At 49.7% G+C, this 249,708-nt stretch overlaps 3 protein-coding genes across 4 annotated transcripts in view; 1 reads left to right on the top strand and 2 right to left on the bottom strand.

Annotated features, from left to right (window-relative positions):
• Positions 1-1,708, bottom strand: part of dgke (diacylglycerol kinase, epsilon) — a 27,978-nt gene extending 26,270 nt beyond the window's left edge. The window contains exon 1 of the mRNA XM_078225897.1: positions 973-1,708. Within this exon, the coding sequence (XP_078082023.1) occupies positions 973-1,604 (632 nt within the window). The 5' untranslated portion in view covers positions 1,605-1,708. The remainder of the gene's footprint in view (positions 1-972) is intronic.
• A 7,080-nt stretch (positions 1,709-8,788) lies between these two features.
• On the top strand, positions 8,789-13,989 carry c12h17orf67 (chromosome 12 C17orf67 homolog). 2 transcript variants are annotated; one of them, XM_078226015.1, is made up of 4 exons: positions 8,789-9,459; positions 11,160-11,260; positions 11,525-11,642; positions 13,118-13,989. In XM_078226015.1, the coding sequence occupies exons 1-3, from the start codon at positions 9,405-9,407 to the stop codon at positions 11,639-11,641; spliced, it is 273 nt and encodes a 90-aa protein (XP_078082141.1). In that variant the 5' UTR covers positions 8,789-9,404; the 3' UTR covers position 11,642; positions 13,118-13,989. The 2 variants fall into 2 exon arrangements, with proteins under 2 accessions (XP_078082141.1, XP_078082140.1); XM_078226014.1 differs by lacking the exon at positions 8,789-9,459 and having other exon boundaries at positions 10,586-11,260.
• A 14,546-nt stretch (positions 13,990-28,535) lies between these two features.
• On the bottom strand, positions 28,536-186,077 carry LOC144501850 (ankyrin repeat and fibronectin type-III domain-containing protein 1-like). Its single transcript, XM_078225896.1, has 19 exons — positions 186,014-186,077; positions 149,154-149,194; positions 100,065-100,266; positions 90,983-91,193; positions 88,678-88,872; positions 87,217-87,330; positions 85,536-85,633; positions 79,068-79,158; positions 78,517-78,624; positions 77,583-77,682; positions 76,287-76,419; positions 74,681-74,797; positions 72,618-72,833; positions 70,569-70,735; positions 65,577-65,724; positions 58,978-59,146; positions 52,094-52,260; positions 34,022-34,235; positions 28,536-29,266 (listed from the first exon to the last, which is right to left on the bottom strand). Exons 3-19 carry the CDS (start codon positions 100,248-100,250, stop codon positions 28,536-28,538), a joined length of 3,165 nt encoding a protein of 1,054 aa, XP_078082022.1. The 5' UTR covers positions 100,251-100,266; positions 149,154-149,194; positions 186,014-186,077.
• Positions 186,078-249,708: the final 63,631 nt, after the last annotated feature.

Genomic DNA, 249,708 nt, shown 5'->3' with positions numbered 1-249,708 from the left:
ATGATGGGGGGGGGTGGATGATGGGGGGGGGGTGGATGATGGGGGGGGGGTGGATGATGGGGGGGGGGGTGGATGATGGGGGGGGGGGGGGGTGGATGATGGGGGGGGGGGTGGATGATGGGGGGGGGGGGGGGTGGATGATGGGGGGGGGGGTGGGATGATGGGGGGGGGGGGTGGATGATGGGGGGGGGGGTGGATGATGGGGAGGGGGTGGATGATGGGGGGGGGTGGATGATGGGGGGGGTGGATGATGGGGGGGGGGGTGGATGATGGGGGGGGGGGTGGATGATGGGGGGGGGGGTGGATGATGGGGGGGGGGTGGGGGGATGATGGGGGGGGGGGTGGATGATGGGGGGGGGGGGTGGATGATGGGGGGGGGGGGGTGGATGATGGGGAGGGGGGTGGATGATGGGGGGGGGGGGTGGATGATGGGGGGGGGTGGATGATGGGGGGGGGGGGGGGGTGGATGATGGGGGGGGGGGTGGATGATGGGGAGGGGGGTGGATGATGGGGGGGGGGGGTGGATGATGGGGGGGGGGGGGAGGGGGGTGGATGATGGGGGGGGGGGTGGATGATGGGGGGGGGGTGGATGATGGGGGGGGGGGGTGGATGATGGGGGGGTGAGGGGGTGGATGATGGGGGGGGGGGTGGATGATGGGGGGGGGTGGATGATGGGGGGGGGGGTGGATGATGGGGGGGGGGGGTGGATGATGGGGGGGGGGGGTGGATGATGGGGGGGGGGGGTGGATGATGGGGGGGGGGGTGGATGATGGGGGGGGGGGGTGGATGATGGGGGGGGGGGGTGGATGATGGGGGGGGGGGGGGGTGGATGATGGGGGGGGGGGGGGTGGATGATGGGGGGGGGGGGTGGATGATGGGGGGGGGGTGGATGATGGGGGGGGGGGGGGGGGGTGGATGATGGGGGGGGTGGATGATGGGGGGGGGTGGATGATGGGGGGGGTGAGGGGGTGCTGTCCCCGGGGCGGTACCTGGCTGCTGTCGGTGTCGCTGCGCCGCCGGGTGACGGTGTGGAGGTAGCGCGGGGGGATGATTGCGCGCCGGGCCGGGCCCAGGTCGCAGGCGGCGGGCACTCGGGCCAGGCAGGCATCGTGAGCCACCCGCTGGCACCAGGCGCAGCGCTGGTCACAGAGGCGGGGCTGCCCGCCGCACTGCAGGCCGCACACCCAGCACGAGTTACAGATGGGCAGGTTGCCCCGCACCCAGTGATGGGGCGGCGGCTGCGGGCCCGGGGCCTGCAGGCTCTCCTTGCAGCGGAGCCGCCGCTCGGCCTGGGCCCGGGCCTGGCAGCTCTCGTGGACACACAGGCCGCAGCACTGGCAGTAGGAGCCGTGCAGGCAGGCCTGGCCGCACACGCTGCAGTAAGCGGGCCGGCTGAACAGGTCGGTGTAGAGCCAGCAGTGAGCGCCGCGGCCTGGGCCCGAAGCCGAGCCTGGGCCTCGCCTGGCCGCCTCCTGCCGCCGGCCCCGCCTCACGCTGCACCAACACGTCAGCAGCACCGGCAGCAGCACCGCCGCCACCGTCACCAGCAGCAGCCGGTACTCGGCCCAAAGCCAGGCCCCAGCCTCGCCCTGCGGCCCGCCCATCGCGGGGCCCCGGCCCGGGGGAAAGCGGCAGATCCGCCCGGGGCCGCGGGAACGCGCACCACACGGAAGCGCGCGGAACCAGTAGCGCGCATTGAACGGGGGCGCGCGCTTCTGAACGGCTGCTGGAGCGCGAGCAGAGGGGGCGGGGCTACATTGGCCGGGCGCTGTGTGGGCGGGACCGGACAGGGGCGGGGCTCTGTGTGGGCGGTGCCGGATTGAGGGTGGGGCTTTTGGATGGGGGCGGGGCTGTGTGCACGAGACCGGTTTGGGTGGGGGGGGGTGGCTCTGCGTTGGCGGGGCTCTGTGTGGGCGGAACCGGACAGGGGCGGGGCTCTGTGTGGGCGGGACCGGACAGGGGCGGGGCTCTGTGTGGGCGGGACCGGACAGGGGCGGGGCTCTGTGTGGGCGGGACCGGACAGGGGCGGGGCTCTGTGTGGGCGGGACCGTAAGAAGTTTAACAACACCAGGTTAAAGTCCAACAGGTTTATTTGGTAGCAAAAGCCACACAAGCTTTCGGAGCTGCAAGCCCCTTCTTCAGGTGAGTGGGAATTCTGTTCACAAACAGGGCATATAAAGACACAAACTCAATTTACATGAATAATGGTTGGAATGCGAATACTTACAACTAATCAAGTCTTTAAGAAACAAAACAATGTGAGTGGAGAGAGCATCAAGACAGGCTAAAAAGATGTGTATTGTCTCCAGACAAGACAGCCAGTGAAACTCTGCAGGTCCACGCAACTGTGGGAGTTACAAATAATGTGACATAAACCCAATATCCCGGTTGAGGCCGTCCTCGTGTGTGCGGAACTTGGCTATCAGTTTCTGCTCAGCGACTCTGCGCTGTCGTGTGTCGCGAAGACCGCCTTGGAGAACGCTTACCCGAATATCAGTGGCCGAATGCCCGTGACCGCTGAAGTGCTCCCCAACAGGAAGAGAACAGTCTTGCCTGGTGATTGTCGAGCGGTGTTCATTCATCCGTTGTCGCAGCGTCTGCATGGTTTCCCCAATGTACCACGCCTCGGGACATCCTTTCCTGCAGCGTATCAGGTAGACAACGTTGGCCGAATTGCAAGAGTATGTACCGTGTACCTGGTGGATGGTGTTCTCACGTGAGATGATGGCATCTGTGTCGATGATCCGGCACGTCTTGCAGAGGTTGCTGTGGCAGGGTTGTGTGGTGTCTTGGTCACTGTTCTCCTGAAGGCTGGGTAGTTTGCTGCGGACAATGGTCTGTTTGAGGTTGTGCGGTTGTTTGAAGGCAAGAAGTGGGGGTGTGGGGATGGCCTTGGCGAGATGTTCGTCTTCATCAATGACATGTTGAAGGCTCCGGAGGAGATGCCGTAGCTTCTCCGCTCCGGGGAAGTACTGGACAACGAAGGGTACTCTGTCCACTGTGTCCCGTGTTTGTCTTGTGAGGAGGTCGGTGCGGTTTTTCGCTGTGGCGCGTCGGAACTGTTGATCGATGAGTCGAGCGCCATATCCTGTTCTTATGAGGGCATCTTTCAGCGTCTGGAGGTGTCTGTTGCGATCCTCCTCATCCGAGCAGATCCTGTGTATTCGGAGGGCTTGTCCGTAGGGGATGGCTTCTTTAACGTGTTTAGGGTGGAAGCTGGAGAAGTGGAGCATCGTGAGGTTATCCGTGGGCTTGCGGTACAGTGAGGTGCTGAGGTGACCGTCCTTAATGGAGATGCGTGTGTCCAAGAATGCAACCGATTCCGGAGAGTAGTCTATGGTGAGCGGGACCGGACGGGACCGGACAGGGGCGGGGCTCTGTGTGGACGGGGCTCATAGGATCATAGAAACCCTACAGTACAGAAAGAGGCCATTCGGCCCATCGAGTCTGCACCGACCACAATCCCACCCAGGCCCTATCCCCATATCCCTACATATTTACCCACTAATCCCTCTAACCTACTTGTTCAAGGAACAGCTACTGCGCGTCCTTGATAAATATGTACCTGTCAGGCAGGGAGGAAGCAGACGTGCGAGGGAACCGTGGTTTACTAAGGAGGTTGAATCTCTTGTGAAGAGGAAGAAGGAGACTTGTGTTAAGATGAGATGTGAAGGCTCAGTTAGGGCGCTTGAGAGTTACAAGTTAGCCAGGAAGGACCTAAAGAAAGAGTTAAGAAGAGCCAGGAGGGGACATGAGAAGTCTTTGGCAGGTAGGATCAAGGAAAACCCTAAAGCTTTCTATAGGTATGTCAGGAATAAAAGAATGACTAGGGTAAGATTAGGGCCAGTCAAGACAGGAGTGGGAAGTTGTGCGTGGAGTCTGAAGAGATATTCACACAGGAGAGGGACAGTGTTGTTGAGGGGAGTACTGAGATGCAGGCTGTTGGACTGGATGGGATTGATGTTCATAAGGAGAAGGTGTTAGCAATTCTGGAAAGGGTAAAAATAGATAAGTCCCCTGGGCCGGATGGGATTTATCCTAGGATTCTCTGGGAGGCTAGAGAGGAGATTGCAGAGCCTTTGGCTTTGATCTTTGTGTTGTCATTGTCTACAGGAACAGTGCCAGAAGACTGGAGGATAGCAAATGTTGTCCCCTTGTTCAAGAAGGGGAGTAGGGACAACCCTGGTAATTATAGACCGGTGAGCGTTACTTCTGTTGTGGGCAAAGTATTGGAAAGGATTATAAGAGATAGGATTTATAATCACCTGGAAAGGAATAATTTGATTAGGGATAGTCAGCACGGTTTTGTGAAAGGTAGGTCGTGCCTCACAAACCTTATTGAGTTCTTTGAGAAGGTGAACAAAGAGGTGGATGAGGGTAAAGCGGTTGATGTGTATATGGATTTCAGCAAAGCGTTTGGTAAGGTTCCCCATGGTAAGCTTTTGCAGAAAATACGGACACATGGGATTGAGGGTGATTTAGTGGTTTGGATCAGGAATTGGCTAGCTGTAAGAAAACAAAGGGTGGTGGTTGATGGGAAATATTCATCCTGGAGTTCAGTTACTAGTGGTGTACCTCAAGGATCTGTTTTGGGGCCACTGCTGTTTGTCATTTTTATGAATGACCTGGATGAGGGCTTGGAAGGATGGAATTGTAAATTTGCGGATGACACTAAAGTTGGTGGAGTTGTAGACAGTGCGGAGGGAAGTGGCAGGTTACAGAGGGACATAGATAAGCTGCAGAGCTGGGCTGAGAGGTGGCAAATGGAGTTTAATGCGGAAAAGTGAGAGGTGATTCACTTTGGAAGGAGTAACAGGAATACAGAGTACTGGGCTAATGGTAAGATACTTGGTAGTGTGGATGAACAGAGGGATCTGGGTGTGCATAGATCCCTGAAAGTTGGCACCCAGGTTGATAGGGTTGTTAAGAAGGCGTACGGTGTATTAGCTTTTATTGGTAGAGGGATTGAGTTTCGGAGCCAGGAGGTCATGCTACAACTGTACAAAACTCTGGTGCGGCCGCATTTGGAGTATTGCGTACAGTTCTGGTCGCCGTATTATAGGAAAGATGTGGAAGTGTTGGAAAGGGTGCAGAGGAGATTTACCAGGATGTTGCCTGGTATGGTGGGAAAATCGTATGAGGAAAGGCTGAGGGGCTTGAGGTTGTTTTTGTTAGAGAGAAGAAGGTTAAGAGGTGACTTAATAGAGGCATACAAGATGATCAGAGGATTAGTGGATAGTGAGAGCCTTTTTCCTCGGATGGTGTTGGCTAGCACGAGGGGACATAGCTTTAAATTGAGGGGTGAGAGATATAGGACAGATGTTAGAGGTAGTAAGGGCGTGGAATGCCCTGCCTGCAGCAGTGGTGGACTCGTCAACGTTGAGAGCGTTCAAGTGGTTATTGGATAAACATATGGATGATATTGGAATAGTGTAGATTAGAGAGGCTTTAGATTGGTACCACTGGTTGGCGCAACATCGAGGGCCGAAAGGCCTGTACTGCGCTGTAATGTTCTATGTTCTATCTCAGGACACTAAGGGGCAATTTTAGCATGGCCAATCAACCTAACCCGCACGTCTTTGGACTGTGGGAGGAAACCGGAGCACCCGGAGGAAACCCACGCAGACACGAGGAGAATGTGCAAACTCCACACAGACAGTGACCCAAGCCGGGAATCGAACCCAGGTCCCTGGAGCTGTGAGGCAGCAGTGCTGACCACTGTGCCACCGTGCCGCCCGGATTTACCACTATTCCTGCGGCCTCTTGCTTGGCCTGGTGCAGGAGCAAATGGTTTTCCGCCAAATGGAATTCCGAGCATTTACTAGAAGCTTTTTTTCTCGGCTGATATCTCTCCCTGAGACAAACCACAAAGACCCCACAGTCTAAACTCTCTGTTATTTCAGAGCAAACAGAGCTCCATAAACACAACCTCCCAACAGAATTGCAGGATTTCTTGCTGGAGAGTTTAGAACTCCTGTGTTTATTCTCTGGCAGACACACACTGACTGAACTGCCCTTCTGTGTATCCATGGTCACTGGGCAACAGCGCATTTTCTCTACTTTGAGTTTGTTTTCTGAATTCACTAAACTACTAACCCCTTTGTTACCCATCGCCACCGGAACGGGTGTAAAACCTCATTCAAAATGCATGTCTACAAGCAGAACCTGAGTCTTCCAGGCACCCAGCTCACCCATAAACTCTCAATGGAACTCAGACCCTGTTTCCCTTTCTTGATCAACAAACATAAATTGAACTTAAAGTTATACATTGTTCCTAACAACTGTCCCCATCAAACACCCGCAGGACAGGTGCAGCACGGGGTTAGTTTCAGAGTAAAGTTCCCTCTACACTGTCCCCATCAAACACTCCCAGGACAGGTACAGCACGGGGTTAGATACAGAGTAAAGCTCCCTCTACACTGTCTCCCATCAAACACTCCCAGGACAGGGACAGCACGGGGTTAGATACAGAGTAAAGCACCCTCTACACTGTCCCCATCAAACACTCCCAGGACAGGTACAGCACGGGGTTAGATACAGAGTAAAGTTCCCTCCAAACTGTCCCCACCAAACACTCGCAGGACAGGTACAGCACGGGGTTAGATACAGAGTAAAGCTCCCTCTACACTGTTTCCCATCAAACACTCCCAGGACAGGCACAGCACGGGGTTAGATACAGAGTAAAGTTCTCTCTACACTGTCCCATCAAACACTCCCAGGACAGGTAAGCACGGGGTTAGATACAGTGTAAAGCTCCCTCTATACTGTCTCCATCAAACACTCCCAGGACAGGTAAGCACGGGGTTAGATACAGAGTAAAGTTCCCTCCAAACTGTCCCCACCAAACACTCGCAGGACAGGTACAGCACGGGGTTAGATACAGAATAAAGCTCCCTCGACACTGTCCCCATCAAACACTCCCAGGACAGGCACAGCACGGGGTTAGATACAGAGTAAAGCTCCCTCTACACTGTCCCCATCAAACAAAGAACAAAGAACAGTACAGCACAGGAAACAGGCCCTTCGGCCCTCCAAGCCTGTGCCGCTCATTGGTCCAACTGGACCAATCATTTGTATCCCTCCATTCCCAGGCTGCTCATGTGACTATCCAGGTAAGTCTTAAACGATGTCAGCGTGCCTGCCTCCACCACCCTACTTGGCAGCGCATTCCAGGCCCCCACCACCCTCTGTGTAAAAAACGTCTCTCTCATATCTGAATTATACTTCGCCCCTCTCACCTTGAGCCCGTGACCCCTCGTGATCGTCACTTCTGATCTGGGAAAAAGCTTCCCACCGTTCACCCTATCTATCCCCTTCATAATCTTGTACACCTCTATTAGGTCTCCCCTCATTCTCCGTCTTTCCAGGGAGAACAACCCCAGTTTACCCAATCTCTCCTCATAGCTAAGACCCTCCATACCAAGCAACATCCTGGTAAACCTTCTCTGCACCCTCTCTAACGCCTCCACGTCCTTCTGGTAGTGCGGCGACCAGAACTGGACGCAGTACTCCAAATGTGGCCTAACCAGCGTTCTATACAGCTGCATCATCAGACTCCAGCTTTTATACTCTATACCCCGTCCTATAAAGGCAAGCATACCATATGCCTTCTTCACCACCTTCTCCACCTGTGTTGCCACCTTCAAGGATTTGTGGACTTGCACACCTAGGTCCCTCTGTGTTTCTATACTCCTGATGACTCTGCCATTTATTGTATAACTCCTCCCTACATTATTTCTTCCAAAATGCATCACTTCGCATTTATCCGGATTAAACTCCATCTGCCACCTCTCCGCCCAATTTTCCAGCCTATCTATATCCTGCTGTATTGCCCGACAATGCTCTTCGCTATCCGCAATTCCAGCCATCTTCGTGTCATCCGCAAACTTGCTGATTACACCAGTTACACCTTCTTCCAAATCATTTATATATATCACAAATAGCAGAGGTCCCAGTACAGAGCCCTGCGGAACGCCACTGGTCACAGACCTCCAGCCGGAAAAAGACCCTTCGACCACTACCCTCTGTCTCCTATGGCCAAGCCAGTTCTCCACCCATCTAGCCACTTCTCCTTGTATCCCATGAGCCTTAACCTCCTTAACCAACCTGCCATGTGGGACTTTGTCAAATGCCTTACTGAAATCCATATAGACGACATCCACGGCCCTTCCTTCATCAACCGTTTTTGTCACTTCCTCAAAAAACTCCACCAAATTTGTAAGGCACGACCTCCCTCTTACAAAACCATGCTGTCTGTCACTAATGAGATTGTTCCATTCTAAATGCACAGACATCCTGTCTCTAAGAATCCTCTCCAACAACTTCCCTACCACGGACGTCAAGCTGACCGGCCTATAATTTCCTGGGTTATCCCTGCTACCCTTCTTAAACAACGGGACCACATTCGCTATCCTCCAATCCTCAGGGACCTCACCCGTGTCCAAAGAAGCGACAAAGATTTCCGTCAGGAAAACACTCCCAGGACAGGCACAGCACGGGGTTAGATACAGAGTAAAGCTCCCTCTACACTGTCTCCCATCAAACACTCCCAGGACAGGCACAGCACGGGGTTAGATACAGAGTAAAGCTCCCTCTACACTGTCTCCCATCAAACACTCACAGGACAGGTACAGCACGGGGTTAGATACAGAGTAAAGCTCCCTCTACACTGTCCCCATCAAACACTCCCAGGACAGGTACAGCACGGGGTTAGATACAGAGTAAAACTCCCTCTACACTGTCCCCATCAAACACTCCCAGGACAGGTACAGCACGGGGTTAGATACAGAGTAAAGCTCCCTCTACACTGTCCCCATCAAACACTCCCAGGACAGGTACAGCACGGGGTTAGATACAGAGTAAAGCTCCCTCTACACTGTCTCCCATCAAACACTCACAGGACAGGTACAGCATGGGGTTAGATATTGCTGATGAATATTTCACTCTCCCTCTCCCCTTCCCAGCCGCCTGGTGTTGTTACGTCTGGGAACAATCCACTGTCTAAAAGTTTTGGTCTGTGGTGTTGATGCTTGTGACTATTTGTAACTGAATTTCTGAAGGCTGGATTAGAATAGCAATTCGCGATTTCTATTACAAAAGGAACCAACTAGATTGTCATTGTGCTGAAGAATGGGTGAGATTGGGTTCTGTCTGTGGAGTGTTTCTCTGGAGTGAGATAGCTACTCCTGCAGCGAGGCAGTGGGTGAGGAGACTCAGTGATAGGCGAGTTTCTCTCACACATACTGGCTGACTCCCAGCAGGGTCCCTACATATCTGCCAAATAACCAGATGTTAAGAAAAAAGCACACAGGTGACGTGGAGACTTCTGGAGTGCTCCTTGTTGGACTGTCAGTGTGTGTCGAAAGGAGGGCAAACTGACACACCAAGCACGCCGTGTGGACAGGATGGGGAGGTTTGTGATCTTCTGCCTGTGCTTAGCCCTGCTGATACTCCAAACAGGTAAAAATTATTGCAGTTTCTGTCCCAAATAGAACTTTGAAATATTTCAACCAACTTTTATAAATATTGCAGAATGTAAATGATGTTTCTATGTTGCTGCATTCATTTGGGTGGATTCTGCTGATAGAATCTGAGAGTTTTTCAGGAAATGTTTGGGAATGTTCCCTTGTTGTAATTTTTGGATTCACAGAGCTATCCTGTGACTGAAATTCCTGAATAAAGATCTCTGTTCCAAACAGTAACTTCTCCTCTTCCCAAGACTGAACGGACCTTACAACGATCCTCTTCATCTGATGACCACATTATCCTTCTATTTCCTTTTCCCTCGTGTATTTATACAGCTTTCTGCTTAAATATATCAATACCCTTCACCTTGACCACTCCCTGTGGGAGCGAGACCCACATTCCCCCAGCTCCCCTGTGGGCACGAGTCCCATATTCTCCCCACTCTCTGTGGGAGTGAGTCCCATATTCTCCCCACTCTCTGTGGGAGTGAGTCCCACATTCTCCCCACTCCCTGTGGGAGTGAGTCCCACATTCTCCCCACTCCCTGTGGGAGTGAGTCCCACATTCTCCCCACTCCCTGTGGGAGCGAGTCCCACATTCTCCCCACTCCCTGTGGGAGTGAGTTCCACATTCTCCCCACTCCATGTGGGAGTGAGTTCCACATTCTCCCCATTCCCTGTGGGAGCAAGTCCCACATTCTCTCCACTCCCTGTGGGAGTGAGTCCCACATTCTCCCCACTCCCCCGTGGGAGCGAGTCCCACATTCTCCCCATTCCCCGGGGAAGTGAGTCCCACATTCTCCCCACTCCCTTGTGGGAGCGAGTCCCACATTCTCCCCATTCCCCAGGGAAGTGAGTCCCACATTCTCCCCACTCCCCCGTGGGAGCGAGTCCCACATTCTCCCCACTCCCCATGGGAGCGAGTCCCACATTCTCCCCACTCCCCATGGGAGCGAGTCCCACATTCTCCCCACTCCCTGTGTGAGTGAGTCCCACATTATTCTTGCTCACTGGGCAAAGATGTTTCTCCTGAATTCCCTGCAGGATTTATTGGTGACTTTCTGTCGCCTCCAGTTCTAAGTTTCCCCCAGAGTTGGAAACAGTTTCTCCCAGTCACCCCATCAAGCGTATTTAGAATGTTATCCCTTATCAATCCCTCCCAGTCTGTTTCCAAGAGCGAAGTCCAGTTTCTTCATCCTTCCTTGATGGCTGAACCTGTCAGTTCTGATAACTTTCTAGAAACACTTTTCTTTGCTGCGGTTCCAGTATCTCTCTGATGTTTTTATATTCTGGAGACCAGAGCGACCAATGACATCTAACTCCAAATGCAGTCTAACCGAGGTTCAAAACAAAACTTTGCATCACTTGTTTTCAATCCCAAACCTCTGGGAATTCAGCCAGTGTATTATTTGTGTTTTTATGGGTTTATTTAACCTGTCTCTCTCTCTGTATCTCCCCCCCTCGCCTCCATCTCCCTGCTACCCTGATTCCTGCTCTTATTCCCGGTTTCTCAATGGTTATCAATCCATTGCTGTCTGCTGTGCAACCCGAGATTCCAGCCTGGAATTGGCAGGAATGAAAGGACGCGTTGTGTATTACACCGCAGAATGAATTCCTTTATTGAGCACGGGCCGCATGGAGCCCAGGACAGAGCTCCACTCAGACCATTCACCAAACCATCGTTTCTTTTCTCAGACGCATCCCCAATTTTAACCGAGAAGGAGGCTAAACAGCTTCTGCGGACCAAGCGGAGTGACAGAGCACCGAAAGCAGGGTTCCCAGATGAACCAATGAGGGTAACTGGTTTATTCTGATAGACTGGGTGCTGCATTTAACCAGGTTACAGAGGATTCTTTAACCTGGTGAGGCTTGTGTTGGGTCACTTTGTGACTGAGGGAATGCTGTGGGGGTGGATTCATTGTCCTTTGGGGAGAGAGGTTTGCTCTCTCTGTCTGTCTCCAGAGGTGAAGCAGACAGCAGGCAGGGGTCAGAGTTGCAATGTAGTGTGAAAGTGGACCCCATTGATATCGCTAACTGTACCATTTATTTTATAAACACAGGAATACCTGATCTACCTTCAGACCCTGGAGAGACGCTCGGAGGAGCAGTTTTATGAGCACTGGCTGAATCCTCACTGTAAACCTCACTGTAACAGGAACTGGGTGCACCCAGTCTAAGGTGACCTGTTGCTGGAGTTAATACCGTAACCTGCACCCCGCTAATCTCTCTCTCTCTCTCATACACACATGAGATGAGAGAGTCTGACTCACTTTCTGTACTTGTCCTCTGTTTTCTCTATAAGGATATCATTGTTTGTCTCAGTAATAACGTTTCCCAATCTCTCACCATTTAAAACATTCTGCGTTTTTATTTTCCTTCCAAAATGGATAATTTGACATTTCCATATATTTACTCGCATTTGCCACATTCCTGTTTGTCATTTAACCTGTCCATAGCCTGTCAATAACCTGTCCATAACCTGGGAATAACCTGTCAATAACCTATCCATAGCCTGTCAATAACCTGCCCATAACCTGTCCATAGCCTGTCAATAACCTGTCCATAACCTGTCCATAACCTGTCAATAGCCTGTCCATAACCTGTCCATAGCCTGTCCATAGCCTGTCCATAGCCTGTCCATAACCTGTCCATAGCCTGTCCATAGCCTGTCCATAGCCTGTCCATAACCTGTCCATAACCTGTCAATAACCTATCCAGAACCTGTCAATAACCTGTCCATAGCCTGTCCATAGCCTGTCCATAGCCTGTCCATAGCCTGTCCATAACCTGTCCATAACCTGTCCATAACCTGTCCATAACCTGTCCATAACCTGTCCATAACCTGTCCATAACCTGTCCATAACCTGTCCATAACCTGTCCATAACCTGCCCATAACCTGCCCATAACCTGCCCATAACCTGCCCATAACCTGCCAATAACCTGCCAATAACCTGTCCATAACCTGTCCATAACCTGTCCATAACCTGTCCATAACCTGTCCATAACCTGCCCATAACCTGCCCACAACCTGTCCACGACCTGCCCATAACCTGTCAATAAGCTGTCCATAACCTGTCAAATTACTGCGGATGCTGGAATTTGAAACAAAAGCAGAAAATGCTGGAAAGTCTCAGCTGGTCTGACAGCCTCTGTGGAGAGAGAACAGACTGAGAGGTTTAACACCAGGTTAAAGTCCAACAGGTTTATTTGGTAGCAAAAGCCATTCGCTTTTGGAGCGCTGCCCCTTCGTCAGTTGGAGTGGAAATCTGCTCTCAAAAACTTTTTGAGCAGGTTTTTGAGAGCAGATTTCCACTCCATCTGACGAAGGAGCAGCGCTCCAAAAGCTAATGGCATTTGCTACCAAATAAACCTGTTGGACTTTAACCTGGTGTTGTTAAAACTCTTAGTGTGTTTACCCCAGTCCAACACCGGCATCTCCACATCGTGGAAGAGAACAGAGGCAACATTTCCAGTCTGAATGATCCAGAGCTCAGACAAAGGGCCACCCAGACTCGAAACGTTGGCTCTGTTCTCTCTCCACAGAAGCTGTCAGACCTGCTGAGATTTTCCAGCACTTTCTGTTTGATTGTGTAAGTAACGGATCTGAAACGTCCTATCAGCTTTGAATTCTAATAGATTGCTCTCTGTTTAGGTGTGTCTGGTTCTCCCTCAAGCAACGGATTGAGGCTGAATAAATCGGCATCAGCGACTGACTTTGAAAGCTTCTCTTTAGATCAACTATCGCTCGATAAGCTTTGCCCTGTAGCCACCTGTAAACAGTGTCTGCATTCCCTGAAGCGCCGGGGGTTGGGATGATGGAGGGGAGAGCGAGGGCAGAGTTGTGTAACATTGTGGAGAGCGGATAAAGGATTGTTTGTTATATTTGCACAGTAAGACGTCTCACAACACCAGGTTAAAGTCCAACAGGTTTATTTGGGAGCACCAGTTTGTGCTGTCAAATAAACCTGTTGGACTTTAACCTGGTGTTGTGAGACTTCTTACTGTGCTTACCCCAGTCCAACGCCGGCATCTCCACATCATGTTATATTTGCAGCAGGGTTTGACATTCGGACTGACTTTTGCCCAGGTCTAGCAGGTCCCCTGCCCCTACCCCTGTTTATATCCATTGCCCGATGCTTTGCTCGCCGACATTTAGAAGGCTTTTGCTTGCAGTTTGGGCTGTTTTAGTGCCTGTTCCCAAAGCCACATTCAGAGTTTTGGGCTCTCCGGTGGAGACTGGATCGGGGGACGAGCCTTTAACCAGCCCCTTCCTGCCTCATTCTCATTGGAGCATTAGCCCAGGAAAGTTAGGAATGGGGGAGGGAGGGAAACTGGAGCCCACCCCCTTCTCCTGACCTTTCCCCTCGGGTTAATATGCCAGGGGTAAAGTTGAGGGAAGTGAATGGAACTTTGGGAGGGTTGGAATAGGAAGAGGTTGGAGATTGTCACCAGCTCACTGCCCCGAATAATAACCTCCTGCAATAAGGACAGAGTGAATTTATTAAAGTGATTATTCATGTTGTCAAAATAGACTTTGTCATCTTTATGTTAAAATGATAAATTTACACAGCTGCTCAGAGCTACACAGGAAAGGTTCACATCCCTTACTGGAGAATCTCACACCCAGTGTGAAACTGGTCCCAAACACAGAGCACAGCAAGATCCCAGCAACCAACTCTGATCGCTGTTGAATGAAGCCTCCCCAAAGAGCTGCCTAGCAGGACACGGTACCGATAACTCCCCCCACCCCCCTGCTTTATAATGACACAGCGTTACAGGGTATAACCCACCCCTTTATAATTACAGTCTCACGGGGTATAACCCCCCTTTATAATTACACAGTCTCACAGGGTATAACCCCCCTTTATAGTTAGTGTCACGGGGTATAACCCCCCCTTTATAATCACAGTGTCACGGGGTATAACCCCCCCTTTATAATCACACAGTGTCACAGGGTATAACCCCCCCTTTATAATTACAGTGTCATGGGGTATAACCCCCCTTTTATAATGACAGTGTCACGGGGTATAACCCCCCCTTTATAATCACAGTGTCACAGGGTATAACCCCCCCCCCTCTTTGTAATTACACAATGTCGCAGGGTATAACCCCCCCTTTATAATTACACAGGGTATAATCCCCCCCTACTCTACTCACTAGTTAGAGGCACAGACAGGTGTTTCTGTGGCTGCAATCGAGACTCCAGGATGGTGTGTTGCCTCCCTGGTGCCAGGGTCAAGGACGTCTCTGAGCAATTGCAGGACATTCTTAAGGGGGAGGGTGAGCAGCCAGAGGTCGTTGTACATATTGGTACCAATGACATAGGTAGGAAAAGGGATGAGGTCCTGAAGTGTGAATATAGAGAGTTAGGCAGAAGGCTAAAGTGCAGGACCTCAAAGGTAGTAATTTCTGGACTACTGCCGCTGCCACATGCAAGTGAGAGTAGGAATAGGAAGATTAGGCAGATGAATGCCTGGCTTGAGAGCTGGTGCAGGGATTTAGATTTTTGGATCATTGGGATCTTTTCCGGGGAAGGGCTGACCTGTTCAAGAGGGACGGGTTACACCTGAACTGGAGGGGGACTAATATCATAGTGGGGAGATTGGCTAGAGCCACTCGGGAGGGTTTAAACTAGTTTAGCAGGGGGGTGGGACCCAAAGCAGTAGGAAGACAGAAGAGAAGGTTGAGGACAGCACTGAAGTTAAAGAGAGCACATTAAGTAGTAAAGGCAGTGTCAGTAATCCTAGTACCAGACAGATCAGGCAAAAGCAGGACAGAGAGCAAGGGAAGTCCTGGTTAAACTGCATTTATTTCAATGCAAGAGGCCTGACGGGCAAGGCAGATGAACTCAGGGCATGGATGGGTTCGTGGGACTGGGATATTATAGCAATTACTGAAACATGGCTAAGGGAGGGACAGGACTGGCAGCTCAATGTTCCAGGGTACAGATGCTATAGGAAAGATAGAACAGGAGGTAAGAGAGGAGGGGGAGTTGCACTTTGGATTAGGGAAAACATCACGGCCGTACTGAGAGGGGATATATCCGAGGGTTCGGCCACTGAGTCTATATGGGTAGAACTGAGAAATAAGGAGGGGGAAATCACTTTGATAGGGTTGTACTATAGGCCCCAAATAGTCAGCGGGAAATTGAGGAGCAAATATGTAAGGAGTTTACAGAAAGCTCCAAGAAAAGTAGTCGGAGATTTTAACTTTTCCAACATTGACTGGGACAGCCATAGTATTAGAGGGTTGGATGGAGAGAAATTTGTTGAGTGTATTCAGGAGGAATTTCTCATTCAGTATGTGGATGGCCCGACTAGAGAGGGGGCAAAACTTGACCTCCTCTTGGGAAATAAGGAAGGGCAGGTGACAGAAGTGTTAATGAGGGATCACTTTGGGACCAGTGACCATAATTCTATTAATTTTAAGATAACTATGGAGAATGATAGGTCTGGACCAAAAGTTAAAATTCTAAATTGGGGCAAGGCCAATTTTGATGGTATCAGGCAGGAACTTTCAAAAGTTAATTGGGGGAGTTTGTGGGAAGGCAAAGGGACGTCTGGTAAGTGGGAGGCTTTCAAAAGTGTGTTAACCAGGTTTCGGGGTAAACACATTCCTCTTAGAGTGAAGGGCAAGGCTGGCAGAAGTCGGAAACCCTGGATGACTCGGGATATTGAGGCCCTGGTCAAGAAGAAGAAAGAGGCACATGACATGCATAGGCAGCTGGGATCAAGTGAATCCCTGGAAGAGTATAGGGGATGTAGGAGCAGAGTTAAGAGGGAAATCAGGAGGGCAAAAAGGGGACACGAGATTCTTTTGGCAGATAAGGCAAAGGAGAATCCAAAGAACTTCTACAAATACATAAAGGGCAAAAGAGTAACGAGGGAGAGAGTAGGGTCTCTTAATGATCAACAAGATCATCTATGTGCGGATCCACAACTGATGGGTGAGATCCTAAATGAATATTTCTCATCAGTATTTACTGTTGAGAAATGCATGGATGTTAGGGAACTTGGGGAAATAAATAGTGATGTCTTGAGGAGTGTACATATTACAGAGAAGAAGGTGCTGGAAGTTTTAAAGCGCATCAAGGTAGAGAAATCCCCAGGACCTGATGAAGTGCATCCCAGGACGTTGTGGGAGGCTAGGGAGAAATTGCGGGTCCCCGAGCCGAGATATTTGAACCATCGATAGTCACGGGTGAGGTGCCAGAAGATTGGAGAGTGGCAAATGTTGTGCCTTTGTTTAAAAAGGCTGCAGGGAAAAGCCTGGGAACTACAGGCCAGTGAGCCTCACATCTGTGGTGGGTAAGTTGTTGGAAGGTATTTTGAGAGACAGGATCTACAGGTATTTAGAGACGCAAGTACTGATTAGGGACAGTCAACATGGCTTTGTGAGTGGAAAATCATGTCTCACAAATTTGATAGAGTTTTTTGAAGAGGTAACCAAGAAGGTAGATGAGGGCAGTGCAGTTGATGTTGTCTACATGGACTTTAGCAAGGCCTTTGACAAGGTACCACATGGTAGGTTGTTGCATAAGGTTAAATCTCACAGGATCCAAGGTGAGGTGTCTAAATGGATACAAAATTGGCTTCTTGACAGAAGCCAGAGGGTGGTTGTAGAGGGTTATTTTTCAAACTGGAGGCCTGTGATCAGCAGTGTGCCTCAGGAATCAGTGCTGGGTCCACTGTTATTTGTCATTTATATTAATGACTTGGATGAGAATATAGGAGGCATGGTTAGTAACTTTGCAGATGACACCAAGATTGGTGGCATGGTGGACAGTGAAGAATGTTATCTCCGATTGCAATGGGATCTTGATCAATTGGGCCAGTGGGCTGACGAATGGCAGATGGAGTTTAATTTAGACAAATGCGAGGTGATGCATTTTGGTAGATTGAACCAGGGCAGAACTTACTCAGTTAATGGTAGGGCATTGGGGAGAGTTACAGAACAAAGAGATCTAGGGGTACATGTTCATAGCTCCTTGAAAGTGGAGTCACAGGTGGACAGAATGGTGAAGAAGGCATTCGGCATGCTTGGTTTCATCGGTCAGAACATTGAAGACAGGAGTTGGAACGTCTTGTTGAAGTTGTACAAGACATTGGTAAGGCCACACTTGGAATACTGTGTGCAATTCTGGTCACCCCATTATAGAAAGGATATTATTAAACTAGAAAGAGTGCAGAAAAGATTTACTAGGATGCTACAGGGACTTGATGGATTGAGTTATAAGGAGAGGCTGGATAGACTGGAGCATAGGAGGCTTGGGGTGATCTTATAGAGGTCTATAAAATAATGAGGGGCACAGATCAGCTAGATAGTCAATATCTTTTCCCAAAGGTAGGGGAGTCTAAAACTAGAGGGCATAGGTTTAAGGTGAGGGGGGAGAGATACAAAAGTGTCCAGAGGGGCAATTTTTTCACACAGAGGGTGGTGAGTATCTGGAACAAGCTGCCAGAGGTAGTAGTGGAGGCGGGTACAATTTTGTCTTTTAAAAAGCATTTAGATAGTTACATGGGTAAGATGGGTATAGAGGGATATGGGCCAAATGCAGGCAATTGGGATTAGCTTAGGGGTTTTTAAAAAAAAGGCGGCATGGACAAGTTGGGCTGAAGGGCCTGTTTCCATGCTGTAAACCTCTATGACTCTATGACAGTCTCACAGGGTATAACCCCCTTTATAATTACACATTCTCACAGGGTATAACCCCCCTTTATAATTACACAGGGTATAACCCCCCTTTATAATCACGCAGTCTCCCAGGGTATAACCCCAGCACACCTTGAATAAGTAGAATATTTCTGGTTTGAGGGCCCAATGAATCTGTGTTTGAATATGTTACCCTGTATCCTCTGCAGAACCTTGAATTATACTGTTAATTTCTGGTTCCTTTGATTATTCATTGACTCTGTGTTACTATCAGAGGGTCCTGTAGGATTGGAATTGGCCACGTTTTCTGGCTGTGATATTTTCACTTCAGTCGGAACCCATAACATTTATTCCAGTCAGTACTGCAGACAATTCTAGAATGCGTCATGTTACAGCCGGTCCTTGAGCAAGGTCCCCAAATTTGTTATTATCTGTGTGCCCTGTGGGATCTGTCTTCGCCCTGGCCCAAATGTGTTAATTTCCAGGTGGGATATCCCCAAATTGTTCCACCCCGGATGAGGAGGATTGAACTGGATCTCTTTCCCTGCAGAGTCATTTACTCAGCCCTAACGTGTTTATATTTTAAAAGAGCCAATTTAACCAGGTTTTTATATTGAAGAAATAATAAATTTATTAGCTTATAATAAAACACATGCTGACAAATTTGCACTGATTAAGGATGAGGAGTCCAGAAGTAAGTTAAATAAGAGTCATACGAATCAGAGTTTGACTTATCTGTGAGGAGGAGGTGTTGAAACATTCTGATGCTTTGAGATTCGTAAAGCACTGACTTCAGCAGTTGAATAGTTGGTTCCGAGAATCCAGGGTCCTGCAGTTTAACTGGGAAGCTGTCCTGCTTCTTTTCAGCTGTGACATTGCTGACTTAGCTTTCTTCAGCAATCAGAGAGAGGCCAGACTTGTATTTCTACCTGCCACAGCAGATCTCTTTGTTTCTGTGTCACGCACTCTAACACACCCAGCACCAGTCCACACTAACCACACTGCAGCTGGATTTTTATCCCAGACTCTTGTGTATTGTTGGAAGGCAAACATTCACAAACTGGTCTGGGACACTACTTGCAATATATCATTCCTGCTGAGATGATACTCAGCTTCCATTATCTCAACAGGAGATGGCACTTAGTTTCTGTATGGCTTCCAGGCCTTTGACATGTCCCTGTCTGGAAATACGATGTGATATTCCATTGTCACTCTTAATATTGTCCACACCAGAGCAATTCGGACAGTGACTGAATTTACTTTCTCAGAATTTACACCCTCAGCCATCTTCGGTTAGTGTGTCCATTTTAAAAATGTACATCTTATTTAGAAGTCCAATATGTCTGTACATAATTCAGGGTTTTCTACATCATCATGCCAATGATTAGGAACATAATAACAGGGTTTGTGGAGAATTATGATTAGGCAGAGTCGATGTGGATTTATGAAGGGAAATCATGTTTGATAAATCAATTAAATATTTGAGATTGTAATTGTCAGGGTTGATAAGGGGGAACCAGTGGATGTAGTAAATCTGGATTTCCAAAAAGTATTTGATAAAGTGCCATACAAGGAGTTACAACACCAATTAGGACTTGTGAGATTGTGGGTAATATATTAGCGTGGATTAAGGATTAGTAAGTGGGCAGAAAACAGAGAGGAGGAATAAACTCTGCTGCGCAGAGGGACCTGGGTGTCCTTGTGCAAGAATCTCAAGGAGTTGGTTTGCAGGTGCAGCAGGTAATTAAGAAGGCAAATGGAATTTTGTCCTTCATTGCTAGAGGGATGGAGTTTAAAAACAGCGAGGTTATGTTGCAGCTGTATAAGGTGCTGGTGAGGCCACACCTGGAGTACTGTGTACAGTTTTGGTCTCCTTACTTGAGAAAGGATATACTTGCACTGGAGAGGGTGCAGATGAGATTTACGAGGTTGATTCCGGAGTTGAGAGGGTTGGCTTATGAGGAGAGACTGAGTAGACTGGGGATATACTCATTGGAATTCAGAAGAATGAGGGGAGATCTTATAGAAACATATAAGATTATGAAGGGAATAGATAAGATAGAAGCAGGGAAGTTATTTCCACTGGCGGGTGAAACTAGAACTAGGGGGCATAGCCTCAAAATAAGGGGAAGCAGATTTAGGACTGAGTTGAGGAGGAACTTCTTCACACAAAGGGTTGTGAATCTGTGGAATTCCCTGCCCAGTGAAGCAGTTGAGGCTGCCTCATTGAATGTTTTTAAGGCAAGGATAGATAAATTTTTGAACAATAAAGGAATTAAGGGTTATGGTGAGCGGGCGGGTAAGTGGAGCTGAGTCCAGGAAAAGATCAGCCATGATCTTATTGAATGGCAGAGCAGGCTCGAGGGGCCAAATGGCCTACTCCTGCTCCTAGTTCTTATGTTCTTATGTTCTAAACGGGACATATCTAGGCTGGTAGGCAGTAATCAGTAATCAGTGGGATATTGTAAAGATCAGCACTTGGGCCCCAGTTATTCACAATTCGATAAGAGGATTCAAACAACAGAGGTCCCAGCACAATCCTAGGTCTCTGGATCACTAATCCAATGACAATACCACAACACCACCAGCTCCCCTGAATATCTCTCTATTCCCTTAGTCCCCAAAAATCTATTGACTTATGTCTTGAAAATGGTCAACAAGTGAGTAGCCGGGTCCGGATGGGATGTACCCCAGGTTACTGTGGGAGGCGAGGGAAGAGATTGCAGAGCCTCTGGCAATGATCTTTGCGTCGTCGATGGAGACGGGAGAGGTGCCGGAGGATTGGAGGATTGCGGATGTGGTTCCTATTTTCAAGAAGGGGAATAGGGATAGCCCAGGTAATTACTGACCGGTGAGTCTAACCTCAGTGGTTGGTAAGCTGATGGGGAAGATCCTGAGGGACAGGATATATGAGCATTTAGAGAGGGTTAGTATGCTCAAGAATACTCAGCATGGCTTTGTCAAGGGCAGATCGTGCCTTACGAGCCTGGTGGAGTTCTTCGAAAATGTGACTAAACACATTGACGAAGGGAAGGCGGTAGATATGGTTTATATGGATTTTAGCAAGGCGTTCGATAAGGTCCCCCATGCAAGGCTTCTAGAAAAAGTGAGAGGGCATGGGATCCAAGGGGCTGCTGCCCTGTGGATCCAGAACTGGCTTGCCCAAAGGATATTAGCCCAAAGGATTTCCACTCCATCTGACGAAGGAGCAGCGCTCCGAAAGCTAATGGTATTTGCTACCAAATAAACCTGTTGGACTTTAACCTGGTGTTGTTAAAACTCTTACTGTGTTTGCCCAAAGGAGGCAGAGAGTGGGTATAGATGGGTCTTTTTCTAAATGGAGGTCGGTCACCAGTGGTGTGCCCCAGGGATCTGTTCTGGGACCCTTGCTGTTTGTCATTTTCATAAATGACCTGGATGAGGAAGTGGAGGGATGGGTTGGTAAGTTTGCTGATGACACGAAGGTTGGTGGGGTTGTGGATAGTCTGGAGGGATGTCAGAAGTTACAGAGGGACATAGATAGGATGCAAGAACATAAGAAATAGGAGCAGGAGTAGGCCATCTAGCCCCTCGAGCCTGCCCCGCCATTCAATAAGATCATGGCTGATCTGAAGTGGATCAGTTCCACTTACCCACCTGATCCCTATAACCCCTAATTCCCCTACCGATCAGGAATCCATCTATCCGTGACTTAAACATATTCAACGAGGTAGCCTCCACCACTTCAGTGGGCAGAGAATTCCAGAGATTCACCACCCTCTGAGAGAAGAAGTTCCTCCTCAACTCTGTCCTAAACCGACCCCCCTTTATTTTGAGGCTGTGCCCTCTAGTTCTGGTTTCCTTTCTAAGTGGAAAGAATCTCTCCACTTCTACCCGATCCAGCCCCTTCATTATCTTATATGTCTCTATAAGATCACCCCTCAGCCTTCTAAACTCCAACGAGTACAAACCTAATCTGCTCAATCTCTCATCATAATCTACACCCCTCATCTCCGGTATCAACCTGGTGAACCTTCTCCGCGCTCCCTCCAAGGCCAATATATCCTTTCACAAGTAAGGGGACCAAAACTGCACCAAGACTGGGCGGAGAAGTGGCAGGTGGACTTCAACCCAGATAAATGGTCCATTTTGGTAGGTCAAATGGGATGAAGGAGTACAATATAAAGGGAAAGACTCTTAGTACTGTAGAGGATCAGAAGGACCTTGGGGTCCGGGTCCATAGGACTCTAAAATCGGCCCCGCAGGTGGAGGAGGTGGTTAAGAAGGTGTATGGTGTGCTGGCCTTTATCAATCGAGGGATTGAGTTTAGGAGTCCGGGGATAATGATGCAGCTATATAAGACCCTCGTCAGACCCCACTTGGAGTACTGTGCTCAGTTCTGGTCACCTCATTACAGGAAAGATGTGGAAATGATTGAAAGGGTGCAGAGGAGATTTACAAGGATGTTGCCTGGATTGAGTGGCATGCCTTATAAGGATAGGCTGAGGGAGCTTGGTCTTTTCTCCTTGGAGAGACGTAGGATGAGAGGAGACCTAATAGAGGTGTACAAGATGTTGAGAAGCATAGATCGGGTGGACTCTGAGGCTTTTTCCCAGAGTGGAAATGGTTGCTACGAGAGGATGCAGGTTTGAGGTGCTAGGGGGTAGGTACAGGGGAAATGTTAGGGGGAAGTTTTCCACACAAAGGGTGGTGGGCGAGTGGAATCGGCTGCCGTCAGTGGTGGTGGAGGCAAACTCAATAGGGTCTTTTAAGAGACTCCTGGATGAGTACATGGGACTTAGTAGGATGGAGGGTTATAGATAGGCCTAAAAGGTAGGGATATGTTCGGCACAACTTGTGGGGCTGAAGGGCCTGTTTTGTGCTGTAGTTTTTCTATGTTTCTTCTATGTTTCTACAAGGGGTCACAAGTTCAAGGTAAGGGGAGTAGGTTCAGTACAGATATGCGGGGAACGTATTTTACACAGAGGGTGGTGGGGGCCTGGAATGCACTACCAAGCAAAGTGGTTGAGGCAGACACGCTAGGATCATTTAAGACTTATCTAGATAGCCACCGGAACAGACTGGGAATAGAGGGATACAAACGGATGGTCTAGTTAGGAACACATGTTCAGCGCAGGCTTGGAGGGCCGAAGGGCCTGTTCCTGTGCTGTATTGTTCTTTGTTCTTTTGTGGGTGAGCAAAGTGTGTCTGTATTGTCTGGAGCTGAGAAGAATGAGTTGATATCTTTGGAACCCATGACAGGGATTGACCCTGAGAGGATGTTTTCCTGGTTGGGGAATCTGGAACTGAAGGCGCAGTATCCGGATTGAGCCGGTCATTAAAGCATTATGAATCTTTGGAATTCGCTGCCCCAGAGGGTTGTGGATGATCCGTCATTGACTATATTCAAGGCTGTGTCCGATTGAATCGAAGGATCTGGGGAACAGCCGGGAGAATGGAACTGAGGTCAAGTATCAGCCACGATCATATTGAATACCAGAGCAGACTCGACAGACCACTCCAACCTCTGATGTCTGAAATATTTGTCAGATACTGAGTACTTTCTGACCTGCTACAACAAATGCGCTTCTACTTCTGCGAACCTTCCACAAAGCATCAAAAACTTACTTTTATCAGATGCCTTTCCAATCATAAATATTTCCACAATGTTTCAGAGGGAGTGCTGTATTGTCAGAGAGTCAGCAGTGAGGGAGTGCTGCACTGTCAGAGGGTCAGTGCTGAGGGAGTGCCGCACTGTCAGAGGGTCAGTGCTGAGGGAGTGCTGCACTGTCAGAAGGTCAGTGCTGAGGGAGTGCCGCACTGTCAGAGGATCAGTACTGAGGGAGTGCCGCACTGTCAGAGGGTCAGTGCTGAGGGAGTGCCGCACTGTCAGAGGGTCAGTGCTGAGGGAGCGCCGCACTGTCAGAAGGTCAACACCAAGTGAGTGCTGAACTGTCAGAGGGTCAGTATTGAGGGAGCGCCGCACTGTCAGAGGGTCAGTGCTGAGGGAGTGCCGCACTGTCAGAAGGTCAGTGCTGAGGGAGTGCCACACTGTCAGAGGATCAGTACTGAGGGAGCGCCGCACTGTCAGAGGGTCAGTGCTGAGGGAGTGCCGCACTGTCAGAAGGTCAGTGCTGAGGGAGTGCCACACTGTCAGAGGATCAGTACTGAGGGAGCGCCGCACTGTCAGAGGGTCAGTGCTGAGGGAGTGCCACACTGTCAGAGGATCAGTGCTGAGGGAGTGCTGCACTGTCAGAAGGTCAGTGCTGAGGGAGTGCCGCACTGTTAGAGGGTCAGTACTGAGGGAGTGCTGCCTGTCAGAGGGTCAGTACTGAGGGGGTGCCGCACTGTCAGAGGGTCAGCACTGAGGGAGCGCCGCACTGCCAGAGGGTCAAAACGGAGGGAGTGCTGCACTGTCAGAGGGTCAGTACTGAGGGAATGCTGCACTGTCAGAGGGTCAGTACTGAGGGAGTGCCGCCGTGTCAGAGGGTCAGTACTGAGGGAGTGCCGCACTGTCAGAGGGTCAGTACTGAGGGAGTGCCACACTGTCAGAGGATCAGTACTGAGGGAGTGCCGCACTGTCAGAGGGTCAGTACTGAGGGAGTGCCGCACTGTCAGAGGGTCAGTACTGAGGGAGTGCCGCACTGTCAGAGGATCAGTACTGAGGGAGTGCCGCACTGTCAGAGGGTCAGTACTGAGGGAGTGCTGCACTGTCAGAGGGTCAGTGCTGAGGGAGTGCTGCACTGTCAGAAGGTCAGGACTGAGGGAGTGCTGCACTGTCAGAAGGTCAACACCAAGTGAGTGCTGAACTGTCAGAGGGTCAGTATTGAGGGAGCGCCGCACTGTCAGAGGGTCAGTGCTGAGGGAGTGCCGCACTGTCAGAAGGTCAGTGCTGAGGGAGTGCCACACTGTCAGAGGATCAGTACTGAGGGAGCGCCGCACTGTCAGAGGGTCAGTGCTGAGGGAGTGCCACACTGTCAGAGGATCAGTGCTGAGGGAGTGCTGCACTGTCAGAAGGTCAGTGCTGGGGGAGTGCCGCACTGTTAGAGGGTCAGTACTGAGGGAGTCCCGCCGTGTCAGAGGGTCAGTACTGAGGGAGTGCCGCACTGTCAGAGGGTCAGTACTGAGGGAGTGCCACACTGTCAGAGGGTCAGTGCCGTGGGTGTACCGCCCTGTCAGAGGGTCAGTACTGAGGGAGTGCCGCACTGTCAGAGGGTCAGTACTGAGGGAGTGCCGCACTGTCAGATGGTCAGTACTGAGGGAGTGCCACACTGTCAGAGGGTCAGTACTGAGGGAGTGCCGCCCTGTCAGAGGGTCAGTCCTGAGGGAGTGCTGCACTGTCAGAGAGTCAGTGCTGAGGGAGTGCCGCACTGTCAGAGGGTCAGTACTGAGGGAGTGCCGCACTGTCAGAGGGTCAGTACTGAGGGAGTGCCGCACTGTCAGAGGGTCAGTACTGAGGGAGTGCCGCACTGTCAGAGGGTCAGTGCTGAGGGAGTGCCGCACTGTCAGAGGGTCAGTACTGAGGGAGAGCCGCACTGTCAGAGGGTCAGTGCTGAGGGAGTGCCGCACTGTCAGAGGGTCAGTACTGAGGGAGAGCCGCACTGTCAGAGGGTCAGTGCTGAGGGAGTGCCGCACTGTCAGAGGGTCAGTACTGAGGGAGTGCCGCACTGTCAGAGGGTCAGTACTGAGGGAGTGCCGCACTGTCAGATTGCCCCAATCCTCTCCCTCCGCTGATATCTGGCTGAGCAGGTGATGATTGATTAATCCTGGTGTTTTCTGGTGGCAATGAGTGACAGGAGTCTGGGTTTCTGATATTTTCTCTCTCCTTTTATTGAACATTTAAATACAGCTGCATTGCATGAAGTGACAGAACTGCACAGACCCGGAACACTGACTCGATAATCTTCTCTTTATTGTGTAAACTTTGTCAATCAGATGACACTTTGCAGCTTCTGGTAGGCCCGAGGCTGTCGCCAGCCACTGTTACCGGAAAATACCCGCTTGAGTTTTACATTCAACTCTTGCCTGCCAATGTCTTTCTGTCTACTCCAGTCCGTGGATTGTTCCAGAAGCATTTTCATCAAGAATCTGAATCGTTCAATTTCCCAAACACCACATTGCTTCACCGTGCCACATCCTTCATTTAGTGCAAATAATTCAACAACAAACACCGACTTGAAACTCTGCAACCTCGGAGTTTCCCAATCACATTGTCAATCTGGGAGAGCACTGGATGGAGGGGTTGTCTGCACTGCTTCCCCTGTGAGCACAGACAGTTAAGGGGGGATTAGTTCAAAGTGCTCAAAGCCTGAAGAGGTTTAGACAGAGAATCGTGAGGAATTGCTTCCAGTTGCAGGAGGGATGGGAAGCAGAGGGACAGACGTTTAGTGCAGTTAACAAAGAAACTAGAGGGGGAGATGAGGAGAGTTTTGATTTTAATGCAGTGAGTTGTTGTGATCTGGGAGGTGCTGCCTGAAAGGGCGCTGCAAGCAGATTAAAGTTTTGAAAGTTTATTTACTCGTGTCACAGGTAAGGCTTACATTAACACTGCAATGAAGTTACTGTGAAAATCCCCTAGCCGCCACACTCCGGCACCTGTTCGGGTACACTGAGGGAGAATTTAGCACGGCCAATGCACCTAACCAGCACGTCTTTCAGACTGTGGAAGGAAACCGGAGCACCCGGAGGAAACCCACGCAGACACGGGGAGAACGTGCAAACTCCACACAGACAGCGACCCAAGCCAGGAATTGAACCCAGGTCCCTGGCGCTGTGAGGCAGTAGTGCCACTGTGCCACCAATAGGAACTTTCAAAAGGGAGTTGGAGAAATATTTGGAAAAGGAGAGATATGCAGGGTTATGGGGCATAAGGGGGAATGGGACAAATACAATCATTCAGGCTGCTTTGTGCTGTATGATTCGATTGGGACAAAGAATAAGCCAGGTTATCATCCAAGGCCAGGCTAGCTAAGAGGAAGAGCAGGCTGGGGGAGGTCGAACTCATTGGGCCTGGAGGTCTGGAGTGCATCTGCTTCAATGCAAGGAGTATAACAGGTAAGACAGATGAACTTAGAGCCTTGAGTTATCCGCGGAACCTGGATGTGGTTGTGGTACCGGAGACTTGGTTAAAAGAGGGACAGGACTGGCAGCTAAATATTCCGGGATATAAGTGTTTTAGGTGAGACAGAGGGGAAGGTAGAAGAGGTGGGGGAGTTGTAATACTAGTTAGGGAACATATTACAGCTGTACAGAGGGAGAACACCTTGGAGGAATCATATAATGAGACACTGTGGGTAGAGCTCAGAAACGGGAAGGGGGCAGTCGCTATGTTGGGGGTGTACTACAGGCCTCCCAACAGCCCATGGGAAGTTGAGGAATGGATATGTAAGCAGATTCTGGACAGATGTAGAAACAATAGGGTTGTTGTAGTGGGAAACTTTAATTCTCCTCACATTGACTGGAAATCCCTTAGGGCTAAGGGTCCGGATGGTGGGGAATTTGTTAAGTGTGTCCAGGAAGGCTTTTTGGAACAATGTGTATTTATGCTCAGGCATATTTCTGGTGAAGTATAGGCAATTAGCTGATTGGAATATTCCCCCTCACCCTTCATCCAGTTCACCCACACAGGCATTGAAACAAATTGCAATTTCATAAACTCCAGGGCGATTCTGCCTCAAAGGCAGAGCCTTAAATAAAAATACAGCCTGAAAGACTTGTCGAAAATATGTTGTGGGCAGAAAAGAGCAGAGCAAGCGAGCGGAGGGAGAAAGCCGGAGACAAGGGTTGATGGAACAGCCAGTGCTGGGCGGACGTGAGCAGAACAACAATTTTTATTCACCTCAGAAAAGATGTTCCTTGATTCAGGCAGACGCACAGCGAAGCTCCGATTTCTGATGGATAGACAGCGACCGGCAGGGTGTGCAGTCCACACAAATAAGCAGCATTTGCAGGACACAAACTCGACAGTCACCCCGGCGACCACCAGTCGTTTAAACTATCAACATGTTGACCTGCAGCCTAGACTGTTAGTTGAGCAGTTATTTATTCCACTCTCGCTCATAATGCCTCCCTTGTGACACCAGCTCCCCCCCCCCCCCCCCCCCACCCCCATCCTGAAGGTGCTGATTCTCACTGGAATGTGAGGCCAGTTTGTGAGGCCTTGGGCCTGGTGACTTTGGAAGAGTCACAGTGAGGGCTGATCCTGTTCTTATCCAACGTCCCCACACAAGCTATCAGGAAGTGGGCACACTGCCTGCCTGCTTGCCTGACTGTCCCCCCACCCGCCCCCCACTGCCATCCCTCCCCTGCCATCACCAAGCCAATGCCCTGAGACCAATTCTAGAACTTCCCACAATGGGATCAGCTGATCCAACACAATCCAAGGAAAGATACTGGGCATATTGCTGTCAGTAGTACATCGGGGAAATTGCAGCAACTCTCTATAACACGCTGCTGTCAGAGGTGTGAATGTCACACAGCTCGTCACAGTCAGTCTCCAGAGCAATGCCTCTGGGGGACCCAGCCCCAACAGGCGAGGGCAGCGGGCTACAGATACTCAGGGACCAGGAAGCAGCCTCTTCCTGGGAGCTGCTCTTGTGGCACAGATCCAGAATGATTTTTCCAACAGCTGCCGTCGGGTCCCCAGCTCTGGGGATCTCGGTGAGGCTCACCTCATTGGAGACACATGGTATCAGCCCTGTGTCCTGCCCGTGTGTGTAAACCCCCTCGGAGAGGCTCAATGATTGGGCTTCTCGCTGAAAACAAAGACTTCTGTTCTGGTGGAAGTGGCGATATTTCTGATACCTGCGCGCTTTGGACTGGGACGATCCTTTCTTACTCAGGAAATGGCTGTTGTTTGGATCATTCGCTTGCCCCGGGATATTCTTGCTCATCGATCCCACCTTCAGGTTCCGGCTGCTCTCTGTCGCTGACTCACTCGCTGCTTGAAAGCTGGTCGACTGCTCACACTCCTTCAGCTGCAGTTCATGCACTTGGAGAACATCTGGAGCACTGCCACTCAAACAGTAACCAATCTGCTGCCTAAACTCGGGGCCTGGATAGTACAGGAGATCCTGGTCCCTGGGGCTCAGTGCCTCACTGGAATCATAGTCGCTGTCAGTGGGGAGAAAGACTTCAGAGCAGCAGTCATCATCAGAACAACACTGGGAATCTACAAGACAAATGGAAAAGCTCAAAGCAAACTCATCAGAGCACCATCCAATTACCACCCGCTGCATTACACCCACTGGATTACACCCACTGGATTGCACTCACTGGATTACACCCACTGGATTACACCCACTGGATTGCACTCACTGGATTACACCCACTGGATTAACACCCAGTGGATTACACCCACTGGATTGCACTCGCTGGATTGCACTCACTGGATTACACCCGCTGGATTACACCCACTGGATTACACCCACTGGATTACACCCGCTGGATTACACCCACTGGATTACACCCGCTGGATTACACCCACTGGATTACACCCGCTGGATTGCACTCACTTGATTACACCCGCTGGATTACACCCACTGGATTACACCCACTGGACTACACCCGCTGGATTACACCTGCTGGATTACACCCACTGGATTACACCCACTGGATTACACCCACTGGACTAACACCCACTGGATTACTACCCACTGGATGAACACCCACTGGATTACACCCACTGGATTACTACCCACTGGATTACACCCACTGGACTAACACCCACTGGATTACTACCCACTGGATGAACACCCACTGGATTACACCCACTGGATTAACACCCACTGGATTAACACCCACTGGATTACTACCCATTGGATGAACACCCACTGGATTGCACTCACTGGATTACACACACTGGATTAACACCCACTGGATTGCACTCACTGGATTACACCCACTGGATTACTACCCACTGGATGAACACCCACTGGATTGCACTCACTGGATTACACCCACTGGATTAACACCCACTGGATTGCACTCACTGGATTACACCCATTGGATTAACACCCACTGGATTGCACCCACTGGATTACACCCATTGGATTAACACCCACTGGATTACAGCCACTGGATTACAGCCACTGGATTAACACCCACTGGATTACCACCCACTGGATTAACACCCACTGGATTACCACCCACTGGATTAACACCCACTGGATTACCACCCACTGGATTAACACCCACTGGATTACCACCCACTGGATTAACACCCACTGGATTAACACCCACTGGATTAACACCCACTGATTAAAATCTGCCAGGTTAACACTGGCCTGGGAACAGAGAAAGTGGCGTCGATGTTTAGAGTCAGAGTGGTAATTTTACTGATGCACCTCCCTATTTAAAATTGGAGTCGATATAAACATTTTAAATGTTGATGTTGAGGTGGAAAGTGATTCTGGTTAAAAACAGAAAGTGCTGGAAGATGTCAGAGGGTCTGGCAGCAGAGAAACAGAGTTAAAGCTTTGAGTCCAATATGACTTCCTTAGAGGTAAAGAGGGATAGAAATGTGATGGGTTAGAGACAGCTGGATTAGAGAGGTGTGAGAGTCATAGAGGTTTACAGCATGGAAAGGGCGGCACGGTAGCACAGTGGTTAGCACTGCTGCTTCACAGCTCCAGAGTCCTGGGTTCGATTCCCGGCTCGGGTCACTGTCTGTGTGGAGTTTGCACATTCTCCTCGTGTCTGCGTGGGTTTCCTCCGGGTGCTCCGGTTTCCTCCCACAGTCCAAAGATGTGCGGGTTAGGTTGATTGGCCAGGTTAAAAAATTGCCCCTTAGAGTCCTGGGATGTGTAGGTTAGAGGGATTAGCGGGTAAATATGTGGGGGTAGGGCCTGGGTGGGATTGTGGTCGGTGCAGACTCGATGGGCCGAATGGCCTCCTTCTGCACTGTAGGGTTTCTATGTTTCTATGAAACAGGCCCTTCGGCCCAACTTGTCCATGCCGCCCTTTTTTTCAAACCCCTAAGCTAGTCCCAATTGCCCATGTTTGGCCCATATCCCTCTATACCCATCGTACCCATGTAACTATCTAAATGCTTTTTAAAAGACAAAATTGTACCCGCCTCTACTATCCCATCACATCTCCATCCTCTGCTCTTCACAAGAAGAGTCACAGGGACTCCAAACATTAACTCTGTTTCTCTCTCCACAGATGCTGCAGTATTTCCAGCAAGTTTTGTTTTTATTTCAGATTTAAAGTTTTAAAGTTTAAAGTTTATTTATTAGTGTCACAAGTAGGCTTACATTAACACTGCAATGAAGCTAGTGTGACAATCCCCCCCGGTTCCTGTTTGGGTAACACTGAGGGAGAATTTAGCATGGCTGATGCACCCTAACCAGCACGTCTTTCAGACTGTGGGAGGAAACCGGAGCACCCGGAGGAAACCCACGCAGACACGGGGAGAACGTGCAAACTCCACACAGACAGTGACCCGAGCCGGGAATTGAACCCGGCTCCCTGGCGCTGTGAGGGAGCAACGCTAACCACTGTGCCACTGTGCTGCCCCGGGTCCCTGGCACTGTGAGGCAGCAGCGCTAACCACTGTGTCACCGTGCTGCCCCGGGTCCCTGGCACTGTGAGGGAGCAGCGCTAACCACTGTGCCACCGTGCTGCCCCGGGTCCCTGGCACTGTGAGGGAGCAGCGCTAACCACTGTGCCACCGTGCTGCCCCGGGTCCCTGGCACTGTGAGGCAGCAGTGCTAACCACTGTGCCACCGTGCTGCCCCGGGTCCCTGGCACTGTGAGACAGCAGTGCTAACCACTGTGCCACCGTGCTGCCCCGGGTCCCTGGCACTGTGAGGGAGCAGCGCTAACCACTGTGTCACCGTGCTGCCCTGGGTCCCTGGCACTGTGAGGCAGCAGTGCTAACCACTGTGCCACCGTGCTGCCCCGGGTCCCTGGCACTGTGAGGGAGCAGCGCTAACCACTGTGCCACCGTGCTGCCCCGGGTCCCTGGCACTGTGAGGCAGCAGTGCTAACCACTGTGCCACCGTGCTGCCCCGGGTCCCTGGCGCTGTGAGGCAGCAGTGCTAACCGCTGTGCTACTGTGCTGCCCCGGGTCCCTGGCGCTGTGAGGCAGCAGCGCTAACCACTGTGCCACCGTGTTACCCGGGTCCCTGGCGCTGTGAGGCAGCAGTGCTAACCACTGTGCCACCGTGCTGCCCCGGGTCCCTGGCGCTGTGAGGCAGCAGCGCTAACCACTGTGTCACCGTGCTGCCCCGGGTCCCTGGCGCTGTGAGGGAGCAGTGCTAACCACTGTGTCACCGTGCTGCCCCGGGTCCCTGGCGCTGTGAGGCAGCAGCGCTAACCACTGTGCCACCGTGCTGCCCCGGGTCCCTGGCGCTGTGAGGGAGCAGCGCTAACCACTGTGTCACCGTGCTGCCCCGGGTCCCTGGCGCTGTGAGGCAGCAGTGCTAACCACTGTGCCCTGCCAGGTTCCAGCATCTGCAGGATTTTGCTTTGATTGTGGGGTTTATACCCTGGTGTTAAATTAGTTCAGCCCAGGCTGTTTTTTTAAATAATTGATGGGATGTGGCTGCCACTGGCTGGAGCAGCACTTACTGCCCTTCCCTGAGGGCAGTTAATTGCTGTGGCTCTGGAGTCACATGTAGGCCAGACTGGGTAAGGACGGCAGATTTCCTTCCCTAAAGGACATTAGTGAACCAGAAGGGTTTTTCCGACAATGGTTTCATGATCATCAGTAGATTCTTAATTCCAGATTTTTATTGAATTCATATTTCACCATCTGCTGTGATGGGATTCGAACCCGGGGCCCCAGAACATTCCCCTGGGTCTGGATTACTAGACGAGTGACGATACGATTACACCACTACTTCCTATTGGAGTGGGTGTTTTCCGCCCGGCTCATTATGGGAAGGATAGTCGATACAAACATGGGAGATAAAAGAAGGATTCACTAGAATCTCTTAAATTTAGAAAGGAAATTTTGTAAAATAGTTTTTCTTGTGGAATAAAGAAGGTTATTGGATATCAGATGGAGCATTTCAAGACTCTGAAGACTGTTGAGGGGGTGAAAAGTGAGAGGTTGTCCTCAGTCCTTGCTGAATCAGTGATGAGGCACAGCGCCGAGCTTCATCGCTGGCAGAGTGTGGGGGCAGGTTACACAGCGGGTGTTAGAAAAGGAGGTAGTTTGAGATGTCTCCACTGGAGGGGTTGCAGAGGAGATTCACCAGGATGCTGCCTGGGATGGAGCGTTTAAGTTATGAAGAGAGGTTGGGTAAGGCTTGGGTTGTTTTCATTGGAGCAGAGAAGACTGAGGGGCGACCTGATCGAGGTGTTCAAGATTATTCGGGGCATGGACAGAGTGGATCAGGAGCAGCTGTTCCCCTTAGTTGAAGGGTCAGTCACGAGGGGGCATAGGTTCAAGATGAGGGGCAGGAAGTTTAGGGTGGATGTGAGAAAAAACTTTTTAACCCAGAGGGTGGTGAGGGTCTGGAATGCGCTGCCTGGGAGGGTGGTGGGGGCGGGATGCCTCACATCCTTTAAAAAGTACCTGGATGAACACTTGGTGCATCATCACATTCAGGGCTATGGGCCAAGTGCTGGTAGATGGGATAAGGTGGGAGTTCAGGTGTTTCTCATGTGTTGGTGCAGACTCGATGGGCTGAAGGGCCTCTTCTGCTCTGTATGATTGATGATACTGCGATTAGGGAGAGCACAGGACATCAATTAAAAGGGAACAGAGTACAGATTGAAAATGAAAATATTAAAGGGGTTGGAGAAGGCCACGGAAAAGGGGTTAGAGTGGAGTGCTGGAGTTGAAGAGTTTGCTCTGGGGAAGGAGGTGAATGGCCTTTACCGTGCTGTCGTTACTCTGAGTCAGTCAGTTAACAATCCAAATACTCCCTCCTTGAGATGGAGACAGTCGATGAATGATTTCAATTTTCCTCACCACACACGGCACTCCCGCGAGGATTCTCTGGCGAGGGGAATGGGGAAAGCAGATAGTCCATGTGGGAGGAAGTGGAATTGTTCTTTTCCTGCAGAGGCTCCACAGAGGAACTGATTAACCAGACGATCGGGAGCCCCCCTGAGGGCTGTTTGTTACGGGCATACTGCAATGCATCCATAATCCACCGTGTCTTTCTCCAGATCACATCCAGTTGCTGCAGGAGAAACAACAGGAAAAGTCATAGATACCTGCACACTTGCCTGTACCGCACACTCGCCTGTATCACACACTCGCCTGTACCGCACACTCGCCTGTACCACACACTCGCCCGTACCGCACACTCGCCCGTACCGCACACTCGCCCATACCACACACTCGCCCGTACCACACACTCGCCTGTACCACACACTCGCCTGTACCGCACACTCGCCTGTATCACACACTCGCCTGTACCGCACACTCGCCTGTACCACACACTCGCCCGTACCGCACACTCGCCCGTACCGCACACTCGCCCATACCACACACTCGCCCGTACCGCACACTCGCCTGTACCGCACTCGCCCGTACCGCACACTCGCCTGTACCACACACTCGCCTGTACCGCACACTTGCCCGTACCGCACACTCGCCTGTACCACACACTCGCCTGTACCGCACACTCGCCCGTACCGCACACTCGCCTGTACCGCACACTCGCCTGTACCGCACTCGCCCATACCACACACTCGCCCGTACCGCACACTCGCCTGTACCACACACTCGCCTGTACCGCACTCGCCCATACCACACACTTGCCCGTACCACACACTCGCCCATACCGCACACTCGCCTGTACCACACACTCGCCTGTACCGCACTCGCCCATACCACACACTCGCCCGTACCGCACACTCGCCTGTACCACACACTCGCCTGTACCGCACTCGCCCGTACCACACACTTGCCCGTACCACACACTCGCCCATACCGCACACTCGCCTGTACCACACACTCGCCTGTACCGCACACTCGCCCGTACCGCACACTCGCCTGTACCGCACACTCGCCTGTACCACACTCGCCCATACCACACACTCGCCCGTACCACACACTCGCCCATACCGCACACTCGCCTGTACCACACACTCGCCTGTACCGCACACTCGCCCGTACCGCACACTCGCCCGTACCGCACACTCGCCTGTACCACACACTCGCCCATACCGCACACTCGCCCGTACCGCACACTCGCCTGTACCACACACTCGCCTGTACCACACACTCGCCCGTACCACACACTCGCCCGTACCGCACACTCGCCTGTACCACACACTCGCCTGTACCGCACTCACCCATACCACACACTCGCCTGTACCACACACTCGCCTGTACCGCACTCACCCATACCACACACTCGCCCGTACCACACACTCGCCTGTACCACACACTCGCCTGTACCGCACTCACCCATACCACACACTCGCCCGTACCACACACTCGCCTGTACTGCACACTCGCCTGTACCACACACTCGCCTGTACCACACACTCGCCCGTACCGCACACTCGCCTGTACCACACACTCGCCCGTACCGCACACTCGCCTGTACCACACACTCGCCTGTACCGCACTCACCCATACCACACACTCGCCTGTACCACACACTCGCCTGTACCGCACTCACCCATACCACACACTCGCCCATACCACACACTCGCCCGTACCGCACACTCGCCTGTACCGCACACTCGCCCGTACTGCACACTCGCCCGTACTGCACACTCGCCCGTACCGCACACTCGCCTGTACCACACACTCGCCTGTACCACACTCGCCCATACCACACACTCGCCCGTACCACACACTCGCCCGTACCACACACTCGCCTGTACCGCACACTCGCCCATACCGCACACTCGACTGTACCGCACACTCGCCTGTACCGCACACTCGCCTGTACCGCACACTCGCCCGTACCGCACACTCGCCTGTACCACACACTCGCCTGTACCGCACTCGCCCATACCACACACTCGCCCGTACCACACACTCGCCCGTACCACACACTTGCCCATACCGCACACTCGCCTGTACCGCACACTCGCCTGTATCACACACTCGCCTGTACCGCACACTCGCCCGTACCGCACACTCGCCCGTACCACACACTCGCCCATACCGCACACTCGCCTGTATCACACACTCGCCTGTACCGCACACTCGCCTGTACCACACACTCGCCCGTACCGCACACTCGCCCGTACCACACACTCGCCCGTACCGCACACTCGCCCATACCACACACTCGCCCGTACCGCACACTCGCCTGTACCGCACTCGCCCATACCACACACTCGCCCGTACCGCACACTCGCCTGTACCGCACACTCGCCCGTACCGCACACTCGCCTGTACCGCACTCGCCCATACCACACACTCGCCCGTACCGCACACTCGCCTGTACCACACACTCGCCCGTACCGCACACTCGCCCGTACCGCACACTCGCCCATACCACACACTCGCCCGTACCGCACACTCGCCTGTACCGCACTCGCCCATACCACACACTCGCCCGTACCGCACACTCGCCTGTACCGCACTCGCCCATACCACACACTCGCCCATACCGCACACTCGCCTGTACCACACACTCGCCTGTACCGCACACTCGCCCGTACCGCACACTCGCCTGTATCACACACTCGCCTGTACCGCACACTCGCCTGTACCGCACACTCGCCTGTACCGCACTCGCCCATACCACACACTCGCCCGTACCGCACACTCGCCTGTACCACACACTCGCCTGTACCGCACTCGCCCATACCACACACTTGCCCGTACCACACACTCGCCCATACCGCACACTCGCCTGTACCACACACTCGCCTGTACCGCACTCGCCCATACCACACACTCGCCCGTACCGCACACTCGCCTGTACCACACACTCGCCTGTACCGCACTCGCCCGTACCACACACTTGCCCGTACCACACACTCGCCCATACCGCACACTCGCCTGTACCACACACTCGCCTGTACCGCACACTCGCCCGTACCGCACACTCGCCTGTACCGCACACTCGCCTGTACCACACTCGCCCATACCACACACTCGCCCGTACCACACACTCGCCCATACCGCACACTCGCCTGTACCACACACTCGCCTGTACCGCACACTCGCCCGTACCGCACACTCGCCCGTACCGCACACTCGCCTGTACCACACACTCGCCCATACCGCACACTCGCCCGTACCGCACACTCGCCTGTACCACACACTCGCCTGTACCACACACTCGCCCGTACCACACACTCGCCCGTACCGCACACTCGCCTGTACCACACACTCGCCTGTACCGCACTCACCCATACCACACACTCGCCTGTACCACACACTCGCCTGTACCGCACTCACCCATACCACACACTCGCCCGTACCACACACTCGCCTGTACCACACACTCGCCTGTACCGCACTCACCCATACCACACACTCGCCCGTACCACACACTCGCCTGTACTGCACACTCGCCTGTACCGCACACTCGCCTGTACCACACACTCGCCCGTACCGCACACTCGCCTGTACCACACACTCGCCCGTACCGCACACTCGCCTGTACCACACACTCGCCTGTACCGCACTCACCCATACCACACACTCGCCTGTACCACACACTCGCCTGTACCGCACTCACCCATACCACACACTCGCCCATACCACACACTCGCCCGTACCGCACACTCGCCTGTACCGCACACTCGCCCGTACTGCACACTCGCCCGTACTGCACACTCGCCCGTACCGCACACTCGCCTGTACCACACACTCGCCTGTACCACACTCGCCCATACCACACACTCGCCCGTACCACACACTCGCCCGTACCACACACTCGCCTGTACCGCACACTCGCCCATACCGCACACTCGACTGTACCGCACACTCGCCTGTACCGCACACTCGACTGTACCGCACACTCGCCTGTACCGCACACTCGCCTGTACCGCACACTCGCCCGTACCACACACTTGCCCGTACCGCACACTCGCCTGTACCGCACACTCGCCTGTACCGCACTCGCCCATACCACACACTCGCCCGTACCACACACTCGCCCGTACCACACACTTGCCCATACCGCACACTCGCCTGTACCGCACACTCGCCTGTACCGCACACTCGCCTGTACCACACACTCGCCTGTACCGCACACTCGCCCGTACCGCACACTCGCCCGTACCGCACACTCACCTGTACCGCACACTCACCTATACCGCACTCGCCTGTACCGCACACTCGCCCGTACCACACACTCGCCTGTACCGCACACTCGCCTGTACCGCACATTCACCTGTACCACACACTCGCCCGTACCACACACTTGCCCGTACCACACACTTGCCCGTACCGCACACTCGCCTGTACCGCACACTCGCCTGTACCGCACACTCGCCTGTACCACACACTTGCCCGTACCGCATACTCGCCTGTACCGCACACTCGCCTGTACCGCACACTCGCCTGTACCGCACTCGCCCATACCACACACTCGCCCGTACCGCACACTCGCCTGTACCGCACACTCGCCTGTACCGCACACTCACCTGTACCACACACTTGCCCGTACCACACACTTGCCCGTACCGCACACTCGCCTGTACCGCACACTCACCTGTACCGCACACTCGCCTGTACCACACACTCGCCTGTACCGCACACTCACCTGTACCGCACACTCGCCTGTACCACACACTCGCCTGTACCGCACACTCACCTGTACCGCACACTCGCCTGTACCACACACTCGCCCGTACCGCACACTCACCTGTACCGCACACTCGCCTGTACCACACACTCGCCTGTACCACACACTCGCCTGTACCGCACACTCGCCCGTACCGCACACTCACCTGTCCCGCACACATACCTGTACCGCACACTCACCTGTACCGCACACATGCCCGTACCACACACTCGCCTGTATCGCACACTCGCCCGTACCGCACACTCGCCCGCACCACACACTCGCCTGTACCGCACACTCGCCTGTACCGCACACTCGCCCGTACCGCACACTCGCCTGTACCGCACACTCACCTGTACCGCACACTCGCCTGTACCGCACACTCGCCCGCACCACACACTCACCTGTACCGCACACTCGCCCGTACCGCACACTCGCCTGTACCGCACACTCACCTGTACCGCACACTCACCTGTCCCGCACACATACCTGTACCGCACACTCACCTGTACCGCACACATGCCCGTACCACACACTTGCCTGTATCGCACACTCGCCCGTACCGCACACTCGCCCGCACCACACACTCGCCTGTACCGCACACTCGCCTGTACCGCACACTCGCCCGTACCGCACACTCGCCTGTACCGCACACTCGCCCGTACCGCACACTCGCCCGTACCGCACACTCGCCTGTATCGCACACTCGCCCGTAACACACACTCGCCTGTACCGCACACTCGCCCATACCGCACACTCGCCTGTATCACACACTCGCCTGTACCGCACACTCGCCTGTATCGCACACTCGCCCATATCGCACACTCGCCTGTATCGCACACTCGCCCGTACCGCACACTCACCTGTACCGCACACTCGCCCTTACCACATGCTCGTCTGCACCGCAGACTCGCCTGTATCGCACACTCGCCCGTACCGCACACTCACCCGTACCGCACACTCGCCTGTACCGCACACTCGCCTGTACCGCACACTCGCCTGTACCGCACACTCGCCCGTACCACACTCACACCCGTACCGCACACTTGCCTGCACCGCACACTCGCCCGTACCACACATTCACCTGTACCACACACTCGCCTGTATCGCACACTCGCCCGTACCGCACACTCACCTGTACCGCACACTCGCCTGTACCGCACACTCGCCTGTATCGCACACTTGCCCGTACTGCACACTCACCTGTACCGCACACTCGCCTGTACCGCACACTCGCCCGCACCACACACTCGCCTGTACCGCACACTCGCCTGTACCGCACACTCGCCCGTACCGCACACTCGCCTGTACCGCACACTCACCTGTACCGCACACTCGCCTGTACCGCACACTCGCCCGCACCACACACTCACCTGTACCGCACACTCGCCCGTACCGCACACTCGCCTGTACCGCACACTCACCTGTACCGCACACTCACCTGTCCCGCACACATACCTGTACCGCACACTCACCTGTACCGCACACATGCCCGTACCACACACTTGCCTGTATCGCACACTCGCCCGTACCGCACACTCGCCCGCACCACACACTCGCCTGTACCGCACACTCGCCTGTACCGCACACTCGCCCGTACCGCACACTCGCCTGTACCGCACACTCGCCCGTACCGCACACTCGCCCGTACCGCACACTCGCCTGTATCGCACACTCGCCCGTAACACACACTCGCCTGTACCGCACACTCGCCCATACCGCACACTCGCCTGTATCACACACTCGCCTGTACCGCACACTCGCCTGTATCGCACACTCGCCCATATCGCACACTCGCCTGTATCGCACACTCGCCCGTACCGCACACTCACCTGTACCGCACACTCGCCCTTACCACATGCTCGTCTGCACCGCAGACTCGCCTGTATCGCACACTCGCCCGTACCGCACACTCACCCGTACCGCACACTCGCCTGTACCGCACACTCGCCTGTACCGCACACTCGCCTGTACCGCACACTCGCCCGTACCACACTCACACCCGTACCGCACACTTGCCTGCACCGCACACTCGCCCGTACCACACATTCACCTGTACCACACACTCGCCTGTATCGCACACTCGCCCGTACCGCACACTCACCTGTACCGCACACTCGCCTGTACCGCACACTCGCCTGTATCGCACACTTGCCCGTACTGCACACTCACCTGTACCGCACACTCGCCTGTACCGCACACTCGCCCGCACCACACACTCGCCTGTACCGCACACTCGCCTGTACCGCACACTCGCCCGTACCGCACACTCGCCTGTACCGCACACTCACCTGTACCGCACACTCGCCTGTACCGCACACTCGCCCGCACCACACACTCACCTGTACCGCACACTCGCCCGTACCGCACACTCGCCTGTACCGCACACTCACCTGTACCGCACACTCACCTGTCCCGCACACATACCTGTACCGCACACTCACCTGTACCGCACACATGCCCGTACCACACACTTGCCTGTATCGCACACTCGCCCGTACCGCACACTCGCCCGCACCACACACTCGCCTGTACCGCACACTCGCCTGTACCGCACACTCGCCCGTACCGCACACTCGCCTGTACCGCACACTCGCCCGTACCGCACACTCGCCCGTACCGCACACTCGCCTGTATCGCACACTCGCCCGTAACACACACTCGCCTGTACCGCACACTCGCCCATACCGCACACTCGCCTGTATCACACACTCGCCTGTACCGCACACTCGCCTGTATCGCACACTCGCCCATATCGCACACTCGCCTGTATCGCACACTCGCCCGTACCGCACACTCACCTGTACCGCACACTCGCCCTTACCACATGCTCGTCTGCACCGCAGACTCGCCTGTATCGCACACTCGCCCGTACCGCACACTCACCCGTACCACACACTCGCCTGTACCGCACACTCGCCTGTACCGCACACTCGCCTGTACCGCACACTCGCCTGTACCGCACACTCGCCCGTACCACACTCACACCCGTACCGCACACTTGCCTGCACCGCACACTCGCCCGTACCACACATTCACCTGTACCACACACTCGCCTGTATCGCACACTCGCCCGTACCGCACACTCACCTGTACCGCACACTCGCCTGTACCGCACACTCGCCTGTATCGCACACTTGCCCGTACTGCACACTCACCTGTACCGCACACTCGCCTGTACCGCACACTCGCCTGTACCGCACACTCGCCCGTACCACACTCACACCCGTACCGCACACTTGCCTGCACCGCACACTCGCCCGTACCACACATTCACCTGTACCACACACTCGCCTGTACCGCACACTCGCCTGTACCGCACACTCGCCTGTACCGCACACTCGCCTGTACCGCACACTCGCCCGTACCGCACACTCGCCCGTACCGCACACTCACCTGTACCGCACACTCGCCTGTACCGCACACTCGCCTGTACCGCACGCTCACCTGTACCGCACGCTCACCTGTACCGCACACTCGCCCGTACCACACACTCGCCTGTACCGCACACTCGCCTGTACCGCACACTCACCTGTACCGCACACTCGTCCGTGCCACACACATGCCCGTAATGCACACTCACCTGTACCGCACACTCACCTGTACCGCACACTCGCCCATAACGCACACTCGCCCGTACCGCACACTCGCCCGTACCACACACTCACCCGTACCGCACACTCGCCCGTAACGCACACTCGCCCGTACCACACACTCACCCGTACCGCACACTCGCCCGTAACGCACACTCGCCCATACCACACACTCACCCGTACCACACACTCGCCCGTAACGCACACTCGCCCGTACCGCACACTCACCCGTAACGCACACTCGCCTGTACCGCACACTCGCCTGTATCGCACACTTGCCCGTACTGCACACTCACCTGTACCGCACACTCGCCTGTACCGCACACTCGCCCGCACCACACACTCGCCTGTACCGCACACTCGCCTGTACCGCACACTCGCCCGTACCGCACACTCGCCTGTACCGCACACTCACCTGTACCGCACACTCGCCTGTACCGCACACTCGCCCGCACCACACACTCACCTGTACCGCACACTCGCCCGTACCGCACACTCGCCTGTACCGCACACTCACCTGTACCGCACACTCACCTGTCCCGCACACATACCTGTACCGCACACTCACCTGTACCGCACACATGCCCGTACCACACACTTGCCTGTATCGCACACTCGCCCGTACCGCACACTCGCCCGCACCACACACTCGCCTGTACCGCACACTCGCCTGTACCGCACACTCGCCCGTACCGCACACTCGCCTGTACCGCACACTCGCCCGTACCGCACACTCGCCCGTACCGCACACTCGCCTGTATCGCACACTCGCCCGTAACACACACTCGCCTGTACCGCACACTCGCCCATACCGCACACTCGCCTGTATCACACACTCGCCTGTACCGCACACTCGCCTGTATCGCACACTCGCCCATATCGCACACTCGCCTGTATCGCACACTCGCCCGTACCGCACACTCACCTGTACCGCACACTCGCCCTTACCACATGCTCGTCTGCACCGCACACTCGCCTGTACCGCACACTCGCCTGTACCACACACTCGCCTGTACCGCACACTCGCCTGTACCGCACACTTGCCTGCACCGCACACTCGCCCGTACCACACATTCACCTGTACCACACACTCGCCTGTACCGCACACTCGCCTGTACCGCACACTCGCCTGTACCGCACACTCGCCTGTACCGCACACTCGCCCGTACCACACTCACACCCGTACCGCACACTTGCCTGCACCGCACACTCGCCCGTACCACACATTCACCTGTACCACACACTCGCCTGTATCGCACACTCGCCCGTACCGCACACTCACCTGTACCGCACACTCGCCTGTACCGCACACTCGCCTGTATCGCACACTTGCCCGTACTGCACACTCACCTGTACCGCACACTCGCCCGTACCACACTCACCTGTACCACACACTCGCCTGTACCGCACACTCGCCTGTACCGCACACTCGCCTGTACCGCACACTCGCCCGTACCGCACACTCGCCTGTACCGCACACTCGCCCGTACCACACTCACCTGTACCACACACTCGCCTGTACCGCACACTCGCCTGTACCGCACACTCGCCTGTACCGCACACTCGCCCGTACCGCACACTCGCCCGTACCGCACACTCACCTGTACCGCACACTCGCCTGTACCGCACACTCGCCTGTACCGCACGCTCACCTGTACCGCACGCTCACCTGTACCGCACACTCGCCCGTACCACACACTCGCCTGTACCGCACACTCGCCTGTACCGCACACTCACCTGTACCGCACACTCGTCCGTGCCACACACATGCCCGTAATGCACACTCACCTGTACCGCACACTCACCTGTACCGCACACTCGCCCATAACGCACACTCGCCCGTACCGCACACTCGCCCGTACCACACACTCACCCGTACCGCACACTCGCCCGTAACGCACACTCGCCCGTACCACACACTCACCCGTAACGCACACTCGCCCGTAACGCACACTCGCCCATACCACACACTCACCCGTACCACACACTCGCCCGTAACGCACACTCGCCCGTACCGCACACTCACCCGTACCGCACACTCGCCTGTACCGCACACTCGCCTGTACCGCACACTCGCCTGTACCGCACACTCGCCCGTACCGCACTCACACCCGTACCGCACACTTGCCTGCACCGCACACTCGCCCGTACCACACATTCACCTGTACCACACACTCGCCTGTATCGCACACTCGCCCGTACCGCACACTCACCTGTACCGCACACTCGCCTGTACCGCACACTCGCCTGTATCGCACACTTGCCCGTACTGCACACTCACCTGTACCGCACACTCGCCTGTACCGCACACTCGCCCGCACCACACACTCGCCTGTACCGCACACTCGCCTGTACCGCACACTCGCCCGTACCGCACACTCGCCTGTACCGCACACTCACCTGTACCGCACACTCGCCTGTACCGCACACTCGCCCGCACCACACACTCACCTGTACCGCACACTCGCCCGTACCGCACACTCGCCTGTACCGCACACTCACCTGTACCGCACACTCACCTGTCCCGCACACATACCTGTACCGCACACTCACCTGTACCGCACACATGCCCGTACCACACACTTGCCTGTATCGCACACTCGCCCGTACCGCACACTCGCCCGCACCACACACTCGCCTGTACCGCACACTCGCCTGTACCGCACACTCGCCCGTACCGCACACTCGCCTGTACCGCACACTCGCCCGTACCGCACACTCGCCCGTACCGCACACTCGCCTGTATCGCACACTCGCCCGTAACACACACTCGCCTGTACCGCACACTCGCCCATACCGCACACTCGCCTGTATCACACACTCGCCTGTACCGCACACTCGCCTGTATCGCACACTCGCCCATATCGCACACTCGCCTGTATCGCACACTCGCCCGTACCGCACACTCACCTGTACCGCACACTCGCCCTTACCACATGCTCGTCTGCACCGCAGACTCGCCTGTATCGCACACTCGCCCGTACCGCACACTCACCCGTACCGCACACTCGCCTGTACCGCACACTCGCCTGTACCGCACACTCGCCTGTACCGCACACTCGCCCGTACCACACTCACACCCGTACCGCACACTTGCCTGCACCGCACACTCGCCCGTACCACACATTCACCTGTACCACACACTCGCCTGTATCGCACACTCGCCCGTACCGCACACTCACCTGTACCGCACACTCGCCTGTACCGCACACTCGCCTGTATCGCACACTTGCCCGTACTGCACACTCACCTGTACCGCACACTCGCCTGTACCGCACACTCGCCCGCACCACACACTCGCCTGTACCGCACACTCGCCTGTACCGCACACTCGCCCGTACCGCACACTCGCCTGTACCGCACACTCACCTGTACCGCACACTCGCCTGTACCGCACACTCGCCCGCACCACACACTCACCTGTACCGCACACTCGCCCGTACCGCACACTCGCCTGTACCGCACACTCACCTGTACCGCACACTCACCCGTACCACACACTCGCCTGTACCGCACACTCGCCTGTACCGCACACTCGCCTGTACCGCACACTCGCCTGTACCGCACACTCGCCCGTACCACACTCACACCCGTACCGCACACTTGCCTGCACCGCACACTCGCCCGTACCACACATTCACCTGTACCACACACTCGCCTGTATCGCACACTCGCCCGTACCGCACACTCACCTGTACCGCACACTCGCCTGTACCGCACACTCGCCTGTATCGCACACTTGCCCGTACTGCACACTCACCTGTACCGCACACTCGCCTGTACCGCACACTCGCCTGTACCGCACACTCGCCCGTACCACACTCACACCCGTACCGCACACTTGCCTGCACCGCACACTCGCCCGTACCACACATTCACCTGTACCACACACTCGCCTGTACCGCACACTCGCCTGTACCGCACACTCGCCTGTACCGCACACTCGCCTGTACCGCACACTCGCCCGTACCGCACACTCGCCTGTACCGCACACTCGCCTGTACCGCACACTCGCCTGTACCGCACACTCGCCTGTACCGCACACTCGCCCGTACCGCACACTCGCCCGTACCGCACACTCACCTGTACCGCACACTCGCCTGTACCGCACACTCGCCTGTACCGCACGCTCACCTGTACCGCACGCTCACCTGTACCGCACACTCGCCCGTACCACACACTCGCCTGTACCGCACACTCGCCTGTACCGCACACTCACCTGTACCGCACACTCGTCCGTGCCACACACATGCCCGTAATGCACACTCACCTGTACCGCACACTCACCTGTACCGCACACTCGCCCATAACGCACACTCGCCCGTACCACACACTCACCCGTACCGCACACTCGCCCGTAACGCACACTCGCCCGTACCACACACTCACCCGTACCGCACACTCGCCCGTAACGCACACTCGCCCATACCACACACTCACCCGTACCACACACTCGCCCGTAACGCACACTCGCCCGTACCGCACACTCACCCGTAACGCACACTCGCCTGTACCGCACACTCGCCTGTATCGCACACTTGCCCGTACTGCACACTCACCTGTACCGCACACTCGCCTGTACCGCACACTCGCCCGCACCACACACTCGCCTGTACCGCACACTCGCCTGTACCGCACACTCGCCCGTACCGCACACTCGCCTGTACCGCACACTCACCTGTACCGCACACTCGCCTGTACCGCACACTCGCCCGTACCGCACACTCGCCTGTACCGCACACTCACCTGTACCGCACACTCGCCTGTACCGCACACTCGCCCGTACCGCACACTCGCCTGTACCGCACACTCACCTGTACCGCACACTCACCTGTCCCGCACACATACCTGTACCGCACACTCACCTGTACCGCACACATGCCCGTACCACACACTTGCCTGTATCGCACACTCGCCCGTACCGCACACTCGCCCGCACCACACACTCGCCTGTACCGCACACTCGCCTGTACCGCACACTCGCCCGTACCGCACACTCGCCTGTACCGCACACTCGCCCGTACCGCACACTCGCCCGTACCGCACACTCGCCTGTATCGCACACTCGCCCGTAACACACACTCGCCTGTACCGCACACTCGCCCATACCGCACACTCGCCTGTATCACACACTCGCCTGTACCGCACACTCGCCTGTATCGCACACTCGCCCATATCGCACACTCGCCTGTATCGCACACTCGCCCGTACCGCACACTCACCTGTACCGCACACTCGCCCTTACCACATGCTCGTCTGCACCGCAGACTCGCCTGTATCGCACACTCGCCCGTACCGCACACTCACCCGTACCACACACTCGCCTGTACCGCACACTCGCCTGTACCGCACACTCGCCTGTACCGCACACTCGCCTGTACCGCACACTCGCCCGTACCACACTCACACCCGTACCGCACACTTGCCTGCACCGCACACTCGCCCGTACCACACATTCACCTGTACCACACACTCGCCTGTATCGCACACTCGCCCGTACCGCACACTCACCTGTACCGCACACTCGCCTGTACCGCACACTCGCCTGTATCGCACACTTGCCCGTACTGCACACTCACCTGTACCGCACACTCGCCTGTACCGCACACTCGCCTGTACCGCACACTCGCCCGTACCACACTCACACCCGTACCGCACACTTGCCTGCACCGCACACTCGCCCGTACCACACATTCACCTGTACCACACACTCGCCTGTACCGCACACTCGCCTGTACCGCACGCTCACCTGTACCGCACACTCGCCTGTACCGCACACTCGCCTGTACCGCACACTCGCCCGTACCGCACACTCGCCCGTACCGCACACTCACCTGTACCGCACACTCGCCTGTACCGCACACTCGCCTGTACCGCACGCTCACCTGTACCGCACGCTCACCTGTACCGCACACTCGCCCGTACCACACACTCGCCTGTACCGCACACTCGCCTGTACCGCACACTCGCCTGTACCGCACACTCGCCTGTACCGCACACTCGCCCGTACCGCACACTCGCCTGTACCGCACACTCGCCTGTACCGCACACTCGCCTGTACCGCACACTCGCCTGTACCGCACACTCGCCCGTACCGCACACTCGCCCGTACCGCACACTCACCTGTACCGCACACTCGCCTGTACCGCACACTCGCCTGTACCGCACGCTCACCTGTACCGCACGCTCACCTGTACCGCACACTCGCCCGTACCACACACTCGCCTGTACCGCACACTCGCCTGTACCGCACACTCACCTGTACCGCACACTCGTCCGTGCCACACACATGCCCGTAATGCACACTCACCTGTACCGCACACTCACCTGTACCGCACACTCGCCCATAACGCACACTCGCCCGTACCACACACTCACCCGTACCGCACACTCGCCCGTAACGCACACTCGCCCGTACCACACACTCACCCGTACCGCACACTCGCCCGTAACGCACACTCGCCCATACCACACACTCACCCGTACCACACACTCGCCCGTAACGCACACTCGCCCGTACCGCACACTCACCCGTAACGCACACTCGCCTGTACCGCACACTCGCCTGTATCGCACACTTGCCCGTACTGCACACTCACCTGTACCGCACACTCGCCTGTACCGCACACTCGCCCGCACCACACACTCGCCTGTACCGCACACTCGCCTGTACCGCACACTCGCCCGTACCGCACACTCGCCTGTACCGCACACTCACCTGTACCGCACACTCGCCTGTACCGCACACTCGCCCGTACCGCACACTCGCCTGTACCGCACACTCACCTGTACCGCACACTCGCCTGTACCGCACACTCGCCCGTACCGCACACTCGCCTGTACCGCACACTCACCTGTACCGCACACTCACCTGTCCCGCACACATACCTGTACCGCACACTCACCTGTACCGCACACATGCCCGTACCACACACTTGCCTGTATCGCACACTCGCCCGTACCGCACACTCGCCCGCACCACACACTCGCCTGTACCGCACACTCGCCTGTACCGCACACTCGCCCGTACCGCACACTCGCCTGTACCGCACACTCGCCCGTACCGCACACTCGCCCGTACCGCACACTCGCCTGTATCGCACACTCGCCCGTAACACACACTCGCCTGTACCGCACACTCGCCCATACCGCACACTCGCCTGTATCACACACTCGCCTGTACCGCACACTCGCCTGTATCGCACACTCGCCCATATCGCACACTCGCCTGTATCGCACACTCGCCCGTACCGCACACTCACCTGTACCGCACACTCGCCCTTACCACATGCTCGTCTGCACCGCAGACTCGCCTGTATCGCACACTCGCCCGTACCGCACACTCACCCGTACCACACACTCGCCTGTACCGCACACTCGCCTGTACCGCACACTCGCCTGTACCGCACACTCGCCTGTACCGCACACTCGCCCGTACCACACTCACACCCGTACCGCACACTTGCCTGCACCGCACACTCGCCCGTACCACACATTCACCTGTACCACACACTCGCCTGTATCGCACACTCGCCCGTACCGCACACTCACCTGTACCGCACACTCGCCTGTACCGCACACTCGCCTGTATCGCACACTTGCCCGTACTGCACACTCACCTGTACCGCACACTCGCCTGTACCGCACACTCGCCTGTACCGCACACTCGCCCGTACCACACTCACACCCGTACCGCACACTTGCCTGCACCGCACACTCGCCCGTACCACACATTCACCTGTACCACACACTCGCCTGTACCGCACACTCGCCTGTACCGCACGCTCACCTGTACCGCACACTCGCCTGTACCGCACACTCGCCTGTACCGCACACTCGCCCGTACCGCACACTCGCCCGTACCGCACACTCACCTGTACCGCACACTCGCCTGTACCGCACACTCGCCTGTACCGCACGCTCACCTGTACCGCACGCTCACCTGTACCGCACACTCGCCCGTACCACACACTCGCCTGTACCGCACACTCGCCTGTACCGCACACTCACCTGTACCGCACACTCGTCCGTGCCACACACATGCCCGTAATGCACACTCACCTGTACCGCACACTCACCTGTACCGCACACTCGCCCATAACGCACACTCGCCCGTACCGCACACTCGCCCGTACCACACACTCACCCGTAACGCACACTCACCCGTACCACACACTCGCCTGTACCACACACTCACCCGTAACGCACACTCGCCTGTACCACACACTCGCCTGTACCACACACTCACCCGTAACGCACACTCGCCTGTACCGCACACTCGCCCGTAACGCACACTCGCCCGTACCACACACTCACCCGTAACGCACACTCGCCCGTAACGCACACTCGCCCGTAACGCACACTCGCCCATACCACACACTCACCCGTACCACACACTCACCCGTAACGCACACTCGCCTGTACCGCACATGCGCCTGTCGAGGGGTTTATATATAGAATAACAAATACCCGGGAGTGAGTTACAGACTGGAATCTAATCAAGGGGTTTGGAGTGGTTTATATATAGAATAACAGCTCCCCGGGAGTGAGTTACAGACTGGAATCTAATCGAGGGGTTCGGGGTGGTTTATATATAGAATAACAAATACCCGGGAGTGAGTTACAGACTGGAATCTAATCAAGGGGTTTGGAGTGGTTTATATATAGAATAACAGCTCCCCGGGAGTGAGTTACAGACTGGAATCTAATCGAGGGGTTCGGGGTGGTTTATATATAGAATAACAGATACCCGGGAGTGAGTTACAGACTGGAATCTAATCGAGAGGTTCAGGATGGTTTATATATAGAATAACAGATACCTGAGAGTGAGTTACAGACTGGAATCTAATCGAGGGGTTCGGGGTGGTTTATATATAGAATAACAGATACTTGGGAGTGAGTTACAGACTGGAATCTAATCGAGAGGTTCAGGATGGTTTATATATAGAATAACAGATACCTGAGAGTGAGTTACAGACTGGAATCTAATCGAGGGGTTCGGGGTGGTTTATATATAGAATAACAGATACCTGGGAGTGAGTTACAGACTGGAATCTAATCGAGGGGTTCAGGGTGGTTTATATATAGAATCACAGATACCCGGGAGTGAGTTACAGACTGGAATCTAATCGAGGGGTTCGGGGTGGTTTATATATAGAATAACAGCAACCTGGGAGTGAGTTACAGACTGGAATCTAATCGAGGGGTTCGGGGTGGTTTATATATAGAATAACAGATACCTGGGAGTGAGTTACAGACTGGAATCTAATCGAGAGGTTCAGGATGGTTTATATATAGAATAACAGATACCTGAGAGTGAGTTACAGACTGGAATCTAATCGAGGGGTTCGGGGTGGTTTATATATAGAATAACAGATACCTGGGAGTGAGTTACAGACTGGAATCTAATCGAGGGGTTCAGGGTGGTTTATATATAGAATAACAGATATCCAGGAGTGAGTTACAGACTGGAATCTAATCGAGGGGTTCGGGGTGGTTTATATGTAGAATAACAGATACCCGGGAGTGAGTTACAGACTGGAATCTAATCGAGGGGTTCGGGGTGGTTTATATATAGAATAACTGATACCCGGGAGTGAGTTACAGACTGGAATCTAATCGAGGGGTTCGGGGTGGTTTATATATAGAATAACTGATACCCGGGAGTGAGTTACAGACTGGAATCTAATCGAGGGCTCTGGGCATTTCTGAATGGAATATGAAGTGCTGCGGTCCTACCTGCACTGACTCTGACACCATCTTTTGTCTCTGTTTTGCAGCGAGAAGCTCTTCATCTGAAATAGCCTCTCGCACGACTTGCTGGGAAATGAGTGAGTCTATCTCCAGTAGCGTGGACACAAGGCAGTACCGACTCATGAATCTTTCCCTGTAGCAGCAGAAGTGCACTGTTGGAGCGGAGAACAGGAGCAATGTGTCAGAATGTGATACTGTACTAACTGTTTGATGTTCCAGAGTGACATTCCTCACAACCCCTCACCAAGACTCCCAAACACCCAATTAATCAACATCTAAATCAAGTTCACATTTCATCTTCACACGTCTTCACAGAACTGCCATCATAGAAACATAGAAACTAGAAGCAGGAGGAGGCCATTCAGCCCTTCGAGTCTGCTCTGCCATTCATTTTGATCATGGCTGATCATCGAATTCAATATCCTGATTCCCCCCTTCCCCCCATATCCCTCGAACCCATTAGCCCCAAGAGCGAAGTTGAAATTCTTCTTGAAATTCGACAATGTTTTTGCCTCAACTACTTTCTGTGGGAGTGAATTCCACACATTCACCACTCTCTGGGTGAAGAAATTTCTCCTCACCTCAGTTCTAAAAGTTTATCCCTTATCCTCAAACTATGACCCCTAGTTCTGGACTCCCCCACCATTGGGAACATTCTTTCTGAATCTACCCTGTCTAACCCTGTTAGAATTTTATAAGTTTCTATGAGATCCCCTCTCACTCTTCTAAACTCCAGTGAATATAATCCGAACCCACCTAGTCTCTCCTCATATGACAGACCTGCCATCCCAGGAATCAGCCTGGTAAACCTTCGCTGTACTCCCTCTATAGCAAGGACATCCTTCCTCAGATAAGGTCACCAAAACTGTACACAATACTCCAGGTGTGGCCTCACCAACGCCCTATACAATTGCAGCAAAACATCCCAGCTCCTGTACTCAAATCCTCTCGCTATGAAGGACAACATACCATTTGCCTTCTTTACTGCCTGCGGTACCTGCGCGCTTACTTTCAGCGACTGATGCACGAGGGCTCCAAGGTCTCGCTGAGTATCCACCTCTCTCAATTTACACCCATTCAAATAATAATCTGTCTTGCTATTATTGCTACCAAAATATGGTTCAGGTTGAAATGAACTCTGTTCCGGTTTCCAATTCTCCCGTTCTGGAATTTGACCTCAAGATAAACAACAACAGCAGAATGAAAATTAGAAATTTGCACTCGCCACTCCTGTATCTTACACTCACGCTCCGGTATCTTCCACTCGCGCTCCGGTATCTTACACTCGCGCTCCGGTATCTTACACTCGCCGCTCCTGTATCTTACACTCACGCTCCGGTATCTTCCACTCGCGCTCCGGTATCTTACACTCGCCGCTCCTGTATCTTACACTCGCGCTCCGGTATCTTACACTCGCGCTCCGGTATCTTACACTCACGCTCCTGTATCTTACACTCGCTGCTCCGGTATCTTACACTCGCTGCTCCGGTATCTTACACTCGCGCTCCGGTATCTTACACTCGCTGCTCCGGTATCTTACACTCGCTGCTCCTGTATCTTACACTCGCTGCTCCGGTATCTTACACTCGCGCTCCGGTATCTTACACTCGCTGCTCCGGTATCTTACACTCGCGCTCCGGTATCTTACACTCGCTGCTCCGGTATCTTACACTCGCGCTCCGGTATCTTACACTCGCTGCTCCGGTATCTTACACTCGCTGCTCCTGTATCTTACACTCGCTGCTCCGGTATCTTACACTCGCGCTCCGGTATCTTACACTCGCTGCTCCGGTATCTTACACTCGCGCTCCGGTATCTTACACTCGCTGCTCCGGTATCTTACACTCGCTGCTCCGGTATCTTACACTCGCTGCTCCTGTATCTTACACTCGCTGCTCCGGTATCTTACACTCGCGCTCCGGTATCTTACACTCGCTGCTCCGGTATCTTACACTCGCGCTCCGGTATCTTACACTCGCTGCTCCGGTATCTTACACTCGCTGCTCCTGTATCTTACACTCGCGCTCCGGTATCTTACACTCGCTGCTCCGGTATCTTACACTCGCGCTCCGGTATCTTACACTCGCTGCTCCGGTATCTTACACTCGCTGCTCCGGTATCTTACACTCGCTGCTCCTGTATCTTACACTCGCTGCTCTGGTATCTTACACTCGCGCTCCGGTATCTTACACTCGCTGCTCCGGTATCTTACACTCGCGCTCCGGTATCTTACACTCGCGCTCCGGTATCTTACACTCGCCATTCCTGTATCTTACACTCGCCATTCCTGTATCTTACACTGGCCACTCTGGTATCTTACACTCGCGCTCCGGTATCGTACACTCGCTGCTCCTGTATCTTACACTCGCTGCTCCGATATCTTACACTCGCGCTCCTGTATCTGACACTCACCACTCCGGTATCTTACACTCGCGGCTCCGGTATCCCACACTCGTGCTCTGATATCTTACACTCGCCACTCCGGTATCTTACACTCACTGCTCCGGTATCTTACACTCGCTGCTCCAGTATCTTACACTCGCGCTCCTGTATCTTACACTCGCCACTCCTGTATCTTACACTCGCGCTCCTGTATCTTACACTCGCTGCTCCGGTATCTTATACTCGCGCTCCTGTATCTTACACTCGCGCTCCAGTATCTTACATTCGCCACTCCTGTATCTTACACTCGTGCTCCTGTATCTTACACTCACGCTCCGGTATCTTACACTCGTGCTCCTGTATCTTACACTCACGCTCCGGTATCTTACACTCACGCTCCGGTATCTTACACTCACGCTCCAGTATCTTACACTCGTGCTCCTGTATCTTACACTCGTGCTCCTGTATCTTACACTCACGCTCCGGTATCTTACACTCACGCTCCAGTATCTTACACTCGTGCTCCTGTATCTTACACTCGTGCTCCTGTATCTTACACTCACGCTCCGGTATCTTACACTCACGCTCCGGTATCTTACACCCGCATTTCTGTATCTTACACTCGCGCTCCTGTATCTTACACTTGCCACTCCTGTATCTTACACTCACGCTCCGGGATCTTACACTCGTGCTCCGGTATCTTACACTCGCATTCCTGTATCTTACACTCGCGCTCCTGTATCTTACACTTGCCACTCCTGTATCTTACACTCACGCTCCGGTATCTTACACTCGCGCTCCTGTATCTTACACTTGCCACTCCTGTATCTTACACTCGCCGCTCCGGTATCTTACACTCGCTGCTCCTGTATCTTACACTCGCGCTCCTGTATCTTACACTCGCTACTCCTGTATCTTACACTCGCTGCTCCTGTATCTTACACTCGCGCTCCTGTATCTTACACTCGCCACTCCTGTATCTTACACTCGCCGCTCCGGTATCTTCCACTCGCTGCTCCGGTATCTTATACTCGCGCTCCGGTATCTTACACTCGCCACTCCTGTATCTTACACTCGCTGCTCCTGTATCTTACACTCGCTGCTCCTGTATCTTACACTCGCTGCTCCTGTATCTTACACTCGCGCTCCTGTATCTTACACTCGCGCTCCTGTATCTTACACTCGCGCTCCTGTATCTTACACTCGCTGCTCCGGTATCTTATACTCGCCGCTCCGGTATCTTACACTCGCTGCTCCGGTATCTTACACTCGCGCTCTGGTATCTTACACTCGCTGCTCCGGTATCTTACACTCGCTGCTCCGGTATCTTACACTCGCTGCTCCTGTTTCTTACACTCGCGCTCCTGTATCTTACACTCGCGCTCCTGTATCTTACACTCGCGCTCCTGTATCTTACACTCGCCGCTCCGGTATCTTACACTCGCGCTCCTGTATCTTACACTCGCGCTCCTGTATCTTACACTTGCGCTCCGGTATCTTACACTCGCTGCTCCTGTATCTTACACTCGCTGCTCCGGTATCTTACACTCGCGCTCCTGTATCTTACACTCGCGCTCCGATATCTTACACTCACGCTTCTGTATCTTACACTCGCTGCTCCTGTATCTTACACTCGCTGCTCCGGTATCTTACACTCGCTGCTCCGGTATCTTACACTCGCTGCTCCTGTATCTTACACTCGCGCTCCTGTATCTTACACTCGCTGCTCCAGTATCGTACACTTGCGCTCCTGTATCTTCCACTCGCGCTCCTGTATCTTACACTCGCCGCTCCGGTATCTTACACTCGCGCTCCTGTATCTTACACTCGCGCTCCTGTATCTTACACTCGCGCTCCGGTATCTTACACTCGCTGCTCCTGTATCTTACACTCGCTGCTCCGGTATCTTACACTCGCGCTCCTGTATCTTACACTCGCGCTCCGATATCTTACACTCGCTGCTCCTGTATCTTACACTCGCTGCTCCGGTATCTTACACTCGCGCTCCTGTATCTTACACTCGCGCTCCTGTATCTTACACTTGCCACTCCTGTATCTTACACTCGCCGCTCCGGTATCTTACACTCGCTGCTCCTGTATCTTACACTCGCGCTCCTGTATCTTACACTCGCTACTCCTGTATCTTACACTCGCTGCTCCTGTATCTTACACTCGCGCTCCTGTATCTTACACTCGCCACTCCTGTATCTTACACTCGCCGCTCCGGTATCTTCCACTCGCTGCTCCGGTATCTTATACTCGCGCTCCGGTATCTTACACTCGCCACTCCTGTATCTTACACTCGCTGCTCCTGTATCTTACACTCGCTGCTCCTGTATCTTACACTCGCTGCTCCTGTATCTTACACTCGCGCTCCTGTATCTTACACTCGCGCTCCTGTATCTTACACTCGCGCTCCTGTATCTTACACTCGCTGCTCCGGTATCTTATACTCGCCGCTCCGGTATCTTACACTCGCTGCTCCGGTATCTTATACTCGCGCTCTGGTATCTTACACTCGCTGCTCCGGTATCTTACACTCGCTGCTCCGGTATCTTACACTCGCTGCTCCTGTTTCTTACACTCGCGCTCCTGTATCTTACACTCGCGCTCCTGTATCTTACACTCGCGCTCCTGTATCTTACACTCGCGCTCCGGTATCTTACACTCGCCGCTCCGGTATCTTACACTCGCGCTCCTGTATCTTACACTCGCGCTCCTGTATCTTACACTTGCGCTCCGGTATCTTACACTCGCTGCTCCTGTATCTTACACTCGCTGCTCCGGTATCTTACACTCGCGCTCCTGTATCTTACACTCGCGCTCCGATATCTTACACTCACGCTTCTGTATCTTACACTCGCTGCTCCTGTATCTTACACTCGCTGCTCCGGTATCTTACACTCGCTGCTCCGGTATCTTACACTCGCTGCTCCTGTATCTTACACTCGCGCTCCTGTATCTTACACTCGCTGCTCCAGTATCTTACACTTGCGCTCCTGTATCTTCCACTCGCGCTCCTGTATCTTACACTCGCCGCTCCGGTATCTTACACTCGCGCTCCTGTATCTTACACTCGCGCTCCTGTATCTTACACTCGCGCTCCGGTATCTTACACTCGCTGCTCCTGTATCTTACACTCGCTGCTCCGGTATCTTACACTCGCGCTCCTGTATCTTACACTCGCGCTCCGATATCTTACACTCGCTGCTCCTGTATCTTACACTCGCTGCTCCGGTATCTTACACTCGCGCTCCTGTATCTTACACTCGTTGCTCCTGTATCTTACACTCACGCTCCGGTATCTTACACTCGCTGCTCCTGTATCTTACACTCGCTGCTCCGGTATCTTACACTCGCGCTCCTGTATCTTACACTCGCGCTCCGGTATCTTACACTCGCGCTCCGATATCTTACACTCGCGCTCCTGTATCTTACACTCGCTGCTCCTGTATCTTACACTCGTTGCTCCTGTATCTTACACTCACGCTCCGGTATCTTACACTCGCTGCTCCTGTATCTTACACTCGCTGCTCCGGTATCTTACACTCGCGCTCCTGTATCTTACACTCGCGCTCCGATATCTTACACTCGCGCTCCTGTATCTTACACTCGCTGCTCCTGTATCTTACACTCGCTGCTCCTGTATCTTACACTCGCTGCTCCTGTATCTTACACTCGCGCTCCTGTATCTTACACTCGCTGCTCCGGTATCTTACACTCGCGCTCCTGTATCTTACACTCGCGCTCCGATATCTTACACTCGCGCTCCTGTATCTTACACTCGCTGCTCCTGTATCTTACACTCGCTGCTCCGGTATCTTACACTCGCTGCTCCGGTATCTTACACTCGCGCTCCGGTATCTTACACTCGCCGCTCCTGTATCTTACACTCGCGCTCCTGTATCTTACACTCGCCGCTCCTGTATCTTACACTCGCCGCTCCTGTATCTTACACTCGCGCTCCTGTATCTTACACTCGCGCTCCGATATCTTACACTCGCGCTCCTGTATCTTACACTCGCTGCTCCTGTATCTTACACTCGCTGCTCCGGTATCTTACACTCGCTGCTCCGGTATCTTACACTCGCGCTCCGGTATCTTACACTCGCGCTCTGGTATCTTACACTCGCTGCTCCGGTATCTTACACTCGCGCTCCAGTATCTTACACTCGCTGCTCCTGTATCTTACACTCGCACGCCAGTACAGTGTGAGTGTCTGTTCTCAGTACAGTCAGACTGACAGGGTGCAGGGTGAGTGCCTGGTTAAGCACAGTTGCTCCAATCATCTCAAGTGGAAGCAGCCAAAGTGGCAGGAATTTATCAGCACGGAAACATAATGCAGTCTGGGACACCGATCCAGGGGACTTGGAGTGAAACAATAAATAAAAAGGGTCACAAAAGCATTGCTTGCTGCCACCCCACTGTGTGACTCTGTGTGAAATGACCAGAGAAAGCACTGGCTGGAAACGGAGATTTCTACATACCCAATTCAAACATCTGTAGTGGGAGGTAGAGGAAGCCGGAGCGCTGGTTGTAGGGATTTCCCTGACCAGGGGCCGTGCAGACTGACTCCGCGGAGGGAAGCAGCAGGAGGAAGGAGACATTATGACCAAATTCCAGCACCTCCTGAGTGAAGACACGAAACTGCTTCGCCTGAAATCCACAAAGCATCAGACAACTGAGGAGCAGCACAGCCACACAGTAACCCACACACACACCCACACACGCACCCACACACGCACCCACACACGCACCCACACACACACCCACACACACACCCACACACGCACCCACACACGCACCCACACACACACCCACACACGCACCCACACACACACCCACACACGCACCCACACACGCACCCACACACACACCCACACACACACCCACACACGCACCCACACACACACCCACACACGCACCCACACACGCACCCACACACACACCCACACACACCCACCCAGACTCACACCCAGACTCACACAGACACACACTCAGCCACACATCCAGACACACACCCACACACACACCCAGACTCACCCCCACACCCCCACACACATCCACACACACACAGACACCCACACACACACCCACACACACCCAGACTCACACACAGACACACCCAGACACACACTCAAACACACATCCAGACACACACCCACACACACACACCCAGACTCACACCCAGACACACACACACCCAGACATGCACACACACAGACACACCCAGACACACACTCAGACACACATCCAGACACACACCCAGACACACACCCACACCCACACATACACCCAGACACCCACCCACACATACACCCAGACACACAAACACACATCCAGACACACACCCACACACACACACATCCAGACACACACCCAGGCACACACGCAGGCACCCAAACACACACACACTGACACACATCCAGACACACACCCACAAATACACCCAGACACACACACACTCACACACACACACACACTCACACACACACCCACACACATACTCACACACACACCCACACACATACTCACACACACACCCACACACATACTCACACACACACACATTCACACACACGCCCACTCACACACAGACTCACACACAAACACACTTACACTCAATCACCCACACACCCACACACACACACACACATGCAGGCACACGCACACACACACCGATCCACACACTTTATTATATTCATTTATGGGACATGGGTGTCGCTGGCTAGTCCAGCATTTATTGCCCATCCCTAGTTGCCCTTGAGAAGGTGGTGGTGAGCTGCCTTCTCGAATCGCTACAGTCCATGTGCTGTGGGTTGACCCACAATGCTGTTAGGGAGGGAATTCCAGGATTTTGACCCAGCGACTGCGAAGTAACGGCGATATATTTCCAAGTCAGGATGGTGAGTGACTTGGAGGGGAACTTTTATCTTATTATCGAAGGTGTTTATTATAAAAGGTGTTCCCTTTTATCTGCTGCCCTTGTCCTTCAACATGGAAGTGATCATGGGTTTGTCTAAGGATCTTTGGTGAATTGCTGCAGTGCATCTTGTAGATAGTACACACTGCTGCTACTGAGCGTCAGGGGTGGAGGGAATGGATAGAACAAAGAACAAAGAACAATACAGCACAGGAACAGGCCCTTCGGCCCTCCAAGCCCGCACCGCTCCCTGGTCCAAACTAGATCATTCATTTGTATCCCTCCATTCCCACTCCGTTCATGTGGCTATCTAGATAAGTCTTAAACGTTCCCAGTGTGTCCACCTCCACCACCTTGCCTGGCAGCGCATTCCAGGCCCCCACCACCCTCTGTGTAAAATATGTCCTTCTGATATCTGTGTTAAACCTCCCCCACCCCCCCCCCCCCTTCACCTTGAACCTATGACCCCTCGTGAACGTCACCACCGACCTGGGGAAAAGCTTCCCACCGTTCACCCTATCTATGCCTTTCATAATTTTATACACCTCTATTAAGTCTCCCCTCATCCTCCGTCATTCCAGGGAGAACAACCCCAGTTTACCCAATCTCTCCTCATAACTAAGCCCCTCCATACCAGGCAATATCCTGGTAAACCTCCTCTGTACTCTCTCCAAAGCCTCCATGTCCTTCTGGTAGTGTGGCGACCAGAACTGGGCGCAGTATTCCAAATGCAGCCGAACCAACGTTCTATACAACTGCAACATCAGACCCCAACTTTTATACTCTATGCCCCGTCCTATAAAGACAAGCATGCCATATGCCTTCTTCACTACCTTCTCCACCTGAGACGTCACCTTCAAGAATCTGTGGACTTGCACACCCAGGTCCCTCTGCGTATCTACACCCTTTATGGTTCTGCCATTTATCGTATAGCTCCCCCGTACGTTAGTTCTACCAAAATCACTTTGCATTTATCTGGATTGAACTCAATCTGCCATTTCTTTGCCCAAATTTCCAGCCAATCTATATCCTTCTGTCGCCTCTGACAATGTTCCTCACTATCTGCAAGTCCAGCCATTTTCATGTCGTCCGCAAACTTACTGATCACCCCAGTTACACCTTCTTCCAGATTGTTTCTATAAATCACAAACAGCAGAGGTCCCAATACAGAGCCCTGTGGAACACCACTAGTCACAGGCATCCAGCCGAAAAAAGACCCTTCCACTACCACCCTCTGTCTTCTGTGACCAAGCCAGTTCTCCGCCCATCTAGCCTCCCCCTTTATCCCATGAGATCCAACCTTTTTCACCAGCCTACCATGAGGGACTTTGTCAAACGCTTTACTAAAGTCCATATAGACGACATCCTTCCCTTGTCAACCATTCTAGTCACTTCTTCAAAAAACTCCACCAGGTTAGTGAGGCATGACCTCCCTCTTTGTAGATGTTTGTAGATGTGGTGCCAATCAAGCGGGGCTGCTTTGTCCTGGATGGTGTCGAGCTTCTTGAGTGTTGTTGGAGCTGCACCCATCCAGGCAAGTGGAGAGTATTCCATCACACTCCTGACTTGTGCCTTGCAGATGGTGGACAGGCTTTGGGGAGTCAGGAGGTGAGTTACTCACTGCAGTATTCCTAGCCTCTGACCTGCTCTTGTAGCCACTGTGTTTATGTGGTGAGTCCAGTTGAGTTCCTGGTCAATGGTAACCCCAAGGATGTTGACAGTGGGGGATTCAGTGCTGGTTACACCATTGAATGTCAAGGGGTGGTGATTAGATGGTCTCTTGTTGGTGATGGTCATTGCCTGGAATTTGTGTGGCGCGAATGTTATTTGCCACTTGTCAGCCCAAGCCTGGATATTGTCCAGATCTTGTTGTATTTGAACATGGACTGCTTCAGTATCTGAGGAGTCGCGAATGGTGCTGAACATTGTGCAATCATCAGTGAACATCCCCACTTCTGACCTTATGATGGAGGGAAGGTCATTGATGAAGCAGCTGAAGATGGTTGGGCCGAGGACACAACCCTGAGGAACTCCTACAGAGATGTTCTGGAGCTGAGATACCTGACCCTCCACAACCACAACCATCTCCCTTTGGGTAGGTATGACTCCAACCAGTGGAGAGTTTTCCCCCTGATACCCACTGATTCCAGTTTCGCTCGGGCTCCTTGATGCTACACTCGGTCGAATGCAGCCTTGTTGTCAAGGGCAGTCACTCTCACCTCACCTCTGGAATTCAGCTCTTTTGTCCATGTTTGAACCAAGGCTGTAATGAGGTCAGGAGCTGAGTGACCCTGGCAAAACCCAAACTGGGCATCACTGAGCAGGTTATTGCTGAGCAGGTGCTGCTTGATAGCGCTGTCGATGACCCCTTCCATCACTTTACTGATGATCGAGAGTAGACTGACGGGGCAGTAATTGGCCGGGTTGGGTTTGTCCTGCTTTTTGTGTACAGGACACACCTGGGCAATTTTCCACATTGTTGGGTAGATGGCAGTGTTGTAACTGTATTGGAAGAGCTTGGCCAGGGGAGCGGCACATTCTGGAGCACAAGTCTTCAGTACTATTGCCGGAATGTTATAAGGGCCCATTGCCTTTGCAGTATCCAGTGCCTCCAACCGTTTCTTGATATCACGTGGAGTGAATCAAATTGGCTGGAGACTGGCATCTGAAATGCTGGGGACCACTGGAGCCGGCTGAGATGGATCATCCACTCGGCACTTCTGCTGAAGATTGTTGCGAATGCTTCAGCCTTACAAACATACCCACACACATCGCCCCCCACCCCCCCCCCCACCCCACACACACACACACACACACACATTCACAGATATACCCACATCCACTCCAATAGAGAGAAAGACCCACATAGATAGACCTAAACACACTCTAAAAAGACGCCCCATGCAGTGTGTGGGGTATATCAGAGTGTTACAATGAGGGGTGTGGGGTATATCAGAGTGTTACAGTGAGGGGTTTGGGGTATATCAGAGTGTTACAGTGAGGGGTGTGGGGTATATCAGAGTGTTACAGTGAGGGGTGTGGGGTATATCAGAGTGTTACAGTGAGGGGTGTGGGGTACATCAGAGTGTTACAGTGAGGGGTGTGGGGTATATCAGAGTGTTACAGTGAGGGGTGTGGGGTATATCAGTGTGTTACAGTGAGGGGTGTGGGATATATCAGAGTGTTACAGTGAGGGGTGTGGGGTATATCAGAGTGTTACAGTGAGGGGTGTGGGCTATATCAGTGTGTTACAGTGAGGGGTGTGGGGTATATCAGAGTGTTACAGTGAGGGGTGTGGGGTATATCAGAGTGTTACAGTGAGGGGTGTGGGGTATATCAGTGTGTTGCAGTGAGGGGTGTGGGATATATCAGAGTGTTACAGTGAGGGGTGTGGGGTATATCAGTGTGTTGCAGTGAGGGGTGTGGGATATATCAGAGTGTTACAGTGAGGGGTGTGGGGTATATCAGTGTGTTACAGTGAGGGGTGTGGGGTATATCAGAGTGTTACAGTGAGGGGTGTGGAGTATATCAGAGTGTTACAGTGAGGGGTGTGGCGTATATCAGAGTGTTACAGTGAGGGGTGTGGGGTATATCAGAGTGTTACAGTGAGGGGTGTGGGATATATCAGAGTGTTACAGTGAGGGGTGTGGGGTATATCAGAGTGTTACAGTGAGGGGTGTGGGGTATATCAGAGTGTTACAGTGAGGGGTGTGGGGTATATCAGAGTGTTACAGTGAGGGGTGTGGGCTATATCAGAGTGTTACAGTGAGGGGTGTGGGTTATATCAGAGTGTTATAGTGAGGGGTGTGGGGTATATCAGAGTGTTACAGTGAGGGGTGTGGGGTATATCAGAGTGTTACAGTGAGGGGTGTGGGATATATCAGAGTGTTACAGTGAGGGGTGTGGGGTATATCAGTGTCACAGTGAGGGGTGTGGGATATATCAGAGTGTTACAGTGAGGGGTGTGGGGTATATCAGTGTGTTACAGTGAGGGGTGTGGGGTATATCAGAGTGTTACAGTGAGGGGTGTGGGGTATATCAGAGTGTTACAGTGAGGGGTGTGGCGTATATCAGAGTGTTACAGTGAGGGGTGTGGGGTATATCAGAGTGTTACAGTGAGGGGTGTGGGATATATCAGAGTGTTACAGTGAGGGGTGTGGGGTATATCAGAGTGTTACAGTGAGGGGTGTGGGGTATATCAGAGTGTTACAGTGAGGGGTGTGGGGTATATCAGAGTGTTACAGTGAGGGGTGTGGGCTATATCAGAGTGTTACAGTGAGGGGTGTGGGTTATATCAGAGTGTTACAGTGAGGGGTGTGGGGTATATCAGAGTGTTACAGTGAGGGGTGTGGGGTATATCAGTGTCACAGTGAGGGGTGTGGGGTATATCAGAGTGTTACAGTGAGGGGTGTGGGGTATATCAGAGTGTTACAGTGAGGGGTGTGGGGTATATCAGAGTGTTACAGTGAGGGGTGTGGGGTATATCAGAGTGTTACAGTGAGGGGTGTGGGGTATATCAGAGTGTTACAGTGAGGGGTGTGGGGTATATCAGAGTGTTACAGTGAGGGGTGTGGGGTATATCAGAGTGTTACAGTGAGGGGTGTGGGGTATATCAGAGTGTTACAGTGAGGGGTGTGGGGTATATCAGAGTGTTGCAGTGAGGGGTGTGGGGTATATCAGAGTGTTACAGTGAAGGGTGTGGGATATATCAGTGTTACAGTGAGGGGTGTGGGGTATATCAGAGTGTTACAGTGAGGGGTGTGGGATATATCAGAGTGTTACAGTGAGGGGTGTGGGGTATATCAGTGTCACAGTGAGGGGTGTGGGGTATATCAGAGTGTTACAGTGAGGGGTGTGGGGTATATCAGAGTGTTACAGTGAGGGGTGTGGGGTATATCAGAGTGTTACAGTGAGGGGTGTGGGGTATATCAGAGTGTTACAGTGAGGGGTGTGGGGTATATCAGAGTGTTACAGTGAGGGGTGTGGGGTATATCAGAGTGTTACAGTGAGGGGTGTGGGGTATATCAGAGTGTTGCAGTGAGAGGTTCCTATCTGTGATTTGATTAATGCCCCCCAAATATACTCAGCCCTAACCCGACCTTTGGGGTATGCATACACTGAGTGACTCAGAGATTGGACATTTGATAGTGCTGAGGATAGTACCTGCTGTATTGGTAGGTTAATGTATTTGAGCAAAGCTTTCGCAGCTGCTTGGAGATCGTAGTAAAGTGGGTTCCGTGCCTCAGTCACCTCTCCCTCAGCACTCAGTAACTGGTGTTCCGACAGCTTTTGCACCCACTCCCAGTCCTCTCTGTGGAGAAGAAATGTAGCCATGATGTGGAGATGCCGGCGTTGGACTGGGGTAAATACAGTAAGAAGTTTAACACCAGGTTAAAGTCCAACAGGTTTATTTGGTAGCAAAAGCCATTAGCTTTCAGAGCGCTGCCCCTTCGTCAGGTGGAGTGGAGTTCGGCTCACAAACAGGGCACAGAGACACAAACTCAATTTACAGAATAATGATTGGAATGCAGTCTTTACAGCTAATCAAGTCTTAAAGGTACAAACAATGTGAGTGGAGAGAGCATTAAGCACAGGTTAAAGAGATGTGTATTGTCTCCAGACAGGACAGCCAGTGAGATTCTGCAAGTCCAGGCAAGCTGTGGGGGTTACAGATAGTGTGACATGAACCCAAGATCCCGGTTGAGGCCGTCCTCATGTGTGCGGAACTTGGCTATCAGTTTCTGCTCAGCGACTCTGCGCTGTCGTGTGTCGTGAAGGCCGCCTTGGAGAACGCTTACGCGAAGATCAGAGGCTGAATGCCCATGACCGCTGAAGTGTTCCCCAACAGGAAGAGAACAGTCTTGCCTGGTGATTGTCGAGCGGTGTTCATTCATCCGTTGTCGCAGCGTCTGCATAGTTTCCCCAATGTACCATGCCTCGGGACATCCTTTCCTGCAGCATATCAGGTAGACAACGTTGGCCGAGTTGCAAGAGTATGTACCGTGTACCAGGTGGATGGTGTTCTCAGGTGAGATGATGGCATCCGTGTCGATGATCCGGCACATCTTGCAGAGGTTGCTGTGGCAGGGTTGAGTGGTGTCGTGGTCACTGTTCTCCTGAAGGCTGGGTAGTTTGCTGCGGACAATAGTCTGTTTGAGGTTGTGCGGTTGTTTGAAGGCAAGAAGTGGGGGTGTGAGAATGGCACAACCTCAAACAGACCATTGTCCGCAGCAAACTACCCAGCCTTCAGGAGAACAGTTTTACCATTTGTCAGCAGCAAGATCTTTTAGTTCTGCTGCCGTCAGTGAGATTTCCCATTGACTGCACCCCACATCAGAGGGAGAACCGTGGCGGGGGTGCACTATCAGCAGGACACCCATGGCGGGGGTGCACTATCAGCGGGACACCCATGGCGGGGGTGCATTATCAGCGGGACACCCATGGCGGGGGTGCACTATCAGCGGGACACCCATGGCGGGGGTGCACTATCAGCGGGTCCAGAAGATCCCGCTGCCGTCAACAGCCAGGAAATTTGGTCCTTGTGTCTTTCTCACAACTTACTCTCCGACCTATCTTTGTGCCATCAGCAAACTTCGCAACTATACCTTCAGTCCCTTCATTGATACAGATTGTTCAGACCCCATCACCGATCCCGGTGGCACTCCACTATTTACATCTTGCCAACCTGAAAATGTTGTCTCCGACACCATGAGCTCTTAGTTTAGGTTTTGACATGACACCTTGTCAAATATCTTCTGGACAAGAAGACCATAAGACCATAAGAAATAGGAACAGGAGTAGGCCATTCAGCCCTTCGAGCTTGTTCCACCATTTAAAAAGATCATGACTGATCTAACACTCACATTCCTAAATTCACTTTCCTGCCTTCTCCCTGTAACCCTTAACTCCCCCACTGATCAAAGCCTATTGATCTCAGCCCTGGGAATGTTCAGGGACTCCACAGCTTCCTGGGGCAAAGAATCCCAAAGACTCTCCACTCTTTGACAGAAGATATTCTTCGTCAATCTATCTGCAATGAGCACCGCCCCCCCCCCCCCCCCCCCCCCCCCCCGCAACCCGGTCTGACGCGCTCCCATGAGTGGAAACATCCTCCCAATGTTTATCCTACCGAACCTCTAAAAATCTTAAATGTTTCAATCATATCTCCTCATGCTTTTGAACGCCATGCTGCTTAATCGTTCCTCATATGGCAGTCCCTCCATACCCGGGATCATCCTAGTAAATCTCCCCCGGGCTGCCTCCAATAACAATATATCTTTCCTTAAATAAAGAGACCAAAACTGTACAATATTCGAAATGTGGCCTCACTCGTACCTCCTGCAGTTACAGCAACACCTCTTTACCGTTATACTCCAGCCCCCTTGAAATAAAAGCCAGTATTCCAATTGCTTCTCCATTACCTTCTGTCGCTGTGTGCTAGATTTCTGGGTTTCAGGAACAAGGATCCCCCAACTCTCTTTGTGCTCCAGCTTTCTGCCGTCTCTCTCCATTTAAATAATAATCCGCCTTCTCATTCTTTCCTTCAAAATGAACAATCTCACATTTTCCACATTGAATTCCATTTGCCAATTTTCTCCCACTCATTTAACCCGTCAATATCTCACTAGTTTATATTTATATCCTCCTTATAACTTTCCTTCCCTCCCATCTCTATCATCCACAAACGTGGACACAGTACACTCTGTTCCTTCCTCCAAATCATTAATATATATTGTGAAGAGCTGTGGTCCCAGCACTGATCTGTGGCACTCCACTGGTTACTGACCTCCAACCTGAGAAGGACCTCCTTATGGTTTCCAGTTGGTTTGCCAATCTTCTAATCTTGCCAGAATATTACCTCCAGCAGCATGAGCTCCTACTTTGCACACTGGCCTTGTGTGTGGCACCTCATCAAATGCCTTTTGAAAATCCCAATATACAACATTGCCTGTCTCCTCTACCTACTCTGGCTGATACCTCCTCAAATAACTCGAGTAAGTCTGTCAGACGTGCTTTCTCTTTATTGAAACCTTTGATTTTGATTTGATTTGTTGTTGTCATATATATTAGTATACAGTGAAAAGTATTGTTTCTTCCGCGCTACACAGACAAAGCATACCATTCATAGAGAAGGAAAGGAGAGAGTGCAGAATGTAGTGTTACAGTCATAACTAGGGTGTAGAGAAAGATCAACTTAATGCGAGGTGGGTCCATTCAAAAGTCTGACAGCAGCAGGGAAGAAGCTGTTATTGAGTCGGTTGGTACATAACCTCTGACTTTTGTATCTTTTTCCCGATGGAAAAAGGTGGAAGAGAGAATGTCCGAGGTGCATGAGGTCCTTGATTATGCTGGCTGCTTTGCCGAGGCAGCAGGAAGTGTAGACAGAGTCAATGGACGGGAAGCTGGTTTGCGTGATGGATTGGGCTACATCCATGACCTTTTGTAGTGCCTTGCGGTTTTGGCCGAGCAGGGGCCATACCAAGCTGTGATACAACCAGAAAGAATGCTTTCTATGGGGCATCTGTGAAAGTTGGTGAGAGTCGTAGCGGACATGCCAAATTTCCTTAGTCTTCTGAGAAAGTAGAGGCGTTGGTGTCTCTGTTTGGTCAGATTATGACTTTCCAAATGCACTGCTGCTCTCTCCTTAATCATCAATTCTAATATTCTTTCTATAACTGAAGCTAGGCTAACTGGCCTGTAGTTTCCTGCATATCGCCTCCTTTCCTTTTTGAATGAGGGTATAAGGGCATTTGCAGTTTTCCAATCCTTTGGCACAGTCCCAGAATCCAAGGAGTTTTGGAAAATGACGACCAATGCATTTGGAAACCATCAGGTCCAGGCGATTTGTCAGCCATTAACCCCATTAGTTTGCCTGTGGTAATAGTGACTGTATTTAATTCCTCCCCTGTATTTTATTTCCTGTTTCTGGGATGCTTGTAATATCCTCTACAATAAAGACTGATGCAAAATATGTATTTAACTACTCTCCATAGATGTGCAGGTTAGGTGAATTAGCCGTGCTAAATTGCTGCTTAGTGACTCCAGATGTGTAGGTTAGTGGGATCAGTGGAGTAAACACGTGGGATTACAGGAATAGGCTGGCCTGGATAAGATGCTCTGTCAAAGAATCAGTGCAGGCTTGATGGGCCAAATGACCTTGTTCTGCATTGTAGGGATTCTATGATTCTCTGTCATTTCTTTGTTTCCCATAATTCCTTCCCCAGTTTCATTCTCCTCGGGACTAATGCTTTCTTTTACTTTTATCTTCCTTTTAATGTACTTAAAAAAGCTCGTTGTTTGTTTTCTGCTTTCTGATTTTTTTCTAGTCCATCTTTGCTGCATTCTGAATCGATCCTACTCATGTGGCCTGATCCTAACCTTTACCATCTTATATGTTTCCACTTTCAACTTAATGCCCTCCTTAACTTCTTTGGTTATCCATGGTAGGTTCCTCCTCCCCTTAGAGTCACTTTCCTTTTCATTGGCATGTCTTTTTGCTGGGAATCATGAATTATCTCCCTAAATGTCTGCCACTGCCGATCTATTGTCTTATCTACTAGGGTGGCACAGTGGTTAACACTGCTGCCTCACAGCGCCAGGGACCTGGGTTCGATCCCGGCTTGGGTGACTGTCTGTGTGGAGTCTGCACATTCTCCCCATGTCTGCATGGGTTTCCTCCGGGTGCTCCGGTTTCCTCCAACAGCTCAAACATGTGCAGGTTAGGTGGATTGGTCATGGTAAATTGCCCCTTAGTGTCAGGGAATTATCAGGGTAGGGTCTGGGTGGGATTGTTGTCGGTGCAGGCACGATGGACAGAATGGCCTCTTGCTGCACTGTAGGGATTCTGTGATTGTATTAATCTATATGACCAGTCCACTTTGGACAATTCCATCCTCACGCCTTCGTAACTTCCCTTGTTTGAGTTTCACACCGATATTTCAGTCCGTTTCCTCATACTCAAGCTGAGTGTTAAATTCTATCACACAGTCATCACTGCGTCCGAGTGCACAAGTCACAGACACACATTGAAAGTAAACGTCCAGGATTCCAGATTCAGTTGGGCGACAGTTTGGAATGATTTCGGGGTAAAGGGGGTAATATTCCTGCTCTGATAGAGAAGTAGGCGATTGACGGGAGGTCAGGTGAGGGTCGTACCTGGAAACATTGCTGTTGTCGCGCACCTTGACGTGGCAAAGCATGTTGGGCATCCGGGATGGGACCAACACCTTGATCTGATCGACAGAGCTGCAGAGTTTCAAATAGCCTAAATACAGGCCAGGGTTCAATCTTTTCTGACTCCTCCTCTGATACGACAAGACATCCTGCAAGAGCAGGAGAGAAAATATCAGAGTTTAGGGATGGGTAAACAGGACTGACCACTCCCACAGCATGAACATACTCTGCAGAGAAACGGAGATGAGGGGCCCACGCTGAAATGTGACTCAGCACTGGTACAGGAATGTGAAGTGAGCACAAAATACAACAACACAGCTCTTCATCACATTATACCTTTGTGGGGACAATGAGATTCAGTTTACAGGGCAGCTGCAGCACAGGGTTAGAAACAGAGTAAAGATCCCTCTGCACTGTCCCCATCAAACACTCCCAGGACAGGTACTGCACAGGGTTAGAAACAGAGTAAAGATCCCTCTGCACTGTCCCCATCAAACACTCCCAGGACAGGTACAGCACGGGGTTAGATACAGAGTAAAGCTCCCTCTACACTGTCCCCCATCAAACACTCCCAGGACAGGTACAGCACGGGGTTAGATACAGAGTAAAGCTCCCTCGACACTGTCCCCATCAAAAACTCCCAGGACAGGTACAGCACGGGGTTAGATATAGAGTAAAGCTCCCTCTACACTGTCCCCATCAAACACTCCCTGGACAGGTACAGCACGGGGTTAGATACAGAATAAAGCTCCCTCTACACTGTCCCCATCAAACACTCCCAGGACAGGTACAGCACAGGGTTAGGTACAGAGTAAAGCTCCCTCTACACTGTCCCCCATCAAACACTCCCAGGACAGGTACAGCACGGGGTTAGATACAGAGTAAAGATCCCTCTGCACTGTCCCCATCAAACATTCCCAGGACAGGTACAGCACGGGGTTAGATACAGAGTAAAGCTCCCTCGACACTGTCCCCCATCAAACACACCCAGGACAGGGACAGCACGGGGTTAGATACAGAGTAAAGCTCCCTCGACACTGTCCCCCATCAAACACTCCCGGGACAGGTACAGCACGGGGTTAGATACAGAGTAAAGCTCCCTCGACACTGTCCCCCATCAAACACTCCCGGGACAGGTACAGCATGGGGTTAGATACAGAGTAAAGCTCCCTCTGCACTGTCCCCCATCAAACACACCCAGGACAGGTACAGCACGGGGTTAGATACAGAGTAAAGCTCCCTCTACACTGTCCCCCATCAAACACTCCCAGGACAGGTACAGCACGGGGTTAGATACAGAGTAAAGCTCCCTCGACACTGTCCCCATCAAAAACTCCCAGGACAGGTACAGCACGGGGTTAGATATAGAGTAAAGCTCCCTCTACACTGTCCCCATCAAACACTCCCTGGACAGGTACAGCACGGGGTTAGATACAGAATAAAGCTCCCTCTACACTGTCCCCATCAAACACTCCCAGGACAGGTACAGCACAGGGTTAGGTACAGAGTAAAGCTCCCTCTACACTGTCCCCCATCAAACACTCCCAGGACAGGTACAGCACGGGGTTAGATACAGAGTAAAGATCCCTCTGCACTGTCCCCATCAAACATTCCCAGGACAGGTACAGCACGGGGTTAGATACAGAGTAAAGCTCCCTCGACACTGTCCCCCATCAAACACACCCAGGACAGGGACAGCACGGGGTTAGATACAGAGTAAAGCTCCCTCGACACTGTCCCCCATCAAACACTCCCGGGACAGGTACAGCACGGGGTTAGATACAGAGTAAAGCTCCCTCGACACTGTCCCCCATCAAACACTCCCGGGACAGGTACAGCATGGGGTTAGATACAGAGTAAAGCTCCCTCTGCACTGTCCCCCATCAAACACACCCAGGACAGGTACAGCACAGGGTTAGAATCAGAGTAAAGCTCCCTCTACACTGTCCCCATCAAACACACCCAGGACAGGAACAGCACGGGGTTAGAATCAGAGTAAAGCTCCCTCTACACTGGAACTTTGGTACAAACCTGGATTGTTATGAGTAAGATATCAAGTGCTGTGGGCTCCTCCAGAGTGGACAATGACTTCCTCTGGCTTTGAAACTTGCAGATCTGGATCCACTTGCCATTGATGAATGAGAACTGACTCTCCAGCTCCCTCACCGTCACCAGCAACACATTTCCATGCCGATCCTTGATGGGCTCATAGTGAACTCTGCCCAGGTTCTGGGTGCCGAGTAATGTCTATAGAAGGACAATGTGGCACTGAGCAACCAGCAAATCACTGTCAGGATAGCAGCAACTCTCGAGCATCATCACAGCTGGAGAAACACCAAGCCTTTAAGGAGCAGGCACTGCACATGCCCTGGTTACACCTCCCTCCAACATCTTAGCATGGAGAAATGCTCCCTCTACACTGTCCCCATCAAACACTCCCAGGACAGGTACAGCACGGGGTTAGATACAGAGTAAAGCTCCCTCTACACTGTCCCCCATCAAACACTCCCAGGACAGGTACAGCACGGGGTTAGATACAGAGTAAAGCTCCCTCTACACTGTCTCCCATCAAACACTCCCAGGACAGGTACAGCACGGGGTTAGATACAGAGTAAAGCTCCCTCTACACTGTCCCCATCAAACACTCCCAGGACAGGTACAGCACGGGGTTAGGTACAGAGTAAAGCTCCCTCTACACTGTCCCCATCAAACACTCCCAGGACAGGTACAGCACGGGGTTAGGTACAGAGTAAAGCTCCCTCTACACTGTCCCCATCAAACACTCCCAGGACAGGTACAGCACGGGGTTAGGTACAGAGTAAAGCTCCCTCTACACTGTCCCCATCAAACACTCCCAGGACAGGTACAGCACGGTGTTAGATACAGAGTAAAGCTCCCTCTACACTGTCCCCCATCAAACACTCCCAGGACAGGTACAGCACGGGGTTAGATACAGAGTAAAGCTCCCTCTACACTGTCCCCCATCAAACACACCCAGGACAGGTACAGCACGGTGTTAGATACAGAGTAAAGCTCCCTCTACACTGTCCCCATCAAACACTCCCAGGACAGGTACAGCACGGGGTTAGATACAGAGTAAAGCTCCCTCTACACTGTCCCCATCAAACACTCCCAGGACAGGTACAGCACGGGGTTAGGTACAGAGTAAAGCTCCCTCTACACTGTCCCCATCAAACACTCCCAGGACAGGTACAGCACGGGGTTAGATACAGAGTAAAGCTCCCTCTAGACTGTCCCCCATCAAACACACCCAGGACAGGTACAGCACGGGGTTAGATACAGAGTAAAGCTCCCTCTACACTGTCCCCATCAAACACTCCCAGGACGGGTACAGCACGGGGTTAGATACAGAACGAAGCTCCCTCTACACTGTCCCCATCAAACACTCCCAGGACAGGTACAACACGGGGTTAGATATAGAGTAAAGCTCCCTCTACACTGTCCCCATCAAACACTCCCAGGACAGGTACAGCACGGGGTTAGATATAGAGTAAAGCTCCCTCTACACTGTCCCCATCAAACACTCCCAGGACAGGTACAGCACGGGGTTAGATATAGAGTAAAGCTCCCTCTACACTGTCCCCATCAAACACTCCCAGGACAGGTACAGCACGGGGTTAGATACAGAGTAAAGCTCCCTCTACACTGTCCCCATTGTGATGGTATGTGCCTGTCTGGATTGTAATGTTAGATACTTGGCAGACCAACGGTTAACATAGGACTGGAGTGTGGCCCGTATCCACACTTTAATGTAAGTAGTCTCCTGGTCAGTGAATAGTCCAGAGGATTCTGTGTATCCCTGTATTGCCTCTATTGTAACAACAACCTGCAAGGCAAATCTCAGAACCGCAAACAGTTAAAGATGACCAATAAAAGTTTGAACACAGGCCTGAAGATCCCATCAATCTGCCACCCTCAGTGCAGCAATAAACTCATGTTAAATACACAATGTGACATCTCGCTGACACTCGCAGACAGGAGTCTGTCCACCTGGGGGGAGGCTGTGGAACATTGTGTACAATATTGGCAGAGCCTGTGTGTGTGGGCATTGCTCTCTCCCTCACCTCACTCACCTGTAACTGAGTGACTGCATTCAGCATCTTGTGCCGTGACTGCAGGATGGAGGAGCAGGATGTGGAAATGGGCAGGTTCTGTCGCAACCACCTGACCTCATCCCATGTACAAGATAGCTGAAAGAAATTAAGAAGTTTAAAGTTGTGGAAGCTTCTGGAGATTTCTGGTGTTGCTCCCACAACAAACACACGGTAGTGACTGTAATTCATCCTGAACTCTCCCAGAATCCTGTATATTTCTTAATGAATAATCGAAATCCATTTTGAAATTTAAAATTGAATCTTTTGTCACTGGATTTGTGATTCACAACTCACTGTGTAAAAAATATTCCCCCTCAGCACTGACCCTCTGACAGTGCGGCACTCTCTCAGCACTGATCCTCTGACAGTGCGGCACTCCCTCAGTACTGACCCTCTGACAGTGCGGCACTCCCTCAGTACTGACCCCCTGACAGTGCGGCACTCCCTCAGTACTGACCCTCTGACAGTGCAGCACTCCCTCAGGACTGACCCTCTGACAATGCAGCACTCTCTCAGTACTGACCCTCTGACAGTGCAGCACTCCCTCAGTACTGACCCTCTGACAGTGCGGCACTCCCTCAGCACTGATCCTCTGACAGTGCGGCACTCCCTCAGTACTGACCCCCTGACAGTGCGGCACTCCCTCAGTACTGACCCTCTGACAGTGCAGCACTCTCTCAGTACTGACCCTCTGACAGTGCAGCACTCCCTCAGTACTGACCCTCTGACAGTGCAGCACTCCCTCAGCACTGATCCTCTGACAGTGCGGCACTCCCTCAGTACTGACCCCCTGACAGTGCGGCACTCCCTCAGTACTGACCCTCTGACAGTGCGGCACTCTCTCAGTACTGACCCTCTGACAGTGCAGCACTCCCTCAGTACTGACCCTCTGACAGTGCAGCACTCCCTCAGTACTGACCCTCTGACAGTGCAGCACTCCCTCAGCACTGACCCTCTGACAGTGCGGCACTCCCTCAGTACTGACCCTCTGACAGTGCGGTGCTCCCTCAGTACTGACCCTCTGACAGTGCAGCACACCCTCAGTACTGACCCTCTGACAGTGCAGCACTCCCTCAGTACTGACCCTCTGACAGTGCAGCACTCCCTCAGCACTGACCCTCTGACAGTGCGGCACTCCCTCAGTACTGACCCTCTGACAGTGCGGCACTCCCTCAGCACTGACCCTCTGACAGTGCGGCACTCCCTCAGTATTGACCCTCTGACAGTGTAGCACTCCCTCTGTACTGACCCTCTGACAGTGCGGCACTCCCTCAGCACTGACCCTCTGACAGTGCGGCACTCCCTCAGTACTGACCCTCTGACAGTGCGGCACTCCCTCAGTACTGACCCTCTGACAGTGCAGCACTCCCTCAGCACTGACCCTCTGACAGTGCGGCACTCCCTCAGTACTGACCCTCTGACAGTGCAGCACTCCCTCAGTATTGACCCTCTGACAGTGCAGCACTCCCTCAGTACTGACCCTCTGACAGTGCGGCACTCCCATATCTTTCTGGTTGGGAGGTGGGTGTTGAGATTATTGTCAATGATTCACAAGCAATTAAATGTCAGAAAAGACCGTGTGAACCTTTGTGAACCAATGAAAATCCTGCATTAGTGAGCTGGAGGAGGAATCATCGATCTCCATCATCGGGATCTGATCATCATTGGTCACCAGGACATCATCGTTATGGTAAAAAATGGCAGCAATGTAAAGTCCTCTGAGGAAGAAGGAGATTCGCAGTCAGTGAGCGGCACTCACATTAACACCACCCCCCCCCCACTCCCACTGCTCAGCGGCCAACCCCCCTCACACACCCCCACACTCACTTCCCCCCGATCGCACACCGCCCCCCCCCCCCCCCCCCCACTGCTCAGCGGCCAACCCCCCTCACACCCCCCCACACTCACTTCCCCCGATCGCACACCGCCGCCCCCCCCCCCCCTCACTGCTCAGCGGCCAACCCCCCTCACACACCCCCACACTCACTTCCCCCCCGATCGCACACCGCCCCCCCCCTCCCACTGCTCAGCGGCCAACCCCCCTCACACCCCCCCCACACTCACTTCCCCCGATCGCACACCGCCCCCCCCCTCACTGCTCAGCGGCCAACCCCCCTCACACACCCCCACACTCACTTCCCCCCGATCGCACACCGCCCCCCCCCCCCTCCCACTGCTCAGCGGCCAACCCCCCTCACACCCCCCCACACTCACTTCCCCCCGATCGCACACCGCCCCCCCCCCCCCTCCCACTGCTCAGCGGCCAACCCCCCTCACACACCCCCACACTCACTTCCCCCCAATCGCACACCGCCCCCCCCCCACTCAGCAGTTACACCCACCAACCCCCCCCCCCACTCTACCCCCACCACTGCTCGGTGCCTTTCCCCCTCACCCACTCAACGCCCCCCCACCCCGAGGTCCATGGTTTGCTGAGCTGGGAGCGAGGGGAGGGGTGCGAGGGGAGGGGTGCGATGGGACGGGCTGTGAGGTGGGGGGAGGCGGGGTTACTGTGGGGAATTTGGGTGGGAAACAGGAATGTTAGGATTGGGATGGGTATTGGGGATGGGCTTTGGAGTGAGGGGGAGGGGGTTTGGGGAGGGGGACGGGGTTTGGAGAGGGGGTTTGGGGTTGGGGGAGGGGCGGTTGGGGGAAGGGGATTGGGGTTGGGGGGAGGGGGGTTGGGAGAGGGGGAGTTGGGGGAGGGGGTTGGGGAGGCGGGGTTGCGGGGTTTGGGAGGGTTGGGGGGAGGGGGGATTGGGGAGGGGGTGTTGGGGGGTTCTGGAACATCCAGTATTTGGTTTCTGGTTTCCCGAGTTCAATGCTGAGCTCCCGTTTCATTTGAACTTTGCAGATTATGGCAAGATTCTTGGACAGAAACCTTTTCAATGTTTTCACAAACTTGCTGGAAGAATGAAAGAGATGTTTCAGACTCCGCGATACCGAGTGCTTCCGGCTGGTATTCTGCAGCTTCACACTCTCTAGAAAAGCAAACACATTTGTAACGCACAGAGCAACTACCTGGTTAACCAGAGACTGACCAGACTAACCAGAGACTGACCAGACTAACCAAAGTTTATTTATTTATTAGTGTCACAAGTAGGCTTCCATTAACACTGCAATGAAGTTACTGTGAGAATCCCCTAGTCACCACACTCCGGCACCCGTTCGGGTACACTGAGGGAGAATTTGGCACGGCCAATCCACTTAACCAGCATGTCTTTTGGACTGTTGGAGGAAACTGGAGCACCCGGAGGAAACCCATGCCGACACAGGGAAAAGGTGCAGACCCAAGCCAGGAATCGAACCCAGGTTCCTGGTGCTGGGAGGCAGCAGTGCTAACCACTGTGCCACCATGCCACCCAGAGATTAACCTGAGACTGACCAGACTATCCAGAGACTAACCAGACTAACCAGAGACGGAACATGTTAATAAGAGGCTAACCAGATTAACCAGAGACTTACCAGACTAACCAGAGACTAACCAGGCTAACCAGAGACTAACCAGGTTATGGGCTCCCATAACCCTCAGGATGAGGTGGGGTCACCAAACTCACCCTAACTCAAGGATTCATCTGAATTTTACCCCAAAATGCGAAGCCAGTGTTCATGTTCACCGCCTTGAACGATCTGGAGTGGGGTTTGAGTCCAGGATGTCCAGACTCAGAGACTGCAATGCAATTGCCAGACACAGCCTCAGGCCAACATCAATCCCCGAGAGTAATAGGAGATAAAGAAAATCACAGGCTGACCTGCTGGGTGTTCCAGACTGCAGCGGGACTGACGGTGTGAGCCTGCCACTGACACACACTCACCTTTGGCATTATAACTCTGGTGTTCTGTCCGAACCTGCTTCAAAAGGCATTCCAAAGCTTCAATCTGATCTCTGTACCTGGCCTCCCTTCCATCAAACTCTTTCCAATCTCAAAGACAAACAGAAAGATAATAAAGGGGAGCATGTAGCCTGTTTCCCACAAACAAAGAACACAGCCTACATCTGCTACTCCTCACCCCATCTGTCTCTCACTCATATATTCACAGATAGATTGGACAATTACAGCAGATCCTGCTTTTATTTCAGATTTGGAAAGTTACCCCTACCCTAGACAGCAAAATACTGTGAAAGATAGTCTGACTGAGATCATTACATCCCACATCCAATCCACAACACACATCACCAGGCCACTGCTTCCCTGAGCATGGGGAAGATGGGGAGGTAATTGTATTATTATTCATTAAAACAGATACTCAGCAGCGCAGTGATGTGAAGCAGCTTCTCAGTTTCTGACGGAAATATTTTAATGGTGTGTAATTTTTCAGAAAATGCGAAGAGAGTTTGCTCTTTATACGGAGGAGTTTCACTTACTGGATGGGATGGCCAATGCTGGGCAGGTAATCTGCGGGGGACTCCAACCCTTCATATTGGCTGCTGACACCCGCACAGAGTAAGGTCGACCCTGGCGTGAGATGAAAAGGATTTGGTTAAAACTTTACAGCCGTGTGCCCTCTCCTTTATCACTGATTCCATCGAACCAGGTAACCTCCTTCCAAGATGCCTTTCCAGCCCCTCATTCATAATCCACCCTGTAACGCCAGACTGTGTTGTTGTGGCAGTTTGAGAAGTTACAAGTAATTATAATGAGTTATATTAAGATGAGTTAAATTAAGTTATGAGTTTTATTAAGTTATAATTAGTTATATTAGGATAAGACCATGAGACTATAAGACATATGAGCAGAGGTAGGCCATTCAACCCATCCAGTCTGTTCCATCATTCAATGAGATCATGACTGACCTGATATGATAATCTTCAACTCCAATTTCCCGCCTTCTTTCCCAGTCCTGTTTTTCTGCTAATCTTTGTCACATTGCATATTTTTTCTTTCAGTTTAACTTCCTTGGTTAACCGTAATTGATTTATCTCCTTCCTAGAATTCTCCTTCCTCACTGGGATATATCTTTCTTGTGAGTCATGAACTATTTCCATAAACATTTACCACTGCTGATCAAGTGTCTTTTCTGCTAATCTCCTTTCCCAGACTACTCCTGCCAACTCTGTCCTCATCCCTTTATAATTACCCGTATTTAATCATAGAAATCATAGAAACCCTACAGTGCAGAAGGAGGCCATTCGGCCCATCGAGTCGGCACCGACCACAATCCCACCCAGGCCCTACCCCCACATATTTACCCGCTAATCCCTCTAACCTACGCATCTCAGGACTCTAAGGGGCAATTTTTAACCTGGCCAATCAACCTAACCCGCACATCTTTGGACTGTGGGAGGAAACCGGAGCACCCGGAGGAAACCCACGCAGACACGAGGAGAATGTGCAAACTCCACACAGACAGTGACCCGAGCTGGGAATCGAACCCGGGACCCTGGAGCTGTGAATCAGCAGTGCTAACCACTGTGCTATCGTGCCACCCTAAGTTTAGCAGTTATTTTTGACCCAAGTTTCTCACTCTTAAACTGCTAAATTCTATCATGTTACGATCACTGTTTCTTAGGGGATCTTTTACTCTGAGATTGTTCATTAAGCCTGCTTCATTACACATGACCAGATCCAAACTAGCCTGATGCCTGGCATATTGTGATGGAAACTGTTCCAAATACACGATGAATTTTTCCTCATGCCAACTCTGCCAACATGATTTTCTAAATCCAGATGAAGATTAAAGTCACCCATGATTAACATACTGCCTTTTGTATATGTCCTCATTATCTCCTGAGTTATTGTCCGTCATGCAGCATAGCTACTGTTAGGTAGACTATTCCCAGCAGTGTCTCCTTCCCCTTGTCATTTCCTCCCTTCACCCATATGGATTCCACATCTACTTATTTCATCTCGTACCAACAAAGTTGTCCCACCGCCCTTTTCCCCGTGCCTGTCCTTACGAAAAGTCACATACTCTTGAATATTTAGTTCCCAGCTTTGATCTCCATGTAACCACGTCTCTGTAACAGCTATTAAATCATGCCCATTAACCTGGATGGAATGGCGAATACTGGGCAGGCAATCTGTGGGGTAGGCGATGGCCTAGTGGTACTATCGCTAGACTACTGATCCAGAAACTCAGATAATGTTCTGGGGACCCGGGTTCGAATCCCGACACGGCAGATGGTGGAATTTGAATTCAATAAAAAAATATCTGGAATTAAGAATCTACTGATGACCATGAATTATCGATTGTCGGAAAAACCCGTCTATCTCTCCTCATACATCAGTCCCGTCATCCCCGGAATCAGCCTGGTAAACCTTCACTGCACTCCCTCGAGAGCAAGAACATCCTTCCTCAGAAAAGGAGACCAAAACTGCACACAATACTCTCGGTGTGGCCTCACCAAGGCCCTGTATAATTGCGACAACACATCCCTGCTCCTGTACTCGAAACCTCTCGCAGTGAAGGCCAACATACCATTTGCCTTCTTTACCGCCTGCTGCACCTGCATGCTTACCTTCAGCGACTGGGGCACAAGGACACCCAGGTCCCACTGCACACTCCCCTCTCCCAGAACATTGTTTGCAAGAACAGTGGTCCCAGCATGGTTAAGATTTAGGCTGTCCCAACGATACAGCCCCTACATTTCCCAGTACTCATACCAGTGTCTCACAAACCAAAACCCACTTCTCCTTGAGCCATGTATTCATCTCTCTAATTTTATGTACCCAATGCCAATTTGCATGTAACTCAAGTAAAAAAACCAGAGGTTATTCTCTGGTTCTCAGGTCAACCTCTGGAGAGATTGAACTCCTACCAGAGGAGGTCCTGTTCTTCAATTTAGGGCCCATCTCCTCACATTCTCGACGCAGAGCCTCTTTCCTCCTTATACCTATGTCACCGGTACCGACACAGACAACAACAATGGGATCCTCCCCCTCTCACTCCACATTCATCTCCAACCTGGAGCAGATGTCCTGAACCCGGGCACCGGGCAGGCAACACAGCTGTCTGGACTCTGGCTGTTTGCTGCAGAGAACAGTGTCAATTCCCCTCGCTATCCTGTCCCTCCATCCACTGCATTCTTCTGTGCTCCGCCCACTTGAATGGCTTCCTGTAGTGCATTGCCATTGGTCAGTCAGCTCAGCCACACTCTCACCCAACAAGCTGAAAGAACCTCACATCTCTTGGATAATTTCAGAGGCTGACACTCCTGTCCTCTGGGTCCCCTTATCTACCTCAGCTGCAGTCACACCCTCCTGTCCCTGACCACTTTCCAAACCAGAAGACCCTATTCCTAAAGGGTGTGACCGCCTCCTGAAACAAAGCATCACAGTGTCTGCAGCTCAGCCTCCAGCTCAGTGACTGGGAGCTGAAGTTCCTCAAGCCGCAGACACTTACTGCAGACGTGATTGCCCTGAGTCAAAATGTTATCCAGGAGCTCCCATATGCTGCAGCCATTTACACATCACCTGTCCTGCCATCCTTCATGTGTTTTAAATAATTACTTAAGTAAATGATTTACTTATTTAGGGTGTTTTGTACATATTTTATTAAATAGGGAGAGGCGATGGCCTAATGGTATTATCGCTAGACTATTGATCCAGAACCTCAGCTAATGTTCTGGGGACCCGCGTTCAAATCTCAGCACGGCAGCTGGTGGAATTTGAATTCGATAAAGAATATCTGGAATTAAGAATCTACTGATGGCCATGAAACCATTGTCGATTGTCGGAAAAAACCATCGGGTTCACTAATGTCCTTTAGGGAAGGAAATCTGCCGTCCTTACCTGGTCTGGCCTACATGTGACTCCAGAGCCACAGCAATGTGGTTGAATCTCAACTGCCCTCAGGCAACTAGGGATAAGAACATAAGAAATAGGAGCAGGAGTAGGCCATCTAGCCCCTCGAGCCTGCCCCGCCATTCAATAAGATCATGGCTGATCTGAAGTGAATCAGTTCCACTTACCCGCCTGATCCCTATAACCCCTAATTCCCTTACCGATCAGGAATCCATCTATCCGTGATTTAAACATATTCAACGAGGTAGCCTCCACCACTTCAGTGGGGAGAGAATTCCAGAGATTCACCACCCTCTGAGAGAAGAAGTTCCTCCTCAATTCTGTCCTAAACTGACCCCCCTTTATTTTGAGGCTGTGCCCTCTCGTTCTAGTTTCCTTTCTAAGTGGAAAGAATCTCTCCATCTCTACCCTATCCAGCCCCTTCATTATCTTATAGGTCTCGATAAGATCCCCCCTCAGCCTTCTAAATTCCAACGAATACAAACCCAATCTGCTCAGTCTCTCCTCATAATCAACAGCCCTCATCTCTGGTATCAACCTGGTGAACCTTCTCTGCACTCCCTCCAAGGCCAATATATCCTTCCGCAAATAAGGGGACCAATACTGCATACAGTATTCCAGCTGCGGCCTCACCAATGCCCTGTACAGATGCAGCAATGATGTGGAGATGCCGGCGTTGGACTGGGGTAAACACAGTAAGAAGTTTAACAACACCAGGTTAAAGTCCAACAGGTTTATTTGGTAGCAAAAGCCACACAAGCTTTCGAAGCTCTAAGCCCCTTCTTCAGGTGAGTGGGAATTCTGATGCAGCAAGACACCTCTGCTTTTATATTCTATCCCCCTTGCGATATAGGCCAACATCCCATTTGCCTTCTTGATCACCTGTTGCACCTGCAGACTGGGTTTTTGCGTCTCATGCACAAGGACCCCCAGGTCCCTCTGCACAGCAGCATGTTGTAATTTCTTTCCATTTAGATAATAATCCAATTTGCTATTATTTCTTCCAAAGTGAATAACCTCGCATTTGTTAACATTATACTCCATCTGCCAGATCCTCGCCCACTCACTCAGCCTGTCCAAATCTCTCTGCAGACCTTCTACGCCCTCCACACGATTCACTTTTCCACTTATCTTTGTGTCGTCTGCAAACTTTGTTACCCTACACTCAGTCCCCTCCTCCAGATCGTCTATATAAATGGTAAATAGCTGAGGCCGCAGTACCGATCCCTGTGGCACGCCACTAGTTACCATCTGCCAACCAGAAAAGCACCCATTTATTCCGACTCTCTGCTTCCTGTCGGATAGCCAATCCCCAATCCACGCTCACACCCTACCCCCAACTCCGTGTGACCCAATCGTCTTCAGCAACCTTTTGTGAGGCACCTTATCAAACGCCTTTTGGAAATCCAAAAACACCACATCTACCGGTTCCCCTCCGTCAACCGCACTAGTCACATCTTCATAAAAATCCAACAAGTTCGTCAAGCACGACTTTCCCCTCATGAATCCATGCTGCGTCTGCTTAATCGAACCATTCTTATCCAGATGGCCTGCTATTTCTCCTTTAATGATGGATTCCAGCATTTTCCCAACTACAGACGTTAAGCTAACCGGCCTGTAGTTACCCGCCTTTTGTCTATTTCCTTTTTTAAACAGTGGCGTAACATTAGCCGTTTTCCAATCCGCCGGCACTACCCCAGAATCCAACGAACTTTGATAAATAACCACTAACGCATCCGCCATTACCTCTGACATTTCTTTCAGTACCCTGGGATGCATTCCATCCGGGCCTGGGGACTTGTCCACCTTCAGTCCCGTTAGTCTACCAAGCACTGCCTCCCTGGTAACATTAATTGTATTGAGTACCTCTTCCCCCTACCAACCCTCCATTGTTAATATTCGGTAAACTATTTGTGTCTTCCACCGTGAAGACCGACACAAAAAACTTATTTAAAGTTTCAGCCATTTCCTCATTTCCCACTATTAAATCCCCCCTCTCAACCTCCAAGGGTCCAATGGACAATAAATGCTGGCCAGCCAGTGACGCCCATGTCCCACAAATTAATCGAAAAAAATATTAAATAACTACCAAGTTGTGCACTGTCTTAAACCCCAGAGAAACAGGAGGACTTACCTACTTACCAGATTCTCATCGAACAGCTAACTCCTTTCCCTGTTGTAGAGTAACAACCAATCCATTCTCTGAGCTTGCACTCAAATCCTTGAGCACTCCGGTTTCTTCCCCATGTTTACTCTATTCTATTTTGGACTAAAATCACTTTACTATATTTGGCCTTAACCTTTCCTTATTCCAGACATGGGGTTATGTTACGAGGATTTACATTACGAGGATTTACATTACGCGGATTTACATTACGAGGAGTTATATTACGAGGGGTTATATTATGAGGAGTTATATTATGAGGGGTTATACTATGAGGAGTTATACTATGAGGGTTTATATTGAGAGGATATATTACAAGGATTTACATTACAAGGAGTTATATTACGAGGAGTTATATTACGAGGGGTTATATTACGAGGAGTTATATTACGAGGGGTTATATTATGAGGAGTTATATTATGAGGGGTTATATTATGAGGAGTTATACTACGAGGGTTTATATTGAGAGGATATATTACAAGGATTTACATTACAAGGAGTTATATTACGAGGAGTTATATTATGAGGAGTTATATTACAAGGGGTTATATTACAAGGAGTTATATTATGAGGAGTTATATTACGTGGAGTTACATTACGAGGAGTTACATTATGAGGAGTTATATTACGAGGGGTTATATTACGAGGAGTTACATTACGAGGAGTTACATTATGAGGAGTTATATTACAAGGGGTTATATTACAAGGAGTTATATTATGAGGAGTTATATTACAAGGGGTTATATTACAAGGAGTTATATTACGAGGAGTTACATTACGAGGGGTTATATTACGAGGGGTTATATTACGAGGAGTTACATTATGAGGAGTTATATTACAAGGGGTTACATTATGCGGAGTTATATTACGGGGAATTATATCACAAGGAGTTACATTACGAGGAGTTATATGACTGTATAGTTACCGTGATGAGACCTGAGATTGTATATGTCAGGGAGTTGAGATCCTCCAGTTTGGTCTCCCAACATTCTGCTGAGAAATCCATCAAACTGCTCCATTCAACTAGGAAAGATTCGGAAAAGACAAAGTCATTCTTTTAATACATTAAAAAAAATATTTGATGATGATATCAGTTGCTGTGTCAGTATATCTGTTCCATAGCCCATAACCAAACCCTTCCATGGCATTCCCATTCTGATCTTTTTTGGAATATATCAATAATCTGGACTTGATTATTCAGGGAATCATTTCAAATGTTACAGACAATAGAAGACTTGGAAATGCCATGAGGAGTGAGGAGAATTGTAATGGTCTTCAACAAGAAATAACTCGTAAAGTGGGCAGACACACTGCGGCTGATGTTTAAATGTTGAGATGTGTTTTGGAAGAATATGAACTAAATGGAACAATTGTGGAGGAGGTTCAGGGGCAGAGAGGCAGGGGCATATGTACAGAAATCTGTGCCAGTAGCTGCACAAGTGAAGAAGCCCATTTATAAAGTACATCACATCCTGGGCTTTATCAGGAGTGACATAGGACACAAAAGCAAAGGAGGTTTTGCTGAATTTTTATAAAACAAACATCAGCTGGTAAAATGAGCTTTGTTGGTGCGAGAGTAAATGTATCAGTCAGATCTCGGCTGAAGTAATGGTGATCGTGCTGTGAGGTTCTGACAGAGCAGATTGAGAGAAGCTATACTGAGTGGTGTGGGGCATGAGCAGAGGACACAGATTGAAGATGATATCTGGACAAAGAACCAGAGCGGGAGATGAGGAGAATTCTTTTTTTTACTCAGCGAGTTGTTGTGCTCTGGAAGCAGATTCAATCAGGACTCTCAGAATGGAAGTGGGTAAACAGTTGGAAAGGAGAGAGCTGCAGGGCTCTGGGGAACAGTAGGGTACCTGGGGTTAATTGGATAGTTCTGACAAAGAGCTGACACAGCAATAGTAACTCTCTCTCTCTCACTGATCACTTCAACTCATTTCCCCTCAGCTGGAACCTCTTGCACAGGCAATGAGACAGACTTTTGAACATCAGAAAAGTAATTTGATTCTGTCTCAATCTTCAGATTTAATTTCAAATACATCTGGTCCCAATAATTTCAAAATGGTCATTGTTGTTTGGACAGGCAGGTGGTAGAGCATTACATTATCCGAGCGACACCGACTCTGAGAGCACCATCATCTCGGGGATTTCAACACAACCATACACCCTCCTGACTTCACCGCAAATGGTCAGAAACAGTGATAACATTCGCCAGTATCTCCAATCACAATTCTTCCTCAGGACTGGATGACTCTCTTTCTGCTGCGTCCAGTCAGACACAAGCAGGAGAAAATCTCTCCAACGGTTTCCCTCAAGTTGCCTGTGAGATGAATCCGAGTTGATGAATCCGAGAGATGAATCTGTAATTTAGGAAGATATCAAAGTGATTGTGCTCCATACCCCACTGTGAACTCCCACAACAATGAAATTGTCCAAAAGGAACTAAAACCAATCCAGGTAATCAGTGCCTCACCATCTCACCTGACAGATAATGAACAGCAGCTTGGTGTGGGAGTACTCAGGGATGACAACATTAGACCAGTTACTCGAGAAGGAAGAAAGCACCTCCCAGAGAGGAGGATGAGAAAAGAGAAAGCTACCTTTGTATTTGGTGACCAGACCAGAGTTCACACTCAGCGGCTCCTGAAAGGTGACCGTCAGTGAAGTACTGCTCGTTACAGCGAGAGAGACGTTAGTGGGAGACGATGGGATCACTGCAATCAAACAGAGCCATGAATTGTAACCCTCTCCCAGATACACAGAAACCTTCCCAAACCCCTCGATTAGATTCCAGTCTGTAATTCCCTCCCGGGTATCTGTTATTCTATATATAATCCACCCCGAACCCCTCGATTAGATTCCAGTCTGTGACTCACTCTGGGTCTCTGTTATTCTATATATAAACCCCTCCCGAACCCCTCGATTAGATTCCAATCTGTAACTCACTCCCGGGTATCTGTTATTCTATATATAAACCACCCCGAACCCCTCGATTAGATTCCAGTCTGTAACTCATTCCCAGGAACCTGTTATTTTATATATAAACCACCCCGAACCCCTCGATTAGATTACAGTCTGTAACTCACTCCCGGGTATCTGTTATTCTATATATAAACCACCCCAAACCCCTCGATTAGATTCCAGTCTGTGACTCACTCCTCGGTATCTGTTATTCTATATATAAACCACCCCAAACCCCTCGATTAGATTCCAGTCTATAACTCACTCTGGGTCTCTGTTATTCTATATATAAACCCCCCCCCGAACCCCTCGATTAGATTCCAATCTGTAACTCACTCCCGGGTATCTGTTATTCTATATATAAACCACCCCGAACCCCTCGATTAGATTCCAGTCTGTAACTCATTCCCAGGTACCTGTTATTTTATATATAAACCACCCCGAACCCCTCGATTAGATTACAGTCTGTAACTCACTCCCGGGTATCTGTTATTCTATATATAAACCACCCCAAACCCCTCGATTAGATTCCAGTCTGTAACTCACTCCCAGGTCTCTGTTATTCTATATATAAACCACCCCAAACCCCTCGATTAGATTCCAGTCTGTAACTCACTCCCGGGTCTCTGTTATTCTATATATAAACCACCCCAAACCCCTCGATTAGATTCCAGTCTGTAACTCACTCCCGGGTATCTGTTATTCTATATATAAACCACCCCGAACCCCTCGATTAGATTCCAGTCTGTAACTCACTCCCGGGTATCTGTTATTCTATATATAAACCACCTCGAACCCCTCGATTAGATTCCAGTCTGTAACTCACTCCCGGGTATCTGTTATTCTATATATAAACCACCCTGAACCCCTCGATTAGATTCCAGTCTGTAACTCACTCCCGGGTATCTGTTAATCTATATATAAACCACCCTGAACCCCTCGATTAGATTCCAGTCTGTAACTCACTCCCGGGTATCTGTTAATCTATATATAAACCACCCTGAACCCCTCGATTAGATTGTGACCTGGAGTTGTGTGGGTTTTATTCTCTCTGTGTTTGGGTGTTGTGTGGTAATAGTTTCCAGTGTGCAGTCGCTTACTTGCATGTTCAAACTCTGTTTTCATCTGTTTGTACAGCCTGTATCTCCACTCCCAGGCTCTCCTTTGTTTCTCCTTCTCTGTGCTGTTGTGGCCAAGCCTCTCACTCAGTCCCTCGGAGGACAGATCATTCATGTGCTCTTGTGCCTCCTGTATGAGATGGTTCAGCTGCTGAGCTCTGTTCTCCACATCAACAACTGGCAACGGAAAAAACACTGTGACATTAACCACAAGCAGAACTCAATTTCACCGACCATTCTCCCGCTCCGAGCCCAGTCTTTCTGTTCTTCACATTTCTTCCGGGGATGTGGGTGTCACTGACTAGCTTAGTTTTTTGTATACATCCCCAATTGCCCTTTAGAAGGTGGTGGTGAGCTGACTTCTTGAACCACTGCAGGCCATGTGATGTAGGTACACCCACAGTGCTGTTAGGGAGGGAGGTCCAGGATTGTGACCAGTGACAGTGAAGGAATGGTGATATATTTCCAAGTCAGAATGGTGAGTAACTTGGGAAGTGCTGCCGAAGGAGCTTTGGTGAGTTGCTATAATGCATCTTGTAGATCTGTGGCCAAATGGGCCACCTAAAATGGCAATTTGTAAAGCATTCTGGGACAATTGGGCAAGAACTACAACAGCAGGCTGCCGCCTAAAAGACTGAGATAAACAAGCTGCAACTCAGAAGACTGAATACACAGGATATGGGCCATCTCCAGGACAAAAGGGAGGTTCTGGTCAAACTGGGTCGTTTACCAGACATAGGGGCACCGTAACCCCTTATTTGTGAGGGAGGTGTGAACCCTACGTGCCCCCAGCACCCACAGGCATGGCCATTGGGGATACACCCAGAGATTGGTGTGGCAGCACCCAATTGGACTTTATCGATCAGGGCGATCAAGTCCTGATCGATTGATTGGCAATGGCCAAAAGGGGCGCGAAACCCAACGGGGTATAAAGGGTGCTGCGCAACCAGGAATCTCTCTCTCTCTCTGACCCCATGAACGAGCTACAACACCGGTGACCATCGCCAGCGACGACCAGCACGAGGAGAGCCACCACACCCGAGAAGGAAGGAAGACCAGAGCCAGAGTGCCAGACCAGACCAAAGGACCAGACTACACAGGGGACGACCGAGACCAGCGCACAGATAAAGGCCAATATCTGCTTGGGTTCTCGCCAGTCACGCAAAGTTAAGTCAAGGTCTTGTATTGGACTTGAACTTCAGTATTTCCTGTAAGAGAACTTATTGTTGGTTGGGTGGGTGATTATTGATCGTGTGTTTTAAATAAGTATTGGTTGTATGAACCAGAAGTCTACTCGCAGTTCTTTGTCCATCGTATAAGGGTTAAAAACAGACTGTGCGGTAGGCACAACAGATCGTAAGGGAGGTGGTTAGATCTTCTCTTGTTGGAGATGGTCATTGTGTGGCACGAATGTTACTTGCCGCCCCAAGCCTGGATATTGTCCAGGTCTTGTTGCATTTGGACATGGACTGCTTCAGTATCTGAGGAGTTGTGAATGGTGCAGAACATTGTGCAATCATCGGCGAACATCCCCACTTCTGACCTTATGATGGAGGGAAGATCATTGATGAAGAGCTGAAGATTGTTGGGACGAGTTGGCACTACCCTGAGGAACCTGATCGACTTATTTATTATTGTCACATGTATTAGCATACAGTGAAAAGTAATAATTTCTTGCGTGCTATACAGACAAAGCATACCGTTCATAGAGAAGGAAAGGAGAGAGTGCAGAATGTAGTGTTACAGTCACAGCTAGGGTGTAGAGAGAGACTTAATGTAAGGAAGGTCCTTATTGTGTCAGTTGGTACATGAACTTCTGCAGTAATGACCTGGATCTGAGATGATTGATCCACAACCATCATCCTTTGTGCCGAGTATGACTCCAACCAGCGGAGAGTTTTCCCCCTGATTCCCATTGACTCCAGCTTGGCGAGGCTCCTTGATGCCACACTCAGTTAAATGCAGCCTTGAAGTCAACAGGAGTCACGCTCACCACAAGAATTGGCGGTTAATGACTCCTGAATAGGATCTTGCACAAAAAGCCAAATTAAAATAATAAAGCAATAGGAACACTGTCCATCCTTTGAACTATTTTATAATTAGTCTCGAATTGTTTCATAAACTTTAGTCCAGTAATTTTACTGGAAAGGTTTATCGAGTCAGTAAGTGAAGCAGATTAAGTAAATGCTTTGGGTTAAGCTGCAAGGTATTCGAAAGAATGAAGTCTGACCTGTTTACAAAATAACGCATCAAGTGAAACAATGGAAGGCTCCATGGTGGCACTCACAGTGTGGGCTCTCCCTGGCTCCGGCCTTCATGAGGGTCCGAGCAACACCAATGTTATTGGTCATGATGGCGATGTCCAATGGTAGAAGCCCCATGAGATTGGGGGTGTTGAGCCCCAGTTCGTCCAAGCTGTACTGAGTGAGCAGTAAATGTACGGCATCGAGGTCCTGCTGCCCAATAGCTTCAAATAGAGCCTCGTTACACTGCAAATACTAGAACAAAGAACAAAGAAAATTACAGCACAGGAACAGACCCTTCAGCCCTCCAAACCTGCACTGACCCTGCTGCCCGACTTAACTAAAACCCCCTACCCTTCCAGGGACCATATCCTTCTATTTCCATCCTATTCATGTATTTGTCAAGACGCCCCTTAAAAGTCACTACCGTATCCGCTTCCACTACCTCCCCCGGCAGCGAGTTCCAGGCACCCACTACTCTCTGTGTAAAAAATCTGCCTCGTACATCTCCTTTAAACCTTGCCCCTCGCACCTTAAACCTGTGCCCCCTAGTAATTGACTCTTCCACCCTGGGAAAAAGCTTCTGACTATCCACTCTGTCCATGCCTCTCATAATCTTGTAGACTTCTGTCAGGTCTCCCCTCAACCTCCATCGTTCCAGTGAGAACAAACCAAGTTTCTCCAACCTCTCCTCATAGCTAATGCCCTCCATACCAGGCAACATCCTGGTAAATCTTTTCTGTACACTCTCCAAAGCCTCCACATCCTTCTGGTAGTGTGGCGACCAGAATTGAACACTATATTCCAATTGCGGCCTAACTAACGTTCTATAAAGCTGCAACATGACTTGCCAATTTTTAAACTCAATACCCCGGCCGATGAAGGCAAGCATGCCGTATGCCTTCTTGACTACCTTCTCCACCTGCGTTGCCACTTTCAGTGACCTGTGTACCTGTACACCCAGATCACTTTGCCTATCAATACTCCTAAGGGTTTTGCCATTTACTGAATATTTCCTATCTGTATTAGACCTTCCAAAATGCATTACCTCACATTTGTCTGGATTAAACTCCATCTGCCATCTCTCTGCCCAAGTCTCCAACTGATCTATATCCTGTTGTATCCTCTGATGGTCCTCATCGCTATCCGCAAATCCACCAACCTTTGTGTCGTCCGCAAACTTACTAATCAATCCAGTTACATTTTCCTCCAAATCATTTATATATAATACAAACAGCAAAGGTCCCAGCACTGATCCCTGAGGAACACCACTTGTCACAACCCTCCATTCAGAAACACACCCTTCCACTGCTACCCTCTGTCTTCTTTGACCGATGTGGAGATGCCGGCGTTGGACTGGGGTAAACACAGTAAGAAGTTTAACAACACCAGGTTAAAGTCCAACAGGTTTATTTGGTAGCAAAAGCCACACAAGCTTTCGGAGCTTTAGAGCTCCGAAAGCTTGTGTGGCTTTTGCTACCAAATAAACCTGTTGGACTTTAACCTGGTGTTGTTAAACTTCTTTCTTTGACCGAGCCAGTTTTGTATCCACCTTGCCAGCTCACCTCTGATCCCATGCAACTTCACCTTCTGCACCAGTCTGCTATGAGGGACCTTGTCAAAGGCCTTACTGAAGTCCATGTAGACAACATCCACTGCCCTACCCTCATCAATCATCTTCATCACTTCCTCGAAAAACTCGATCAAGTTCGTGAGACACGACCTCCCCTTCACAAAACCATGTTGCCTCTCACTAATACGTCCACTTATTTCCAAGTGAGAATAAATCCTGTCTTGAAGAATCCTCTCCAATAATTTCCCTACCACTGATGTAAGGCTCACCAGCCTGTAATTACCTGGATTATTCTTGCTACCCTTCTTAAACAAAGGAACAACATTGGCTATTCTCCAATCCTCTGGGACCTCCCCTGTAAGAAGTTTAGCAACACCAGGTTAAAGTCCAACAGGTTTATTTGGAAGCAAAAGCCGCTAGTGGCTTTTGGTGTTGTTAGACTTCTTACTGTGTTTACCCCAGTCCAACGCCGGCATCTCCACATCATGACCTCCCCTGTAGCCAGTGAGGATACAAAGATCTCTCTCAAGGCCCCAGCAATTTCCTCCCTTGCCTCTCTTAGTATTTTGGGGTATATCCCATCAGGCCCTGAGGACTTGTCTACCTTAATGTTTCTCAAGAACCTGAATATCTGCTCCTTTTTGACCTCAACATGACTCAAACTATCTACACATCCTTTCCCAGATTCATCATCCACCAAGTCCTTCTCTTTGGTGAATACTGACGCAAAGTACTTATTTAATACCTCGCCCATTTCCTCTGGCTCCACGCATAGATTCCCTCCCCTGTCCTTGAGTGGCCCAACCCTCTCCCTGGCTACCCTCTTGCTCTTTATATATGTATAAAAAGCCTTGGGATTTTCCTTAATCCTGCTGGCCAATGCTTTTTCATGACCCCTTTTAGCCCTTCTTACTCCTTGCTTAAGTTTCTTTCTACTTTCCTTGTATTCCACACTTGCTTCGTGTGTTCCCAGCCTCCTAGCTTACTGAATTGTGGTCACTGTTCCCGAACTGCTCCCCTACTGAAACATCGACCACCTGGCCGGGCTCATTCCCCAAAACCAGGTCCAGTATGGCCCCTTCCCGAGTTGGACTATCTACATACTGTTTCAGGAAGCCCTCCTGGATGTTCCTTACAAACTCTGCCCCATCCACGCCCCTAGCACTAAGTGAGTCACAGGCAATATAGGGGAAATTAAAATCTCCCACCACAACAACCCTGTTGCTTTTACACCTGAAAACAAACAGATCAAATCCGTCAGAGATCATCACTGGCCCCTCCCAGTGTGGCAAAAACAGCCTCACTGACACATCAATACCCTGATAGTGCGGCCCTGTCACTGACTGATCCTCGATAGTGCGGCCCTATCACTGACTGACCCCTCGATAGTGCGGCCCTGTCACTGTGTCACTGACTGGCCCCTCGATAGTGCGGCCCTGTCACTGTGTCACTGACTGACCCCTCGATAGTGCGGCCCTGTCACTGTGTCACTGACTGACCCCTCGATAGTGCGGCCCTGTCACATACTGACCCCTCGATAGTGCGGCCCTGTCACTGACTGACCCCTCGATAGTGCGGCCCTGTCACTGTGTCACTGACTGATCCTCGATAGTGCGGCCCTGTCACTGTGTCACTGACTGACCCCTCGATAGTGCGGCCCTGTCTCTGTGTCACTGACTGACCCCTCGATAGTGCGGCCCTGTCACTGTGTCACTGACTGACCCCTCGATAGTGCGGCCCTGTCACTGTGTCACTGACTGACCCCTCGATAGTGCGGCCCTGTCACTGTGTCACTGACTGAACCCTCGATAGTGCGGCCCTGTCACTGACTGACCCCTCGATAGTGCGGCCCTGTCACTGTGTCACTGACTGACCCCTCGATAGTGCGGCCCTGTCACTGTGTCACTGACTGACCCCTCGATAGTGCGGCCCTGTCACTGTGTCACTGACTGAACCCTCGATAGTGCGGCCCTGTCACTGACTGACCCCTCGATAGTGCGGCCCTGTCACTGTGTCACTGACTGACCCCTCGATAGTGCGACCCTGTCACTGTGTCACTGACTGACCCCTCGATAGTGCGGCCCTGTCACTGACTGACCCCTCGATAGTGCGACCCTGTCACTGTGTCACTGACTGATCCTCGATAGTGCGGCCCTGTCACTGTGTCACTGACTGACCCCTCGATAGTGCAGCCCTGTCACTGGCTGACCCCTCGATAGTGCGGCCCTGTCACTGACTGACTGACCCCTCGATAGTGCTGCCCTGTCACTGTGTCACTGACTGACCCTTCGATAGTGCGGCCCTGTCACTGTGTCACTGACTGACCCCTCGATAGTGCGGCCCTGTCACTGGCTGACCCCTCGATAGCGCGGCCCTGTCACTGACTGACCCCTCGATAGTGCGGCCCTGTCACTGTGTCACTGACTGATCCTCGATAGTGCGGCCCTATCACTGACTGACCCCTCGATAGTGCGGCCCTGTCACTGTGTCACTGACTGGCCCCTCGATAGCGCAGCCCTGTCACTGTGTCACTGACTGACCCCTCGATAGTGCGGCCCTGTCACATACTGACCCCTCGATAGTGCGGCCCTGTCACTGACTGACCCCTCGATAGTGCGGCCCTGTCACTGTGTCACTGACTGATCCTCGATAGTGCGGCCCTGTCACTGTGTCACTGACTGACCCCTTGATAGTGCGGCCCTGTCACTGTGTCACTGACTGACCCCTCGATAGTGCGGCCCTGTCACTGTGTCACTGACTGACCCCTCAATAGTGCAGCCCTGTCACTGTGTCACTGACTGACCCCTCGATAGTGCGGCCCTGTCACTGACTGACCCCTCGATAGTGCGGCCCTGTCACTGTGTCACTGACTGACCCCTCGATAGTGCGACCCTGTCACTGTGTCACTGACTGACCCCTCGATAGTGCGACCCTGTCACTGTGTCACTGACTGATCCTCGATAGTGCGGCCCTGTCACTGTGTCACTGACTGACCCCTCGATAGTGCAGCCCTGTCACTGGCTGACCCCTCGATAGTGCGGCCCTGTCACTGACTGACTGACCCCTCGATAGTGCTGCCCTGTCACTGTGTCACTGACTGACCCTTCGATAGTGCGGCCCTGTCACTGTGTCACTGACTGACCCCTCGATAGTGCGGCCCTGTCACTGGCTGACCCCTCGATAGTGCGGCCCTGTCACTGTGTCACTGACTGACCCCTCGATAGTGCGGCCCTGTCACTGTGTCACAGACTGACCCCTCGATAGTGCGGCCCTGTCACTGTGTCACTGACTGACCCCTCGATAGTGCGGCCCTGTCACTGTGTCACTGACTGACCCCTCGATAGTGCGGCCCTGTCACTGTGTCACTGACTGACCCCTCGATAGTGCGGCCCTGTCACTGTGTCACTGACTGACCCCTCGATAGTGCGGCCCTGTCACTGACTGACCCCTCGATAGTGCGGCCCTGTCACTGTGTCACTGGCTGACCCCTCGATAGTGCGGCCCTGTCACTGACTGACCCCTCGATAGCGCGGCCCTGTCACTGTGTCACTGACTGACCCCTCGATAGTGCGGCCCTGTCACTGTGTCACTGACTGACCCCTTGATAGTGCGGCCTTGTCACTGACTGACCCCTCGATAGTGCGGCCCTGTCACTGTGTCACTGACTGACCCCTCGATAGCGCGGCCCTGTCACTGTGTCACTGACTGACCCCTCGATAGCGCGGCCTTGTCACTGACTGACCCCTCGATAGTGCGGCCCTGTCACTGTGTCACTGACTGACCCCTCGATAGTGCGGCCCTGTCACTGTGTCACTGACTGACCCCTCGATAGTGCGGCCCTGTCACTGTGTCACTGACTGACCCCTCGATAGTGCAGACCTGTCACTGTGTCACTGACTGACCCCTCGATAGTGCAGCCCTGTCACTGACTGATCCTCGATAGTGCGGCCCTGTCACTGTGTCACTGACTGACCCCTCGATAGTGCGGCCATGTCACTGTGTCACTGACTGACCCCTCGATAGTGCGGCCCTGTCACTGTGTCACTGACTGACCCCTCGATAGTGCAGCCCTGTCACTGTGTCACTGACTGACCCCTCGATAGTGCGGCCCTGTCACTGACTGATCCTCGATAGTGCAGCCCTGTCACTGTGTCACTGACTGACCCCTTGATAGTGCGGCCCTGTCACTGACTGACCCCTCGATAGTGCGGCCCTGTCACTGTGTCACTGACTGACCCCTTGATAGTGCGGCCCTGTCACTGTGTCACTGACTGACCCCTCGATAGTGCGGCCCTGTCACTGACTGACCCCTCGATAGTGCGGCCCTGTCACTGTGTCACTGACTGACCCCTCGATAGTGCGGCTCTGTCACTGTGTCACTGACTGACCCCTCGATAGTGCGGCCCTGTCACTGACTGGCCCTCGATAGCGCAGCCCTGTCACTGTGTCACTGACTGACCCCTCGATAGTGCGGCCCTGTCACTGTGTCACTGACTGACCCCTCGATAGTGCGGCCCTGTCACTGTGTCACTGACTGACTGACCCCTCGATAGTGCGGCGCTGTCACTGTGTCACTGACTGACCCCTCGATAGTGCGGCCCTGTCACTGTGTCACTGACTGACCCCTCGATAGTGCGGCCCTGTCACTGTGTCACTGACTGACCCCTCGATAGTGCGGCTCTGTCACTGTGTCACTGACTGACCCCTCGATAGTGCGTCCCTGTCACTGACTGACCCCTCGATAGTGCGGCCCTGTCACTGTGTCACTGACTGACCCCTCGATAGCGCAGCCCTGTCACTGTGTCACTGACTGACCCCTCGATAGTGCGGCCCTGTCACTGTGTCACTGACTGACTGACCCCTCGATAGTGCGGCTCTGTCACTGTGTCACTGACTGGCCCCTCGATAGTGCGGCCCTGTCACTGTGTCACTGACTGGCCCTCGATAGCGCAGCCCTGTCACTGTGTCACTGACTGACCCCTCGATAGTGCGGCCCTGTCACTGTGTCACTGACTGACCCCTCGATAGTGCGGCCCTGTCACTGTGTCACTGACTGACCCCTCGATAGTGCGGCCCTGTCACTGTGTCACTGACTGACCCCTCGATAGTGCGGCCCTGTCACTGTGTCACTGACTGACCCCTCGATAGTGCGGCCCTGTCACTGTGTCACTGACTGACTGACCCCTCGATAGTGCGGCCCTGTCACTGTGTCACTGACTGGCCCCTCGATAGTGCGGCTCTGTCACTGTGTCACTGACTGACCCCTCGATAGTGCGGCCCTGTCACTGTGTCACTGACTGACCCCTCGATAGTGCGGCCCTGTCACTGTGTCACTGACTGACCCCTCGATAGTGCGGCCCTGTCACTGTGTCACTGACTGACTGACCCCTCGATAGTGCGGCCCTGTCACTGTGTCACTGACTGACCCCTCGATAGCGCAGCCCTGTCACTGTGTCACTGGCTGACCCTCGATAGTGCGGCCCTGTCACTGTGTCACTGACTGACCCCTCGATAGTGCGGCCCTGTCACTGTGTCACTGACTGACCCCTCGATAGTGCGGCCCTGTCATTGTGTCACTGACTGACCCCTCGATAGCGCAGCCCTGTCACTGTGTCACTGACTGACCCCTCGATAGTGCGGCCCTGTCACTGTGTCACTGACTGACCCCTCGATAGTGCGGCTCTGTCACTGTGTCACTGACTGACCCCTCGATAGTGCGGCCCTGTCACTGTGTCACTGACTGACCCCTCGATAGTGCGGCCCTGTCACTGTGTGGTAATCCCCACAATGCTGTTTGTTATCTTTAAAAATTGCTTGTTGTTTCTACTTTCTGGTATGAATATTTGGACTATCACTGAGGATGTTTAAGACTCCACGTCCACATTTACAGCTTCTCACCTTCCCTCTGATAGAATCCTGAAGTCGATAATATTGGGATAGAAACATAGAAACATAGAAAAACTACAGCACAAACAGGCCCTTTGGCCCACAAGTTGTGCCGAACATATCCCTACCTTCTAGACCTACCTATAACCCTCCACCCTATTAAGCTCCATGTACTCATCCAGGAGTCTCTTAAAAGACCCTATTGAGTTTGCCTCCACCACCACTGACGGGAGCCGATTCCACTCGCCCACCACCCTCTGTGTGAAAAACTTCCCCCTAACATCTCCCCTGTACCTACCCCCCAGCACCTTAAACCTGTGTCCTCTCGTTGCAGCCATTTCCACCCTGGGAAAAAGCCTCTGAGAGTCCACCCGATCTATGCCACTGAACATCTTATACACCTCTATTAGGTCTCCTCTCATCCTTCGTCTCTCCAAGGAGAAAAGACCGAGCTCCCTCAGCCTATCCTCATAAGGCATGCCACTCAATCCAGGCAACATCCTTGTAAATCTCCTCTGCACCCTTTCAATCTTTTCCACATCCTTCCTGTAATGAGGCGACCAGAACTGAGCACAGTAATTTTTTCTAAGTGTCCAGCTAGCCTGAAACTGCGAGAGTTCCAGATCCGTTTTCTGGGTGAGTTTTCACGGCCAATCTTTGCTCTCTGGCTCTGAAAAGTTGGGCTCGTCAGTTTCTAGCCACTAGAGGCTGTGGGCGGGGCTTAATTCACCCGACAGCCTGTAGAGGGCGATATTGCGCATGTGCAGACCTCTGATGCTGCCCATGCGCATTAACAGTAGCAGGGGTCTGACAGAGGGAGAGAGCTCAGGCCCCTGCTGCTGCAGGCAGCCTCAAACAGCAACCATCGCACCCCACCCCCCCCCAACAATCGCTGGGGCCCACGGCCCGAGATGCAGCCCCCGCCACCCAGACCGATCGCGCCCCCCCCTCCCCCCCCCCCCCCCCCACTGATTGCATGTGGAGTGCCAGCGGGTCCCCCTCCCCCCACTGACCCGTTCCACATTGGCCCCTCCTATGACTCACCACCATTTGCCCCATCCCTTGGCACTGCCCCCCCACAGGCCCCAGACCCAATGACCTCGCACCTTGGCACTGCCTGGTGGGCATTGCCAAGGTGCCAGGGTGGCACTGCCAGTCTGGCACTGCCCAAGGGACACCCCTGTCCTGCACTCGGCCTTCCCAGGGAGTCTCAATGTCCTCCAGTTCCACCGGGAAGGCTACCAGGACTGTTCCCTGTTCATGGGGAGTAGGTGTTTTGCTCTCCCAGCGAGGGTTTGCAGCAAGCTTGGACGATTGTGCGCTGGGCTTGCCAAGCACATTGAAATGAACATTTGAGTAAATTTCAATAAATTAATCAGCCTCTTGCCCATTTCTAGAGAGAAACTAACCGCTGCAGAAATCCGGGTGTCATAAAAATCGCGACAGGTGCAAAAACCGGCATCATTTGCACTCGCTGATTTCACAACATTTTCCGCCACAAAATGGGTGTAAAGAGGTCGTTAAAATTCCACCTTCTGTCTCTTTAGCTCTCTCACATTGTCTGTATCTTATTCCAATGTTCCCATCCTCTCTGCCCTGCACCGTGCGATGGGGACAGTAATTGTGTTATTGGAGCTGGCTAGTTTTACAGGGAGTGATTCACTTACCAGGGACGACCTCCTCCGTCTCTCCTTGTCACTCTTTGGTGTCAGGAAAGCTTCATCGAAGGATGATTGGCTCCCTTTAAACTTGTCGGAGAGGTTGCGATACAGACGCTTGGCGGCGTTGGGAGACGCTGGGCTGCAGGTTTTCCTGGGGTTCGACAGGTTCACGTTCTGCATCTGCTGTGTCATTCTGGAGCTCAAACACCTGTTAAAAACCACAACAAAACCATCTGTCACCGAGTTCAGCCCGGGCACCCCCCTCAGCCCGAGTCCCCCCTCAGCCCGAGTCCCCCCCTCAGCCCGAGTCCCCCCTCAGCCCGAGTCCCCCCTCAGCCCGAGTCCCCCCCTCAGCCTGAGTCCCCCCCTCAGCCCGAGTCCCCCCTCAGCCCGAGTCCCCCCTCAGCCCGAGTCCCCCCCTCAGCCTGAGTCCCCCCCTCAGCCCGAGTCCCCCCCTCAGCCCGAGTCCCCCCCTCAGCCTGAGTCCCCCCCTCAGCCCGAGTCCCCCCTCAGTCCGAGTCCCCCCCTCAGCCCGAGTCCCCCCCTCAGCCCGGGTACCCCCCTCAGCCCGAGTCCCCCCCTCAGCCCGAGTCCCCCCCCCTCAGCCCGGGCACCCCCCCTCAGCCCGGGCACCCCCCTCAGCCCGAGTCCCCCCCTCAGCCCGAGTCCCCCCCTCAGCCCGAGTCCCCCCCTCAGCCCGAGTCCCCCCTCAGCCCGAGTCCCCCCTCAGCCTGAGTCCCCCCCTCAGCCCGAGTCCCCCCTCAGCCCGAGTCCCCCCTCAGCCCGAGTCCCCCCTCAGCCCGAGTCCCCCCCTCAGCCCGAGTCCCCCCTCAGCCCGAGTCCCCCCTCAGCCCGAGTCCCCCCCTCAGCCTGAGTCCCCCCCTCAGCCCGAGTCCCCCCTCAGCCCGAGTCCCCCCTCAGCCCGAGTCCCCCCCTCAGCCTGAGTCCCCCCCTCAGCCCGAGTCCCCCCCTCAGCCCGAGTCCCCCCCTCAGCCTGAGTCCCCCCCTCAGCCCGAGTCCCCCCTCAGTCCGAGTCCCCCCCTCAGCCCGAGTCCCCCCCTCAGCCCGGGTACCCCCCTCAGCCCGAGTCCCCCCCTCAGCCCGAGTCCCCCCCCCTCAGCCCGGGCACCCCCCCTCAGCCCGGGCACCCCCCCTCAGCCCGGGCACCCCCCTCAGCCCGAGTCCCCCCCTCAGCCCGAGTCCCCCCCTCAGCCCGAGTCCCCCCCTCAGCCCGAGTCCCCCCTCAGCCCGAGTCCCCCCTCAGCCTGAGTCCCCCCCTCAGCCCGAGTCCCCCCTCAGCCCGAGTCCCCCCTCAGCCCGAGTCCCCCCTCAGCCCGAGTCCCCCCCTCAGCCCGAGTCCCCCCTCAGCCCGAGTCCCCCCTCAGCCCGAGTCCCCCCCTCAGCCTGAGTCCCCCCCTCAGCCCGAGTCCCCCCTCAGCCCGAGTCCCCCCTCAGCCCGAGTCCCCCCCTCAGCCTGAGTCCCCCCCTCAGCCCGAGTCCCCCCCTCAGCCCGAGTCCCCCCCTCAGCCTGAGTCCCCCCCTCAGCCCGAGTCCCCCCTCAGTCCGAGTCCCCCCCTCAGCCCGAGTCCCCCCCTCAGCCCGGGTACCCCCCTCAGCCCGAGTCCCCCCCTCAGCCCGAGTCCCCCCCCCTCAGCCCGGGCACCCCCCCTCAGCCCGGGCACCCCCCTCAGCCCGAGTCCCCCCCTCAGCCCGAGTCCCCCCCTCAGCCCGAGTCCCCCCCTCAGCCCGAGTCCCCCCCTCAGCCCGGGTCCCCCCCTCAGCCCGAGTCCCCCCCTCAGCCCGAGTCCCCCCCCTCAGCCCGGGCACCCCCCCTCAGCCCGGGCACCCCCCTCAGCCCGAGTCCCCCCCTCAGCCCGAGTCCCCCCCTCAGCCCGAGTCCCCCCCTCAGCCCGAGTCCCCCCCTCAGCCCGAGTCCTCCCCCCTCAGCCCGAGTCCCCCCCTCAGCCCGAGTCCCCCCCTCAGCCCGGGCACCCCCCTCAGCCCGAGTCCCCCCTCAGCCCGAGTACCCCCCTCAGCCCGAGTCCCCCCTCAGCCCGGGCACCCGCCTCAGCCCGAGTCCCCCCTCAGCCCGAGTCCCCCCCTCAGCCCGGGCACCCCCCTCAGCCCGAGTACCCCCCCTCAGCCCGAGTCCCCCCCTCAGCCCGAGTCCCCCCCTCAGCCCGAGTCCCCCCCTCAGCCCGGGTCCCCCCCTCAGCCTGGGACCCCCCCTCAGCCTGAGTCCCCCCCTCAGCCCGAGTCCCCCCCTCAGGATGTGGAGATGCCGGCGTTGGACTGGGGTAAACACAGTAAGAGTTTTAACAACACCAGGTTAAAGTCCAACAGGTTTATTTGGTAGCAAATGCCACACAAGCTTTCGGAGCTCCAAGCCCCTTCTTCAGGTGACTCTGACCTGAAGAAGGGGCTTGGAGCTCCGAAAGCTTGTGTGGCTTTTGCTACCAAATAAACCTGTTGGACTTTAACCTGGTGTTGTTAAAACTCTTACTGTGTCCCCTCCTCAGCCCTCGCACCCCCCCTCAGCCCAGGTCCCCCCCCTCAGCCCGGGTACCCCCCTCACCCCGGGTCCCCCCCTCACCCCAGGTCCCCCCCTCAGCCCGGGCACCACCCTCAGCCTGGTACCCCCACAACCTGGGTATCCCACAGCAGGGTTGCAGACACATTGCCCGAGTTACAGACACACTATTTGGCTGTATATGAGACAGCTTGTACTGTCCCAAATGGAAAGAGAGAAAGAGGCAATGGTGGAGGAAATAGAAAGAGAGAGAGCATTGGAACTTCAGAAACTGGATCTGAAAACATTGATATTAAAATGGTGGAGGTAAGAGTGGAACTTGAGGGGAGTGATGAGTAGGATTTAATCCATCTTCATCTGATGTTACTGTGTTATTTTGCTATATTCTATGTTAATGTGGAGTTTCTTTAAGAGGCCGTGTTTCATTCCAGGAGTCGATTTGTCTGTTAAACATACAGCAAATACTAATAACTCAGAATAATAACTGATTTTAGCGAGAGATATGTTACTTTGTCAAGTTTGATTTGATTTATTATTGTCACATGTATTAACATACAGTGAAAAGTATTGTTTCTTGCGTGCTTTACAGAAAAGCATATCGTTCATGGAGAAGGAAACGAGAGAGTGCAGAATGTAGTGTTACAGTCATAGCTAGGGTGTAGAGAAAGATCAACTTAATATAAGGTAAGTCCATTCAAAAGTCTGACAGCAGCAGGGAAGAAGCTGTTCTTGAGTCGGTTGGTACGTGACCTCAGACTTTTGTATCTTTTCCCTGACAGAAGAAGGTGGGAGAGAGAATGTCCGGGGTGCGTGGGGTCCTTAATTATGCTGCTGCTTTTCCGAGGCAGCGGGAAGTGTAGACAGAGTCAGTGGATGGGAGGCTGGTTTGAGTGATGGACTGAGTTTCATTCAATGACCCTTTGTAGTTTTTTTGCGGTCTTGGGCAGAGCAGGAGCCCATACCAAGCTGTGATATAACCAGAAAGAATGCTTTCTATGGTGCATCTGTAAAGGTTTGTGGGAGTGGTAGGGGACATGCCAAATTTCCTTTGCTTCCTGAGAAAGTAGAGTCTATAGCGTCAACTATAGTGTCAGCCTGAGGGACCAGGGCAGCTTGTTGGTGATCTGAACACCTAGAAAATTGAAGCTCTCGACCCTTTCTACTTCATCCCCAATGATGTCGGTGGGGTATGTTCTCCACTATGCTTCCTGAAGTCAGTGATAATCTCCTTTGTTTTACTGACATTGAGTTCATGGACTTTTTGTTCTTTAGGTTCTCCTGGGATTTTAGATGAGGGGCCCGATTTTCCCATTTTCATTCTAAGTGCTGAATCTGGGTGTAATGCGGATCCGACTTGGAAATCTGCTTTCAGGCGCTCCCATTCGCACCCAGCCTGAAAAAAAATCGTGGTTCCCATTCGCGCTGTGGGCGGGGCTTAGCGCGGCCGAAACGATCGGAGTTCTGAACTGCGCATGCGCAGTTAGAAAAAAATTTGAAAAAGCGCGCCCGTGTCAGATCGCTCCCGGGCCGCAGAGAGCAGAGAAAGCGGCCCGGGAGCGACAAGCGGGAGGGATGGTGCACACACACATCACTGTCCCCCTTATCCACCCCCCCACTACCCACACACATCACTGTCCCCCTTATCCACTCCCCCACTACCCACACACATCACTGTCCCTCTTATCCACCCCCCCGCTACCCACACACATCACTGTCCCCCTTATCCACCCCCCCACTACCCACACACATCACTGTGGCCCTTATCCACTCCCCCACTACCCACACACATCACTGTCCCCCTTATCCACCCCCCCGCTACCCACACACATCACTGTCCCCCTTATCCACTCCCCCACTACCCACACACATCACTGTCCCCCTTATCCACTCCCCCACTACCCACACACATCACTGTCCCCCTTATCCACCCCCCCCCCCCACTACCCACACACATCACTGTCCCCCTTATCCACCCTCCCCACTACCCACACACATTACTGTCCCCCTTATCCACCCCCCCACTACCCACACACATCACTGTCCCCCTTATCCACCCCCCACTACCCACACACATCACTGTCCCCCGTATCCACCCCCCACTACCCACACACATCACTGTCCACCTTATCCACCCCCCCACTACCCACACACATCACTGTCTCCCGTATCAACCCCCCCCACTACCCACACACATCACCGTCCCCCATATCCACCCCCCCCACTACCCACACACATCATTGTCCCCCTTTTCCACCCCCCCCCCACTACCCACACACATCACTGTCCCCCTTATCCACCCCCCCCACTACCCACACACATCACTGTCCCCCTTATGCACCCCCCCACTACCCACACACATCACTGTCCCCCTTATCCACCCCCCCACTACCCACACACATCACTGTCCCCCTTATCCACCCCCCCCACTACTCACACACATCACTGTCCCCCTTATCCACCCCCCCCCACTACTCACACACATCACTGTCCCCCTTATCCACCCCCCCCACTACTCACACACATCACTGTCCCCCTTATCCGCCCACCCCCCACTACCCACACACATTACTGTCCCCCTTATCCACCCCCCCCCACTACCCACACACATCACTGTCCCCCTTATCCACCCCCCCCACTACCCACACACATCACTGTCCCCCTTATCCACCCCCCCCCCACTACCCACACACATTACTGTCCCCCTTATCCACCCCCCCCACTACCCACACACATCACAAGATGATGAGGTATAGATCGGGTGGATTCTCGGAGGCTTTTTCCCAGGGCTGAAATGGCTGCTACGAGAGGACACAGGTTTCAGGTGCTGGGGAGTAGGTACAGAGGAGATGTCAGGGGTAAGGTTTTCACTCAGAGGGTGGTGGGCGAGTGGAATCAACTGCCGTCAGTGGTGGTGGAGGCAAACTCGATAGGGTCTTTTAAGAGACTTCTGGATGAGTACATGGGACTTGATAGGATTGAGGGTTATAGGTAAGTCTATATATAAGCCTAGGTAGGTAGGGGCATGACCGGCGCAACTTGTGGGCCGAAGGGCCTGTTTGTGCTGTATTTTTTCTATGTTCTATGTCCTATCACTGACCCCCTTATCGACCCCCCCCCACTACCCACACACATCACTGTCCCCCTTATCCACCCCCCCACTACCCACACACATCACTGTCTCCCTTATCCACCCTCCCACTACCCACACACATCATTGTCCCCCTTATCCACTCCCCCACTACCCACACACATCACTGTCCCTCTTATCCATGCCCCCCACTACCCAGACACATCACTGTCCTCCTTATTCGCCCCCCCACTACCCAGAATGATCGCCACCCCTGCCCCCCTCCCCTGCACCGATCGCCCACAGAGTGGCAGCGGACCCCCCTGCACCCCCCGGCCCCCCACCAGTGATCCAGCTGACCTTCCCCCTCCCCCCCCACCAGTGATCCACCTGCCCCCCCCCCAGCAGTGAGCAATCGGGCCCCCCCTCCTCCCGAGATACAACTTACCCGCCTCCCTCCTCCCTCCCCCAGACAACAATCTGGCCTCACTCCCCCCTCCCCCCCCCCAGAGAATGATCTGGCCTCATTCACCCCCTCCTCCCGCCCCCCAGACAACAATCTGGCCTCTCTCATTGATGGGGCAGACCTATTTTTGAGCTCTCTTCCTGAAAAGGTGATGGAAGCAGAGTCTTTGAATATTTTTAATGCAGAGTTAGATAGATGATGTGGAGATGCTGGCGTTGGACTGGCGTGGGCGCAGTAAGCAGTCTCACAACACCAGGTTAAAGTCCAACAGGGTTTATTGGGCATCACAAGCTTTTGGAGCGCTGCCCTTTCATCTGGTGAGTGGTAGTGAGGGTAGATGTGGGTAAGAGGTTTCCCCTGGCGGGAGTCTAGAACCAGGGGGCACAATCTCAAAATTAGGAAGAAGCTGCTTAGGAACCGAGATGTTGAGAAATTTCTTTACACGGAGAGTTGTGAATCTTCGGAATTCTCTACGTGAGACTGTGGGAAGCAGAGATTGACAGATTTCTAAATCCCAATGACAGAAAGGGATATGGGGATAGTGTGGGGGGAAAGACATTGAAGTGGATGATCAGCCATGTTTGTATTGAATAGCAGAGCAGGTTTGAGGGGCTGAATGGCCTTCTCCTGCTCCTTTGTTCCGATGTTTTCTCCCTCTCTTTGATTTACTTTTTCTGTCTCTGCACCCTTCTCCAATAATCTTTCTGTTTCTTTTCTCTCTTTCCACAACTTTCTTCCTCATTAACAACTCTGACGTTTTCAATGGTGCCAGCACCTTGTTCATACACTGACAGGAAGTTCTCCCACATTCCTCGACTCAAGGAGGAGGTTTGATGAGGACTTATCTGTTGAGGTAGTATGGGCGGAGATTAGAAATAGGAGAGGAGAGGTCACCCTGTTGGGAGTCTTTTATAGACCTCCTAAAAGTTCTAGAGAGGTTGAGGAAAGGATTGCGGAGTCAATCCTGCTTAGGAGTGAAAGTAATAGGGCAATTGTTATGGGGGATTTTAACTTGACTAATATTGACTGGAATTGTTATAGCTCTAGCTCGTTAGAGGGGTCAGTTTTTGTTCAAAGCGTGCAGGAAGGTTTTTTGACTCAGTATGTAGACAGGCCAACTAGAGGTGAGGCTATATTGGATCTGGTGCTGGGAAATGAGCCAGACCAGGTGCTAGACTTGGAAGTTGGTGTGCATTTTGGTGATAGTGACCACAATTCGGTTACGTTCACCTTAGTGATGGAAAGGGATAGGCATGAACCTCGGGCCAGTGGTTTTAGCTGGGGGAAGGGTAATTATGAGGCTATTAGGAGAGAATTAGGAAACATAGGTTGGACTAGGAGATTACAGGGACTGGGAACGTCCGACATGTGGAGTTTTTTCAAGGAGCAGCTACTGCGAGTCTGTGATAGGTATGTCCCTGTCAGGCAAGGAGGAATTGGTAGGGCTAGGGAACCGTGGTGCACCAAAAAAGTTTCTTTGTTGGTTAAAAAGAAAAAGGAGGCTTATGTTCGGATGAGACGTGAGCACTCGGGTAGTGCACTAGAAAGCTTTAGATTGGCTAAGAGGGAGTTGAAGAGCGAGCTTAGAAGGGCTAAAAGGGGACATGAGAAGACTTTGGCGGATAGGGTTAAAGTGAATCCTAAGGCGTTCTATAGGTATGTCAAGAACAGAAGGTTGGTTAGGGCAAGTTTAGGGCCAGTTATAGATGGCAGAGGGAAGTTATGTGTGGAACCGGAGGAGATTGGTGAAGCATTGAACCAATATTTCTCTTCGGTGTTCACGCAAGGGGACATGAATATAGCTGAGGAGGACACTGGGTTGCAAGGGAGTAGAATAGACAGTATTACAGTTGATAAGGAGGATGTGCAGGATATTCTGGAGGGTCTGAAAATAGATAAATCCCCTGGTCCGGATGGGATTTATCCAAGGATTCTCTGGGAGGCAAGAGAAGTGATTGCAGAGCCTCTGGCTCTGATCTTCAGGTCGTCGTTGGCCTCTGGTATAGTACCAGAAGATTGGAGGTTAGCGAATGTTGTCCCATTGTTTAAGAAGGGGAACAGAGACTTCCCCGGGAATTATAGACCGGTGAGTCTCACTTCTGTTGTCGGCAAGATGTTGGAAAAAATTATAAGGGATAGGATTTATAGTTATTTGGAGAGTAATGAATTGATAGGTGATAGTCAGCATGGTTTTGTGGCAGGTAGGTCGTGCCTTACTAACCTTATTGAGTTTTTTGAGAAAGTGACCAAGGAGGTGGATGGGGGCAAGGCAGTGGACGTGGTATATATGGATTTTAGTAAGGCGTTTGATAAGGTTCACCATGGTAGGCTTCTGCAGAAAATGCAGATGTATGGGATTGGGGGTGATCTAGGAAATTGGATCAGGAATTGGCTAGCGGATAGGAAACAGAGGGTGGTGGTTGATAGTAAATATTCATCATGGAGTGCGGTTACAAGTGGTGTACCTCAGGGATCTGTTTTGGGGCCACTGCTGTTTGTAATATTTATTAATGATCTGGATGAGGGTATAGTTGGGTGGATTAGCAAATTTGCTGATGACACCAAAGTCGGTGGTGTGGTAGACAGTGAGGAAGGGTGTCGTAGTTTGCAGGAAGACTTAGACAGGTTGCAAAGTTGGGCCGAGAGGTGGCGGATGGAGTTTAATGCGGAGAAGTGTGAGGTAATTCACTTTGGTAGGAATAACAGATGTGTTGAGTATAGGGCTAACGGGAGGACTTTGAATAGTGTGGAGGAGCAGAGGGATCTAGGTGTATGTGTGCATAGATCCCTGAAAGTTGGGAATCAAGTAGATAAGGTTGTTAAGAAGGCATATGGTGTCTTGGCGTTTATTGGTAGGGGGATTGAATTTAGGAGTCGTAGCGTTATGTTGCAACTGTACACAACTCTGGTGCGGCCGCACTTGGAGTACTGTGTGCAGTTCTGGTCCCCACATTACAGGAAGGATGTGGAGGCTTTGGAGAGGGTGCAGAGGAGGTTTACCAGGATGTTGCCTGGTATGGAGGGGAGATCCTATGAGGAGAGGCTGAGGGATTTGGGATTGTTTTCGCTGGAAAGGCGGCGGCTAAGAGGGGATCTTATTGAAACATATAAGATGATTAGAGGTTTAGATAGGGTGGATAGTGATAGCCTTTTTCCTCTGATGGAGAAATCCAGCACGAGGGGGCATGGCTTTAAATTGAGGGGGGGTAGTTATAGAACCGATGTCAGGGGTAGGTTCTTTACCCAGAGGGTGGTGAGGGATTGGAATGCCCTGCCAGCATCAGTTGTAAATGCGCCTAGTTTGGGGGCGTTTAAGAGATCCGTAGATAGGTTCATGGACGAAAAGAAATTGGTTTAGGTTGGAGGGTCACAGTTTTTTTTTTAACTGGTCGGTGCAACATCGTGGGCCGAAGGGCCTGTTCTGCGCTGTAATGTTCTATGTTCTATGTTCTATGTTCAAAGCCCCAGTAATGACTCCCAACACCAGAGCTGACAGAGTGAAGTTTCAGAATACTCACCGTTCGCTGATAATGTTTTCCTGTAGCTCTGGAAATGAATCCTGAAATGCATTAGCTTGGGAAATGGAGAGAGCGGTGGTGTTGGTGAGCTGTTTATGTTGTTCCTAACGCTTCCTAACCCTTCCCCTCACTTTAGTGCAGCTCTGCATCCAATGAGAAAAATATATGTGACTTAAAGCACTCTCATCCCCAGAGATTGCTGGGAAACTCGGCAAATCAGGCTAAGGGACATCAGCACATTGCGAGCCAGACTTTGACAAATTCCCTGCTGCATCCTGATCACAGAACAGCCCTGAAGCCACAGTCACAATTTCATTAAGATCCTTAAAATCAGATGCTGGTACATTAACAAACCAAGCACACTCATCCCAATGGCCCAGTAAACAGCACTGATAATCTGACTCAGCGCTGGGCGTCACATTCTCCAGGACATCCTGACTCAATAATTCCTGACCTGAGACCTCCTTGTGATATATGCAACTCTAGCATCCACCTTCAATATGACTGTAATCCAGGGAGTGAGACTGTAACCCCAGGAGTGAGACTGTAACACAGGGTGTGTGACTGCAACCCAGGGTGTGTGTCTGTAACCCAGGATGCGTGTCTGTAACTTGGGCAGTGTGACTGTAACACGGGGAGTGAGACTGTAGCCTAGAGTGTGCGTCTGTAACCTGGGCAGTGTGACTGTAACTCATGGAGTGTGACTGTAGCATAGGAGTGTGACTTGTGATGTCAGTGTCCCTTTAAGAAAGATTTTTTAAAAAAACGTGATTTCTACAGTTCACAGCACTGCTGCCTCACAGCGCCAGGGACCCGGGTTTGATTCCCGGCTTGGGTGACCCTCTGTGTGGCGTCTGCATGTTCTCCCTGTGTCTGCGTGGGTTTCCTCCGGGTGCTCCAGTTTCCTCCCACAGTCTGAAAGACGTGCTGGTTAGGTGCATTGACCCAAACAGGCGCTGGAGTGTGGCGACTAGGGGATTTTCACAGTAACTTCATTGCAGTGTTAATGTAAGCCTACTTGTGACTAATAAACTAAACTAAACTGAACAGTGATGCCATTGTTGCCGGGCTGACTACAATGAGTCCTTTTATTGCTACTGAAATGGTTTAAATGGGGCTGTTTGTGTTGACTCTGGGATTGGTTCTGTAATCCTGCATTGTGAGGACAGTGTTTTTGGACAGGTTTCTTCCCAGTGAGTTTAAGGTTTCATTTTCAGTCTGGAGCTGCAGGTTTGACATTTAGTTTTAGAAGGGACAGCAAGCTAAAAAGAAGTGTTTTCCCTCTCTCCCTATTTTATTTGGAAATTCTGCTAGTGATCGTAAAGCAAGGCTTTGCCTTAGAGTCGTAGAGTCATAGAGGTTTACAGCATGGAAACAGGCCCTTCGGCCCAACTTGTCCATGCCGCCCTTTTTTTTAAGCCCCTAAGCTAGTTCCAATTGCCCGCATTTGGCCCATATCCCTCGATACCCATCTTATCCATGTAACTGTCTAAATGCTTTTTAAAAGACAAAATTGTACCCGCCTCTACTACTACCTCTGGCAGCTTGTTCCAGACACTCACCACTCACTGTGTGAAAACATTGCCTTCATGAAGAAAAAATCTGCTGTTGTTGGGGGCTGGGCCAGAGTCTCTCTGGTGTTAAGGGAAGCTGCCTTGTCTTCAAACTGTTCTGAGTCTCAAGAGCATTGGACTGCAGAATTCAACGAACAGCATTGATCCCAGTATCAGGTGAGCATTAGTCTCTGCTGTGTTAAACCTATGAAAAGGGTCTTTTGTCTATGGGATTTATTTGATTGGAACATTGTAGATATCTTTGTTAAAGGTTATACATTATCAAGATTGTTTGTTTCTTGATTGTAATTGATAAAAGTTCTTGTTAATTTTTTAACTATGCATGTTAACTATATTCTAAATAAACTTTGTTTGAAAAAAGCTCCCCTATGGGTCATTTGAATCACATCTCATGCTTATCTAAGCCAAATTCAAGATGCAAAACTTATGATTCAGGCGGGCTTCATAAAACACTTTAGACTTTCTGACCAGAACCATGACAGACTGTAACACGGGGAATGAGACTGTAACCTGGGGAGTGAGACTGTAACCCAGGGAATGAGACTGCAACCTGGGGAATGAGACTGTAACATTGGGAGTGTGACTGTATCTCAGGGTGCGTGATTGTAACTCAGGGAGTGTGACTGTAACACGGGGAGTATGACTGTAACACAGGGAGTGTGACTGTATCTCAGGGTGCGTGATTGTAACTCAGGGAGTGTGACTGTAACATTGGGATTGTGACTGTATCTCAGGGAGTGTGACTGTAACACAGGGAGTGTGACTGTAACATGGGGAGTGTGACTGTAACACTGGGAGTGTGACTGTAACATGGGGAGTGTGACTGTAACACTGGGAGTGTGACTGTAACACAGGGAGTGTGACTGTAACACAGGGAGTGTGACTGTAACATGGGGAGTGTGACTGTAACACAGGGAGTGTGACTGTAACATGGGGAGTGTGACTGTAACACGGGGAGTATGACTGTAACATGGGGAGTGTGACTGTAACATGGGGACTGTGACTGTAACACAGGTAGTGTGATTGTAACATGGGGAGTGTGACTGTAACACAGGGAGTGTGACTGTAACACAGGGAGTGTGACTGTAACACAGGGGGTGTGACTGTAACAGGGGGAGTGTGACTGTAACATGGGGACTGTGACTGTAACATGGGGACTGTGACTGTAACACAGGTAGTGTGATTGTAACATGTGGAGTGTGACTGTAACAGGGGGAGTGTGACTGTAACACAGGGAGTGTGACTGTAACATGGGGAGTGTGACTGTAACACAGGGAGTGTGACTGTAACATGGGGAGTGTGACTGTAACATGGGGACTGTGACTGTAACACAGGTAGTGTGATTGTAACATGGGGAGTGTGACTGTAACACAGGGAGTGTGACTGTAACATGGGGAGTGTGACTGTAACACGGGGAGTATGACTGTAACATGGGGAGTGTGACTGTAACATGGGGACTGTGACTGTAACACAGGTAGTGTGATTGTAACATGGGGAGTGTGACTGTAACACAGGGAGTGTGACTGTAACACAGGGAGTGTGACTGTAACACAGGGGGTGTGACTGTAACAGGGGGAGTGTGACTGTAACATGGGGACTGTGACTGTAACATGGGGAGTGTGACTGTAACATGGGGAGTGTGACTGTAACACAGGGAGTGTGACTGTAACACAGGGAGTGTGACTGTAACACAGGGAGTGTGACTGTAACAGGGGGACTGTGACTGTAACACGGGGACTGTGACTGTAACACAGGGAGTATGACTGTAACACAGGGAGTGTGACTGTAACACAGGGAGTGTGACTGTAACACAGGGAGTGTGACTGTAACAGGGGGACTGTGACTGTAACACAGGGAGTGTGACTGTAACACAGGGAGTGTGACTGTAACACAGGGAGTGTGACTGTAACACAGGTAGTGTGATTGTAACATGGGGAGTGTGACTGTAACACAGGGAGTGTGACTGTAACACAGGGAGTGTGACTGTAACACAGGGAGTGTGACTGTAACACAGGGAGTGTGACTGTAACAGGGGGACTGTGACTGTAACACAGGGAGTGTGACTGTAACACAGGGAGTGTGACTGTAACATGGGGAGTGTGACTGTAACACGGGGAGTATGACTGTAACATGGGGAGTGTGACTGTAACATGGGGACTGTGACTGTAACAGGGGGACTGTGACTGTAACACAGGGAGTGTGACTGTAACAGGGGGAGTGTGACTGTAACACAGGGAGTGTGACTGTAACAGGGGGTGTGACTGTAACCTTAGCCTTTTCTGTTAATCCCTTACCAAAAACATTTTGTTCCAAATATTTTCCTTTTCTCTTTTAAGACCTATTCTGAAATCTGCTGTCCTTCCTGTTTCTGCTCTGACCCCATCAAACCTCGAGAGAAAAACATTTTCCTAACATCTCCCTCCTTGATTTTGATGCAAGTCCGACAGTTACTGAAAATAGTTTCCCCCCGATTTGCTTTCTTAAAGTTTCTTACAATTTTGAATGTTCCATCTGATTTGCTAGTTTGCTGATTAATTATGAAAGTGATGTCACAATGACAGCGCTCCAGCTTGTTTTAGCTTGTTCGCATTTTCATTCTGACATTTCAGAGTGAGAAATCCAGAATAAACACAAGGAAACTGAGCATCGAGTCTCACTCTGGGAGTTACGGTTACTGAGGGAATGTTCCGGATGTGAGATGGTCCCTGGGTGATTGATGCCGTTTTTAAAAATCAGTTGACAGGCTCTGACTAGCATTGTTTCCAATGTCTGATCTGGTAACAGAAAACAGGCAGTTTCTGCATCATAAAAATGATTAAAATCCACAGGGGTCACAACAGAATATTGAGAGGGAGAGAGGCAGACAGACAGGCAGGCAGACAGACAGGCAGGCAGACAGACAGACAAGCAGACAGACAGACAGGCAGGCAGGCAGACAGACAGGCAAACAGACAGGCAGACAGACAGACAAGCAGGCAGACAGACAGGCAGACAGGCAAACAGACAGGCAAACAGACAGACAGGCAGGCAGACAGACAGACAGGCAGGCAGGCAGACAGGCAGGCAGACAGACAGGCAAACAGACAGGCAGACAGACAGACAGACAGGCAGGCAGACAGACAGGCAGGCAGACAGACAGATAGGCAGACAGACAGACTGACAGGCAGGTAGATTGACAAATAGACAGGCAGACAGACAGACAGACAGACAGCTAGACAGACAAACAGACAGGCAGGCAGGTAGACAGACAGGCAGACAGATAGACAGACAGGTAGGCAGGCAGAGAGCAAATCGAATGGTGCCACAGTGGTGCATGTCGGTAAGTGTAGGTTATAGTGGATAAGAGTGAGTGAGAGCGGAAAATGTGGCTGGAATTTTCCACTCGGAAAGTCCGGTGTTGAGGGTGGGAAGCTGGAGGAATTCCCAATGCAGGGCATGATGGGTAAACTCACCAAACAGTGATATTCGGTTAATTCATTATGTAACTGCAAACTTCACTCGAATCTCACACCAGGCTGGGTGGGAAAGGTGACCTGTCATGAACCCGGCATGAACCCCCTGTGAACCCCCCCCCCCGCAGGGAACTCCCATGAATCTCCATGAACCCGCCATGAACCTGCCATGAACCCGCTGTGAACCCGTCATGAAAGAATTGAGGGGAAGATTGCAACTTATTTTCCCGCCGGCAAATTTTTGACTTCACTCCAAGTGTTTTGGTTTTGCCTGTCACACCCAACATTGGTGAGACTGGAAAATTCTGCCCCTCATCTCTTCAATTCAATTATGGGACATGGGCGTCGCTGGCTGGCCAGCATTTATTGCCCGTCCCTAATTACCCTTGAGAAGAAGCCGCCGTTTTGAATCGCTGCATTCCATCTGGTATGTAGGTACACCACAACGCCGTTAGGGAGGGAATTCCAGGATTTTGTCCCAGCGGCAGTGAAGGAATGGCGATATATTTCCAAGTCCGGATAGTGAATGACAGGTGGTGGCGTTCCCATGTATCTGCTGCTCTTGTCCTTCTAGATCAGTGGTTCCCAAACCTTTTTCACTGGGCCGCACTTTCGGAATAAAAATTTGCTGGCGCCACCCCAAATTTTTTATTGATAAGAAATACATTCAAAAACAAAAAAAAACAACTCCTAGCAGTGCTTGATTCATAACATAGAACACGACTACTTTATAATATGATCATGGGACATCCAGAAAGTATAAAACAATGCAGCTACATAAAAACATGATTCATTCCCAAAATATACTTATAGACGAGCCTCTTACATATGTAACCTTAAGTATACAAACTCAATGAGAGGTGTGAGCTTGTTTTTGTCGGGTAATCTCATTTATATTCGGTCTAATTTGAGACAAACAAACTCTCATCTCCTCATCAACACAAAGAAGCCTTTCTCTTTTCTGGTCTTTGATATTTGTCAGAGCTGAAAATCCCTGTTCACAACAATACGTCATGGAGAACTGTAGAAAAATAGCTAATGCTCTTGAAGAGATGCGTGGATACTGTTTCTGGTTGTATATCCAAAAAGAGTCCAGTGGCATACTCCCGTGTTTCATTTTCAAGGTGCGATCACTCGAAATGCAGGCCATTTCCCCCTCCTCATCCAATGTCAGACCTGATCAAGAAGGCAAATGGGATGTTGGCATTTATCACGAGGGGGATAGAATGTAAAAGCAGAGAAGTCTTGCTGCATCTGTACAAGGCATTGGTGAGGCTGCAGCTGGAATACTGTGGGCAGTTTTGGTCCCCTTACTTGTGAAAGGATATATTGGCCTTGGAGGGAATGCAGAGAAGGTTCACCAGGTTGATACCGGATATGAGGGGTGTAGATTATGAGGAGAGATTGAGCAGATTAGGTTTGTACTCGTTGGAGTTTAGAAGGCTGAGGGGTGATCTTAGAAACATAGAAACATAGAAAAACTACAGCACAAACAGGCCCTTCGGCCCACAATTGTGCCGAACCTATCCCTACCTTCTAGACCTACCTATAACCCTCCATCCTATTAAGCTCCATGTACTCATCCAGGAGTCTCTTAAAAGACCCTATTGAGTTCGCCTCCACCACCACTGACGGCAGCCGATTCCACTCGCCCACCACCCTCTGTGTGAAAAACTTACCCCTAACATCTCCCCTGTACCTACCCCCCAGCACACTAAACCTGTGTCCTCTCGTAGCAGACATTTCCACCCTGGAAAAAAGCCTCTGATAGTCCACCCGATCTATGCCTCTCAACATCTTATACACCTCTATTAGGTCTCCTCTCATCCTTCGTCTCTCCAAGGAGAAAAGACCGAGCTCCCTCAGCCTATCCTCATAAGGCATGCCACTCAATCCAGGCAACATCCTTGTAAATCTCCTCTGCACCCTTTCAATCTTTTCCACATCCTTCCTGTAATGAGGCGACCAGAACTGAGCACAGTACTCCAAGTGGGGTCTGACGAGGGTCTTATATAGCTGCATCATTATCCCCGGACTCCTAAACTCAATCCCTCGATTGATAAAGGCCAGCACACCATACGCCTTCTTAACCATCTCCTCCACCTGCGGGGCCGATTTTAGTGTCCTATGGACCCGGACCCCAAGGTCCTTCTGATCCTCTACAGTACTAAGAGTCTTTCCCTTTATATTGTACTCCTTCATCCCATTTGACCTACCAAAATGGAACACGACACATTTATCTGGGTCGAAGTCCATCTGCCATTTGTCCGCCCAGTCTTGCATCCTATCTATGTCCCTCTGTAACTTCTGACATCCCTCCAGACTATCCACAACCCCACCAACCTTCGTGTCGTCGGCAAACTTACCAACCCATCCCTCCGCTTCCTCACCTTATAGAGGCATATAAGATAATGAAGGGGCTGGATAGGGTAGAAGTGGAGAGATTCTTTCCACTTAGAAAGGAAACCAGAACTAGAGGGCACAGCCTCAAAATAAAGGGGGGGTCAGTTTAGGACAGAGTTGAGGAAGAACTTCTTCTCTCAGAGGGTGGTGAATCTCTGGAATTCTCTGCCCACTGAAGTGGTGGAGGCTACCTCGTTGAATATGTTTAAGTCACGAATAGATGGATTTCTGATCAGTAAGGGAATTAAGGGTTATGGGGATCAGGCGGGTAAGTGGAACTGATTCACTTCAGATCAGCCATGATCTTATTGAATGGCGGGGCAGGCTCGAGGGGCTAGATGGCCTACTCCTGCTCCTATTTCTTATGTTATTATGTTCTGAACAGCTGGAATTCGCAAAGGGGCCTCTAACCCAGTCAACTTTTTCTGTAGACAACGATGGGAAGTAATGATCAATCTTTTCTACCACTGTTGCAAGATGTTCCTGTATGAGGCCGTACAATTCATTGCTCGTTTTAAAACTTTTTACCAGTGGGAACATTTTGAGGTTATGTTGCATCGCTCCTCCAAGCCAGAGCTGAAGCTTTTTTTTGAATGCAGTTCGTTTGTCTGCCGTTGCGAGGATATTGTCATCGCGGCCTTGCATACTGGCATTGAGCACATTCAACCGGGAAAAGATATCGGCCAAATATGCCAGCTTTGCACACCAGTCATTGTCATCCAGTCGGTGGTACAATGGGTTCCCTTGTTCCAAAAGTTCTCTTAATTCGTTCTTCAGTTCCAACATCCGATTTAAAACTTTTCCGCGGGACATCCAGCGAACCTCCGAGTGCAGAATTAGGCATTGATGTTTCAATTCCATGTCTTTGCAGAGTTGAGCAAATAATCACGCCTTTAGTGGTTTTGCTTTGAAGAAGTTCACAATGCGCACAGTCTGATCGAGAACCAACTTCAAATCAGCTCCAAGGGTCTTGGTGATTAATGCCTCTCTGTGTAAAAAAGTGAGTTGATATGACATCTGGGTTTTTCTGTTTGATGAGTGCCGTCACGCCTCTCACATTCCCTATCATACATGGCGCTCCATCCGTACAAATTCCAATACAAGAATCCCATGAAATCTCAACTTTTTCCAAATACTCAGACAAGGTTTGGAAAATATCTTGTCCTCTGGTATGTTTTTCAAGTTCCTTGCAAAATAGAAACTGTGTGATTATTTCATCATTGTGAATGAATCTGATATAGGTAAGCAACTGTGCTTTTCCACTAACGTCGGTCGATTCATCAACTTGAATGGCAAATTTAGAATTCTTCATACTTTCGGAAACACGCTTCTCAATATTAACTGACATATCAACTATTCTTCTGCGAATTGTATTATTAGACAAAGGAATTTCCATAACTTCTCGCTCAGCATCATCACCAAACAAAGTTTTCACAATCAAGCTGCAGGCTGAATCAATTTTTCAGCTATTGTATGTGGTTTTGTCTGTTGAGCAATCAATTCAGCCACTTGGTAAGATACAATCTGCATCTTATCTGAGACTGTCAGTCATTTTTCGAAATATGATCGTTGGCATTTCTGCTGTTCCAAAAGCCTTTCAAACTATTGAACATCCTTGTTTGCCAGATTTCCATGTTTTGACAACAGATGTCTTTTCATCTTGCTTGGGACCATATTGGAATTGGAAAGCTTCTCACCACAGATCAAACACATAGGCCAAGGTATGTTTTCATCTCCAGTCCATGTGAAATTGAAACTCAGATAGCTATCCATAGATTGTCGACAAACTTTCTTTTTTGGAGGTTTGCTTGGGCCTGCTACTGGTGAAGAATTAAATGACTCTTCTTCAGTACTCTGTTCGAACGGCGATTCTGGATCACAACGTGGACTCGGATCGTCCTCAGCATCACTTGATGCTCTTGCTCTCACTTTGGAAAAATATCTATCCATGTTTAAATGTTTCTTTGATTGTCCTTGAATCTTCCCGCCACACTTGCCATCCTCTCTCGCCGCACCAGTGTGGCGCGCCGCACCCTTTGGGAACCACTGTTCTAGATGGTCAAGGCTGCTGACTTGGAAAGTGTTGTCAAAGGAGGCCTTGCGATGCATCTTGTAGATGGTATACACGGCTGTCATTGTGTGTCAGTGATGAGGGAGTGAATGTTTAAGGTGGTGGATGTGGTGCCAATCAAGCGGGGTTGCTTTGTCCTGGTTGGTGTTGAGCTTCTTGAGTGTTGTTGGAGCTGCACCCATCCAGACAAGTGGAGAGTATTTCATCACACTCCTGACTTGTGCCTTGTAGATGGTGGACAGGCTTTGGGGTGTCAGGAGGTGAATTACTCACCGCAGGATTCCCAGCCTCTGACGTGCTCTTGTAGCCACTGTATTTATATGGATGGTCCAGTTTGGGTTTTGGTCAATGGTAACCCCCCCGGATGTTGATAGTAGGGGATTCAGCAATGTTAATGTCATTGAATGGCAAAGGGCAATGGTTAAATCCTCTCTAGTTGGAGATGGTCATTACCTGGCACTTGTGTGGCGCGAATGTTACTTGTCACTTGTCAGCCCAAGCCTGGATATTGTCCAGGTCTTGCTGCATTTGGACATGGGCTGCTTCAACCTGTGTGGAATGGTGCTGGATATTGTACAGTCATCAGCGAACATCCCCACTTCTGACTTTATGTTGGAGGAACGGCGATGAATCAATGAAAACGGTTGGATTGAGGACACTATCCTGAGGAACACCTGGAGTGATGATCTAGGAATGAGCTGACTTGCTTCTTAGCTGATTTCCTCCTTACTTAAATCAGGAATGCAGAGCCCATAATGACCTTCATCGTGTTCTCAACTGGGATCAGTTAATCCTGCGAAACTGTCTTGGTCAGGTTAGTTTGGTGCTGTATCCATCAAGATCCGAACCCATGGAGCCATCGGCATGTTGACTGTTCCTCCCAGTAAGAACAACTTGGGATATTCCCTGAATCTCAGTAAAGGGAAGTATGATGATATGAGGCATGAATTGGCCATGATGGACTGGGAAACATTATTGAAAGGAAAGACAATGGACAGGCAATGGCAGGTAATAATAGGAAGACAGATTATTTGAATGGGTGTAAATTGAGAGACGTGGATACTCAGCGAGACCTTGGTGTCCTCGTGCATCAGTCGCTGAAAGTAAGCGTGCAGGTTCAGCAGGCAGTAAAGAAGGCAAATGGTATGTTGGCCTTGATAGCGAGAGGATTTGAGTATAGAGTAGATTCAGAAAGAATGTTCTCAAAGGTGGGAGGGTCCAGAACTAGGGGTCTTAGTTTGAGGATAAGGGGTAAGTAAACCTTTTGGAACCGAGGTGAGAGTGAATATGCCAATGTGCTCACTGCAAGTTTTGTACAAAATCACCAAGGTGCCTCGGAATGTGAAGATTCCCCAACCTGTCACCATTTTGAACAATTATTTCACTTTTCTGTTTCTTTCAAAGTGGAATACTTTTTAATTTGTCAGATTGGACCAGTGAGTCTGCACACCCCAGTGGGAGAGAGACTGCAGCCAGAGTGAGATGCAGCCGGAGTGAGATTCAGCCAGAGTGAGGGTATCGGGAATTTGGTGCTGGGGGAAAGTGGTGTTTATTTTCAGGAGGAGAGAGGTGGGATTGCGAGGGAGACTTGAGGGCGAGTGAGAGGTAGAATGAAATTGAACCATGCTATCACAGCCAGCAGGTAAGTGATTGGTTTATGACTGGTAAGTAGTTTTTCTTTTCTTTTTTCTCTTTTTTTCTCTTGGCATTAATGTTGTTGTTGTAAGTTAACTTCAGGGTGAAGTCATGGCAGGAGATCCCAGACCCATGTCATGCTCCTCTTGTGTGATGTGGGAATTCAGGGACCCTTTCGGTGCCCCTAGCTCCTTTACGTGCAAGAAGTGTGTCCAACTGCAGCTCCTGTGAGACCGCTTGACGGCTCTGGAGCTGTGAATGAATTCACTTTGGATCCTCGGCGGCACGGTGGCACAGCGGTTAGCGCTGCTGCCTCACATCGCCAGGGACCCGGGTTCAATTCCGGCCTTGGGTCACTGTCTGTGTGGAGTCTGCACATTCTCCCCGTGTCTGCGTGGGTTTCCTCCAGGTGCTCCAGTTTCCTTCCACAGTCCAAAGATATGCAGGTTAGGTTGATTGGCCGTGGTAAATTAACATTAGAGTCAGGGGGATTAGCAGGGTGAATACGAGGCGTTACGGGAATAGGGCCTGGGTGGGATTGTGGTCAGTGCAGGGTTGATGGGCCTTCTGCCCTGTAGATTCTATGATTCATCCACAATGCTCAGGAAGTCCGTGTATAGCACGGTGATAGTTCAGTGAGTTGGTCCCACCGCAGATAAAAATTACTGAGGGAGATAGGGAATGGGTGACCACCAGACAGTGGAAGAGTAGGAAGGCAGTGCAGGGGGTCCCCTGCGGTAATGTACTGCTGGGGGAGATGGCTCACCAGAGGAAGGTGGTAGCAGCCAGATTCATGGCACCGTGACTGGTTCTGCTGCACAGGAGGGCAGGAAAAAGAGTGGCAGAGCTATAGTGATAGGAGACTCAATTGTAAGGGGAACAGACAGGCGTTTCTGTGGACACAAACGAGACTCCAGGATGGTTTGTTGCATCCCTGGTGTCAGGGTCAAGGATGTCTCGGAGCAGCTGCAGGACATTCTGGAGGGGGAGGGTGAACAGCCAGCTGTTGTGGTGCATATAGGCACCAACCCTATAGGTACAAAACTGGATGAAGTTCTACAAGCTGAATTTAGGGAGTTAGGAGTTAAACTAAAAAGTAGAACCTCTGAGGTAGTAATCTCAGGATTGCTCCCAGTGCCACGTGCTAGTCAGAGTAGGAATGTCAGGATAGCTAAGATGAATACGTGGCTTGAGAAATGGTGCAAGAGGGAGGGATTCAAGTTCCTGCAACATTGGAACCAGTTCTGGGGGAGGTGGGACCAGTACAAATCGGACTGTCTGCACCTGGGCAGGACTGGAACCAATGTCCTAGGGGGAATGTTTGCTGGTGTTGTTGGGGAGGGTTTAAACTAACGTGGCAGGGGGATGGGAACCGATGCAGGAAGTCAGAGGGAAGTAAAGTGGGGACAGAAACAAAAGGCAGTAAGGGGAAAAGTGGAAGGCAGAGAAACCAAAGTCAAAAATCAAAAAGAGCCACAGTACAGAGTACAGAGGCTGTGGAGAACTCAGTGAATGGGTCCAGTAAGGCTCAGAGAAATAAAACACAGGGAGAGTGTACAAAACATGACAGGACTGATGGTCTGAGGTGTGTTTGCTTTAACGCAAGGAGTATGACAGGTAAGGCGGATGAATTTAAAGCTTGGATTACTACATGGAACTATGAGGTTGGGGCAATTATGGAGACTTGGATGAAAGAATGGCAGGACTGACAGCTTAGCATTCCAGGACTTAGATGCTTCAGTCGATATAGAGAGGGTGACAAAAGAGCTGGGGGTGTTGCTTTACTGATTAGGGAGAATGTCACAGCTATACAGAGGGACGATACCTTGGTGGGATCATGCAGTGAGGCCATAAGGGTAGAACTCAGGAACAGGAGCGATTCACTCACACTGTTAGGGTTGTACTACAGACCTCCCAACATCCAGCGCGAAGTGGAGGAACTGATATGTCAGCAGATTATGGGAAGATGTAGAAACAAAGGGTTGTTGTGATGGGTGATTTTAACTTCCCCAACAGGGAGTGGGCTTCCTTTAGTGCCAAGGGCTTGGACGGGGCAGAGTTTGTTCAGTGTGTCCACGAGTGCTTCTTGAGGCAATATGTAGATATTCCAACTTGGGAAAGGGCTATCTTAGACCTGGTTCTGGGAAACTTACAGCCTGTTTACCCGAGAAAGAGGAGACAGGACGGTACAGCCCCACGGTGGTGTCTCCCCTCACCCCGGGTGATGCACCGAGGCATTTAAATCTGCACTGAAAATTCCAGCCAGGATTAATCGTCTACTCGCTTTGTCATCAATGAATGCATTCACAATCCAAGCTCAAATCCCACAACTCCTAATTTTGTCTAATAACCAACTTGAGGCATCTCATCAAACAATTTTTCACGATCCAAATAAACTGCAACCACTAACAGCTCAAACAAATCCCTCAGTCCTGACCCTCTGACAGTGCAGAACTCCCTCAGTACGGATCCTCTGACAGTGCGGCACTCCCTCAGTACCGACTCTCTGACAGTGCGGCACTCCCTCAGTACTGACCCTCTGACAGTGCGGCACTCCCTCAGTACTGACCCTCTGACAATGCAGCACTCTCTCAGTGCTGACCTACTGACAGTGCGGCACTCCCTCAGTACTGACCCTCTGACAATGCAGCACTCCCTCAGTACTGACCCTCTGACAGTGCGGCACTCCCTCAGTACTGACCCTCTGACAATGCAGCACTCCCTCAGTACTGACTCTCTGACAGTGCGGCACTCCCTCAGTACTGACACTCTGACAGTGCAGCACTCCCTCAGTACTGACCCTCTGACAGTGCAGCACTCTCTCAGTACTGACCCTCTGACAGTGCAGCACTCCCTCAGCACTGACCCTCTGACAGTGCGGCACTCCCTCAGTACTGACTCTCTGACAGTGCGGCACTCCCTCAGTACTGACCTCTGACAGTGCAGCACTCTCTCAGTACTGACCCTCTGACAGTGCGGCACATCCTCAATGTTGACCCTCTGACAGTGCGGCACTCCCTCAGTACTGACCCTCTGACAGTGCAGCTCAACCTCAGTACTGACCCTCTGACAGTGCAGCACTCCCTCAGCACTGACCCTCTGACAGTGCGGCACTCCCTCAGTACTGACCCTCTGACAGTGCGGCACTCCCTCAGTACTGACCCTCTGACAGTGCGGCAATCCCTCAGCACTGACCCTCTGACAGTGCGGCACTCCCTCAGTACTGACCCTCTGACAGTGCGGCACTCCCTCAGTACTGACCCTCTGACAGTGCGGCACTCCCTCAGCACTGACCCTCTGACAGTGCAGCACTCCCTCAGTACTGACCCTCTGACAGTGTAGCACTCCCTCAGTACTGACCCTCTGACAGTGCAGCACTCCCTCAGTACTGACCCTCTGACAGTGCAGCACTCCCTCAGTACTGACCCTCTGACAGTGTAGCACTCCCTCAGTACTGACCCTCTGACAGTGCGGCACTCCCTCAGTACTGACCCTCTGACAGTGTAGCACTCCCTCAGTACTGACCCTCTGACAGTGCGGCACTCCCTCAGTACTGACCCTCTGACAGTGCAGCACTCCCTCAGTACTGACCCTCTGACAGTGCGGCACTCCCTCAGTACTGACCCTCTGACAGTGCGGCACACCCTCAGCACTGACCCTCTGACAGTGCGGCACTCCCTCAGTACTGACCCTCTGACAGTGCGGCACTCCCTCAGTACTGACCCTCTGACAGTGCGGCACTCCCTCAGTACTGACCCTCTGACAGTGCGGCACTCCCTCAGTACTGACCCTCTGACAGTGCGGCACTCCCTCAGTACTGACCCTCTGACAGTGCGGCACTCCCTCAGTACTGACCCTCTGACAGTGCGGCACTCCCTCAGTACTGACCCTCTGACAGTGCGGCACTCCCTCAGTACTGACCCTCTGACAGTGCGGCACTCCCTCAGTACTGACCCTCTGACAGTGCGGCACTCCCTCAGTACTGACCCTCTGACAGTGCGGCACTCCCTCAGCACTGACCCTCTGACAGTGCGGCACTCCCTCAGTACTGACCCTCTGACAGTGCGGCACTCCCTCAGTACTGACCCTCTGACAGTGCGGCACTCCCTCAGCACTGACCCTCTGACAGTGCGGCACTCCCTCAGTACTGACCCTCTGACAGTGCGGCACTCCCTCAGCACTGACCCTCTGACAGTGCGGCACTCCCTCAGTACTGACCCTCTGACAGTGCGGCACTCCCTCAGTACTGACCCTCTGACAGTGCGGCACTCCCTCAGTACTGACCCTCTGACAGTGCGGCACTCCCTCAGCACTGACCCTCTGACAGTGCGGCACTCCCTCAGTACTGACCCTCTGACAGTGCGGCACTCCCTCAGCACTGACCCTCTGACAGTGCGGCACTCCCTCAGTACTGACCCTCTGACAGTGCGGCACTCCCTCAGCACTGACCCTCTGACAGTGCGGCACTCCCTCAGTACTGACCCTCTGACAGTGCGGCACTCCCTCAGTACTGACCCTCTGACAGTGCGGCACTCCCTCAGCACTGACCCTCTGACAGTGCAGTACTCCCTCAGTACTGACCCTCTGACAGTGCGGCACTCCCTCAGTACTGACCCTCTGACAGTGCGGCACTCCCTCAGTACTGACCCTCTGACAGTGCGGCACTCCCTCAGTACTGACCCTCTGACAGTGCGGCACTCCCTCAGTACTGACCCTCTGACAGTGCGGCACTCCCTCAGTACTGACCCTCTGACAGTGCGGCACTCCCTCAGTACTGACCCTCTGACAGTGCGGCACTCCCTCAGCACTGACCCTCTGACAGTGCAGTACTCCCTTTCGCCACCAGGGCCACATCCAGTTCCGACTTGAACATATCTCCTCATCTCAGTCCTGAATGGCTTACCCCTTATTCTTCAACTGTGATCCCTAGTTCTGGACTTCCCCAACATCGGGAACATTCTTCCCGCATCTAGCCTGCCCAGTCCCATCAGGATTTTATATGTTTCTCTGTGATCCCCTCTCATTCTTCGAAATTCCAGTGAGTACAAGCCCAGTCGATCCAGTCTCTCTTCATATGTCAGTCCTGCCATTCCAGGAATCAGTCTGGTGAACCTTTGCTGGACTCCCTCAATAGCAAGAATGTCCTTCCTCAGGCTAGGAGACCAAAACTGCACACAATACTCAAAGTGTGGCCTCACCAAGGCCTTGTACAACTGCAGCAAGACATCCTTACTCCTATACTCAAATTCTCTTGCTATGAAGGCCAGCATGTCATTAGCTTTCCTCCCTGCCTGCTGTACCTGCATGCCAACCTTCAGCGACTGTTCCACCGTGACACCCAGGTCATGTTGCACTTCCACTTTTCCTAAACTGCCACCATTCAGATAATAACCTTCCTTCCTGTTTTTGCCACCAAAGTGGATAACCTCACATTTATCCACATTATGTTGCATTTGCCAAGTATTTGCCCATTCAGCCAGCCTGTCCCAGTCACCCTGCAGCCTCTTGTCATCCTCCTCACAGCACACACTGCCACCCAGCTTAGTGTCACCTGCAAATCTGGAGGTATTTCATTCAATTCCTTCATCCACATCATTAATGTATATTGTGAATAGCTGGGGTCTCAGCACTGAACCCTGTGGTACCCCACTCGTCACTGCCTGCCACTCCGAAAAGTACACGTTTATTCCCACATTAGCGCCCCTCCAATCTTTCAGCGTCTATAGCTTGCTGGAAAATGATCACCAATGCATCCACTATTTCTAGGGCCGCATCCCTGAGTACTCTGGGGTGCAGAGAATCAGGCCCTGGGGACTTATTGGGTTTTAATCCCAGCAATATCCCCAGTATAATTTCCTGACTGATAAGGCTTTCCTTCAGTTTCTCCTTCATGCTGGACCCTCTGTCCCCTAGTATTTCTGGGAGGTTATTTGTGTCCTCCTGAGTGAAGACAGATCTAAAGTATTTGTTCAGCTGGTCTGCCATCTCTTTGTTGCCCATTATGAATTCACCTGATTCTAAACGTAAGGGACCTCCATTTGTCTTCACCGGTCTTTTTCTCTTCACATATCGATAGAAGCTTTTGCGGTCAGCTTTTATGTTTTCTGCAAGCCTACTCTCGTATTCTATTTTCCGCTTCTGAATTAAACCCTTTGTCCTCCTCTGCTGGGTTTTAAATTTCTCCCAGTCCTCAGGTTTGCAGGACTCTTGTAGTAAGAGTGAGCCAGATACACATCAGTCTGATTGGCTATACATTTCGCTGGACTGGCCCATACAGAGCACAACCCAGATATTGCATCACTAAGAAGGTTTGAAATGGGACTCACCAGGTTAGTTTCAGACACAGGTATCTGCAGGTGGAAGAGAGCCGGATGTTCTCAGTTTGAGCACAGTATCAACACAGCTCTCAGATGCTGCAGTTCATTCTGTTTGTGAAACTATCTCCTTCCCTGATGTACTGAGAGCTTCAGACAGTAAGAAGGGGAACACACTGAGTCTGCAGCGTTAGGATTGTGCTGGGAGACAGCCACTGAGATGATGATGCCTCAAGACTGTAATTTTAAAGACAGTTCTCCACTCATTAGTAGAAGAGATTTCCTTCAGGCACTGGCTCCTCTTCCTGATGCTCCTGGATAGAACGCTGCTCAGTGCAATCAGTGTGAGTGAAGTTGTAGCAAATGCACGCTCTCATTAACACACCAGGTCCTGCTCTCTCTCAGGAAGTAGCAGTAAGCAGTATCTACAGCCTGTTCCTCACAGTCTCACAGTACTCGGCTGCTAACTCCTGATCGATAAGGAGAGTGCTGTGTGCTTACACCAACAACTAGTAGAACAGGCTTCTAATAACAGCTTCTGCAAACTCGCAGCATGAAGCAGCTGCCTCACTGGGAAAAGGAAACAAGTGATTCAGTCTCCACGAGAGGTTTGCTGGGGTATTTTGAGAGCTTGGGTGATAGCGAGACAGTCAGACTCTCCATCATGTCTGTCTAAAGGATAAGTTCTCTACAAAACAACATTCAATGGCTTCTCTCTAACTGGGAGCTACGAGCACAGTTAGTTGCTGGTGCCACAACCCAGTGCGTGATGCTGTGGGAGATACTCACAGCATTACCGCAGTGTTCAGGATAATCTGTTCAGTTTTACATCAGGCTAAACACAGGAATAAATATGCCTCAGGGATCAGTGTTGGGACCGCAATTGTTTACAATTTACAGAGATGTTGGGGACCAAGTGCAGTGTGTCAAAATTCACAGATGACGCTAAGATGAGTGGAAGAGCAAAGTGTGCAGAGGACGCTGAAAGTCTGCAAAGGGATATAGACAGTCTAAGTGAGTGGGCGAGGGTCTGGCAGATGGAGTACAATGTTGGTAAATGTGAGACCATCCATTTTGGTAGGAATAACAGCAAAATGGACTATTGTATAAATGGTAAAAAATTGCAGCATGCTGCTGTGCAGAGGGACCTGGGTGTCCTTGTGCAAGAATCTCAAGGAGTTGGTTTGCAGGTGCAGCAGGTAATTTAGAAGGCAACTGGAATTTTGTCCTTCATTGCTAGAAGGATGGAGTTTAAAAACAGCGAGGTTATGTTGCAGCTGTATAAGGTGCTGGTGAGGCCACACCTGGAGTACTGTGTACAGTTTTGGTCTCCTTACTTGAGAAAGGATATACTGGCACTGGAGGGGGTGCAGAGGAGATTCACTAGGTTGATTCCGGAGTTGAGAGGGTTGGCTAATGAGGAGAGACTAAGTAGACGGGGGCTATACTCATTGGAATTCAGAAGAATGAGAGGAGATCTTATAGAAACATATAAGATTATGAAGGGAATAGATAAGATAGAAGCAGGGAAGTTGTTTCCACTGGCAGGTGAAACTAGAACTAGGGAGCATAGCCTCAAAATAAGGGGGAGCAGATTTAGGACTGAGTTGAGGAGGAACTTCTTCACACAAAGGGTTGTGAATCTGTGGAATTCCCTGCCCAGTGAAGCAGTTGAGGCTACCTCATTGAATGTTTTTAAGGAAAGGATAGATAAATTTTTGAACAGTAAAGGAATTAAGGGTTATGGTGAGCAGGCGGGTAAGTGGAGCTGAGTCCACGAAAAGGTCAGCCATGATCTTATTGAATGGTGGAGCAGGCTCGAGAGGTCAGTTGGCCTACTCCTGCTCCTAGTTCTTATGTTTCATTAAATATCCCCTCCCTTTCACACACACACACACACAACCTCATAGAATCATAGAATCACACAGCGCTGAAGAGGCCCTTCAGCCCATCGAGTCTGCACCGACACATTAGAAAGACCTGAACTTCCACCGAATCCCATCTGCCAGACTTGGCCCTGAATGTTAGCTCTAAATGTGATGATGCGCCAAGTACTCATCCAGGTACTTTTTAAAGGATGTGAGGCATCCCGCCTCCACCACCCTCCCAGGCAGCGCATTCCAGACCCTCACCACCCTCTGGATAAAAACATTTTTCCTCACACCCCCCAAACCTCCTGCCCCTCGCCTTGAACCTATGTCCCCTCATGACTGACCCTTCAACAGAGGGGAACAGCTGCTCCTTATCCACTCTGTCCATATATAGAATCATAGAATCTCTACAGTGCAGAAGAAGGCCGTTCGGCCCATTGACCCTGCACTGACAACAATCCCTCCCAGGCCCTATCCCCGTAACGCCATGTATTTACCCTGTTAATCCCCCTGACACTGAAGGACAATTTATCATGGCCAACCTAATCCACACATTTTGTCTCTCATAATCTTGTACACCTCGATCAGGTCACCCCTCAGTCTTCTCTGCTCCAACAAAACAACCTAAGCCGGCCCAACCTCTCTTCATAACTTCAATGTTCCATCCCAGGCTGCATCCTGGTGAATCTCCTCTGCACCCCCTCCAGTGCAATCACATCCTTCCTATAATGTGGTGACCAGAACTGCACACAGTGCTCCAGCTGTAGCCTCACCAAAGTTCTATACAATTCCATCATGATTTCCCTGCTTTTGTAACCCATGCCTCGATTGATAAAGGCAAGTGTCCCAAATGCCTTTTTCACCACCCTACTAACATGCCCTTCCGCTTTCAGAGGTCTGTGGACAAACACGCCAAGGTCCCTTTGTTCCACAGAACTTCCCAGTGTCCTACCAACTCCCTCTCACACCCACACACACACCCACACACACACCCACACCCACACACACACCCACACACACACTCACACTCACACCCACACCCACACACACACCCTCACACACACCCACACTCACACCCACACACACTCCCTCTCACACTCACACCCACACACACACCCACACACACACCCACACCCACACACACACCCACACACACACCCACACCCACACACACACCCACACTCACACCCACACCCACACACACACCCTCACACACACCCACACTCACACCCACACCCACACACACTCCCTCTCACACCCACACCCACACACACACTCCCTCTCACACTCACACCCACACTCCCTCTCACACCCACACCCACACACACACTCCCTCTCACACCCACACCCACACACTCCCTCTCACACCCACACCCACACCCACACACACACGCACAAACACACACTTACACTCACTCACACTCACTCACACTCACACACATACACACACACACACATATACTGTCTCACAAACACACATACACGCTCACACAAGCACACACACACAAACTCATGCACCCCGGACATTCTCTCTTCCACCTTCTTCCGTCGGGAAAAAGATACAAAAGTCTGACATCACGTACCAACCGACTCAAGAATAGATGTTGCCATCAGACTTTTGAATGGACCTACCATATATTAAGCTGATCTTTCTCTACACCCTAGCTATAACTCTCACTGTAACACTATATTCTGCACCTTCTCCTTTCCTTCTCCCCTATGTACTCTATGAACGGTATGTTTTGTCTGTAGAACGAGCAAGAAAAAATACTTTTTATCGTATCCCAATACATAGAGTCATAGAGGTTTACAGCATGGAAACAGGCCCTTCGGCCCAACTTGTCCGTGCCACAACATGTGACAATAATAAATCAAATCAAACACATACTCACACTCTCACACACTCACACAGACACACACACACACACTCTCACAGATGCACACACACACACAGACACACACACTCTCACAGACACATCCACACACACACACTCTTAGGCACACACACACTCACACATACTCTCACTCACATTCTCACACACACACTCACACACACACACACACTCACACACACACACACACACACTCACACACACACACACACACACACACTCACACACACACACACACACACACACACACACACACACACTCACACACTCACACACACACACAAATGCATCATCAGGTACCTAGCAGCAGTGATGAATTCAGTGCAGTGTTTCTCCCTCTGAGCTCGGAGCTGCTGCAGGATCCGCACAGCATCCTGATACCCCACTGATACCCCACTGATACCCCACTGATACCCCACTGATACCCCACTGATTTCTGAAACTTTCCAGCAGAAGGAACTCACCCACAAACATTGCTCCCAAGTCACAGCAGAGGGGACACAGCCCAGCACAGGCGATGAGTGTCTCACAATTCACCCGCCTCAGGGAAACATCAGCAAACTCCTCCAGCTCCTTTCACCAGCAAACACACATCCTGCTTGAAGAAAAACTGAGAGCAGCTTGCTCAGAATGTAACTGTCTGTTATTAATATACCCTGTGTGGTAAACCACTGTTAGCTTATTACCTGTATATGTGACATGCCTGGACACATCCCTGCCGGCCCTACCCGAGACTCCTCTCCCCCCGCCCCCCCTCCCCCGGTCCAGGTATAAAGGCTACTGCTCCCCACCCCCCTGCCTCAGTCTCTGGACCAGTTCATCGGCATGGGTGTGCTCCAAGTCTTTTGCTAATAAAAGCCTATTTGTTCTTGCATACAAACTAGTCTTTGCTCGATTGATGGTGCATCAATTTTATTAGCAAAAGTTTTGGGATGGAGCAGATACTAAAACCTGACAAACTCGAACTGGACCCATAAGTCGGACCCCCTGGCCGAAAGGGTCCAACTCCTCCACGCCAACCCCCAATACGCCTATGTGGCATACCCCGACGGGCGGGAGGACACGGTCTCTATTCGAGACCTGGCACCCGCAGGTGCCCCGGGGACCACTACGACCCACAACCCCACACCCCCAACCCCCAACGTTGTCCATACAGCACCAGGGCCACAGCATGCTCCCCTAGCCCCCGTATACAGCACGCCTGAGCCCCAGGAGCCGCCACCACGCACCCGACAATCTGAAGGGACTACAGACGACTCGAGCGACTACGACCTGGCGCCTGAACCAACACCGCGGCCACCTGAACCGACACCACAACCGGCACTACGGCGGTCGCAGCGGCAGATCAAGCCCCCAGAGAGACTGAACTTGTAATTCTGTAAATATCGTTCCACCCACCTCACCCCCGCCGGACTCTTTTTTAAACAGGGGGTGAATGTGGTAAACCACTGTTAGCTTATTACCTGTATATGTGACATGCCTGGACACATCCCTGCTGGCCCTACCCGAGACTCCTCCCCCCCCTGGTCCAGGTATAAAGGCGACTGCTCCCCACCCCCCTGCCTCAGTCTGGACCAGTTCATCGGCATGGGTGTGCTCCAAGTCTTTTGCTAATAAAAGCCTATTTGTTCTTGCATACAAACTAGTCTTTGCTCGATTGATGGTGCATCACCCTGAAAGTCAGAGACAAGCAGCAGAACAAAGCTTGGAGAGGTAGAGAAATGGAAATAGACAAAGGCAGAGAGAAAAATAGAGAAACACAGAGAGAGAGAGCGAGATCATCAGAGTGAAAAACAGAAGACACAGAGAGAGAGAGAGCACGTGGTGGTAGCTCGGGATTCAGGTTTACCACACTGACTGAGTGGATTAATGATTCTGAAGGATTCCACACAGTCACAACATTTCAATCCTGAGTCAGTGACAGACTCGGTGATTGCCTTCATCTCAAACCACTGCTCACTGCAATGGTTTTTGTTGCTGTTTTGGGATGAAGGGGGGAGAATTGACAGGGGGTGGGGGAGGATGGGGGGAGGGTACCCCAGGAACAGCAAAGAAAATAAATACAGAACTAGATACAGAGAGCAGCTCTGACAGAGTCACAATGACCCTCACAACAGCTTCACCACAGGACAGAGGAATCAGGACCTTTGTGTCTCTCTCAACTGTTCATTCAGTTCTCAGCCATGGCCTTAGGGAGGGTATACTGGAGAGGGTGTAACACACACTAACCAGACTGAGACCTCGAGCTTAAAGGGTTAAATCACCTGAAGAAGGGGCTTAGAGCTTCGAAAGCTTGTGTGGCTTTTGCTACCAAATAAACCTGTTGGACTTTAACCTGGTGTTGTTAAACTTCTTACTAAATTGCAAGGACAGGTTTCACAGATGAGGATTCTCTTCCTGGGAGGATTGAAGGGAGATGATTGGGGGATTGGAGAAACAATGTTCTCTGGTGAGGGGCAATCTGGAACAAAGGGGCAGAACCGTAGAGTTGGAGCCACTTGTTCAGGGCGGGACTTCCTCACACTGAGGGCAGTGCAAATCACTAACTCTCGCCCCTGAAACCCAAATACTGTGGATTTTAGATTAAGATGATCAGGACTAAGGTGAACAGGTTTTTCTTGGATGTATTGCGAAATGAGGAAATGCAGTTAAAACACAAATTAGATAGTTCAGCCTTTATCTGAGTGAGTGGGAGGTGAGACTCGAAAGACTTCATGTCAGATGCTGCTGCACTTAAATGCTGCACAGTGCTCCGAAAGCTAATGGCTTGTGCTGTCAAATAAACCTGTTGGACTTTAACCTGGTGTTGTGAGACTTCTTGCTGCACTTAAAGACAGGACACAGTTTTAGTGGGAGATGGTTAATGATTAACGAAGGAGGCCCCAGAATGACCCCATTCCACAACATAAAGATGCATTTCCAGGCAAACACAGCAAGAGAGGCAGGGAGGATGCCATTGGGTGAACAGTGTCTCACCATGTACAGGATCCAATCAGGAGAAGAGTGTCCAGACCAGGGAAAGAGGTCCAGTCGGAATGTCCACTCAGAGAAGCATTCTGGAGGATCAACTTGGCTCACCATTAACCTTTCGTCCAACTCCCCAAACCCCAAACCGAGCTCAATGGCGACAAATAGAATTCCATCACGGTAAATGTGAGATCAACCACTTTGGGTCGAAAGAGAATACTTTCTAAATAGTGAAAAAGTGGAAATAGTGCAAGTCAAAAGAGGTTTGTGGGTCCAGGTAAATGGATCATTGAAGTGTTATTAACAAGAACAGGAAATAATCTAAAAGGATTAATGAAAATGTTGGCCTTTCTATCAGAGCTGCTTTCCCCCAGCACAGGGCGATGGAAAGGCAATGCTGACTTTGCCATTGGTTCTCACATCCTAAGAATGAATCAAAGGGAGATGCCTCCTGCGTTGCTGAGCACTTCCAGAATGTTCTCTTCATGTTTCACATTTCCAGCATCTGCAGTATTTTAGTCTAAGTGATGACTGGTTTTGGGACATTGCAGCTGGAGGTGGGAGTGAACTGGGGGGGGGGGGGGGGGGGGGTAGAATAGATGTGGCTGTGGGGTGAGTGCAGGGAGCCACAAACTGCTCTGGGGGAATCTGAACTCTGCTCTGAATAATTAGTCCGGTAACATAGTCAGCACAATGCCTCGCCCTTCACTGTTTCACTCTAAGTTCCACACAGCCATTGTTACTGACAGTGCCATCCTGAATACCCATAGCCAGCTCTGGGCAGCTGACAGCAAGAATACAGGTGTGGTATATGCAGCAAAGGGCAAACAGCACCAAACATCTGGTGGAGAACACACCTTCTCCACTGCACAAAGCTTCACCAGTTGAGGAACAGGATCGGTGGACATCTCACTGGAGTGTAGTTTCAGTTTGAAACTTTCAGTTTCTCTTTGTTCAAACCCAGGGCTCAGACAGGGAGCTGTTCTCAATCTCTCACAATGTTCTGTAATGTCCATTGAGGTTAGCATTTAGACAGAGCGCTGCTTCCCACAGAATGGCACTCAGCGTGGAACACAGACTGCTCAGTTCCTCAAATTCCACAGCAACCGCCAGGAGGAATCCAAAACCCAAAGTTCCACCCTTGGTAGCCTTCTATCTCAGGAATGAATTTTGATTTGATTTGGTTTATTATTGTCACATGTATGAGCATACTGTGAAAAGTATTGTTTCTTGCGCGCTATACAGACAATGCATACTGTTCATAGAGAAGGAAATGAGAGAGTGCAGAATGTAGTGTTACAGTCATAGCTAGGGTGTAGAGAAAGATCAACTTAATGCAGGGTATGTCCATTCAAAAGTCTGACAGCAGCAGGGAAGAAGCTGTTCTTGAGTCGGTTGGTACATGACCTCAGACTTTTGTATCTTTTTCCCGATGGAAGAAGGTGGAAAAGAGAATGTCCGGGGTGTGTGGAGTCCTTAATTATGCTGGCTGCTTTGCCGAGGCAGCGGGAAGTGTAGACAGAGTCAACGGTTGGGAGGCTGTTTTGCGTGATGGATTGGGCTACATTCACGACCTTTTGTAGTTCCTTGCGGTCTTGGGCAGAGCAGGAGCCATACCGAGCTGTGATATAACCAGAAAGAATGCTTTCTATGATACATCTGTAAAGGTTGGTGAGAGTCGTAGCTGACATGCCAAATTTCCTTAGTCTTCTGAGAGAGTAAGGCGTTGGTGGGCTTTCTTAACTATAGTGTCAGCATGGGGGGGGGGCGGGGGGATCAGGACAGGTTGTTGGTGATCTGGACACCTAAAAACTTGAAACTCTCGACCCTTTTTACTTCATCCCTGTTGATGTAGACAGGGTAAGAAGTTTAACAACACCAGGTTAAAGTCCAACAGGTTTATTTGGTAGCAAAAGCCACACAAGCTTTCGGAGCTCCAAGCCCCTTCTTCAGGTGAGACTCTTCAGGTGAGACACTCACCTGAAGAAGGGACTTGGGGCTCCAAAAGCTTGTGTGGCTTTTGCTACCAAATAAACCTGTTGGACTTTAACCTGGTATTGTTAAACTTCTTACTGTGTTTACCCCAGTTCAACGCCGGCATCTCCACATCAAAGAACAAAGAACAGTACAGCACAGGAAACAGGCCCTTCGGCCCTCCAAGCCTGTGCCGCTCCTTGGTCCAACTAGACCAATCGTTTGTATCCCTCCATTCCCAGGCTGCTCATGTGACTATCCAGGTAAGTCTTAAACGATGTTAGCGTGCCTGCCTCCACCACCCTACTTGGCAGCGCATTCCAGGCCCCCACCACCCTCTGTGTAAAAAACGTCCCTCTGATGTCTGAGTTATACTTCGCCCCTCTCAGCTTGAGCCCGTGACCCCTCGTGATCGTCACCTCCGACCTGGGAAAAAGCTTCCCACTGTTCACCCTATCTATACCCTTCATAATCTTGTATACCTCTATTAGATCTCCCCTCATTCTCCATCTTTCCAAGGAGAACAACCCCAGTCTACCCAATCTCTCCTCATAGCTAAGACCCTCCATACCAGGCAACATCCTGGTAAACCTTCTCTGCACTCTCTCCAATGCCTCCACGTCCTTCTGGTAGTGCGGCGACCAGAACTGGACGCAGTACTCCAAATGTGGCCTAACCAGCGTTCTATACACCTGCATCATCAGACTCCAGCTTTTATACTCTATACCCCGTCCTATAAAGGCAAGCATACCATATGCCTTCTTCACCACCTTCTCCACCTGTGTTGCCACCTTCAAGGATTTGTGGACTTGCACACCTAGGTCCCTCTGTGTTTCTATACTCCTGATGACTCTGCCATTTATTGTATAACTCCTCCCTACATTATTTCTTCCAAAATGCATCACTTCGCATTTATCCGGATTAAATTCCATCTGCCACCTCTCCGCCCAATTTTCCAGCCTATCTATATCCTGCTGTATTGCCCGACAATGCTCTTCGCTATCCGCAATTCCAGCCATCTTCGTGTCATCCGCAAACTTGCTGATTACACCAGTTACACCTTCTTCCAAATCATTTATACATATCACAAATAGCAGAGGTCCTAGTACAGAGCCCTGCGGAACACCACTGATCACAGACCTCCAGCCGGAAAAAGACCCTTCGACCACTACCCTCTGTCTCCTATGGCCAAGCCAGTTCTCCACCCATCGAGCCACTTCTCCTTGTATCCCATGAGCCTTAACCTTCTTAACCAACCTGCCATGTGGGACTTTGTCAAATGCCTTACTGAAATCCATATAGACGACATCCACGGCCCTTCCTTCATCAACCGTTTTTGTCACTTCCTCAAAAAACTCCACCAAATTTGTAAGGCACGACCTCCCTCTTACAAAACCATGCTGTCTGTCACTAATGAGATTGTTCCGTTCTAAATGCACATACATCCTGTCTCTAAGAATCCTCTCCAACAACTTCCCTACCACGGACGTCAAGCTCACCGACCTATAATTTCCTGGGTTATCCCTGCTACCCTTCTTAAACAACGGGACCACATTCGCTATCCTCCAATCCTCAGGGACATCGATGTAGACAGGGGCATGTTCTCCTTTACGTTTCCTGAAGTCGATGACAATCCCCTTCATTTTGTTGACATTGAGGGAGGGATTATTGCCATCGCACTAGTTCACCAGATTCTCCATCTCATTCCTCTACTCTGTCTCGTCATTGTTTGAGATCCGACCCATTATGGTGATGTCGTCAGTAAACATGAAAATCGAGTTGGACGGGAATTTGGCCACAGTCATAGGTGGCCCACTCTAGGTTACACTCCCTCTACAAGGCAGCACAGTGGTTAGCACTGCTGTCTCACAGTGCCAGGGACCCGGGTTCAATTCCAGCCTTGGGTGACTGTGTGGAATTTGTACGTTCTCCCTGTGTCTGCGTGTGTTTCTTCCGGGTGCTAAGGTTTCCTCAAACAGTCCAAAGATGTGCGGGGTAGGTTGATTGGCCGTGCTTAATTGCTCCTTAGTGGATGTTTTGTCGAGGAGTCGGTGCAGATTCAATGGGCCAAGCGGCACTGTACTGCACTGTAAGGATTCTGTGATCCTGTGATTTCAGCAATAATGATGTGGAGATGCCAGCGTTGGACTGGAGTGAACACAGTAAGAAGTCTCACAACATCAGGTTAAAGTCCAACAGGTTTATTTGGTAGCAAATACCATAAGCTTTCGGAGCACTGCTCCTTCGACGAAGGAGAGTGGTTGTGGAGGATTGCTTCTCTGAGTGGAGGCCTGTGACTAGTGGTGTGCCGCAGGGATCGGTGTTGGGTCCATTGTTGTTTGTCATCTATATCAATGATCTGGATGATAATGTGGTCAATTGGATCAGCAAGTTTGCTGATGATACAATGATTGGAGGTGTAGTGGACAGTGAGGAAGGTTTTGCAGAGGGATTTGGACCACCTAGAAAAATGGGCTGAAAAATGGCAAATGGAATTTAACGCAGACAAGTGTGAGATATTGCACTTTGGAAGGACAAACCAAAGTAGAACGTACAGGGTAAATGGTAGGACTCTGAAGAATGCAGTTGAACAGAGGGATCTGGGAATACAGGTACAGAATTCCCTAAAAGTGACGTCACAGGTGGATAGGGTCGTAAAGAGTGCCTTTGGTACATTGGCCTTTATAAATCGGAGTATCGAGTATAAAAGTTGGAGTGTTATGGCAAGGTTATATAAGGCATTGGTGATGCCGAATTTAGAGTATTGTGTACAGTTTTGGTCACCTAGTTACAGGAAGGATGTAAATAAGGTTGAAAGAGTGCAGAGAAGGTTCACAAGGATGTTGCCGGGACTTGAGAAGCTGAGTTACAGAGAGAGATTGAATAGGTTGGTACTTTATTCCCTGGAGCGTCGAAGATTGAGGGGAGATTTGATAGAGGTGTATAAGATTTTGATGGGTATAGATAGTGTGAATGCAAGCAGGCTTTTTCCGCTGAGGCTAGGGGAGAAAAAAACCAGAGGGCATGGGTTAAGGGTGAAAGGAGAAAAGTTTAAAGGGAATATTAGGGGGGGCTTCTTCACGCAGAGAGTGGTGGGAGTGTGGAATGAGCTGCCGGATAAAGTGGTAAATGCTTTTAACATTTAAGAAAAACTTGGACGGGTTCATGGATGAGAGGGGTGTGGAGGGATATGGTCCAAGTGCAGGTCAGTGGGACTAGGCAAAAAATGGTTCGGCACAGACAAGAAGGGCCAAAAGGCCCGTTTCTGAGCTGTAATTTTCTATGGTTCTATGGTATCCACTTCCACTACCTCCCCCAGCAACGAGTTCCAGGCACCCATTACTCTCTGTGTAAAAAATCTGCCTCGTACATCTCCTTTAAACCTTGTCCCTTGCACCTTAAACCTGTGCCCCCTAGTAATTGACTCTTCCACCCTGGGAAAAAGCTTCTGACTATCCACTCTGTCCATGCCTCTCATAATCTTGAAGACTTCTATCAGGTCGCCCCTCAACCTCCGTCGTTCCAGTGAGAACAAACCAAGTTTCTCCAACCTCTCCTCATAGCTAATGCCCTCCATACCAGGCAACATCCTGGTAAATCTTTTCTGTACCCTCGCCAAAGTCTCCACATCCTTCTGGTAGTGTGGCGACCAGAATTGAACACTATATTCCAAGTGCGCCCTAACTAAGGTTCTATAAAGCTGCAACATGACTTGCCAATTTTTAAACTCAATGCCCCGGCCGATGAAGGCAAGCATGCCGTATGCCTTCTTGACTACCTTCTCCACCTGCATTGCCACTTTCAGTGACCTGTGTACCTGTACACCCAGATCCCTTTGCTTATCAATACTCTTAAGGGTTCTGCCATTTACTGTATATTTCCTATCTGTATTAGACCTTCCAAAATGCATTACCTCACATTTGTCCGGATTAAACTCCATCTGCCATCTCTCCGCCCAAGTCTCCAACTGATCTATATCCTGCTGTATCCTCTGATGGTCCTCATCGCTATCCGCAAATCCACCAACCTTTGTGTCGTCCGCAAACTTACTAAGCAAATCAGTTACATTTTCCTCCAAATCATTTATATATATTACAAACAGCAAAGGTCCCAGCACTGATCCTTGAGGAACTGCTCTAATGGATGGGTGTGTAATGGGGCAGCATCTAATGGGTGGTGTATAATGGGGCAGTGTGTAATGGATGGTTGTATAATGGGGCAATGTGTAATGGGTGAGTGTGTAATGGGGTAGTGTGTAATGGATGGGTGTATAATGGGGCATTGTGTAATGGGTGGTGTATAATGGGGCAGTGTGTAATGGATGGGTGTATAATGGGGCAGTGTGTAATGGATGGGTGTATAATGGGGCAGTGTGTAATGGATGGGTGTATAATGGGGCAGTGTGTAATGGGTGGGTGTATAATGGGGCAGTGTGTAATGGGTGGGTGTATAATGGGGCAGTGTGTAATGGGTGGGATGTAATAGGGAGCTGTGTAACAGGTAGTGTTTGCTCAGTCAGAGAATGCTATTTTGGCACTAACATTGTGCCTCGAGAGAGACTCCAGCAGAGGAGGCCAGTGATTGGATTATCAGGAAACCTCACTCTCCCCACTCCATTCTCTCTATTCCCAGGGATGGCTCTGTTTAACGGTGAAAGTACATTGTAGCTACAGTGGGGATCTTAGAGGTCACTTGCTGCTTATTTAAGAAAATAGAAATATAGGAACAGGAGTAGGCCACTCAGCCCATCGAGCCTGCTACACCATTCAATACTGATCATCCACTTCAATGTTTTTCCCCCACACTATCCCCATATCCCTTTCCGTCACTGGGATTCAGAAATCTGTCAATCGCTGTTTCACAGTCTCAGTGTCTGAGCTTCCACAGCCTCACATAGAGAATTCCAAAGATTCACAACCCTGACTAAAAACAGTTTCTCAACATCTCCGTCCTTAGTGGCTTTAGAGAGAGTGCAGAGGAGGTTTACCAGGATGTTGCCTGGTATGGAAGGGCTTAGTTATGAGGAGAGATTGGGTAAACTGGGGTTGTTCTCACTGGAAAGACGGAGGATGAGGGGTGACCTAATAGAGGTGTATAAAATTATGAAAGGCATAGATAGGGTGAACGGTGGGAAGCTTTTTCCCAGGTCGGTGGTGACGTTCACGAGGGGTCATAGGTTCAAGGTGAGGTGGGGGGGAGATTTAACACAGATATCAGAAGGATGTATTTTACACAGAGGGTGGTGGGGGCCTGGAATGCGCTGCCAGGCAAGGTGGTGGAGGCAGACACACAGGGAACGTTTAAAACTTATCTAGATAGCCACATGAATGGAGTGGGAATGGAGGGATACAAAAGAATGGTCTAGTTTGGACCAGGGAGCGGCACGGGCTTGGAGGGCCGAAGGGCCTGTTCCTGTGCTGTATTGTTCTTTGTTCCCCCTTGTTTTGAAATTGTGTCCCTGATTCTAGACTCCCCAGCCAGGGGGAATATTTTACCCACATCTGCCCTGTCTATTGCTTTAAGTATTTTGTAGGTTTCATTGAGATCACCTTTCATTCTAGAGAATACAGGCCTAGTTTGCCCAATCTCTCTTCATTAGACAGTCCCACCATCCCCAGAACTGGTCTGGTGAACCTTCGTCGCACTCCCTCCATGACAATCCTATCATTTCTGAGGTAAAGCGACTAAAACTGCACACAGTACTCCCAATGCGGTCTAACCAAGCTCCTAGCAGGGTGGCACAGTGGCTAGCAAACTGGGTTCGATTCCCGGCTTGGGTCACTGTCTGTGTGGAGTTTGCACAATCTCCCTGTGTCTGCGTGGGTTTCCTCCGGGTGCTCCGGTTTCCTCCCACAGTCCAAAGATGTGCAAGTTAGACGGATTGGCCGTGCTAAAATTGTCCTTTCATGTCAGAAAGATTAGCAGGGTAAATATATGGCGTTAAGGGGATAGGGCCTGGGTGGGATCGTTGTCGGTGCAGGTTTGATGGGCCGAATGGCCTCCTTCTGCACTGTAGGGATTCTATGATTTTATATAATTGAAGCACAACCTCACCACTCCTGTACTCAAATCCTCTTGCGATAAAGGCTAACATAATATTCGCCTTCCTAATTGACAATCTCTCTGAGGTGTCCTGGTGTCTCACCCACTGGCAGAATCCAGACAGTCTAAGGGCCAGCATCGAGTGTGAAGTCTGCAAATGTGATCAATGCATTGTGCGAGGCAAGTGAAAGGCCTGATTAAATCAACTTCCACTCTCAGAACAGCAGGGTCTGCTTCAGAGCCTCACAGTGAGCATTACACAGAGTCAAAGTGGCGTCAAAGGGGAGTTGAAAAGCAGTCCTGAGGCATCCTCCTGTTCAGCGGAGGGATTATCTTTATAACTCACACTTGGTGATATTCGGCAGGAGGCTATTTTGTTCAAAAACAATTCCCGTCATTGCCTGCTGACATTCAGCATTTTAAATAAAAACATTCATCGTCATAGTAACAGATTCATTAAAATGTGTGTCAACAGCACGTCAGAGGCTGCAGTAAATATCTGAGTGAAATTAAATACAACATGAGCATCAAATAGCGAGAAACATATTATTAATGATAATAAAACCAGCAACCAAACTCAATAATCTTTTTTTAAATTATTCATTTGTGGGACGTGGGCGTTGCTGGCTGGGCCAGCATTTATTGCCCATCCCTAGTTGCCCTTGAAGGGCAGTTGAGAGTCACCCACATTGCTGTGTCTCTGGAGTCACATGTAGGCCAGACTGGGGTAAGGATGTCAGATTTCCTTCCCTAAAGGACACTAGTGAATCAGATGGGTTTTTCCGACAATCGACAATGGTCATCAGTAGATTCTTAATTCCAAATTTTTTTTTATTGAATTCAATTCGACCATCTGCCGTGGTGAGATTTGAGCACAGGTCCCCAGAACATTAGCTGAATTTCCTGAATTAATAGTCTAGCGAGTAACAACACTAGGCCATCGCCTCCCCTGTGAAATGTGTCTGTGCCTTTCCAAAGTTCAGACAAAACAGGAAAAAATGCAAATGGAACAATTGGTGGTCTTCCCGAAAGAGTGGTTTCAGATATTGGCTGGGGGCAATGCAACAAGAGTGAATGCCAGGGAATACGGGCAAACTGAACGAGGGAGCGTAATGCCCATCCAATAAATGTTTCAACCGAGAGCTCGACCAAGTTCAATTAAGTTGATAGCGGATGTGAAGAAAATAAGACTGGAGGAGAGAACATTAGAATGAAATGTCTGTCAATATAAAAGGCAACCCAAAACACTTCTACCAGCATGTAAATAATAAACGGCTAGTCAGAGGCACAGTGGGGCCTAATATGAACATGAGAGTGATATATTCTTAAAGGCACAGACAAATCTCGAATAAATAATCAGTTGTTTGGATGGGTGTTTATTAAGGAGAGGATGATGGTAAAGTTTTAAAGTTTATTTATTAGTGTCGTAAGAAGGCTTACATTAACACTTCAATAAAGTTACTGTGAAAATGCCCGAGTCGCCACCCTCCGGCACCTGTTCGGGTACAAAGAATAAAGAACAAAGAAAAGTACAGCACAGGAACAGGCCCTTCGGCCCTCCAAGCCTGTGCCAATCATGATGCCCTAACTAAACCAAAAAAAACCTTCTGTCCTTAGTCAGTGGATACCCCTCTATTCCCTCCCTATTCATGCACCCATCCAGATGCCCCTTAAATGTTGCTAATGTGCCTGCTTCCACCACCTCCTCTGGCAGCGCGTTCCAGGCACCCACTGCTCTCTGTGTGAAAAACTTCCCCCCGTACATCTCCCTTAAACTTTCCCCCCCTCACCTTGAACCTGTGCCTTGGGATGTTCTTGGGATGTGAGTGTCATTGGCTAAGCCAGCATTTATAGTCCATCCTAAGTTCCCCTTGACGAGGTGATGGTGAACCACCTTCCGAAACTGTGCTGTAGGTACACCCACATTGCTGTTAGGGAGGGAGCACCAGGATTTTGACCCAGTGACAGTGAAGGAATGGTGATATATTCCCAAGCCAGGATGTTGAGTGGTTTGGAAGGCAACTTTCAGGTGCTGGTGTTCCCAGGTGTCTGCTCCCTTTGTCCTTCCAGTTGCTGCGAATCAAAGGTTTGGAAGGTGCTGATGAAGGAAGCTTGTTACACTGCTGTATTCGGGTTTGTCAGGTCCACACTGAGCATTGGCTTTTTAAGTTTAAGAATGGAGTAAAAGATAGTATATTACAGAGAATAGCAGCCCCTGTGTATATTACAGAGAATAGCAGCCCCTGTGTATATTACAGAGAATAGCAGCCCCTGTGTATATTACAGAGAATAGCAGCCTCTGTGTATATTACAGAGAATAGCAGCCTCTGTGTATATTACAGAGAATAGCAGCCTCTGTGTATATTACAGAGAATAGCAGCCTCTGTGTATATTACAGAGAATAGCAGCCTCTGTGTATATTACAGAGAATAGCAGCCCCTGTGTATATTACAGAGAATAGCAGCCCCTGTGTATATTATAGAGAATAGCAGCCCCTGTGTATATTATAGAGAATAGCAGCCCCTGTGTATATTACAGAGAATAGCAGCCCCTGTGTATATTATAGAGAATAGCAGCCCCTGTGTATATTATAGAGAATAGCAGCCCCTGTGTATATTACAGAGAATAGCAGCCTCTGTGTATATTACAGAGAATAGCAGCCCCTGTGTATATTATAGAGAATAGCAGCCCCTGTGTATATTACAGAGAATAGCAGCCCCTGTGTATATTACAGAGAATAGCAGCCCCTGTGTATATTATAGAGAATAGCAGCCTCTGTGTATATTACAGAGAATAGCAGCCTCTGTGTATATTACAGAGAATAGCAGTCCCTGTGTATATTACAGAGAATAGCAGCCCCTGTGTATATTACAGAGAATAGCAGCCCCTGTGTATATTACAGAGAATAGCAGCCCCTGTGTATATTATAGAGAATAGCAGCCCCTGTGTATATTACAGAGAATAGCAGCCTCTGTGTATATTACAGAGAATAGCAGCCCCTGTGTATATTATAGAGAATAGCAGCCCCTGTGTATATTACAGAGAATAGCAGCCCCTGTGTATATTATAGAGAATAGCAGCCCCTGTGTATATTATAGAGAATAGCAGTCCCTGTGTATATTACAGAGAATAGCAGCCCCTGTGTATATTATAGAGAATAGCAGCCTCTGTGTATATTACAGAGAATAGCAGCCTCTGTGTATATTACAGAGAATAGCAGCCCCTGTGTATATTATAGAGAATAGCAGCCCCTGTGTATATTACAGAGAATAGCAGCCTCTGTGTATATTACAGAGAATAGCAGTCCCTGTGTATATTACAGAGAATAGCAGCCTCTGTGTATATTATAGAGAATAGCAGCCTCTGTGTATATTACAGAGAATAGCAGCCCCTGTGTATATTACAGAGAATAGCAGCCTCTGTGTATATTACAGAGAATAGCAGCCCCTGTGTATATTACAGAGAATAGCAGCCCCTGTGTATATTATAGAGAATAGCAGCCTCTGTGTATATTACAGAGAATAGCAGCCCCTGTGTATATTATAGAGAATAGCAGCCCCTGTGTATATTACAGAGAATAGCAGCCTCTGTGTATATTACAGAGAATAGCAGTCCCTGTGTATATTACAGAGAATAGCAGCCTCTGTGTATATTACAGAGAATAGCAGCCTCTGTGTATATTACAGAGAATAGCAGTCCCTGTGTATATTATAGAGAATAGCAGTCCCTGTGTATATTATAGAGAATAGCAGCCTCTGTGTATATTATAGAGAATAGCAGTCCCTGTGTATATTATAGAGAATAGCAGTCCCTGTGTATATTATAGAGAATAGCAGCCCCTGTGTATATTATAGAGAATAGCAGCCCCTGTGTATATTATAGAGAATAGCAGTCCCTGTGTATATTACAGAGAATAGCAGCCCCTGTGTATATTACAGAGAATAGCAGCCCCTGTGTATATTACAGAGAATAGCAGTCCCTGTGTATATTACAGAGAATAGCAGTCCCTGTGTATATTACAGAGAATAGCAGTCCCTGTGTATATTATAGAGAATAGCAGTCCCTGTGTATATTACAGAGAATAGCAGTCCCTGTGTATATTATAGAGAATAGCAGTCCCTGTGTATATTATAGAGAATAGCAGTCCCTGTGTATATTACAGAGAATAGCAGTCCCTGTGTATATTACAGAGAATAGCAGCCCCTGTGTATATTACAGAGAATAGCAGCCTCTGTGTATATTATAGAGAATAGCAGCCCCTGTGTATATTATAGAGAATAGCAGCCCCTGTGTATATTATAGAGAATAGCAGCCCCTGTGTATATTACACATCTTAGAGACAGGATTTATGTGCATTTAGAACGAAACAATCTCATTAGTGACAGACAGCATGGTTTTGTAAGAGGGAGGTCGTGCCTTACAAATTTGGTGGAGTTTTTTGAGGAAGTGACAAAAACGGTTGATGAAGGAAGGGCCGTGGATGTCGTCTATATGGATTTCAGTAAGGCATTTGACAAAGTCCCACATGGCAGGTTGGTTAAGAAGGTTAAGGCTCATGGGATACAAGGAGAAGTGGCTCGATGGGTGGAGAATTCGCTTGGCCATAGGAGACAGAGGGTAGTGGTCGAAGGGTCTTTTTCCGGCTGGAGGTCTGTGACCAGTGGTGTTCCGCAGGGCTCTGTACTGGGACCTCTGCTATTTGTGATATATATAAATGATTTGGAAGAAGGTGTAACTGGTGTAATCAGCAAGTTTGCGGATGACACGAAGATGGCTGGAATTGCGGATAGCGAAGAGCATTGTCGGGCAATACAGCAGGATATAGATAGGCTGGAAAATTGGGCGGAGAGGTGGCAGATGGAGTTTAATCTGGATAAATGTGAAGTGATGCATTTTGGAAGAAATAATGTAGGGAGGAGTTATACAATAAATGGCAGAGTCATCAGGAGTATAGAAACACAGAGGGACCTAGGTGTGCAAGTCCACAAATCCTTGAAGGTGGCAACACAGGTGGAGAAGGTGGTGAAGAAGGCATATGGTATGCTTGCCTTTATAGGACGGGGTATAGAGTATAAAAGCTGGAGTCTGATGATGCAGCTGTATAGAACGCTGGTTAGGCCACATTTGGAGTACTGCGTCCAGTTCTGGTCGCCGCACTACCAGAAGGACGTGGAGGCATTGGAGAGAGTGCAGAGAAGGTTTACCAGGATGTTGCCTGGTATGGAGGGTCTTAGCTATGAGGAGAGATTGGGTAGACTGGGGTTGTTCTCCTTGGAAAGACGGAGAATGAGGGGAGATCTAATAGAGGTATACAAGATTATGAAGGGTATAGATAGGGTGAACAATGGGAAGCTTTTTCCCAGGTCGGAGGTGACGATCACGAGGGGTCACGGGCTCAAGCTGAGAGGGGCGAAGTATAACTCAGACATCAGAGGGACGTTTTTTACACAGAGGGTGGTGGGGGCCTGGAATGCGCTGCCAAGTAGGGTGGTGGAGGCAGGCACGCTGACATCGTTTAAGAATTACCTGGATAGTCACATGAGCAGCCTGGGAATGGAGGGATACAAACGATTGGTCTAGTTGGACCAAGGAGCGGCACAGGCTTGGAGGGCCGAAGGGCCTGTTTCCTGTGCTGTACTGTTCTTTGTTCTTTGTTCTTTGTACAGATAATAGCAACCCCTGTGTATATTACAGATAATAGCAACCCCTGTGTATATTACAGAGAATAGCGGCCCCTGTGTATATTACAGATAATAGCAACCCCTGTGTATATTACAGAGCATAGCAGCCCCTGTGTATATTATAGAGAATAGCAGCCCCTGTGTATTTTATAGACAATTACAGCCCCTGTGTATATTATAGACAATAGCATCCCCTGTGTATATTAATTGCAGTCACTGTGTATATCCCATGCACTGATCCTTTCCCTCATTAACCCTCCTACACTGATTCACCCTCACACTGTCCCTTTCCCATGTTGACCCTACCAATGTCCCTTCCTCAGATTGACCCTTCCAAACACTGATCCTCCCACATACTGACCCACACCCTGACCCACATCCCGACCCACACCCTGACCCACATTGCTCCTGTACCAATATTCAGTGTTGCAGTTTTGGAAGGTTTATGAAATGCATTTACAAGATTGTTCTTTGACCCTCTGTCTATCCCACTCAAATCTGTGTCTCTGCTCCCCAACTACATTACACTCACTTTAATTTCTATCTCTCAATCCCTTCACCCAACCTTTGGCCTTGTAAGTTCCAATTAACACACAGCGTGGCCCAGAGTCTTTGGTTCCAGATGGTCACCATTTCCCTGCAAAAATGTTCATTCTGAATTTCTTCTTCATTCACACGTCCGTTCAAGCTTTTCACACGTCCGTTCAAGCTTACATCCTCAGTTATTGATTTTCCAGCAGTGAGGACGTTTCTCTGTATTGATCCCATTGAATTTCTTTATCATTTTAAACACCTTAATTCGATCATCGCTCAACCTTATCATCTCAAGTGAGTTGAAGCTAAATCTCTACAACCTGTCCTCATGATTTAACCGTCTGAGTCCCAGTATCATCCTGGTGAATCGGTGCTGCACTCTCTTTGAGGCTGGCCCACCTTGGGGAATTGAACTCTAACCGCCGTGAAAAAGTCCAAAACTCCTTCAGCCTTTTTGATAACTTCGGTACCTGTGCGTTTGGGTAGATGGATCCCAAAATTACTTTGCTTCAGTTCCCAGTCCCTCAGTGCTTTGGAAATATTTCAATGTATCTTTCTCTAATCTACAACAGATAGCCTCACACTTGCTCACATTGAACTGGGTCAATGCAGTGAAAATACTAAACACGGTGAAAACAGGTCCCAGAATAGATCCCTGCGGAATGTCACTGGTTACATTCCGCCAATCAGATCCTTCATTCAATCTCACTCTCCTCTTCTCCCTGTCTAAAGATGACCACATGACCTCATCCACATTTTAGAAATAAACATTGGTGTGGAACTTTATCCTGTTTAAAGCTTAAAGTTCATTCATTCGTGTCACAAGCCAGCTTACATTAATACCGCAATGAAGTCACTGTGAAAATCCAGCTCGTTCTGGAAGTCCATCGAGACAAAGTCTGCACACAGTTTTTTGTCAACCTTATTCAAGACTTCCTTAGAAAAACCAGCTCAGTGAAGCAGAGGTGAAATGCGAGTTCGCTGTGAGAACGACACCAGGAATGGAGGGGGAGAAAGGGGGAAGGATGGAATAAAGAGATAAACTGTCCTCCCGCCAAAAAATAGTTCAGCCTTTTCTTATGAAAGTTTCATAACTGTACTTACTTCTTCTGCTGGGAATCTGTTCTGACTGTGGATCTGAGACTCTGTTTAAAACAAAAATGGACTTTAGAAACATTGGGTGGAAATTTACGAGAAAAATTCTAAATTTCCAGCTAGTGTGAAAATGGGAGAGTTACAGGTCCATTTTCTGGGCAGGTTTTTACTCCCACTCTTGTGCACAAAGTGCATTAAAAAATGGGCTCGAGACAGTGGGCAGGTCTAAACTTGTCAGCCAGCAGCAGAGGGAGCTATTGCACCTATGCAGACCTCTGTGTCTGTACATGCGCAATTCCCACAGCAGAGGCCTGACAAAGAGAGTGAGAGCTGTCAGGCCCCTGCTGTTGGAGCCAGCCCAAACCAAACCATCCCTGCAATCGCAGGGGCCCGCGGCCGATTGTGAGCCCTACACTGCCCGAAAATGTAGCCCCCGCTGCCTACCGCCCCCCCCACAACTGCCCAGACCAATCACACCTTCCTCCCTCCCACCCATTGCACGCAGAGTGCACAGTAGGCCCCCCTCCCTCCCCCCACCCATCGCAGCTGGTACAATTTTGTCTTTTAAAAAGCATTTAGACAGTTACATGGGTAAAATGGGTATGGAGGGATATGGGCCAAATGCGGGCAATTGGGAGTAGCTTCGGAGATTTAAAAAAAAGGGTGGCATGGACAAGTTGGGCCGAAGGGCCTGTTTCCATGCTGTAAACCTCTATGACTCTATGACTCTATTGGAATGTTTTTGAGGATATAACTAGTTGACCGAGGAGAACCAGTGGATGTGGTTTATTTAGACTTTCAGAAGGCTTTCGACAAGGTCTCACATAACAGACTACAATGTAAAGTTAAAGCACATGGGATTGCAGGTAATGTCTTGAGATGGATAGAAAGCTGGTTAGCAGATAGGAAGCAAAAAGTTGGAATAAATGGGTCTTTTTCTGATTGGCAGTCAGTGACTAGTGGGGCCCCAACTGTTCACATTATAATATTAATGATTTGGAAGAGGGAACTGAATGTATTATCTCCAAATTTCCAGATGATACAAAGTTGGGTGGCAGGGTGAGCTGTGAGGAGGATGCAGAGATGCTTCAGCGTGATTTGGACAGGCTGAGTGTGTGGCAGATGCAGCATAATGTGGATAAATGTGACGTTATCCACTTTGGTAGCAATAATAGGAAGACAGATTATTACTTGAATGGGTGTAAATTGAGAGAGGTGGATACTCAGCGAGACCTTCGGGTCCTCGTGCATCAGTCGCTGAAAGTAAGCGCGCAGGTACAACAGGCAGTAAAGAAGGCAAATGGTATGTTGGCCTTCATAGCGAGAGGATTTGAGTATAGAGATTGGGGTGTTTTGCTGCAATTGTGTAGGGCGTTGGTGAGGCCACACCTGGAGTATTGTGTACAGTTTTGGTGCCCTTGTCTGAGGAAGGATGTCCTTGCTATAGAGGGAGTACAGCGAAGGTTTACCAGGCGGATTCCTGGGATGGCAAGTCTGTCATATGAGGAGAGACTAAGCCGGTTAGGATTATATTCACTGGAATTTAGAAAACTGAGAGGGGATCTCATAGAAACTTATAAAATTCTAACAGGGTTAGACAGGATAGATTCAGAAAGAATGTTCCCAATGGTGGGGGAGTCCAGAACTAGGGGTCATAGTTTGAGGATAAGGGGTAAACCTTTTAGAACTGAGGTGAAGAGAAATTTCTTCACCCAGAGGGTGGTGAATGTGTGGAATTCACTCCCACAGAATGTAGTCGAGGCCAAAACGTTGTCTGACTTCCAGAAGAAATTCGATATGGCTCTTGGGACTAAAGGGATCGAGGGATATGAGAGGGAAGGGGGGATCAGGCTGTTGAATTTGAAGATCAGCCATGATCAAAATGAATGGTGGAGCAGGCTCGAAGGGCCGAATGGCCTCCTCCTGCTCCTAGTTTCTATGAGAGATTTCCCCAATGAGTGATTCCCAAGGAGGGATTCCCCAGTGAAGTTTTCCCTGTGCATCCATTAAGATTGCAAGGTGGGAATTCTGCTGTGCCTGACACTCATTCCCAGGGAAAGGGCTCAACGTTAGGAGCAGGAAGTTGGAACAATGCCTGTATCACGTTACACCGATTATAACGTTTCCTTTGTGTGACTGGAAGCCAATTATTCCATTGGATAATTATTCTGTAGGATAGTTATTCTATTGGATAATTATTCTGTAGGATAGTTATTCTATTGGGTAATTATTCTAAAGAGAGATTAGGTCAAATGGCCTACTCCTCTTAACTCATCAGTTTATATGTTCTTTCGGGTAAATATTACATGGGGAGATTATTCCAGAGAGTAACTCTTCCATAGAGAGTTAATCTTTTCTAAACCTCCAATACAAGAACAGAGCTGGAAATATTGGCCTTTATTAAAGGGGAAATTGATGTCACAAAATGAAGACATTAATCCCTTGCCAAGTGTTTCAAATTGGATCGTGTCATAGAATCATAGAAACCCTACAGTGCAGAAGGAGGCCATTCGGCCCATCGAGTCTGCACCGACCACAATCCCACCCAGGCCCTACCCCGACATATTTACCCGCTAATCCCTCTAACCTACACATCCCAGGACTCTAAGGGGCAATTTTTAACCGGGCCAATCAACCTAACCCGCACATCTTTGGACTGTGGGAGGAAACCGGAGCACCCGGAGGAATCCCACGCAGACACGAGGAGAATGTGCAAACTCCACACAGACAGTGACCCGAACGGGAATCGAACCCGGGACCCCGGAGCTGTGAAGCAGCAGTGCTAACCACTGTGCTACCGTGCCGCCCTTATAACGTTAATATATAGTGTCAATTGGATTCTAAACTGCCAAGGGCTTTCTTTCCAGTACAAGTTGCTAGGAAACACGTACAAATAAAAACCCACTGAAAAATAATGTAACTACTCATTAAATTTTACAGAAACGCACGCTGACCTTTCCACCCACACCCAATGACGCTCTGACCTTTCCCCCCCACACAATGAGACTCTGACCTTTCCCCCCCACACCCAGTGAGACTCTGACCTTTCCCCGTCACCCAGTGACACTTTGACCTCTCCCCCTACGCCCAGTGACACTCTGACCTCTCCCCGTCACCCAGTGACACTTTGACCTCTCCCCCTACACCCAGTGACACTCTGACCTCTCCCCGTCACCCAGTGACACTTTGACCTCTCCCCCACACGGTGACACTCTGACCTTTCCCCTACACCCAGTGACACTCTGACCTCTCCCCCTACACCCAGTGACACTCTGACTGGGTGCTAGTTTGAGGTTTTCTTTGTTTCATGAACTAAGTCAAAATCATCTGCCCTTTTTGCTGTTACTCTCACAGTCTTACACATTTGCACTTCTAATATTTTATGTTTAATTGTCTTCCATTTCCTGAAGTTCTAATTAGAACATAGAACATTACAGCGCAGTACAGGCCCTTCGGCCCTCAATGTTGCGCCGACCTGTGAAACCAATCTAAAGCCCCTCTAATCTACACTATTCCAATGTCATCCATCTGTTTATCCAATAACCATTTGAATGCTCTTAATGTTGACGAGTCCACTACTGTTGCAGGCAGGGCATTCCACGCCCTGACTACTCTCTGAGTGAAGAACCTACCTCTAATATCTGTCCTATATCTCTCACCCCTCAATTTAAAGCTATTTCCCCTCGTGCTAGCCATCACCATCCGAGGAAAAAGGCTCTCACTATCCACCCTATCTAATCCTCTGATCATCTTGTATGCCTCTATTAAGTCACCTCTTAACCTTCTTCTCTCTAACGAAAACAACCTCAAGTCCCTCAGCCTTTCCTCATACGATCTTCCCACCATACCAGGCAACATCCTCGTAAATCTCCTCTGCACCCTTTCCAACGCTTCCACATCTTTCCTATAATGTGGTGACCAGAACTGTACGCAATACTCCAAATGCGGCCGCACCAGAGTTTTGTACAGTTGCAGCATGACCTCATGGCTCCGAAACTCAATCCCTCTACCAATAAAAGCTAACACACCGTATGCCTTCTTAACAACCCTATCAACCTGGGTGCCAACTTTCAGGGATCTATGCACATGGACACCCAGATCCCTCTGTTCATTCACACTACCAAGTATCTTACCATTAGCCTAGTACTCTGTATTCCTGTTACTCCTTCCAAAGTGAATCATCTCACACTTTTCCGCATTAAACTCCATTTGCCACCTCTCAGCCCAGCTCTGCAGCTTATCTATGTCCCTCTGTAACCTGCCACTTCCCTCCACACTGTCTGCAACTCTACCGACTTTAGTGTCATCCGCAAACTTACTAATCCATCCTTCCAGGCCCTCATCCAGGTGGGATGAGGGCGTAGAAGGACAATTCTCTTTCTTTTTCTCTTTGTTCTGCCAAGGATATTCTTTCTCATTCCTTGTCTATTCATTGTCAGACTGCCAAACTGCCTGTAATTCCAGCTCTTTTATTGTAATTGGAGTTTAGCCAATTCCAGCACAGACTGTGTTACTGGCAATTTTAAATTCCGAGCTATCACTGAAATTATCTCCGCGTTCCTCTCCCCTTCAGGTATCGTCAACTGCAGCTCGTTTGCCAATTCCAAGAAAGATTTATTTTACCCACCTTTTGTAAACCTCCCCAGATGACTTCTTCCACATCCAGGAAAACACTTGGGGCAGGATGTTAAGGCCTCGCTTGTCCCGAAACCCTAAAATTCCACCCAAGGTCAACAGACCTTCCCATTGTCCGCCCCTCGCTCGCTCCAATTCCTTTGGCGGGCGGGGTGGTAAAATTCTAGCCTGTTTGTACATTTCCAGATAGTTTCCTCTCAAATTCTCATTTTTCCTTTTCATTCAGTCATTCTTTGCTGATTCCTAAAATCTGTCCAACCTTCTGACCTACCACTAATCTCTGCATCATTATAGATTTTTACTTCAATTTAATACTATTCTTAACTTTCCTGGTTAACCACTGATGATGCAATTTTCTCAAAAAGTCCTTTATTCTTCGCTGAGTATTATGAAATATCTCCTTCGAGGTCCGCCACTGCTTCTCCACTTTCACCCATTTTACCAGCTTGTTTATCCAACTCTCTTGCTTCATATTCTTGTGATTTACTTGGTTGAAGTTGTGGTTGATTGTGGTCACCCTGCTTTAGGATGGATATAATGGAATGGAGAACGTGTGAGGGAGATTTATTGGATTGGTGTCAAGGATGAGGGAATTTGGTGAATGTGGAGAGATTGGAGAAGCTGGGATTCTTCTACTTCAAGCAGAAAAGGTGAATGTGGAGGTTGAGTCGAGTGTTGAAAAACCTGGAAGTGCTTGCATAGATCATTTGTTATGATATAAAAACACCCTGAACCCCTCAATTAGATTCCAGTCTGTAACTCACTCCCGGATATCTGTTACTCTATATATAAACCACCCCAAACCCCTCGATTAGATTCCAGTCTGTAACTCACTCCTGGGTATCTGTTATTCTATATATAAACCACCCCGAACCCCTCGATTAGATTCCAGTCTGTAACTCACTCCCGGGTATCTGTTATTCTATATATAAACCACCCCAAACCCCTCGATTAGATTCCAGTCTGTAACTCACTCCTGGGTATCTGTTATTCTATATATAAATCCCCCCGAACCCCTCGATTAGATTCCAGTCTGTAAATCACTCCTGGATATCTGTTATTCTAAATATAAACCACCCCGAACCCCTCAATTAGATTCCAGTCTGTAACTCACTCCCGGGTATCTGTTATTCTGTATATAAACCACCCTGAACCCCTCAATTAGATTCCAGTCTGTAACTCACTCCCGGGTATCTGTTATTCTATATATAAACCACCCCGAACCCCTCGATTAGATTCCAGTCTGTAACTCACTCCAGGGTCTCTGTTATTCTATATATAAACCACCCTGAACCATTCGATTAGATTCCAGTCTGTAACTCACTCCCGGGTATCTGTTATTCTATTTATATAAACCACCCCGAACCCCTCGATTAGATTCCAGTCTGTAAATCACTCCTGGGTATCTGTTATTCTAAATATAAACCACCCCGAACCCCTCGATTAGATTCCAGTCTGTAACTCACTCCCGGAGATCTGTTATTCTATTTATATAAACCACCCCGAACCTCTCAATTAGATTCCAGTCTGTAAATCACTCCTGGATATCTGTTATTCTAAATATAAACCACCCCGAACCCCTCAATTAGATTCCAGTCTGTAACTCACTCCCGGGTATCTGTTATTCTGTATATAAACCACCCTGAACCCCTCAATTAGATTCCAGTCTGTAACTCACTCCCGGGTATCTGTTATTCTATATATAAACCACCCCGAACCCCTCGATTAGATTCCAGTCTGTAACTCACTCCAGGGTATCTGTTATTCTATATATAAACCACCCTGAACCCCTCGATTAGATTCCAGTCTGTAACTAACTCCTGGATATCTGTTACTCTATATATAAAACACCCCGAACCCCTCGATTAGATTCCAGTCTGTAACTCATTCCCAGGGATCTGTTATTCTATCTATATAAACCACCCCGAACCCCTCGATTAGATTCCAGTCTGTCACTCACTCCAGGGTATCTGTTATTCTATATATAAACCACCCTGAACCCCTCGATTAGATTCCAGTCTGTAACTAACTCCTGGATATCTGTTACTCTATATATAAAACACCCCGAACCCCTCGATTAGATTCCAGTCTGTAACTCATTCCCAGGGATCTGTTATTCTATCTATATAAACCACCCCGAACCCCTTGATTAGATTCCAGTCTGTAACTAACTCCTGGATATCTGTATCTGGGGAAGCAGCAGTGGCCGTGTCTCCGGAGTGGAGTCCAGCCCTGTAACTCAGAGGGCTAAGGAAAAGAGGAGGAAGGCGGTATTAATCGGGGACTCGATGGTGAAGGGGACAGACAGGCGTTTCTGCGGAGGTAGGCGGGATTCTCGCATGGTGGTCTGCCTCCCTGGGGCCGGGATCCAGGATGTCGCTAGTCGCGTCCCGGAAATCCTGAGGTGGGAGGGAGAGGAGCCTGAGGTAGCGGTACATATTGGTACCGCTGATGTGGGTAGGAAGGGAGAAGGGGTCATGAAAAGGGAGTACAGGGAATTAGGGAGACAGCTGAGAAAGAGGAAAGCAAAGGTAGTAATCTCAGGATTACTGCCTGTGCCACGGGAAGGTGAGGGCAGGAATGGAGTGAGGTGGAAGATGAATGTGTGGCTGAGGGACTGGTGCAGGGGGAAGGGATTCAGGTTCCTGGACCATTGGGACCTCTTTAGGGGCAGGGGTGATCTGTATACAAAAAACAGGTGGAACTTGAATCACAGGGGGACCAATATCCTGGCCGGTAGGTTGGCTAAGGCTACTGGGGAGAATTTAAACTAGATAGGTTGGGGGGAGGGGAGCTAGAAGAGTTGACTAGGATCAAGGAACTAATTGATGGGGGGAGGGTGCAAGGGTAAGGGGAATTACAAAATTAATGGTAGAGGAGAGGGTGCAAGTGAATGAAGGCGGTAATTTAGATAAGGGAGTAGAGGGAGAGGGTGTTCGCGACTCATCAAAGCGGGTCCAGATAAAAGCTGGAATAAGGACACTTTGCCTGAATGCACGAAGCATTCGGAACAAGGTAAATGAGTTGATGGTGCAAATCAGCACGAGTGGGTACGATCTAGTGGCCATTACAGAAACGTGGCTGAAAGGTGACCAGGACTGGGAGATGAATATCCAGGGGTATCAGGCGTTTAGGAAGAATAGACAGGAAGGAAAAGGTGGTGGGGTCACGCTATTAATAAGAGATAATATCAGGGTAGTACTGAGGGATGACATAGGCTCTGAGGAACAAAACGTGGAATCATTATGGGTAGAGATGAGGAATAGTAGAGGGAGAAAGACACTAGTAGGTGTGGTATATAGGCCCCCAAATAATAATGTTGAGGTAGGGAGGGCTATAAACAAGCAGATAAGGGATGCGTGTAAAAACGGAACAGCAATAATCATGGGGGACTTCAACATGCACATTGACTGGCAGACTCAAGTCGGTAAGGGTGGAATGGAGGAAGAGTTCTTAGAATGCTGTCGGGATAGTTTCCTTGAACAGCATGTTACGGAACCGACGAGGGAACGAGCTATTTTGGATCTGGTATTGTGTAACGAGGTAGGTAGAATTAAGGATCTTATTGTGAAGGACCCTCTTGGGTCTAGTGACCACAATATGGTCGAATTTCTGATTCAGATGGAAGAGGAGAAAGTTTGGTCCCAAACCAGTGTCCTCTGTTTGAACAGAGGGAAATATGATAGGATGAGGGATGAATTGGCTAAGGTAGACTGGGAGAGCAGGCTGGCAGGTAGGATAGCTGAGGAACAGTGGAGGATTTTTAAGAAGATCCTTTTCAGTTCTCAGCAAAAATATATTCCAGCAAAAAACAAGGATTGTAAGAAAAGGGAGAACCAGCCGTGGATAACGAAGGAAATAAAGGAGAGTATTAAAATAAAAATAGCTGCGTACAGAGTGGCCAAAAATAGTGGAGAAACAAGTGATTGGGAAAAATTTAAGAGACAACAAAGAGAGACTAAGAAAGCGATAAAGAAAGGAAGGATAGACTATGAAGCTAGGCTAGCAATTAATATAAAAAATGATAGTAAAAGTTTTTATAAATATATAAAAAGGAATAGAGTGGCTAGAGTGAATGTTGGACCCTTGGAGGACGAGAGGGGGGAGTTAATAGTGGGAAATGAGGATATGGCTGAGTCTTTAAATACGTTTTTTGTGTTGGTCTTCACGGTGGAGGACACAAATAGTTTGCCAAATATTAACGATAGAGGGTTGGCAGCAGGAGAAATACTTAATACAATTAATGTTACCAGAGAGGCAGTGCTGGGTAGACTAATGGGACTGAAGGTGGACAAGTCCCCGGGTCCGGATGGAATGCATCCCAGGGTATTGAAAGAAATGTCAGAGGTAATAGTGGATGAGTTAGTGATTATTTATCAAAACTCGTTGCATTCTGGGGTAGTGCCGGTTGATTGGAAAACGGCTAATGTTACGCCGCTGTTTAAAAAAGGAAGGAGACAAAAGGCGGGTAACTATAGGCCGGTCAGCTTAACGTCTGTAGTAGGGAAAATGCTGGAATCCATTATTAAAGAGGAGATAGCAGGGCATCTGGATAGAAATGGTTCGATCAATCAGACGCAGCATGGATTCATGAGGGGAAAGTCGTGCTTGACGAACATGTTGGATTTTTATGAAGATGTGACTAGGGCGGTTGATGGAGGAGAACCGGTGGATGCGGTGTTTTTGGATTTCCAAAAGGCGTTTGATAAGGTGCCCCATAAAAGGCTGCTGAAGAAGATTAGGGCACACGGAGTTGGGGGTAGTGTGTTAAAGTGGATTGGGGACTGGCTATCCGACAGGAAGCAAAGAGTTGGAATAAATGGGTGTTTTTCCGGTTGGAGGAAGGTAACTAGTGGTGTGCCACAGGGATCGGTACTCGGGCCGCAACTATTTACCATTTATATAGATGATCTGGAGGAGGGGACGGAGTGTAGGGTAACGAAGTTTGCAGACGACACAAAGATAAGTGGAAAAGTGAATCGTGTGGAGGACGGAGAAGATCTGCAGAGAGATTTGGACAGGCTGAGTGAGTGGGCGAGGATATGGCAAATGGAGTATAACGTTGATAAATGCAAGGTTATACACTTTGGAGGAAATAATAACAAATGGGATTACTATCTCAATGGAAACAAATTAAAACATGCTACCGTGCAAAGGGACCTGGGGGTCCTTGTGCATGAGACGCAAAAGCCCAGTCTGCAGGTACAACAGGTGATCAAGAAGGCAAATGGGATGTTGGCCTATATCGCGAGGGGGATAGAATATAAAAACAGGGATGTCTTGATGCACCTGTACAGGGCATTGGTGAGGCCGCAGCTGGAATACTGTGTGCAGTATTGGTCCCCTTATATGAGGAAGGATATATTGGCATTGGAGGGAGTGCAGAGAAGGTTCACCAGGTTGATACCGGAGATGAGGGGTTTGGATTATGAGGAGAGGCTGAGGAGATTGGGTTTGTACTCGTTGGAGTTTAGAAGGATGAGGGGGGATCTTATGGAGACTTATAAGATAATGCGGGGGCTGGATAGGGTGGAGGCGGAGAGATTCTTTCCACTTAGTAAGGAAGTTAAAACTAGAGGACACAGCCTCAAAATAAAGGGGGGTCGGTTTAAGACAGAGTTGAGGAGGAACTTCTTCTCCCAGAGGGTGGTGAATCTCTGGAATTCTCTGCCCACTGAGGTGGTGGAGGCTACCTCGCTGAATATGTTTAAAGCGCGGATGGATGGATTCCTGATCGGTAAGGGAATTAAGGGTTATGGGGATCAGGCGGGTAAGTGGTACTGATCCACGTCAGATCAGCCATGATCTTATTGAATGGCGGGGCAGGCTCGAGGGGCTAGATGGCCTACTCCTGCTCCTATTTCTTATGTTCTTATGTTCTTATATATCAAACAGCCCGAACCCCTCAATTAGATTCCAGTCTGTAAATCACTCCTGGGTATCTGTTATTCTATATATCAACCACCCCGAACCCCTCGATTAGATTCCAGTCTGTAACTCACTCCCGGGTATCTGTTATTCTGTGTATAAACCACCCCAAACCCCTTGATGAGATTCCAGTCTGTAACTCACTCCCAGGGATCTGTTATTCTATTTATATAAACCACCCCGAACCCCTCGATTAGATTCCAGTCTGTAACTCACTCCCGGGTACCTGTTATTCTATACATAATAACCACATAATTCTATACATAAACGATACCTAACTTCTCGAATTGATTTGAGTCTGAACAAAGAACAATACAGCACAGGAACAGGCCCTTCGGCCCTCCAACTAGACCATTCATTTGTATCCCTCTATTCCCAGTCTGTTCATGTGGCTATCTAGATAAGTCTTAAACGATCCCAGCGTGTCCGCCTCAATCACCTTGCTTGGCAGTGCATTCCAGGCCCCCACCACCCTCTGTGTAAAATACGTCCCCCTGACATCTGTGTTGAACCTTGCCCCCCTCACCTTGAACCCGTGACCCCTTGTGTTCGTCACCTCTGACCTGGGAAAAAGCTTCCCACTGTTCACCCTATCTATGCCCTTCATAATTTTATACACCTCTATTAGGTCGCCCCTCATCCTCCGTCTTTCCAGGGAGAACAACTCCAGTTTCCCCAATCTCTCCTCATAGCTAAGACCCTCCATTCCAGGCAACATCCTGGTAAACCTTCTCTGTACTTTCTCCAAAGCCTCCACGTCATTCTGGTAGTGTGGCGACCAGAACCGGACGCAGTATTCCAAATGTGGCCTAACCATCATTCTATACAGCTGCAACATCATATGCCAACTTTTATATTCTATGTCCCGTCCAATAAAGGCAAGCATGCCATATGCCTTCTTCACCACCTTCTCCACCTGTGCTGCCACCTTTAAGGATCTGTGGACTTGTACACCCAGGTCCCTCTGTGTGTCTATACTCCTGATGGTTCTGCCATTTATTGTATAGCTCCCCCTTACATTCGATCTACCAAAATGCATCTGGAATAACACTGTCTTGTTACCTTTGACAATTACCTTGTCCAGCCAATTGAATTGTTAAGGATGGATCAAGAGTATAAATGGAGAAAGTGGCAACAGTTTGGAGTGGGAACCATGAGGAGGTTAAAACTACAGGAAGCTGCTTCATTTAATGTTTCTGTCTCACTGCTCCATCACATAGAATAACAGATACCCCGGAGTGAGTTACAGGCTGGTATCTAAGCGAGGGGTTCGGGGTGGTTTATATATAGAATAACAGATACCTGGGGGTGAGTTACAGACTGGAATCTAATCGAGGGGTTTGGGTTGGTTTATATATAGAATAACAGATACCCGGGGGTGAGTTACAGACTGGAATCTAATCGAGGGGTTTGGGGTGGTTTATATATAGAATAACAGATACCCGGGAGTGAGCTACAGACTGGAATCTAATCGAGGGGTTTGGGGTGGTTTATATATAGAATAACAGATACCCGGGGGTGAGTTACAGACTGGAATCTAATCGAGGGGTTCGGGGTGGTTTATATATAGAATAACAGATACCCGGGGGTGAGTTACAGACTGGAATCTAATCGAGGGGTTTGGGTTGGTTTATATATAGAATAACAGATACCCGGGGGTGAGTTACAGACTGGAATCTAATCGAGGGGTTTGGGGTGGTTTATATATAGAATAACAGATACCCGGGAGTGAGTTACAGACTGGTATCTAATCGAGGGGTTTGGGTTGGTTTATATATAGAATAACAGATACCCGGGAGTGAGCTACAGACTGGAATCTAATCGAGGGGTTTGGGGTGGTTTATATATAGAATAACAGATACCCGGGAGTGAGTTACAGGCTGGAATCTAATTGAGGGGTTCAGGGTGGTTTATATATAGAATAACAGATACCCGGGAGTGAGTTACAGACTGGAATCTAATTGAGGGGTTCGGGGTGGTTTATATATCGAATAACAGATACCCGGGCGTGAGTTATAGACTGGAATCTAATCAACGGGTTCAGGGTGGTTTATATACAGAATAACAGATACTCGGGAGTGAGTTGCAGACTGGAATCAAATCGAGGGGTTCGGGGTGGTTTATATTGAATAACAGATACCCGGAAGTGAGTTACAGACTGGAATCTAATCGAGGGGTTCGGGGTGTTTTTTATATAGAATAACAGATACCCAGGAGTGAGTTACAGACTGGAATCTAATCGAGGGGCTCGGGGTGTTTTTTATATAGAATAACAGATACCCAGGAGTGAGTTACAGACTGGAATCTAATCGAGGGGTTCGGGGTGGTTTATATAGAATAACAGATACCCGGGAGTGAGTTACAGACTGGAATCTAATCGAAGGGTTCGGGATAGTTTATATATCGAATATATTGGGATTTATCATATAACTCCAGGCTCTCTGTCATTCTATATGTAAATCCATCCCTCCCCGTCACCCCAGCCCTGTCCTGTGTCGACCTATCCGACCCATCCCCATCTTATCCCACAGTCCCTTTATTAAATTGTGAAAAATATTAATGTCACTTAACATGAAATAACCTCAGACAGAAGCTTCAGAAGGAATAGAGTTCCAAAGAGCAAAGATTGTTTTGCTTGTTCTGTTCATTCTGTCTCTTGTGAAGGCCTCCTATTGTGATAAATGCTATTTGTCCTTGGAATGTTCTGGCGTGTGTTCCATCTGTAGTTACAATGAGCACATGGCCACATATCTGAACAAGTCAGCAGATCACAGAGTGAAAACGTGGGTGAATCACATCTACCTCTGTACTAAACATTCTCAAGTTGCATCAGACGCAGAATCGCCCACACACACAGCGTGTGGAGCCCATTATCTGATACAGCTTGAGGGCATTCAACATTTGGAGTATTGTGAACAATTTTGGGTCCCGTATCTAAGGATGTGCTGGCCTTGGAGAAGGGGCAGAGGAGGTTCACGAGAATGATCCCGGGAATGAAAAGCTTGATGTACGAGGAGCGTTTGAGGACTCTGGGTCTGTACTCGATGGAGTTTAGAAAAATGAGGGGGGGATCTCATTGAAACTTACAGAATACTGAAAGGCCTGGATAGAGTGGATGTGGGGAATATGCTCCCATTAGTAGGAGGGACTCGAATCCGAGGACACGGCCTCAGAGTAAAGGGACGACTCTTTAGGATGAGATGAGGAGGAATTTCTTCAGCCAGAGAGTGGTGAATCTGTGGAATTCATTTCCACAGAAGTCTGTGGAGGTTAGGTCATTGAGTGTATTTAGGACAGAGATAGATAGGTTCTTGATTGGTAAGGGGATCAAAGATTATGGAGAAAAGGCAGGAGAATGGGGATGAGAACCACATCAACCATGATTGAATGGCAAAGCAGATTCGAAGGGCCGAATGGCCTAATTCTGTTCCTATATCTCACGGTCCTATGGCATTAAAGATACGGGAAAGCCCCAAAATATTTACCTTCTGGTGTACCAATGGAGATGCCCATTGCAGTATGTTGAGGTGTGAGCTTGGTCAATAATGAGAGGCAAAGTTACTGGGTCATTGCATTCAGAGGGATGTGATTTCCGAGATGAGACATGGCTGCAGGGCAGAGGGAAATAAAACTTGGAATGTGCAGTGAGTGGAGTTCGACAGGGCTGCTGTCCAGCCTCACTCTTATTCCCATCTCTGTAAATGGTGTGGATTGAGAATGAGGGAGTTAATTCACGATAACCAGCTAGAAATCTCTCACCAGATTAAGAAAGATGACAGGTGATGTAGACAGGAAGGCTGCGTAAGAGGAAGATGAAGTTGAACATGGATATAATATGCAGTGATACATTTTGGAAATAAAGAAAAGCACTTTAGGTGGTTACCTGGAGTAGAGCAACAGAGGGACATGAGAGTGGATATGCAGGTCATTCGAGGGGCACACAGCCACACAGAGGACTGAAAAGACAAGTCAATTATTGGCTTTGATCAGATGATCAGAGGAAGAATATAAAAGAAATTGTTAAATGCACTAAAGCAGACGTTCCCAAACTGTTCCATCCATGGAACCTAGTTGACCTCCCAACTGTACTGATGCAACACCTGAGAAATATTCGTACTATGTTGAAGAGTTAAACTACAACAAAAGATTAATTTTGCACAATAAGCGCAACATTGATAAAACTGCACGCAAATGCAAATCCTCAGTTGCTTTCTCTCACAAAATCCAAACTGAGATAGAACCCTGCCCACATTCCACACATTGAATGATGAAGTTAGAGTGAGGTTTATCACAGCATTACTGTGTGTCTGTGCGTGTGTGTGTGTGGGGCGGGTGAGGGGGGGAGGTATGTGCAATAAAAAAGAGCGAATTAATAATTCTGTTGTAAAAGAGCCTTTAGGAAAGAGTGACCATAATATGATAGAATTTGACATCAAGTCTGAAAGTGATGTAGTTCAATGAGAAACTAGGGTCTTAAATCTAAACAAAGGAAATTAAGGTATGAGGAGCAAATTGACTCTGGTGTATTGGGAATATACGTTAAAAGGTGTGACGATAGACAGGCAACGACTAACATTTGCAACGAATACATAGTTTACATCAAAAATACATTCCTTAAATGCACAAAAAGTAGTGTTCCAACCGTGGAACGACTGCCAGCCAGAAAGAGAAAGGGAGAGAGTTTAAAATGCTGGCAATTAAATGCAAAACACCGGAAGTTGGAGAGGAATACCTTCTTTCCAGACCAGTATCCGTTGGGAACATGTTTAAATTTGTACAAGCCTTGCCAAATTTTGATGAAAGGGATGTGGGAGCATTCTTTATTTTGTTTGAAAATGTAGCTAAGCAGATGAAATGGCCAAAAGTAATCTGGACATTGCTATTACAGAGTAAGTTGACAGCTGGAGCTGATGAAGTGTATGCATCGCTGTCAGAAGAGGTAGCTGTGAAGTATGATGCAGTGAAGAGATCTCAGTGTGTATGAGTTGGTTCTTGAGGTGTACAGGCAGTAATTTCAGAATGTGAGAAAACAGCCTCGACAGGCCTATATTGAATTTGAGAGGGTAAAGCAAAGTAATTTGACCATTTAGATACAGGCATTAAAGGTAGAGACAACATACAAATGTCATAGGAAAGTGATCCACTTGGAAGAATTTAAAGATTAATTTCCTTCAGTAGTTAGGATCCATATGGAAGAACAGAGGGTTAAAATGGCTGGACAAGCAGCAGAGATGACTGATGATTATGAGCTGCTCAGGTCAATAGAACCAAATCTTTATTCTGTCATCTCTATAACCCAAGAAGGATATAATGTGGAAAAGTGAAAGGAAAACAAGTGGTCAGGGAAGAGAAGGGTCAAATGTGAGGTAATGCATTTTGGAAGGTCTAATACAGACAGGAAATATACTGTAAATGGCAGAACCCTCAAGAGTATTGATAGGCAGAGGGATCTGGGTGTACAGGTACACAGGTCACTGAAAGTGGCAACGCAGGTGGAGAAGGTAGTTAAGAAGGCATATGGCATGCTTGCCTTCATCGGCCGGGGTATTGAGTTTAAAAATTGGTAAGTCATGTTGCAGCTTTATAGAACCTTAGTTAGGTCGCACTTGGAATATAGTGTTCAATTCTGGTCGCCACACTACCAGAAGGATGTGGAGGCTTTGGCGAGGGTACAGAAAAGATTTACCAGGATGTTGCCTGGTATGGAGGGCATTATCTATGAGGAGAGGTTGAAGAAACTTGATTTGTTCTCACTGGAACAACGGAGGTTGAGGGGCGACCTGATAGAAGTCTACAAGATTATGAGAGGCATGGACAGAGTGGATAGTCAGAAGCTTTTTCCCAGGGTGGAAGAGTCAATTACTAGGGGGCACAAGTTTAAGGTGCGAGGAGTAAGGTTTAAAGGAGATATACGAGGCACATTTTTTACACAGAGGGTGGTGGGTGCCTGGAACTCGTTGCTGGGGGAGATAGTGGAAGTAGATGCGATAGTGACTTTTAAAGGGCGTCTTGACAAAGACATGAATAGGATGGGAATGGAGGGATATGGTCCCCAGAAGGATAGTTCAGTCGGGCAGCATTGTCGGTGCAGACTTGGAGGGCCGAAGGGCCTGTTCCTGTGCTGTAATTTTTTTTGTTCTTTGTTCTTAATTGGGAATGGTCAGGAAATTTCACCTGAGATTGGAAAGGAAGGTTCGGAGGGTGGAAGTGACAGTTGAAGGCCTAAGAGTTTCCATTGTAACAAGGTGGGACATCTTTGGGAAGATTACTGAAAACTAATGGGAGACCGATTGCAGTCACAGGAAAGGTAGCACCAGAAAAGGAAATGGCTGCAGCAGTGGTACAGGTGAACCATGTTCCCACAGGATCTGTGAGAAAGGGGGATTATGGTTCAACATAGTTCCGAGAATTATTTGAGTGAAGGAAGTCACACTATTAGAGGTTCTGGATGTTTCATTTCAAAAGGAGAAGTGTCCCCATACTTATCCAAAAAAAAAGTAAAGAAATTAAAAATTTAAGAGATATGGGGCAGCTCAGTCACTGGTGGTGGTTGGTGACACAATATGTATTTCAGGAAGTTTTATGAAGGAAAAAATATCAATGGAATTTAGGAACCTGTTTCTTTGTATGAGTCAATTTAAGAAGTCACTTTGTAAATAGAATTGTTACGGAGGGAATTATTTCTAAATCTAAAGTGGACAGTGGATCACTTGATTGAGAACTTGGAGCTGTTGAAATTATAAAGATGCAGAAGCAAACTCAGCAAACATTGATCTGCAATGAAAATTTCAAGCATTAGAGTCTCTATGAAGTCACGTGGAAAATGCCTTAGACATAAAAAGGAATTGGTGATTGGTTGAATGTAGAATTAAACTCCAAAACAAACAAACTGTTAAAACTTTGTCTTGAAAAGAAAAATGAGATTCTTGAACTTAGGAGCAAACTGGAGAAGTTGAAGGAGAGGATGGGTGTGGAGAGGCAGAGTTCCAAAGCTATTCCTGTGCATAAAAACCCATTGCTAAATTGTGATCCAGGTGATCAAAAAGCTGATGCAAGGATTATGGTTGTATCAAACTCCATAAAGGATAATAGGAAAACAACTCAGGTACCTGCAAAACTGGAGATTATGAAGAGCAACAGGAAGGGCTGAAGCTACAAAGTGATCAGTTCGATGACCAGAGGCACTGCTTCCTAAAGCTACCCTAATGCGAGAACACACACTGTAACAGCTGGAATGCAGGCAAGTGGACAATTTGCAAAAGACCATTCAAAAGCTGCTGAGGGCTGGACTGAGAGAGCTCATGAATTATGCAAAAGTGTTGAAGGGTTAGAACAAACAATAAAACTGCAGAAGGAGAAGGTAATTGTTGACGCTCAAAAAGAAGCGGAAAAGATCGGTTCAAAATCAGACTGGCAGAAACAACAAGATCACATAATGTTCAGAGAATACGCAAGCAGGAATATCAAACGCTCTGAGTGATGATGAGGAACATTCAACAACATTCTTGAAGCAACTAAAAGAAATTTTGATCAGAGAAAATAATAGGTGTTAATGCTCACAAATGCCATTTTAACTTTGCTAAATCAAAATGACAGTTTAGCACTTTTGAGTTTGGAAAATAAGCTTGAGAATGGAATTATATCCACAGTTAACGAAAAAGACAATTGGACTGTAGAATTCAATGACACTTTTGTTTTCTGAGTTAAAGACTGGGAATTGGAAGAAAAAGAAACACCAAATGCTATAATATACAAATTCGGATAATCTTGTTACATTTACTGTTGATAAATCATTGCAATTATACATAATGACGTGACATTGTGAAATAAGATGCAATGTTTACTTGTATGATGCAGTCAGCTACCTTTTTCGATATTTATGATGTTGTGGTTGTGTGAAGTGAATGCAAAGCCATTGTAAAGAAATATCCATGATTGTGATTTCTTTCAAAGAGGGAAGGTGTTAGAGATTAGAGATGATTTAAGTAAGTTATATTTGTGTTGTGCGTATTAAGAACAAGGTATAAGGTTTAATGAGCTGAATTTGTGTTTCTGTAATGCTGAGAAAGGATCAACACTTCAGTTTAGCTTCCTGTTAAACAAAGCTTCTAAATCTAAAGGCTTTAGTTTCACTTTAAACTTTGCCTGCATTGCAATCATGTTTTACGATCCTGAAAGTAAACATAGGGGTTAAAAAAACTGAGCTGTTGCTTAGCAACCAGAGGCTCACACTGAAAAGCAGAAGCACTTGAGTTCAGTTTGGAACCAGGCAACCCAGAGCCAAGAAGCTGCTCCATATAAGCTGCCGGTACAGAGAGGACAATACAGAGGGGCAGCAATAAAGTTCGAGAAGCAAAAGAACAGGGAATTCCAGAAACTCGGGAATGGGACAGAGGAAGTATCCAGAGGATTGCGAAGTTAAAGGAACAATGTCCTGATTAGTGAAATTAAAGAAAAGAGCAGAGAAAGGGCTCTGAATTAAAAAGACAGCAGCATGGAGCAGATTTCAAGTCAGCGAGTGAGAAGCCAAACCTTTGTGGTGATCCAGAGGTTGATGACACCTTAGTACAACCTGTGGAGTTCTGGTGTGGTGTTCTGTTGACATGGCTAGGTACCTGAGAGATTGTGTGGAAGTCTGAATGCCCATTGGAGATCCAGGGCAAAGCAATACTGAAAGGAGAGATTGAAATCCTCGGAGTGGATCCTTGGCAAAGGAATCCGAGAGAAATTATTGTTTAGGGGAAGATTGCAAGCCTGTTCCCTTGAAGGTGGACTCTCATGTGGAAGTCAGAGTTCCAGTGAGACCAGTTGGCTCACAGTGTGACAGGCATTTGGGGGGATTTGATGAGAAATCCCCAAAAGTGGTATTGGGTGGCACTTGGCTTCAGAGTATCTGACCACAGTTGGCCTGTTGGTTTACATGGACTGTGTACTTACTGAGAATGTTAGAAAATAAGGTCATTTTGTAACTTATGTTGTCCTTACAAATCTGTCAAGATAAAGTCATCTTAGTCCCAGATGACCAGAGGCTGCTCTCCCCTTTGAGGGTGGGTCCTCTTTAACCTCAGGATCACTGCACCTCAGGCAAGGGGCAAAGTTCAGATGGCAGGCATTCAGGAATAGCCTCAGCCAGGACAGCATCTGAACCCATGCTGTTGGGATTACTCTACAATCAAAGCAGCTGTCCAGCCCACTGAGCTAAACCGACTCTCTGTAAAGGCATAACTGGGCTGAAGGAGTATTGTGTTCGACTCCATTCTTTCATGTTCAATAAATGCTTTATTCTTTTGTTAAAAGCTAATTGGCAGTCCCGTGACCCTGTTCATCCACACTTCTAAACGACAAATAAAAGTTACGGTCTACTGATCCAGGGTTCCACTCCGGGACCTGACTGCCCAACAGTAAAATCAACTGGGATTGTAACAGAAGTGGGATATATCAGAGTGTTACAGTGAGGGGTGTGGGGTATATCAGAGTGTTACAGTGAGGGGTGTGGGATATATCAGTGTTACAGTGAGGGGTGTGGGGTATATCAGAGTGTTACAGTGAGGGGTGTGGGGTATATCAGAGTGTTACAGTGAGGGGTGTGGGGTATATCAGAGTGTTACAGTGAGGGGTGTGGGGTATATCAGAGTGTTACAGTGAGGGGTGTGGGGTATATCAGTGTTACAGTGAGGGGTGTGGGGTATATCAGAGTGTTACAGTGAGGGGTGTGGGGTATATCAGAGTGTTACAGTGAGGGGTGCGGGGTATATCAGTGTGTTACAGTGAGGGGTGTGGGGTATATCAGAGTGTTACAGTGAGGGGTGTGGGGTATATCAGAGTGTTACAGTGAGGGGTGTGGGGTATATCAGAGTGTTACAGTGAGGGGTGTGGGATATATCAGAGTGTTACAGTGAGGGGTGTGGGGTATATCAGAGTGTTACAGTGAGGGGTGTGGGGTATATCAGAGTGTTACAGTGAGGGGTGTGGGGTATATCAGAGTGTTACAGTGAGGGGTGTGGGGTATATCAGTGTTACAGTGAGGGGTGTGGGGTATATCAGTGTGTTACAGTGAGGGGTGTGGGGTATATCAGTGTTACAGTGAGGGGTGTGGGGTATATCAGTGTTACAGTGAGGGGTGTGGGGTATATCAGTGTTACAGTGAGAGGTGTGGGGTATATCAGAGTGTTACAGTGAGGGGTGTGGGATATATCAGAGTGTTACAGTGAGGGGTGTGGGATATATCAGAGTGTTACAGTGAGGGGTGTGGGGTATATCAGAGTGTTACAGTGAGGGATGCGGGGTATATCAGAGTGTCACAGTGAGGGGTGTGGGGTATATCAGAGTGTTACAGTGAGGGATGTGGGGTATATCAGAGTGTCACAGTGAGGGGTGTGGGGTACATCAGAGTGTTACAGTGAGGGCTGTGGGATATATCAGAGTGTTACAGTGAGGGGTGTGGAGTATATCAGAGTGTCACAGTGAGGGGTGTGGGGTATATCAGAGTGTCACAGTGAGGGGTGAGGGATATATCAGAGTGTTACAGTGAGGGATGTGGGGTATATCAGAGTGTTACAGTGAGGGGTGTGGGGTATATCAGAGTGTCACAGTGAGGGGTGTGGGGTATATCAGTGTCACAGTGAGGGGTGTGGGGTATATCAGAGTGTTACAGTGAGGGGTGTGGGGTATATCAGAGTGTTACAGTGAGGGGTGTGGGGTATATCAGAGTATTACAGTGAGGGGTGTGGGATATATCAGAGTGTTACAGTGAGGGGTGTGGGATATATCAGAGTGTTACAGTGAGGGGTGTGGGGTATATCAGAGTGTTACAGTGAGGGGTGTGGGATATATCAGTGTTACAGTGAGGGGTGTGGGATATATCAGAGTGTTACAGTGAGGGGTGTGGGGTATATCAGAGTGTCACAGTGAGGCGTGTGGGGTATATCAGAGTGTTACAGTGAGGGGTGTGGGGTATATCAGTGTGTTACAGTGAGGGGTGTGGGGTATATCAGTGTTACAGTGAGGGGTGGGGGGTATATCAGAGTGTTACAGTGAGGGGTGTGGGGTATATCAGAGTGTCACAGTGAGGGGTGTGGGGTATATCAGAGTGTTACAGTGAGGGGTGTGGGGTATATCAGTGTCACAGTGAGGGATGTGGGGTATATCAGTGGTACAGTGAGGGGTGTGGGGTATATCAGAGAGTGTTACAGTGAGGGGTGTGGGGTATATCAGAGTGTCACAGTGAGGGGTGTGGGGTATATCAGAGTGTTACAGTGAGGGGTGTGGGCTATATCAGAGTGTTACAGTGAGGGGTGTGGGATATATCAGAGTGTTACAGTGAGGGGTGTGGGGTATATCAGAGTGTTACAGTGAGGGGTGTGGGGTATATCAGAGTGTTACAGTGAGGGGTGTGGGGTATATCAGAGTGTTGCAGTGAGGGTGTGGGGTATATCAGAGTGTTACAGTGAGGGGTGTGGGGTATATCAGAGTGTTGCAGTGAGGGGTGTGAGGTATATCAGAGTGTTACAGTGAGGGGTGTGGGGTATATCAGAGTGTTACAGTGAGGGGTGTGGGGTATATCAGAGTGTTACAGTGAGGGGTGTGGGGTATATCAGAGTGTTACAGTTAGGGGTGTGGGGTATATCAGAGTGTTACCGTGAGGGATGTGGGGTATATCTGAGTGTTACAGTGAGGGGTGTGGAGTATATCAGAGTGTTACAGTGAGGGGTGTGGGGTATATCAGAGTGTTACAGTGAGGGATGTGGGGTATATCAGAGTGTTGCAGTGAGGGGTGTGGGGTATATCAGAGTGTTACAGTGAGGGGTGTGGGGTATATCAGTGTTACAGTGAGGGGTGTGGGGTATATCAGAGTGTTACAGTGAGGGGTGTGGGGTATATCAGAGTGTTACAGTGAGGGGTGTGAGGTATATCGGAGTGTTACAGTGAGGGGTGTGGGGTATATCAGAGTGTTGCAGTGAGGGGTGTGGGGTATATCAGAGTGTTACAGTGAGAGGTGTGGGGTATATCAGAGTGTTACAGTGAGGGGTGTGGGGTATATCAGAGTGTTACAGTGAGGGATGTGGGGTATATCAGAGTGTTACAGTGAGGGGTGTGGAGTATATCAGAGTGTTACAGTGAGGGGTGTGGGGTATATCAGTGTTACAGTGAGGGGTGTGGGGTATATCAGAGTGTTACAGTGAGTGGTGTGGGGTATATCAGAGTGTTACAGTGAGGGGTGTGGGGTATATCAGAGTGTCACAGTGAGGGGTGTGGGGTATATCAGAGTGTTGCAGTGAGGGGTGTGGGGTATATCAGAGTGTTACACTGAGGGGTGTGGGGTATATCAGAGTATTACAGTGAGGTGTGTGGGGTAAATCAGTGTTACACTGAGGGGTGTGGGGTGTATCAGAGTGTTACAGTGAGGGGTGTGGGGTATATCAGAGTGTTACAGTGAGGGGTGTGGGATATATCAGAGTGTTACAGTGAGGGGTGCGGAATATATCAGAGTGTTGCAGTGAGGGGTGTGGGGTATATCAGAGTGTTACAGTGAGGGGTGTGGGATATATCAGAGTGTCACAGTGAGGGGTGTGGGGTATATCAGAGTGTTGCAGTGAGGGGTGTGGGGTATATCAGAGTGTTACAGTGAGGGGTGTGGGGTATATCAGAGTGTAACAGTGAGGGGTGTGGGGTATATCAGAGTGTTACAGTGAGGGGTGTGGGATATATCAGAGTGTTACAGCGAGGGGTGTGGGGTATATCAGAGTGTTACAGTGAGGGGTGTGGGGGATATGAGAGTGTTACAGTGAGGGGTGTGGGGTATATCAGAGTGTTACAGTGAGGGGTGTGGGGTATATCAGAGTGTTACAGTGAGGGATGTGGGGTATATCAGAGTGTTACAGTGAGGGGTGTGGGGTATATCAGAGTGTTACAGTGAGGGGTGTGGGGTATATCAGAGTGTTACAGTGAGGGATGTGGGGTATATCAGAGTGTTACAGTGAGGGGTGTGGGATATATCAGAGTGTTACAGTGAGGGGTGTGGGATATATCTGAGTGTTACAGTGAGGGGTGCGGGTATATCAGAGTGTTACAGTGAGGGGTGTGGGGTATATCAGAGTGTTACAGTGAGGGGTGTGGGGTATATCAGAGTGTTACAGTGAGGGGTGTGGGATATATCAGGGTGTTACAGTGAGGTGTGTGGGGTATATCAGAGTGTTACAATGAGGGGTGTGGGGTATATCAGAGTGTTACAGTGAGGGGTGTGGGGTATATCAGAGTGTCACAGTGAGGGGTGTGGGATATATCAGAGTGTTACAGTGAGGGGTGTGGGGTATATCAGAGTGTTACAGTGAGGGGTGTGGGGTGTATCAGAGTGTCACAGTGAGGGGTGTGGGGTATATCAGAGTGTTCCAGTGAGAGGTGTGGGGTATATCAGTGTTACAGTGAGGGGTGTGGGGTATATCAGAGTGTTACAGTGAGGGGTGTAGGGTATATCAGAGTGTTACAGTGAGGGGTGTGGGGTATATCAGAGTGTTACAGTGAGGGGTGTAGGGTATATCAGAGTGTTACAGTGAGGGGTGTAGGGTATATCAGTGTTACAGTGAGGGGTGTGGGGTATATCAGAGTGTCACAGTGAGGGGTGTGGGGTATATCAGAGTGTCACAGTGAGGGGTGTGGGGTATATCAGAGTGTTACAGTGAGGGGTGTAGGGTATATCAGTGTTACAGTGAGGGGTGTGGGATATATCAGAGTGTTACAGTGAGGGGTGTGGGATATATCAGAGTGTTGCAGTGAGGGGTGTGGGGTATATCAGAGTGTTACAGTGAGGGGTGTGGGATATATCAGAGTGTCACAGTGAGGGGTGTGGGGTATATCAGAGTGTTGCAGTGAGGGGTGTGGGGTATATCAGAGTGTTACAGTGAGGGGTGTGGGGTATATCAGAGTGTAACAGTGAGGGGTGTGGGGTATATCAGAGTGTTACAGTGAGGGGTGTGGGATATATCAGAGTGTTACAGCGAGGGGTGTGGGGTATATCAGAGTGTTACAGTGAGGGGTGTGGGGGATATCAGAGTGTTACAGTGAGGGGTGTGGGGTATATCAGAGTGTTACAGTGAGGGGTGTGGGGTATATCAGAGTGTTACAGTGAGGGATGTGGGGTATATCAGAGTGTTACAGTGAGGGGTGTGGGGTATATCAGAGTGTTACAGTGAGGGGTGTGGGGTATATCAGAGTGTTACAGTGAGGGATGTGGGGTATATCAGAGTGTTACAGTGAGGGGTGTGGGATATATCAGAGTGTTACAGTGAGGGGTGTGGGATATATCTGAGTGTTACAGTGAGGGGTGCGGGTATATCAGAGTGTTACAGTGAGGGGTGTGGGGTATATCAGAGTGTTACAGTGAGGGGTGTGGGGTATATCAGAGTGTTACAGTGAGGGGTGTGGGATATATCAGGGTGTTACAGTGAGGTGTGTGGGGTATATCAGAGTGTTACAATGAGGGGTGTGGGGTATATCAGAGTGTTACAGTGAGGGGTGTGGGGTATATCAGAGTGTCACAGTGAGGGGTGTGGGATATATCAGAGTGTTACAGTGAGGGGTGTGGGGTATATCAGAGTGTTACAGTGAGGGGTGTGGGGTGTATCAGAGTGTCACAGTGAGGGGTGTGGGGTATATCAGAGTGTTCCAGTGAGAGGTGTGGGGTATATCAGTGTTACAGTGAGGGGTGTGGGGTATATCAGAGTGTTACAGTGAGGGGTGTAGGGTATATCAGAGTGTTACAGTGAGGGGTGTGGGGTATATCAGAGTGTTACAGTGAGGGGTGTAGGGTATATCAGAGTGTTACAGTGAGGGGTGTAGGGTATATCAGTGTTACAGTGAGGGGTGTGGGGTATATCAAAGTGTCACAGTGAGGGGTGTGGGGTATATCAGAGTGTCACAGTGAGGGGTGTGGGGTATATCAGAGTGTTACAGTGAGGGGTGTAGGGTATATCAGTGTTACAGTGAGGGGTGTGGGATATATCAGAGTGTTACAGTGAGGGGTGTGGTGTATATCAGAGTGTTACAGTGAGGGGTGTGGGCTATATCAGAGTGTTACAGTGAGGGGTGTGGGCTATATCAGAGTGTTACAGTGAGGGGTGTGGGGTATATCAGAGTGTTACAGTGAGGGGTGTGGGGTATATCAGAGTGTTACAGTGAGGGGTGTGGGGTATATCAGAGTGTTACAGTGAGTGGTGTGGGGTGTATCAGAGTGTTACAGTGAGGGGTGTGGGGTATATCAGAGTGTTACAGTGAGGGGTGTGGGGTATATCAGAGTGTTACAGTGAGGGGTGTAGGGTATATCAGAGTGTTACAGTGAGGGGTGTGGGGTATATCAGAGTGTCACAGTGAGGGGTGTGGGGTATATCAGAGTGTCACAGTGAGGGGTGTGGGGTATATCAGAGTGTCACAGTGAGGGGTGTGGGGTATATCAGAGTGTTACAGTGAGGGGTGTACGGTATATCAGTGTTACAGTGAGGGGTGTGGGATATATCAGTGTGTTACAGTGAGGGGTGTGGGGTATATCAGAGTGTTACAGTGAGGGGTGTGGGCTATATCAGAGTGTTACAGTGAGGGGTGTGGGCTATATCAGAGTGTTACAGTGAGGGGTGTGGGGTATATCAGAGTGTTACAGTGAGGGGTGTGGGGTATATCAGAGTGTTACAGTGAGGGGTGTGGGGTATTCAGAGTGTTACAGTGAGTGGTGTGGGGTGTATCAGAGTGTTACAGTGAGGGGTGTGGGGTATATCAGAGTGTTACAGTGAGGGGTGTGGGGTATATCAGAGTGTTACAGTGAGGGGTGTAGGGTATATCAGAGTGTTACAGTGAGGGGTGTGGGGTATATCAGAGTGTCACAGTGAGGGGTGTGGGGTATATCAGAGTGTTACAGTGAGTGGTGTGGGGTGTATCAGAGTGTTACAGTGAGGGGTGTGGGGTATATCAGAGTGTTACAGTGAGGGGTGTGGGGTATATCAGAGTGTTACAGTGAGGGGTGTAGGGTATATCAGAGTGTTACAGTGAGGGGTGTGGGGTATATCAGAGTGTCACAGTGAGGGGTGTGGGGTATATCAGAGTGTCACAGTGAGGGGTGTGGGGTATATCAGAGTGTCACAGTGAGGGGTGTGGGGTATATCAGAGTGTTACAGTGAGGGGTGTGGGCTATATCAGAGTGTTACAGTGAGGGGTGTGGGGTATATCAGAGTGTTACAGTGAGGGGTGTGGGGTATATCAGAGTGTTACAGTGAGGGGTGTGGGGTATTCAGAGTGTTACAGTGAGTGGTGTGGGGTGTATCAGAGTGTTACAGTGAGGGGTGTGGGGTATATCAGAGTGTTACAGTGAGGGGTGTGGGGTATATCAGAGTGTTACAGTGGAGTATTTTCATGCGTTATATTCCTTGATATAGTGTGGGCAGGATTTCCTGCAGTGATGTCCTCGGGCTGAGATGATTAACTCCCACTAACTGTGAATGGTCTACAGAACCATGTCATAACACCATCCTGCTCACAATCAGCTCGTGAAGAGGGAGTCACTTCCCATTCACTCCAAGAAGACAGCAAGCACTTTCTGATTTACAAATATGGTGTGATTGTGTTTTCGAATGGTAACGGAGATCGCTGCTGCAATACTTCACTTCAGGAGGGGATCTGATGTCCTCACTCACACTCACTGAGTGTTCAGAGCTCTCTCTCTCCCTGCTGGCTCTGATAAAACCGCTCCCTTCATTACACCTCCACAGCTCTTTGCTTGCGGGGAGGAATAATGGCATCAGTGTGGTTGAAGCTCCAAATGATGCAGTTCTGGACAGATGGGGCTTTTACTCTACTGTGCAGTCTAACCCAGCTCACTCTGCAGAAATTTGTATGTTGCCCTCAATACAGGAACCTCGAGTGTATTTTGTTTATCACGCATCAATCGTTCCCCAGGAGCACTCTCAGAGAACCTCCTCTCCTATTTACACCTCCCTGTTAGCATTGCCAGCTAACATCTCCTCTTCCCTGTCGAGAGTGGGAATCCGCCCTGCAAGGTTTATCAGCATGCCGAATCTTGACTCCGATATAAATAGGGAGGTGGTTTCCTGTTGCCCATTTCCCCATGGGGATGTGGACAATCAGTCACCCAGGATTGTCCTGCAGTGTCTGATAAAACAGCCCTGGAAAAACAGCACTGTCATTAAACAGAAGATGTGTTGTCAACATTTTTTACAGATCATGTTTACTTAGATCATGGCTGATCTTTTCATGGACTCAGCTCCACTTACCCGCCCGCTCACCATAACCCTTAATTCCTTTACTGTTCAAAAATTTATCTATCCTTGCCTTAAAAACATTCAATGAGGTAGCCTCAACTGCTTCACTGGGCAGGGAATTCCACAGATTCACAACCCTTTGTGTGAAGAAGTTCCTCCTCAACTCAGTCGTAAATCTGCTTCCCCTTATTTTGAGGCTATGCCCCCTAGTTCTAGTTTCACCCGCCAGTGGAAATAACTTCCTTGCTTCTATCTTATCTATTCCCTTCATAATCTTATATGTTTCTATAAGATCTCCCCTCATTCTTCTGAATTCCAATGAGTATAGCCCCAGTCTGTTCAGTCTCTCCTCATAAGCCAACCTTCTCAACTCCGGAATCAACCTAGTGAATCTCCTCTGCACCCCCTCCAGTGCCAGTATATCCTTTCTCAAGTAAGGAGACCAAAACTGTACACAGTACTCCAGGTGTGGCCTCACCAGCACCTTATACAGCTGCAACATAACCTCCCTGTTTTTAAACTCCATCCCTCCAGCAATGAAGGACAAAATTCCATTTGCCTTCTTAATTACCTGCTGCACCTGCAAACCAACTCCTTGAGATTCCTGCACAAGGACACCCAGGTCCCTCTGCACAGCAGCATGCTGCAATTTTTTACCATTTAAATAATAGTCCATTTTGCTGTTATTCCTACCAAAATGGATGACCTCACATTTACCAACATTGTACTCCATCTGCCAGACCCTCGCCCACTCACTTAGACTATCTATATCCCTTTGCAGACTTTCAGCGTCCTCTGCACACTTTGCTCTGCCACCAATCTTAGTGTCATCTGTGGATTTTGGCACACTACACTTGGTCCCCAACTCCAAATCATCTATGTAAATTGTAAACAATTGCGGTCCCGACACTGATCCCTGAGGCACACCACTAGTCACTGATCGCCAACCAGAAAAACACCCATTTACCCCCACACTTTGCTTTCTGTTAGTTAACCAATCCTCTATCCATGCTGATACATTACCCGTAACACTGTGCACCTTTACCTTATGCAGCAGTCTTTGGTGCGGCACCTTGTCAAATGCCTTCTGGAAATCCAGATCCACCACATCCACAGGTTCCCCATTGTCCACTGCGCATGTAATGTTCTCAAAGAATTCCACCAAATTAGTCAAACATGACCTGCCCTTCATGAACCCATGCTGCGTCTTACCAATGGGACAATTTATATCCAGATGTCTCGCTATTTCTTCCTTGATGATAGATTCAAGCAGTTTCCCTACTACAGAAGTTAAGCTAACCGGCCTATAGTTACCCGCCTTTTGTCTGCCTCCTTTTTTAAACAGTGGCGTCACATTTGCTGTTTTCCAGTCTGCGGGAACCACCCCAGAGTCCAGCGATTTTTGGTAAATTACCACTAGTGCATTTGCTATTTCTCCCGCCATCTCTTTTAGTACCCTGGGATGCATTCCATCAGGACCAGGAGACTTGTCTACCTTTAGCCCCATTAACTTGCCCAACACTACCTCTTTCGTGATAATGATAGTTTCTAGGTTCTCACCTGCCCTCGCCTTCCTGTCAGCAATTTTTGGCATGTTATTTGTGTCTTCCACTGTGAAGACCGACACAAAATACCTGTTCAATGCCTCAGCCATTTTCTCATTTCCAGTTATTACATCCCCCTTCTCATCCTCTAAAGGACCAATGTTTACTTTCGCCACTCTTTTTCATTTTATATATTTGTGGTAACTTTTTCTATCTGTTTTTATATTCTGAGCTAGTTTACTCTCATAATCCATCTTACTTTTCTTTATAGCTTTTTTCGTGGCTTTCTGCTGACCTTTAAAGATTTCCCAATCCTGTAGGTTCCCACTAATCTTTGCCACTTGGTATGCATTTTCTTTCAATTTGATACCATCCTTTATTTCCTTAGATATCCATGGCTGATTATCTCTTTTTCTACAGTCCTTCCTTATCACTGGTATATACTTTTGCTGAGCACTGTGAAAGATCGCTTTAAAAGTCCTCCACTGTTCCTCAATTGTCCCACCTTAAAGTTTTTGCTCCCAGTCTACCTTCGCCAACACCTCCCTCATCCCTTTATAGTCTCCTTTGTTTAAGCACAAGACACTGGTATTGGATTTTATCTTCTCACGCTCCACCTGTATTTTAAATTCAACCATACTGTGATCGCTTCTTCCGAGAGGATCCCTAACTGCAAGGTCATTAATTATTCCCGTCTCACTACACAGGACCAGATCTAGGATAGCTTGCTCCCTTGTCAGTTCCATTACATACTGTTCAAGGAAGCTATTGCGGATACATTCTATGAACTCCTCCTCAAGGCTGCCTTGACCGACCTGGTTTGACCAATTGATATGTAGATTAAAATCCCCCATGATAATTGCTGTACCAGTTTTACACGCATCAGTTATTTCTTTGTTTATTTCTCGCCCCACCATGATGTCATTATTTGGTGGCCTATAGACTACGCCTATCAGTGACTTTTTCTCCTTACTATTTCTAATTTCCACCCAAATGGATTCTCAATCGTTTTTTCCATAGAATCTATATCATCTCTCACTACTGTCCTGATGTCATCCTTAAATATCAGAGCTACACCACCTCCCCTACCTTCCTGTCGGTCCCTCCGAACAGTCTGATACCCCTGGATATTTAACTCCCAGTCGTGACCATCCTGCAACCATGTCTCTGTAATGGCCACCAAATCATACTCATTCACAATGATTTGTGCCGTCAACTCATTTACCTTGTTTTGAATGCTGCGAACATTCAGATAAAGTTTTTGTACCTTCTTTTTGAATTCTAACACTTCATTCATAACATCTCCTGAGTTCTCCTTCCTTTTAACTTTTTTCCTGATTTTTGATGTAGTTGGAACCTTCTCCCCACATTTTGTCCTTGCTCCCTCCTTCTCGGACTCCTTACATAGGTTCTTATCCCCCTGGCACATTAGCTTAAACCCTCCCCAACCGCTCTAGCAAACACTCCCCCGAGGATATCAGTCCCAGTCCTGCCCAGCTGTAACCCATCCAATTTGTACAGGCCCCACCTCCCCCAGAACCGGTCCCAATGCCCCAGGAATCTGAAACCCTCCCCCTGACACCATCTCTTCAGCCACGTATTTATCTGATATATTCTCTCATTTCTACTCCGACTAGCACGTGGCACCGGTAGTAATCCTGAGATCACTACCTTTGAGGTCCGATTTCTTCACTTTCTTCCTAGCTCCCTGTGTTCTGCTTTACAGAAGAGAGGAAAGAATGATCCAATCGGTGAAAAAGAGCTGGTTGTCATGGGAAGATGGTTTCCATGAGGATGCAGAATGTGGGGTTCCTGTGCATGGCCAATAGGAGGAGGGCTCCATGAAAATGGACATGTCAGGTGACCAATGGGCAAGGTGATTGGAGGTGAAGTGATGAAACCGCCAATAATTTGTCCAATCAGATTTGGGGAGTGGAGTGAAAGGGCCAATCCGGGGAGCCGATGGCCTCGTGGTATTATCGCTGGACTATTAATCCAGAAACTCAGCGAATGTTCGGGGGACCCGGGTTCGAATCCCGCCACAGCAGATGGTGGAATTTGAATTCAATAAAAGAAAAATATCTGGAATTAAGAATTTACTGATAACCGTGAAACTATTGTTTATTGTTTGAAAAACCCATCTGGTTCACGAATGTCGTTTAGGGAAGGAAATACACATCCTTACCCGGTCTGGCCTACATGTGACTCCAGAGCCACAGCAATGTGGTTGACTCTCAACTGCCTTCAGGCAACTAGGGATGGGCAATAAATGCTGGCCAGCCAGCGACGCCCATGTCCCACTGATGAATAAATAAATAAAAAATCCTCAATCTGCAATAGGCTGGTTATAGGAGAGGCTCCCAGTGTGACACTCCCACACAATGACAAATCATTTTGTCTTCAATTACTTCCTCCTACCAGGTAAAGAAGTCTTCAATTGAGGGATTACAGGGGATCCTGGCTGAGATCCTGCTGGGATTTAGGCCCCAAAGCCCCACCTTCTAATGTGCCATGGTTCAGTAAGTAACACTCCCACCCTGAGTGTGAAGTTCCGAGGCTCAAACCCCACTTCAGAGACTGCAACACATTATCCAGGCTGATACTCCTGACGCAATACTGCAGGAGTGCCGCACTGTCAGAGGGTCAGTACTGAGGGAGTGCGCACTATCAGAGGGTCAGTGCTGAGGGAGTGCCGCACTGTCAGAGGGTCAGTGCTGAGGGAGTGCTGCACTGTCAGAGGGTCAGTACTGAGGGAGTGCGCACTATCAGAGGGTCAGTACTGAGGGAGTGCGCACTATCAGAAGGTCAGTACTGAGGGAGTGCCACACTGTCAGAGGGTCAGTACTGAGGGAGTGCCACATTGTCAGAAGGTCAGTACTGAGGGAGTGCTGCACTGTCAGAGGGTCAGTACTGAGGGAGTGCCACATTGTCAGAAGGTCAGTACTGAGGGAGTGCCGCACTGTCAGAGGGTCAGTACTGAGGGAGTGCCACATTGTCAGAAGGTCAGTGCTGAGGGAGTGCCGCACTGTCAGAGGGTCAGTACTGAGGGAGTGCCACATTGTCAGAAGGTCAGTACTGAGGGAGTGCTGCACTGTCAGAGGGTCAGTGCTGAGGGAGTGCCGCACTGTCAGAGGGTCAGTACTGAGCGAGTGCCGCACTGTCAGAGGGTCAGTGCTGAGCGAGTGCCGCACTGTCAGAGGGTCAGTGCTGAGGGAGTGCCGCACTGTCAGAAGGTCAGTACTGAGGGAGTGCCGCACTGTCAGAGGGTCAGTGCCGAGGGAGTGCCGTACTGTCAGAGGATCAGTACTGAGGGGGTGCTGCACTGTCAGGGGATCAGTACTGAGGGAGTGCTGCACTGTCAGAGGATCAGTACTGAGGGGGTGCTGCACTGTCAGTGGATCAGTACTGAGGGAGTGCCGCACTGTCAGAGGATCAGTACTGAGGGGGTGCTGCACTGTCAGAGGGTCAGTACTGAGGGAGTGCCGCACTGTCAGAGGGTCAGTACTGAGGGAGTGCCGCACTGTCAGAGGGTCAGTACTGAGGGAGTGCCGCACTGTCAGGGGATCAGTACTGAGGGAGTGCTGCACTGTCAGAGGGTCAGTACTGAGGGAGTGCTGCACTGTCAGAGGGTCAGTACTGAGGGAATCCCGCACTGTCAGAGGGTCAGTACTGAGGGAGTGCCGCACTGTCAGAGGGTCAGTGCTAAGGGAGTGCTGCACTGTCTGAGGGTCAGTACCGAGGGAGCGCCGCACTGTCAGAGGGTCAGTGCTGAGGGAGTGCTGCACTGTCTGAGGGTCAGTACTGAGGGAGCGCCGCACTGTCAGAGGGTCAGTGCTGAGGGAGTGCCGCACTGTCAGAAGGTCAGTACTGAGGGAGTGCCGCACTGTCAGAGGGTCAGTGCCGAGGGAATGCCGCACTGTCAGAGGGTCAGTACTGAGGGAGTGCCGCACTGTCAGAGGGTCAGTACTGAGGGAGTGCCGCACTGTCAGGGGATCAGTACTGAGGGAGTGCTGCACTGTCAGAGGGTCAGTACTGAGGGAGTGCTGCACTGTCAGAGGGTCAGTACTGAGGGAATCCCGCACTGTCAGAGGGTCAGTACTGAGGGAGTGCCGCACTGTCAGAGGGTCAGTGCTAAGGGAGTGCTGCACTGTCTGAGGGTCAGTACCGAGGGAGCGCCGCACTGTCAGAGGGTCAGTGCTGAGGGAGTGCTGCACTGTCTGAGGGTCAGTACTGAGGGAGCGCCGCACTATCAGAGGGTCAGTGCTGAGGGAGTGCTGCACTGTCTGAGGGTCAGTACTGAGGGAGCGCTGCACTGTCAGAGGGTCAGTACTGAGAGAGTGCCGCACTGTCAGAGGGTCAGTGCTGAGGGAGTGCTGCACTGTCTGAGGGTCAGTACTGAGGGAGCGCCGCACTGTCAGAGGGTCAGTACTGAGGGAACGCCGCACTGTCAGAGGGTCAGTACTGAGGGAGCGCCGCACTGTCAGAGGGTCAGTGCTGAGGGAGCGCCGCACTGTCAGAGGGTCAGTACTGAGGGAGTGCCGCACTGTCAGAGGGTCAGTGCTGAGGGAGTGCCGCACTGTCAGAGGGTCAGTACTGAGGGAGCGCCGCACTGTCAGAGGGTCAGTACTGAGGGAGTGCCGCACTGTCAGAGGGTCAGTGCTGAGGGAGTGCCGCACTGTCAGAGGGTCAGTACTGAGGGAGCGCCGCACTGTCAGAGGGTCAGTACTGAGGGAGCGCCGCACTGTCAGAGGGTCAGTACTGAGGGAGTGCCGCACTGTCAGAGGGTCAGTATTGAGGGAGTGCCGCACTGTCAGAGGGTCAGTACTGAGGGAGCGCCGCACTGTCAGAGGGTCAGTGCTGAGGGAGTGCCGCACTGTCAGAGGGTCAGTGCTGAGGGAGCGCCGCACTGTCAGAGGGTCAGTACTGAGGGAGTGCCGCACTGTCAGAGGGTCAGTGCTGAGGGAGTGCCGCACTGTCAGAGGGTCAGTACTGAGGGAGCGCCGCACTGTCAGAGGGTCAGTACTGAGGGAGCGCCGCACTGTCAGAGGGTCAGTACTGAGGGAGTGCCGCACTGTCAGAGGGTCAGTATTGAGGGAGTGCCGCACTGTCAGAGGGTCAGTACTGAGGGAGCGCCGCACTGTCAGAGGTTCAGTGCTGAGGGAGTGCCGCACTGTCAGAGGGTCAGTACTGAGGGAGCGCCGCACTGTCAGAGGGTCAGTACTGAGGGAGCGCCGCACTGTCAGAGGGTCAGTACTGAGGGAGTGCCGCACTGTCAGAGGGACTATCTTCTTGATGAAACATTAAATCGAGGTCCTTCTACTGTCCCTGGAAGATGTGTGATTTCCCACAGCCATTATTTCGAAAGCATGAGAGCTCCCCCCTGGAGCAATATTTAACCCCATCAGCCATCACTTTGAAAAGATTCTCTGTTTTTAATCACATTTTAACCAAAAGAGATGGGGGAGATACTAAATGGTTTTTTTTTTGCATCCGTATTTACTGAAGAAACGGGCATGGAGTCTATGGAAATAGGGCAAACAGGTAGGGAGGTCATGGAGCCTTTACAGATTAAAGGGGAGGAGGTGCTCGCTGTCTTGAGCAAATCAGAGTGGATAAATCCGAGTTTGTGAAAGGCGCTATGGAAATGCAAATATTTCCATTATAATCTGGTAAATATTCCTAATTTTAGGCAGAAGTCTCTAAGATTATTCAAACTGGATTGAAAGTTTTGAGAATATTTGAAGAAAGGTAAATGGAAATTATTAACATTTCACAAAGAGCAAGATGCTCCTTTTCACAGAAACCCTTTCCTGCACCAACTTGTGTGGAATAATCAGAAGTTTCTGCACCCCCTGATTTCCCCAACTCCCCTCAGCTCACAGAATCCAGAGGAGAATAAGACATAGGAGCAGAATTAGGCCATTCGGCCCGTCGAATCTGCTTTGCCATTCAATCATGGCTGATAAGTTTCTCAACCTCAATCTCCCGCCTTTTCCCGTAACCTTTGAGCTCCTTACCAATCAAGAACTTATCTATCTCTGTCTTAAATATACTCAATGACCCGGCCTCCACAGCCTTCGGTGGCAATGAATTCCACAGATTGACCACCCTCTGGCTGAAGAAATTCGTCCCTTTACTCTGAGGCTGAGCCCTCGGACCCTAGTCTCTCCGACTAATGGAAACATCTTCCCCACATCCACTCTATCCAGGCCTTTCATTATTCTGTGAGTTTCAATCAAGATTCCCTCCCCTCATCCTTCTAAACTCCATCGAGTACAGACCCAGAGTTCCTCATATGTCAAGCCTTTCATTCCTGGGATCTTTCTCGTGAAGCTCCTCTGGACCCTCTCGAAGGCCAGCACAACCTTCCTTAGATACGGGGCCCAAAACTGCTCATAATACTCCAAATGTGACCTCACCAGAGCCTTATACAGCCTCAGCAGTACATCCCTGCTTTTGTATTCCAGTCTGACGGTCAGGAATCAACCATTGATTGGCCATCTACCTGGCATTTCTGTGGCACACACGGTTCAGTACCATGTTCAGAAAATGTGTCTGTCCCTCCATCGCCCAGACAGTGCATCTGTCCCTCCATCGCCCAGACAGTGCATCTGTCCCTCCATCGCCCAGACAGTGCATCTGTCCCTCCATCGCCCAGACAGTTTGCCTCCTCCCCAGCCCTGTTTCATATCCAACAGCGGAGAGAGAGAGAGAGAAGAGATTGGAGAGAGAGAGAGAGAGGAGAGATTGGAGAGAGAGAGAGAGAGGAGAGATTGGAGAGAGAGAGAGAGTGAGGAGAGATTGGAAAGAGAGAGAGGGAGAGATAGAGAAGAGCTTGTAGAGAGAGAGAGGTAGTGAGGAGAGATTGGAGAGAGAGAGAGATAGTGAGCAGAGATTGGAGAGAGAGGGAGAGTGAGGAGAGATTGGAGAGAGAGGGAGAGAGAGAGAGTGAGGAGAGATTGGAAAGGAGAGAGAGAGAGAGTGAGGAAAGATTGGAGAGAGAGAAAGTGAGGAGAGATTGGAGAGAGACAGAGTGAGGAGAGGTTGGACAGAGAGAGAGAGAGAGTGTGGAGAAATTGGAGCAAGACAGAGAGAGGGAATGAGAGTGAGGAGAGATTGGAGAGAGGGAGAGAGTGAGGAGACATTGGAGAGAGAGAGAGTGAGGAGAGATTGGAAAGAGACAGGGTGAGGAGAGATTGGGGAGAGACAGAGAGAGAGTGAGGAGAGATTGGAGAGGGACAGAAAGAGAGTGAGAAGAGATTGGAGAGGAGAGAGAGCGAGAGAGTGAGGAGAGATTGGAGAGAGAGAGAAAGTGAGGAGAGATAGGAGACAGTGAGAGTGAGTGAGGAGAGAGTGAGGAAAGAGAGGCAGTGGGGAAAGATTGGACAGAGAGTGAGGAGCGAGTGAATTAAATAAACAGAAACTAATTTCCACAACATTTCTTTTGAGAATGAGAATAATTTCTGACAGTTTGATGACATTTTCCACAGAATATACCCACATGTTTGTGCCGTATCCTGTTCCTGCCTGTCCTGATCCGGCTGAACAGTGTCCGATGCTCCTTCTTCACCACTTGGAATAAGCTGTCATCCAGCGAGGTGCTTTTCCTCAGGGTGGGTTTGTGTGAGAGTCCCCAGGGATCTGAATCACCCATCCAGCAATGCTGCCCTACTGCCACACGAGTGTTTGCTATCTTGTCATTAACTGCTGCCTGGGAAGCTGTGGGAGTAACAATACACTGATAACTAGCATCGCAATCCCCTGGAGACAGCCAGCTACCATCGCACTGCATTACATTGCTGCTCTCTCAGTAACAGAGCGGAACATTCCGCTGTCTGGCATTCCCAACTGGAATCCAGGCAAACCCCTGGCAACTGAGAGTGACACAGTGTGTTGGTTCATTAAGATAGAGAAAGAAATAAAATATAACACCTTATAATTATCAGGAAAAGAGGAGCAGATGTTCTTGAGAATGAGAAACAGGAGCATGGAACTCCAAACTCAGAAAGGCAGCTTCACTTCATGCTGCTCTGAGGTCAAGGATTTTAGCCGTGTTTTACCATCTTTTAAAATCACGAGAGGCCAATTGGGGCTTTGTTTAGGCAAAGGGCACCAGCTCTGACAGTGTGGCACTCCCTCAGTACTGACCCTCTGACAGTGCGGCACTCCCTCAGTACTGACCCTCTGACAGTGTGGCACTCCCTCAGTACTGACCCTCTGACAGTGCGGCACTCCCTCAGTACTGACCCTCTGACAGTGCGGCACTCCCTCAGTACTGACCCTCTGACAGTGCGGCACTCCCTCAGTACTGACCCTCTGACAGTGCGGCACTCCCTCAGTACTGACCCTCTGACAGTGCGGCACTCCCTCAGTACTGACCCTCTGACAGTGCGGCACTCCCTCAGTACTGACCCTCTGACAGTGCAGCACTCTCTCAGCACTGACCCTCTGACAGTGCAGCACTCTCTCAGCACTGACCCTCTGACAGTGCAGCACTCTCTCAGCACTGACCCTCTGACAGTGCGGCACTCTCTCAGCACACCCTCTGACAGTGCGGCACTCTCTCAGCACTGACCCTCTGACAGTGCAGCACTCTCTCAGCACTGACCCTCTGACAGTGCGGCACTCTCTCAGCACACCCTCTGACAGTGCGGCACTCTCTCAGCACTGACCCTCTGACAGTGCAGCACTCTCTCAGCACTGACCCTCTGACAGTGCAGCACTCTCTCAGCACTGACCCTCTGACAGTGCGGCACTCTCTCAGCACTGACCCTCTGACAGTGCAGCACTCTCTCAGCACTGACCCTCTGACAGTGCAGCACTCTCTCAGCACTGACCCTCTGACAGTGCGGCACTCTCTCAGCACTGACCCTCTGACAGTGCAGCACTCTCTCAGCACTGACCCTCTGACAGTGCGGCACTCTCTCAGCACTGACCCTCTGACAGTGCGGCACTCTCTCAACTCAGCTATGTTCGGAGTTAGGATTCTCTGGGTTAATGGGGTGGTGGAGCCGGGTATACTGACAACCGGTCTTGCTTCTAACGTCTGCTATCAAGTGGGAATGAGAGTAACCTGAGTGTGGTGTTTTGGGCGAGTGTATTTTGGAGTGTCTGGGTGTGAGTGTGCTGTGAGTGTGGGAGGGTTGATCCAGGCAGCGAGTGCCGAGTGTTGAATTAAGGACAGAAATGATAAACGATCGGTTAACATTCACTGTGAGGCGAGAGGAGGTGGCTGGTAACTGTGTTCCGTGCGCAGTCAGAGCGGCAATGTGAGGGTTATCTACTCACTCACTCTGTGCGAGTGGTCTGACGGGCAGTGAGGATCAGGGTTCATGAGGAATCCCAGCAAGGTCTGAGAGTGAACAACATCAGGACATGGGAATGGTGACGGAATCTACGATTCTTCCTGCTCACCAACTTCCAGTTTCAAATTCAATTTGTTGAGTGACTGTGAAACTGCAACAGAAGAAAGTTGCTGTGAGTAATCAGCTAATTACTGACAGTGAGGGTGAGTGGATACGGAGACAACATGTCATCCAGCTGCAACCTGAGACTCTCCACATCAAACATTTACACCATCACTATAGGAACAGGACAAAGGCTGAACACACGGCAGCTAACGATCTCTGGGGCTCCCTAACTCACCCACTCTGCCAATTCCAGAATGCAATATAACCCCATACAATGACACAGCCCCTAACCTGGGCTGTACCCACACTGAAGCTCAATCCTTCACCCCAATGATGTGAATCCATGTCATTATCTATCCCAGAGCATTGTGGGTGCACCATCACACAATGCTGAACATAGAACATAGAACAGTACAGCACAGAACAGGCCCTTCGGCCCACGATGTTGTGCCGAGCTTTATCTGAAACCAAGATCAAGCTATCCCACTCCCTATCATCCTGGTGTGCTCCATGTGCCTATCCAATAACCGCTTAAATGTTCCTAAAGTGTCTGACTCCACTATCACTGCAGGCAGTCCATTCCACACCCCAACCACTCTCTGCGTGAAGAACCTACCTCTGATATCCTTCCTGTATCTCCCACCACGAACCCTATAGTTATGCCCCCTTGTAATAGCTCCATCCACCCGAGGAAATAGTCTTTGAACGTTCACTCTATCTATCCCCTTCATCATTTTATAAACCTCTATTAAGTCTCCCCTCAGCCTCCTCCGCTCCAGAGAGAACAGCCCTAGCTCCCTCAACCTTTCCTCATAAGACCTACCCTCCAAACCAGGCAGCATCCTGGTAAATCTCCTCTGCACTCTTTCCAGCGCTTCCACATACTTCTTATAGTGAGGTGACCAGAACTGCACACAATATTCCAAATGTGGTCTCACCAAGGTCCTGTACAGTTGCAGCATAACCCCACGGCTCTTAAACTCCAACCCCCTGTTAATAAAAACTAACACACTATATGCCTTCTTCACGGCTCTATCCACTTGAGTGGCAACCTTTAGAGATCTGTGGATATGGACCCCAAGATCTCTCTGTTCCTCCACAGTCTTCAGAACCCTACCTTTGACCCTGTAATCCACATTTAAATTAGTCCTACCAAAATTAATCACCTCACATTTATCAGGGTTAAACTCCATTTGCCATTTTTCAGCCCAGCTCTGCATCCTATCTATGTCTCTTTGCAGCCTACAACAGCCCTCCACCTCATCCACTACTCCACCAATCTTGGTGTCATCAGAGGATTTAATGATCCACTCTTCAGCCCCCTCCTCCAAGTCATTAATAAAAATCACAAAGAGCAGAGGACCAAGCACTGATCCCTGAAGAAAGGGATAGTCAGCTCTGTGGGAATGAGGATTGGACAGGGAAGGAAAACTCAAGGTGAAGATCAACAATGATCAGAGTGAATGCTGTTTCATGCTCAATGGGCCGAATGGTCGATTCCTGCTTTTGTTGTCATGTTTTTTAATGGAAAAATATAGAGGGAGCTTCACTCTGTATCAAACCCCATGCTGTACCTGTCCTGGGAGTGTTTGATGGGAGACAGTTTAGAGGGAGCTTCACTCTGTATCTAACCCCGTGCTGTACCTGTCCTGGGGGTGTCTGATGGGGAGACAGTGTAGAGGGAGCTTTACTCTGTATCTAGCCCCATGCTGTCCCTGTCCTGGGAGTGTTTGATGGGGACAGTGTAGAGGGAGCTTTACTCTGTATCTAACCCCGTGCTGTACCTGTCCTGGGAGTGTTTGATGGGGGACAGTGTAAAGGGAGCTTTACTCTGTATCTAACCCCGTGCTGTACCTGTCCTGGGAGTGGTGATGGGGACAGTGTAGAGGGAGCTTTACTCTGTACCTAACCCCGTGCTGTACCTGTCCCGGGAGTGTTTGATGGGGGACAGTGTAAAGGGAGCTTTACTCTGTATCAAACCCCGTGTTGTACCTGTCCTGGGAGTGTTTGATGGGGGACAGTGTAGAGGGAGCTTTACTCTGTATCTAACCCCGTGCTGTACCTGTCCTGGGAGTGTTTGATGGGGTAAGAAGTTTAACAACACCAGGTTAAAGTCCAACAGGTTTATTTGGTAGCAAAAGCCACCTAGCGATTTTGATGGGGGACAGTGTAGAGGGAGCTTTACTCTGTATCTAGAAACATAGAAAAACTACAGCACAAACAGGCCCTTCGGCCCCACAAGTTGTGCCGAACATATCCCTACCTTCTAGGCCTACCTATAACCCTCCATCCTATTAAGTCCCATGTACTCATCCAGAAGTCTCTTAAAAGTACCTATTGAGTTTGCCTCCACCACCACTGACGGCAGCTGATTCCACTCGCCCACCACCCTCTGTGTGAAAAACTTCCCCCTAACATTTCCCCTGTACCTACCCCCCAGCACCTTAAACCTGTGTCCTCTCGTAGCAGCCATTTCCACCCTGGGAAAAAGCCTCTGAGAGTCCACCCGATCTATGCCTCTCAACATCTTATATACCTCTATTAGGTCTCCTCTCATCCAACGTCTCTCCAAGGAGAAAAGACCGAGCTCCCTCAGCCTATCCTCATAAGGCATGCCACTCAATCCAGGCAACATCCTTGTAAATCTCCTCTGCACCCTTTCAATCTTTTCCACATCCTTCCTGTAATGAGGCGACCAGAACTGAGCACAGTACTCCAAGTGGGGTCTGACGAGGATTTTATATAGCTGCATTATTATCCCCGGACTCCTAAACTCAATCCCTCGATTGATAAAGGCCAGCACACCATACGCCTTCTTAACCACCTCCTCCACCTGCGGGGCCGATTTTAGAGTCCTATGGACCCGGACCCCAAGGTCTTTCTGATCCTCTACCGTACTAAGAGTCTTTCCCTTTATATTGTACTCCTTCATCCCATTAGACCTGCCAAAATGGACCACTATGCATTTATCTGGGTTGAAGTCCATCTGCCACTTGTCCGCCCAGTCTTGCATCCTATCTATGTCCCTCTGTAACTTCTGACATCCCTCCACACTATCCACAACCCCACCAACCTTCGTGTCGTCGGCAAACTTACCAACCCATCCCTCCACTTCCTCATCCAGGTCATTTATGAAAATGACAAACAGCAAGGGTTCCAGAACAGATCCCTGGGGCACACCACTGGTGACCGACCTCCATTTAGAAAAAGACCCATCTATACACACTCTCTGCCTCCTTTGGGCAAGCCAGTTCTGGCTCCACAGGGCAGCAGCACCTTGGATCCCATGCCCTCTCACTTTTTCTAGAAGCCTTGCATGGGGGACCTTATCGAATGCCTTGCTAAAATCCATATAAACCACATCTACCGCCTTCCCTTCGTCAATGTGTTTGGTCACATTTTCGAAGAACTCCACCAGGCTCGTAAGGCACGATCTGCCTTTGACAAAGCCATGCTGAGTATTCTTGAGCATACTAAACCTCTCTAAATGCTCATAAATCCTGTCCCTCAGGATCTTCTCCATCAGCTTACCAACCACTGAGGTTAGACTCACCGGTCGGTAATTTCCTGGGCTGTCCCTATTCCCCTTCTAGAAAATAGGAACCACATCCGCAATCCTCCAACCCTCCGGCACCTCTCCCGGCTCCATCGACGACACAAAGATCATCGCCAGAGGCTCTGCAATCTCTTCCCTCGCCTCCCACAGTAACCTGGGGTACATCCCATCCGGACCCAGCGACTTATCTATCTTGATGCCATTCAAAGATTCCATCACAACCTCTTTGTTAAAGTCCACATACTCAATCTTTTCAGTCCACCGCAAGCCCACAGTACATCCACCCATGTCCTTCTCCTCTGTGAAAACCGAGGCAAAATACTCATTAAGCACCTCTGCCATTTCTACTGGTTCCGTACAGACTTTCCCGCCTTCACCTTTTATAGGCCCTATTCCTTCACGTCTCATCCTTTTACTCTTCACATATTTATAGAACGCCTTAGGGTTCTCCTTAATCCTATCTGCCAAGGCCTTCTCGTCACCCCTTCTGGCTCTCCTAATTTCCTTCTTTAGTCCCTTCCTACAAGCCGTATACTCATCTAGATCCCTATCTTCGCCAAGCTCTCTGAACCTTTTGTACACTTTCCTTTTCTTCTCGACTAGGTCCCGCACAGCTTTCCTGTACCACTGTTTCTTTAACCTACCAACTCCTCCCTGTCTGCTCGGAACATTGTTCTGTAGATCTCTAGACAGACATTCCTTGAAAAACTGCCACTCTCTTCAGTACATTTCCCCGAGAATACCTCCTTCCAATTTACTCCTCTAATTTGCTGCCTTATGTCTTCATATTTCCCCTTACTCCATATAAACGCTTTCCTAGCTTGCCTGATCCTCTCTTTTTCCAATGCAAGCATAAAGGAGATAGAGTTATGATCGCTATCCCCAAGATGCTCTCCCACTGAGAGATCTGACACCTGTCCAGATTCATTGGTCAGTATCAGATCAAGTACAGCCTCTCCTCTTGTAGCTTATCCACATGCTGTGTCAGGAAACCCTCCTGAACACACCTAACAAACTCCTCCCCATCCAATCCCCTTACCCTAGGGATATTCCAATCTATGTTTGGGAAATTAAAGTCTCCCATCACAACAACTCTGCTATTACTGCATCTCAAGAAGTCTCACAACACCAGGTTAAAGTCCAACAGGTTTATTTGGTAGCAAATGCCATAAGCTTTCGGAGCAATGCTCCTTCGTCAGATGGAGTGGTCTCTGTTCTCAAACAGGGCACAGACACAGAAATCAAATTACAGAATACTGATTAGAATGCAAATCTCTACAGCCAGCCAGGTCTTAAATGCACAGACAATGTGGGTGGAGGGAGCATTCAACACAGGTTAAAGAGATGTGTATTGTCTCCAGACAGTACAGCTTGTGAAATTGTGCAAGTCCAGGAGTCAAGCTGTGGGGGTTACTGATAATGTGACATAAATCCAACATCCCGGTTTAGACCATCCTCATGTGTGCGGAACTTGGCTATCAGTTTCTGCTCAGTGACTCTGCGCTGTCGTGTGTCGTGAAGGCCGCCTTGGAGAATGCTTACCTGAAGATCCAAGGCTGAATGCCCGTGACTGCTGAAGTGCTCCCCCACAGGAAGAGAACAGTCTTGCCTGGTGATTGTCGAGCGGTGTTCATTCATCCGTTGTCGTAGCGTCTGCATGGTTTCCCCAATGTACCATGCCTCGGGACATCCTTTCCTGCAGCGTATCAGGTAGACAACGTTGGCCGAGTTGCAAGAGTAGGTACCGTGTACCTGGTAGATGGTGTTCTCACGTGAGACTCACCATGGACTACTCTCCGGAATCGGTTGCATTCTTGGACACACGCATCTCCATTAAGGATGGTCACCTCAGCACCTCACAGTACCGCAAGCCCACGGATAACCTCATGATGCTCCACTTCTCCAGCTTCCATCCTAAACACGTTAAAGAAGCCATCCCCTACGGACAAGCCCTCCGAATACACAGGATCTGCTCGGATGAGGAGGATCGCAACAGACACCTCCAGACGCTGAAAGATGCCCTCATAAGAACAGGATATGGCGCTCGACTCATCGATCAACAGTTCCGACGCGCCACAGCGAAAAACCGCACCGACCTCCTCAGAAGACAAACACGGGACACGGTGGACAGAGTACCCTTCGTCGTCCAGTACTTCCCCGGAGCGGAGAAGCTACGGCATCTTCTCCGGAGCCTTCAACATGTCATTGATGAAGACGAACATCTCGCCAAGGCCATCCCCACACCCCCACTTCTTGCCTTCAAACAACCACGCAACCTCAAACAGACCATTGTCCGCAGCAAACTACCCAGCCTTCAGGAGAACAGTGACCACGACACCACACAACCCTGCCACAGCAACCTCTGCAAGACGTGCCGGATCATCAACACGGATGCCATCATCTCACGTGAGAACACCATCCACCAGGTACACGGTACCTACTCTTGCAACTCGGCCAACGTTGTCTACCTGATACGCTGCAGGAAAGGATGTCCCGAGGCATGGTACATTGGGGAAACCATGCAGACGCTACGACAACGGATGAATGAACACCGCTCGACAATCACCAGGCAAGACTGTTCTCTTCCTGTGGAGGAGCACTTCAGCAGTCACGGGCATTCAGCCTTGGATCTTCAGGTAAGCGTTCTCCAAGGCGGCCTTCACGACACACGACAGCGCAGAGTCACTGAGCAGAAACTGATAGCCAAGTTCCGCACACATGAGGACGGTCTAAACCGGGATGTTGGATTTATGTCACATTATCAGTAACCCCCACAGCTTGACTCCTGGACTTGCACAATTTCACAAGCTGTACTGTCTGGAGACAATACACATCTCTTTAACCTGTGTTGAATGCTCCCTCCACCCACATTGTCTGTGCATTTAAGACCTGGCTGGCTGTAGAGATTTGCATTCTAATCAGTATTTCGTAATTTGATTTCTGTGTCTGTGCCCTGTTTGAGAACAGAGACCACTCCATCTGACGAAGGAGCAGTGCTCCGAAAGCTTATGGTATTTGCTACCAAATAAACCTGTTGGACTTTAACCTGGTGTTGTGAGACTTCTTACTGTGCTTACCCCAGTCCAACGCCGGCATCTCCACATCATGATTACTGCATCTCTCCAGGATCTGTTTCCCTATCTGCTCCTCCACCTCCCTGTTACTATTGGGCGGCCTATAGAAAACTCCCAGCAAAGTGATCGACCCCTTCCCACTCCGAACTTCCACCCACAGAGACTCTGTAGACAATCCCTCCACAGCATACACCTTCTCTACAGCTGTGACACTATCCCTGATCAGCAGTGCCACTCCACCCCCTCTCTTGCCTCCCTCCCTGTCCTTCCTGAAACATCTGAATCCCAGCACCTGGAGTATCCAGTCCTGACCCTGAGACATCCAAGTCTCCGTAATGGCCACCACATCACACTTCCAGGCATCGATCTACGCTCTGAGCTCATCCCCTTTATTCACTATACTCCTGGCATTAAAGTAAACACATCTCAATCCTTTGGTCTGAGCTCTCCCCTTCTCTATCCCCCGTCCATCCTCCCTCTTGCACCGTCTATAACCCTTCTCTGTTTGCGAGCTAACTTCCTCGCTCCCAGTCACCTCGTCTCGATCCCCTCCCCCCAACCTATCTAGTTTAAACTCTCCCCAGTAGCCTTCGCCAACCTTCCTGCCAGGATATTGGTCCCCCTGGGATTCAAGTGCCACCCGTTTTTTGTGTACAGGTCACACCTGCCCCTAAAGAGGTCCCAATGGTCCAGGAACCTGAATCCCTGCCCCCTGCACCAGTCCCTCAGCCACACATTCATCCTCCACCTCACTCCATTCCTGCCCTCACCTTCCCATGGCACGGGCAGCAATCCTGAGATTACTACCTTTGCTTTCCTCCTTCTCAGCTGTCTCCCTAATTCCCTATACTCTCTTTTCATGACCCCTTCCCCCTTCCTACCCACATCAGCGGTACCAATATGTACCGCTACCTCTGGCTCCTCTCCCTCCCACCTCAGGATCTCTGGTACTCGATCAGCGACATCCTGGATCCCGGCCCCAGGGAGGCAGACCACCATCCGAGACTCAAAGAACAAAGAACAAAGAACAGTACAGCACAGGAAACAGGCCCTTCGGCCCTCCAAGCCTGTGCCACTCCTTGGTCCAACTAGACCAATCGTTTGTATTCCTCCATTCCCAGGCTGCTCATGTGACTATCCAGGTAAGTCTTAAACGATGTCAGCGTGCCTGCCTCCACCACCCTACTTGGCAGCGCATTCCAGGCCCCCACCACTCTCTGTGTAAAAAACATCCCTCTGATATCTGAGTTATACTTCGCCCCTCTCACCTTGAGCCCGTGACCCCTTGTGATCATCATCTCCAACCTGGGAAAAAGCTTCCCACTGTTCACCCTATCTATCCTCTTCATAATCTTGTACACCTCTATTAGATCTCCCCTCATTCTCCATCTTTCCAGGGAGAACAAGCCCAGTTTACCCAATCTCTCCTCATAGCTAAGACCCTCCATACCTGGCAACATCATGGTAAACCTTCTCTGCACTCTCTCTAATGCCTCCACGTCCTTCTGGTAGTGCGGCGACCAGAACTGGACGCAGTACTCCAAATGTGGCCTAACCAGCGTTCTATACAGCTGCATCATCAGACTCCAGCTTTTATACTCTATACCCCGTCCTATAAAGGCAAGCATACCATATGCCTTCTTCACCACCTTCTCCACCTGTGTTGCCACCTTCAAGGATTTGTGGACTTGCACACCTAGGTCCCTGTGTTTCTATACTCCTGATGACTCTGCCATTTATTGTATAACTCCTCCCTACATTATTTCTTCCAAAATGCATCACTTCGCATTTATCCGGATTAAATTCCATCTGCCACCTCTCCGCCCAATTTTCCAGCCTATCTACATCCTGCTGTATTGCCCGACAATGCTCATCGCTATCCGCAAGTCCAGCCATCTTCGTGTCATCCGCAAACTTGCTGATAACATCAGTTACACCTTCTTCCAAATCATTTATATATATCACAAATAGCAGAGGTCCCAGTACAGAGCCCTGCGGAACACCACTGGTCACAGACCTCCAGCCGGAAAAAGACCCTTTGACCACTACCCTCTGTCTCCTATGGCCAAGCCAGTTCTCCACCCATCTAGCCACTTCTCCTTGTATCCCATGAGTCTTAACCTTCTTAACCAACCTGCCATGTGGGACTTTGTCAAATGCCTTACTGAAATCCATATAGACGACATCCACGGCCCTTCCTTCGTCAACCGTTTTTGTCACTTCCTCAAAAAACTCCACCAAATTTGTAAGGCACGACCTCCCTCTTACAAAACCATGCTGTCTGTCACTAATGAGATTGTTCCGTTCTAAATGCACATACATCCTGTCTCTAAGAATCCTCTCCAACAACTTCCCTACCACTGACGTCAAGCTCACCGACCTATAACTTCCCGGGTTATCCCCGCTACCCTTCTTAAACAACGGGACCACATTTGCTATCCCCCAATCCTCAGGGACCTCACCCGTGGTCCAAAGAAGCGACAAACATTTCCATCAGAGGCCCAGCAATTTCATCTCTCGTCTCCCTGAGCAGTCTAGGATAGATGCCATCAGGCCCTGGGGCTTTGTCAGTTTTAATGTTCCCTAAAAAACCTAACACTTCCTCCCTTGTAATGGAGATTTTCTCTAACGGGTCAACACCTCCCTCCGAGACACTCCCGGTTAACACGCCCCTCTCCTTCGTGAATACCGATGCAAAGTATTCATTTAGGATCTCCCCTATTCCCTTGGGTTCGAAGCATAATTCCCTTTCTTTGTCCCTGAGAGGTCCGATTTTCTCCCTGACAACTCTTTTGTTTCTAACGTATGAATAGAATGCCTTAGGATTCTCCTTAATCCTGCCTGCCAAGAACATCTCGTGACCTCTTTTTGCCCTTCTAACTCCCCGTTTGAGTTCTTTCCTACTCTCTCTGTATTCCTCCAGAGCTCCATCTGTTTTCTGTTGCCTGGACTTAACGTATGCCTCCCTTTTCACTCCCGCCTGCCTCCGCAAAAACGCCTGTCCGACCCCCTTACTGTCGAGTCCCCGATTAACACTGTCTTCCTCCTCTTTTCCTTAGCCCTGTGAGTTACAGGGCCGGACTCCACTCTGGAGACACGGCCACTGCTGCTTCCCCCAGGCGGGCTGTCCCCCCCAGCAGTACTCAGGCAGGAGTACTTGTTGTGTAGGGGCACATCCACCGGGGTGCTCTCAATCACCCGAGCTTTACCCTTCCTGGCCGTCACCCACTTGGCCTCCACCCGTGGCCCTGGTGTGACCACCTGGTGATAGCTCTTGTCTATCACCTCCTCATTCCCCCTTAACAGCCTAAGATCCTCCCTAACACAGTCCCTCAGGAACCGCAGCTCGACACACCCCTCACAGATGTGGATGTCCGGGAGGCCAGGTGCCTCCAGGACCTCCCACATCCTACACTGGGAACAACACACTGGCTTCACACTCATATTTGACCCTTTTTACCAAGGTACACAGAGAAAAGTAAATAAGAATTAAAAACTAAGAATTGAAACTCACCCCTGCTCGCCCTGTCCCCCAAAGCCCTGTGAGCCAAAGCCCTTACAGCTCACACTCTGCTTCCCACTCACCCCACTGCCCGCTCCCGACGCTGCCCGCTGTACACTGCGGCCTCCCTTTTAAACCTCCCACGCGCTTAAAAAAAAAAACTCCCAGCCCTTCCCAAGCCACCACGCGGCCTACTTCCGGGTTAAAGGTTAAACTCGGGAATTTTTTAAAAAATAATTAATTAATTAACACAGAATCTAATCTAACCCCGTGCTGTACCTGTCCTGGGAGTGTTTGATGGGGGACAGTGTAGAGGGAGCTTTACTCTGTATCTAACACCGTGCTGTACCTGTCCTGGGAGTGTTTGATGGGGACAGTGTAGAGGGAGATTTATTCTTTCTAACTCATAGAATCGTAGAAATTTATAGCACAGTGGAGGCCATTCTGTCCATCATTTCCACACTGGCTGACAAGTAGCCAACATGCGTCATCCCGATGTCAATAGCACCTCAGGTGCGTATCCAAGAACTTTATAAATGTGATGAAGGATTCAGGCGCGACCCATTGAAGCAGTGAGTTCTACTTCCTCATAAACCTCTGGGTGGAGAAAGACCCCCTCAAATCCTTTTGAAACCCCCTTAACCCAAACCTCAGCCCCTCATTCTGAAACCTCTCCCAACCTTCCTCTCCACCCAGCTAGATCCCTCATTGGAGAGTGGGCTGACAAACACGCGGGTTTGATAGAAGCGGCCAGTGAGATTGTTGATGCTTTGGTTTAGACTTTACAAAATTCCCTCGATTCGGGGAAGGTTCCATTTGATTGGAAAATAGTGAATGTAATTCTTTTATTTGAAAAGGGAAGGAGAGAAAGCTAGAAAGTACAGGCAGTTAGCTTGACATCTGTCATAGGGAAACTGTTCAAAGACATTATTAAAGATGTTATAACAGGGACTTAGATAAATTCAAGGCATTCAGGCAGAGTTAATGTGGCTTTGTCAAAGCGAAATTATATTTAACTAATTTATTGGAGTTTTTGGAAGGAGTCACATGTGCTGTGGAAAAAGGGGAACTGGTGGGCATTTGATAAGGCGCAAAATCAAAGGTTATTGCAGAAAATAAAAGCTCATGGAGTAGGGGTTAAGATATCGGCTTGGACTGAAGATTGGCTGGCTAACAGAAAACAGAGAGTCGGCATAAATGGGCCATTTTCTGGTTGGCAAGATGTGATGAGTGGTGTGCCACAGGGATCAGTGCTGGGACCTCACACTTTACAATTTATATGCTGACTTGGATGAAGGGACTGAAGCGATAGTTGCTAAATTTGCTGATAACATAAAGATAGGTAGGAAAGTAAATTGTGAAGAGAATGTGATGAAGCTACAAATGGACGTGGATAGGTTGCGTGAGTGGGCAAATCTCTGGCAAATGGAGAATAATGTGGAAAAATGTGAAATTGTCCATTTTGACAGGAAGAATAAAAAGGAAGCTTAATATCTAAATGGTGAGAGATTGTAGAGCCCTGAAATACAGAGGGATCTGGATGTCCGAGTGCATGAATTACAAAAGGCTAGTATACAGGTCGAGCAAATAATTAGGAAAGCAAATAGAATGTTATTGTTTATTGTGAGGAGAATTGATTGCAAAAGTAGGAGATTATGCTTCAGTTGTTCAGGGCATTAGTGAGACCACATCTGGAGTATTGTGTACAGCATTGGTCACCTTGTTTAAAGGAAGATGTAAATGCATTAGAAGCAGTTCAGGGAAGATTCACCAGACTAATACCAGGAATGAGCGGGTTGTCTTGTGAAGAAAGGTTGGACAGGCTAGGCTTGTATCTGCTGAAGTTTAGAAGAGTGAGAAGTGACTTGGTTGAAACCTTTAAGATCCTGAGGGGTATTGACAGGATGGATGTGGAGAGGATGCTTCTTCTAATTGGAAAATCTCAAACTAGAGGTAACTGTTTAAAAATAACGAGTCGCTCATTTAAGATAGAGATGAGGAGAATTATTTTCTCTCAGAGGGCGGCGAGTCTCTGGAACTCTCTTCCTCAAAAGGCAGTGGACGCAGAGTCTTTGAATGTTTTTAAGGCAGAGCTAGATTAACAAGGAGGTGAAAGGTTATCGGGGGATAGGCAGGAAAGTGGAGTTGAGATTCGAATCAGATCAGCCATGATCTTACTGAATGGCGGAGCAGGCTCGAAGGGCCGAATGTCCTCCTCCCACTCCTAATTTGCATCTTTGTACAATTACTCAAGCTAGCACATTCCGTTCCAATTGCTACCCCATTTGTTGAGGAATAGATTCAGAGAGGTGATGAAATTTCTAAAACAGGAGAAAGAAAGAGGGAGTTAGACGCAGAGCCAGCCAAGTATTAAAGCTGAATTCCTTGCTTCTTATAGTGTTAGTTTACCGCTAGTTCTGCTTATAGTGCTCACCTGGGGACTAAGTTAAATGATTAATGGTGTCCCTCGGGTGGAGATTGAAGCTTGTTTCTCCATGATTGAAGCTTTGAGCCCAACATCACTCTAATATTCTTCCTCAGTATACCAACCCATCAGTTGTCATGGTAACCATTTCCCTCATTATTCTTCATGCTGCAGAATAGACCGCTTGAGGTTCTGTATCGTTTGGAAAAAAGTAGAATATTCCAGGAGGCTCGGCTGCCAGGCTCCTATCACAGAAATGGTTTCCCTTTTCAATTCTTCCTGGATTTATGATGTTGCTGATGTGCAGCCTCCCAAGGTCGAACTGACCCTTTCAGAATCACAGCCAAGTGCTCATTGGTCATGCTTGAGCCACGTGTGTGTCGTCACAGCTTCACCAGAACCCAACATTGCACCAAGACTGTGAGAGAGCAATCGCGGGTGAGCAGGGTGTGTTTGACGGGACAGTGCAGAGGGGGTTTTGGTGCGGTGCCTGTTATACTTCACTCGGGGAGTCCAAGATGCTATGGCAATGTGAAGTCTGACGTACACATTGAAGTCCAGATCGATGGAGAGTGATGGTGGAAGCTCTTTCCATCACATGGGTGACCAGGAATCTCTCCCACTTTTATTACCTGTTATTAGCGGATGTTGGAATGATTTTCAGGTTGATATGTAACCTGTTTGGCTGCTTTATGAGTGCACCTTGCTTGATCAAGTTCTGGGGTGACTCAAATCTGTGACCTGATGGCCTGCATCCGAGTATCTTAAAGTAAATGGCTACAGGAATAGTAGCGACATTGGTTAAATCTTCCAAAATTCCTGAGAATCTGGTGGATTCTGATTCCAAATAAGGGTAACATAAAAGCAGTTTAAAAGCTTCTATAAGTACGTAAGTATGTAAAATGAAAAGGATTCGTGAAGACAAATGTAGGTCCCTTAGAATCTGAAAGGGGCAAATTGATAATAGGGAACAAGGAAATGGCAGAGCAACTAAACAATCACCAACATTTTCCGGCTGTTTCTATCAGTGGGATCTTCCAGACACACCAATGGCAATGCCACCCTGCCAATGGCTGCCCAGAGATGTACAGTGTGAACAATGGGAGAACCCATTGACAATGGTGGGACTAGAAGATTCCGCCGCCATCTCCCCTCCTACAACACGGAGCCAGGGAGCAGAAATTCCCACCCAACTACTTCAGCACTATCTTCGCAGCGGAGGACACAAATAACTTCCCAGAAATGCTAAGGAATCAAGGGTCCAGTGAGAAGCAGGAATTGAAGGAAATTAGTATGACTTGAAAAATAGTTGTTGGAGAAATTAATGGGGCTGAAAGCTGATAAATCCCCAGGGCCGAGAATCGACATCCCGGGGAGTAAAGGACATGGCCATGGAAATAGTGGAAACGTTGGTTATCATCTTCCAAAGTTCTGTAGAGTCTGAATAATCCTGGCAGATTGGAGAGTGGTAAGTGTAACCACACAATTTTAAAAAGCAGGGAGGGAGAAACCAGGGAATTATAGACTGGTTAGCCTAGCATCAGTGGCAGGGAAAATGCTGGAGTTTATTGTACAGGGAAGGTGATGGCCTCATGGCACCATCGCTAGACTATTAATCCAGAAACTCAGATAATGTTCTGGGGACCCGGGTTCGAATCCCACCACAGCAGATGGTGGAATTTGAATTCAATGAAAGAAATCTGGAATTAAGAATCTACTGATGACCATGAAACCATTGTCGATTGTCAGAAAAACCCATCTGGTTCACTAATGCCCTTTAGAAAAGGAAATCTGCCGTCCTTACCCGGTCTGGCCTACGTGTGACTCCAGAGCGACAGCAATGTGGTTGACTTTCAACTGCCCTCTGAAATGGCCCAGCAAGCCAGTTAAAGGGCAACTAGGGATGGGCAATAAATGGTGGCCAACCAGCGATGCCCAGGTCCCACAAATGAATTTTTAAAAAGGATGTGTTAACAGGACACTTGGAAAATGTCAGTGGGGTACTGTAAGGATCAGTGCTTGGGCCTCAGCTTTTCACAACATGCATCAATGATTTGGATGAAGGAACCAAAAGTAACATTTTCAAGTTTGCTGATGACATGAAACTTGGTGGGAATGTGAGTGGTGAGGACGATGGTAAGAGGCTTCAAGGTGATTAAGACAAGTTGAGTGAGTGGGCAAATACATGGCAGATGCAGTAGAATATGGATAAATGTAAAGTTCTCCACTTCAGATGGAGAAATAGAATGGCAGAGTATTATTTAAATGGTGATAAACTGGACATTGGAGTCCTTGTACATCAGTCTTTGAAAGCAAGCATGCAGGTACAGCAAGCAGTTAGGAAGGCAAATTAACATGCCAACCTTCATTGCAAGAGGGTTTGAATACAGGAACAAGGTTATCTTACTGCACTGTACAGGGCCTTGGTGAGGCCACACCAGGAGCATTATGTGCAGTTTTTGTCTCCTGATCTAAGAAAAGGTAGACTTACCATAAAGGGAGTGCAGTGAAAGTTCACCAGATTGAATCCTGGGGTGGCAGGATTGTCATGTGAGGAGAGAAGTTGGGTCATCTGTGTTTATATTCACTGGAATTTAGAAGAATGAGAGGTTTATCATTAAAATGTATAAAATTCTGATAGGGCTGGATAGAACGGATGCAGAGATGTTGTTTCCTCTGGTTGTGGGGTCTAGAACAAGGGGCCACAGTCTCAGGATACGGAGTAGCCATTTAGGACTGAGATGAGGAGAAACTTCTTCACTCAGAGGGTGGTGATCCTGTGGAATTCTCTACCGTAGAAAGCAGCTGAGGCCAAAACATTGAATATATCTCAGAAAGAAATAGATTTCTAGACTCTAAAGGTTTCAAAGGGTTTGGGGAGAGCGTTAGAGAATGGCATTGAGGTCGAGAATTAGCCATAATCACGTTGAATGGCAGAACAGGCTTGAAGGGCCCATTCCTGCTCCTGTTTTCTGTGTTTTTATGTTCCAATGGATTGGAAATTAGAAAATGTAACACCTTTTTTCAATAAAGGAGGGAGAGAGAGAGAGCAGGAAACTAGAGGCCAGTTAGCTCAACATCTGTCAAAGGGAAAGGGTCCATTATTAAAGACGTTATAGGTGGACACCTAGAAAATCAGAATGAGATCAATCAGAGTGAAAATGGTTTTGCAAGAGAGAAATCACATTTAACAAATTTATTAGAGTTTGAGGAAATAACAAGCAATGTAGATAAAGGAGAACCTGTAGATGTGGTGAACTTGGATTTCCAAACGGCTTATGCCAACGTAGGAATGTAAGTGGTAAAGAGTATCCAAAGCGACATAGACTCGTTGAGTGAATTGGCTAAAATTTGGCAGATGGAGCAGAATGGGGGATGGAATGTGAACTTGTTCACTTTGATAGGAAGAATGGAAAAGCAGCGTGGTATTTAAATGGAGAACAAATGCAGAACTCTGCAGTACAGAGGGACCTGGGTGTCCTGGTGCATGAGTCACAACAAGTTAGTATGCAGATACAGCAAATGATTAGGAAGGCAAAAGGAATGTTGGCATTTATTGCAATGGGAATGCAATATAAAAGTTGGGAAGTCTAACTACAGCTGTATTGAACATAGAACATTACAGCGCAGTACAGGCCCTTCGGCCCTCGATGTTGCGCCGACCAGTGAAACCAATCTAAAGCCCATCTAATCTACACTATTCCAATATCATCCATATGTTTATCCAATGACCATTTAAATGCCCTTAATGTTGGCGAGTCCACTACTGTTGCAGGCAGGGCATTCCACACCCTCACGACTCTCTGAGTAAAGAACCTACCTCTGACATCTGTCCTATATCCCTCACCCCTCAATTTAAAGCTATGTTCCCTCGTGCTAGCCATCACCATCCGAGGAAAAAGGCTCTCACTGTCCACTCGATCTAATCCTCTGATCATCTTACTCTGTATCTAACCCCGTGCTGTACCTGTCCTGGGAGTGTTTGATGGGGATAGTGTAGAGGGAGCTTTACTCTGTATCTAACCCTATGCTGTACCTGTCCCAGGAGTGTCTGATGGGGACAGTGTAGAGGGAGCTTTACTCTGTATCTAACCCTATGCTGTACCTGTCCCAGGAGTGTTTGATGGGGACAGTGTAGAGGGAGCTTTACTCTGTATCTAACCCCGTGCTGTACCTGTCCTGGGAGTGTTTGATGGGGACAGTGTAGAGGGAGCTTTACTCTGTATCTAACCCCGTGCTGTACCTGTCCTGGGAGTGTTTGATGGGGACAGTATAGAGGGAACGTTACTCTGTATCAGGATTTATTGCACAGATAGATAATAAAAATAAAACGCCAAATTGAAGGAGTGAGAAGGAGGTTTATATAAAAGTGTGGCCTGCAGTGGATGTTAAAAGAGGGGAGTGAGTTGGTTAGGCAGGGGGATTTTGAGAGGAATGTTTGAGTGTGGGAGCTATAACAGGGAGGGAGACAGGTTGATGGACTTAATCTGTAACTGAAAATATAAAAGTTTGTTTTGTCCAACACAGACCTGTTTTACCTTGAGCAGAAAGCAGCATCAAATGACCGATCCTTGGAAGAAGCGAGTGTGGAATTTTACAGACTTGCCCTGACAACTTGCTCCCTGACAATAACAACATTCATTTTCAAATCTGCACTAAATTCAATGCAATCTCCAATCACTTTCTGAGTCTGTGTGAAGCACAAAGCTGATCTCAGGGCTGTTCTTTGCTGCTTAAATGTAAAGTGGAGATCAATGCTGCTTTGAAGATATTTGAATTGTAGCCTTGAATTTGAAAGGCTAGCGGCGAGTGGACAGCTTGTGTTCCATCTCACGCTCTCATTGTGTGTCAGACCTTCAGAAAAAAGTCCTTTTAATAAAATACATCAATACCTTCCTCATCGTGACAGAGTCCCCAAATCAAGCTCATAATTTTGTCAGGTTTAGACTGAAAGACCGTAAGAAATAGCAACAGGTTTAGACCATTCGGCCCCTCGAGCCTGCTCCACCAGGATCATGGCTGATACGACATTCCTCATTTCCACTTTCCTGCCCTTTCCCCGTAACCTTTGATTTCCTTACTGATCAAAAATCTATCTCTCTCATCCTTAAATATACATGATGTGGAGTTGCCAGCGTTGGACTGGGATGGGCACAGTAAGTAGTCTCACAACACCAGGTTAAAGTCCAACAGGTTTATTTGGTGGCACGGGCTTTCGGAGCATTGTCCCTTGATCAGCTGAGGGAAGGGGCAACGCTCCAAAAGCTTGTGGCCACCAAATAAACCTGTTGGACTTTAATCTGGTGTTGTGAGACTCTGCCCCAACAGCTGTCTGTGGCAAGGAATTCCAAAGACTGTCAACCCTCTGAGAGAAGAAATTCTTTCTCATCTCAGTCTTATATTGGAACTCCTTTACTCTGAGACGATGCCCTGTGGTCCTAGACTCTCCCATGAGGAGAAACATCCTCTCAGCATTTACCCTGTCAAACCCCGTAAGAATCCTGTATGTTTCAGTGAGATCATCTCTCATTCTTCTCAATTCCAATGCGGAGAGTCCCAACCTGTTTAGCCTTTCCTCATTAGACGATCCCTCCATACCGGGGATCACCCTCATGAACCTTCTCTGAACTGTCTCCAATGAAATAATGGGCGGAATTTTCCAGCCGCACAGGCCCTGAAAGACCGGAAATTCACACCCAAACTCAAAGGACATTTACATAGTCTGCCAAAATTTCTGTCCTGCCCACCACAGCAGTTGGCACTGCTGCCTCACAGCGCCAGGGGCCCGGGGTCAATTCTAGCCTTGGGTGACCATCTGTGTGGAGTTTGGATGTTCTCCCCAAGTCTGTGTGAATTTCCTCCGGTCTCCTCCCACACTCCAAAGATGGGCGAGTTAGGTGGATTGGCCATGCTAAATTGCTCCTTAATTTCCAAAGATCAGTAGGGGGATCAGTGAGGTAAATACGTGAGGTTACGGGGACAGGACCTGGGTAAGATGCTCTGTCAGAGAGTCAGTGCAGAATTAAAGGGCCAAATGGCCTCCTTCGGCATTGTAGAATTTATTTATTAGTCGCAAGTAGGCTTACATTAACACTGCAATGAAGTTACTGTGAAAATCCCCTAGTTGCCACACTCCGGCGCCTGTTCGGGTACACTGAAGAGAATTTAGCATGGCCAATCCACCTAATTAGCACATCTTTCAGACTGTGGGAGGCAACTGGACCACTCGGAGGAAACCCATGCAGTCATGGGAAGAACGTGCAAACTCCACACAGACAGTGACTCAAGCCGGGAATCAAACCCGGGTCCCTGGCGCTGTGAGGCAGCAGTGCTAACCACTGTGCCACCGTGCCACCCCTTGTACTGTTGTAGCAAGACCTACCCACTCTTATACTCCAACCCCCTTGAAATAAGGGCCAATGTTTCATTAGCCTTCCTGATGACCTGCTGTACTGTGTGTTAGCTTTCTGTGTTTCATGCACAAGTTCCCCCAAGTCCATTTGTGTTGTAGCTTTCTGCAGTTTTTCTCCATTTAAATAATTTTCTGTTCTTTTGTTCTCCCTTCCAAAATGAACAACTTCACATTTTTCCACATTATCCCCTGTCTTGATACTCCAATTTGCCACTGAAGTTTATTTTCTCTCTCAGTATTTTCTTAGTCCTCCTTTGCTGGATTCTGAATTTATCCCAGTCTTTGGGGCTGTCACTGACTTTTGTCTCCTTAAATGCTTTTACTTTCAGCTTAATACTCTCTTTAACCTCCTTGGTAAGCCATGGTTGGTTAATCTCTCTCTTAGAGTCTTTCCTCCTCACTGGGATAGATTTTTGCTGTGAGTTATGAATTACTTCATAGAAACTAGAAGCAGGAGGAGGCCATTCGGCCCTTTGAGCCTGCTCTGCCATTCATTTTCATCATGGCTGATCGTCGAATTCAATATCCTGATTCCCATTCCCCCATATCCCTTTAGCCCCAAGAGCTATATCTAATTTCATCTTGAAATCGCACAATGTTTTGGTCTCAACTACATTCTGTGGCAGTGAATTCCACACATTCACCACCCTCTGGGTGAAGAAATTTCTCCTCACCTCAGTTCTAAAAGGTTTACCCCTTATCCTCAAACTCTGACCTCTAGTTCTGGACTCCCCCACCATTGGGAACATTCTTTCTGAATCTATCCTGTCTAATCCTGATAGATACAGTCTCACAGCATGTGGCATCGAGAGAGATTGCAAGGCAGCTCAAACAGAAAATGAACACTGGTGCTTTTACTGCCAGCATTCTCCGATATCCTAATGCATTCTGCACAATCAGACTGATGTAGAAAAATACATTGGGCAATGGCACAAAGTGGGGCCTTGACTTCCATCTGAACTCTTCAAATTCCATTCAAACTAGCTGCTTCGCTTTCCTTCCTGTCTCAGCTGAACCTGAACATTCCAGGGCGCTCAACCCTCCAACTCTCTCAGCGGGAGAAATGGTTCATTATCTCCTTCCAAACACTGAAATCCCATCTCAGTAAGGAGCTCCCCTCACAGTGAACACACCAGTCAGAGGCATCATTAGTTGGCATAGAAACTGCAGCACATATAATCATTCCTTCAGTAACGTGACAACTTAAATATGGTGCTTTTCACCTAAGTCTACAATTCATTACTTGTATTTCTCTCCCAGACTGAATGGTTAAACTTTACCATATCACAGCTCAGGCTAATGAGACATTTCACAACAAAGCTGGGTACATGTTGTCAAACATTTATCCATGACAGTCAGCAGATCCACCCAGCTGCAGCTGGTGATACAGCCCAAGCCCCAACTCTGAGATATACTTAGACCTGATTCACTTCCGATCCAGTCTGACAGAAGACACCGTCCTGTCACTGCCCTGGTACCAGATCTCACTCCTCCCGCTCCGGCCTTCAGCTCACTCTCACTCAGCGTCCCTTACTCACTCTTCTCACTGGAGTGACAGAGGTTGAGGGGTGACCTGATAGAAGTCGACAAGATTATGAGAGGCATGGACAGAGTGGATAGTCAGAAGCTTTTTCCCAGGGTGGAAGAGTCAATTACTAGGGGGCATAGGTTTAAGGTGCGAGGGGCAAGGATTAAAGGAGATGTACGAGGCAAGTTTTTTACACAGAGGGTGGTGGGTGCCTGGAACTCGCTGCCGGGAGCGGTAGTGGAAGCAGATACGATAGTGACTTTTAAGGGGCGTCTGGACAAATACATGAATAGGATGGGAATAGAGGGATATGGTCCCCAGAAGGGTAGGGGGTTTTAGTTAAGTTGGGCAGCATGGTTGGTACAGGTTTGGAGGACCAAAGGGCCGGTTCCTGTGCTGTAATTTTCTTTGTTCTTTGTTCACTCTCTTTGAATCTTAACTTCTTTGCCTTCTTCCCCGATTATTCTCTCGTTTGCTCTGTTTTTCAATGTGTGATGTTCACTCGCAGGTTCTCTTTCAGTCACTCTCTTTCCAGGAGTATTTACTGCCTGTCGATTGTGTTCACCCAGGCCTGAAATTCTGTAAGGACAGATAGGGTCTCCGCCTTAACCAAATGGGCACTGAGACCTGATTCCGGAAGTCTTGCCCCCAAATCCAGTACCCACCATTTTCACCATGGCGGCAATGAGGGTGGGTCGCAGTTTGAACATCCATGGTTCACATCTACAAGTGAAGGATGTGGAGGCTTTGGAGAGGGTGCAGAGGAGGTTTACCAGGATGTTGCCTGGTATGGAGGGGAGATCCTATGAGGAGAGGCTGAGGGATTTGGGATTGTTTTCGCTGGAAAGGCGGCGGCTAAGAGGGGATCTTATTGAAACATATAAGATGATTAGAGGTTTAGATAGGGTGGATAGTGATAGCCTTTTTCCTCTGATGGAGAAATCCAGCACGAGGGGGCATGGCTTTAAATTGAGGGGGGGTAGTTATAGAACCGATGTCAGGGGTAGGTTCTTTACCCAGAGGGTGGTGAGGGATTGGAATGCCCTGCCAGCATCAGTTGTAAATGCGCCTAGTTTGGGGGCGTTTAAGAGATCCGTAGATAGGTTCATGGACGAAAAGAAATTGGTTTAGGTTGGAGGGTCACAGTTTTTTTTTTAACTGGTCGGTGCAACATCGTGGGCCGAAGGGCCTGTTCTGCGCTGTAATGTTCTATGTTCTATGTTCTATAAGCTGCCTTCAAACAGATCCAATGTTTGCTGGATCTCCAAAACATGAGCTGAGGGCTTTACACTTTTCCAGAGAAGTTCTAAAGCTGCTGGGGTTATTTGAAGAAGTAGGGGGACCCTTTAGAAAGGCTTTTGCTGTCCTTTGGGAGAGGTCAGGTTTCTTTAGGAGAGGTCAAGTACCCTTTAATACTGGTAAAAGTGGACATGAATGTGCATAAATGTGGATTAATTCATTGGAACTGTCAAGGTGCCTGTAGCTGTCAAGACACTTAAATTTAATTGGAATTGTCAAACTGTTAAGACATTTAAATCTCTTGCCCTTAAATGTTTGTTTAAAAATCAGCAGTTTTTTAAAAAAGTCACTGCTTGCTATTTCACTATTGAAATAAGGCTTAGGGTGATCGTTGTTGGATTTGTGCTGCAAGACTGATTTCACAACCTATCATTATCACAGTGGGGTGTCTGCCAGCTCACAGTTCGATTAGAAAATAGGAACATAGAATTTAGGAACAGAAGTAGGCCATTTGGTCCTTTAGGTCTGCTCCACCATTGGATAAGATCTGGTTGTGGTCTCAACTCAACGCCTATCTTTTCCACATAACCCTCAACTCCCTTTTCTGACAAAAGTCGATCTAACTCAGCCTTGAATAGGTTGAATATCTTGATGTGATCAACAACTTTAGCTACCAAATGTTCGGCCCCTATATCCAAGTCATTGGTATAGATTGTGGGGAGATAGTGCTAATGTAACTGGATTAGAGAGTCAGGGTAATGTTCTGGGGACCTGGATTCAAATCCCACCATGGCAGATGATGAAATTTGAATCCAATAAAAATCTGGAAATAAAAGTCTAATAGTGACCATGAAATCATTGTTGAATATCATAGAAACCCATCTGGGTCAGGAATGTCCTTTAGGGAAGGAAATCTGCTGTCCTTACCCAGTCTGATCTACATGTGACTTCAGATCTACAGCAATGTGGTTGACTCTTAAATGGCCTAGTAAATCATTCAGTTCAAGGGTAATTGGGAATGGGTAATAAATGCTGACTCACATCCCGTAAATGAATTTAAAAAAAGGCCCCAGCACTGATCCCTCTGGCACTCCACTAGTTACAGCTCACCAACCTAGAAAAGAACTATTTATCCCTAAATTTTTTTTCCTGCTGGCTAACCATGCTAATATATTACTCCCTACACCAAGTGCTCTTATCTTGTGGCACTTTACCTTTTGGAAATCCAAGTACAGCACATCTAAAGGTTCCCCCTTATCTACCTTGCTTGTTACTTCCTCAAAGAACTCTAATAAATTAATCAAACATGATTTCTCTTTCACACTGCCATGTTGACTCTGCCTGATTGCATTTGGATTTTTTAAGTATCCTGCTATAACCTCACTAATATTGGATTCTAGCAACTTTTCGCTGATGGATGTTAGACTAACTGGCCGTAACCACTAACTGTTGTGCGGCAACAATAATCTCTCCCTCAATGTCAACAAAACGAAGGAGATTGTCATCGACTTCAGGAAGCGTAAAGGAGAATATGCCCCTGTCTACATCAATGGGGACGAAGTACAAAGAGTCGAGAGCTTCAAGTTTTTAGGTGTCCAGATCAACAACAACCTGTTCTGGTCCCCCCATGCCAGCACAATAGTTAAGAAAGCTCATCAACGCCTCTACTTTCTCAGAAGACTAAGGAAATTTGGCATGTCAGCCACGACTCTCACCAACTTTTACAGATGCGCCATAGAAAGCATTCTTTCTGGTTGTGTCACAGCTTGGTATGGCTCCTACTCTGCCCAAGACCGCAAGAAACTATAAAAGGTCGTGAATGTAGCCCAATCCATCACGCAAACCAGCCTCACACCCATTGATTCTGTCTACACTTCCCACTGTCTTGGCAAAGCAGCCAGCATAATTAAGGATCCTTAACTATGCTGGCTGCTTTGCCTGGACATTCTCTCTTCCACCTTCTTCCGCTGGGAAAAAGATATAAAAGTCTGAGGTCACGTACCAACTGACTCAAGTACAGCTTCTTCCCTGCTGCTGTCAGACTTTTGAATGGACCTATCTTACATTGAGTTGATCTTTCTGTACACCCTATCTATGACTGTAACATTCTGCACTCTCTCATTTCCTTCTCTATGAACGGTATGTTTTGTCTGTATAGTGCACAAGAAACAATACTTTTCACTGTATGTTAATACATGTGACAATAATAAATCAAACCAAATCAAACTGTCTTTCCTGCTTGCTGTCTCTCTCCTTTACTTTTGCTATTTTCCAATCCACAGGAATCCTTCCAGAATCTAAGGAATTTTGGAAGATTATAACCAAGGTGTCCACTATATCTGCAGTTACTTCTATTAAGGCCCTAGGATGCAGGCCTTCAGGTCCTGGGGATTTGTCAGTCTTTAGGTTTGATAGTTTCTCCAACACCTTTTACCCCAGTGAGATTGTTTTAAGTTTCTGCCTCCCGTTCACCTTTTGATTTTTAAGTATCATTGGGAAGTTTTCTCGCACACTCCACTGCCAGCGGGAATGGAGAATTTAGTGTTCAGCCAATTTCAGATACTGACTAATCAAAGTGATCAATCTCTATCGATGGGTCCACAACAGCCTCAGGCATGAGGTGAGCAAACCCTCACTGCTGGAGATATGGGAACCAAATGAACCTGTTCCTCCCAAGCACAGTGATCCAATCACAGCATGTCTCAAATTATTCAGATACTATGTCCTAAAATGTTATTTTCAATCTCTCCCAATATCTATCCCATAATCCCTCATTCACTCATTTCAGTCACTCAGATCAGGGTTTTTTGAGCCTTGCTCCAGTATGCACCTGCTCTCACCAAAGCCACAAATAATATTCTTTGTGACATGGTAAACTATGTCTCTTCATCTTTCTCTACCTACCGATATCCTTCAACACACTGGCCACACTGTCCATCCTCCTTCAATACCTCACCTCCAGTTTTGAGGTGGGTGTCTTTTCTTGCTCCCCGACTGTTCACCAAATCCTAATCAGACACGTCCCAGCTTTTCCCAAGATGAGCTTCCAATTAAATACCCACTCCATCGGCAAGACAACTTACTTCCATCTCAAACCCTGGCTCAGCAAGTGTGGAAGCCTCAATGCCCCCGCCCCCCCCAAGCTTTTGTCATCGCTAGTCTTAACCAATCCAATTCACTCCTGGCTCCCCTTCCATCATCTCAACTTCTGTCATTTGAGCTCATCCAAAGCTCTGCTGCCGCTATCTTAACTCACCCCAGGCTTTGTTCAGCCGTCACCCTGTGCTCACTGACCTATACCGGATCCCAGTCTAACAGTTTCCAAATCCACATCCTTGTTTGCAAACCTGTCCATGGCCTCACCCCCCTTGACCTCTGCAATTTCCTCCACTCTATAAGCTCAGAGATGCCAGCACTCCTCCAATCCTGGATTCTTCTGCATCAATTTTAATTATTCTGCCATTTCTGACTGTGCCTTCAGCATTCTACACTCTAAAGTCTGCAATTCCTTCCCTAAATCACTCTGTCTCTCTATCACTTTCCCCTCCTTTAAGACACTCCTTAAAACCCAGCCGTTTGACCAAGCTTTTGATCATCTGACTGAATATCACCTGTGGCTCAGAGTTAAAGATGTTTTTATTGACATTGCTCTGTTCAGGACCTTGGGATATTTTGCTTCTCTAAATAAAACATTTTGCTGTTATTGAAAATAACAGGGAATGTTGTAACTCAGCGTTACGCAGAGGGTGGGGAGTAACAGGGAGACTCTCAGCAGTAGCCACATGTACCTGTGTTTTTGGAGAGTTGACCCCGGGGTGTTGGGGGCAGTCGCTGTCTCCTCCTCACCACATTGCCCCGAAACGCCGTGTTTGTCTGGATGTCTGGTGATGGTGAGGCTGGACAGGGCAGAGTTCTGGTCTGCGGATTCCCATTCCAAGTTCTCTTTTGCTCAAACATCCTGAGGAATTAATGATAGAAAATTATGAATATCTGGGAATCTCCTGACCTTAACCTGCAGCCTGCGCTCTCTCCATTCCAGCCCTGCTGCGCTCTCTCCATTCCAGTCCTGCTGCTCTCTCTCCATTCCAGTCCTGCTGCTCTCTCTCCATTCCAGCCCTGCTGCGCTCTCTCCATTCCAGTCCTGCTGCTCTCTCTCCATTCCAGTCCTGCTGCTCTCTCTCCATTCCAGCCCTGCTGCTCTCTCTCCATTCCAGTCCTGCTGCTCTCTCCATTCCAGCCCTGCTGCTCTCTCCATTCCAGCCCTGCTGCTCTCTCCATTCCAGCCCTGCTGCTCTCTCCATTCCAGCCCTGCTGCTCTCTCCATTCCAGCCCTGCTGCTCTCTCCATTCCAGCCCTGCTGCTCTCTCCATTCCAGCCCTGCTGCGCTCTCTCCATTCCAGCCCTGCTGCTCTCTCCATTCCAGCCCTGCTGCGCTCTCTCCATTCCAGTCCTGCTGCTCTCTCTCCATTCCAGTCCTGCTGCTCTCTCTCTATTCCAGTCCTGCTGCGCTCTCTCCATTCCAGTCCTGCTGCTCTCTCTCCATTCCAGTCCTGCTGCTCTCTCTCCATTCCAGTCCTGCTGCTCTCTCTCCATTCCAGTCCTGCTGCTCTCTCTCTATTCCAGTCCTGCTGCGCTCTCTCCATTCCAGTCCTGCTGCGCTCTCTCCATTCCAGTCCTGCTGCGCTCTCTCCATTCCAGTCCTGCTGCTCTCTCTCCATTCCAGCCCTGCTGCGCTCTCTCCATTCCAGTCCTGCTGCTCTCTCTCCATTCCAGCCCTGCTGCGCTCTCTCCATTCCAGTCCTGCTGCTCTCTCTCCATTCCAGCCCTGCTGCGCTCTCTCCATTCCAGTCCTGCTGCTCTCTCTCCATTCCAGCCCTGCTGCGCTCTCGCCATTCCAGCTCTGCTGCGCTCTCTCCATTCCAGTCCTGCTGCTCTCTCTCCATTCCAGCCCTGCTGCTCTCTCTCCATTCCAGCCCTGCTGCTCTCTCTCCATTCCAGCCCTGCTGCGCTCTCTCCATTCCAGTCCTGCTGCTCTCTCTCCATTCCAGCCCTGCTGCGCTCTCGCCATTCCAGCTCTGCTGCGCTCTCTCCATTCCAGCCCTGCTGCGCTCTCTCCATTCCAGTCCTGCTGCTCTCTCTCCATTCCAGCCCTGCTGCTCTCTCTCCATTCCAGCCCTGCTGCTCTCTCTCCATTCCAGCCCTGCTGCGCTCTCTCCATTCCAGTCCTGCTGCTCTCTCTCCATTCCAGCCCTGCTGCTCTCTCTCCATTCCAGCCCTGCTGCTCTCTCTCCATTCCAGCCCTGCTGCGCTCTCTCCATTCCAGCCCTGCTGCTCTCTCTCCATTCCAGCCCTGCTGCTCTCTCTCCATTCCAGCCCTGCTGCTCTCTCTCCATTCCAGCCCTGCTGCTCTCTCTCCATTCCAGTCCTGCTGCTCTCTCTCCATTCCAGCCCTGCTGCTCTCTCTCCATTCCAGCTCTGCTGCGCTCTCTCCATTCCAGCCCTGCTGCGCTCTCTCCATTCCAGTCCTGCTGCGCTCTCTCCATTCCAGCCCTGCTGCGCTCTCTCCATTCCAGTCCTGCTGCTCTCTCTCCATTCCAGTCCTGCTGCTCTCTCTCCATTCCAGCCTTGCTGCTCTCTCTCTCCATTCCAGCCCTGCTGCGCTCTCTCCATTCCAGTCCTGCTGCTCTCACTCCATTCCAGCCCTGCTGCGCTCTCGCCATTCCAGCTCTGCTGCGCTCTCTCCATTCCAGCCCTGCTGCGCTCTCTCCATTCCAGTCCTGCTGCTCTCTCTCCATTCCAGCCCTGCTGCTCTCTCTCCATTCCAGCCCTGCTGCTCTCTCTCCATTCCAGCCCTGCTGCTCTCTCTCCATTCCAGTCCTGCTGCTCTCTCTCCATTCCAGCCCTGCTGCTCTCTCTCCATTCCAGCCCTGCTGCGCTCTCTCCATTCCAGCCCTGCTGCTCTCTCTCCATTTTATCAATGCTTCAGCGTGAGCTCTTTGTGGAGTTGTTCCCCTGCTAACTCAAGCTCCATTCACTCTTCCTGGATTCCAGATTCATTGCAACATCTCACTCTTTCACAACAAACTTTCCTTCTATCACCTTCAACACTCCTTGGATACCAAAATCCTTCTGGATCTATCTTCCCCTTCACACCCCTCATTCCATCCCTCTTTCCAATCTCATCCTTGGCCATTATTTCACTATCTCTTCTCTGACCGGGAATATGATCTGTCCTAAGCAAAGGCCTCACTTGTGTTCTGCTAACTCAAGATTAGCACCTTTACTTTCCCACTCACCTCTGTGGCCGGGAGTCCTTCCCTCTCCTGCTCAGCGAACTCTTTGACCAGCCTCTTGGTATCTCTCTCCATCTACCAACATTCTGGGGTTACCACTGACCAGAAACTGAACTGGACCAGCCATATAAATGCTGTGGCCACAAGAGCAGATCAGAGGCTGGGAATCCTGCAGCGAGTAACTCACCTCCTGACTCCACAAAGCCTGTCCACCATCTCTATGAGGCACATCAGGAGTGTGATGGGACACTCCCCACTCACCTGGACGGGTGCAGCTCCACAAACACTCAAGAAGCTCGACACCATCCAGGACAAAGCAGCCCTGCTTGATTGGCACCCCATCCAGAAACACCCACTCCCTCCACCACCGATACACAGTGGCAACCATGCGTACCACCTGCAAGATGCACTGCAGGAACTCACCAAGGTTCCTTAGGCAGCACCTTCCAAATCCCCACGACCTCTACCATCTAGAAGGATAAGGACAACAGACACATGGAAACACCAGCACCTGCAGATTCCTTTCCAAGTCACTCACCATCCTGACGTGGAAATATATCGCAGCTCCTTCACTGTCGCTGGGTCAAACTCCTGGAACTCCCTCCCTAACAGCACTGTGTGTGTAACTCCAGTTCAGGGACTGCAGTGTTTCGAGGAGGCAGCTCATCACCTCCTTCTTAAGGGCAACTAGGGATGGGCAGGAAATGCTGGGCTTAGCCAATGATGCCCATGGCCCATAAATGAATAAATAAAGACTCTTCCCTCTTGGTTCTCAAGATGATTCTATTGGGAACCGTGGGCACAACATCTGCTCTCTACAATTCAACACTGTTCTCTCACCCTAATCTGCCTGCCTCTGAATTTGCAGCTCCCCATTCTCTCTACCCAGTGGAGTCAGAATAATGATGTATCGATGCCAATAATTCCTGCTCTCGCCATCAACTGGAAAATTGCATTAACTCAGCTTCCAGTTTCCTCCCTCGCCTCCAGCAGATTCTGCCCTTCCATCATCAAATTCTCTCTCCATTTTAAGGGTTAGGCCATAGACCAATATCTACAATGAACCCACTGGATCCCGTAGCTCCCTGGACGGCACAGCTTCCTGCCCTGTCTCTGGGAAACCCACTGGATCCCTGAGCTCCCTGGACTGCACAGCCTCCTGCTCGGTCTCTGGTGAATCCACTGGATCCTGCAGCTCCCTGGACTGCACAGCTTCCTGCCCGGTCTCTGGTGAATCCACTGGATCCTGCAGCTCCCTGGACGGCACAGCTTCCTGCCCTGTCTCTGGGAAACCCACTGGATCCCTGAGCTCCCTGGACTGCACAGCCTCCTGCCCGGTCTCTGGTGAATCCACTGGATCCCGCAGCTCCCTGGACTGCACAGCCTCCTGTCCTGTCTCTGGGGAATCCACTGGATCCCGAGCTCCCTGGGCTGTGCAGCCTCCTGCCCTGTCTCTGGGAAACCCACTGGATCCCGCAGCTCCCTAGGCTATGCAGCCTCCTGCCCTGTCTCTGGGGAATCCACTGGATCCCGCAGCTCCCTGGGCTGTGCAGCCTCCTGCCCTGTCTCTGGGGAATCCACTGGATCCCGCAGCTCCCTGGGCTGTGCAGCCTCCTGTCAGTCTTCGAGCTATTCCAGTTTCTCTATCTCTGTCACAGGATGCTCAATCTGTCTGTCCCTTCTCATGTGTTGCTGAGTGGACTGACACTCAGTGCTGTACGGTTCTCTCTCTCTAACCCGTCTCCCTAATGATTTAATTATATCAGAATTGTCAGATACACTAAACTATTTCTTAATTATTTGCATTTTTATTCATACATAACAACATTAAACTATGATGTGGAGATGCCAGCGTTGGACTGGGGTAAGCACAGTAAGAAGTCTCACAACACCAGGTTAAAGTCCAACAGGTTTATTTGGTAGCACGAGCTTTCTCAGCGTTGCCCCTTCATCAGGCGAATGCAGGTGCACTCTGATGAAGGAGCGGCACTCCGAAAACTCGTGCTACCAAATAAACTTGTTGGATTTTAACCTGGTGTTGTGAGACTTCTTACTGTAACATTAAACTATGCAGCACCAAACACACCGAGTCTGCATTTAACTGAACCATGGACACACATTGATTAAATTCGTTTGTAATGATTTCCTCTGTGGCAGCAATAGTTAAACACAATATTCTTCTAAAGTGAAGACTTGTTGTCTCAACAGCACAGTGCAGCACCCACACACCGTACAAGACAAGGCTCCCAGTACCTGGACTCTGTCACCGTGTAACTCCGCTTTCGCCACGAGCCCTTCCTATACGACCCAGGCTGCCTCTTCAACCACCATCGGAAAAAGGTCACAACTTTCCCTAAAGTTAACATTTCTTTCAGAGAGAGAAAGGCAGAAATTGAGAGATGCAGATTGTGCAAGAATAACAAGACAGATAGCTGGAGAGAGAGGGAACTTTCAAAAGAATAGAAGGAAAAAGTGGAGTTAAAGATGATGAAAGAGTGACAAAGGCAGAGAGATTGAAGGAGAGGGTGGAAGAGACAGGTGAGGAGAAAGATGGGGAAAGTCACAGAGGGGGAAAGAGAGGAAGAGAGAGGTGGGGTGGAGGGGGAGATACAAGCTGAGAGACAGATGGAGGGAGATAGAGAGATGGAGAGATGGATGGTATGAGAGAGGGAGAGATCAAGTTTACATTTTTGCAGCAAGCTCCTGAACTTTGTCTGTTGTCTTTGTGAGATCAGTTTGTGAAATGTGTCAGTTCCCGCAGCGCTGCTTTCCAATATCTGAAACGGATCCTCAAGCAGACCTGTTGTCAGCTGCATCAGAGCCCGGGCTGCTGTTATCACTGAATCAGCGAGACGCAGAAACTGACACCGTCACAGCAGCGAGACACACACCGTCACACCATCACACACACCGTCACAGCACTGAGACACACACCGTCACACCATCACACACACCGTCACAGCACCGAGACACACACCGTCACACCATCACACACACCGTCACAGCACTGAGACACACACCGTCACACACACCGTCACAGCACTGAGACACACACCGTCACACACACTGTCACAGCACTGAGACACACACTATCACACACACCGTCACACACACCATCACACACACACCGTCACACACACACTGTCACAGCACTGAGACAGACACCGTCACACCATCACACACACCGTCACAGCACTGAGACACACACCGTCACACACACTGTCACAGCACTGAGACACACACTATCACACACACCGTCACACACACCATCACACACACACCGTCACACACACACTGTCACAGCACTGAGACAGACACCGTCTCACTCACCGTCACAGCACTGAGACACATACTGTCACACACACAGTCACACACACCATCACACACACACCGTCACACACACACTGTCACAGCACTGAGACAGACACCGTCACACTCACCGTCACAGCACCGAGACACACACCGTCACACACACCGTCACACACACCGTCACAGCACTGAGACACACACCGTCACACACGCCGTCACACACACCGTCACAGCACTGAGCCACACACCGTCACACACGCCGTCACACACACCGTCACACACACCGTCACGCACACCGTCACAGCACTGAAACACACACCGTCACACACACCGTCACACACACTGTCACACACACCGTCACAGCACCGAGACACACACCGTCACACACACCGTCACACACACTGTCACAGCACTGAGACAGACACCGTCACACACACCGTCACACACACTGTCACACACACCGTCACAGCACCGAGACACACACCGTCACACACACCGTCACACACACTGTCACAGCACTGAGACAGACACCGTCACACACACCGTCACACACACTGTCACAGCACTGAGACAGACACCGTCACACACACTGTCACACACACCGTCACAGCACCGAGACACACACCGTCACACACACCGTCACACACACTGTCACAGCACTGAGACAGACACCGTCACACTCACCGTCACAGCACCGAGACACACACCGTCACACACACCGTCACACACACCGTCACAGCACTGAGACACACACCGTCACACACACCGTCACACACACCGTCACAGCACTGAAACACACACCGTCACACACACCGTCACACACACTGTCACACACACTGTCACAGCACTGAGACACACACCGTCAGACACCGTCACACACACTGTCACACACACCGTCACAGCACTGAGACACACACCGTCACACACACCGTCACAGCACTGAGACACACACCGTCACACACACCATCACACACACCGTCACAGCACTGAGACACACACTATCACACACACCGTCACACACACCATCACACACACCGTCACAGCACTGAGACACACACTATCACACACACCGTCACACACACCATCACACACACCGTCACAGCACTGAGACACACACCGTCACACACACCGTCACACACACCGGCACAGCACTGAGACACACACCGTCACACACACCGTCACACACACTGTCACAGCACTGAGACACACACTATCACACACACCGTCACACACACCATCACACACACACTGTCACAGCACTGAGACAGGCACCGACACACTCACCGTCACAGCACTGAGACACATACTGTCACACACACAGTCACACACACCATCACACACACTGTCATACACACTGTCACAGCACTGAGAGACACACCGTTACACTCACCGTCACAGCACTGACACACACTGTCACACACACTGTCACACACACCATCACAGACAGTGTCATACACACCGTCACAGCACTGAGACACACACTATCACACACACCGTCACACATACTGTCACACACATCGTCACAGCGCTGAGACACACACCATCAAACTCACAGTCACACAGACTGTCACAGCACTGAGACAGACATTGTCACACACACTGTCACACACACCGTCACACACACCGTCACACACACTGTCACAGCACTGAGACAGACGCTGTCACACACATTGTCACAGCACTGACACATACACCGTCACACACACTGTCACACACACCATTACACACACTGTCACATATAGTGTCACAGCACTGAGACAGACGCTGTCATACACACCGTCACAGCACTAACACACTGTCACACACACTGTCACACACACTGACACACACACCATCACAGCCCTAACACACACTGTCACACACACTGTCACAGCACTAACACACACTGTCACACACACTGTCACACTCACACACACTCTCACACACACACACACACATTCACACACGCACAAACTCACACTCACACACACTCACACTCTCACAAACACACACACTCAGACACACACACACACACTCACACGCGCACACACACCAACACACACACATTCACACACACACTCACACACACACACTCACACACACACTCACACACACTCTCTCACACACACAGTCACACTCACACACACATTCACACACGCACAAACTCACACTCTCACACTCACACACACACACTCTCACACATACACACACATTCACACACGCACAAACTCACACTCTCACACTCACACACACACACTCTCACACATACACACACATTCACACACGCACAAACTCACACTCTCACACACACACACACTCACACCACACACACACACTCACACTCACACACACTCACACTCTCACACACACACACTCACACACACACACGCACACACAAACACACCCTCTCACACACACACACACTCTCTCTCTCACACACACACACACTCTCACACACACACACACTCTCTCTCTCACACACACACTCTCTCTCACGCACACACTCTCTCTCTCACACACTCTCTCTCACACACACTCTCTCTCACACACTCTCTCTCACACACACTCTCGATCACACACACACACACACACTCTCACACACACACACACTCTCTCTCACACACACACACTCTCTCTCACACACTCTCTCTCACACACACACACACACACACTCTCTCTCACACACTCTCTCTCACACACACTCTCTCTCACACACTCTCTCTCACACACACTCTCGATCACACACACACACACACTCTCACACACACACACACTCTCTCTCTCACACACTCTCTCTCTCACACACTCTCTCTCACACACACACTCTCTCTTTCACACACTCTCTCTCACACACACTCTCGATCACACACACACATACACTCTCACACATACACACACTCACACACATTCTCTCTCTCACACACATACACTCTCTCACATACACACACTCGCACACACGCACACACTGTCACACACACACTCTCTCTCACACACACACACTCACACACACACTCACTCGCACACACACACACACTCACACACACACTCACTCGCACACACACTCACACACACACTCACACTCACACTCACACACACACACACTCACACTCACTCGCACACACACTCACACACTCACACTCACTCGCACACACACACACACACACACTCACTCGCACACACACACACTCTCTCACATGCACACACACTCGCACACACACATTCTCTCACACACACTCACACTCACACACACACTCACACACACACACACACCCACACACACACTGATAACATCCCAAACACTCAGCCTCCTCGACACCTCTATTGCCAATTTGCCAATATTCCACGGTAATTCAGAATGAAATTGCTTTTCAAATTCTCAAACTACAAACAGGAAATGCTGCAAAGATCAGCAGCTGAGGCAACTTCTCTGGAGAGAAAGTCAGTTAATGTTTCGAGTGTGTATGACTCTTCTTAGCACTGATGCCTCACAGCACCAGGTACCTGGATTCGATTCCGGCCGTAGGTAACTATCTGTGTGGAGTTTGCATGTTCTCCCCGTGTCTATGTGGGTTTCCTCCAGGTTCTCTGGTTTCATCTCACACTCCAAAGATGTGAAGGTTAAGTGAATTGGCCATGCTAAATCGCCCCTTATAGTGTCCACAGATGTGTAAATTAGGTACATTAGTGGGGTAAATACATGGGGTTACAGGCGATAATGGGTAAGATGCTCTGTCAGAGAATCAGTGCAGACTTGATGGGCTGAATGGCCACCTTCTGCACTGTAGGGATTCTATGAATTGGGTAGAGGGTGGGAGGAATTAAATGACAAAAGCTGTCTTGAAACAAACAGCCTGGGAGTGATAAAGAGACAAGGCTCAGAGTCAGCGTAAATGGCAGAATAATGAACAGCTCTGTCCAAAGGATAAATGAAAGGTAAGATTTAGACCAGCCAATGGCAAAAAAACAGAAGGAAAAGGGAGCAGAGGTCGTGTCTGAATTTACTGAACTCAGAGTCTAGTCCAGGAGGCTGTAAAGTGCCCAAACGGAAGATGAGGTTTGGGTTGAGCTTCACTGGAACGTTGCAACAAGACAAGGACGGACATGTGGACAGGAGAGCAGGGTGGTGTTGAAATGCCAGCGACAGGGATGTCAGCGTTCTGCCTGGGCACTGAGTGAAGGTGTTCAGCAAAGTGGTCACCCAGTCTGTGTTTAGTTTCCCAGTGTAGACTGCATTGTAATTAAAATTCTCATTGTTTTCAAATCCCTCCAGGCCTCAGCCTTCCCTATCATTGTAATCTCCTCCAACCCCACAATCCTCCGAGATATCCCAATTCCACAAATTCCGGCCTCTTGAGCATCTCCTGATTTCCATCATTCCACCGTCAGCATCTGTACTTTCAGCTTCCAAGGCCCTAAGTTCTGGAGTTCCCTCCCTAAACCTCCCTACCTCTCTCTCCACCCGAGTAACAATCTTTAAAAGCTTCCTCTGTGACTGAGCTATTTGTCACCTGCCCGAATATCATCATAGAAATCATAGAAACCCTACAGCACAGAAAGAGGCCATTCGGCCCATCGAGTCTGCACCGACCGCAATCCCACCCAGGCCCTCCCCCCATATCCCTACATATTTACCCACTAATCCCTCTAATTTACGCATCTCAGGACACTAAGGGGCAATTTTAGCATGGCCAATCAACCTAACCCGCACATCTTTGGACTGTGGGAGGAAACCGGAGCACCCGGAGGAAACCCACGCAGACACGAGGAGAATGTGCAAACTCCACACAGACAGTGACCCAAGCCAGGAATCGAACCCAGGTCCCTGGAGCTGTGAAGCAGCAGTGCTAACCACTGTGCTACCGTGCCGCCCTTCCATATGTCCTTCCATGGTTCAGTGTCAAGTTGCGTCTGATAACATTGCTGTGAATTTTACTTACTAAAAAATGCAACAGAGGTGCAAGGTGTTGTTATGGTAAACTTGGTGGACAAGAGATTGGACACTAGTTAAAGGCAGTCAGCAGTAATCCCCTTCACCCTAGTCTGGTGTGCTGGTGGATACATGTAAAATGTAAAGTTTATTTATTAGTCACAAGTAGGTTTACATTAACACTGCAATGAAGTTACTGTGAAAATCCCCTAGTCGCCACACTCTGGCACCTGTTCGGGTACACTGAGGGAGAATTTAGCACAGCCAATCCACCTAACCAGCACGTCTTTCAGACTGTGGGAGGAAACCCACGCAGACACGGGGAGAACGTGCAAACTCCACACAGACAGTGATCCAAGGCCGGAATCAAACCCAGGTTCCTGGTACTGTGAGGCAGCAGTGCCAACCACTGTACCACCGTGCCGCCCTTTCCCACTCATTATAATCTTCAAACTTTCCATTTCGTACTTTTCATTTTCATCCTCTTCACTCGAATTCTCCTTTTCTCTTTCATTTTTTTGTACTCTCTCATTCACACTCTCTGTCTCTTCAATCTCTTCACTTTTACATCAGCATTCACTTCCTCTGTCTCTTCCTGACTTCTGCCCTCCCTCTTGGTGATACATACAACCCAGAGCACAGATGAGGAAAATTACTTTACACAGCGAGTTGTGATCTGGAAGGTGCTGCCTGAAAGGGCAGTGGAAGCAGATTCAGTAATAACTTTCAAACAGGAATTGGATAATTACATGAAAAGGAGAAATTTCCTGGGTGATGGGAAATTAATAAAAATGAGACAGAGTTCGCACAGGTCCAATTGGCTGGATGGATTCATTCTCTGCAGTGTAATTCTTTGAACTCTGTAGCAATACACCGTTCATTGCCTTATGCTAAGTGATACCACAGCCCGAGTCACTGAGACTTTCCCGAGACACTGATATAGTGTCTGATAACTCCGTGAGACAGCCTCCCTTTGTTTAGCCAGACTGACTGGGCTTAAAACTCAAGAGTTTCTCCAGCAACAGAACAAAAGAAACTTTCCCGACATCAGCTGCCTGACATTTCATATTAAAACCCATTGTCTTGAAGTCAGTCATAGGGTCTGCACAGAGCAGTAACTGGATAGCTCACCTGACTGATCCTCATCTTCCCAATGCTATAGCTCCACAAAATGTAGAAAACAGGCCATTCAGCCCATCTGGTCCAGGCCAGTGTGTCTCCTCCCACTCTAATCATTTATTTCTACCCTGTCCCATCTGCAAAATATTCTCACCCTGCCCATCTCACTCTATTCCCATCCTCCCCACATATCCCTCTGTTCCCAACTTCCGCAGGATCCCTCAGTTGCTTTCACCTTTTTGTACACATTAAATTTCCCATCAAACGGACCAGCATTCGTTGCTTCAGCCATTCCATGTGGCAGTGGGTTCCTCACTCTGACCACACTCTCCTGGTCAGAAACCTTCGTCCAAATGTCTCCTTTGATCTGGCAGTAACTATCTGATAATCATGGTTCCTTGTTCTGAGCTTATCCATAAGTCACCCAATCAAACCCCTTCCTTGTTTAAAGATCCCTATCAGATCTCTTCCCTTTTCCAAAGAATCTCATCCTGTTCCATCCTTCCTGACTGATTTATCCTCTTACTCTAGAAACATCCTCAGACTTCTCTTCAGTCTTTCAGCATCCTTCTGTGATGTCCCATGTGGACAGTTTTATTTTGTTTTGTACCGGCTGATTCCGTTAATTTCTTCTAACTCTCTCCCCTGCTCCATCTCATTCCTGCTAAAATAGTTTTTTCAGTTGTTCTTTATTTCCTCCTCCTCCTCTCTGTGTCAGACTGAGCTGAACATGGTGGCTTTATTACTCTGTGGTTGTGCGGGGAATGAGGACGCAGGTGCTTATTACAAAGCTCCTTGACGTCTCTTACAGGCCATGGCGGGAGCTACACAGGAGTAACTTGCAGCACCTTCCCACACATCACCTCTCAGCGGTGCATAGTCTTGTGGCAATATGTGAATGGATGAACATTCTACAGTATCTTTAACAGGAAAAGACTTTTTCCCTCCCCCATACACCCGCACAATTATCACCAAGTTCGGAAATCCCACCATCCCTCAACTGAATAACAATTTGTTTCTTCAAATCGTATCAGCTTCACTGGTAAAAAAAATCAAACAAGCCGCAAGCCCGAGAGGCTCGAGGCAGTGATGTGGGAGATTTTTTAATTTTTTCATGGGATATGGGCATTGCTGGCTGGCCCAGCATTTAGTGCCTATCCCTAATTGCCCTGGAGGAGGTTAGGGTGAGTCGCCTTCCCAAAACGCTGCAGTCCCTGCGGTGTAGGTACATCCACAGTGCTGTTAGGGAGGGAGCGAGGATGAGAGATAATGGGGAAGAGATGATACATCAAGGATGCCCAGAAAGATGTGAACAAACAGTCAGGTTTCTGCTGCAGAATGGGTTCGATTGGGAAGTGAGAGATGAGTGAGGTAGAGAAACAACTCCCACTTTCCTCCTATCCCAATGTCCGAGCAGGTTTTAGATTCACAGAGTTTGAACACAGATCCTGATCTAATCGATCAATGTAAACTGGGGCTGGGGAGTTACATCCTCCGCTTGTCTTGTTTATACTGGCGGCCACACCCCATGAGGGAATTTTTAAAAATCTGGCTGGAACTCATGCTTACCAGTCCACACGATACATTGATGATTGGAGCAGGAGGCGTGAATCACTGCTTCAGTTCACAAATATTTCAACCTCCCCATCCCCTCCACCCCCACAACCATCCCACAGCCTGTAAGCAAGCACTCAGCTCCCTCCACCCTCCCTCTCCACACATGTTGATGGACCAAAGATGTTTAAATGACACCAGATGGCTAATGCGTTCAAGACCTCACAAAGTAAACTGACTTCCCCATCAGAAAGCCACTCAGAATAAAATTCCAGCTCCCTAACCGGTGACTGTGTCTGAGCAATCCCAGGGAAGGTTCCCCTCTGTGTCGATATTACATGAAGAGACTTTGGTTGGGATTTTCCAGCCCTTCGTGCTGCTGGGATCTTCTAATCCCATCGGAGGTGACTCTTTGTGGTGGGTTCCCCAGTGGTGGGCCATACAAAATGCCAGAGACTTCAGCCAGAATGGAAGATCTTGTGATATATGTATATAATGTATGTGGGGGTTTGGATTGCATACTGCCCCTTTAAGAGTGCAGATCAGGTGACCCCTGAGGCATTAGCTCCTGGGACCCAGTTGGGCAGTCTGAGATCCGACTGTGGAACACCTACAATAAAGAGCTCCCAGTGTTTGAGTTACCAAGCCTACATCATGGTTCTTTAAGCACCATCATGCATAAATCACAGATCCCACCAGCCAATGGCGAGCCATTTTTGCTGCCAGAGACAGGCCTCAGGGAGGCCCTTTGCTCTGAAATGCTCCATCACCGAAAACAATCAAAGAAAGGTCCCCTCACTCACTCAGCACCCACACCTCACAATGTGCCTTGACTCAATCTGCTATTCCTCAGAGCAGATTCTTTCACACAGAGGGTGATGAGTGTCTGGAATGAGAGGTAGCAGTAGAGACAGGTACAAGTTTGTCCTTTAAAAAGCATTCAGACAGTTACACGGGTAAGATGGGTATAGAGGGATATGGGCCAAACGCAGGCAATTGGGATTAGTTTAGGGGTTTAAAAAAAAAGGTGGCATGGACAAGTTGGGCCGAAGGGCCTGTTTCCATGCTGTAAACCGCTATGACTTTATGACTCTATGACTATGATTGTTCACTCTGCACACAGTAATCTCCCACATCAGGGATAAGTCTTGGTCCAGGCGCCAGGCAGACTGAGTTCTGCCCTTTGACACAGCGCCGAGAGATCTTTGACATCCACCAGAGAGGATAGACGGAGTCCTGGTTTAATTTCACTGGGAATGCCAGCCTGGATTATAAAGTTCCATTCTTTGGAGCAGGTGTTAAATTCAGTCTTCTGGGTCAGAGGTGAGAGTGTTACTCACAGCTGACGCTCACCAGCCAGAGAGATTTCGAGATGTGAAATATTTTCCCAGATACAGAGGGATTAAATCTGCGTTACTGGAGCTGATGCTGATTAAGAACATAGAACATAGAACATAAGAACTAGGAGCAGGAGTAGGCCATCTGGCCCCTCAAGCCTGCTCCGCCATTCAATAAGATCATGGCTGATCTTTTCATGGACTCAGCTCCACTTACCCGCCCGCTCACCATAACCCTTAATTCCTTTACTGTTCAAAAATCTATCTATCCTTGCCTTAAAAACATTCAATGAGGTAGCCTCAAATGCTTCACTGGGCAGGGAATTCCACAGATTCACAACCCTTTGTGTGAAGAAGTTCCTCCTCAACTCAGTCCTAAATCTGCTTCCCCTTATTTTGAGGCCATGCCCCCTCGTTTCACCTGCCAGTGGAAACAACCTCCCTGCTTCTATCTTATCTATTCCCTTCATAATCTTATATGTTTCTATAAGATCCCCCCTCATTCTTCTGAATTCCAGTGAGTATAGCCCCAGTCTACTCAGTCTCTCCTCATAAGCCAACCTTCTCAACTCCGGAATCAACCGAGTGAATCTCCTCTGCACCCTCTCCAGTGCCAGTATATCCTTTCTCAAGTAAGGAGACCAAAACTGTACACAGTACTCCAGGTGTGGCCTCACCAGCACCTTATACAGCTGCAACATAACCTCGCTGTTTTTAAACTCCATTCCTCCAGCAATGAAGGACAAAATTCCATTTGCCTTCTTAATTACCTGCTGCACCTGCAAACCAACTCCTTGAGATTTTTGTATAAGGACTCCCAGGTCCCTCTGCACAGCAGCATGCTGCAATTTTTTACCATTTAAATAATAGTCCATTTTGCTGTCATTCTTATCAAAATGGATGACCTCACATTTACCAACATTGTACTCCATCTGCCAGACCCTCGCCCACTCACTTAGATTATCTATGTCCCTTTGCAGACTTTCAGTGTCCTCTGCACACTTTGCTCTGCCACTCATCTTAGTGTCATCTGCGAATTTTAACACATTACACTTGGTCCCCAACTCCAAATCATTATGTAAATTGTAAACAATTGCAGTCCCGACACTGATACCTGAGGCACACCACTAGTCACTGATCGCCAACCAGAAAAACATCCATTTATCCCAACTCTTTGCTTTCTGTTAGTTAACCAATCCTCTATCCATGCTAATACATTACCCATAACACCGTGCACCTTTATCTTATGCAGCAGTCTTTGGTGCGGCACCTTGTCAAATGCCTTAGAAATCATAGAAACCCTACAGTACAGAAAGAGGCCATTCGGCCCATCGAGTCTGCACCGACCACAATCCCACCCAGGCCCTACCCCCATATCCCTACAGATTTACCCACTAATCCCTCTAACCTACGCATCTCAGGACACTAAGGGCAATTTTTAGCATGGCCAATCAACCTAACCCCCACATCTTTGGACTGTGGGAGGAAACCGGAGCACCCGGAGGAAACCCACGCAGACACGAGGAGAATGTACAAACTCCACACAGACAGTGACCCAAGCAGGGAATCGAACCCAGGTCCCTGGAGCTGTGAAGCAGCAGTGCTAACCACTGTGCTACCGTGCCGCCTTCTAGAAATCCAGATCCACCACATCCACAGGTTCCCCATTGTCCACTGCACATGTAATGTTCTCAAAGAATTCCACCAAATTAGTCAAACATGACCTTCCCTTCATGAACCCATGCTGCGTCTTACCAATGGGACAATTTATATCCAGATGTCTCACTATTTCTTCCTTGATGATAGATTCAAGCAGTTTCCCTACTATAGAAGTTAAGCTAACCGGCCTATAGTTACCCGCCTTCTGTCTACCTCCTTTTTTAAACAGTGGCGTCACATTTGCTGTTTTCCAATCTGCGGGAACCACCCCAGAGTCCAGTGAATTTTGGTAAATTACCACTAGTGCATTTGCTATTTCTCCCGCCATCTCTTTTAGTACCTGGGATGCATTCCATCAGGACCAGGAGACTTGTCTACCTTTAGCCCCATTAGCTTGCCCAACACTACCTCTTTCGTGATAATGATAGTTTCTAGGTTCTCACCTGCCGTAGCCTTCCTGTCAGCAATTTTTGACATGTTATTGTGTTTTCCACTGTGAAGACCGACACAAAATACCTGTTCAATGCCTCAGCCATTTTCTCATTTCCAGTTATTACATCCCCCTTCTCATCCTCTAAAGGACCAATGTTTACTTTCGCCACTCTTTTTCGTTTTATATATTTGTAGAAACTTTTGCTACCTGTTTTTATATTCTGAGCGACTTTACTCTCATAATCCATAGAAACCATAGAAACCCTACAGTGCAGAAGGAGGCCATTCGGCCCATCGAGTCTGCACCGACCACAATCCCACCCAGGCCCTACGCCCACATATTTACCCGCTAATCCCTCTAACCTACACATCCCAGGACTCTAAGGGACAATTTTTAACCTGGCCAATCAACCTAACCCGCACATCTTTGGACTGTGGGAGGAAACCGGAGCCCCCGGAGGAAACCCACACAGACACGAGGAGAATGTGCAAACTCCACACAGACAGTGACCCGAGCCGGGAATCGAACCCGGGACCCTGGAGCTGTGAAGCAGCAGTGCTAACCACTGTGCTACCGTGCCGCCCTTTGCCTTTCTTTATAGCTTTTTTCGTGGCTTTCTATTGACCATCAAAGATTTCCCAATCCTCTAGTTTCCCACTAATCTTTGCCACTTTGTATGCATTTTCTTTCAATTTGATACTCTCTTTTATTGGTTTGGGTTTTGGGTTTGATTGGGTTTTGGGTTTGATTGGGTTTTGGGTTTGATTGGGTTTGATACCACTGTGCTACCGGGGCGGCACGGTAGCACAGTGGTTAGCACTGCTGCTTCACAGCTCCAGGGTCCCGGGTTCGATTCCCGGCTCGGGTCACTGTCTGTGCGGAGTTTGCACATTCTCCTTGTGTCTGCGTGGGTTTCCTCCGGGTGCTCCGGTTTCCTCCCACAGTCCAAAGATGTGCGGGTTAGGTTGATTGGCCAGGTTAAAAATTGCCCCTTAAAGTCCTGAGATGCATAGGTTAGAGGGATTAGTGGGTAAATATGTGGGGGTAGGGCCTGGGTGGGATTGTGGTCGGTGCAGACTCGATGGGCCGAATGGCCTCCTTCTGCACTGTAGGGTTTCTATGATTTCTATACTTTTCAGTAATACAGATGTGCCCCTGTATCTGAAATCTCTGAGTATCAGGATGTTGCTGATCCCCATTGTATTCTGAATGGTAACCAAGACTAGACTGTCTGTGCAAAGCTCCTGGCTTGACTATTTTTTTATTCATTTGTGGGACATGGGCGTCACGGGCTGGCCAGCATTTATTGCCCATCCCTAGTTTCCCGAGGGCAGTGGAGAGTCAACTACATTGCTGTGGATCTGGAGTCACGTGTCGGCCAGACCGGGTAAGGATGGCAGATTTCCTTCCCTACAGGACATTAGTGAACAAGTTGGGTTTTTCTGACAATCAACAATGGTTTCATGGTCATCAGTAGATTCTTAATTCCAGATTTTTATTGAATTCAAATTCCACCATCTGCTGCGGCGGGATTCGAACTCAGATCCCCAGAACTTTAGTTAAGTTTCTGGATCGCCTAGCGGTAATACCACTGGGCCATTGTCCCCCCTGACTCATCACTCTGGGGCATTGGGAATTAGTCAGTCACAGAGGAGGAACCAGAATTTTCAAAATTCCCCCGAGGGGCAGAACCAGTCACCATGGGGGCAGAGCACCGTGGAAGAATCATTTAGATCTGAAACGTTAACTCTGTTTCTCTCTCCACAGATGTTGCCAGACCTGCTCAGTTGATGGAGAATTTTCTGTTTTTATACCATGCAACTCCTTTCCAGCCCTGCACAGACACCCACTACATCTCGCAACTCCAACTGGAGTTTGCTTCTAACTAAATCATGGCACAAAACTAGCATAGGGAAATCCCACAGACTGACACTTCCCAGGTTGTGAGTTACCCAGGGCACCCAGCCTGTGACTGGCCTGCATAGCGAGTGTAAAGTCCCTCAGTGTAGTCTCCTGTGAGAGGTGTACTCACAAACAGTGTGCTTCAGAGCTCAGTGTTGCAGTGTTATGTCTGACTCACTAATGAAATGTGGGACTGTGGGAATTATCTTCCAAAGTCTATCTGCTGCTTGGTGACAATTTACTGAAGTTCATTCACGGTGGCACAGTGGTTAGCACTGCTGCCTCACAGCGCCAGGGACCCAGGTTCGAATCTGTGCTGTATATCTGTGCCGTATATCTGTGCCGTATATCTGTGCCGTATATCTGTGCCGTATATCTGTGCCGTATATCTGTGCCGTATATCTGTAGTTATAGAACCGATGTCAGGGGTAGGTTCTTTACCCAGAGGGTGGTGAGGGATTGGAATGCCCTGCCAGCATCAGTAGTAAATGCGCCTAGTTTGGGGGCGTTTAAGAGATCCGTAGATAGGTTCATGGACGAAAAGAAATTGGTTTAGGTTGGAGGGTCACAGTTTTTTTTTAACTGGTCGGTGCAACATCGTGGGCCGAAGGGCCTGTTCTGCGCTGTAATGTTCTATGTTCTATGTTCTATGTATATCTGTGCCGTATATCTGTGCCGTATATCTGTGCCGATATCTGTGCCGTATATCTGTGCCGTATATCTGTGCCGTATATCTGTGCCATATATCTGTGCCGTATATCTGTGCCGTATATCTGTGCCGTATTTCTGTGCCGTATATCTGTGCCGTATATCTGTGCCGTATATCTGTGCCGTATATCTGTGCCGATATCTGTGCCGTATATCTGTGCCGTATATCTGTGCCGTATATCTGTGCCGTATATCTGTGCCGTATATCTGTGCCGTATATCTGTGCCGTATATCTGTGCCGTATATCTGTGCCGTATATCTGTGCCGATATCTGTGCCGTATATCTGTGCCGTATATCTGTGCCGTATATCTGTGCCGTATATCTGTGCCGTATATCTGTGCCGATATCTGTGCCGTATATCTGTGCCGTATATCTGTGCCGTATATCTGTGCCGTATATCTGTGCCGATATCTGTGCCGTATATCTGTGCCGTATATCTGTGCCGTATATCTGTGCCGATATCTGTGCCGTATATCTGTGCCGTATATTTCCACCTATTTTCACCTCTGTAACATCGCCTGGCTCCTGCCATGTCACAGCTCAGCTGCTGCTGAAACCATCACCCGTGTCTTTGTTGCTCCTGGAATATTCCAACACATCTCCCACATTCTAACATTGAAAAACCTGAGGCCATTCAAAACCCTGTAAAAACTCGCACGGGTTCCCCCATCACCTGGTGATCGCTGACTCCTATTGGAGCAATGCCCCAAGTTTAAAAGTCCCATCCTTGATTTCAAATCCCTCCACAACCTCGCTCCTCCCTGTCTCTGGAACCTCCTCCAGCTCCACAACCCCCTGAGATATCTGAGCTCCTCTAATTCTGCTTCTTGCGGTCAGTTTTCTTTGTGGGATCTTGCTGTGCACGCATTCGCTGCCATGTTTCCTATATCACAACACTATGCTGTTCTTCAAAGTTTGTGCAAAGTTGTTATTCAAAACAGGTGCAGTTCAAGCTGTTGTCATTGGAATTAGGAGGACATTCAGCCATCTCACCTTGGGCCGAAGAGCCTGTTTCCATGCTGTAAACCTCTATGACTCTATGACACATACCTGCCTGCTGGATCTAAAAGTTTTGTGGTGTGTTTTGGCTGTTCAATATGTGCGGGAGTCTTCTGTCGTCGCGGTAAGATTGGCGAGGGGATACACAACCACTTCTCCAACTCCACCAGCCTCACCCTGCTCAACATCTCCAGCATCCTGTAAACACGAGGGAACAACTCAGGTTACACACCCCCAGTTAACTCAATGACCAATGAGTCTGCACGGGATCGGTCTACATGGGATCAGTCTGCGCGGGGTCAGTCTGCATGGGATTGGTCCATTTGGGATTGATCTGTGCGGGTGTGATGATACTGTGCCTTTAGAAATTGTATTTGTGTCATGTTTCTGGTGCAGGATTTATTTTTAGCAGTCAGTTCTATTATCGGTGCTGTTTTGTCTATAACCGGCAGCCTACATGTTGATGCTCCAGCAGCATAATTACTCTTAATTGCTGGAGCGTTCGTTTTAATCTGGGTTAATGCAGTTTTATTATTTTAGTGTTTCCCCTGAGGATTTTCAGACTAGGGCTTGATTAGGTTGATTGACAGAAAATGTCATGTGATTGGGCAGGGCTCGGCTCACAGAGTCCAGCTGCAGCTTGGGAGCTGTAGAGAGCAGAAATAGCCCTGTTTCTCTCTGCATTTGGAGACTGGAACCTGCTGGAAATAGGTTTCTTTCTCTTTCTCTGAAGTTCTGCTGTTTGAAGTTAGATCTTTCTCTGGAGACTGCTGGAGGGGTCATTCTATATCTGTCCAGAATGGATAAAAGGCTGAAAATCTAGCATCCATTTGGGCATATCTGTTTTTGGTGCTGAAAAAGGATGTATGTCTATGGGGATATTGCTCAAATTGGAACTATCGAGATAGCTGTTAAGGATTATACTTTGTCATGTTTAAGTATTTTAATTGGTAAAAGTTATGCTAATTCTTTTTGTTATATTCTAACTGTGTTCTTCAATAAAGTTTATTTTAATAAAAGCTTCCCAGCGGGTCACTTGAATCATACCTGGAGTGAAACACCTTAATGCTCACCCTAATGCCAAAATCAAATAAGTTGGGGTCTCGGCTAACTTCATAAAATACCTTGGAGTTTCTGATCTGATCCCTAACAGTGGGATCAGTCTGTGTGGGATCAGTTTGTGCAGGAGCAGTCTGTGTGGGATTGGTCTATGTGGGACAAAAGAGCTGAATGCCAGAGATGAGGTGAGAGTGACTGCCCTTGATAACAAGGAGCCCTAGCAAAACTGGAGTCAGCGGGAATCAGGGTGAAATCTCTCCGCTGGTTGGAGTTATACCTGGCACAAAGGAAGATGGTTGTGGTGGTTGGAGCTCCAGGCCATCTCTGCAGGAGTCCCTCAGGGGAGTGTCCTCGGCCCAACCATCTTCAGCTGCTTCATCAATCACCTTCCTCCCATCATAAGGTCAGAAGTGGGGATGTTTGCTGATGATTGCACAATGTTCAGCACCATTCACAACTCCTCAGGTACTGAAGCAGTCCATGTTCAAATGCAGCAAGACCTGGACAATATCCAGGCTCGGGCTGACAAATGGCAAATAACATTCACGCCACACAAATTCCAGGCAATGACCATCTCCAACAAGAGAGAATCTAACCATCACCCCTTGACAATCAATGGCATTCCCATCACTGAATCCCCCACTATCAACATCCTGGGGATTACTGTTGGTCAGAAACGGAACTGGGCCAGTCATAAAAATACAGTGGCTACAAAAGCAGGTCAGAGGCTTGGAATTCTGCAGCGAGTAGCTCACCTCCTGCTTCCCCAAAGCCGGTCAATGATGCCTGGATGGGTGCAGCTCTAACAACACTCAAGAAGCTCGACACCATCCAGGACAAAGTAGCCCGCTTGATTGGCACCCCATCCACCACATTAAACATTCATTCTCTCCACAGTAACAGCCGTGTATACCATCTACAAGATCCAGGTGCTGAGCATTAATCTGTACTGTACTGAGTCATCAGCAAACATCCCCACTTCTGACCTTGTGATAGAAGGAAGGTGACTGATGAAGCAGCTGAAGATGGTTGGGCCGAGGACACTCCCCTGAGGGACTCCTGCAGAGATGTCCTGGAGCTGAGATGATTGACCTCCAAACACCACAACCATCTTCCCTTGTGCCGGGTATGACTCCTCCCAGCTGAGAGCTTTCCCGCTGATTCCCAGTGACTCCACTTTTGCTCAGGCTTCTTGATGCCACACTCAGTCAAATGCGGCCTTGATATCCAGGGCAGTCACTCTCTGCTCCAGAATTGGTGGTTAATAGCTCTGAATGGGGACAAACCATTCTTTTCAGGGCATGTTGAGATGTCATTTAACTAATGAGATAAATCATAGAATCCCTACAAGTCAGGAGGACCATCGAGTCTGCAGCAACTCTCCGGAACAGCATCTTACCCAGACCCACCCCACGCCCTATTCCCATTAACCCATGTATTTACCCTGCTAATCCCCCAAACCTACACATCTTGGGACAGCCACAGATTTCTTCCTTCAGATTAAAAGACAATTTTACTCCCCCAACAACAAACATTTTCATGATTATCACCTGCAGGAAGTCAAAGTGGAGGTGGTGATTCTTTGCTAAGTTGAGATGATTCGTGTAAATGTAATCAATTTAGCAAGGCCAATCCACCTAACCTGCACATCTTTGGAGTGTGGGAGGAAACCGGAGCACCCGGAGGAAACCCACGCAGACACGGGGAGAACATGCAAACTCCACACAGACAGTGACCCGAGGTCAGAATTGAACCCAGGTCCCTGAAGCTGTGAGGCAGCAGCACTAACCACTGAGCCCCCGTGCCTGTGAAGAAATAACACCTACATTGTAGTTACACGCCGGGATGTAACGTTCGTAGTTCAACCTTTGGACGTTTGCCTCAACAAACCATTCGCGACCAGGTTCACACTGAATGGAATAGGTGGGTGAGTGATGGAGAAATAAATCCTTCTCCAAGTGGAAATATGTCAGCTGCCCGGCTTGATGCTTTGTGTGGTTTTGTTATCAAAGCGCGGGATGCGGTTAATGCACAAACTGTCATCAAATCATTCAAAAAATGTTGGACTATCTAATCTGATGGAGAGGAAGATGATTTGTTGTTGAGGGAGAAATGGAAAGCACCACATCAGATCCGGAGTAGGATCCTTACAATGGTGCCACAGGCAAAGTGACTCGGAATGAATTTGATAAACTGCCAGATGGTGAAGGTGATGAATTTAATGGTTTTTAAAATAGTTGGACTGTAGTTTAAGGTATCCGTGTAGACTGAATACATTCAATAAAACCTGTCTTACTGATTTAACTTGAATTGCCGGGTGCTCTGTTTCCTTTTATAATTCAAAATGGCAACCCACCAACAGCGGTGCCTCACATTTTATACTCTGTATAATTCAGCCGCCATTTTTGGAAGGATTCTTTGAGTCTTCAAAGGTTGATTTATATGCAGCGATTTAGGGTATATCAGTGTGATATTGTGGACATTAGTCTCACCATGTCAGTAACACCCCCATTCAGTGAGGAGCCCAAGACCTCGTGGCATTTCCCATCACCCCTTACCTTTCATCTCCCATCTGGTGCCTATCCATGCCATGGGCCTTCCCTTCCTGTGGCCACCCACAGCCACACATTTCTTCCTTCAGATTAAAAGGCAACTTCATTCCTCCACCGACAAACATTTTCATGATATCACCTGCAGGAAGTCAGAGTGAAGGCGGAGAATATGGAGGCACAATCTTTATTACATCCAGACAATTGATGTAAACTTATTCAAATAATTTAACACCATAGATGGAGGCCATTCAATACAAAATCCCTGAGCCTCTTTCCCCCCAAAAATTCCTCTTAATCCTATTAATCTGTCAATCTAAAAACAACAAAGAACAAAGAACAGTACAGCACAGGAACAGGCCCTTCGGCCCACCGAGCCTGTGCCGTCACATGACGCATTTCTAAACTAAAGACCTTTTCCCTCCACACGGTCCGTATCCCTCTATTCACTGCCTGTTCACGTATCTGTCAAGATGCCTCTTAAACGTTGCTATTGTATCTGCTTCTACCACCCAGCAGCGAGTTCCAGGCACTTACCACCCTCTGTGGGAAAAAATTGCCCCTCTGGACACTTTTGTATCTCTCCCCTCTCACCTTAAACCTATGCCCTCTAGTTTTAGACTCCCCTACCTTTGGGAAAAGATATTGACTATCAACCTTGTCTATACCCCTCATTATTTTATAGATCTCTATAAGATCACCCCTCAGCCTCCTACGCTCCAGAGAAAAAAGTCCCAGTCTATCCAGTCTCTCCTTATAACTCAAACCATCAAGTCTGGGTAGCATCCTAATAAATCTTTTCTGCACTCTTTCTAGTTTAACAATATCCTTTCTATAATAGGGTGACCAGAACTGTACACAGTATTCCAAGTGTGGCCTTACCAATGTCTTGTACAACTTCAACAAGACGTCCCAACTCCTGTATTCAATGATCTGACCAATGATACCAAGCATGCTGAATGCCTTCTTCACCACTCTGTCCACCTGTGACTTCACTTTCAAAGAGCTATGAACATGTACCCCTAGATCTCTTTGTTCTGTAACACTCCCCAACGCCCTACCATTAACTGAGTAAGTCCTGCCCTGGTTCAATCTACCAAAATGCATCACCTCGCATTTATCTAAATTAAACTCCATCTGCCATTCGTCAGTCCACTGGCCCAATTGACCATGATGTGGAGATGCCAGCGTTGGACTGGGGTAAACACAGTAAGAAGTTTAACAACACCAGGTTAAAGTCCAACAGGTTTATTTGGTAGCAAAAGCCACTAGCTTTCGGAACAGGCTGTTCCTTCGTCAGGTGGGTGGGAGTTCTGATCACAAACAGGGCACAAAGACACAAATTCAATTTACATGAATAATGATTGGAATGTGAGTCTTTACAGCTAACCAAGTCTTAAAGACCTGACGAAGGAACAGCCTGTTCCGAAAGCTAGTGGCTTTTGCTACCAAATAAACCTGTTTGACTTTAACCCGGTGTTGTTAGACTTCCAATTGACCAAGTCAGTATCCTCTGACATCACGAGGTAATTAAAGATTTAAACTTCACCAAAATGGAGATTGACTGTGAGTGTGCAGAGAATGTGTAACGTACTGACTGAGTGCACAGAGTATGTATCGTACTGAATAGTGTGCAGGGAATGTGTAACATACTGACTGGGTGTGTGCAGGGAGTGTGTAACATACTGACTGGGTGTGTGCAGAGAGTGTGTAACATACTGACTGGGTGTGTGCAGAGAGTGTGTAACATACTGACTGGGTGTGTGCAGGGAGTGTGTAACATACTGACTGGGTGTGTGCAGGGAGTGTGTAACATACTGACTGGGTGTGTGCAGGGAGTGTGTAACATACTGACTGGGTGTGTGCAGAGAGTGTGTAACATACTGACTGGGTGTGTGCAGAGAGTGTGTAACATACTGACTGGGTGTGTGCAGGGAGTGTGTAACATACTGACTGGGTGTGTGCAGAGAGTGTGTAACATACTGACTGGGTGTGTGCAGGGAGTGTGTAACATACTGACTGGGTGTGTGCAGGGAGTGTGTAACATACTGACTGGGTGTGTGCAGGGAGTGTGTAACATACTGACTGGGTGTGTGCAGAGAGTGTGTAACATACTGACTGGGTGTGTGCAGGGAGTGTGTAACATACTGACTGGGTGTGTGCAGGGAGTGTGTAACATACTGACTGGGTGTGTGCAGGGAGTGTGTAACATACTGACTGGGTGTGTGCAGAGAGTGTGTAACATACTGACTGGGTGTGTGCAGGGAGTGTGTAACATACTGACTGGGTGTGTGCAGGGAGTGTGTAACATACTGACTGGGTGTGTGCAGGGAGTGTGTAACATACTGACTGGGTGTGTGCAGGGAGTGTGTAACATACTGACTGGGTGTGTGCAGGGAGTGTGTAACATACTGACTGGGTGTGTGCAGGGAGTGTGTAATGTACTGACTGGGTGTGTGCAGGGAGTGTGTAATGTACTGACTGGGTGTGTGCAGGGAGTGTGTAACATACTGACTGGGTGTGTGCAGGGAGTGTGTAACATACTGACTGGGTGTGTGCAGGGAGTGTGTAACATACTGACTGGGTGTGTGCAGGGAGTGTGTAACATACTGACTGGGTGTGTGCAGGGAGTGTGTAACATACTGACTGGGTGTGTGCAGGGAGTGTGTAATGTACTGACTGGGTGTGTGCAGGGAGTGTGTAACATACTGACTGGGTGTGTGCAGGGAGTGTGTAACATACTGACTGGGTGTGTGCAGGGAGTGTGTAACATACTGACTGGGTGTGTGCAGGGAGTGTGTAATGTACTGACTGGGTGTGTGCAGGGAGTGTGTAATGTACTGACTGGGTGTGTGCAGGGAGTGTGTAACATACTGACTGGGTGTGTGCAGGGAGTGTGTAACATACTGACTGGGTGTGTGCAGGGAGTGTGTAACATACTGACTGGGTGTGTGCAGGGAGTGTGTAATGTACTGACTGGGTGTGTGCAGGGAGTGTGTAACATACTGACTGGGTGTGTGCAGGGAGTGTGTAACATACTGACTGGGTGTGTGCAGGGAGTGTGTAATGTACTGACTGGGTGTGTGCAGGGAGTGTGTAATGTACTGACTGGGTGTGTGCAGGGAGTGTGTAACATACTGACTGGGTGTGTGCAGGGAGTGTGTAACATACTGACTGGGTGTGTGCAGGGAGTGTGTAATGTACTGACTGAGTGTGTGCAGGGAGTGTGTAACATACTGACTGGGTGTGTGCAGGGAGTGTGTAACATACTGACTGGGTGTGTGCAGGGAGTGTGTAACATACTGACTGGGTGTGTGCAGGGAGTGTGTAACATACTGACTGGGTGTGTGCAGGGAGTGTGTAATGTACTGACTGGGTGTGTGCAGGGAGTGTGTAATGTACTGACTGGGTGTGTGCAGAGAGTGTGTAATGTACTGACTGGGTGTGTGCAGAGAGTGTGTAACATACTGACTGGGTGTGTGCAGGGAGTGTGTAACATACTGACTGGGTGTGTGCAGGGAGTGTGTAACATACTGACTGGGTGTGTGCAGGGAGTGTGTAACATACTGACTGGGTGTGTGCAGGGAGTGTGTAACATACTGACTGGGTGTGTGCAGGGAGTGTGTAACATACTGACTGGGTGTGTGCAGAGAGTGTGTAACATACTGACTGGGTGTGTGCAGGGAGTGTGTAACATACTGACTGGGTGTGTGCAGGGAGTGTGTAACATACTGACTGGGTGTGTGCAGGGAGTGTGTAACATACTGACTGGGTGTGTGCAGGGAGTGTGTAACATACTGACTGGGTGTGTGCAGGGAGTGTGTAACATACTGACTGGGTGTGTGCAGAGAGTGTGTAACATACTGACTGGGTGTGTGCAGAGAGTGTGTAACATACTGACTGGGTGTGTGCAGAGAGTGTGTAACATACTGACTGGGTGTGTGCAGAGAGTGTGTAACATACTGACTGGGTGTGTGCAGGGAGTGTGTAACATACTGACTGGGTGTGTGCAGGGAGTGTGTAACATACTGACTGGGTGTGTGCAGGGAGTGTGTAACATACTGACTGGGTGTGTGCAGGGAGTGTGTAATGTACTGACTGGGTGTGTGCAGGGAGTGTGTAACATACTGACTGGGTGTGTGCAGGGAGTGTGTAATGTACTGACTGGGTGTGTGCAGGGAGTGTGTAACATACTGACTGGGTGTGTGCAGGGAGTGTGTAATGTACTGACTGGGTGTGTGCAGGGAGTGTGTAACATACTGACTGGGTGTGTGCAGAGAGTGTGTAATGTACTGACTGGGTGTGTGCAGGGAGTGTGTAATGTACTGACTGGGTGTGTGCAGAGAGTGTGTAACATACTGACTGGGTGTGTACAGGGAGTGTGTAACATACTGACTGGGTGTGTGCAGAGAGTGTGTAACATACTGACTGGGTGTGTGCAGAGAGTGTGTAACATACTGACTGGGTGTGTGCAGGGAGTGTGTAACATACTGACTGGGTGTGTGCAGAGAGTGTGTAATGTACTGACTGGGTGTGTGCAGGGAGTGTGTAATGTACTGACTGGGTGTGTGCAGAGAGTGTGTAACATACTGACTGGGTGTGTGCAGGGAGTGTGTAACATACTGACTGGGTGTGTGCAGAGAGTGTGTAACATACTGACTGGGTGTGTGCAGGGAGTGTGTAACATACTGACTGGGTGTGTGCAGGGAGTGTGTAACATACTGACTGGGTGTGTGCAGAGAGTGTGTAACATACTGACTGGGTGTGTGCAGGGAGTGTGTAACATACTGACTGGGTGTGTGCAGGGAGTGTGTAACATACTGACTGGGTGTGTGCAGAGAGTGTGTAATGTACTGACTGGGTGTGTGCAGGGAGTGTGTACCATACTGACTGGGTGTGTGCAGAGAGTGTGTAACATACTGACTGGGTGTGTGCAGGGAGTGTGTAACATACTGACTGGGTGTGTGCAGGGAGTGTGTAACATACTGACTGGGTGTGTGCAGAGAGTGTGTAATGTACTGACTGGGTGTGTGCAGGGAGTGTGTAACATACTGACTGGGTGTGTGCAGAGAGTGTGTAACATACTGACTGGGTGTGTGCAGGGAGTGTGTAACATACTGACTGGGTGTGTGCAGGGAGTGTGTAACATACTGACTGGGTGTGTGCAGGGAGTGTGTAACATACTGACTGGGTGTGTGCAGGGAGTGTGTAACATACTGACTGGGTGTGTGCAGAGAGTGTGTAACATACTGACTGGGTGTGTGCAGAGAGTGTGTAACATACTGACTGGGTGTGTGCAGGGAGTGTGTAACATACTGACTGGGTGTGTGCAGGGAGTGTGTAACATACTGACTGGGTGTGTGCAGGGAGTGTGTAACATACTGACTGGGTGTGTGCAGGGAGTGTGTAACATACTGACTGGGTGTGTGCAGAGAGTGTGTAATGTACTGACTGGGTGTGTGCAGAGAGTGTGTAACATACTGACTGGGTGTGTGCAGGGAGTGTGTAACATACTGACTGGGTGTGTGCAGGGAGTGTGTAACATACTGACTGGGTGTGTGCAGGGAGTGTGTAACATACTGACTGGGTGTGTGCAGGGAGTGTGTAACATACTGACTGGGTGTGTGCAGGGAGTGTGTAACATACTGACTGGGTGTGTGCAGGGAGTGTGTAATGTACTGACTGGGTGTGTGCAGGGAGTGTGTAATGTACTGACTGGGTGTGTGCAGGGAGTGTGTAACATACTGACTGGGTGTGTGCAGGGAGTGTGTAACATACTGACTGGGTGTGTGCAGGGAGTGTGTAACATACTGACTGGGTGTGTGCAGGGAGTGTGTAACATACTGACTGGGTGTGTGCAGGGAGTGTGTAATGTACTGACTGGGTGTGTGCAGGGAGTGTGTAACATACTGACTGGGTGTGTGCAGGGAGTGTGTAACATACTGACTGGGTGTGCAGGGAGTGTGTAACATACTGACTGGGTGTGTGCAGGGAGTGTGTAATGTACTGACTGGGTGTGTGCAGGGAGTGTGTAACATACTGACTGGGTGTGTGCAGGGAGTGTGTAACATACTGACTGGGTGTGTGCAGGGAGTGTGTAACATACTGACTGGGTGTGTGCAGGGAGTGTGTAATGTACTGACTGGGTGTGTGCAGGGAGTGTGTAACATACTGACTGGGTGTGTGCAGGGAGTGTGTAACATACTGACTGGGTGTGTGCAGGGAGTGTGTAACATACTGACTGGGTGTGTGCAGAGAGTGTGTAACATACTGACTGGGTGTGTGCAGGGAGTGTGTAACATACTGACTGGGTGTGTGCAGGGAGTGTGTAACATACTGACTGGGTGTGTGCAGAGAGTGTGTAATGTACTGACTGGGTGTGTGCAGGGAGTGTGTAATGTACTGACTGGGTGTGTGCAGGGAGTGTGTAACATACTGACTGGGTGTGTGCAGGGAGTGTGTAACATACTGACTGGGTGTGTGCAGAGAGTGTGTAACATACTGACTGGGTGTGTGCAGGGAGTGTGTAATGTACTGACTGGGTGTGTGCAGGGAGTGTGTAACATACTGACTGGGTGTGTGCAGAGAGTGTGTAATGTACTGACTGGGTGTGTGCAGGGAGTGTGTAACATACTGACTGGGTGTGTGCAGAGAGTGTGTAACATACTGACTGGGTGTGTGCAGAGAGTGTGTAATGTACTGACTGGGTGTGTGCAGGGAGTGTGTAACATACTGACTGGGTGTGTGCAGGGAGTGTGTAACATACTGACTGGGTGTGTGCAGAGAGTGTGTAACATACTGACTGGGTGTGTGCAGAGAGTGTGTAACATACTGACTGGGTGTGTGCAGGGAGTGTGTAACATACTGACTGGGTGTGTGCAGGGAGTGTGTAATGTACTGACTGGGTGTGTGCAGGGAGTGTGTAACATACTGACTGGGTGTGTGCAGAGAGTGTGTAATGTACTGACTGGGTGTGTGCAGGGAGTGTGTAATGTACTGACTGGGTGTGTGCAGAGAGTGTGTAACATACTGACTGGGTGTGTGCAGGGAGTGTGTAACATACTGACTGGGTGTGTGCAGAGAGTGTGTAACATACTGACTGGGTGTGTGCAGAGAGTGTGTAACATACTGACTGGGTGTGTGCAGGAGTGTGTAACATACTGACTGGGTGTGTGCAGAGAGTGGTGTAATGTACTGACTGGGTGTGTGCAGGGAGTGTGTAATGTACTGACTGGGTGTGTGCAGGGAGTGTGTAACATACTGACTGGGTGTGTGCAGGGAGTGTGTAACATACTGACTGGGTGTGTGCAGGGAGTGTGTAACAAACTGACTGGGTGTGTGCAGAGAGTGTGTAACATACTGACTGGGTGTGTGCAGGGAGTGTGTAACATACTGACTGGGTGTGTGCAGGGAGTGTGTAACATACTGACTGGGTGTGTGCAGAGAGTGTGTAATGTACTGACTGGGTGTGTGCAGAGAGTGTGTAACATACTGACTGGGTGTGTGCAGGGAGTGTGTAACATACTGACTGGGTGTGTGCAGAGAGTGTGTAACATACTGACTGGGTGTGTGCAGAGAGTGTGTAACATACTGACTGGGTGTGTGCAGGGAGTGTGTAACATACTGACTGGGTGTGTGCAGGGAGTGTGTAACATACTGACTGGGTGTGTGCAGGGAGTGTGTAACATACTGACTGGGTGTGTGCAGGGAGTGTGTAACATACTGACTGGGTGTGTGCAGGGAGTGTGTAACATACTGACTGGGTGTGTGCAGAGAGTGTGTAATGTACTGACTGGGTGTGTGCAGAGAGTGTGTAACATACTGACTGGGTGTGTGCAGGGAGTGTGTAACATACTGACTGGGTGTGTGCAGGGAGTGTGTAACATACTGACTGGGTGTGTGCAGGGAGTGTGTAACATACTGACTGGGTGTGTGCAGGGAGTGTGTAACATACTGACTGGGTGTGTGCAGGGAGTGTGTAACATACTGACTTGGGTGTGTGCAGGGAGTGTGTAACATACTGACTGGGTGTGTGCAGGGAGTGTGTAACATACTGACTGGGTGTGTGCAGGGAGTGTGTAACATACTGACTGGGTGTGTGCAGGGAGTGTGTAACATACTGACTGGGTGTGTGCAGGGAGTGTGTAACATACTGACTGGGTGTGTGCAGGGAGTGTGTAACATACTGACTGGGTGTGTGCAGGGAGTGTGTAATGTACTGACTGGGTGTGTGCAGGGAGTGTGTAATGTACTGACTGGGTGTGTGCAGGGAGTGTGTAACATACTGACTGGGTGTGTGCAGGGAGTGTGTAACATACTGACTGGGTGTGTGCAGGGAGTGTGTAACATACTGACTGGGTGTGTGCAGGGAGTGTGTAATGTACTGACTGGGTGTGTGCAGAGAGTGTGTAACATACTGACTGGGTGTGTGCAGGGAGTGTGTAATGTACTGACTGGGTGTGTGCAGGGAGTGTGTAACATACTGACTGGGTGTGTGCAGGGAGTGTGTAACATACTGACTGGGTGTGTGCAGGGAGTGTGTAACATACTGACTGGGTGTGTGCAGGGAGTGTGTAATGTACTGACTGGGTGTGTGCAGAGAGTGTGTAACATACTGACTGGGTGTGTGCAGGGAGTGTGTAACATACTGACTGGGTGTGTGCAGGAGTGTGTAACATACTGACTGGGTGTGTGCAGAGAGTGTGTAATGTACTGACTGGGTGTGTGCAGGGAGTGTGTAATGTACTGACTGGGTGTATGCAGGGAGTGTGTAACATACTGACTGGGTGTGTGCAGGGAGTGTGTAACATACTGACTGGGTGTGTGCAGAGAGTGTGTAATGTACTGACTGGGTGTGTGCAGGGGAGTGTGTAACTGTACTGACTGGGTGTGTGCAGGAGTGTGTAACATACTGACTGGGTGTGTGCAGGGAGTGTGTAACATACTGACTGGGTGTGTGCAGAGAGTGTGTAACATACTGACTGGGTGTGTGCAGGGAGTGTGTAATGTACTGACTGGGTGTGTGCAGGGAGTGTGTAACATACTGACTGGGTGTGTGCAGAGAGTGTGTAATGTAATGACTGGGTGTGTGCAGGGAGTGTGTAACATACTGACTGGGTGTGTGCAGAGAGTGTGTAATGTACTGACTGGGTGTGTGCAGGGAGTGTGTAACATACTGACTGGGAGTGTGCAGGGAGTGTGTAATGTACTGACTGGGTGTGTGCAGAGAGTGTGTAACATACTGACTGGGTGTGTGCAGAGAGTGTGTAACATACTGACTGGGTGTGTGCAGGAGTGTGTAACATACTGACTGGGAGTGTGCAGAGAGTGTGTAAAGTACTGACTGGGTGTGTGCAGAGAGTGTGTAACATACTGACTGGGTGTGTGCAGGGAGTGTGTAATGTACTGACTGGGTGTGTGCAGAGAGTGTGTAACATACTGACTGGGTGTGTGCAGGGAGTGTGTAACATACTGACTGGGTGTGTGCAGGGAGTGTGTAACATACTGACTGGGTGTGTGCAGGGAGTGCGTAACATACTGACTGGGTGTGTGCAGGGAGTGTGTAATGTACTGACTGGGTGTGTGCAGGGAGTGTGTAACATACTGACTGGGTGTGTGCAGGGAGTGTGTAACATACTGACTGGGTGTGTGCAGGGAGTGTGTAACATACTGACTGGGTGTGTGCAGGGAGTGTGTAACATACTGACTGGGTGTGTGCAGGGAGTGTGTAACATACTGACTGGGTGTGTGCAGGGAGTGTGTAACATACTGACTGGGTGTGTGCAGGGAGTGTGTAATGTACTGACTGGGTGTGTGCAGGGAGTGTGTAATGTACTGACTGGGTGTGTGCAGGGAGTGTGTAACATACTGACTGGGTGTGTGCAGGGAGTGTGTAACATACTGACTGGGTGTGTGCAGGGAGTGTGTAACATACTGACTGGGTGTGTGCAGGGAGTGTGTAATGTACTGACTGGGTGTGTGCAGAGAGTGTGTAACATACTGACTGGGTGTGTGCAGGGAGTGTGTAATGTACTGACTGGGTGTGTGCAGGGAGTGTGTAACATACTGACTGGGTGTGTGCAGGGAGTGTGTAACATACTGACTGGGTGTGTGCAGGGAGTGTGTAACATACTGACTGGGTGTGTGCAGGGAGTGTGTAATGTACTGACTGGGTGTGTGCAGAGAGTGTGTAACATACTGACTGGGTGTGTGCAGGGAGTGTGTAACATACTGACTGGGTGTGTGCAGGGAGTGTGTAACATACTGACTGGGTGTGTGCAGAGAGTGTGTAATGTACTGACTGGGTGTGTGCAGGGAGTGTGTAATGTACTGACTGGGTGTATGCAGGAGTGTGTAACATACTGACTGGGTGTGTGCAGAAGAGTGTGTATACATACTGACTGGGTGTGTGCAGAGAGTGTGTAATGTACTGACTGGGTGTGTGCAGGAGTGTGTAATGTACTGACTGGGTGTGTGCAGGGAGTGTGTAACATACTGACTGGGTGTGTGCAGGGAGTGTGTAACATACTGACTGGGTGTGTGCAGAGAGTGTGTAACATACTGACTGGGTGTGTGCAGGGAGTGTGTAATGTACTGACTGGGTGTGTGCAGGGAGTGTGTAACATACTGACTGGGTGTGTGCAGAGAGTGTGTAACATACTGACTGGGTGTGTGCAGGGAGTGTGTAACATACTGACTGGGTGTGTGCAGGGAGTGTGTAACATGTACTGACTGGGTGTGTGCAGGGAGTGTGTAACATACTGACTGGGAGTGTGCAGAGAGTGTGTAATGTACTGACTGGGTGTGTGCAGAGAGTGTGTAACATACTGACTGGGTGTGTGCAGAAGTGTGTAACATACTGACTGGGTGTGTGCAGAGAGTGTGTAACATACTGACTGGGATGTAACATACTGACTGGGTGTGTGCAGGGAGTGTGTAACATACTGACTGGGTGTGTGCAGGAGTGCGTAACATAGTTGTGCAGGGAGTGTGTAATGTACTGACTGGGTGTGTGCAGGGAGTGTGTAACATACTGACTGGGTGTGTGCAGGGAGGTGTAACATACTGACTGGGTGTGTGCAGGGAGTGTGTAACATACTGACTGGGTGTGTGCAGGGAGTGTGTAACATAATACTGACTGGGTGTGTGCAGGGAGTGTGTAACATACTGACTGGGTGTGTGCAGGGAGTGTGTAACATACTGACTGGGTGTGTGCAGGGAGTGTGTAACATACTGACTGGGTGTGTGCAGGGAGTGTGTAAAGTACTGACTGGGTGTGTGCAGGGAGTGTGTAACATACTGACTGGGTGTGTGCAGGGAGTGTGTAACATACTGACTGGGTGTGTGCAGGGAGTGTGTAACATACTGACTGGGTGTGTGCAGGGAGTGTGTAATGTACTGACTGGGTGTGTGCAGGGAGTGTGTAACATACTGACTGGGTGTGTGCAGGGAGTGTGTAACATACTGACTGGGTGTGTGCAGGGAGTGTGTAACATACTGACTGGGTGTGTGCAGGGAGTGTGTAATGTACTGACTGGGTGTGTGCAGGGAGTGTGTAACATACTGACTGGGTGTGTGCAGGGAGTGTGTAACATACTGACTGGGTGTGTGCAGGGAGTGTGTAACATACTGACTGGGTGTGTGCAGGGAGTGTGTAACATACTGACTGGGTGTGTGCAGGGAGTGTGTAACATACTGACTGGGTGTGTGCAGGGAGTGTGTAACATACTGACTGGGTGTGTGCAGGAGTGTGTAACTGTACTGACTGGGTGTGTGCAGGGAGTGTGTAACATACTGACTGGGTGTGTGCAGGGAGTGTGTAACATACTGACTGGGTGTGTGCAGGGAGTGTGTAACATACTGACTGGGTGTGTGCCAGAGAGTGTGTAATGTACTGACTGGGTGTGTGCAGGGAGTGTGTAACTGTACTGACTGGGTGTGTGCAGGGAGTGTGTAACATACTGACTGGGTGTGTGCAAGAGTGTGTAACTGTACTGACTGGGTGTGGCAGGGAGTGTGTAATGTACTGACTGGGTGTGTGCAGAGAGTGTGTAACATACTGACTGGGTGTGTGCAGGGAGTGTGTAATGTACTGACTGGGTGTGTGCAGGGAGTGTGGTAACATACTGACTGGGTGTGTGCAGGGAGTGTGTAACATACTGACTGGGTGTGTGCAGAGGAGTGTGTAACATACTGACTGGGTGTGTGCAGAGAGTGTGTAAC

This window comes from Mustelus asterias, chromosome 12 (genome assembly GCF_964213995.1).
Source record: "Mustelus asterias chromosome 12, sMusAst1.hap1.1, whole genome shotgun sequence".
Lineage (NCBI taxonomy): Eukaryota > Metazoa > Chordata > Chondrichthyes > Carcharhiniformes > Triakidae > Mustelus > Mustelus asterias.
Note: the sequence above shows the minus strand (reverse complement) of the source record. Positions and strands in the feature narration are given on the sequence as shown.

Coding starts and splice junctions, on each gene's coding strand:
- c12h17orf67 (XM_078226014.1), top strand. CDS start 11,072: ATGAATTCCTTTATTGAGCACGGGCCGCATGGAGCCCAGGACAGAGCT. Junction 11,261..11,524: donor TCCCAGATGAACCAATGAGG/GTAACTGGTTTA, acceptor TTATAAACACAG/GAATACCTGATCTACCTTCA.
- LOC144501850 (XM_078225896.1), bottom strand. CDS start 100,250: ATGACACAGCAGATGCAGAACGTGAACCTGTCGAACCCCAGGAAAACC. Junction 85,634..87,216: donor TCTGGTCACCAAATACAAAG/GTAGCTTTCTCT, acceptor AATCTTTCCTAG/TTGAATGGAGCAGTTTGATG. Junction 72,834..74,680: donor ATGCAGTCACTCAGTTACAG/GTGAGTGAGGTG, acceptor GTCCTTCTATAG/ACATTACTCGGCACCCAGAA.